General features: G+C 46.0%; 1 protein-coding gene across 1 annotated transcript; it reads right to left on the bottom strand.

The window, feature by feature from the left end:
* Positions 1–100,260: 100,260 nt before the first annotated feature.
* TGOLN2 (trans-golgi network protein 2) lies at positions 100,261–245,941 on the bottom strand. The gene is made up of 4 exons (XM_085636166.1): positions 245,810–245,941; positions 208,779–209,923; positions 152,185–152,268; positions 100,261–101,880 (listed from the first exon to the last, which is right to left on the bottom strand). Exons 1-4 carry the CDS (start codon positions 245,850–245,852, stop codon positions 101,875–101,877), a joined length of 1,278 nt encoding a protein of 425 aa, XP_085492292.1. The 5' UTR covers positions 245,853–245,941; the 3' UTR covers positions 100,261–101,874.
* Positions 245,942–283,161: the final 37,220 nt, after the last annotated feature.

Raw genomic sequence — 283,161 nt, 5'->3', positions numbered from 1 at the left:
ATGCAGCAGCTTAAACTCTCACGAATGCAAGACCCATTGCATTGTACATTACTAGCACCCATGCGGCACTTTCACATTCATGGGGACAGCGCACCTTTCTTTAGACAATCTGCATCTAAAGAAAAGGGTGTGGCCGACATTAAAGTGAAACTGCGGCAAGGGGTGCTTTGACAAAAAAAAGCATCTGTTTGTCAAGTTGTCGTGGCGTTATACTTAAAGCGGACCGTGCTGATAAAATAAAGAAAGAAAGAAACACGGCCGTTATAGTTAAAGCAGACCACCATTAGTAAATAAAATAAAAGCGGGCAGCGTGCTGCGACGTAATGGGTGGTATGGGGGAAAATCATTAAACAAAATAGTTCTCACAGCCAAGATAAATCAGACCATGTAACAAGACAAGTAAAAGGTCCAGTCGTTATGGAAGGTAACAAATACAGACAAGGCGCTACCAAGGAGGGACTAACAAGCCTAATAACGACTCGGAAGCCAGCGTTTACGAAGGACAGTGACACAAGCCAATAAAAAATATGGGTGGAGAGTGGTGGGGCTTCAAGGCCATACTCCAATACTGCATGCCTCGCAGCAGCGCAAGCGCTGCCCAGGCTCGACCAAAAAATGTGCACCGACCCCTACATGTAACAAGGGCAGTCCCATGGAAGGGAACCAAACACCCAAAGGAGGAACAAATATAACCCATGCATCACTAAAAAGCCAGCATTTCTGAACAGCACATACAGCATGTCTTGCATGCGCGCTGCCTAGACTTGAGCTAAAAATGATTGAATATGCTTGTGTGATGTGTGTTACATTCTCTTTAGGCAGTTTACACACGTTTATGCGTTGATCCGTTGCTTTTGTTTCTTCTCCCTCATAACCTTTGTATTTCACTTGTACATTTACAGTCCCTACGCGCCACTTTTGCCTCAGTATTTTTTCATTCATCTGCAATCTTATTTTAAAAATGTTTTATTTGTTTATTTGAAGAGTTTTATATAGCGCTGGCGAGACCCGGAGGTATCAGAGCGCTTTACAAGAGGATCAGTGAGATACTAGTTGCAAACATTATATCAGTTACAACAGCATATTAAAAACATAGGCTGGCAAAACAGTGTAACACTGGAAAAACAAGTGTTAATAACAACAACAACAACATATACAGTGGAGAGACAAGGAGAACCATGTCCAAAGTCCGGCTGGGTAGGTGACGGCCAAGAGGGTGACCCAGAGCCGATCTCCTCTATAGCTGTCTAGGCAGCTCCACCGGACATCGGCCATGTTGATCGCTGTCTTTGCGCTTAGCAGTCCGTGTAAAATTTAGTTCATGGGGGAGGCTCAGGCTCACTCTTTCCTTGCATTCTCTGCTGCTGTGATTGGGTAGTGAGTTGATTACTAAAGTTCGCCGAGGGCCCTTACTTAGCTGATCCCCATATTCAGTCATGAATTCAGCAGGGGGTAGGCCGCCATTTTAGGCTTTCTCCCACTTGAAAACCTTATTTCCATTCTTCCATTTGCACTCTATTCTTTTCACGTTTTCACCTTTCTAGTCCGGTTGGTTTTTTTTGGTCAAACCTACTAGCTATCTATTGCAAGAAATATTGTCAGGCCTAATGGAACTATGTGGCAAGGGCTGGTCAAATTATGTGGCAGAGCTGACTAAATTATGCGACATGAAAAGGCAAAATATACAACATTATGCAGCACATTTTGTGCTAGTATTACCTCATTATTTTGTCCCTTTACACAACAGTATGCAGGCAAAGGATTTACCTCATTAGTACCAGCCCGAAGCCAAAATACATCCATAAGCAAAAGAATGGCGATAGGTCAATCTTTGCAAAGGGCTTTCCACTGCACGGCAACATGTGTCATCTCGTTTTTATAACCCTTGATCCATTTGAGCTAAAAACAATATTTTTATTAAAACCTGAAAATTATGCAGCAGATGATGGATTGGGAGGCAAATGCTGCAAATCTACATGTATGTGTAAAACCAGGAGAAGCATTTTACTCCATGACTCTTGAGGAAACAGCATCCCTTTCATTCTTAACCGCAGGATTCCAAACAATTCAGTCACAATCTATTTTTTTTTTTTAATGAACCTTCTTTTTTTCATCAGGACAGACGATGAATGGCGAATTTTTTCTGTTCTCCCCCATTGCGTGTTGTTGTCTTTCACAGCCAAACAGACTATTTAGGAAAGAACTGAACACCCACCTTTTTTTTAGCAATTCACCTCAATAGATGCGCTGTGTTTATATCTGTCCTCTGCTCTAATATTATTAAAAGGGTGAAATGACTCTAGCACCAAGACGCTCTAGGGTAATCACGCGCTATACAAAATGTAATAACATAACATAATTCCGGCAGCAAATTTCCAAAAGTCTGGTTTATCTTCCCTTTTCATTCGTGGCTGAATCTGGAGCTTTGCTTTTATTGATGAGGACACATAGTATGTCAAGCTGCCGCCCCATAATATTTAAGTTAGTTTATTGACTAATTCTTGAATTGTAGTTTACTATCCACTGCTATATAGATAAGTGCACACTGATATTAGCTTACAGGTAAACAGCATTCATCCATTGTAACTGCTCTATTTGCATGTAATTAGCTAAGGTTTACACACTACTCTGGTTGGACACTGGCCACTGACTGAGAGCGCAGTGCACTTCAACACTTCTCTCCATAGTCTACCATACTTTACATAGAAACTGGCATCAACAGTATGCACTCCAAGGCCATTAAATTATGCAAGATTTCATTATATTAATATTATACCAATGCCTGCCAGATCACATAGAACACTTTCCCTAACTAGCATGCTTAAAACCTTCCGAAATATGACTTGCTGATTACTTGCCACACATAATGTGCTGAGTTTGAACACCGCCAAATGGCGGCGAAGCTCGAAGACCAAGAAGGGAGGGCCCGACGCAGTAACATTAGAGTGGTGGGGGTCCCGGAGGGCCTGGAGGGACCGAGTGTGGGCCTCTTCCTGGAGGACCTCATACTAAATCACCTCAAACCTAAAAAACTCTCCTCGCTCTTCACGGTGGAGCGGGCGCACAGGGCGCTGCTCCCGAAACCGAAACCAGGGGCGGCACCTAGAACAATCATAGCCAAAATCCTGAACTACAGGGACCGAGACGCCATCCTACAGGCCGCAAGGACTAAAGGAGATGTGCAATACGGAAATGCCACTATCCGGTTTTTTCCAGACTTCACTCTTAAGGTCCAACAAGAGCGGCGATCCTTCGAAGGGGTGAAAGCCGCCTTGCGGCAACGCGGGATCAGATACATGATGTTCTTCCCAGCGAAGCTCAAGATTCTGGTCGACGATGCCTCGTTCTTCTTCACCAGCCCTCAGGAGGTGCAGGATTGGCTGGATGGAAAGGTCGACCGCGGGAGCAGTCCCAGGCGTCAAGCGAGAACGAAGGAACCCGCCACCCGCATGGACTTACCCAGGGGAGACGGAGCGGCCCGTGAATCACGCGCTGACCGCGATTGGCGATCGCGGTCTACCAGCCCGGCCCGGGCTCCATCAACCCAAGACTCAGGACTATAGTGCTGCTGCTCCCCACTCCGGAGAGGACTTCAAAACCGTAACGTACAATGGGGGGGGGGGGGGGCCATGCCCCAAGTAGTCAACAGGGGGTGGGGGGGGAAGTTCGGACACTCACAGCACACCATTTGCTTGTTTTTGACTCACTGGGATCTTCGGGTGCAGGGCGCGAGCCAGTGACAAATAGCACGGACGGGGCTGTCCAGCTTACTGGGGCACCGGGCACTATGAGGGTGCATGACAGTATCTCTTGATCCCGTATATGGCAACTATTCAGTTCAACACGGGGGAGGGGCCCAAGCGGCTGGAGTCGGTTACTGTTCACTACCCCAAGACACAGTTGTTAATTTAGGGGCGATAGGCACTCTGCTGGTTGGGAATGTGGGTAGTTTGGAACCTACGTGGCAGGGTAGCAGGGAGGGGGGCAGGGTCACAGAAGTTTGTAAATGGTGGGGTTTTTTTGTTTCTTGGATTGTTGTGGATGTTGGGGGAGGTGGGTACTGGGGGTTCTTATTGGTCAAGAAAACGCACAGCTTCAGTCACACGTTCGGGCTACATTCCCCGTGAATGGCCCACTACTGTCTGTTTCCAAACTCAATATGCATTGGGATAAAAGTCTGAAAATACTAAGCTGGAATGTCAACGGGCTGGGAGATAAAATAAAAAGAAGTATCGTCCTGCAATATCTCAAACGCCACTCCCCTGACGTCGCATTGCTACAAGAAACACACTTAATGGGGAACACGTGTAGAGCACTCAACCGATGGGGCTACAACATGGTAACGCATGCGGGGTTCACGACAGGGTCCAGAGGGGCGGGGATCCTGATGCGCCGCACCTTCCCCTTTGCGGTCCAGCACGCATGGACGGATCCATTGGGGCGCTTTGCCGCGGTCGCGGGACAATGGGAGGGCCGAACGCTCATTCTGGTGGTAGCGTACATTCCGCCCGGGTTACAAGCGCAAGCCTTTAAGGACCTGGGCGCCTTTTTGCTAAAACTGCCTACAGGACATCTCGTGATTGGAGGTGACTTTAACTCCGTTGTGTCGGGGGAATGGGACAGGCACCCTCCCCGGGATATAGGGATGGGACAGCGGTGGCTCCCGCAGTTTCTTGACGCCTTTGGCCTAGTCGACCTTTGGCGGAAACACCATCCCACTGGTAGAGGGTATACATTCTTGTCGGGAGCACACGGAACGCTGTCTAGGCTCGACTACATTCTCGCTCCGGTACAGACAGACATGAGCACAACGGAAATTCGTCACCTGCCTAGAGGTATCTCGGACCACTCGCCCCTATGGGTCCATCTAACGAGAGGGGACAGGACGGTCGGTGGCTTGCCGCCAATAAATCCCTGGCACCTTAAGAACCCAGAGACTAGAGTCATACTGGGGAAAGTCATCGATCAATACTTTGTGGACAACGAGGGCACAGTGGACTCACCATCCACGCTGTGGGAGGCATTCAAAACAGTACTCAGGGGACAGGCTATCTCAGTCGCAGCAGGTAGACGTAGGGAAAAGGAAAAGCAGTTGTCAGATATTGAGCACGAGAGCGCGAGATTAGAGGAGAAAATCGGGCACAGCCCGGATGACGAGATCTCCCATCAATTGCAACTCAGAGCTGCAGAATATAAGGCCATTGCCACAGATGCTGCGAAAACCCTTGCAGAGATGGGCGTATCTACGACCAAGGTGATAAGGCGGGCAAACTTATAGCGTGGCTAGACAAGAAAGAAAGGGAGCAAAGAGTGGTACCGGAACTTAGGAGTACGGCGGGCGTACTCCTCACGGAGCCAAATGACATAGTGCGGGAATTCGCATCATACTTTGAGAGGGTATATCAGAGTCAGTCTGATCTCACAGAGGACGACTCGACCGACTTCTTGGCAGACATTGGGCTCCCCACCCTTACAGACCTGGAACACGACCAGATGGAGGAAGATCTCACGTCAGAGGAACTGACCAAAGCAATAGGGGATCTCAGGGTGGGTAAGGCGTTGGGATCCAATGGCCTCCCGATCGAACTATACAAGATTAAGTCAGATAGGATAGCCCAGTATTTAAAAGCCATGTATTACGATAGTAAGGCTAGGGGCACATTGCCGAGAGATCAACGTATAGCCACACTAGTGGCTATCCCAAAGCCAGGTAAACCTAGGGATGAATGCACGTCGTATCGACCGATCTCACTCCTTAATGCGGAGCCCAAAATTCTGGCTAAAGTGTTTGCCAACAGACTCCGGAATGTCCTAACCAAACTAGTTCACCCAGACCAATCGGGCTTCATGCCGCATTGCAATACAGCCCTCAATTTGCGACGCCTTCACGGAGTTCTGGGACGATGCCCCGGAATACAGGAAGACGCCATGGTGGTCTCATTGGACGCAACCATGGCGTTCGACATCCTGGAATGGGCATACCTCTTTGCAGTACTCAAAAAGCTCGGTTTCGGACCCAAGTTTATAGGATGGGTGCGCCTACTCTACGCCGAGCCGCTAGCACAAGTGTTGGTAAACAACAAGATGTCCGAGGTATTCACACTAGGCAGGGGGACCAGACAGGGCTGCCCTTTATCGCCATTGCTCTTCGCTCTCTCCATTGAACCACTAGCGGCCTGGATATGCAGGGATGTCGCCATCCGCGGGCTCCGCTGGACGGAGGGCTGGGAGGACAGGATTTCTTTATACGCAGACGACATCTTACTTTATCTTTCCTCCCCTGCGCGTTCCTTACGAGTGGTACTAGATATTTTTGCCAGCTTCGGAAGGAACTCAGGCTTCCGTATTAATTGGAGCAAGTCCATGATTTACATGCTCCATGGAGCGGCCCCCCGCCTCCCACGGGACTGCGAGATTCAGGTGGCGGAGGACGGCTTTCGATATCTGGGTATATTCGTAACTACTGATGTTAAAACGCGCTATGAGCGAAACCTGGTACCGCCTTTGCAGTGGCTCAGACGAGATGTGGATATTTGGAAGACTTTGCCCCTGTCCCTTCTGGGGAGAGCGGCATTATTTAAAAGGATGGCGCTGCCTAGATTCTTATATGCCCTCCAAAACTACCCAGACATTGTGCCGCAGGCCTTCTTTAAGGAGGTCGAGTCCCTGCAGCGGGAATTACTATGGGCTGGTAGACCCCGGATAGCATTAGGCAAGCTCACGCTGGGGTGGTATGACGGGGGTATAGCCCTACCAGACATTCGTAAATACTACTGGGCAGCGCAACTGGCAGCGATCAATCAATGCCAGTACGGCAGCGGCGATAACCCTGCCTATGGAATGGACAGATGGTTGTTGCCGGGTGGTGACTTCACAAGAGCCCTTTACTCCAGACCTACTAGATACACGCTCACAGGACCCACTAAACACGCAGTCCAGATCTGGCATGTGGCAAATAAAGCTCTGGGATGGGCCAGTAAACTCACATTGGCCACCCCCCTTTGGGATGCGGAACAATTGGGGACTCTGGGGCGTACTAAAGGGTTTGATAAATGGGACCTCATCGGTATTTCGCACATTAGGGACCTGTGGGGACGGGATGGAGTGGTGACGTTCGCTGCTCTGCAGCAGACATACGAATTGGCCATGTCAGAACACTTCCGTTACACACAGATTCGCCACGCTCTTCAGGCCAACATCCAGCCAGGCACAAAGCTACCTGAGGCGTCCCCGCTCGAGGACAGACTACTTGATGGACATCTCCCAGATAGATGTATCTCCCTCACGTATAAAAAACTCATTCACCACACCCCTGATCCCCTCATGACACTCAGGGAAAAATGGACCCGGGATGGTCTGGAAATAGACGATGAGGAATGGCAAGAGGCACTGTCCTCACCCAAAGAAGTGGCTATAACAGCGAAATTAAGACTAGTACAGCTAAAAATTTTACACAGAGTATACCTCACAGGGACCCAGCTGATTCACATGGGAAATAGTGTGGACGGGCTATGCAGGAGAAAATGTGGAATGCAGGGCGAATTCCTACACATACTCTGGGAGTGCCCACCGATTCAAATCTATTGGCGAAATCTCCTGAAAATCATGAGTACGGTGTGGGGAGTGCCTCTGCTGCCGGAAGCCAAAAGATGCATTCTGAACATCTGGGAACCCACAGACTTAAATGTGACAGGGAGGCTATGGGTCACACTTGGGCAGATGGTTGCCAAGCGCAACATAGCGCAGCTCTGGGGGGGCGGCTGTATCGCCTACGCTTAAAAAATGGCAGGAAGATATGGACTGGTGCATGATTCGTGAGAAAACTGTTTATGTTGCACGGGGATGTCCCAAAAAATGGTTGGCTATTTGGTCTAAATGGAATGTGTACCGGGGGGGGTTGTGTGAGCCGCCACTTGTCTCTGCCCCAGAAGACCACTGTACGATCTAAAGTCACAATGCATGTACTATGACTTCACCCGCCAAGATTAGCAATATGTACAGATACGTGTTAAACTGGATGCTACTGGAATATATGTAATGCATAAATTTATACTCTGACCGCAGTTTTTTCAAGTTCAATAAACAGAATTTAAAATAAATAAATGTGCTGAGTTTGGTTTTTGTCTGATGCGGGTCTGAGAGTGCCCACAGAATAGTCTGTAGTTATGCGACTTGTGTTCACTGCTCACTCACTGACAATTCCTAAATTGAAAATATAATAGCCATTGAAAAAAAGCACATTGGATGTCTGACTCCCCTTAAGGACACAGAAATTACCCATACCAACATGCTTTGTTATGCTCAATCACTATATACTAGTAGCTGTGTATATTATAGTAGTATTATTAAGTGGCATTCACGATGTTTGTGATGATTTAATATTGTGCCTCCTTGCAATCCCCAGTAAGTAGTTAAGTAAAAAAAATCCTTATTTATTTATTTTGATGAACTGTGACTAGAACTCTGTTACAAAGGCACAACAATCAGGGTCTTCAGATCACCATACAACATTTATCAGCCAGCCCATAACTCTGCTCATATATATTGTGATGAAAGCAGTTTAATAGATGGTGTGGTTGTGCGACCTTCCCTTGTACTAAGCTTTCAAACCCGTCTTGGGTCCAGTCAAGCTCGTTTGCGAACCTTAGCTCAACCCTTGGTAGCTGTGGCTTCGAGCAGTCAGGATTTGTGAAAGGAATAAGTGCAAAGCATTTAGAATTACCAAAACAGATGACTAAGATAGTAACACAACGCATGGGAAATCCAGTTCCAATTTATAAAAGCAGGTCTCATTTTTATGAATTTTTAGTTACCAAAACAAACAAAATACACCAGAGGGTTCCAGAGATATACGCTATTAAGCAAATAATAAATCACTGATTTGCATTCAAATTGCAAACAAGCATTGGCAACTACCTCCGTTGGCAGTTACTTGGCAAATTTTTGTAAAGTTGTGTTTGATCGGTTGCTCCAGCCCACTTTGGGCAACCAACTCCAGCAGGGGGCAAGTCACAGGGGCCAATGAGGCTTGGCAGGGCAGTTACCTTGCAGTCAAAGCAGTCTCTAATCAAGTTCCAGGCTGCATGGGCGGACCGCCATGGACATCAATGGAGTGGTCCTGATGCATGGGATAAAGGATACTGAAGGATGCAGTGGATGCTGATCCGGTGATGGGGATTTTCCTGTGTCCACCCCTCAGTCCACAAACACGGTGGGGTAAATTTCGCCACAGAGGTTGATGTTCCTCGAAGTCCAGTTGAGGTCCTGGTGAAAACCAGTTGCCACTGGTTTCTGGTTACAGCTAAACCAGTGGTTCCCTTTAACTTAGGCTAGTGTCTGCCTTGGGTGACCAAACTGCACTTTAACTACTCTCCCAGGTCCAGCATACTTGGAATGGAATCGAATGGAATGGAAAGACATTTGTAAAGCGCATGGCTACCCGGGAGCGTCCCAGCGCTGAGAACCGACACGGAGGAAGCAGAAGAGCTAGGGAAACAGAAAGGTCTTCAGTTGTTTAAGGAAAGCCAGTTGATTGGGGACCATGCGAAGATGTAGTGGCAGAGAGTTCCAGAGTTTGGAGGCATTATAAGAAAAGAGCGGTCCACCACTTCTGGCCTTCTTAATCCTGGGGACCTCGGCTAGATGCAGTTCGTCTGACGGAAGTTTCCTATTCGTTTTATAAGGGCGGATCATGGCTGAGTTGATAGGAGGCCCGAACCCCTGCATCGATTTCTGTGCCAGGCACAAGGCCTTGAATCTAATATGTTCCTGCACCGGGAACCAGTGGAGGGAGTGAGCGAAGTGCAGGTTTTGCCGATTGTCTGTTGGCAGCTCTAGTCAGAAGTCTGGCGGCGCTGTTTTGAACACACTGTAGTTTGGAGACTACTGTAGTGGGGGCGCCCAAATATAGTGCATTCCCGTAGTCCAGTCTGGAAAGTATAAGTGATTGGACCAGTACTTTTTTTGCTTGGGGGGGAAGGAGAGGCAGGACTTTACGGGCCATTCTAAGCAAGCCATAGCAGAGGGCTGCTGTCTTCCTAGCCTGTGTCCTAAAGTTCAGGTCCTGGTCCAACCAGATGCCCAGGTTCTTAATTTCTGACTTTGGGCCAGCTGGCCACATGGAACTGGACTTAAAACTAAGGGGGTTGCCCAATATCATGATCTCGGTTTTACCGCCATTAAGCTTGAGCTGAGATACATCCATCCAGTTCGAGATGTCCTCTAAACAAGTATAGAGGCCATTGTTTTTTTGATCTGCTTGGTTTAACGCAACCAGCAGTTGGGTGTCGTCGGCAAAGGCAACCATCCGGATTACTGAGGGGGCTACAATAGCTGCCAGAGGGGCCATATATGCAGTGAAAAGGGTTGGGCTAAGCGATGAGCCCTGCGGGACTCCGCTCAGCAGAGAGGACGGTTTGGATGCAATGTTCTCCTCAAATACCTGAAAGGTTCTACCCTCCAGAAAAGAGCACAGCCATTGAAGCACTGTGCCTGTTACTCCTATACTCCTGAGACGATGGACCAGAATCCTATGCTTCATCGTGTCAAACGCTACACTCAGGTCGGGGAGTATGATGGCTGACGAACCTCCTGAGTCTCGAATTTTCCTACTTTCCTCCACCACTGCGAGCAAAGCCATTTCGGTACTCTGGCGCAGTCAGAACCCTATTTGAGAGGAGTGGAGCAGGTTATGGGTTTCGAGGAATCTGGAGAGGGTTTGATTAACATATTTCTCTGCCATCTTACCTATTCCAGGCAGAAGGGAGATAGGGCGGTAGTTGCCCAGATCTGCCAGGTCCAGATTGGGTTTCTTAAGTAGGGCTTTCACCATGGCCCCTTTCCAATTGGTGGGAACTATTCCTGTAGACAATGAGGCATTATTCAGGTCCGTCATGTTGGGGGCTATTATCGAGGCAACCTGTTTCAGAATATTAAGTGGGGCAGGATCATTAGGTGATCCGCTCTTTACCTAGGACAACAAGGAGAGAAGAGTTTCCTGAGGCGGGGGGGGAGAAGAGAGGGAGACCTCAAGTGTGTGTTCAGATGGACCGGAGTCGAAGTCCGTCTGTTTGTATGGGGACTCGCCATCTTCATCCTTATGCGGCAGGGATTCCAGAATATGCCGAACCTTGGTTGTGAAATATTCTGCCAGTTTGTTGGCTGCAACTTTGGAGAATTGAGACTCAGTCTACCAGGCTGCATTCCAGCGGTCAGTGGCAATCAAGTGATTGTGGCTAACAACTTGCCAAGGCAGGCTTTTTTTAGCATTTGTAGCCCTGTAGCTGTAGCAGGAAGTCAGTCAACTGACTCTTGGAGTCACTTATGTCTGGGGGGCGGGGATGACGTTTCCTCGAGTAGGGCACCACAGACACAGTACTCTTTTTGCTAGACAAAGGATCAGCAGGTGCAGTCCTGTCTTTGGTGCAGCCTCTCATTGCAGGGCCCAGGAAACAGTAGGGCAGTCAATATTCGGTCCTCTCTCCAGTGCATATGTGATCTCAGGTCTAAGTGCCAGAAGTGCCACTTTTGCACCCACAACTTGCCCTTGTGGATGCATTGACTACTAGCTAAAGGGCTACCAGGGCTATTGTCACCTGATGATAACTTCCTACAAAATGTGACATCTAGCTCTCAGAGAATGCGATATTCTGCACACTCCTAAGATAACAGAAGCCGTCTCTTAGTGTGTGAAGCTTGGTTGCCCATCCTAAATGTACAGCTATCTGAGGGCTACACACCCACAGGAAAACAGGTTTGGCAACTGTTTCCGCCTTATTGTCCCCGACCCCAACCTGTCTACGAGAACAAAAGAGCAGCCCCTCTCACGTGTATCCACCATTTGCCCTTCAAAGGCAGCTTCCACTTTGAAGCTTAACCTTTGGGTTCACATCTTCTTTTGCCTTCCTGCCAGGGAGTTGTAACACCTCATTCAACAGCAGACTTTTGTGTTCCTCCCTGAAAGTCATTCACGCCTCCACCACAGGAGAGCAGAAGACTATCTCAAAACCGGTGTAGGAAGCTGGCTCTCTAGATAGTGTACCAAAACAAGGTGCACTATGCAGACAGTCCAGGTGTGAGAAGTTGGCCTAGTATATGATGCCCACTAATTAAAGTGGGCACCTTGCACCAGTCCAAACAACCATTATGGTGATTTAAGAGGTCAAAGATAACCTTAGAAAGCTATCCAAGTGGTATCTGTGCAGAGCAGCCTTCAGGCTTAGTCTTGAAGTAATGTTGAGCAGCTTGTTTTACCAGAATGCAACCTTGTTGTATTGGTTAAGTAAAAGGGGAACCACACAGTAGTTATAAAAATATGTATTTATTATTATAACACACCTTATATAACTCACAGTATCTGCTACATGCAGATAAGGACAAAGCACACAATACTGTAGCACAGGAACAAACGACGTAAGTAGCACTAATACACAGTGGGCTCCAGGGGGAGACCAAACCATATACTAAAACACTGGTATAAGAACCACGACTCATGTCAAGACAGTGTCTAGAGGTTGTAGAAACGCTGGGACCCCAAGGTACCACCCAAGGTGAGTAAGTAGGGACCCCACGGAGGACAGGTGAAGTGAGAACATAACCGCGTGCTACATACAATTCAATTGGAGAGTCGCGGTTGCAGTTTTAGTGTTTAAGGACCCTTCCCAGTGCATTACGAAGAAACCCTTTCGAACATAGAAGGTTGGAGCATCATTCCACCCATGGAAACAGAAGTACAAGAGTTACCTATCCCAGGGAAGCCGGGTGCATAGGGTCGGAGTGGCGTTGGAAACCGCTGTCGCTCTCAGTAGGAGTCTTCAAAGAAATCCCACTGCTGGAAAGAAGAAAAGTATCCGGTGGAACCCACAGGTGGATTCTTGAAAGAAGAAACCTGAAATCAGAGGGGACAGAGTCTGTGTCACTCAGGAGTGACCAGGGGCTCGGTAGACGAATGCCCACAGATGCCGGGTGCTTCAGGTGTGAAGATTCTACAACCTCTAGACACTGTCTTGACTTGAGTCGTAGAGACCTTGACACTGCAGCCACGGGGACCATGAGGTGTCAAGGACAACCAGGAGCTGCATGCGATCTGTCCCAAGAAGGATGTTGAGTGCTGAGGGATCGGTGTCCGGCAGGAGCACCAACAAGCCTGGGCAGCGGCAACCCACGAAGAAGGTCGAGGAAGGTCCCAATCTGGCCCAGCAAGGACCAGGGGACTCACCACAGCAAGGGGATACAGGGCAGGCCTGAAGCAACAATGGGAGTCCAAGAAAATCAGGATTGTCCCTCATATGGACCCAAAGGCCGAATTGAGTTCCTTGATATTTGGATAGAGGCTATTGAAGATCAGATTCAGGTATCTTTATACACTAAACCTACGGCCCGTAACACCCTCCTTCAATACCATAGCTCCCACCCTCGTAGCCAGAAGGATAGTATCCCTTTCAGCCAGTTCCTGCGCCTTCGCAGTAACTGTACGTGTATACAATCCTTTGAAGAACATGCAGAGACCCTTAAAAACAAGCTAAGGAATAGGGGATACCCCAATAGAATAATTAAGGATGCGTACAAAAGGGCCAAATATTACAATCGAGACACTTTACTGATCCCCAGAAGTAGAAATACCCAGGAGAAACTGGTCTGTGTTACCAAGCACTCCAACCTTTACAATAAACTGTGCCAAGCGATCAATTCTTCATGGCATATCTTGAATTCTGGCAACCAACAGAAAGATCTACCTAAGCCCATCTTTGCATTTCGCAGGAACAAAAATTTGCGAAACGTATTGGTGAAATCAATTCTGCCTACTGAAAATTCTTTGATCCAACGCTCTATTACGGGTGCTTCACCTATTTTTGGTTCGCATAAGTGTGGCGGATGCCAGGCTTGTGCTTTTGTTAAAACTACTCCGACCCTTGAATGGCGTAAAAAGACTTTCTCTTTTACAGAAATGTCGAACTGCAGGACTATGAATGTGATCTATTTAATCTTGTGCCCTTGCGGCAAAGGCTATGTGGGTGAGACGAGCAGAGAGATGCGTGTCCGCTTTTGCGAACATAAATCATCCATCAACAACAAACGTGCAGGAGCTCCTTTAGTCAAACATTGGATTGAGAAACAGCACTTGACTAAAGACCTTAAATGGTTAATCCTGGAACGTATAAAAACACCTAAAGATCGCAATACTGAAGCACTCAGGAAGAAGAGAGAAGTTTTTTGGATATTTACTCTTCAGACCTTTGACAATGGACTCAATGAATCCCTCCCCTGGGAAAATGCCATCTACTGATATCCTGATGTGCATTATAGCTTCGTGAATTTCAGGTGGACATACTGTTTTCTGTTACCTTGATTTCCTCTATACCTCCACAATTTCTTATCAGGGGTATCCATATAATTAGACTGTATGATTCCTAGTATCTATTCTAAATATATCTCTGTAAAATGATACCTGCGTTTTATTCTTGAACCTTGTTTTCAGTGTGGGTTCCTAATTATTTGCATCGATTGCTTTCTTTGTTGCATCATTTCAAGATGGCGGCCGAGTAAATATATTGTACCGGCCAGGAACTCGATTCACTCTGACTGGTTTTAATATCCATTTAATTATACAGCTATACATCTATGATCCACTATTAATAATTTGTGCAAAAGGATATTTTTTGTTCCATGTCGGAGCACGAACACTTTTTTTGTGTGGCTCATTAATCTAATTGTTCTTTTCTCTATCCTCGCCCTTCCCAAGATGGCGCCCGCTACCACACGTTGCATTAGGCTGTATATCGGATATTTTCGGACGCGTTCTAGCATCCGTCTAACGATACCGTTATATCTTCAGTATCCACCTCAAACAATCTCTATCAAAGGGATATTTTTGTTCAGAGCCGGGGAACAGACCTTTTATTGTAGCTTTACATGAATTTCAACAATCTCCTCTCCTTTCATGCCCCCTTTCAAGATGTCGGCCGCTATTACATGCTGCATTAGGCTCTTAACTCGAGATCTTTGGATTTGCTTAACCGTTCTCAGGTGGGATCGGTTTGGTTTTTTTCCCGCCTCCACTCCTGACCTCTACCGGCATTATTTAAACGGCGTCTCTATCTGTGACTCTTATTCAGCGGTGGGGTGACGAGGAATCTAATTTTGGCGATTTATTTCTATTTCGAGTGAAGTAAGTTCTTGCTGTATGAATAACCCAGCTATTGATTTTGTGAGCCTGTCCTGCTGTGGATTTAGAGTGAATCGTTTTTTGTGCTCTTCTAAATCATTGTCAGATACTAGTGTATTTTACTTTCTAAGTATTGCTTTCCTTTTTTTCTTGACAGACTATACTGAATAGAGACCGATTTTTGGTCTTAGTAACAACTAGACTGTTGTGACATGTGAAACATGAATTCGGACGCACACAGCTTATTTCCGTACTGCCATTAGGATTATACCTGCATATACTCTGTAAGTTTTATGCAAGTGTCTTTTAAATCCATCGATTATTACTTTAAGGGGCTAGCTAGATATTAAGAATTTCGTCTTCTTACAGATAAGATTGCATGCAGACTTAAGTTACAGTGCGAGTGTTGTGGCATTCTCCGCATGAATCCTGACCCTGGAAGTTTATGCCCCCATCGTCATTAGGACCTATCCAACGTACATTGTAAGTTGTGTATAATCCTTGTATTCACCTCAGCACCTAGAGGCCATTGTTATTGAAGTGTATTTCCAGTCGTGACAATCTGCCTAAGACTTTTTGAGGCATATCTTGCTTCTTTTTCTTAGTTTTACCAGACTCACTACTGATTAAGGAACTAGATCTGGTACTCCCATCCCTGGCTGCATTCTAAATTCTGGGAAGATTCCTTCATTTTATCCACTTCTGGCTTTATTGGAATGCAAGTTTCCCTATCAAGATTACAAGTGTGTAGTATGTTCTCCTTATTTGTGTCATTTTAGGGGTCGCACTTTTAGGTGACTAGTTATGATTCACCACTGAATTATTATTTCTTTTAAAAAAAAAAAAAAATTTCAACATTCGCTTCTTTTTCTTCATGGACTATGGGTTCTCAATCACTTTTTCACCAATGGACTTTTATTATTTTTTGTTCCATTCAAAATCTATATCTCTTTATTTCTATTCTCTAGCTCTCCATGTATTCTAGCAATTTGGAAGCACTACGTGCTCGCTTAATTTATATATTTTTTCGCATATGTGATAATTGATAACCCCGTTATCTCTTCCTCCACAGAACTTTTCTTGACGAGGCATAAAGCCAATTTATGTTAGTTGTTTTCCTCATTTTGTTGGTTTATTGTAGTACATTATATTAAGTTTCTCCGCCCTTGTAATACCAATACCGCCCTGAGGAAGGAAGACTCCGAAACGCGTGTCGGCGCAATTGTGTATTTATTGGCGCAAATGTATGTTTATATGGTTCTTGTATTGTATTATTGATATTTGTATGTAATCATTCTTTATATTGTACCATTGTCACCTTTTGTATGTTTTTCGTGGATTGTATTGCTTCGTCTACCCTAGTTTGAATTATAGCTAGTGATGTATGAATATTTATTTACAAAAAAATGATTTATTCAAAAAAAAGAAATTGATCTACAAATATATATATTTTTATAAATAAAACAAAAGCAGATAATAATTGACTGTTCTTTTTCTGTGGTTTTTGAGGGGTTATCTTGTCACAGGGGTTGTTTTCTCTCTGTATTTTGAATCCCAAAGGCCGAAGGGACAGGAGTCGCGAGGGGACCTCTAGCAGTTTCACAAAGTCACAGCTTGCAGGGCACAGAGTGCAAGGAGGCCAGAGTCCTTTGTACAAAATGAGCGCAGAGGTTGGGGCTATTGATAGCCTAATGCACTTAGTTGGGGAATGCCAACAAGCATATGCAATTGCAATTGTACGCAGTGAACAGGGGTTCGGGTTATGCGGTCCCCTCGAAAGATACTTGCCTCAAACATAGTGAGAGGGCAGCTTGACCTCAACGAACATAGGAACACATCTCCTGTGTTGCTGGAGCCTTCGGAGTCTGCAGGAGCTCAGGATCAGCAGACCAGTCAGTTGTGTTACAGTGCCTGCGAATGCAGGGGAGTGACTTCTTCACCCCAAGGGAGATACTTCAGATGTCCTTGATGCTCTACAGGTCCTGCACGTAGCCTGTACAGTGCACGGGCACAGACAATGCTTTGGACGGAGAGGGAGACGAAGTTGGGCCTAGTCGAAGTCCAGCGAAGTCCAAAGTGTCCACACGGTCGAAGTTCAATGGTTTCTTGATCAGAATCTTGTCCACATCGAATCTAAGGTCCTACAGCCAGGTAAGCCCTTTTGTACCCACGGGAGAGGGTTGGACAGATTCAGGGGACCCTCCCAGGGGAGGGTCAGGACAGTGGGGAGTATACTCCCATGTCCTTTGTCCAGTTTCACACCAGAGCAGGAGCCAACGCCTCCCAGGGCTGATTTGAACTGGACTATGCACAGGGACACCAAGTGTGCCCCAGATGCAGACTTCCAGGTACTTTGGAAGTGCACCCACCCAGCCCTAATACACTAAATCCTGTCTGGGAGGTGGTCACACCTCCCTGTGATAGGAGGCTTGTTGTCCTGCTGTCAAAGCCCACACGAAGGGAGCCCGAGGAACCCTGCCAAATCGCGCTAGAATGCGCGGTGCGGGGAAGAACTACTAATCCCATGAGCCTTGGCGAAACCCTGACGGCGGTGACGTCAGGACGTTCGCGCACGGCGAACACAAAGAGGTTCCGGGGCACCGAGCGAGTGCCGCTTACTCTTTGCTGAGAGCTGCGCTGGACGTCGCGGAGGCTGGTAAGGGTGCATTGAGCACCACGCTACTTACGCTGTTGTTTGGCTCAGCTTGGTTCTTGGTGGCAATTCTGGAATGAGACTGGGAACGAGGGTCTCTCTGTGACGTTTCCGGTAGGAGTCTTATCTTGTTCCTACTGCAGTGAAAACCCGAAGGACCAGTCAAGGCTGGTATCGGGAGTGCTATAGAAACGATATTCTTTGGGTGCTTTCTTCCCGCGTTGGTGAACTCGGTGAACGTTGTTCATGCGGGGATGAAGGGCACTATTGGTAACCCTGTATTGCAGTGCTCCGTTTGCAACCACGCTGGGTGCTGCTTGACTAAAAGCACTACGCTGCTAAGATTTCTGGTGTGTGCTTTACCCAATCCCTTGTGGTGGTTGTGACTTAGAATGCTCCCCGAGTGAACTCACGAACTACCTGAAGTCGTGGGTTTATTGAAGCTGCCATTTCTGAAAAGGCATAAGGCACTGTGATGGAACTTAGCCACTGTCTCATGAAGTAATGCAGATGTGTGTCCGAATAACAAGTGCCTGATACCTACTTGTGGAATGATCAAAACCTACGGAATTATATTGTGTGTTTTCTTTTCTCACGTTATGCAGCAGGGGTTCCGAGAGTGAGCAGGAGGTCGGCTCTTCCGCTCCCCTGTCTTCTTCAAAGTCTTGATCTCCAGGGTAATGGTCTTACGAGGGAAAGGGTGCGGTGAGGTTAGCGACACATACAGGGGTGCGAGCTAATCCTACGTCCTCTTTTACTATAGATCGTGGAGAGTACGTCTTTAAGGGTCGTGGGTTCCCTATGCAACGCTGAGAGTTTTCTTCCTTTACAGGTACCTTTCTCATCCTTAGCGTGGGGGTGGAGCAGGGTTGAGTGGGAAGGAAGATAGGCAGGGAGTTACTGATTGCTGTTTCCTTTCTGTCTTCACAGATCTCCCTCCCTGCTGTCCCCATCCTTTCCTTCCCCCGCTGGACCACTCCATGGAGTCTGTAATACTATCTCAGACCGTGGGGGTGTCAAGAGAGGGACCCCTCTAGAGCAACGTACGATCCTGAGGATTCCGGCCACAACAGAGTAAGCGGCCCACGGTTTATATCCTCCCGGTCGTACGTTGTCCCTCGGGCAGCCATGGCTTCCTTAGAAGACGTCCTGGCTGCATTACAGATGGTACAAACCGAACTAGTCGCTTCACGGGCAGAAACTGCAGCCTTACAGGCTACGGTTGAAAGGATGCAGGGAAATCCTTTCAACGTAGGGATCCCCGCCGCTTCGCATTTGGCCCCATTGGTAGTGGAGATCCCCACCCCCGTTCCCTTGGCCACCCCAGAAAGATTTCACGGGGAAAGTAGTAAGGTTCAGGTTTTCCTCACGCAGATAATGCTACACTTTTCCTGCAAACCAAAGGCGTTTGCCACTAACCATGCCAGAGTAGCCTTTTTAATCTCCTATCTGGCAGGGGATGCAGCCCAGTGGGCAGTGCCGTTGGTGAAGCGAGATGATCCCTTGCTTTATGATTGGGACTATTTTATAAAAGACTTTGAGAAGACCTTCAATCGTAGAGCAGCAGCGCTTACCGCCGACAAGGATCTTTTGGAGCTGAGACAGGGGAATCGAGATCTGACAGCATATCTCAACGATTTTCGGCGCCTTGTTACAGAAACTGAATGGCCAGAAGCTAAACAGTTGGCCATCTTCCATAGGGGCTTAAGGGAAGACATGAAGGATGTTTTGGCCCAGATAGAACCACAGCCGGTGACCTGTGAGGATTTAATAACACTCGTTCTGCGTTTAGATCACCGACTTAGCGAGCGAAAAGGGGAAAACCGAAGAAGGGACAGGGGCTCCTGGCGTATGGAACCAGCCCGGAATCCGGAAAGTACACAGGTAGCACGAGCAGAGCTCATGGAAGTAGGAACAGTACGTTCAGCTCTCACGAGCGAAGAGAGAGAGTACCGGCGGAAGAAAGGCCTCTATATTTACTGCGGAAAAAAGGGGCATTTCATAAGGGAATGTGTATTGAGGTCCAAAAATCCAAGGATAGAACCGCGTAGACAACTCGCGGCCACAGCAGAGGGCCCTTCGGGAAACGAGCAAGCTTGAAGGAAAGAGAAGGGGTCTCTTCAAGCCAGATCCACATCCCTTCCTTGAGCGGTGCCCCGCCGATTACCAAGCAACATTTTCTTCTCGAACTCTCCCTGTTAGTGGATGGAGAACGTTGTTCTATAACAGCCATGTTGGACTCCGGAGCAACGGGGTGTTTCGTAGACAACAGCCTGGCCGCTCGGATAGGTTTGTCTCTTTGTGAAAAGGAAATCCCTGAAGTCGTGTATGCTGTGGATGGGAAACAACTTGAGGCCGGACCTATTCGTTTCCAAACCAAGGCAGTAGAAGTGAGCCATGGGTTGGACCATGTGGAAAAACTTGTGTTCAACGTCATTCACGCCCCCAATATGGGATAATACTGGGACTGCCCTGGTTACGGTTACACAACCCACAAGTGAACTGGAGGGAAGAAAAGGTACCATACACTTCTGAGTATTGCCTGATGGATTGTATCCCTCACCCCCAGAGCCCGGCGCGTCTGTTGGCAGTGGTGCATCACGTGGCCACCGCTGCTGAACATCCTGTTATCTTGCCGGAGGCGTATCAGGACTACGCAGCGGTGTTCAACGAAGAAGAAGCCGAGAAACTACCCCCTCATAGGCAATATGACTGCCAGATTGATCTGATTCCAGGGGCGGTAGTGCCCACAGGCAGAGTATATGCACTTATGGAACCAGAAAACGCATACCTACGGGAGTATTTGGACAAATATTTGGCGTTGGGATTCATTCGGAACTCCAAGTCTCGAGCGGCATCGCCACTGTTTTTTATCCCCAAGGCCAACGGAGAGTTGAGAGCTTGTATTGACTTTAGGGCTTTGAACGCCATCACGGTTAAAAACCGATATCCCCTACCGTTAATCCCCGTAATGCTGGAACAGGTACAGAAGGCCGTCATCTACACGCGATTGGACCTGAGAGGGGCATACCATCTGGTACGCATAAGAAAGGGGGACGAATGGAAGACGGCCTTTAAGACGCGTTATGGCTTGTATGAATATTTAGTTATGCCCTTTGGATTGTGTAACGCGCCCGCTGCCTTCCAGTTTTTCCTGAATGATGTCCTCCGCGAATACCTGGATCGCATAGTCATGGTATATATATCGATGACCTTCTCATCTATTCATCCACGGTCGAGAGCCATGTAACTCACGTACGTGCCATTCTACAGACCTTACAAAACCATCACCTATATTGTAAGATTAGTAAATGTGAGTTCGGGGTCTCCACCGTGGAGTTCCTGGGAGTGATATTAACACCACACGGCCAAGAGATGTCAGAACGGAAAATCACCGCAGTAAAAAACTGGCCCGTCCCTACGAACATCAGAGACATCCAGTGTTTTCTCGGTTTCGCCAACTTCTACCGGCGGTTTATAGGCCACTTTTCTGGATTGGCAGCCCATTTGACACGATTACTGCGCAAGAAAGTCCCCTTTCAGTGGACCGAAGAGACTCAAAAAGGGTTTGAGGCTTTGAAAGAGGCGTTCGTTACGGCCCCGATCTTGGTTCACGCTGACCCTGAAAGACCTTACGTGGTGGAGGCAGATGCGTCGGATTATGCCGTTGGAGCAGTACTGTCACAACGACATCGTGAGACGGGTCAGTTACATCCTGTGGCCTTTCGTTCCCGCAAATTAAACCCGGCGGAACAGAATTATAATATCGCCGAGAAAGAGCTACTCGCGATTAAAGACGCCTTAGAGGAGTGGCGCCATTATCTCAAAGTGGCCCGCCACGTTGTCACTGTATACACTGACCACCGCAACCTTCAGTTCATGAAGGCAGCCAGACACCTATCTCCACGACAATTGCGTTGGACCTTGTTCTTTGCGGAGTATAATTTTATCGTCACCTATCGCCCAGGAAAGGACAATAAAGAGGCCGACGCATTGACTCGCCAGTCCACCTCACAGATCTCCACCGCACCGATCAAACAGACCATTATAGACCCGGGCAAAATCCTTGGTACTACGGTCACTGAACCGTTTTTGAGGAGTGTGGCCCGTCACATCAATACCGACAAATGGAAAACATGGCTATCCCAGCACCAGGAGTGGAAGGTGAAAGATGGATTGCCTCTGCGCAAGAAACAGTTATTGCTCCCAGTGCCTGTGCTACGACGACGTGTGTTTCATTGGTGTCATACGCTGCCCAGCGCCGGTCATAACGGCGTAGAGAAAACTACCGAGAGGGTTCTCAGACAATTCTGGTGGCCTTCAGTACGAACGGATCTCCGTCAATGGGTCAAGGAGTGCACGGTGTGCGAACAAATGAAGACATCGCACGCCCGACCCGCAGGGTTGCTACAAGTCCTGCCAACCCCTGACTACCCCTGGCAAAACATCTCGTTGGATTTCATTGTTGGAATGCCCATAGATCAAGGGCATTCAGTGATATTAGTAGTGGTGGACTATCTAACTAAAATGGCTCATTTCATTGCATGCAAGAAATTACCAACAGCAGGCCAACTAGCCCAGCTAGTACTACTGAATGTAGTCAGGTTGCATGGGTTACCCCAGAGGGTGGTTTCGGACAGAGGGCCCCAATTCACCGCCAAATTTTGGAGGGAGTGGTGTACTTCCCTGAAGATCTCCCCCGATCTATCCACCAGCTTTCATCCCCAAACCGATGGGCAGACGGAGAGGATGAATCAGAGTCTAAAACAGCACCTGAGGTGTTACGTTGATAGCACTACGGAAAACTGGGTTGACACCTTGTGGTTGGCGGAAATCGCCTATAATAGCGCAACACATAGCTCCACCAAACACTCGCCTTTTTACTGTTCCTACGGTTTTCATCCCAGGTTTATTCCTTTCTTGCATCCCCAGGGGACCGAACACATACCAGAGGTCAAGGAGAGGATTAGGCAGATCCAAAACCTCCTGTCCCAGGCTCAAAAGACGTTAAAGAAAACCAAAGAGAGGTATAAGAACTACGCTGATAAAACCAGACGACAGGGACCCGTATACAAGATTGGAGACTATGTATGGCTATCAACCAGAAACATCAGGTTTAAGAAATATAGCATGTTCAATCCCAAATACATAGGCCCGTACCGGGTAGTGAAGCTCATCAACCCGGTTGCGGTCAAACTAGACCTCTCCTCTTCTCTCCGCATCCATCCTACCTTTCATGTCTCTTTGTTAAAACCTGCAAGGAAAGGCAAAACTGCTCCCCAGGTACAGGTACAGGAAGATGCAGAATATGAGATTAGGGGGGTCCTGGATTCAAAGATCCACCGCGCAAAGCTATGGTATCTGATCGCCTGGAAGGGGTACGGGGAGGAGGAGAACTCATGGGAACCCGCTGAAGGGGTCCACGCACCTAGATATGTCAGGCTATTTCACCAACGCTTCCCAAACAAGCCATGTCCTTGTCAGGGTTCTTCGGGGAGGGGATGTACTGTCAAAGCCCACACGAAGGGAGCCCGAGGAACCCTGCCAAATCGCGCTAGAATGCGCGGTGCGGGGAAGAACTACTAATCCCATGAGCCTTGGCGAAACCCTGACGGCGGTGACGTCAGGACGTTCGCGCACGGCGAACACAAAGAGGTTCCGGGGCACCGAGCGAGTGCCGCTTACTCTTTGCTGAGAGCTGCGCTGGACGTCGCTGAGGCTGGTAAGGGTGCATTGAGCACCACGCTACTTACGCTGTTGTTTGGCTCAGCTTGGTTCTTGGTGGCAATTCTGGAATGAGACTCGGAACGAGGGTCTCTCTGTGACGTTTCCGGTAGGAGTCTTATCTTGTTCCTACTGCAGTGAAAACCCGAAGGACCACTCAAGGCTGGTATCGGGAGTGCTATAGAAACGATATTCTTTGGGTGCTTTCTTCCCGCGTTGGTGAACTCGGTGAACGATGTTCATGCGGGGAAGAAGGGCACTATTGGTAACCCTGTATTGCAGTGCTCCGTTTGCAACCACGCTGGGTGCTGCTTGACTAAAAGCACTACGCTGCTAAGATTTCTGGTGTGTGCTTTACCCAATCCCTTGTGGTGGTTGTGACTTAGAATGCTCCCCGAGTGAACTCACGAACTACCTGAAGTCGTGGGTTTATTGAAGCTGCCATTTCTGAAAAGGCATAAGGCACTGTGATGGAACTTAGCCACTGTCTCATGAAGTAATGCAGATGTGTGTCCGAATAACAAGTGCCTGATACCTACTTGTGAAATGATCAAAGCCTACGAAATTATATTGTGTGTTTTCTTTTCTCACGTTATGCAGCAGGGGTTCCGAGAGTGAGCAGGAGGTCGGCTCTTCCGCTCCCCTGTCTTCTTCAAAGTCTTGATCTCCAGGGTAAGGGTCTTACGAGGGAAAGGGTGCGGTGAGGTTAGCGACACATACAGGGGTGCGAGCTAATCCTACGTCCTCTTTTACTATAGATCGTGGAGAGTACGTCTTTAAGGGTCGTGGGTTCCCTATGCAACGCTGAGAGTTTTCTTTCTTTACAGGTACCTTTCTCATCCTTAGCGTGGGGGTGGAGCAGGGTTGAGTGGGAAGGAAGATAGGCAGGGAGTTACTGATTGCTGTTTCCTTTCTGTCTTCACAGATCTCCCTCCCTGCTGTCCCCATCCTTTCCATCCCCCGCTGGACCACTCCATGGAGTCTGTAATACTATCTCAGACCATGGGGGTGTCGAGAGAGGGACCCCTCTAGAGCAACGTACGATCCTGAAGATTCCGGCCACAACACCTGCCTTGCCCTGCTCGAGCTTGGCTCGGCAGCAGGAGGGCAGAAATGTGTCTCTGGCCGGCAGCAACCATTTCGTGCTGTCCGGGTCGATAAGGCTGGTACCGGGAAGACCGGGGACCCCATGATACGAATCTGACTTTTTTTTAAATAGTGCCTTATTGTACACTTAATTACTACATGCAAAGCTAATCGCCACTAAGCATATATGCCCTCTAAATACAGCCATGCCAATTGCCTTTGCCAATGGTACTTACAGATGATGTTCAGCAACAGCAACAACCTTTTTTTTATTTTTGCCAGTGCTGATCAGCAACTTATACTGGCAAAGCTGAAAGGTCTGATAACATAATTCAAGGGCAAGACCGATTGGCTTTGCCAATGCTTGTTTTATGATTGGTTATTACGGATTTTAATATGAATAATTGTATCCTAATAAACATAGGGTAGCATAAGGGGGCTTGGTTATTTTTGTATCTAATAAATTAGAAGGCCGCTACCAACCATATACATTAGTACACAAAGAAATATCATGCAGATGAACCGACAGGCTGGTTGTACGAACAATACCAAATTCACAAATTATTGTGAATAGTTTTATGCATTCTAAACTCATTGGTCTAAAATCTGCGGCAAGAGAGCTTATCACAGCAATGAAAGATCTAGTTACTTCTTAACGAAAAGCATTATATATGGTTCTAGAAGATTTTAGTCTGAATTTTAAGATGATCAGAACTACCTGCTTGGCTGGGAGAATGCAGCTTGGAGCATCCCTCATCGTGATTTCCCCTGCAAAGGAGAGGCCCCCTGGACAAGCACCTGCTGTCAGGGCGGCAAATGCTTAACCTCAGGGCTTTAAGTGGCCTCCTTAAATGTGGAATACTGAATAGCTGTTCACATTCTCCACAGTGCAGTTTCATATTATATTTTGGATCACCATTACCATAAATATTTAGCTGTAAAGATCTAATTTTCTCTCCAAGGGTGGATTGTGATCATTGTGTAGTAGTTTTTAGAACTGACCTTTCACCCGACTGAGTAGACCCTCTACTTGTTTGTGCCAATCTAGCTACTGAGCCTCAACACAAAAGGACAATATTAGATCCTCCACATACATAACCCCTAAATGAGCAGAAATCTCTATTCTTCAAGAATATTTCCATTGATGCATGTTGAGTAGACTTCCACACTACCAACATACACATGTCCTGGAATATGATAGTTGGTGAGCTTGTACATGTGGTTTTGCCCCATAGGCCCTCAGTACGAGTGGCCCGGTGTTTAGCCTGATATTTATTGACATGACAAAATCCCACTCTGGTGAGTTGGAATTTATCGGTCTGGTAAATAACTCACAATTAGGGCTAATATTTGGATTTTGAAGCTTAACGTTTAGAAATCCGAATGTCACAATAATTATTAAGCATTTTTCACCTGATATATTTTGGTGGGTCTGACCTGCCGAAATATATTGGAGGAAAGTGTGTGAGTGCAGTGTTAGCCGCCAAACTCGTAAATGCGATGCATGTGGTAACAGGAATTACTGCATATATCACAATTAGGCAGCCGGCAATTCATGATGAAAGCCATAGTGATCTAGGGCAAGACATTTGACCGATTTTAGCGGTCGCAAACGGACAATCAAAAATAGGTTTTACAAGTCACTATTAGGAAGGGGCACGCCAAAGGTGTCCCTTCCTAATAGCGAGTCGTAGGGGGATGTAAGATTGTTTTGCGAATGCAAATGCGGTTGCAAAACAATGACATTTACCACCAATTTCAAATTGGTGGTAAGCCAATCGCAAACTGGAAGGAGTCACGAGGAGACCCCTTCCCTCTTGTGATTGGCAGCAAAAATGTTTTTAAGAGCATGCAGTGGTCCCACAGACCATTGCCGGCTCTTAAAAAATGAAAATGAAACATTTCATTTTTATTTTTTAAATGCATCCCGTTTCCCTTTAAGCGCCAGTTGGAGATAGCAGTGGCACAGCAGGAAGCAGGGCTGGGTCGTCTTCAAAAGTCCTAAGACAGATACAGGGAACTGGAGGTGCTCCTGGGGGCACATGAGTAAAGCTTTGTCTTGCCGGCTTCATGTGGAAGGTGACCGATTGGTTAGACTGTTGGCTTGGCTGGTCCTCGAGAACCTTACCCGGCCACTGTTGGGAGTGATCAGACTGGGGAATTTAGCGGTCGCAAACGGACAATCAAAAATAGGTTTTACAAGTCACTATTAGGAAGGGGCACGCCAAGGGTGTCCCTTCCTAATAGCGAGTCGTAGGGGGATGTAAGATTGTTTTGCGAATGCAAATGTGGTTGCAAAACAATGACATTTACCACCAATTTCAAATTGGTGGTAAGCCAATCGCAAACTGGAAGGAGTCACGAGGAGACCCCTTCCCTCTTGTGATTGGCAGCAAAAATGTTTTTAAGAGCATGCAGTGGTCCCACAGACCATTGCCGGCTCTTAAAAAATGAAACTGAAACATTTCATTTTTATTTTTTAAATGCATCCCGTTTCCCTTTAAGCGCCAGTTGGAGATAGCAGTGGCACAGCAGGAAGCAGGGCTGGGTCGTCTTCAAAAGTCCTAAGACAGATACAGGGAACTGGAGGTGCTCCTGGGGGCACATGAGTAAAGCTTTGTCTTGCCAGCTTCATGTGGAAGGTGACCGATTGGTTAGACTGTTGGCTTGGCTGGTCCTCGAGAACCTTACCCGGCCACTGTTGGGAGTGATCAGACTGGGGAATGGTCAATAAGCAGGTGGCAATTAATGTGCAATTGCAGATTATTACTGCACTGTGTACAGGGCTGCAAATTGCCTCCTGCCCGACCAAATCAGGGAATTCCTCTGGAACTTACCATTGCCCCAGCTGAGCCTATTTAAGTGAACTGAGCTGGAGGAGCCCCCCCCCAGTTGGGGTAGATACGGATGGCCATAGCCCATATGGCGTGCAATAAGACCCCTTGTACCGATGTCCTTCTGATTTAATATTATGCTGCCTTCAGCATGCACCTCTCACTGAGACTGTTGGCGGTATTCAATTAAGAAAAGGTAAAGGGGCAGCTTCTGGACTTACTATACAAGGCACTGATTGTAATATTACCCAAACAGGGCCACAAGCCCCTTGATGTGCGCTCCTATAGACCACTCTCCCTTCTTAACCAGGATTGCAAGATCTTGGGGAAGGTCCTTGTTAGTAGATGGATTGTCGTTGTTTCCACCCTAGTGCATATGGATCAGTAAGGGTTCATTCCGGAGCACAATGACGTACTGATCATACATTCTCAGTAAAACTATGTGTCTGTTGGACAATGTAAATGTCAAAACTATGCAAGACTGATTCTGCGCACACCATCAGGATATGTTGGCCTGAGTCCTGCTAGCTTACAGTGCACTATCTGCACCCCCTAACTTGGTATGGTAACAGGTAGAATATGCAAACTTAGAACATGACAACCTTGACTCCCCAAGGAAATTGTGGAAACAGATCTAAAACCCTTTTGTTTGTAAACTCATGCATTCCCAAAGAGATACACAAGAAATACACAACGTGGTGTATATATTATCTACTGGCGGTCGCCAGTAGATAGTTATAATTAGGACCGTGTTTCCATAGGAAATCCGCAACATTCTATTTGGAATAACTTTGGCGCCGGTTGACGAATCCTTGCGAAATTTTCAAAATAGGTGGGGCGCTCCGCTCCGCTCCTACCCTGAAAGTCTCGGGGGGGATTCGTCAAGCGGGGGCTGAGAAAAAAGGGGGGTCCCAAAACGCGTTTTCCCCATGCAATTTTCCATAGGGACCTTTAGTCCAAGGTACAGCCCGAACGGCTGAACAGAATTACTTGAAATTTGGCAGAGAGGTAGTCCTCAGCTTAGGGATGTGCCTTTTGCATATATGGAGTCAATCTGTTCAGTAGTTCCTGAGAAAATTGCAGTTAAAAGCACATACATATCTATAGCCGCGCACCGCGCGCGCACCGTGCGAGCACCCTAACGTGCGCGAGCGTAATTCTGATTGGTGGTTACATGTTAGTCAACGTTCGAAATCAGGAAGTGTCGGCCGCCATTTTGTTTGTTTTCAGTGCGAGAGTGAAAAAGGAAGGTGGTGAACATGAAAAGGGGGCAGGGTAGAGAGTTCCTGACCCCCTAGCCTTTGTCAGGGGGTCCCTGAAGGACCCCGAAGGCAGAAAAAAACATTTAAAAATTTTTTTTTAATAGGTAGTTTATTGTAAAATAAATATATAAAAAAAATAATGATACATACATACATAACTTAGCATTTAAAAAAACCGTACAAATTCACTGAAAAAACCACAGGTTTCACACACGTTATAGTTAGGAATTAGCATTTAAAAAACCTTGCAAATTCACTTAAAAAACCATAGGTTTCACACATGTTATAGTTAGGTGGATATTTCACTCGTAAAAAACCAATGAAATTCCCCCGTTATAGTTAGTTGAGATAACTATAACTCGCGCAACCGCCACTCTATCACAAGGATGATGTCATCAGTGATGTCATGAGTGATGCCACTGACCATGTCATGGGTAATGTAATATGTGACGTCATGAGCAGAGGATTGCGGGCGCGCGAGTTATAAAACATGCACATTTAAGTTGCAAAAAGAAAGAAGAAAAAGACTCAAAGATATTTAGAACGCTGCAAGGAGCAATCTGTATTTAGAACAAGTATAAGCAGGAGAACAGTATCAGCACTGTTTGCAATAATTGTGAGCGTAACCCAAAAAAACTTGTACACATGAGTGCTCGTGGAACATACGGTGAGCTACGCAAGTGACAGTGAGGAACGTTAACTATTGTGCTGTTACATGTGATTCATGCTCGCATACGAGTACTTTTATATTTTGTGCTCCTACCTAGTGCTACCTATCCTAGTGTACCTAGGGTGGGTGAATCTGTCAGAATCCCCATACGGTGATCTAACTCCCCCGTTACCTGTGGGTAAGTGTCATCAGTGAGTCCGTCTTGGTGGAGAGCTGAGCATCATCCCTCGCAAGAGGTAAAAAGGAATAAGCTGGTCTGGAATTCCGGCATGGGCTGACCTCAGCAGTGTTAGCGAAATGCTCCACTATCTTAACAAAGGAGCGATGTTGTTTATATGATAAACTGCACTCATGCAGGATACCCAGTCATGCTGCTATTATTGATTCTTTCATGATAAATGTAAGCAAAGCCATTTCAGAGAATATTATTCTGCAAAGGCACACAAGTAAATGTGTGTCAAATGTCAGCGATTAAGAAAAGATGGCAACTTTAAAGCGTGAGAATGTAAAATGGTGGTGCATCTTCTCTGGCCTAAATGTGACAGGACACTCATTCCTTGAACAATAGGTGACTACAAGCTTCCTACAATACATACTAAAAAAGATACAATCATGAAAACCTAAAATCCTATAAAGCATTGTACGCTTTAATAATAAAAGCATACAGAAAGCCAAGTTGCAATAAAATCAATTTAAAAAAGCGAAGAAAAAGGTACACTTGAAAAGCAATTAGGAACAGTAAAAAACAAGGTTGAATTAAAAATTCTGCACTGCTCGAAACTGTCCGATTGTTTAAAAGTTCTGAGGAGTAGACAAAATATTGCTGTCCCCAGTAACCCCAGACAATGTTCTCAGTGGCACCCATCTCACCAGCTGCAAAGAGCAAACATGTTAAAATCCAAACCCATCAGCATTCGTCGAAGGAGGAACGGCCAGCAAGATATCCACAGAGGACAATCCGGGAACCAAATTACCAGGAGCTGAAGCATCACAATGTGCATTTTGAAGCAACAGCAATCACTGAGGGCATCGGTACAAGTGGGCCTTTAAGGGACTCACTAGCAGTTCTATGTCTGTAGATTGAACTGGTTGCATTCCCAAGAATATGTCCGGGCACACTCGTAAGTGCACAGTAGACAGCAGAATACCGGCTGCACGCAATGTAGCCAAACAGGCCGAAAGGACAAGAACCAGTCGTTATTTAGTTCTTGGAGCAAGGGTGCGCCAAAGGACTGTATCCAGGTCCCTCCCTGACGGTAGACAAAGGACTTCGCCACCAGAATGTCAGTATGAACCAACACCCAATGGCCCCACAGAGAGACCTGAAAGTGAACCAGGGCCAGCCAAACTGCCCCCACCTCCCGCTAGTTCGAAGACCACCGGGAGTCCAGCAGGGACCATCCCCCCGAACCAGCTCTGACCCCAGCTATGCACCTCACCCGGACCGGCCGGCAGCAAAAGACACAACAAGCAGAGACGGGGGAGCCAAGGAAATCACGGCCAGAAGAAAACGCCGGCAGAGCCACCAGGAGAGACCCACAAGGAACAGGATAGGCACAGGCAGTGGAGACAAAAGACTCCGAGACCCCGTAGACCAACACCACAGGATCCAGCTGGCAGAAAAAAAGGTGAAAATGAGCCCAGGGAACCAGAAACATCACAGAAGCCAAAAAACCCTGCACCCACAGCCTCTCCTCCGTGGGGGGAGCCCCCAGGGACATCAAGACCAGAACCAGTGACCCAAGGGAGAACAGGCACTGGACGGACAAGTAACCAGGCCGACCAGAGACCGGAAACGAGCCCCGATGAACACCACGTCTCGAGAGGGGGACAAAGAAGAAACTCCCAGTACACCAAAAAGCCGTGCCCCGGCAGAACCACCAAGGTGGCCCCGAAAAAGAGACCCGTCAGCTGCATGTAGCAAGAGGTCGACCAAGAAAGATGAAGGAATACCCCCTCCGTAGAAGTAGATCCAGGAGAGCAGTCATGACCTCCATGAAGACCATGTGAGAGGACTAGAGGCCAAAGGAAGGAATGCAGAATTGAAAATGGACACCTCCCACTGCGAGCCTCAGAAACACTGAGAAGAGGCGGCGACAGGGACACAGAGAGAGGCATCCCTGAAAACCAAGGAGGCAAAAAACTCGCCCAGCCGAACCCAATGAAGAACCGCCAGAAGAGTCAACACATGGAAGGGAACAGCCCGAACCCAGGAGTCGACCCAATGGAAACCCAGAACAGGCCGAATACCGCCGGTCACCATCAGCACCGGGAACAGAAAGGAATAGGCCCCGGCGCCAACATACGCGACCGGAATCGGACAGAAGGCCCAATCGGCAAGAAAACAGGACACCCCATCCAGCAGAGCCACTCTGTGCGGACCGGAGAGAGGCACCCGAGCTAACTGAACCCCAGTATCAGGGGGAACCTGCCAAATGATGATCATGGAATCACAAGCAAGCTAGCGCAGGAACCAGCAATCCAAAACGTCCCAGCACCCTCCCGGAAGAAAAAAACTGAGCCGGCCACACACTGGCAGGGATCAACCAGACAGCAGTAGCAAGTACCCTACAGGGCAGAGCCCATAGGCATGGAGGCAGCATGCATGGGAGAAAAACTGGGTCAAAACTGCTCCCACCGGAAAGACGGACAAAACACCCACTTCGGTGGATGACCGAAAGGCCTCAGTCCAAGGCACACAAAACGAAGCCGAACGCCTATCACAAGGCAAGGCACGCATAGGCTCCAAGGTGGCCAGAAGGACAGAGGATTCCGAGCCACCCTGAACAGCCGCTGCCAATTCCACGAAATCCCGCACCAAGGAGGGCACATAAGAAGCAGAGAACAGGCCAGTCCCCAGCGCCAAGGCAGCAGCTGCAAATGCCTTCCCAATGACAGAGACCACTTACCCATCCGTTGCATCAGACGGGGTACAAACCTCAGGCAGAACAGCTGACTCACCAAGCAGCGTGGCCAGGATAGAGTGCAACTGTACAATGTTAGGAAAGGGGTCGACCCCCTCCAACAAGCAAATCGTCCGGAGGAAGCGAGGGACCCGCAGTACGTCCATTACACGCCACTCTCACAGCACCATCTCCCACACTGGGCCCGAAGGGCAGGCCCAACCGGGAGGGCTTAGTGCACCAAGGAAAAAGATTCCCACAGACCTCGTCCAGCTGGAAATGAGGAAAACCCAATTGACCCGCACAGGAGCCAGAATGACGCACAACACCTCACCGGAGACATACACACAGGCAGAGGCAGGAGAAGGACCCTCCGCAACAGAAGGGGACCAGTCGCCCACAGGATCAAATGGACCAGGACGGGATGGACCAGAATGGCACCGGCGACCCCACAGAGCACTGGACACAGCAGCCTCAATCAAGCCCTGCACCACCCGTAGACATGAGAGGCACTTAACCCCCCACTGAGCCCAGGCATCCAGGGCCGGAGACCCATCAGCAGATGATGAAGAAGTAGAGAACACCAGAACGTCCCCACTGAAACAACCTCATGCGACCCAGGACTACAAGAAACCGGAGGAATCACTCCCCAGCAGCCCCATGACAAATACAACCACGCCGGTCAAGAAAAATTGCCACCAAAAACAGCAGAAAGGGTCCAAAAGAAATGAATAACGGGTTAAAAACCCGGCCTACCAGGTCTCCATCGATGTGAACCGTAAAGCCCGCCTTGCCGCCTCAACTCGGAAACACAGCCCCAGCCGCAGGAAGACCGCTCGACTCTGTCGCGACTTCCTGTGCAAGTGTTCCGCCCCTCGCCCACGAGGAGACCGTTGAGACACAGCATGTTGGGAGAACGCTGCCGAGGGCACCGTCGACAGAGAGAGCCAAACCGAAGACTCCCCCGGCACCGCCACAGGGAGAAAGCCAAAGGTAAGTCTCACCTAGGGAGGCAAAAAGAACAGGTGGAGGAGGGGGCGGGCAGCATTTTTATGGGATGGGGTGGGTCTAGAGGGATGCGGGCCTCATTTGTGATGAAGGAAGGCAAGGGAGGGACGGGAGGTAATGCCCTTAAGCACATCTCTGTTGCGTTGATTGATCTTTGGCACCGCATATTGAAACTGAGGCTCCCCAAATATTATTTGATATCAGAGACCGCGTTTATGTTACTGACCTGGCACTGGAACAAGTGTTTGGTAATATTTCCACTATACTCTCTTATAGAGGGAGATTATATGAAAAGAGTCCTACTCAAATAACTCGGTTACCTAAGCGTGAAGTCCACCTAATTTATCATCCAGAAATACCTGCACTGACGGATCAACACTGAATGATCACTAGGCCAGCCGTGGCTGCCCGCTTCCAGGAGCAATGGGTTTATACTCAATGGAAAAGGAGTGAGGTTTTAGCCCTTAAGGCTTCTTTGCCACCTCCACCTTTACAGAAGATTTCATCTTCTAGAGGACGAGGTTCTGGTGGTAGGGGTCGTGGGACTGACCAGCACCAGAATACTATGGCTCCTGTGGGCCGTTCCAATAACAATTATTTAGATAACCCAAGAGGTGGACAGTATTACAATGATGATTATGATTTAGATGATGTGACATATATGTCTTACATGAAAGACAGCCAGAGACAGAGTGAGGGACCAGTTCAGATACATGTCGATCAGCGTGGTCCTTATGTAAAAGCGATTTGCAGGGCTCGACTAAGGAATTTCTGGTGGACACAGGTGCGACAAAGAGTTTGGTTTCCTGACATATGTTCCCCGGGGCAGTCCTGTCTGGCCATAGTAATGTTTCGGTGGGTTTTCAGGAGTACCGGTTGTAAGCCCCATTTCACAACCCCTTGCACTTACTATTGGTCCTTTTCCTGTGGAGTCTCCATTTCTATTAACTTCAAATTGTGGTGAGAATCTGATGGGTTTGGATTTATTGAAAAAATTCCATGCTACTATTTATTGTTCTCTAGCTGTTGTTTATATTACAATGAGTCCAGATGTGAGTGCTAGACAGTGTCTGTCTCAGGATGCGCCCCTTCCAGCTGAGTTTGATCAGTTACCACCCACGTTATGGGCCACTGGTGATGCTGATGTGGGTCTATTGCGTATACCGCCAGTTTCTATACAAGTCAAAGATAATGCCCTTTTGCCTCGCATTCCTCAGTATAAAATACCACAGGCAGGAGAACGGGCCCTTCTCCAGATTGTTCAGGATTTAATACGTAAGGGAGTGGTTGAGGAAACGTCTGGTAACATCTGTAATAGTCCTATTCTTCCGGTCCTTAAAGGGCACCCTCTGGTTCTTCCGATGCTGCTGATGGCATTTATCGTATTGTGATTGATTTGGGAGAGGTCAATAAAATATTGGTTCCGCAATTTTCGGTGGTTACTGATCTCACCACAATTTTAACTATGATTCCATCTACTGCTAAGTTCTTCTCTGCTATTGACTTAAAAAATTAATTTTTTAGTCTTCCTATACATTCGGATAGTAGGCATTTATTTGGATTTACACTGGCCGGCAGGAGTTTTCGATTCTGTGGTGCTCCTCAACGCTATACTGAGATCCTAGAATCAATAGTCAGGCATTAAAAAGTCAGTTGGATTCACTCTCACTTTCCCCAGATAATGTATTGGTGCAGTATGTTGATGATCTGTTGATTGCTTCCGATACGTAACAAGTTGTAAGGATAGTACAGTCAAACTACTGTTGCATTTGGCACATCATGGACATATGGTCTCTCTTTCGAAGTTTCAGTATTGTTACCTATTTAGGTCACCTACTGTCGAAGGAGGGTAGGAAGTTGACTCCTGAGTGCATTAGTACCATTGTTAAAATGCCCATTCCACAAACTCAAAAAGTTGTACATGCTTTCATAGGTATTACTTCCTACTGTCATCAGTGGATCCCAAACTATTCCTTACTAATCAAACCTTTGCTTGCATTAACAACGAAAACAGGGCATGAACCTGTGCCTTGGACGCCTGAATGTCAGCAATCTTTTGAGCAATTAAAAACTGAATTTTGCTCAGCTCCAGTGCTTGGCACGCCTAACTATAGGAAACAGTTTGTGCTCTATGTCCACGAGATGGCTGGCTGTGCACTTTCTGTCTTGACCCAGAAATATGGAGCTAGACCGAGACCTTGGGCTTATTTTTCTGCTGTGCTTGACCCTGTTGCTATGGCCCTTCCGAGCTGTCTGAGAGCGGTTGTGGCCACTTCAAGCAGGCAACTGGCTGGATTCGTACTTGATACAGACCTCACATGCTGTGGATACACTTTTGAATAAGACAAAGACAAAGCATCTCACCAGTGCACATCTTACTGGTTATGAATTGACATTGTTTGCTAGGCATATTACAATCAAAAAGTGTGCCACTCTGAACCCAGCCACGTTACTGCCCTTCCCTTCTGAGAATAATGCAGTTGACAAACATGACTGTATTTTACTAACAGAAGAAGAAACGAAAAGGACAAGGTAGACTTGACTGATGTTCCCTTATCTGATCCCCAATGAGAACTATATGTCGATGGCTCTTGTTTCAAGTTACCAGATGGCACCACCACTGCAGCTTATGCTATCACTACATTGCGTATGGTGGTAGAGACATCACGAGTCCCCTATTAGTCGGCTCAAGCTGCTGAACTCATTGCCCTTATCCGAGCTTGTGAATTGAGTGAAGGGTTGGTTGTTAATGTCTATACAGATAGCCAATATGCATTTGGGGTTGCCCATTATGTAGGTCGATTGTGGGCAGAAAGAGGGTTCCTTACTTCTCATAGAACTTAAATACAGCATGGACACCTCATATTGTGATTGTTATCTGTACTAACGCTTCCTAAGAAATTGGCAATAATCATGTGTAGCGCCCACAAAAAGGACACTGATGATGTAGGAAGAGGGAATGCATTTGCAGATTAGGTAGCTAAAGACACCGCCCGAAGTAAAATGAAGAGAATGTTTGTTGCAGGACTGGCTAGATGTGTTCCCGAGATTGCTATGTTTGAGGATACAGTAGAGAGTGTAAAGGAGATACAGAGTGAAGCCACGATAGAGGAATTGGAGAAGTGGCAGGAAAGTACAGCACAGTAAATGAGGAGGGATGTTGAATTGATAAATCTGGGTAACAGAAACGGATGTTACCTGATGCATACGTACTTCCTGTGGTTACTATGGCGCATGGTCCAGCTCAAATTAGTGCAAAAGCCATTTGTAAATTGTTAGCTCCAGTTTGGCACAATGAAAACATTACCAAAACAGCTGCACGTTTGGTGAAACATTGTATGATTTGCATGAAGCATAATGCAGGGAAGGATACCCCTACACTACCCGGTAATTTTGAACGACCTACTTTTCCGTTTGAGGTCCTCCAAATGGATTTTATTGAATTGGAATGATGCAATAATCTTGTCAGGTCCCCACAATTCTTACCTCCTGCTTGTGGAGAGATCCCACGGGGATGACGTGGATAACCCGCTCCTGCGCCCTTCTCCTTCTGGAAGAACCAAATACACTAACCAGGTCAAAGAGGGAACCGGGGGAGGCTGCCAAGAAGTGGGTGAAAGCAATATGGTGGATGTCGTGCTGGGGCACACTCCGTGATTTTCTGGTTCTTGTGTTGACACCACCTAATGGTAAGAGAGGATGCAGGTGTAACAATCGCGCCAGTTAAAGGGGGGCAGACACATGCACCAAGTACAGTGGGCAGATACAGGTAACAGAAACCATGAATCCCTCAATGGTTACCTGAAATAAAGTGCTCCTGTGCTGAGTTGAAGGATCAAAGCAAGTGCGACTTCGGGCAGTTGCATGAGCCGCAGAGGAAGGGATCAAGTGCTCCTGCGCGGGGTTTGTGAGGCAAAGTAAGCGCGACTTCGTGCCGTCGCACGAGTCGCGAAAGAAAAGGGTTAAGCGCTCCTGCGCTGGGTTTGTGAGGCACAGTAAGCACGACTTCGTGCCGTCGCACGAGTCAGCGAAAGAAAGGGTTAAGCGCTCCTGCGCTGTGTTTGCGGGTCAACAGTGAACGCGACTTCGTGCCGTCGCACGAGTCGCTGGAGAAAAAGTTAAGCGCTCCTGCGCTGAAGGAGAAGACAAGGCAAGCGTGACTCCGTGCCTCCACACGAGTCACCAAGGAAGAATCTGGGGGCACCCTTGCGCGGTCCGGACGGAGTGTCCGGTTGCAGAGAGAGCCTTCGCGTACGCTCCTGCGTTCCTGCGAAGCTCAGGGGAAGTATCCAAAGCGCTGATGTGGGCGTCTTCTGCGTTGAAAAGCAGAATCAACCGGAAGTGCCGGCCGGCCGGTAGCGTCAGCTGCGTTGACCTTCAACAACTAGACTGCTACCCTGCCAGACGGATTTAGGTGGGAGGAGTCTCGTTACCAGAGGAGACTGCCTCGCTCCCATTCATCAGGAAGCGAGGAGGCGAGCGAGAACATGACAGTACCCACCCCTAAAATAGACCAACCCGCAGGTCAAAGAGGGGTAACAGGACGGGGCTTCTGGGGTTGCCGGGTATGAAAGGCACGAACCAAGGTAGGCTCCTTACGGACATGTGAAAGGGGCTCCCAGGAGCGTTCTTCTGGGCCATACCCCTTCCAATCTACCAGGTAAAAGAGTTTCCCCCTTGTTCTACGGGAATCAAGGATGGCCCGAACCTCGTATTCCATGTGGTCATTCACAGGAACAGGAGGAGGGGGCTCCGCTATCAAGCAGTCAGGATGGGCAGGACGTAAGAGAGAGACGTGAAAGACAGGGTGGATTTACATGTGGGGAGGCAGTGATAGCCTCATGGACACCTGATTAATAACCCGAGCTATGGGATAGGGACCTATGTATCGGGGCAACAGTTTCTTGGGCCCATGTGTGTTGAGGTTCTTGATGGACACCCACACCCTATCCCCTGCTACGTAGGTAGGTTCGGTTTGCCTGTGTTTATCTGTGTTTTGTTTGTAGTATTCTTTGGCTTTGGCTAGCTCGAAGCGGGCTTGCTGCCATACGGTGCGGAGGAAGGCATGATGCTCCTGTATGGTAGGTATTCCACAAGTCTGGGCCTCTTCCCAGGGAGTCGTTCTGCGATGGTTTCCTTGGAGACAATAGAACAGGGAAACCCCAGTGGCAGCATATTTATTGTTATTGTAGGCGTACTCCACCATCCATAACACATTGGACCATTCTGTTTCAAATGAAAGCAGCAAGCAACGGAGGTATTGTTCCATGGTATGATTCGTTCGCTCTGCCTGTCCATCGGTTTGGGGATGGTAGGATGATGACAAACATGCTTCCATGTGCAAAAGAGAGCAAACCTCAGTCCAGAACCTGGACACGAATTGAGTTCCTCTGTCTGTTATTAGCACTGAAGGGATTCCATGTAGTCGTACCACATTCTGCATGAAGATGGCTGCCAATTCTGCAGCTGAGGGTAGTCGTTTCAGTGGTACGAAATGTACCATTTTCATTAGGTGGCCCACGATAGTAAGGATGGTAGTGTATCCCGTGGTGGTCTTAGGGAGTTCCACTACGAAGTCCATCGAGACGGTGTGCCATGGGCAAGGGGGAACAGGAATGGGACGCAACAGCCCTACTACGGGTTGTGAGGGTGTCTTTCCTTGAGTGCAGACAGGGCAACGAGCTATGTAGGCCTGTGTGTCAAGGTTTAGGGTAGGCCACCAGAATTGTCTTTGCAGTAGGTCCTTGGTTTTCTGGTACCCCGGGTGACCAGATAGGGGGTGGTCATGGCACATGACCAGTGCTTGTTGCTGGTGAGTAGGTAGTGGTAAGTAATACCGCCCCACCTTGAACAGGAATCCGTCTTGTTCTGTAAGTCCTTGGATGTCTCCTGTCCAGTCCTTCGGATTCTTTTGTTTTAGATTGTGGTGCAGTTGTGTTAAGAAGGAGGAGGAGGACACTGCTCCCTGGAAGCATCGGATGGGAATAACGGGTACTGGTTCTGTGGAGGGTGCCTGGTCTTCAGTTTCCTCTAGCCTGGACAAGGCGTCGGCCTTGGCGTTCTCCCTTCCGGGTTGGTAGGTGATCTGGAAATCGTATTCGTTGAAGAAGAGAGTCCAGCGTAGTTGTCTCGCCGTCAAGGCTCTGGCTGAACGGAGGAACCGTAGATTTCTGTGATCGGTAAAGATTGTCACCGTGTGTTTAGCGTCCTTTAGGTAATGCCGCCATTCCTCAAACGCCATTTTGATGGCCAAAAGCTCCCTATCTCCAATGGAGTAATTGCGTTCTGCTGGTTGTAGCTTCCTGGAGTAGTAGGCTACCGGTTGGAGCAGATTGGTTTTGCTGTCTCTTTGCGATAATACTCCCCCTAGGGCATTCTGTGAGGCATCGGCCTCTACTATAAAGGGGCGATTAGGGTCGGGGTGCTTCAGTATCGGAACTGAGGTGAACCTGGTCTTTAGTTCTTGAAACGCCTGTTCTGCTTTGGCGTCCCATAGGAAACATGCCCCTTTACGTAATAAGCATGTAATAGGGGTAACAATCCGGGAAAAGCCCGCAATAAAGTGTCGGTAGTAGTTTGCGAACCCAAGGAACCTCTGGACTTGTTTCACGGAGCCTGGGGACGGCCACTGCAATATAGCGTCAACTTTTCTGGAATCCATTTGAACGCCACCCGGTGTTAGAATGTGTCCCAGGAATTCCACCGTTGTGGTGTGGAACACGCTCTTCTCTAGCTTTACGTACAGCCCGTGTTGCTGCAATTGCTGGAGTATGGCTCGCACATGTTGGAGGTGCTCCTTCATGTCTGCGGAGTAAATCAGTATATCATCGATCTACACGATGCAGAAGCGGTCGATGAATTCCCTTAACATCTCATCAATAAAATACTGAAAGGCGGCTGGGGCATTGCAGAGTCCGAAGGGCATGACACGATACTCGAACAACCCGTACCGTGTTCGGAAGGCGGTTTTCCACTCATCCTCCTCACGGACTCTGACAAGATGATAGGCCCCTCGTAAATCCAGCTTTGTATATATGGCAGCACCTTTCACTTGATCCAGTAGGTCGGGTATCAATGGTAGAGGATACCTGTTCTTAATTGTTATGGCGTTCATCGCCCTAAAGATTATACAAGTGCGTAGATCGCCTTCTTTCTTCGCCACGAAGAAGAGGGGGGAAGAGACAGGAGATTTGGAATGGCGAATAAATCCGTTCTGTAGGTACTGGGTGAGGTAGGCGCGAAGAAGTTCGTTTTCCTTCTCTGTGAGGGAATAAACACGGCTGCAGGGGAGCGTGGATCCTGGAAGTAGATCAATTCTGCAGTCGAAGTGGCGATGTGGGGTTAGGGTGTTGGCACCTTGTTCGTCAAAGACGTGAGCCAGGTCTCTGTATTCCCTGGGTACTGTCTCGTGTGTGACCATACCCATCCCGTCCCGCGGCAGTGTACAGGCCTGGACCTCCTTTGTAATGTTTTTCATCTCCGAGGAGTAGCAAGAGTGAACACAATGGACAGAGTCCAATACGGTTTTACCGGTTGCCCAATTAATCAGGGGGTTGTTCTGTACCAGCCAGAGAAGGCCTAATATAAGCCTAAACTGAGGGGCATCGATGATATCAAAGGCGATGGTCTCTGTGTGCTGGTTTTCCAGCACCATTTGCAGGTCTTCTGTTTGATATCGGATTAGTCCGGAAGTCAAGTCCGTGCCGTCCACTGCTTTCACGGTTTCGGGTTTTCTTTTTGTTCGTTTCTGCATGCCCAGACCCGTCATGTACTGGGCATCGATGAAATTCCCGGTTGCTCCTGGGTCGATCAAGGCTACGACGTGCCATGGTGATCCTGTTGATGACTGCAAGAACACCGGCACGCCCATGTGGTGGTGGTCGGCACAGATGGTAGGGGTCTGTTTTTTCTCGGCTAGCAGTCCCAGTAGACAGACCCCGTTTGCTACTGGGAGGTCCCGTTTCCCAACCCTTCTCCTCGGATGATCGGGAGAACAGAAGGAGTCCTCTCTCTGGGCTGACGGGGCTTTGCAGGGCAGTCCCGCACGAAATTGCCGTTCTTGCCATAATACAGGCATAGGTTCTGTTTCCGTCTTTTTTCCTTTTCTTCTTTTTTTAAGGGGGCACGGACACCTCCGATCTGCATGGGCTCAGGAGCATCGCGGGGTTTTGGCGTGTCTCTGTACACAGGGAGTCTGGCCTCACCTCCCTTGGTCTTTTCGGTTCTCCGCTCTTGTAGGCGATAGTTCTGTCTGACTACCATATCAATAAACGGGCCGATCTCCTCTGGTGGGTCTGTCATTTGGGAGATGAGGTCTTTCAACTCATCGAGTAGGCCTCTATAGAACACCAACACTTGTTTTGATTCTGGCCAGCGGGCTTCCACCACCAGACGAGTGAAGGTGGTAATGTAATGCAGCAGTTCTGTGTTGCCCGGTTTCAAATTGAGTAATTTGTTGTCCGCGGCTTGCACGAATGTATGGCGGGCGAACATACGTCGCATGGTCTCTTTAAAAACTGGAAAGTTGTATAGCAAGGGCTCGTCGTTCTCCACCAAAGGAATGGACCACTGGGCAGCATCGCCTCCTAAATAGGAGAGAACAAAAGCGACCTTGGAGGCGTCATCGGGGAAAGCAGTCGCTCTGGCCATGAAGCCAGCTGTGCCGTAGGTTGGGCTATGACCTGAACGGGTGGGGAAGCAGTCGAGGGAAAAGGTGAGGGACCCCCCGGGTTGAACAAGGGAGGCCTTAATATTCCTTCTTGCCGGGGTCGATGTATAGGGGAAGTACCCCAAGGTCCTGTGTTTCCCACACCCACCTGCCCTTGTAAGGTAGTTATATCGTGTCGTAGACTACGGTTTTCAGCTTGGATACTAACCAGCATGGCTGCTATGTCCTGTAAGGTAACGTCGGGGTTATCCATGTTGTCTGGGTAGGATATGTAACGTGGGCTTCGGATTCTGTCAGGTCCCCACAATTCTTACCTCCTGCTTGTGGAGATATCCCACGGGGACGACGTGGACAACCCCCTCCTGCGCCCTTCTCCTTCTGGAAACACCAAATACACTAACCAGGTCAAAGGGGGAACCGGGGGAGGCTGCCAAGAAGTGGGTGAAAGCAATATGGTGGATGTCGTGGTGGGGCACCCTACGTGATTTTCTGGTTCTTGTGTTGACACCACCTAATGGCAAGAGAGGATGCAGGTGTAACAATTGCGCCAGTTAAAGGGGGGGGGGGCAGACACATGCACCAAGTACAGTGGGCAGATACAGGTAACAGAAACCATGAATCCCTCAAGGGTTACCTGAAATAAAGTGCTCCTGTGCTGAGTTGAAGGATCAAAGCAAGTGCGACTTCGGGCAGTTGCATGAGCCGCTGAGGAAGGGATCAAGCGCTCCTGCGTGGGGTTTGTGAGGCAAAGTAAGCGCGACTTTGTGCCGTCGCACGAGCCGCGAAAGAAAAGGGTTAAGCGCTCCTGCGCTGGGTTTGTGAGGCACAGTAAGCGCGACTTTGTGCCGTCGCACGAGTCGCGGGAGAAAGGGTTAAGCGCTCCTGCGCTGTGTTTGCGGGGCAACAGTGAACGCGACTTCATGCCGTCGCACGAGTCGCGGGAGAAAGGGTTAAGCGCTCCTGCGCTGTGTTTGCGGGGCAACAGTGAACGCGACTTCGTGCCGTTGCACGAGTCGCGGGAGAATGGGTTAAGCGCTCCTGCGCTGAAGGGGAAGACAAGGCAAGCGTGACTCCGTGCCTCCGCACGAGTCACCAAGGAAGAATCTGTGGGCGCCCTTGCGCGGTCCGGACGGAGTGTCCGGTGGCAGAGAGGGCCTTCGCGTACGCTCCTGCGTTCCTGCGAAGCTCAGGGGGAAGTATCCGAAGCGCTGATGTGGGCGTCTTCTGCGTTGAAAAGCAGAATCAACCGGAAGTGCCGGCCGGCCGGTAGCGTCAGCTGCGTTGACCTTCAACAACTAGACTGCTACCCTGCCAGGCGGATTTAGGTGGGAGGAGTCTCGTTACCAGAGGAGACTGCCTCGCTCCCGTTCATCAGGAAGCGAGGAGGCGAGCGAGAACATGACAAATCTCAAGTATGTTTTAGTGGTTATATGTACGTTCAGTAAATGGGTTGAGACTTACCCTACTAAAGACAATATGGCCATTACAACTGTGAAGGTACTCCTTAAAGAGTACTTTACTCATTTCGGAATGCCCCGGGTTATCTGGAGTGATAACGGATCCCATTTTAATGGGAAAGTGATTGAATACATTTTTGAAGGTTTGCACATTAAACAAAAATTTCATGCTGCCAACAACCCGCAGTCTACGGGCCTTTTTGAGAAGTACAATGGTAAGCTCAAATTGAAATTGGCAAAACTCCAAGAGACGACAGGGTTGCAATGACCGGATGCTCTTCCATTAGCTCTTTTGTCAACTAGAACTACAGCACATTCTCAAACTGGTTTGTCTCCGTTTGAGGTAGTTTTTGGGTACCCAGCGAATGTCTGGGGTGTCCCCCGCCCAAAGAAGTTCTCAGAGATTGAATATCCTGTGTTGCTTGATTATCTTGGACAAATAACAGAAAGTCTGAGTTCTATCCACCAACAGGTGCAAGAATCCCTTCCTCTGAAACCTGAGGGACCTGGCCACAACATCCAGCCTGGGGATTATATTTTAATAAAGAACTTCCAGAGGAAGAAAAGTCTGGAACCCAGATGGAAAGGTCCTGAGGAGGTTCTACTGGTCACCCAAACGGCTGTGAAGGTTGCATGTCGAAAGAATTGGGTGCACACCACCCATTGTAAGAAGGTACCTCTGCCGTTGCCTTATGACCAGTGGGTCTAGGAAGGAGTGGGTCATGTCGAATGTGAGCAAGTGTATAGGTTTGTGCCTTTTAGTGATGCCAAATTGATATGGACCAGAACAAATAAGGAGAATGATGATGTGTTGAACAAGGCTGTTCCGCCTGAAATACGAGCTATCAAGAGCCTGTGTTCTCAGATCATACGGTGCCTGGGGCTGCCAGGTATAATCTACGTCCTCAGACGAGGACCTCCGAGCCGAAAGAAAAAAAAAGATTAGGGATGGACTGTATAAATTAGGTCAGTACTGTAGCAGTACCGACGAGAGGTTCTAACATTCTGCATTTGTTTCGCTTTTGTTGTCTGAACATTAGTTAGGGAAAAATGGTATAACCTGAGAGTATACCGCCTTTGTCAGCGTGGGATAGAGCAGGACGAGCTTAGGTCAGAGCAAGCCCCACCGCCGGTGCTCAAGAGCACCAGCTGATTGATAGACGATAGGAGCCTGTACCAGTGAGGCTCTGACGGACACTTTGCGTTTCGTTGTTTTATCTCATTATGCATCCTTTTGGTAGACCAATCGATGAGAAGGAGCAGCCAATAATTCCAAGTCAACGTCGTGTAATTTGGTCTATTCGAAGTAAAATCGTATGAATTGTTGCTCTGATAAAGGTGGTGATAATAGTATAGGGGGTGTTATGGTTTTTGGAGGACGTATATGATGCACCCACATTGGACCTGAGTGGACCCATTTCCTTGGGAAGAGACAAGAGGGCTGCAACGAATATTGTGTTTGTGGCAGCACATAATAGATTTTTCGGGAATGGGACTGCCTGCCACTTCGTTGTTGCTAGCTTCGGGACAGCATATCCTCTGTCACTTGTTAATTATACGTATATTCGGCCACCAGTTTTCGTAGATGTGAAAGGTATGTTTGGACTTGGTTATCCCGGGCCATGTTCATATTACGGAAAGCCACAGGGTGAGGTTTACACCGGGTGTGACAACAGCACATATTGTGACAATTTTGAAATGGAAGAGCAGAATATAACACTTGTGGGTTGGCATTATAAAGAGATAACAGTACCCCGAAAAGCTGGTTACTATGCTGCTTGTTGCTCCTTAGTGAACTTCATGGATACTTCTTTGTATATAAATTGTTCAGGAACAATATTGTACAAACATTTTCCCTAGAGCAGAAATCAGATCCAGATCCAGATTCACCTGGAGTGAATTCCAGGTATTCAGCAGTGAATTCTGAGGGGCCGATATAGGCACATCCTGGGTTTTATTTTTTGTCCAGTGGGACTTATTCCAACGTTTATAATGCGACTGACAATGCGGCTCTTGGAATGGTGTTGCCTTTGGATGTCCCATGTAAAAATATCGAACCGAAAAAGAGATGGGTGAAAAGAACATTGGAGTTTTGCAAAGGAGTCACAGATTTAGACGTGAATAGCTATAGCAATGTGTTGTAACCTGTGTTGTATTTATCTGGTTACTTACTCCCTAGCTGCTCAGCCAGTGTGAATGTGATGCATGGAATGTTGGTGTGAGAGTCTTGAATGGAATGGTTGGGTGCTTGAGTGTGTCAGTTGAAGTATGGCCTGAGCAGCAGGCAGACTGCTCCTGGTGGGGCTGTATCTCTACACCTCAACTACCTGTAACTAATCTTAATAAATCTACATTAATCTACATCTTGCCTACGGACTGCATCACTACACAATGGTATCACATTTGGGTACATTTTGTCCTCCATATTTACTTGGGGTGGTATGGCTATGGCCAGGGAAGAAAAATCCAGAGAATACTTTGGATGTAAATTGCATCAAGGCCTAGATTCCTCGAACTGAGTGAGCACATCTACCTTTGAAACTAGTGTAAACATGCTGGGGAAGACCGTCCTAACTTCACTAAACAGCACCTTCAAAACTACAATGGACATTTTGGCACACAGTGTACTCAAGGACAACGTGGCATATGTTCCGTCCATCATTATGTGCCGTGCTGTAACTGTAATACACTTGTCATATGGCGTACTGAACATCTAAAACATTCTGATGGGAGGATGAACATGGCAATCAGGCCACATATAAGACCCATAAGTGTAGTCTTGGGTGCAGAGTCCTGTGTAATATTATGTCTTTGTAAAGTGCACTTTAACCCGGGTAGGTATCCTGCCGCTGGCGCAGGAGCAGTCTGGGCGGACCAATGGACTCCCCTCATTGAAGAGCCAATTCTTCAGCCTCTTCAGAACTCAACAATTTTAGAGGCAGTGCAAATGTGCAGGGGCAGGTCATTCTTGGGTTTCGGAGCAAGGTAGATGGCACTACTGCCTGTTTAGTTGCTGCATATGCATTGGATGTGTGCACGTATGAGTCTGGCTGAGCGGAGGAGTTTGAAAGATTTCTGAAATCTGACGCAGTTGCTGAGGTATGCCCGGCCAGTGCTATGTAAGGCTTTGAATGTGTTTGTCAGGAGTTGGAAGAAAGCTTACTTGTGGGTGGGAAGCCAGGAAAGCTCTCTAAGGTGCAAGGTGTGTGGTGGAAGGTGCATGGTGAACCTGATGGCTGTGTTTTGTATTATTTGGAGTCTTAGTTAGTTGAGTGAAGGAGTAATTGAGTATCTGGGTGACTGCTGTGCTAATGGTGTTGAGTCATTTGGTGAAGATGAATTGATTGCATGTGTATCTCTACTACCTTGACTATCTGCATTCTACCTATGCAATATTCATTTGAAAGCACACTTACCCCAAGCGTTTATTTTTTGTTTATATCTCCGTTTCCTTCCAAGACATGCCTAATTGCTAAGTGAACCTTTACCAGCGCCTTACGTAGCAGCTACCTAAACCTCAAGAAGACACTTGCTGTGCTAAATCTAACTCCGACAAAGTTGTGTTGCAAGTGGGGGGGTGGGTGCCTTGACGCCTGAATTTCCTGAACTGAGTGAACACATCTACCTTTAAAACTAAAGTAAACATGCCAAGGACTGTCGAAATTTCCTTACACGCACTTCAAAAACTACTAAAGGCTTTACGTTTTGATGCATGGGATACCCTGTGGCAATGTGGGCTATGTCCCACTCACAGATATGTGCAGTGCGGTGACTGTAATACAATTGTCATATGGCAAAAAGAACATCTACCTCATTCTGACAGCAGACACAGGTGTCAACCAGACCACAAGCACATCAAAGATTTTCACATCTAAAGGAAACAATTTGAAAGGCTGCTAGTGAAGACTAGACCCAATGAAGGTATGCATTCATGAATAGCAATTTAAAGATATGTACTAGGACAGCTCTACCTCAGTCAATTTCCCAATCCTTCACTTTTACATGGTACAACTTAAAGCAGTTGGAAAACATAAGCCTGACTGATATGGGCACTGGGGACAGTAACAACATGTCTCCTGCCTCTTTCCTTGCATAGAGCAGACTCTGCACCAATGACATGGTTGGGACTTTCCCACTGTTGCGGGAATGAGGTCGGCAAAGTGCCAATTCTGCAGCCTTCTACAGGAGATGAAGTGGAGGCTACTGCTTCTTCACCAGTAAGACTTTTAATGACGTCAACTGAAAGTCAAAGAAATAAATCGATTTTCCTGTGGTGGTCTGACAGTAAACAACTAGATCAGATGGCTCAACAGCTTCTGTGACCATGTGCAAGTTTTAGGACTTGTGTTGAGTAGCTGAAGTACCCACTCCGCCCGTGTACTTGTTTTAATCAAGTATACCAATGGGCTTGTGAACTTCGTACAACTGACCCCCAGCTGTGACCAGGGAAGTGCTCTTATCATGGATTGTAGTGAGCACATATACATCCCATTTATCAGAGAATTTACCTGCAAGCAGTTTGTTGGAAAGCAACGCAGTACTCTGGTAATTTTGGGAGCTTCATACAAACATTCTCCTGTGGGAATACTTTGCGGCAAAACAAACTGTACAACATGCCAAAGTGCCAGCTTGGTACAGCCCGCTGAACAATTGAAATATGAAAGAGTGGTTAAACCAGCTCCCATGCAATCTTTTCTGAGACTCATGGGGTAGTAGTGCAACTTACTTGATTACACACCCTCAGGCTGTACACATAACCACTAGAGCTCTAACACAGCATGTACATTTTGATGCCATAACAATGCTTGTTTCTGGTCCAGGGAAGACATGGCTTGGCAGTTCGGGCTGGACTGTTCCCATGAGGCACAGGGTCGAGACTCATTTGCATATCGCTGTGTCTGAACTGGGGTGGCGAAGTGAGCTAAGGAACGATGATGGATTCAACCCAGATTTGTGACCGAGGGTGAGTGTCTGAAAAGTTTCCGCGCTCCATACATCATTTCCTTGTGTTTGCTAAGATAGTTTTATGCAAGAAGTGGCATCTTCCTGCATAAAAACTATGCTTACAAGTGTTCTCCTCAAGAACAAGATATTTCTCATTGGTTCACCAGCCTCACGTAGGTGCGGGATTTTGGCGCAAGCCCATGTCTACAAGCCTTTGTAAACATGGATTGGCCTTTAAAATCGAAGGGTGGACGCACGGGAATGCCCATGCACCACCCATGGAACGACTCTCTGGTTTAAAGTAACGCAAGGAAGCACAATGTGCTGTTACTTTTTTTTCTTTTACAAAGAAATGCAATTAGCCATATGCACTACTTTGTAAAATCCAAACAAGGATTTCTCATGGGGTATGCATGAAATTAGTCACGCCAACATGACGCAAAATCTTTGTCAGTCTGATCCTTATTTATTATAATAAAATTAAAAGCACAGGATAAATCCAAGGTGGTTTTCTTTTCTGCATCGCCCGCACTAACCTGGAGGCCCATGCTGGGGTGGAACTTCTTCCCCCTGTCTCTAGGAGGGGTCTGAATGTTTTGGCGCGCTAGATAAGCACCGGCGACCCCCCATGTGCAAAGACCGGGACAACATGGGCAACATCCGGAAGAGGCTGGGCATGAGGCCCTCTTTAATTCTGCCATATTGCAGGTAAGGTGTGTTTTTCTTCCCTTGGTTCATCCTTTTGCAAATATATTTAACTGTTATTTGAATCAATATGGGGAAACGGAAAGCCCAGGAGATTGGCCCTAAGGCCCCTTCCAGCTCCACTATTGATGGGTTTTTACAGAGAGCTGTGGGGTTAATTAGTAAAGAAATTAAACTGACTGAATGCTGATTATCCCTCTCATCTCCTCCTCCTTTCCCTCACTGCATGCCCAGGAAGGTAACAGTATTAGCAAACACGACATCCTCTGCTGCAAATGGCACTGTGGAGTCATTCTATCAATTGAAAAAGAAGACCCTACACTGGTTGTGCACCCACACTGGTTTGCCCTATTTTGATGCCTGCCATATATTGAAGGTTAGGAGGGTGGGCTGGGAGGGGGCCTAAGTCTAAACTTTTAATGGGTGAGTGTATTGTGAACTTCAGGCTCCCAACCATCGTCCGCACCCTCCTCAACAACTGCACACATTAAAAACTGTTAGATTCAACCACTGCCATGTTACCTTTGATTTTTTTCTATCACCATATGAGGGATAGACATGGGCTTGCTTTCCACTCTCCAATAGTAGGCCAGCAAGTCTGTAGAATGGGAGCCAGTACCAGCAGCAGGGACCTATTTGCCCCAACAGAAACCTCCCCCTCACTTAATTCGTTGACTGACTTTCTATCAATCAATTGGTCCACAATAAAAACGGGGCACCACTCCATGATGGTACAGCGCATAATGGTGCCGCTTGCATAAACAGTCCAGTGTCTTTAACTCGCGAAACTATATCTCCTCCCGGCGACCCAGGCACACTGGCCAGTTTACGCATGTGTAACACAACTCCACCATCTAATACACCTGAGTGTCCCCAGAAATCTGTTGGCAGAACGGGGTTGGATGTGTGGGTCACTAAAGAATCTGCAGCTAGATATTGTCTCTACCAGATAAGGCGTTACCGAAGGCAAGTAACTTGTTCATCTGATACAGACTTCTAGCCACAGATTCCTTACCTTTGATTAGATACCCAAGCAATACCATTCCGGGTGGTGGGTTTGCAGACAAATTTAAACTAAGAAGTCCTGCCTGTCCCTGTGGACCCGACTGTCCAGGCAGTAATACTTGGTCAATGTATGTAGGGAAGCCCACGTTGCTGCCTGGCAGATGTCCAGGACTCAGACTCCACATGCTAAACCATTAGTCGCAGCTTTAGCTCCAGTGGAATGAGCCCTTAGGCCCACAGAAGGCTGCTTCTATCAGTACGTATCTGATCTTGATGCAGAGAACGACCCATCAAGGGATGATCCATTTCTTCACCGCCTGACCTTTCTGTGCACCAACATACCCCATGAAGAGTTGGTCGTCCTCCAGGTACTCTCTTGTGCGGTCATGGTAGAACAGCTCCTTCTTGTGATTAACCTGTGCTTGTTTGGTGACGCATGTGGAATCTCTTTGTCTCGGAGTTCCACATGACGGCTGTTGTTCAAAGTAGGGTTCCATGTGGTCTGGTGACTCTGGCCTGGAAGAGATCTGAAGGGACCAGGTCACATCGGATGGTATATAAATACACTCCTTACCTTATCTTACCTTACCTGGGACGCCTCTTTGCTGAGGCAGCTGTGCGCTTTACAAAACATGCTAACTTAACATAACATAACCTTGAAATGCCAAGTTGTCCGCGGAGTTATTAACACCATTTTATGGTGACAACTTGGCCAGTAGTCGCCATCCAAAGAGCCGAACCGGAGAGGATCCACGCATAGAGTTGTGGATTGTTCAGGTTGCATTTTAATGTGCTGCTTAGCTGTCGGAGCTGCCCATGCTGTATCTTAAGAAGTTAAAGAAGACTTTACGTTGATTACAAGCTGTTCTTCACCATCAGTGGCAGTTTGCAGTGTCTGGCTCCATCCAGCGCATCTCTGTGTTCCACAGACGTCACACGTCAACGTACTGCCATATTGGTCTCACCGGAACAAGATTTTGCCTTCCATGCGGTAGGCATTCCAGCCCTCCACTGACGTAATACGTCAATGTGCCACCATCTAGAGAGGGTCGGACCGAACACTGCCTGCTGCGGTACATATGACTAAGGGTCTTGTCGCAGTCTGGTCGGAGCGGTTCTTACATGTAGAGTGTACTGAGGCAGGTGAGCTAACCTTGAACAATCTGGAAGGACTGATCACTAGATTAGGGTATTGTGGCTGCAGCACTCAGTCCAAAAGCTATTGATTGCGACAAGATCAAGAAGTGGCGCATCACAAGTGTTTTACTCTCTTGGTGACAAGCACACCTTAAGCGTGTCATCGTTTCTTCAGTGATATGCTCACCTCTTCACATTTTTTCTTCCTGGTGCATGTGACATTGCCTCGCGGTGATAAGCAAACCCACATTTAGATGAAACAAAGAGTTTTTCAGGACACTCAGCATGCTTTTTTTCGATCACATTATTTTGTAGTTCACACACATTTTCAGTGGCTCGCACACTGTTTGCGTGTCATCCCTTCACGGTGATATGTAGATCAGTCTGGTTTTTGAGTAAACGGTGTCGTTTTTTTTTATGCCTAAGTGACCGATGACCTATATCTAATTCCCTCTTCTAGAGTACCGTTACATTTATTATTTTTATTTTGTATTTTTTTTGTAGATTTTTATTGTAAGTTAAATCAGAATCATACATTGAAACGAGAAAAAGAAAACAAACCAAAGAAAATACAGGCTAATATGCACACTTGCCCCAACTTGCGAGTTGTAGTTGTGTCACAGTGGTTTAGTACAATACTCCATACAGTACTGATATATCCACAATCAGAGTACAACATAATATATACTGGGAGGTAGTTAATCAATTGGATGGGACTGTAGGTAAAGCGTTAAAGGTTGCCAATAGTCTCTGGGTTTGGATCTTGATGGAAGCTCTTCTTTGTAGGTTTTCAATGTGTCTTTACAATACACCATGTCATGCAGCCATTCGTGGGGTGTTTCTTGCCATTCCAATACATAGACAGCCTTCTTTTAGCCAATAATAATGTAACTGCACAGAATTTACGGTTAGTTGATCTCAGATTTGTCACAAGCCCAAGCAGACATATACGGATTGTACAATCGATTTTTGTTCCTAACACATCGCTTAACATTGCTGTTACAGTTTTCCAATATTCACTAACATGTGGGCAATGCCACGCTAGATGTATAAAATCTGTTTCATCAATACCACACCGTTTGCAACACGCATCTGTGCAAAGGCCGCATTTTTTTAAATTTAGCCGGTGTATGATATGCTTGATGTAAGTATTTATAATGTATAAGACGCAGGTTACCATTTGGTGTAAGTAGGTCAGTCAGAAACTGAAGATAAACCTTGGCACTCAATATAGTTCAATTTTAAATTATACAAAACAATTTTTTTATTATGTTCAACAAGTATACACCACAAATTATTTTTCGTTCAGTGAACTTAGCACATCATTCAAGTACATTAAAATGATATATTTGAAAACCAACAATATATGTTTCAAAGATGGTAAGCTTGGTATAATAATCCTTTCACTTCAGCGATGAACTGGCAGCCGACACGTGTTTCGTTTCCATGAAACTTTTTCAAGGCTGCAATAAATGCCATAAGTAAGAACCAATGTTTACAACCATTCTTTGTGTACAATAGAGCAACAAAAAGAAACAGGAGCCTAAGGTTTTATCAAGGCCAAAGGAATCAACCATATTGTCATATTGCAAAGTAGTCTAGAGCACGAAGAAGATATAGAGTCACACATAGTGTGCAGTGCTCATACCACCTTGATTTGAGTAGCAATAGAGACCCAAAGAAAGACCAATAGTAGATTAACACCATCAGTGTCATTTTAGTGCACTGAGATAACAATAAATGTGAGCCCAGTGACTGTTAAAATTATTCTGCCCTATAGTGAGCAAGTCGGTATAGGGTACCTTGGCAAAGTAATCAGCGAGCTCTTAAGATGTATTGTTCTTTATACAATTTCAGTCTTCTGGCAACAGTGTTGCTCCCTAAAATAATTTTTTGGTCAAAAAGGAAAAAGAAAGTAAGAAATAAGAAAGACATATTTGAAGAAGGGGAGTTTCATGCTTTATGCTTAGATGGCGTATTATAGGCAACTTGTGGTGGTATCATTTATACCTTTCAAAGAAGAATGGTATCTCCATATTAAGAGTAATTTCCCATATTCTCAAGTAGTCGTTAAAAATCTGCAGAGGAACATGAGCAAAGAGGTAAGTAGAAGAAATAATTTTCTACATGAGCCCCCTGTCTATTTTGTATCGATTCACAATTTAAATATAACATCTATTCTATAAAGATAGAAGAAAGTTTCCATCAATTATAAATGCAATATATTGTTAAAATAGTCGATAAGTAACCATTCAAATGAATAAATCTCATTTGGGTGGGGCTACAAAAGCTCAGCATTGTAGGCGCACTATAGTAACTGGAAGCGTCTTTATAGTTAGCTCAAAGCCACCCAAAAGAGACGTAATTCAAAAATTGGAACGTCCAATTTGTTCAAAGAATAGACATTCGAGTAAGAAATTCTCATTTAAGTGGAGCTAGAAGAGCTCAGCATTGCGGGCACACTATAGTAACAGAGAACGTCTTTATAATTAGCTCGAAGCCACATATAAAAAGGATGTAATTTTAGAATTGGATCATCAAATCTATTAAGTTTAAGTGAAGCGAGGCACCCTTAAGTGTTTTTAAAAGATTCATATACGGACAAACTTACTGATAAATTCTAACAGCAGCACTTGGGCATTGATATGCCCCTAAAAAAATGCAGAAAAAAACATTTGTTTAACTTTACAATGTACAAACGTTAAAGTGTAGTACATGTTTATTCATATATGGACTATACTTTAAACACGAACAACGAGGGGGACAATTCCTGATATCAGTAATCGGTATTGCGCTATTAAGAAATAGTTAAAAATATATAAAATGTCAAGTTATATCTAAATATACGGCAGTCTGAAGTTAGTAAAAAAACATAATGGGAAACGCCAGCACCGGGTCACATATAATAGGCTATTCCTATGTGTGGCGCACCAGATTATGCCCCAAACAGTAACGTATTTATACCCAGTTTCAGTTAAAGTTAAAAAACGTCAAACGTATTAACTCCCATCTATGCACAAACCTGTTGTTTCCAAGTTGTATCGTATTACTGAGCCGTCCCGTAAAGTCACTGATTCTAAGTTGCTGCACGCGGCGCCTTATTTATACAAAAAAGGTTCCTTGCCCTAACGCCGACATCGTCATGGACGAGTTGCCACTTCCGCTTTTTCTTAACTAACATAGAAAGTGAAATGCTATATTCAGCTATAGACTTTTCTATGCGACCAACGGCGACCATTTCTAGATGGTGTTTCTTACTACATATTTTTGTAAAAATAAACTGCTATATTTAACACTTTAATGATTTATTCAGAAAACTAAACGTGAAGATATAGAGATTAGTAAATTAAATTTTAAAGAGTGAATGAGCATAAGCGGTTATGTGCATCAGACTGGTTAGTCAAAGAAGGAGAATTTGTGAATTCAAAGAGTTGAATTATCTTTTTGCATTACTTCTGTTACTTAGTACCTCACTTTTTGTCTCAAGTATTTATTTAAAAAAAAAATTATAAATACATTTTAATCCCATCCGTTTATAATACACAGAGTAATGAAATAGTCTTATAATAAATGCTATGTTTTCCAAAGATCACAACAGCAACAGCTAATACAGTATTTTTACAGTACCTCTCCAATATATAGTTGCCACTGTATATACTATTGTATGAGTAACAAATTATGGGTCAATGGACATACATTATATGATATCTAAACTCCTTGAACATGATATGTCTAATAGTGCAGTTAACAATGGACAATTTATCATATATTACAGAAGATAGGTAATGTTGAATTGTTATACAATAATAGTATCAATCAACAATTACCTGTACCCATAGTGTACATATTGTTTTATATCATATCATATTACAATTGCAGGAAGAATGTTACACAGTGTTGGCTGTACACCATCAGTGCAGGGGGTAGATTATCACCAAAATCCTGTGTGGGTGGTTCTGCGGTAAAGGCCGGATATAAATCTTTAATTGCACCTCTTAATCTGTGAAATGTAAATTTTAAGAGGAGCGTTTGGTTGCTAATATATTGAAGGTCATCAGTTTCTATAAATACTCCGTTGTTATACAGATCTCCCATCTTATCTATTCCAACCTGCTGCAGCACTGAGATAGCCGGGTGCTGTGGTAAAGGCAATGCTGGCGCGTATTGATGGAGTAATTGTGTGCCAATTTCCCCATTCTCTGCCATGCCAGATTGGTAGTGCGAATGGTATTTATTTCTTGTTTCAGAACATGTGCTCGGGGTGTGGCTGAATATATTGAAGCGGAATTGGATGGGCGTCACCGTCCTCAACCGCCATATGTGGGAGGTATCGGATCGGGTGGTACCAATAATGCGCATATTGCGCCTGGGCACAGAGATAATAGAGCAGAAAATCAGGGACCTTGAAACCCCCCTTTGAGTATGGGAGTGTCAGCGCGTGTAGTTCAATGCGGGCTTGCTTACCAGCCCAAATAAGGCGGGTTACACTGGTTGTCAGTCTTTGAAATACTGATTTTGGTGGAGTGATTGGAATGTTATTAAATAGATATAGAAATTGGGGTAGTATGACTATCTTTACTATAGCCATTCTATCTGCCAGGGATAGAGGTAGATGTATCCATCTTTCTACCTTTTCTTCCAGTTTACTTATTGCAGTGCCATAGTTTGCTCGTATAACCACCACTGGATCTCTGTGATACCAGATGCAGAGATATCGGACAAGGTCTGACTGCCACTCCAGTGGAAAGTCCGCTGGGTGCGGTGCTGTAATTTCTGTCAGTGGGATGATAGTTGATTTACTCCAGTTTATTTGGACCCCTGATTGTCTACTAAATTTAATGTATTCCCGGAGGAAAGGAGACAGATTATCTTGTGGTTCACGGACATAAAGCATCATGTCGTCAGCATATAGGGAGATCTTTATATGGCGTTGTAAAAATTGCAATGCTGTATTTTTGTGATGCTGTCTAATTTTGCATGCCAACGGTTCAAGAGCAATGGCGAATAGTCGGGGTGATAGGGGGCACCCGTCTAGTTCCTTGTGTAATTTGTATCGTGTCCGAAACATACAGGTTTATTTTTATATGTGCAACGGGTTTCGTGTATAAAATGTTAAGCCATTGTAACAGGATTGGGGGTAGACCCATTTTTTTGTAGTACTGTAAATAGATAGGTCCATTCGACCAAATGAAATGCCTTGGCAGCATCCAACAGTACCGCCGCCGCCTTGAGTTCTGGGTTTCTGGTATTAACCCTGATTGATCCGGGAGTACAAACATGTGGCTATAAGTTTGGCTAGTATTTTTGTGTCCCTATTTATTAAAGAGATTGGGCAGTAAGACTCACAGTTTTCATGGTCCTTATCTGGTTTCAGGAGGGCTATAATCATAGCTTCCCTAAGCGTGGGTGGGAGGATTTGTGTGTCGTGAGCATCGCCATACATTGCAACAAGGGGAGGTGCCAGAAGGTCGACATATGCGTTATAGAATTCACTTGTGAACCTGTCCGGGCCAGGTGCCTTTCCATTGCGCAGAGCTTTTATTATTTCCGTAACTTCTTCAACTGTAATTGGTTGTGATAGGTATTCACGCTGATTATCTGACAACCAGGCTATGGATATATCCTCAAGATATGTTAATATTTCGGGCTGGTCTGCTGTCTTACGTGTGGCATATAGTTCCCCATACGTGGACATGAAGGCTTGTAATATACCTTGAGTATCATATTTTAGGGTACCCTGTGAATCTTTAACTTTCCTTACAGTTTGTGGTGTGCGTTCATAACAGATTTTGTGTGCTAGCACGCGTCCTGACCTGCCGCCCTCCCAGTATGCTCTTGCTATTGGTCTCCTCGACACATATTTAGGTTCGCTATCTGCAAAGTCTTGGTATTCGGATAGAGTTTCACGTATAGTGCCTAGTAGAGCAGTGTTGTGGGTATGTTCGTATTCTCGGTCTATATGTAGGAGTTTGTCTTCACATTTTGTGCGTTGGTTACGAATATCTTTTAGGATGCCCGCAGTGGTATTAATAGATGCTCCACGTATAATGGCCTTGAATGATTCCCACACCAAGCTGTCATCGTCTACGGAGTGCTGATTGAATTGGAAGTATTCATCTATGGCATGCTGGATGGCAACGGTAAAGGATTAATCTAGTAAAGCTTTGGTATTAAAACGCCAAATATATGGTGGCAGAATATAGTTGGGCAGGTCTATAGAAAGCAGGATTGGGTTATGATCCGATAGTGTCTTTGGCAAATGATGTATCTCGCGTGTCCAAGTACTTGCTACTGTGGTCGTGAGCCAATAGTCTATACGCGACCAGCTATTATGTATGGTGAAACTATGTGTAGCTGTCATAGCAGATGGATTTCGCAGTCCCCACACATCCACCAAATTTAATTCTGCCATACTCTCCTGTAGTATTCGTACTGCACGAGTATGAGGTTCTTTAGTAGCACCTGATCTATCAAGGTCATCATTTAATGCCAGATTAAAGTCCCCTCCCCATAAGGTTTCCATCTCTAGCAAATCTCTTAGCTGCTCCCGTATATGAGTGAAAAATTGAGGGTCATCTATGTTTGGACCATAGACATTCACTAATCGTAGGTGAATACCTCTAAGTTGACCAGTTAAAATGATATATCGCCCATCTTCATCTGTCTGTGTGTGATTCACAATAAAGTTTACCCCCTTTTTCACTAGGATCATGATGTTATAGTAGCTTCAGCCCATCTGCGTCCTAAGTTATGTTTGGTGGCTTTCGTTAGGTGAGTTTCTTGCAGTAGGGCTATATCTATGTGGTGTCTATCAAGATATTCAAATATTTGACATATTTTTTTGGGGGTACTCAACCCCCGTACATTCCAGGTAAGAAACTTGAGTTGTGACAGTTTTACCTTACTGCTCATTGTGAAGTATGAAACATATTTTCAATGTATTGGAGTACCCCCTGATTGTGTGCGCGTGTCATGACATATAGTATTTTCCGTTGCGCTCGCATAGATCTATTACCAGCACGGCTGGCTGCATTGTAACGATTTGTGCAATTGCCTGATAAATAAACATTTCCCAAATCCCCCCACCCACTTTAGCATCCCAATCATGCCAAAGACATGCCCAATAGAATATGGTTAACATCATACCAATAGCTACGGGGAGCACCCTAGGGAGGGCCGCTAAGTGCTCACAGTGGCATCCGCATAGGCGGATGTGGTCGGGTGTTACACATTCAACATGGCCTCTATAGTGCCAGAGAATATACGCAATCATTGAAACAGATATAGACTTATTTAGAGATTGGCTACAGCAATTGTTAAGGCATCACGCTACCGAATAGGAAAACATATTTCCTTTTGCTCCACAGAATGGCGCACCGGGCAACCTGTAAATGTCAATAAAAGAAGTAACACAAGTACAATTGGTATATAGTATTACACTAGGTGACATTTGTTTTGGTCATTACCAACTGATTACAGCAGGAGCATACACATGTCTTTATATACCATTAGAGCATTTGTGTGCCTGATAACCCCCATTTGTATAGTTTTTCGTCGTAGTTTTTCTATGGGTATTAAAGATTGAAGACCTACCCAGGCAGAAGCTAGGCTGCTAACACTGTAATTGAGAATTTAACACACGTTAATTACGTTACCATGAGTACATGCCTCATCAGGCCGAGTCCGATGCTGCAGTGGATCTATCCAGTGTTTTACGTTTAGTGGCAATCGTTTTAATGAAGTCTTGTGTGGCCTTGGGCGTGGTCAGTATTTTAGTGCGACCTCCATGAGACACATGCAGTCTCGCTGGATAGAGCATGGCGTATTCCACTCCCATATCACACAGCTTAATTTTCATGGGCACACATTCTTTGCGAGTGCCTGTACGGTCATTGTAAAATCAGGATAGAATGACACGTTATTACCCTTATAGTTGATTTGCTGTTTTTCTCTTGCCAGACGCAAGATCGTATCATAATTAGGGATCCGGGAAATAGTGGGTCTTGGTGGGGCTCCTGGAATAGGCTTGGAAGCCAGTGTTCTGTGTGCACGTTCAACAATGATCACAGGGGAGAAGGACTCCGCGCCAAAGACCAGGTCTTCAACAAAGGTTTCCATTCGGTCGGTGTTTGTGCTTTCTGAAATTCCCATAACGCGAACGTTGTTGAGTCGCGACCTTGCTTCCAAATCTTCATTCTTGTTCCTAATAACTTCTAGTATTTACAAGTTGTGGAGTTGGATTCGTCCTCTACTGCTGAGATTCGCAACTCAGCATTGTCTAGGCATTCGCCGTGCTTATCGATTTTGGTTGCCATATTGTCCGCTCGCAGCGTCAGAGTATCAATCTGGTTAGCTATGACCTGCAGGCTTTGTGGATAGCTTGTAAAGTATCTTCCAGTTTGGCCTTTTTTGCACGGTCTGCATCAAGTTCCATGTCAAAGTGGGTCGATGTCTCTCTACGTGTGCGGCGGGTGTCAAAAGACAACTTTGGTTGTTGTTTATCTGGTTTGCCCATAGCTAGTAGAGAAGGGAGTAGTCGTTATGACAAGAAATATTGACCAATTGATTATCTCGCAGCGCCTGATAAGGGTCTTTGGCGACCTTAGTGTTTGATACTGAGCCAGTTGTTGGAGTAGTTGATGGTGTTAACGGTGTACACTTCCCAGCCTGTAGCTGTGTTTACAGTAGGTCTTGTTACGCAACACTGGAGCAGGCTGCAACAGAGACCAGCGTTCTACTTGCAATTGCGCTGTTGGTAGTTAATGGTTGACAGCTGCTGCTGCGCGGATTATCGGCTAAGGACGGAATTTCTGTAAACGTGCGCTGCAGTGTGCACCGCCCAGATAGTAGCTGAAGGGGTCCGTCTAGGGCGCACTCCCTTGATTTGTCACCAACGAGCCAGTGACAGCCCAGTCATAGCACCGGAGCATGAGTGGTTATATTTATATAGTAGTTGAGGTGCAAAGTGGTGCAGCAATCGCCTACAACAAGCATGAAGATGGCGGCCTGCAGATCAGCAGTTCAGCCGTCTGCTGATATCAACAGGCCGTACATGGGGCAGCTATACCAAAGCTGCACCTGTAAAACGTCTGAATATCGCTCCCAGTCGGCACGGTCGTCCCTGCAGCGTTTGTAAGTGACAGTTAGGTTCTCACAGTAGGTCATTGAGGGACAGGTCTCAGGATTTAGCTCACAGCTGTCTATGCCACACGCAGCGCCCTGCAGCACCCTCAATTACACAAGCGTGGTCGGCCTGGATCATCCAGCTCCCAGCAAGGCGCAATCCACACCACCATGAGGCGCCCGCAACTTTCATGCGCACGTAGCTTGCCTATGGCCGTGAATAAGATGAGTGAGCAGTCGTGCAACAAGTGCCCAGGTCACCGCATGCAGCGCGATGGTTCAGTAGGAGTATTCTCCACGCCACATGGGCCCTGTTGTTACCCCCTTCAAAGTCTCATGCAAGTTTTACAGGGGTGTTGGTGGGCTGGAGGTAATGACTGGCAGCAGCTCTCACAGTGTACGAGTGAGCTGGGTATGATATATCAGTGCCGCTGCGTGGCATATGGGTATGTACTCACGCGTCGGTCTACAGTCACAATGCGCTCCAGACAGTCAGATCCACAACACAGCACGCCGCCATTTTCTCCAGGAGCTCCGGCAGTTCTCTTCTTCCGTCGCAGTTTTCCGCAGCGATTATGGGAGTATATGCCTCTGGGAGAGCACCGCTGTGTAGCACCGATGTTCGGCTGCAATACTTTATAATTTTTGCTCGTCAGGAGTCAGCCAAACCGCAAGTTTTACCAAGGGTACTGTTCCCGACCAGCGGAGCTGCACTAACGTACAACCATTCCATTGTGCGCCTTCTAGCGCCCCCCACTGTTACATTTATTATTGATCCTTTTCTGTTTTTTTTTTTTATTGTGTTTCCCTCACGGTTTTGCCTAGTCTCTCAAAGTTAACATTCCTAAGCTGGTTTTTGGTTGGAGTGACAATGGGTGAAGCTTAGTGCCAGTACGCTAGCAGTTAATGTGGCACAGGTGTCTGTAGCACCACCTCTTTTTTTTCTTTTTTTACCTCACCCAGGCTCCCCACTACTTCCATGGGAGGATTGGGTCATAATGTTTGATAATTATTTGGAGGCTTTAGATGGTCCGGATTTTTGTCTTTACAGAAAAAAAGCGTTTTTGTTAAGTCTTTTAGCAGTGAAGGACAACAAGATTTTTGCCTCAAGCTTCAGACACAAGTGGTCAACCAATGATAGATATTTTTGATGAAGCTAAACATGGATTGGAGGTCAGATTTGTGAGGGAAGAAAACTTAGTCATGACAGGCTACAAATTTTATACTCAACCACAGAGAGCAGATGAGTCAATTGATAAGTTTGTTTCAAGATTGCCTGAGTTGTCCATGAAGAGCAAATTTAGGGTTATGACTGAGGAGCTAATAAGGGATCAAGGGATCAATTGATAGTTCAGTGTAGAAAGATGAAAATCTAGGAACGGATATGGGCAGCCAAAAATCCTATATTGAGGGAAGCCATTGACATGGCTAAGGTTTTAGAACAGTCTGCTTCTTGTATGCGTGAACTTGAGAGGAAAAAAAATAGAGGGAGGTGTCTCGGAAGTGCACTAGCAAATCCATCAAGTATGGTTGGACTGTTAGACAAGGCAACAGAATTTACAATAGTTGTGGCACCTCTAATCATTCATCAGGCTCTAAATTATGCTTTGCCAATAATAAGGAGTGTAGGAAGTGTGGCAATTAGACTATTTTGCAAAGATATGCAGAAAGAGTAATTGCAATAGAGTTTTGTTAGTATCAGAAAGTGGGGTGTGCCATGTTGAGTTTAGCTTCAGGATTCTTATGGTAAGCGATGTTGATGGAGTAGCACAACATGGACAGAGAAAGAAGAGCCCAAGCCTTGTTTGTCATAAACAATTGTGAGATTGAACGTATGGTCGACACGGGATCAATGTATACCATAATTCCCAAACCTGTGTTTGATCTGTGGTGGCCAGACTGTACTTTGAAACTGAAAGAAATATCTCTGGGGGGCTACCAAGGAGAATCTATAGACATTTTGGGTTTTATGGATGCAAAAATTCAATTTGGTGGAAGGTCCATTGAGGGTAAGGTATATGTAGCAGAGAGTGGGCCACCAATTCTGGGTTGGCTCCATCGATATGATTTACATATTATTGTCAACCCTAGGGCACCTTCACACATTATGGTGGTTGAGCAAAAATCCATTGAAGACATTCTTTATGCAAACAGTTCAGTGTTCAAGGAAGGCTTGGTATTCTTAAAGGGGTATGCCCATAAGATTATTTTGAAGGAGGATGCCGTCCCTGTACAGCATAAACTCAGGAGAGTCCCTCTGGTGGTGCATGAAGAAGTGAGGAGTTTAATTCAAGAAATGTTACAGCAAGGAGTAATAGAGCCAGCAGAGGTTTCAAGTCGGGTCTCTACCATGGTAATCACACTTAAGTTGGATGGGCGCCTCAGATTTTGTGTAGACTTGAGGGCTCTCAATCAGAATGTTGTAGCTGATACGTACCCTTTGCCGAACATCAATGAGATGGTTTTGTTGCTTAAGGGAGGAAGGTTTTTCTCTAAACTGGATCTCAAAAGCACGTACTGTCAGATCAAACTTCACAGAGACTCTAAACCTCTCACTGCTTTCATCACCATGGAGGGAACATACCAATTTACAAGAATGCCTATCAGCCTTTCATCAAGTGAGTTTCAAAGAATGATCACGGACATCTTCAAAGGCCTAGAAAATGTCATGTACTTTCAAGATGGCATACCCATTTTTGGCAAATAAGTTAATGAACATAATATGGCCAATGGAATTTGGAAGTGAGCAGGACAATGGATCTGACAGTAGCAGTAACATGTGAAAATTGGTACTTGGGCAACACCCTAGCTATGTATAACGCTAAGTATATTGCTATGCCATAAATGTATAAATAATTGTGAAATATGTACAGGACTCAGATGCATAATGGAAATAAGTTGAATGGTATTACCTTGGGTAACTGAGTATTAACCGCTCAGATTTGGTGTGAAAAAATGAATAAAGTTATTTTAAAAAAATGAATATAATACTGTGTTGAAACTTGCATTGGAAAGGATTGCTGCTGTGAGCTTCACCTTGTGGAAAGAAAAATTTTCCTTTTTGAAAGAAGAAATTGAGAATTTAGGTTATACGTTGTCAGCTGGTAGAGTAAGGCCAGAAAAAGATCTTTCGGAAGCCATACGTTTAGCTCCTGCTGTGGCGTGACCAGAAGGGACAATGTCTTCTTCATTAAGTTTGTATGCGCACGTTGCAGCCAGCCTACTGCTATGCGCACGTTACTATACGTCTTTATTTTTGCAATAATTTCTATCGCTGTTTTCACATGAGAACTCATCGCTATGTTTACTCTCCATTTTCCTGGGATTTTGACTGAACATTAGGTGCAAGGGCGAACAATGCCCCTTGTTATTTTTTTCTGGCCAGGCCTGAGCCCTTAAACAAAACATACTGATGCAGCTGTTGTTTGGACAAACGTACTTTGGTTTTATTAGAATACACGAATAGGTAGCACACACTTGGAGAGGGACCTTTCCAGGAAGAAGAGCGAGACAGGACCTATGATGTCGATCTACCATCTATAGGCTAAGGTATGGGGTCTGCTGACAAAGCCCAGAGATCTTCTAATATATAAGAATACTGCTTCTGAGCAAGGGGCGGCAGGTTAGGCACTATTGTCTTTTTCATTATAACATCCCCTTTCATGATATATGGAATAGCTACTATGCTGACTATATTTGTACTATGCATTTTCCTGCTTGTTGTGGCACATATGCTGCATGTTAGAGCACGTTAGTTAAAATAAATATTTTAAACTATTTCGTGTCGCTGTCAGATCTTATGTGAACAAGTACAAGAGTACGAGTGAAAGGGTGTGTCTTGTTACCACGATTCCGGAGACATCTGGGAGTGTTGTGTTCTGGGGCGTCTAATCATTTGTTTCTCTGAGAGTGAGTAGGAGAGCAAGTGAGACACTACAGCTAGTTGGTACTGGGCTTATGGGTACTAAGATGGTAGGATGACTCAGACCCTATATACCAAGGTCCTATAATCCTGCACATAGTTCTATTTTTGGGCAGAATCCCTGCAACATGACACCACCAACAATTGGTCTGGTACTTATTCACAAGACACCAGAGTAGCGCTTGTGCTTGTCCACAATAGCCTCTCACCGGTTTCCGGAGACGTACTATTTGTATGTTTATAGGTTTCAAGCTTGAAATTTAAAAGGTTTATCTATACCCTATTTTTTGCTACCGTTGTCTTTCCTTCTTTATTCCATTTCTAATATGGCACAACCGGTCGCTATTGCGGCACATAACCGCGCAGCGGTTACAGCTTTCTTGACTCAACACAGAGTCACCAATTCGGGGGCAAACATTATTTTTGTTGTCGAAGCGGACCCTGCTTTTCACTCCAAAGTCTTTAATTTTTGGGTTACATTCCCCACCGTGGATGGGACAGTTAATTTGTTTCATGAATGTTAGAATCCGGGTTCTCTGGTTCGCACAGGTAGGTACTTGTGACAAGCAGGGAACCTTTCCTCTAGTCAGGGTAAGGGGTTGCACTCCTAAAATAACCCCTGATCACCCTCTAGGTAGCTTGGCGCGAGCAGACAAGGCTTATCTCAGAGCGTTATAGGTTAAGCATTTGTGAACACATACAGTAACCAAGTGACAACACTACAAATGGACACCACACAGGTTTTTATATTAAAAATAAGGATTCTTTATATAGAGTTACCACAAGACCATTAAACGACAAAAATACACAATACTGTTACTTTAGATGGTAGAAGTTTGCTTAGTTCTCTTAAGTTCTTAGATGCAACACTTTAAGTCAATGTACCTTTTAGATGCGACACGCAGGGCAACGAAAGTGTCGCAACGATGTTGATGCGATTAAGTTTTTGGTGCAAAGAAATAAAGACGTGAAGATCTTCCAGATGCGTTACGCTTCTCCGACGTTTGCGAGACGCTTCCGCTCGATGCGATGCTGCAGTGGCGTCACCCCTTTACGCGATGCGACGACAGCGGCACGCTTCTCCGTGGATGCGATGCGCTTTTCTTGATGCGGTGCAATGCAACAACTACGATGGCTGCGATGGCGACACGCTTCTTCCTCGATGCGAGACACTTCCGGAATGAGGCGAGACGCTTCAGCTCGATGCGATGCTGCAGCGGCGACACCCTTTGCGAGATGCGACGACAACAGCTCCGACGGCAGCACGCTTCTCCTTCTTGAGTCGCGCTTCCAGCTCCTTGCGACACGCAGTCCCTCAGAAGGCCCAACAACAGCAGCAGGCACTTCCAAAGAACTCTGGGGAGCTGGGGGGTGAAGTCCACGGGTCCTGGGACTTCGTTCAGGGGGCAAGCTCAGCACAAGCCCTTGGAGATCTTTTTGAAGCACAAGTTGAAATATAGTCTTTGTAGTCTTTCTCCTCTCCTTTCAGCAGCAAGGCAACCACTGCAGGCCAATCCCCCAGGTCAGGGACAGTACTCCTCCTTGCAGCTTTCCCGGTTCCTTCTCCTCAGGCAGAGGGTCTTCTTGTCAAGCAGGATCTAATTTCTTGGGGGCAGGGTCCCAATACTTATACCCCTAATTCCTTTGTTCCTCTGGGGTAGAGGGGCCTTTTCCCAGTCCAAACCAGTTCCTGAGCACTTTGTTGACATGACTCTGCCTTTCTATTCAGGGTGCAGGGCAGAGACATCAGCCGCTCCACAGGAGGTGGAGCCAGCGTGGTGGCAGAGCACAGCCCTATTCAGAGTCCAGGTGCACTCCTCCCACCCATCTGGATGTCAATCTCTCTATTCACCACCAGGCTACCTAGCCCTGCCCCTCTGGGTTTTCCCAGCCCTGTCACTCACACAAACCAGACAGGCAGTTACACATCATAGCAGAGGCGGGCTGAAATGGTTAGGCAAGCAAATGCCAACTTTCTAAAAGTGGTATTTGCAAACACAGAATATTAAAATAAACTTTACTAAAAGATGTATTTTATTATTCTGAGTTCAGGCATACTAAACTCTAATTTCTACCATGTTCCGTGGGTCTGTTAGGATCATAGGATGTAACAATTCTAACAGCCCATTCTGGCCTATGGGAACAGGTAGCCTTGCAATAATGAAAAACGAAAATGGCTGTAATTCACTATTAGGACATACCACACACATCAGGGCTTGTCCTACCTTATGCTTACAATGCACCCTGCCCTTGGGCCTACCATAGGGGTGACTAATATGAAGTTAAGGGAAGGTTTAGGGACTGGGAAGTGGGTGCACTTGCCAAGTCAGCATGACAGTACCAGACTGCACGCAGGCTCTGCAATGGCAGACCTTCGATACATCTTACCAGGCCGCTTCTGTGGGGGGCACAACCAGTGCTGCAAGCCCACCAGCAGCATTTGTATTTACAAGCCCTGGGCACTCCTGGTGCACTTTACTGGGGTCTGACAGTAAACCAAATAAGCCAATCATGGAATCCAACCAACATATACATTGTAAATAGGGAGCACTTGCACTGTGGCACTGGTTGGCAGTAGCCCAGTGCTCTGAGCAGCTAACACCAGCAAAACATATGAGGCACAGCGACAAAAAGAGGAAGGGAGACTCACGCCAAGGTGCCAGGTCTAACAATGAATATACGAGGGCTGCTGTTACAGCAGCTTATCGTCCATATGCATTGCTTAAAGTTCAGCAGACCGCCTGGGAGCATACCATTTAGTTTAATGGTGCCCTTCCTCACCCTGTTACTGCTGTTCATAGAGGCCCCTTGTCGATCGATGGGGCCACTTGGCCTGTTTTAGCAGGTTATACACCACATCCAAATTATCTTAATCTTACACTCGCAGAGCTACGTCAGCTACATACATCATTAATTCACATACACGGAAGTGTCATACAATTTATGTCATGTACCATTCATGTGGCTCCGGCTGGAGCTGCACCTCCAACGCATGGACACGGTGGTCTTGGTATTAGTACCATCATGATTAACTCCGTGATGGGCAAACGTCCTCAGAATCGTGATGACTCAAAGCTGTTTTTCCACATACAACTCCTGTAGAAAAACACAGGTTCCTTACTATGAGCTTGCCGAGTGGTCTGATTCCCGCTTTAGCCGACTGCACCACCTGGGGGACAGTGTATGTTTCAGTGTATATACTGTGCTTTGGCACCCCCGCCATGAGCGTTCTACAGAGCGTTCCGGAGACTGTTACAAGATGAACACAGGGCTGGTCCAACCCTGGATTTGGGGATGAAATTAGTAGGAATGTTCCCTTTTGTCTCTGAATTAATATAACATCATTAAAGGTGAAGCAGTATGTTTGCAAGTACGTCAACGCCTTGCGGCAGTGATGGAGCTAGACCGGCAGCCACAGTTGCCAATTATGTCCCCACGGTTATCGTGTGAGATTCTTTTTACTGTATACAATCCTTCAATGACAACTTGTTCTTCTGGACACAAAATGATTTTCGTGATTCTAAGGGTAGCGCAATTAAGCATAAAATGCTTTGGGTCTGAGTGGCCGCTTTTAGGGAACGTTTGCCACTCACGCATTATCCATACTTTGGGCCATCAGCATGTGGGAGCACACGCTCTTGGTAATTCTATCGCTGATGAGACAGCCAAATCTGCAGTAGCCACATGTTCAGTAGCAGCAGTCAATAGGTCTGTGTCTAAAATTGATGATGACATTTTTGCGGCTATAAATGCGACAAAGGAGGGGACGGAGTTCCCCCACGGCTTCCGTTCATGTTACACATTTCACTTGTCTTCCAATCAAGTCCTATTTGCAACTATTCTGTCAGTTGGGGATCGGCTGATTCCCAATGAGGACTGCAGACTTTCTTTGATCATTGCCGCACATGAGGGCGTGGCATTTTCCCAACCTGGAGTGACTACGACAATTTCATTTTTACAACAACGTTTCTGGTGGCGTAGTTTATATCAGCAAGCCTGTAAATATGTTCTTTCTTGTGACATTTGTCAACAAATTCAGTCTTCTACTGCTGCATGTCCACCACATACTCAACTTTTCAAATCAGCCACTGCGGTCCTTTGATGTCTGACACTGCTTTTAAACACATTTGGGTTGCTGAGGAATCATGCACAAGATTGCTTTGGGCTTGGCCCCAACACAGTGCTGATGCTCGAACTGTTGTAAAAGATTTGCGTGTCCTTGTCGGGACATTTGCCTGTGGCACCTTCCATTCTGACCAAGCTCCTGCTTTTGCATCTAAAGCTTACCGGGGGCTTTGGGGGTGCAGGTGCAATTCTTGCCTCCATATCCGCCTGAAAGAAATTCTGTTGTGGAGCAGATGAACCATGACTTAAAGCAATCTTTAACATCAAGGGTATTAGGTACTGGCAGGGGCTGGCTGACTTATCTTTATGGAGTCCAAAGTGCACTTAATATTCTCCCAAGAAGATCTCTGGGTGGGCTGACCCCATACAAAATGCTCTTTGGCATTAAAATGTTTGTTCCAGGCCTTGATGGTCTAGACGTTGTGGCAGCTGCCGCAACCTTTCACGTAGATAATCATTGTGCTATGTTACAGGATCTACAAAAAGCTTGTTATTCGCAAGCAAAAGCCCAGTTGCCCTCTACCACGGATGCAGTGGTGCTGATTCGGGTTTCTGGCTGGCTTCCTAAAGTTGGGGATCTGGCCCGAGAGAAAGAGGAGAACCAAAAAGAATTTGGTGCATCATACTGTGCACCGGTCAGAGTCCTTGGTTTGAAAGGCACACGTACTGTGATTCTGCCTCCACTACCAGGTCATAAGGAGAATCATTACATTTCCATTGAATATGTCAAGTTTCACCATATGGCCGATACTGAACAGTATGCCTCCAAGCATTCCATGCCGAGATCTTTCTCTGAATCCGATGGCTTCTGTTTCTACGACTAGTTCCCAACAAATGGAGGGGGAGATCGAGTCTTATTGATTTGTTACCTGTTTTACCGACTACATTGATGACAGCAGATAATGAGTATTCTTCTCCTTCAGTTGATGTTATAATGGACATTCATGAACCTACAGTTCATTCGCCTTCAAATGAACAACCCCCATTGCTTCAGCTGGGATCCAGTGGTTACTATATGGACCGTACTAGCTCTTCTTCCGATACCTCTCATTGTCATCATCTGTGGCACAGCCCCCTACACGTACCAGTCTTTTCATCTCCTGGTTTAAAAAGACTTGCCTAGTCCCGCCCTGGACATACATCTGGATGGTGCTTACAATGGTGTTCCTATTCATGTGGATTGGGTTTGTGACTGTGATTTTCCTGATGATTAATGGCTATTATTCACCTAAACACTCTGCTGTGAACTTGGTTGACGGTGTCCTGGCTCCTCACACGTCATCTCATAAAATGAAACATGATCAAGCCCTAATTAATATGTCAGCATTCCCATTTGTTGTTTGGGATAAAGTACCATACAATATCCATGACCCGACCGACATTTTTTACATTCCATACATTTTTCGTGTTTCCTCAGGAGATGTGGTTTTGCCTGGTATACACTCTGATGACTGCGATGTTCACACTGTCCATTCACTGTTCTCGGATTTGAAATATTATACTGCATTTGACACTGAAGATTTGTATTTGAATTCTGCAAATTACACAGATTTATTCTGTTACCAACATTATGGCCATCATATTTTGCACTAGATCAATACACAGAGATCATCTTTCAATTTTACCCAATGGAAGCATTGCCCAACACCATTGCAAGGGATTTCAAACACCCAGCAGATTAAATATATGCATTTTACTTGTTACAATCTTTCTGAGAAAAGGGAAAAGATCCTTTGGCCAAAACTGTATTACCTGAGCGTACTTCAATTTCTATACTTCAATGCAGCTTACACCATTACCATTCTATCTCACTCATTCATACTAGAGAAGATTAAACCATATATAATCAACAAATGAACAAAGTAAAATAAAATTCTCTATATAAAAAATATATGTAATTTATTGACAAAATCACAAATAAAATAAGACCATAAATTCATGGACAATATACCTTACAATAATCATAAAAAAAGTCATTTGTACAATCCAATTGCAAAAGACAAAAACAGTACTAGGTAAAAACAGAGAATGTAAAACAGACAAAATATGCCATTTTTAGATGTACATATCCGTGATATAACAGTGCATAGAGCGTGCAACTTGGTATTTTATGATTTTTACTCGTTCACCACTGCCCGTGTTCACGAATTATGTAGATTTATTCTGTTACCAACATTATGGCCATCATTTTTTGCACTAGATCAATACACAGCAATCATCTTTCAATTTTACCCAATGGAAGCATTGCCCAACACCATTGCAGGGGAGTTCAAACACCCAGCAGATTAAATATATGCATTTTACTGGTTACAATCTTTCTGACATTCAGTCCTATTTTTATGTTATGTTATTTTATTTTGTAGAGCACACAGATAATCCAAAGAGTGTCCCGGCCCGAACCAAGATGGGTGAAAGAGCTAACACTACACAAAAAGATACGTTTTCAGATTTTTCCTAACAGCCAAGGGGTCTTGAATGTTTCGAAGAGCGAATGGAAGGGCGTTCCATGCCAAGGAGGCTTTCAGGGCGAGAGAGCAGCCACCTGGGCTAAAAGTTGAGACATAGAGCGCAGTTGTCTCACCGGGGCATAGAAGGAGAGCCGTTTCTGCAGGTAGGTAGGGCCCTGTCCGTGGAGAGCGCAGTGGACGATAACTAGTGATTTATATTTGACCCATTCAGCCATGGGAAGCCAGTGAAGTGAGCGCAGATGTTGTCTCACACTACTTCTAATAGGGATATCAAGGAGAAGTCTGGCTGCCGCATTTTGGACCACGTGAAGCCTCTTCAACAAGAAGCGAATGATGCCAGCATACAACGTATTGGCATAGTCCAACCTAGATAAAATAAGAGCATGGATGACTGTTTCTTTCGCAGCCCTAGAAAGTAGAGATAGAAATTTCCTTAGCATTTTAAGGAGACCGAAGCAGTGGCCGACCAGCTTCTTAACCTGAGTGAGGAAGGAAAGGTTCTCTTCAAACCACGCCCCTAGGTTCTTGACGGGTTTCCCTTTCGATCTCGGCAGAGAAAACTCAGGGGGCCAGAGCGATTCTCTGAAATTGGGCGGAAATTTTCCAAATAGGAGAATCTCCGACTTCTCTTCATTGAACTTGAGTTGAGCGGCAGCAAGCCACTTAAAAACCGAGGACAGACAGTGTTTAGCCGAGGAGACAGAGTCCTAATTTTTGCCCCAAGTAAAAAGAAGCTGGGTATCATCAGCGTAGGCCATAACCTTACCCCCAAGTCCTCTGCCAAATAGACCAGAGGAGTAACACAGATGTTAAAGAGGAGGGGGCTAAGGGAAGACCCCTGGGAGACACCTGTGTCCACTACCTGAGGGGAAGAAGAGGATGGTGGAAGCCAGACCTGTTGCACCCGTCCTTCCAGGAAGGATCTGAGCCAGCCCAAAGCAGTGCCAGAAACACCAATATCGGCAAGTGGGGCGATGAGCAGTGAGTGTGGAACCGTGTCGAACGATGCCGAAAGGTCAAGCAAAATCAATGCTGCCCTTTCGCCGGCATCCAGACACTCCCAAATGTCTTCCGAGACCTCAACCAGGGCTGACTCGGAGCTGTGAGAGGCCCTAAACCCTGACTGGGCCGGGTGCAAAAGGCCCGAGCTTTCAACAAACTCAGTAAGTTGTTTATTCACCACCTTTTCGCAAACCTTGGCCAAACTAGGCAGAAGGGAGACTGAACGATAATTCCCTGGACTGAGGGGATCGAGGGAGGGCTTCTTTAAAAGAGGAAGAATGTTGGCCCACTTCCAGACTTCCGGGACATGGGCCTCCTGAAGGGATGTATTAATGATGCTATTAACTTCCACATTAATAGTCTCTGCAGCCGCTGCCAGCAATCTGGCTGCACAGGGGTCAGATGGCGAGCCTGATTTCAAGTCCTTCAGAATTTTCAGGGAACCAGGCAGATCAACGGAAGAAAAGGCATGTAGGGAATGAATACAATCGACAGGTGGCGACACCAAAGGCAGAGGGACAACTGTAGCACTATGGCAGGAAGTAAAGGCCGTCTGAATAGTGCAAATTTTGTCCATGAAGAAACTGGAGAAATTATCGCACCAGGCATCTGTAGATGGAGACGTAGTTGATTGGGCAGTAGGGGACGTAAAACTCTGGACAATGGAAAAAATTTCCTTAGAATTGTTTTTGGCAGAGTCAATGCGGGCTGAATAAAATCGCCTTTTCGCCTGGGCTATTGCAGAATAGTACATTTTTTGTTCACGCCTAAGCTTATGCTTAGCTGCAGGGCAAAAATCTCCATGACGCCAATCCCACTTAAGTATCTTGCATTCATGTTTAAGCATTTTAAGGTCAGGCGTAAACCAGGGTTTGGAGAGTGACTCCCTAGAAAACCTAGGGGAAAGGGTTGGGGATAACGTATCCATGGTGTTAGACACCCAGATTGTAAACCCGGCAAGTCCACCCTCAAGATCTGGCAGAAGGGCGGGCCTGGAAGAATCCAGGCCCACCTAACTAAAGATACCCAACCGCACTAAGTTAATGCTGACCCACAATAAATTAGTTTACTCTTTGCACTTCATAAATACTTTGTCCGTGAAGGGTTATGAGTATTGGAAGGACACAATTGATTTAAAATCCATCTGGGGTACCAAGGATTGGTAAGTGCAGGGCACTGAGTCATTACATTGTGCATGTTTGATACCGTCTCAGCTCATAACTTTAAACGAGACGGTACAACAGACTACTTGTTTTGGTTTAGCAAAGGCCAAAAATCGAAATATTATCTCCATTCCATTATTGGCTCCTTATGAAACATGGCAAACACATATCAACTACACAATTGAAAACCTAGCGGTCTTGTTTCAGAATGGCGCACTTAACTCTTCCCCTATTGACCCCTTGGGATGGGTATTGTGGCAAACAACCTCCAATGCATGTCAATTGCGTTTTCTGAATACCACAAAAGGGTTTGCACAGAGTAGACATGATCCACGTTTCCCACATTCCCATACAGTTACCACATATTCAATGGGTAAATTGTCTCAGCAATGGTTGGAACATTCCACACTGTCCTCTGTAAAACAACACCTTTCTCTCTTGTCAGGTGAAATTGATCTTGCTGATTTTCTTTTGGGTCCAAAGTCCCCTTGAACTAAACGTTTTGTTTATGAAGCATATAATGAATTTTGGAAGCTATCGCAAATGGAAGCTGCAGTGGGCCTGTGCCAAATTGGCCAAGCTAATTTAGAAAAAGTTCTTTCAGTGGTCGATAACAGCATTAATACACTGTCTTCCCGTATATATACTTTGGATGATATTGTATCATCAGTCATTGACATTGTTCAACATGAAGTGTCTGTTTTGTATTATAGTCAAAATCAGTTAGGTTCTGTGATGCAGTTTGCTTGAACCTTGCAAACACTCAAAAGTGGAAAAGTGCTACGGGATTACCTGAATGCTTCTGCAATGTTTTTGCCATTTAATTTGACTGATAAACAGAAATTAATGTTGATGAAAGACGCAACATATACATTGTTACATACTGAACAATTAGAACAGTTACCATTTTCTGTAGCAGAGTGATTCAGCTGTATGGTTACTACATGGGGTTATTTCACTGCCTAGATCACTCTTTCAGTTTACAGCCTGCATGAAACATTATCCTGTTGGTAGATTAGAGCCCCTTGGAAGTAGCTATATTCATGAATTATGGTTGTTGCCTTTCAACTTTAGATGTCAATGAGCGGATAGGGAAGTTTTTCTTACAGGGGAGGACTGTGATTCAACAGTAGGACATTCCCTAGTCTGTAAACATGTTAAACTGCAGAGCCTGCAACGTCTTGGCTTCTAATCTGTTTTTTTTTAAAGGTACCCCTGTCCCAGCTATTATTCCTTGCTTTCTAATGGCAGTTATCTTATTCTAAATAACCACAAGTGCTGCAGCTTACGGGCAGGCATCCCGTATATAGTAACTGCTTCCCAACGTGTTACATGATGTAGCAATGTCCTGTTTCCACCACGCTTGGGATTGTAGATAGTTCGCTCTGGCATTCCATTCCAACTTTGAAAACAGATTTCAATAAGCTAAGCAGACTCAAAGCGCTATTGTTTTAACAAGAAGTGGCTCTCACATCAGCTCATGAGACCTTCGAATTGAAGGTGGCTAGAAACGCAAGTGTGATTCACTCACTGCTAAACACGAATCTCCCACTCCATTTTGGAGAATTAATTGACCAAATATTTAATGCGTCTGATACTGCGGGCCTAGCCACTTTTTTTAAACTTGTGGGCTCCGGCCTTGTCACCTGCTTTCAAACTATTTTTGGAGTTATCCCAGCATTTATCCATTCTATTTTTTCCAGCACATTCGGAGGGTTTCCCATGGTGCTCATGCTTATTTGCCAAAACCAGTCCAGTTGCAGCTGTATCGTGAGCGGATGCACCAATCTTTTGGTGCAATGCCATTGAAAGCTCTTGATATCGACTACTGGCTGACTTTCCGTTATGCCTACCTCACCTGGGTGCAACCTGTGTCCCACTGGCATATGATGAATTCAACCTTTTTTAAGCTATATTTTTACAGGCTTATAAACGTTGAAATCTTTTTCAAGCTGAAAGGTATTGCTCTTCAAACAATTCGTGCTCGTGAATTACCAGACTTATGTTTTTCATAACAAAATTCCTTTTTCAATGAGCCCTGGATGTCTGCCTCTCAAATACAACCCACGTAGCCCTGGATTACGTACTGTTAATGGGTCCGGTTAAAGGTCCATGACCAGGAATGTTACATGGATAGGCGCTTAGTGTGCGATTCTCTACTTGGACCGATGGCAAACTTGAGTACTTGTTCTCATGCACAGCGCCTCTTGGATCAAAATTTAATTGAAGTTAAGGCAGGTTGCCCTGATATGCTCCTAACGGCCTGTAGATAGGAGTTTGCATTTCTGCTCATTCGACCTGCTTCGTTAGATGGCATACCTTTTTACTATGGAAGGTTCAGACAGCAGACTGGAGTTTATGGCATTCTGCTTTTCCAGCAATATTTCTGAATCTGAAGATTCCCTATGAATGGATGAGTTTTTGGGTACCCATTTGGCTATTTATTTATTTAATTTGCAAGACTTTTTTGTATCCCTCTCTTTCACAAGTATACTAATTGGGATTCCACTGAGATGCTTTGCCTCTGCTTACCTCGGATTTCTGTCTTAGCATATTGCTAATGAACTGGTCAAGGGGAGGGTGTCACGTGGCCCATAGGGACATTGTCGTCTTCACTAAGTTAGCATGAGCACGTTGCAGCCTGCCTGCTGCTTTGCGCACGTTACTATTACAATAATTTCTATGGCTGGTTTCACATGAGAACTCATCGCTGTGTTCTCTCTCTGCAGGTTTCTGGGATTTTGATTGAACATTATGTGCAAGGTTGAACAACAATACCCCTTGTTATTTTGTTCTGGCCAGACCTTAGCCCTTAGACAAAACATACCGATGCAGCTGTTTGGACAAACGTACTTTGGTTTTATTAGAATACACGAATAGGTAGCACACACTTGGAGAGGGACCTTTCCAGGGATAAGAGCGAGACAGCACCTATGATGTAGATCTACCATCTATAGGCTAAGGTATGGGGTCTGCTGACAAAGCTGAGATCTTCTAATAAATAATACTGCTTCTTAGCAAGGGGAGCGAGGTTAGGCTCTACTATCTTTTTCATTATGACATCCCCTTTCATGATATATGGATTAGCTGCTATGCGGACTATATTTTTACTAACCATTTTCCTGCTTGTTGTGGCATTATACTGCATGTTAGGGCACGTTAGTTAAAATAAATATTTTAAACTATTTTGTGGCTCTGATCTTATTGTGGACAAGTACAAGAGTACGAGCGAAAGGGTGTGTCTTGTTACCACGATTCCAGAGCGATCTGGTAGTGTTGTGTTCTGGGGTATCTGATCATTTGTTTCTCTGTGAGTGAGTAGGAGAGCAAGTGAGAAACTATTGCTAGTCGGTCCTCAGCTTATGGGTACTAAGGTGCTAGGATGACTCAGTCCCATTACACCAAGGTCCTATAATCCTGCGCATAGTTCAGTTTTTGGGCAGAATCCCTGCAGCAGCTCCACATCACAAAGATCATCTCAGGTAGTTTATGGGCCTACTTGAATAATATTCAAAATTTTTACATAACTTTTCAGATAAGACTGTGTCCTTGAGAGTACTAATGAAGAAAGGAATGATGTTTGTATGGTCAGCGGCACAAGAAATGTGCTTTGCAAATATAAAGAAAGAAATTTGTGAGGCGGATATATTGGTCCCCTTTAACATCAAACTCAAATCCACTGTGACTGTAGATGCTAGTGCTACAGAGGTGGGTGCCATACTTTCACAAAAACATTGGGATGGTGAAAGAACAGTAGCCTTTGCGTCACGCACTTTGAGTGCAACTGAAAGAAACTATTCTGGGATGATTGGTTTCAAGTTATGGACAAAGATTTTGAGCTTAAGGAGGACATGCGTATGGTGATTTTAGGTAAACTGAGGGATAGTTGTGTAACCAGTTCTGTACAACCTTTTGTCAAACTGGTAGATGAGTTGTCTACATGTGGCAGCCATATTCTTATGAGGGGTGAGAAGATTGTGCCTCCTGGTAGTCTGAGACAGAAGTTGGTAGCTATGGCTCATTCACGACATTTGGGACAAAGTTTGACCCAGAGGCATCTCAAAGCACAATTTTTGTGGCCTGGTATGGATGCTCGGGTGGTCGATTGGGTTGTCAAGTGTGATGAGTGTAAGAAAAGTGAGAAACGTCTTCAAGATGGAGACCTATCTATCATGGGTCGCATTAACAACCCAGGTTTACCTTGGCACATGGTTTGCTTAGACTTCATTGGTCTTATGTCTGAGGTACGCAGTGGTCTTAAGTTCGCTATGGTTTGTGTAGATTTATATTCCAAGTGGTTGTAAAATTCATGACTGACATCACCACAAGCACCACCATTCGCGCATTGAGAAAAGTGTTTTGTGAAGGGGGTGTTTCTTGTGTTCTGGTGACGGACAATGATACACAACTCGCATCCAAGGCCATGGAAGAAATTTTGGTTGGTAGCTGTATCAGACATCAGAGTACTTCAAGGTACAATCCCCAAGGCAATGGCATAGTGGAAAGGGCCAACAGGTTGGTCAAAGGAGTCATTCAAATGACTTGTGTTGGCAATCAGAATGTTGAAGAAGCTGTTGAGGAGAGCATGTGGGCATATTGTACTATACATATTCGTTGGGTAAGTCCCCTTTTGAAGTGATAAAAGGACGCGTTCCTGGTGACGTTTTGGTGCCAGGCTGATTGAAGGAGTGTGTTGTGCACAATGGTGCAACTGTCCATGATATTAGCAAGAAAACAAGGATTATAGCGGGGGAATTTAGTGAAAGTCAAAGCAAGAAGGGTATCAGGAAGACTTACCAAATTCAGAGTTCCTTTCAAGGTCAATCATTCTTGTGATTTTTACGTGGTCCTGGGACATGGAGAACAATGGAACAAACAGAGTTGCCTTGTATCAGAAAGGCGGTGTTTGTTCGAAAGGGTATGAAGAAGCTATCCATGGTTCCATGTTTATGAAAGATGCTGACTTTGGCAGTGGCGTTGGTCCTTCCTCCAGTCACCACCGGGTGGAAGGGGCGAGTGTTCAGACATTGTGGTTCTCCCAAGAGAAGGATCAAATAGTTGCGTGGGAGCTGGAGGCAAACCAGAGAATGTAAAACTCCAGTGCATCTTGATGACTATGAATGGTGAACTCTTGTCTTTTTCATGTATACTTATTCATTATCCTTTCTTTCTTATTCCTTATAATCCTCTTTTCATTGCCTCGTTTTTCATACCCCTTTACTCTTCAGTTATTATCGTTTTTTTTAATTGTGAAGAAAAGGAGATTTGTTGTGATTAACCTGTGCTTGTTTAGTGCATGTGGAATCTCTTTGTCTCAGAGTTCCACATGACAGCTGTTGTTCAAAGTAGGGTTCCATTCTGGTCATAGTTTACGTAGTGGGTCGCGACACTGCTCGTCATACTGCAAATAACCCCAAAGGATTCTGGACAGTGTAGTGGCTACGGTGAGTACGCCTACGCCACGAGTATACAATAGTAATGCCATCCCTGGACACGTGTTTCGAGGTAATTGCCTCTCGTCAGCAGGGAGCAGGTAGGTATGCGGGGTGCCGATGACTGCCAAAATAACAGGTAAAATACCTTTCAAGGCGCGCAGGTGCAGACACCAGGCTCTTCCATTCTGGTCAGTTGACTTCAGGCCAGGAAGGGACTGGGTAGCATCGGATGGTATAATAATAAACTCCTTACTTGAAATGCCACGCTTTCCGCGGAGTTATTTACAATACTTGTAGAAGGTGGACAAGTTGACAGCAACGCCCACATGAAATGGTGAGACCACTTTCAGCAGAAAAGAGGCCCTCATGCGAAACACCAGTTAGTCCGGATAAACTGAGAAGAATTGAGGCTAGGAAGATAAAGCGTGCAGCTCGCTCACCATCAATGCCTATGTAATTGCCACAAGAAAGGCTGTTTTGATGCTGAGCAGAGTGTAGGGACAACTGTGAAGAAGTTCAAAAAGAGCACACATCAATAATGTGAGGACAAAATTAAGGTCCCACTGAGGCATTCTAAAAGGAGACAGGGGGATATATGTACAAGGCCCTTCAAACATCTATTTACAATATGGGACTTAAATTAAGAGGGTTGATCAGGCAGCCGCAAGAAGGTGGACTGAGCAGGAAGATTTAGTGAGTGCCCAAAGCACAACACAATATTTTCCAACCTAAGGGACTTTTTCTGTAAGGAAGCTCTGGGGCGCCCAAGACCAACGGCTCCAAGGAAGTGGTTTAACAGCCCCTGTAAAAATGCAAAGGCAAACTTGTTAAAAGCAACAAAAAAGGGGGCTACCTATGATATCAAGGAAAGAAGGGCTATTTATCGGGCCACTCTATGGGAAGCTAAAATAATTTGGGAAAATTGCATTTGGCCGGATCTCCTGGATGTCGCAGCAACCAATGACCAGAAGAAATTCTGGTCCCTGGTTAGTGCTGGCGAAGGGAGATCGGGTAAACCGTCTGAAACATCAATTCAACCATGCGAGTTGGTTGTCTACTTTGGAAGGTTGTATTCCACATCCAATGACACTGAGAAAAGCATCTGTGGCCAGGGACTCGACCTGCCTGTTGGACCCCTAACCTCCCCCGGTAGTCTTGTCCTTGGAGGAAACTGAACTTGCTGTGGCTTCATTTAAGTATTGTAAGGTCCTGGGCCTCAACAAGATTCATGCAGATGTCTTTAAATCAGACATCACTGTCAGGGACCCCTATATTAATGTTTCAAATGCTATCTCGATGGAAGGGGCAATTTCAACATTTTGGAGGGGTGCAGAGATCATACTAATTTTCAAACAAGCATTAGAAATGCAATAGGTCACGCATTTGCTTAAGTTAGAGTTATTGGCGTTGTAAGTGGAGTTGTAAATGTCAATGGTGTACAAGTTACTTACCTTCGGTAACTATGTATCTGGTAGAGACGATTCTAGCCGCAGATTCCTTAATGTAGAATTATCCCCAGGCGTGAAACTGGACCCGGAAAACTTTCTTTGCCCCAGCATCTCTGCGCGCCGGAGGGCGGTACCACGCAACTCAGCCCTGACGTCGTCTGCGGGCGTGACGTCAGCGAGGTCACATAAGCCCCACCCCGGCACACTGACATCAGTTTTCTTCGGAGAACTTTTCTGCGCCACAACGCGGAGCTATCACAAACAAAACTGCGGAGAGTATGGGAACAGTGTGCGAAAAAGCAGTGAAACAGAAAAGAGAGAAACGAAAGGTGAGGAACAGCACCAGTTGGAAAAGCGCCAAGCACCAAGGCACAAAAGACCATAGCGGTGAAAGCCATAGCAGCGAAAGAGCAGAGCACCGCTCTGAGGAACACCGTTGCAAGCTAAGGCGACATCCTCCCAGGAGGCAGAAGCTTGTGAAAAAGGGCACAGCAGAAGAGAGAGAGAAAGACTGCAACCCCCATCCACAACAGCGAAGGGCAACAATCCCGGAACAAAGGAGGAACAGCAATCCACCCCCAGACGACACCACCAAGGAGGGCCGTATCCCCTGAAAGGAGCGAAAAGGCCAAAGTACATGCAAAAAAAAAAAACCCAACTCAAAAGGACTGCAAAAGAAGCAGAACCCCAAGCAAGTTAAACGTAGAGGAGTAAAAGCAGACCCCTACACCAGAGAAAAGGCAGGGTGGAGGGATGCAGAAGCACACATGAACTAACCGACCATGTATCATAAGGGAAGGGGTGGAACAATCAACCAGAACCAAATATCCTGTCCGAGCAGAGCGAAGCGGACACCCACAGGAGACCAGCCACCCGGAGGGAGGAGAGTCCAGAAAACCACAGGAAAGGTCCTCTCAGAACGGGGAGGAATCCGGATCGTGTCCCTGTCCTGTTTTCAGGCCTTCTTTTCACGCTTTTGCGTGGGGGGACAGTGTGCGAATTCCTTCGGGCTTTAAAGCGTGCTTGTCTTACGCTCGCCAGATGTCGGTGACTGACCCTCATCCTATTTGTATGTGGTGTTTGGGCGAGCACCATGATTCCCAGTACGTTTCCTGAAGTTTGTAAAGGGAGCTGCATAACAGGACAATAGCAGGGCTCAGTAAGACAATTTGACAGTCCCATTTCTCATACAAGAACACACTAGCCAGCAAAATAACAACTTAGACATAACATTGCAAAGCATCAAAATAACTATAACAAATAAGAACACAAAATAATAGCACACTGCTACTGAATACTGTTTGCGGTGTTGTGCTAGTGTATCATTGTGTTCTGCTGCTGATTTGTGTTGTATTTTGTTGTTTTGCTATGTTGTTATAGTAGTGTTTTGTTGTGTTAGTGTGATGTGGTGATCTGTTTTGTTGTTGCTGTAATTCAACTGAGGCAAGTCTGCTTAGACATACAAAACACCCTTGTCACACTATTCCACTGCCACAAACCTACTTTCATGATAAAGTGGTAAAATGTCTGCATACCAAAAGCTCGACTATTTAAAAGCTCTGATGCAAAAGTGTTCCTTGAACCCACAGGTTATCATTAAAAGAAGCTTAAAAACTCACTGTAAAACCTTGGGTTTTATACTGTTGCATCAAAAATCAGCATATACAACCAGATGCTAAAAGCGTCCGCAGTGTCTACCTATGATATAAGCCTCAGTGCGATGTATATGTTGTAGTCATTGTGGATACTTCTTGTCCATCATTGGTTTACAGGCATAGAGATAATTTACCCGTAATTCTCTCTGCACCGATGCCCGCACGGCGCTGATGTGATTTTCAGTAATTAACAACGCACTCTTGTGCACTGTATCGGACAGTTCTACTTCTATAGTACCAGATACCCTGCACGGGGCTCCGAAGCACTATTCTGTGGACGGCTAGCACGCATGTCGGAGCACAGAAGTAATCTCAGCCCACACCTAATGTTAGACACCGGCACTTGGTCCTGTGAGGGCCAGAAAAGGGATCTATTCCAAACTGAAGCACTGCAGGCGCTCAGCACCTAACACAACGTTTAAGCATTGTGTTCTGGAGGGAGAGCTCTCATGAGGAAGCAAACCGCACCCTGAAGGTATCACAGCAGCAGAACCTTTGAACTACAGATTCGGAAACCGAAACCAGAAAGGCAGATGCTCTATTGAACGAGAGGATGTTTTCTCTCATGTGCAGTTACTGGAAGATTAGCCATTATATTGTATGGTATTCAAATGAATCTGAGTATATAGAGTTGTGCTGTTACAGAACGCCACACATTAATAGCATCCAGAAAAATGCTGTTGTTCATAAAAGGTCAGCTTGATTTTTTTTTGCTCATTTGCTGCCTTTTGTAGCTAAAAATACGCTGCTCTACAGCAGTGTAATCTCAGCCTGCTTCAGGCCGCAAATCAATTGTGTTAAACACCAGGTTTGATTCTCCCTTGCAAGAGCATGGGGTGTTGTGGCTGTGCTTGGTTACCTATTGGAGCAGACAGATTTAATGTAACCTAGGGAGGCTTGCCTCCAGACATTTAGCGAGGACGTGCGCGTTCCCTACTCGGATTTCACCATGCTAGACCTGTGTGTTGTTTTAAGGCCCTGTTTTTGGTTACAATTGCCATCGGGGAGCTCTAAGTTGATCTGAATAGCATTGATCTGATGGGACTGCCTCACGGTGCGGTTACAAGGCGGACAATCGAATCCGTGAGCGTGCGTGACCTGTCGGCAGTGCGTTTTCGTGGAAGGCGGTGTTTGAGTTGCCACAGAAGTGAAGAATGGAGTTAGGTCACTTTAGATTAGGTAAACCTGACAGAGGTGATTATTGCGCATTAGTGACGTGATATGGACAGCGCGGGCTAAGCCGAGACATCTCAGTGCTGTCGGTTCAGCAATGGCGCTGAGGAGTAATTGTAGAGAAAACCAGCCTTAGGAAAAGTATAGCGCGCCATGCTCCCGCTGTGGTCACACAGGGACAGGAGATGTGCACGCGTACGGAGTGCACATCTCCTGTCCGCCTTCAAAGGAGACGCCATGCGCGTGCACATCGACTGTCCGTGCGTGCACATGGTTTGTCTCCCTTCGCGAAGGAACGCGACGACAATAGTCTCACAAGGCGAAGCAGTGCATGCGCTGCGTTTGCTAGCGAGACCTAAAAGGACAAGCTGTATTCTGCCGTCAGCTCCACTTAGACGAAATAAAGATAGTACTAGCACAAATAAAAACCTAAACCATTAATGACTACCGTGATGTTTAGATGCTTTTCCTCAACTACCAAACCAAAATAATGATTTAGTATACTGACACCGCTTAGGCCAACAAACCAAACAGGCAACTGCTCTCACTCTATGGTAAAATGTATGAAGTGCCTTTCCCCGCATGCAGAAGTTCAAACTGCCTCACTGCTAGCTGAATGGTGGACAGGCAGTTGGGTGTTTAACTTTCCTGGCACACCCGGTGCGAAGGACGGCGATTTGTAAGAAGCGTAACTCTCACCTTACGCCCAGCTGCGCACTGTGCTCATCACTCAAGCTGTGCCTTCTCCGCCCCCACTGACAAGACCAAAGGCTGTAAATTAAAACGCACGTTCACAATACTCCCTGTTTCACGGCCTGGTGGTACGTGCCTTCAGTCCCTCCTCACAACCCTCCCGAAAATATGCATTAACTGTGGCATCCAGCTGCACACCAGAAGGGCACGCCCACTTTTCCTCCAGGTGCACGCCGGGAGGGAGCCCCATCCCAGAAACCAAGTTAATTATCTGCACAGTACCAACCGTGCGGACAAGAACACCCCTTCTTATTGGCTTGTATCTACTTGCACGCATCACCACCAGCCCTTATGTGCCCATACATTTAACCAGTTCCCACAGATACACACTCGGCCGACCCCACTTCGTGTGCCCTTTATTCTCCGCTATCTCCCCCCCCCCCTTCAGATGCAAACATCGACCCCCGGAGGGAGGACTGCATTCACACTATCAATGCGTTTGTACCCCACCCCAGATGATGCATTCTCAGCTGCACCCACTGCTGGCGCCCCTAAGGGGTCATGGACTCTATACTCGCCCCACAGCTGCACTCTGCTGGCACCTCTCCACGGGGCCTGCATTCACTATTCCCACAGCTGCAATCTGCTGGCATCTCTCCACAGGCTCTGCATTCACTCGTACCCTCGCACTACTCAGACTGCATTCACGCAATCCCCACAGCTGCACTCTGCCACCCCTCCACGGACCCTGCATTCACTCTTACCACAGCTGCACACAGCTGGCACCACTTTTTTCTCCAACAGATGCAAGCAGCGACAGCTCCCCTACCCAGATCATGTATTCGCATTATCCTCGAGAGTGCACTCTGCTGATATCCCTACATAAGCTTCACATTTACCACACTATCACTGCAGTCGCACACGGTAGTGGTACACCTTTTAGTGTCCCTAAAAGCTCCTGCTCAATACACTGGAGGCCCTCGGAGAACTTTCCGCGGCCTTGGTCCTCATTCATCAGGGGCTGCAGGCAGACACTACGCCCCGTGCCTCATACTCCCCGGAAGGAACATTTTGTCCTCAATGTATCCAGATAAAAAACACACCATTCGAGCGCAAAACCAGAGAACTTCGTACAGCTCCATCTTGCGTCGACACGCCACATCAACGACACATGAACACTCGACCTGCTACACACTTAGTTGTACACTCATTGTACGTAATAATGCAAACCGCCATTAGCTGTGCACGGTGATAACCTTTAACAAAAGCTGAAACCAATCGATCAACTCCATACTCAAAACACTAGGCAACAACTCGAAAATTATCACACTGACCGAAGCACGCCAGGCTGTGGCTGGCCAGTCATTGTCAAGTGTAATGAAGAAATGCTGGAAACACGCGACAGAGAATATATCGGCAAGCCTTGTGTAAAACACCTCAGGAACGGTGCATGGAGTGCGCTGAGATCGGTTCCATCGGCGCGTGTTGAGACCTCGTCTCGCGCTGCACTGAAAAAAATATAGTGCGTCTTGACTAATGAAGAAGACTGTCACGCTACACGTAAAAGATCCAGTCCGGGTGGGCGGGGGCAAAAGTGGACAGGGCGGAAACAAGGAGGGACTAAAAAGCCTCCTTAACAATAGAAAGCCAGCGTTTAGCCTCAACTATGATGCAAGCCAATGGGAAGAAGGGGCCTGGCTTCAAGTCCCCTTCTCAAACTGTTTCAATAACAATAATGAGCCTCGCAGAGCAAGGAGCACATGCGCGCTCCAGCGCTAGGTCTGCGAGACCTAAAAAGGGGATCTAAGCATCCTCTCCAATTATCGGTCAATCAGCCTAATTGATAATCCTCAAAAGGTCTTCTGCAAGCAGGTCCTTTAGTGACTTCTAGATTGGTGCGAGGAAAACCACATCCTCTCAAACCTGCAAGTAGGATTTAGGTATAAGACCAGCGCCGTCTACCAGGCATTCCGTTTTCACCTTGTCAAATGAAGGACAGTGGACCTCGCCAAGGGCAAACTTTTTGTGACAATCATTGACCTTTGTACGTTTTACCTGGTGCCCAGAAGGAAAAAGTGGCAGGTACTCTATGGGATTGGGATGCCTCCTTATATTCTGCACGTAGTCCAACTACTCCATGATGGGAATTGCGCTAAAGTTAGGTGTGGCACGAATGGAGAACTATCGAAGACCTTCCTGGTAGGTCAAGGCGTGCGCCAAGGCTGCGCTCTTGCGCAGCCCTCTTTTGGCTATTTATAAACAATTGCGTCACCTACCTACAGAACTGTGTTAAAAATCTTGGCGCTCCTTTTCGTGGACATGCTTTTGTTGTCCAAGACTAGGAGAGGCCTGCAAAATCTGATCAATAAGTTCAATCAGTTTTGTTGGGAGTATGGCCTTGAAATCAACACTTCCAAAACCAAATACATGACCTACCCAAAAAGAGGCGATAAGGGTCATCAAGATGGGAAACGAAATACTGGGTCCCTGGGCAAGTTAGAGGCTTGAGGAGGTGGGCAACATGCCCCAATCAAAAATAAAAACATGCCCCGGGGGGCATGGCCAGCCGGGCAACATGGCGGACGCGAGCGACTGAGGCTCCGACCGTTACCTCCCGGACATCCTGCTAATTATCCTGAGGAGGGAGCGGATCGTGGTCGCTGGAAGCAGACCCGACGTGGGGCAGTGCGGAGCAGCTGATGCGGCCCCGCGAGCAGCGACTGAGGGGCGCTGTGGCCCAGAGGAGCTCGAGTGGCGAGGAGGCGCGCGGCGGCCTGTGAGGCGGGGCCTGCTGCGAGGCCCGGTGGGGACGCCGTGAGACGGAGCGGGAGACGGCGCTGGCAGCGAGGTTGATCCCCTGGTGGCTGTGGACCCTCGGCGGCTGGGAGCTGCTGTCTCCGGTGACCACGGACTGGTGGGGGCCCTGGCGGGTGCTGCGGAGCTGCGGAAACGTGGGGCGGAGCGTGGTGTCCGGACCCTGCAGGCCGTGAGATCGCCACACATCACGGAGAGCGGTGGAGGACTGCGGAGAGGCGACCGCCCGGCGGGGCCAGCAACCGGGGGAGCCACGGGACCCGAGTGGCGAGACGTGAAGGGCTGTGCTGGGCGCCTGCAGCGGTGAGTCCAGAGACCGGAGTGCATGGGAGTAAGCTGCGTGAGGCGGAGGACCCCGAGCTGGAGTGGCCTGTGCGGCGGAGCCTGTGGTGGGGCGGCTGGGAGAGGACAGTTGCTGCGCGGGAGGACCCGGAGGCGGTGGAGCGGACACCGAGGCCTGGGGCTGACGCCCTCCCGCGAGAGGCGCCGCACTGCGAGTGGCCGGAGCGGAGGACGGCGCGCTGGCCATTGAGGGGGCAGCCTGGAGCAACACTTTGAAGAGGCGAGACGCTGGTGCGGGGGTGTGGTGGTGCGGAGCCCTGAAGGGAACTGGAGGACTGCTGCCGGTTGGGCCCGTCCCGCCGGGGCCAGTTGCCGTTTAGGACTGTGGAGGGGCCCCCGATCCTCCCCCCTACTGACTTCGGCCTGGCGGCTGGGCCTCGGGGTCCGACTAGGGGCCGGGCGCCAGAGTGGAGCGGGGAGCCGGCGTGGCTTGGAGGGCCCGCGGTGGGTCGCGTACACGGCGCCTGGCAACGACCTGTGAATGCCGACCGCTCAACAATACGCGATGGGCCGACTACGAGACAGACGCAGCAGGGTCAGCTGTGGGCTGGGACTGCGGACCCCGCGCAGAGCCGGCCAGGGGGGGACGCGGAGTCGCAAGTGGCGGCCCTCTCGACCAAGATGGATACCATGCTAGCGGCAGTGGAGAGGCTCGGCGCCACCCTGGACCAGACGCGGGCGTCCCTGGAAACGAGGATGGACAAGGTCACGTCTGATTTCACCCTCCTCCATGCTGACCACCGCAGGCTGGCCGAGAGAGTGGAGTCGCACGGTCAGGCGCTCAAAGAACTACAACCTACTACGCGGAGCCATGGCGCGGCGTTGCAGGATGTACTGGACCGGGTCCACGCGCTCGAAGACAGGGTTGATGATGCGGAAGGACGCTCGAGGCGCAACAACATCCGCGCAGTGGGTCTCCCAGAGGGAGTGGAGGGCAGGCACCCAGAGCAGTACGTTGAGACCTGGCTGAGGGGCCTCCTGCCCCAGGGGGTGCTGTCTCAACACTTCGTGGTGGAAAGGGCGCACAGGGTGCCGGCGCAGAGACCCCAGCCGGGGCCCCGGCCCCGACCGTTCATCTTCAAGCTCCTCAACTACCGGGACAGGGACGCGATCCTCAGCGAAACTCGAAGAACTGGTGACCTGACCGTGGGCAGTAGCCGAGTTATGCTCTTTCCTGACTATACCGCAGCCGTCCAACGACGACGCAGCAACTACATGGCGGTGAAGCGCCAGCTGCGAGAGTTGGCTCTACCTTACTCCCTGCTGTTCCCGGCTCGCCTGCGAGTGGTGGCAAAAGAAGGGGCCCGCTTCTTCGACTCCCCGGAGGACGTGTGGGACTGGCTGGAGGAGTCGGGACAATGGACAGGGGCGAGGCCTGCTGGTTCGGAGGTTGACGGCCGCCCGGGGAGGCGATCTGGGAGACGAGGGTGCCGAGGGGCGCGGTGGCCGGCGCAGCTGGGACCGGTGGCACCTAGCCCGGAGAGGATCCGGATGGAGCGGCAGGGGGCGTTGGAGGCGGTGGCGACGCTTGGGACGCCGCCCGCCAGTGACCGCCTGGACGCCTGCACGCCCAGTGGGGCGGGAGCGAGTGGGGCGTCGTCCCCGTCCACAGTGGTCTCGGAGGACTTGCTCCTGCCAGTGGTGACCCCGCAGACGGCGGACCTGATTGCGTGACCAGATGGCGGGATGCCGAAGGTTAGATAACAGCTGCGGGCACTAAACTGGGGTCACGAGACTGCCTTGGAGCTGTACTGGTCGGATCCGGGACCCTGGACCCACTCGGGGGGCAGAGGGCCCAGAACTGGAAGAGCCTGGCCCTGCGGGGGTGGGCTGGGTGATGTGTGCGTCCCCTAATATTGCATCTGTGGCAGCCTCCCGCGGGGGGCTCGCATTGGACCTGCACGACGGTTCAGCTCCGGACTCTTTCAGTTGGGATGGGGGAGGGGTATTGGTCCCAAAGGTTGCTATGATTGCACGAACCCCATTTGTTATCACACTACAATAGCCTAATATTACTTGGCGTTACTGAGGTTTGGACGGATTCCCCGTTGGGAATACGCCCTGTTTGTTATACTGTTCATATTGGTTCTACTGTTTACCTGGCAGCGCGTTAACATGCTCCCCCCTGACTGCGGTCCCCCCCTTTCCCTGGTGGGGGCGCCCTGGCCCCAGTCCGGCTTGCTCATCTCGACTTGTAATGGCGCACACTAATATTGTGACCTGGAACATACGGGGCATGCACACGCCGTCCAAGCGCTACGCCATCTTCTCCTATCTGCAGCGACACTCAGTCGGGATTGCCCTCCTACAGGAGACGCACATGTCCTCGACGGAACTGGGCAGGCTTTCTAGGCGCTGGAGGGGACATACGTACGGCACTGTTTATTCGGGGCACACTCATCTGGGTACGAGCAGGTGTTCCTTTCGTCTGCACGGAGGTGGTAGTGGACCGGGAGGGGAGGTACACCTTAGTGCAGGGGAAGTTGAACGGCCAAGAGCTGTTGCTGGGCTCGCTGTATGCGCCCAACGTGGACCAGGCCTCTTTTTTGGCGCGATTGACGCAGCTCCTACACCCTTATGCTGGGCTCCCCTGGCTGCTGGGAGGGGATTTTAACATGGTACTGGACGTCCAGTTGGACCGATCCTTCCCACCCCTCCGCGCCACGGCGGTGGAATCTAACGCCCGGGCGTTGGGAGATTGGCTCACGCACTGGTCGCTGCAGGACTTGTGGCGTACACTTCACCCGACGGACCGGCTATACTCCTACTACTCGGCGATCCATGATCTCCATGTGCGGCTGGACAGGATAGTGGGGACCCAATCGTTGCTCCCGCTTATCGAACAGTCGGAATATCTGGGGCGGACGCATTCCGACCACAACCCCCTATGGCTCCGGATTTAATGGGTGGCGGACCGCCCGCCGGTGCCCACCTGGCGACTTCAGCCGAGCGCTCTGGAGGACCCGGAGTTCCGTTCCTCCCTTGGTACGGCCGTCCTGGCCTACTTTGACGCCAGCGAGGGGACGGCGAGCAGTGCCTTGGTGGAGTGGGACGCCCACAAGGTGGCCATCCGGGGGCACTGCCTGGGGGCCCAGTGGAACATACGAAAGGCCCTATCGGACTCCCTGGTGCGCCTCGAAAACGACCTCCTGCAATATGAGAGGGAAGGAGAAGGAGGGGGCAGGCACTCGCGCAGCCAGGAGGATCTCCGCGGGCAACATGCGGAGCTCCTGGAGCGGCTCCGCTGTCACAATTATGCGGCGCACACCGCCAGAACACACGCCAGGGCGGATAGGGCGGGACGCCTGCTGGCCTGGATCATCCGGCAGGAGGATCGCAGGACCCCGATCGGAGCAATCTGTGGGGAGGACGGAGTGATGGTACACACACAGCGGGAAATACATCGGGCCTTAGTAGGCCACTACAAACGCTTGTACGCGGCTCAGGGGACGGGCCCCCGGCAACTTCTTGGGGAGTTCCTCGCTTCCATTCGCCTACCCGTGGCTACCAGGGAGCACAACGCGGCACTCAGTGGCCCCCTTTCCCTAGAGGAAATCGGGGAGGCGATCCAATTGTTAGCGACGGGCAAAACTCCGGGACCGGACGGATTGCCCGCGGAGTACTATAAGGCATACCGCGAGACCCTGGTGCCGCTGCTGCGCGAGCTGTACAGCAAATCGCTGGAAGAGGGGTCGCTCCCACCCTCCATGCGGGAGGCGTTCCTGGTCTCCCTACCTAAGCCGGACCGCGATCCCACGGCCCTGGGCTCCTACCGCCCTTTGGCGATGCTCAACGTCGACTACAAAATACTGGCGAAGGCACTAGTGGAGCGGTTAGCGCCGGTGGTCCCGCACCTGGTGCACTCTGACCAGAATGGGTTTGTCCCAGCGAGGTCCACGTCGCTCAATCTCAGACGATACTTTAGGGTGGCCGGTGAGGCGGTGCACAGATGGCCCAGAGCGGGGTGCCTCCTCCTTGACTTGGAGAAGGCGTTTGATTGCTTGGAGTGGGGATATCTGTCCACGGTGCTGTTGCAGTACGGACTGGATGGAGACTTCCTCCGGATGGTTGATCTACTCTACAGGAACCCCACGGTCCGTGTTCGGTTGGGCCCCCATGTCTCGGAGGCGGTGCCGGTGGGCCGGGGCACCAGACAGGGATGTCCCTTGTCCCCGCTGCTGTTCGCCCTGGTGATGGAGCCCCTGGCGGAGGCTCTGCGGACGACCCTGGGCGATGGTATACCACTGGGAGACGCGGTTCACCAGGTGTCGCTTTACGCGGACGATCTGCTGGTGTACGTCAGAGACGTAGGTAGTATGCCGGAGCGACTGGCCCCATTGCTGCGGTCCTTTGCCACTGTTTCGGGGCTTCGCGTGAACGCGGGTAAATCTTGTCTATACGCTTTCAGCGAGGAGACTGCGGACCCGGGTTACAGCCTGAATGGCACGCCGGTACAGTGGAGGGGCGGTACCTTCCGATACCTGGGGATACACATTTACCGATGCCCAACTGACTTGTTTGATGGCAACTTGGGGAGGGCGGTCACGGCGCTTGGGTCGCAGGTTGCCTTCTGGAATACGCTCCCGCTAACCACCACGGGCAGGGTGGCGCTCGCCAAAATGGTCATGCTCCCCCGTCTACTGTACTACTTTGTCAACCTGCCACTGTACGTCCCGCCCGCCTTCTTTGGCAGGCTCAACCGGATGCTGCGGGATTTTGTCTGGGGCAACGCCAGGCACAGGTTGGCACTAGCAAAGCTTTTCCTTCCGACGGATAAGGGTGGGCTGGCGGCGCCCTGCTTTGAGCATTACTACCTGGCGGCACAGCTGCAATGGATTGCCCGCTGGTTGGCCAACAGGGGCAGGGATGACACAGCCACGGAGGCTGCCCCCTACTCGCTAGAGCGTGTGACCGGGCTTTTCCACCCCTTGGCCGCGGTGGTGGGACCGATGCCGCTCCTCCTGGCAGTGGCGCACAGGTGCTTTAAGAGGGCCTTGTACCTCACGCGTGCGGCGGTACCATACGCGCCGGCGATACCCCTAGAGGGTTCTCCTGGAGGTGGGGGGGTGCTCGCGGCCCCCGTGCTGACGGGCTGGTGGGCGGCGGACGTGCACACGCTGGGGGACCTGTACAGGGATGGTGAGCTGATACCGTACGAGACCTTGGTGTCGGAGGACGGGCTCCCACCCGGCGGATTCCTCCTGCACCGCTCACTACTGGTGAGCCTGACCGCCAAATGGGGGAGCATGGCCACAGAACCTGCCCAACATCTGACCATGCAATATCTGCGTATCCCCCGCAATCTGCGGTTTCGCCAAATCCAGCTGTTCATAGTCCACAGGGCCTACCTCACACCTGAGCTGATTAACAGGTACTTTCACCGCGCGGATGCGCTCTGCCCTCGGTGCCGCGAGCTGGGGGCGGGGCTGCTACACATGCTGTGGGGCTGCCCTGTGCTGCACGCCTATTGGAGGGCGGTTAGTGGGCAGCTGCAGGGGAGTGTGGGGCGCAACGTTCCCTTTGACTGGCCCGAACACATCTTACACCAATTTACCAGATCGCCCAAAGACAAGGTAGTGTCCAGATTCCTGGACCTGGGGCTCGTGGTGGCGAAGCGCCTCATTACCAGGAGATGGAAGGCGCCCGACCAGCCGCACGCGAGGGCCTGGAGTTCCTCGTTTCAGGCATGGGCCAGAGCGGAGGGGACGGCCATCCGCAGGGAGGACACACTGGGGCTGCGGAGGGAGCCCATGGCGGACCGCTGGGAACAGTTGCTTGCTGAGTTTCGGCGCTCGGTGGGGGAGGGTACCACAGGCGACAGAGGTGAGGCCAGGCAAGATGGTAATGGCGCAGGCGGCGACGCAGTGTAGGCAGTCTCGCTGGCGAAACAGTATAGCCCCCATTGTCATTGGTCCACAGGTGAGGCGTTCGGGAACACTTGGGGATAGCTGCGCCAATTGGGGCTTGGAGGGGTGCCCCTGGAGTTGGAGGGGGGGGGGGGGTCGGGGGGGGTAGGAGCACACCATACACGTCAATGTACACGCTGCCTTTGTTATGGGTTTCTTCCTTTGTATTGCATGTAACCTTTTCGATTTTACCGACGCCTCAGTTGCATAGGCTAGTTTAGTTTTCCTGTACGGCTCCATGGCTGGTGGGTGGTGGGGTTGGCCCCTTCCCACGAGATGACATCTGAACTCCTAAGGGTGAAGTGACTGGATCTCAGGAGGGCGGTGGCGGGCGCGCTAGCAGACACTAGGTTGTCCCCCCCCCCCTCTTGACAGTTGGCATGATTTACCAGCCTGTATAAGTTTCTGACCCGATATATGTGAAATGTGATGCCGTACGATATGCTCATGTATTATGATCTAAACTTAATAAAAATAGATTTGCAAAAAAAAAATAAAAACATGCCCCCTCCACCCCCCCAAACAAGCTTGGAACCCGCACTTTTTTTCTTTACAGCAGATCCTCCACAAATTTTCAGCAAAATGAAAAAAACATGTTTTTCTGGCATTTCACCACCAGGCCTAGTAGTTTGGGGTAACCTACCCCTCCCTGTGTCTTTTTTTTTTTTTTTTTTTTTTTTTTTTAAATTAAACGTCTAGGGTCCTAAGATAGCTGCTTCCACTGGTTGATGGGGTGACAGCCAATCAGATCGCAGCTTGAGATCTGTTGGGTCCGTGGAGCTACATGGCATGACATATACATTTTTTTTACCTTCCTTTCTCCCAAAGCACTCTTTCCGAACTAAGATCTATCTTTCTGCCAAATCTGGTATTCATTCGTTCAGTGGTTTGGGCTGTAGCGGAGTCTAAAATTCCTATGGACAAATGAATGGGAAAAATGCGTTTTGGGACCCTCTCCCCTTTTCTTGGCCCCCGCTTGATGGATCACCCCAAAACTTTCCATGCCCAAACTAGTAAAGAAAAAAGTAGCACTTATTTGGAAAGTTTTGTGGAGACTAGTCAAGCGGAGCCAAAGTAGCAACACATAAAGGTATTTCCTATGGAAACACAATCCTAAATATAACTAGCCAGTGTTGACCGCTGTGGTTCGACATTCCAGTGGTGAAGTAAGCACCCACACTTTTCCCAAGATGCCTGGGTGATTCCTTATGTCAGAAATCCACTGGGCAAGGCCTTGCTTGGGAAAGAGGGAGCCTTTGTAAGCGTTGCTATAGGATACCAAGAATTGATTTGAATTTCAAGATGTTGTCCTTGTCAGTGATTCCTCCCTCGACTATCTCATCAACGGTGATTCCTTCATCGTCCATCAGTGGTGCCCCAGAGCCTTCTAGCCATCAGCATGTCCTTAACACATACCATTTCACCAATTACTGCCTCCACGTGCATTAGAAAGCAATCAAGGGCCAAACGTTGCAGATGTCAGTGGACTGGACAGTGACCGTTAGGAATCCATCAATGGCTCAGAAGCCCCTTTCGCTGCCCTCAGGTGTCTGTGTGTGTGCCCCTACCCTCTCACTTCCAGATGTAAATGAAGCCTGTTCTTATCAAGGGTGTGAAAATAAATTCTAGGATGTGTCATTTCAGATAATATTGAACACCCAGAAGTCTGATGTTCTAACTTATGCTATACTTTTCCCATCAACATGCTTGGAAGATGGAGGGATGTGAAGCCTCAGAAGTCAGGCTCATCCAACTTGCTTCTTCGACTTGCGCAAGATGAAGCCCCTTAACCTCTTTAGGCATAACAATCAGACACATGCTATGTGGGCTGAACATAGGAAGTGTGTGAGACAAAGGCTGTGGAAGAGGGCATACAGCTTTTCTCCCCCCTCTGTCCTCCTGTAGCTGACAGTGTCACTGCAGATTCGGAATGAGGGAGGCTGATTCCCCATAGCTCTCAAGTTTCCCTCAGCTTTGCTGAACTAAGATAAGCAGTTTGGCAGGGCAGAGGAAAAATCAGGGGCTGACTTCAGTCTCCTGTAAGAACTCTGGTTGTGTGAACATGCTAGCAATTGTCGGGCACAGATGGCAATAGCTACGAAAGGGACAGAAGCTTCGGAGGTACGAGGGAATACTAGATCCCCCTGTGTCTTCAGAGAGGCTTTTTTTTAGTTTTTCTGTTATGATATTCCATTCTGATGGGGTGGGCTATATCGGCCATTAAAGTTCTGCTCATATGTGGTAGGTGAAGTTGTACAACCGGAATGCAAAACTGGGGTGGACCTTTAATGGTGGGTAGAGCCTGCTGTGGTAGGCTATAAGGCTTTGCTAAATATCCATATCATGCAAGATTAAAACCTGAGGATAAGGGGTTTCTAAGTGACCTGCCTTGCATCTAAATAGGGGTCAACATGTTTCCACTCCTCAGTATTATACACGCACGGAATGACCCCCAATGATGAATGATGTTACGAAGTATGGTCTGCGTCCATTTGTCATCCTAACCTAGACTAAAGTATCATTAAATAAACCATCCTTTGAACTCTTGAAAATCTCTAGAATCCCTCATTCTTTGTATACATTGCCAGCTAGGGTGAATGTACTGTGGCCCCTCTAAAACGACCGTCCATCAACTGGCTGCAATTTAAGTCCTCTGATGTGCATCAAATACAGTAAACCAAATGAGGCAAGAACTTTCCATCCAATCCCTTAGTTTATTTAGTTGATTCGCATGTCAGAACACAAAAATGCCAAAATATACAAAATCAAACATTTCTTTGCTTGTAAACAGAAATACATTACGAGCAAGCTAAAATCAAGGTGCGTGGCCCTCCCCCATTTACAGTACAATACTATTAGGCAATCGACCGCTTCATTGTATCCCACAGGTTTAAGAGAAACAAAAACAAGGTGAATGGTACAAAACCTGCACAGTCTCAATTAGAGAAACATTAATAAACACAAAAACCTAAAAAGAATAAAGTGTCTTTACAACTCTTGAAAGATCCCTGGAGGGACTGTGCACAAGGGTTACAGAGGGCGAGAATTCGGATTTTAATTAATAACATTTCACAATATGAATGGCAAGATGGGCACGGCAAGATGGGCACGTCAATATAGGGAGACTGTGGAATTCAGGCCGTATCTAAGCAGGAGAGACTGTATGGTATTGCAAAGGGAAAGTCATTTATATAGGTAGAATTGAAGCAATTTCCAAGCTGCACAGAATTTCGAATACAACACCGTTTCATATGGCGACCACTTCGCTCAGGGGAAAATCACTGATCTGATATTCCAGAGTAAAAAGAATTTAAGTGCCATAGTCAGGTCCTCATTGCTGCTGAAGCAAGGCAAACATATAAGACAATTCAGTCAACCTTTGCTGCGACGAACCACAGTGTTGTCTCTTAGGTAAGCTTGATCACTTTCCTTAATTAAGCCAGAAATGGTATAGCAGATTATAGTAAAGCACTGGTGAAACACGGAGTGGAACACAATATGTTCTCTTAATGACAAATCTGCTACTATGGCACAGCAAAGGTTAACAATTGTTCCTCAAAATCAGTTCTCAACAAAGCCCTCAACAGTATCACTCTACCAATATATATTACAGACCTCCAAGTTGTTCTAATATGGCAAGGGACAGAATAGGTGGTGACATCACTCTAAGGGACAGGCTATTGGAAAGAAAAAATGGAGTGCTACGCAACTTTATCCCAGGACAAGGAGAAATTTGTGTCACTGAGCAGATTAGCATGATTTGCAACAACTACGGATTTCCAGCTTTTTATAATATAAATACTTCTACTAAGGCGAGGCTTTTAATGCAATTCCAATCAACACACATGGAGATACAGTGATTTTCGGCAAATAACACAATTTGGCCAAGTCAACACACCACCCTCAGAACCCAAGCTACTGGTTTCACAATCAACAGCTTGGCCGGTAGTTCATATCTCCTTCTCTTCATGTTGAATTTCCTACACATGGAGGCATCATTGCACAAGACCTCCCCCACAGTTGCTCTAGAGACAGAGGTGTGATAACATGAGAAACAATAAGTGTAAAGTTGTAAATGTATGACATGCTCGTTGCCTCCTTCTCTGAATATCTTTTAATCCACAATCTTGCCCAATTAAAAAATATAAACCTGTAAAATGATGATCAGGTTGCATAAAAACCAGCATGCATCACAATGAGGAAAACTAAAACAATGTCTTTGTTGTCCAGCGGTTGGTATGAGGCAGGTTTTAATTATTAAAAACCAAAAGTCAATAATGTAAAATCAAAATAACCAAATGAAAATAGTTTTAGGCAAAAAACAAAATCTTAAAACGAGCAATTGCAAGCATCCACACTTCACCTAAGGCAATTGTTGCAAAGCAGGTGAAGACACTGCAAACCTTGGTGCATTTTCACCGTAATACTTAAAAAAAAATAAGAGAATTTTAAACACTGCAGACATAAAGTGATCTTGCCTTGAAGCAGAAAACTATATATTAACTTAGCATTTCTTATATAAGGCGGAATATATTAAAAATCTCTATTCCCAGACACCATGCCCTTCCCTTCAACATTAAAAATGTATAATATAAAAGATAGCCACAGCATGTACTGTTCTCTTGCATCTAAAGAAGGTCCTGTGATGTAAGCCATCATTGAAAAGCAAAAACATATGGGCTACGGCACCTTTCACATTTAGAAGTTTCACACGGACAAAAGGGAGTACAAAGTACAAGACCTGACGACACAACCTACCCTCTCAAGAAACGCAGTAAACTCCAGTAAAGTGGTAAAACCAACCTTCAGCATGAAGCCAATGCTCTGTAAACACAGCTAGGAGCAAATCTCTCGCCACTTCTCAGGGCGGCTTCCATGAATTTTTCACCTATATAGCCAACCAAAGGGGGCGTAACAGTCGCCAACAACTAACATATCAGTGTTTTGCAACTGGTCTGAGGTGCCTAGCATTAAAAAAAAAAAAAAGCAGGAGACAGGCATAGAAAAGTAATTTGATATAGGTGACAACCAAAATATCTCAAGACAACCATGTCACACATCTTGTATAAAAGTCTCCCGTCTCCTCTCCCACCATCATAGTGAGATCTCCCACACTGTACCAGGTAGGCCTGGATTGGCCAGATTGTTCTCACACCGGAATCAGAACTATGAACTGCAATGTGTGAAAGCGGCAAAGGATTCATTTCCCTAAGGCGATGATTGTGAACAAACAACCCAAAAACATACATAGACTGTAGGATGATTGTGGTCAAGCAATGCAAAAGCATACATAGACTGCATCTGGCATGTCAGATAAAGTGGCAGGCAATACACAAATCTGCAAAAAGCTTATTTACACAGTAAGAACGTGAGCGGAGTTGACAAATGGCCTTCTTTGGCTCTTCCTCGATTGAACCAAATGTCTTAATACTTCAACCCTTACTGCCGGAAGTGAAAGATTCCCTACCCGAGGAATGACTAAAAAAGGAACCCATCCTGAAATAGGCCTTACAGTCTATTTTTCAGGCTTTACTAACAAAACCACTAACAAAGTTTCCCTATACAATCATCAGTGAGAGAGGGCAAGATGAGCTCAAAGATCATTTGAAAATAAAAGGAGACCTCTGTTACCAAAGTGGACTACACCTAAGAGGCACAGAGGAGAGAAGCTGGCAGATTCCACAGCCTTAAAGACAGAGGTGCGTTGGCACTTGTATGCACTCCAGAACACTGAGCCAAACAGAGCATGCACTGTAAGTAATGTGAACACAGATCTACAAATGCACCACTAGGTAAGTCAAATATTCAGGACCTTGACTTTCTGCTAAATATCCGACGCAGCTAAGCAATTTTCTTGGCCAGTCTCAATTACCTTTTATCGAAGACAATTTCACCATAATCGGTTGGTAAGAGTAATGCAGGTGCAGCTTCCTTAAAAGTTGAGGTTGTTAGTGTTTAATTTTTCACCCATCCCGGCATCTCTATTCACTATTGCACTCCCCACAAACCTGAGTTTCTTCTACCTAATCCGTCTTTCACATTCACCATAAAAAAACACATAAACCACTTTCCCACAAACGCTCAATCTCACTCATTTCTCTTCCCTTACTTCATCTCACTCAGCCTCTGCCTGTCTCTATCTCCCACCATACAGTGTCAAATCTTAATCAGACAGCAGCTACTTGGGGGCGTGGGTTGATGCTGCATGGTCCTATTTTACTGCAGTCAATCATGAGTAGTGCAAGGTGTAACAGCTTTGCCAGGGGCAGGGTCTCCTCAGCCAGGAACCAAGTGGGTGAAAATCAATCATCCTCAGCGACTGCTCAGACTACAAGAATGGGCAGGTCCAAATACATTGCCTACATTTATGATATAGGAGCTAAACATTGTTATATCTCCGCACCGCTTTGTGACCTCAGACCTTTATAGACAAGCTGTATAGTGGTGAAGCTCTTGAGGTACAAATAAGCAGATTATGTGCTCATGTTTTGCAATACTTTATTCCTCCTCTGTCCCAAAGCCACAGCCATTAGATTGATGGCTAACGGTAAAGGCAGACTATAAAGCGTAGCAAGTTAAGCCACTACGGATCTCAGCCGAAAAGAATACAGATATACTTTCTGAATGATTCAGGAGCTTGCTTTCTCTTCAGCCCAGCTTTAGTTCTTTGAAAATCCCATTCTCATATTCCGCATTGCAAACTTATTTCTTAGACCACTCAACTTCATATTAGACACAACAGTCTTTTGTTCTTCTAACACTGAATAATTTGAGCCATATCCAATATATCAGGGGGAGTAGTTCCTCGTAAATGGGAAAAACTACAGACAGGTGGAATTGAACAGTCAACCACCAGGGTCTCAGGGTATCCACCAGGTCAGACCTTGTTTCCCTCACACGCCTGGTAGGTTGTCATGCTTCATAAATGGGCACTACTCGTCAAGCCAGCGATGTAATGCCTGGTGGCTCTTTGTCGGAAAGCATTAGATCTGTTATAGCCATTAGATGAGTGCATATGAGTAACTTGTGTAAGAAATAGGGTGGTGATGAGGGTGTGGATTAAATAGCCTAAGTTAACCAAGGGGAATTTTTATGGGGTGCTGGTACCTTGGGGAAATAAAAACAGCGGAGCTATCTTCTAGTAATAATGTACCAATACAGCTATCAATAAAGGTGATAATGTGATAAGGACATGTTGCATGCCTCAATCTGCCAGGAGAGTCAAATCGCATTTCATCAGGATCGAAGATGATTCACTCATACCCTATATTATTGAGACATCCTTTAAATTGAAGGGTTGTCACTGGTGAAGTACAATACTGCACATAATTTGATACAGGGAGCCAATTCCACAGGGATGTTTAGAAATACTAGCCCCTTAGGTTAGATAGAGGGCCCCGGCGTAGCTCAGGGACAGTTGGTCATCGCGGGTCATTCTCACTCTACCTACCCTCCTCTGTCTACCTGAAAAAGGATGGAATTGGCCCCCTGCATCAAACCAGGTGCAGTATCGTACTTCACCAAAGTCAACCTTTCTATTTAAAAGGTGTCTCACTGAATAATATAGGGTATGAGTGAATCATCTTCGGTCCTGATGAAATGCCATTTGATCCTCCTGGCAGATTGAGGCATGAAACATGTTGAGCCTACCATATCACCTTGATTGATAGCTGTCTTGGTACACTTGTTACTAGAAGATAGCTCCGCTGTTTTTATTTAGCCAAGGTACCAGCACCCCATAAAAATTCCCCTTGGTTACCTTAGGCTATTTTATTCACACCCTTGTCACTACCCTATTTCTTACACTAGTCCCTCACATGAACTCATCTAACGTCTATAACAGATCTAAAGGTCTCCGACAAAGAGCACCCAGGCCCGTCGGGCATTGCAGCGCTGGCTTGACGAGGAGCACCCAATGATTAAGCATGACACCCTTGCAGGTGTGTGAGGGCAACAAGATCTGACCTGACTGATCCCCTGGGATCCCTGTGGTCAACGGTCTGCGGTTTTCCCCATTTACGGGGCATTACTCCCCTTGATATATTTGATCAGGTATTTGAGGAGGAGCATGGGTGTAGGACCTCTTCAAATAATTAGCTCTTCGTCCCTCCTGTCTTGATATATAATTTGTGCCATACTCATGAATTAATCAGCAAGCGCCTTCCAGATATATATATTCAGGACAAGTAGGTGAAGTTTAAAAAGCAGGTCTGAAAATTAGCACAGAAACAAATAAAAATATCTATAAGGGTTTCTAATCTGCTGTAAAACAATGCCCTCTGTGATTTCATGAATACTTTGGTCCTTTGGTGTATATCTGCCATACAACCCCAAAATATCCAAAATCTCTCCGACCCAGACAAATTTATAAAAAGAAACTAAACTTTCATATTCTTATGTCTATACCATAAACAAACTAGACTCTGTGCAATAAAAAATAGAACATAAAATTTAAGGTTCACTTCAAAGTCAAAATCGTGGGGCAAGCTTCACAAAAATGTCTATAAAGCAAAAGCATCTAACATGCATTCCAGTCACATGTCACTCTCCTTTGGCTATAACAGGCAAGGTATCGACTCCAACATGCCCAATAATACTTTCAGATGGCAGCCTGTAAAAATAATTTGAAATATTTAGCAAACAACACAATTGCAACTGGCGTGACCTTAAATTGGCCTATGCCACTTTTGGCAATGGTGATACTCATTCACAGGACTGTACTTTCCACTCCATGACAAGTTAAGACGTTTTGATGACCGCAGCCAGAGTCAAGCAGCGAGGTTTGTTCACACCGTTACTCCAAAAAAGGGAGCGGCCTTTGGAACTATTTCACAAATCCTTGCTTCATAAAAGAATAACCCACCAAATTCAAATGTAAAATGTGCAAACAAAACTCACTACTAGGTTAACAACATTATTACCAATCAGGCACCTATCCGTTCAGGCAGCTGAGAATAAAGGAGGCAAAATAAACAGAGGATCTGCCTAGATTTGTCTCGGAGTGAAAAGTCAAACACAGAGTAGCACGTGTGCATCAGTTCCAGCATGAGTCACAAGTTTCCACTTTAGCTTCAGCTGCAGCATGTGCCACGGGAGACCCTTTTGTTTTAGCTGCCGCCATGTTACAGGAGTGAGAGTGGACAGAGACTGTGAAGCCACCAAGTGGAATTCTCCAATAAAGCGCCTCCGGTATAGTTGTGCCTGTGCAGCAACACAGGCATCATAGTGCAAAGCCTACAAGATTCCCCTCTGACCCATTCCACTCAAAAGAATTTAAACTATATTGTCTGTATTGGCTCAGTTCAATGTTCCTGCGTTGTACCCTCTCCACATCACAATTTTCGCCGATGAAACACCATTCTCCAATAGCTCCTGGTGGTAGTGACTCAAATCTGGAATAAAAAGGGAAAATAAAGGTATTGTTGGTAAAGTTATATTAAAACAAGTTCACTCATATGCTTTGACAGTAAAGTGCCTGTTGCTACACACTGTGTATTCCCAATCAATTTCTACATAAACACAAGTGTTAAAGAAGCCTCTACAGATAAAAAAAAAAAAAATCTCCAGGGCTATGGGTAGCGACTAGCAGAAATGAAGCTCAACTACAATTTAAATAGGAGGTACCTGCCAGCAAGCTCTGACCTCTTGCTAAAACAAGAGTGTACAGAAAGGTGAGCAAGTATTTGTGAAGGATCAGTAAAAGCGTGAAGACAAAAATATCGTTATAAAAAAAAATATTTTATGTGAAATAACAAACCACTAATATTCTTTTTTTAGACTTTTTCCAGCCTGTCTTTCTTATATGTAAATCCTGCGTTTTACAACAAACTAGGCATTGGTTATTAACCCACAATATAGTATGTCTTTTGAAGGAGCTCACAATTAGGGTTGCTAGACTTACGACAATGCTGCCGAATGTTATCCGTCCTGCTCATTACTTGGCAACACTCTTTCCCCGAAAGCAGTGTATCGCAAGAGTACAGCCGTTAGGCGGCTATTGTTCAATAATCCCAATTTCCACTTTTGACAAGATAAATGGCCAGGGCCGTAGTGGGAACCCAGAGCAGCCCTGGCAATTTTGACGGACCAGCCCCCCCGCTGCTTTCGTTACTGGGGGCCGATATAGCAGCACAGGTGTAAAAACCGGCCCCCCATTAACAACAAGCATTGGCATAGCCAATACTTCTCGCCTTTGGGACCTTATATGTATTTAGCCACGCAGCACATTATCCTGGGAGGTACAACATCTACTGTTACTTCACGTGCCAAAAACGTCCTGCTGGACACACGCATGAGAGTCCAGCAACTGAAACAAGTGGAAACGATGAGACCGAAACAATGAGCTTAATTATGCTAGTGAAAACCCATTGAATCAGTGGATGAGCATTACAACCAAGCTGGTCTCCTTTTGATTAAGTAAGAAGTGTGGTCTACTTACTGAAGAAATGGAGACATCTGCAGAGACCCTTGCATTGCACATTTAAATCACTCAACAAGCCAATTCACCACAACACCTAGTGTTCGCCAACGAGCACCCTGAATGCCCAAATCCCTTCCTCTAATGGTTTTAGGGGGCATAAGACACAACATACACATGGTATGTGAGCTTGAACGATGTATTGGTGTGCAAGAATTGTTATTGAGAAAATCTGTTGCAAGCGTCATCTTCCAAACCCTGCCTTAGAAAAGTAGCTTTGGTATTTGTATAATTCTTCAAGCTGAAGGCATGATTGGTACCTGTGGCCTACAGAGCAAGTTTTCCCAATACGACTACACCAGTGCTGGCCTCACTTATTGATGGGAACCAGCAGTGCGCATGTGAAGACATTTACTGATGAAATGACAGTTCTGGTTATTGCACATGAATGACGCTTTAATGACAGAAAAGCAGATTGTAATTTGAATTGCGTTCCTGGGCACGCCGCACATTATCTGCTGAATCTCTGTAATCATTGTATTGCGTTGTGTTAGTATTTATATATGCTTTGAACAGCCCATGTAAGTCCTGAAGTGTATTTAGTGTTGTCAATTGCATTATTTATATAGTGCTCCAAATTAGTGTCTTTTCACATTTTTTTCAATTACTTGATTTTTGTTGCCTGTTTTAATCTCTGCGTAAAATTCTATTTTAATGTGGACTGAAAACTTCAGCAAAGCAGAGCAGAGCAGAACACCTGTGACTGGGATTTGATTGGACACACCTATGGGGTTTGGATGGATGAGAGAATGTCTTTGGGTTGGGAGGTCTGGCTGGTGGGCAGAAACAGATCTATGCATAAAAGAAGAAAAGAAATAGAATAAAAGTGGATGTATATCAAAGCACATATTGGGACAGAGTTCTGGCTCTAGAATCTTACTTACTACCAAGTGGTCAATTAATACACCAGCCTTTTGCAATCACACTTCATCGAAGGATTGTTCAAGGTCCAGCACGGGTCTCTCAAGCTTCATTTTTGAAGGGAAACAAACTGTGTCAAGCCTGGGAGGGAGCCGCTTGTTTCAGTTATATTTGCAGGGCTTGGGTTACTGTTGACTCGTGATGCAGGTGGCATGTCTACTGCAATGGTGAGGAAGCTGCCTGCATGTCAGGTGAGACTGTATTGTTACTTTTAGTCCTCGCACTCAATTAAAAATGTTTCTTTTGTTAGATGCTGTATACGGCTTCTCTGACAGTGCTCTGTGGAGGACTCGTGCTTCCTGCACTAAGCAGATAATTACTTACCAAGTTCCGCGCTCTGTCGGAGGTACAGTGATTAGAGCTGCCTCACAAACGTTTGCATATTTTCAAGTTAATTTCCACTGCTATTGGTAAAAGCAGCTCTTTTCTGCTCATCCCTTCCCTAGCTTTCCTTAGGCGTCAGAGGCTGGCCGGCTCACTGAGCCACTCTTGGTTACTCAGCGAGTCTGATTCATTTTGCAACATTTCTTCTGTCAGCCTGTTAATTCTCAAATGCATGATGACAAGGGGGCAGATAAGATTCTTCCTGTTTCTTTAGCTGTCAGTGCAGTATTTCGCGAGCATCTTGAGTTGCAACCGGTGAGCATTTGAAGAGCAGCCATTAAAAAATAAGCCCACAGAGCGGCCCCGGCTTTACCCCTCCCACCATGTCCAGGCCATGGCTTAACAAGAGAAACAGAAAGAATCCTATCAGTCCCCTTGTCATCATGCATTTGAGAATGAACAGACTGACATTTGCATTTGTAATCAAGAGTGGCTCAGTGAGCCAGCCTGCCTCGGAGGCCTCTGGAAAAATAGGGAAAAGATTAGCAGAACAGAGCTGCTTGTACCCGCATGGGATCTCTGAGAACAAAGGAGATATAGTGGCCTCAGCTCTACCCCGCCCCCTCCTCCATAGGCCGCGCAGGCAGAGAGGCAACAATGAAGGAGCAGAGCAGCCTCTAGGAACTGCAGACTACATCTGGCCCTGAATTTCCCTGCTCCCATTAAAGGGCTCAGTGAAGCTAGTGCCTGTTTTCTTTAACAAAAAAATATAAGGACCATTTAGTGCTTCGAACCGTAGAAGGCGAGCTTCTTGAGCTGCTGCAGGGTGTGAGCCTCTTCAAGGGCAGCCATTAAAACAAGCAGCACAGCCGTGTGCCAGCCAGCAGCGAGGAGAGGGCAGAAAGAAAAAGTGGTGCAGTTTAAGAAAACAGAAGGCTCATACCGAAAGGATCGGTGTAGCAGGGGCAGCCGTCAGGGCGGGAACAAAACACCCACAGTGCGGGACAAATGTGCACTATACACCAACGAAAACTATTGAATTATTAAAGGCAAACCAAGCAACCTATGAAAAAGCGGTAGGTATGTGGTGGGTGTGTTCAAAAGCCACAGACAGAATACAGTATGCCTTGCAGAGCAGCGCATGCGTGCTCCTCTAGGCTTGACCTAAAAACGGCTCCCTCCACTGCAAATTCGGCTCGCATCCTTCCGGCATCCCAGGGAAGTGCCCGATGTGGCTAGTCCGGCAATGGACTCCTCCCTGACATTCACTAGGAACGGTGCATTTTCAGGAAGGGCACCCGAGAGCAGACATGACTTCCGCAAGTCCTGCCAAGTCTCCGCACACTGGACTGTGGACAAACATCACAAGCAAGCCTGGTCTTCAAAGCAGCGACGAACTAGCCTACACAATTATACATTTCCTCCATGCATTCTATAAGTTAATAAATCCTTGTATTTCATTTTTTTTGCACAGGAGCAAGCATTTTTATTGCTTTTGTCTTTGTTTGTGTGTAAAATGTCAGACCTATTGGGTGTGCTAGTGTTTTTTTTTTAATGCACAAGAATAAATGAGTTTCTGGCTTTTAGTCTTCTACAGGCCTATTTTTTAATCAAGCAAAAGTACTATGCATAAGCAGTCTACTTGTGCATGACCACTTTATAAGAGAGAGTAGTAGATTTAATGAGGATGTGCTACAACTCATAATAAATATTTTGTTCTTGGGCTGAGGCTTAAGTGATCTGATGATCATGAAACAGAGGCGCTAAGGGTGGCAATACCCACTAACAAACCTCTGCTTCTGGGTGGCTTCACAGGAAACACAGATTTCTTTCAGGGCATTACAGCTAATAGTCATCTCTTCATAGTGCCTTTGTAAAATGGCCTTTTGGTAGGACATCACCAGGAAGAGAGCCTGTCTGGGCCATGGCACATTTTCAATGGAAATACTGTCAATTTCTGACTAATATTACCCAGGACCACTGTTAGAACAACTTTCCAAGCGGATTCTTGTGTGTCTTAGTATAACCTCCAGCAGTGTGCTAAACTGCATAAGCCACAGTTTAAGTGCACAGTAATAAGTCACGTTCATGTTCTACGCGGATGTTCATGTATATTTTGTTTCCACAGAAAGGACTGCTTGTCATGTGTGAGCTATATTTTATGGAGCAACAGATAATCTACAAAGGGACTGTGAGCTGCCCTTAAATTTACCCAACTTTTTCGGATTTCAAGAAATGCGTGCAGCCAAGCGTGTGAAGACATGCTCCATAAGAATTATTCAAACAGCCCACCAGTAAACATAATACAAGTCACACACTAGCAGTGTGGCGCTCGGGTAATGATAATGAATATGCTACTTACCAGTATGCATCTGTTCTTGGCATGTAGGGCTGCTGACATTCATATCTGTGCATAGATCGCCGCCTAGTGTTGGGTCCGGATGTTTGCACGTTGTTGTCCTGGAAGAGTCTTCGAAGTATCCTGGGATAGGTGACTCCTCCCCTGGACTACAGTGCGCATGGGCATCCTCTCCATCCTCAGATTGTTTTTCGCCATTGTGGCAGTGATGGAGTAGATACAGAAAATGATGACCATGCTTACAGTAATTCTGAGAGCTGCAGCTGCTACAGGCGCCGGGGAGGAGGGAGGGCGATATGAATGTCAGCAGCCCTACATGCCAAGAACAGATGCATACTGGTAAGTAGCATATTCAGTTCGAGGCATGTGGGCTGCTGAATTCATATCTGTGCATAGAATACATAGCAGTGCCCTCTATTAGCGGCGGCTACCAGTGCCAGCTGCAGCGGTCTGAAAAAGAGTTTTGAGAACAGCCTGTCCTACAGCTGCCTGCTGTTTTGATTGCACATCTACACAATAGTGTTTGGTAAATGTATGTGTAGTGGACCAGGTGGCTGCTCTACATATATCATGCAAAGGAATGTTTCCTAGGAAAGCCATGGAGGCCCCTAACTTACGTGTTGAGTGGGCTCGTGGGGGAATCGTTAATGTGCGTTTAGCCTTTTGATAGCAAATTTGAATACATTTAACGATCCATCTGGCTATACCTGCTTTGGAGATAGCGTTACCTTTGTGGTGTGGGGCAAAGGCAACGAAAAGTTGTTTTGTTTTCCTAAAGACTTTAGTCCTGTCGATATAGTACATGAGGGCCCTCTTTACATCTAGTGTATGGAGTGCTCTTTCTGCGACAGTTTGTGGGTTCTGAAAGAAAACAGGCAGTTCAATAGTTTGGTTCATGTGGAACTGCGATATCACCTTGGGCATGAATTTGGGGTTGGTACGTAGTACGACCCTGTTTGTGTGAACCTGTATGAATGGCTCTTGAACGGTTAGTGCCTGGAGTTCACTAACTCTTCTTAAAGAAGTGATTGCTACTAGGAAAGCTACTTTCCAGGTGAGGAATTGAATCTCGCATGAGTGCAGAGGTTCGAAGGGTGGACCCATCAGGCGTGTGAGGACCAAGTTGAGGTTCCACATTGGAGCCGGTGGGTGGTTAGGAGGAATTACTCGTTTGAGTCCTTCCAAGAATGCTTTTATGGCCGGCACTCTGAATAAAGAGAGGTGCTGCCTGTTCTGGAGATAGGCTGATATTGCGGTCAAATGGACACGTATAGAGGTGTATGCCAGATTGCATCGGTATAGGTGTAAGAGGCAACAGATTATGTTTTGGATGGATGCGTCTAGCGGGTTTATGTCATTAGTATTGCAATAAATGACGAATCTTTTCCATTTGGCTGCATAGCAAGCTCTGGTAGTGGGTCTCCTGGCCTCCTTAATGATGTCCATACAGTCAGGTGGCAGGTTAAGGTAGCCAAATTCTAGGACTTCAGGAGCCAGATTGCCAGGTTCAGCTGTTGCGGATCTGGGTGCTGAATCTCTCCACGGTTCTGCGTCAAATGCGCGGGTTTGATCCGCAGCCTTTGATGCGGCACCACGGAAAGTTCGAGAAAGGTGGTGTACCATGGTTGGCGTGCCCACGTTGGAGCAACCAGGACGAGCGTCCGTGAGTGTTGTCTGAGTTTGCGTGCCACCAGCGGTATCAATGGTGCTGGGGGAAAAGCGTACGCAAATCTGCCGGACCAGTTCATCCATATCGCATTGCCCTGCGACTGCGGATGTGGGAACCTGGCGGCAAAGCTTTGGCATTTTGCGTTTTCGCTTGTGGCGAAGAGGTCTATCTCTGGATGACCCCACCGCTGGAAGTACGGTTGGAGTACTGAAGGGTGCAGCTCCCACTCGTGCATCTGGTGGCTGTGTCTGCTGAGCAGATCCGCCATCTGGTTGTCCTTGCCGGGGAGGTGTTCCGCCATGAGGAACATGTTCCTCTGAATGGCCCACTTCCACATGCTCTGAGCCAGATGAGACAACTGTGGAGAGTGTGTTCCTCCCTGTTTCTGTATGTAGTACATGGCGGTCATGTTGTCCGTCCGGATCAACACGACTTTGTTGCACAAGTGTACTTTGAACGCTTTCATAGCCAGGAAGATTGCCATCAGTTCTAGAAGGTTGATGTGCATCTTCTTTTGTTGTTTTGTCCATAGTCCCTGCACTGTGTAGTTGAGTACATGAGCTCCCCATCCCTGGAGAGACGCGTCCGCTGTCAGTATTATTTGTGGAACTGGCTCTTGGAACGGTCGGCCCTTGCAAAGGTTGTGTGGATTCCACCAATGCAGAGAGTTGTATGCCCGACCGCTCACCAACACTAGGTCTTTTAGTTGCCCTTGAGCCTGATTCCATTGACGTGCTAAGCACTCCTGAAGCGGGCGCATATGTAGTCTCGCGTGTGGGACTATGAAAATGCAGGAGGCCATCATGCCTATCAACTGCATAAACACTCGCGCGGGAAGGGAGTGTTGGGGTTTGAACTTTGAAATCAGCATTTGCATGCTGTTGATTCTCACTAAATTTGGCTGAGCTGTGGCCGCCAGAGTGTCTATGGTCGCACCTAGGTACTGTTGTACGTGTGCGGGTTGGAGGTGTGATTTTGGGTAATTTAGTGAGAACCCCAGACTGTGAAGAAGGTGAATGGTGCGGGACATGTGGTTGGCACATTGCTGGGCTGACTTTGCCTGAACAAGCCAGTCGTCCAGGTAGGGGTAGACATGAATGTGTTGCCTCCGTAGATGTGCAGCCACCGTAGCTAGGCACTTTGTGAAAACCCTGGGCGCCGTTGTCACGCCGAAGGGAAGAACCTTGAATTGGTAGTGCTGCCCTTGAATAGTGAACCTGAGATATTTCCTGTGTGATGGGTGAATGGGTATGTGGAATTACGCATCTTTGAGGTCTAGTGTGGCCAGGAAGTCTCCCTGTTTGAGCAGTGGGAGGACTTGTTGCAGGGTGAGCATGTGGAAATGCTCCGAAAGAATATAGCGGTTGAGGGGTCTCAGGTCTAGTATAGGTCTGAGTGACCCGTCCTTTTTTGGTATTAGAAAGTACAGGGAGTACACCCCTGTACCTTGCTCGTGGATGGGTACGACCTCTATTGCGCCTTTTTGCATCGTGCTTAGCACTTCCTGCTGTAATAGCGCTAAGTGCTCTGAGGACATAGGACGGTGTTTTGGGGGTATTGTGGGTGGAGTAGAGGTTAATTCTAGGCAGTAACCGTGTTTGATAATATCTTTGACCCACCTGTCCGTGGTGATGGAGTTCCACGTGGCCAGGAACTTTTGCAACCTTCCCCCGACAGGTGTTGTGTGGTCGGGAGGAAGGGAGAGGGCGTCACTGTTTGTTTTTGGGAGAGGATCTGGTATTGCCGTATCCGCGTCCTCTGCCCTTTGTGCTTGAACCACGATATCCACCCCTGGTGTTTTTATCGTAGGTACTTTGGGTGTTGCCCTTGTTGTAGGTTTGCTGTGACCCCTGTCCTCTACCTGCTCCTCTATTGCCGGGGCGACGAAAGGAGCCACTCCGAAAGGTCTGCGTTTGGAGAGCCCCCATGGACTTTGCAGTGTCTGTGTCCTTTTTTATTTTTTCTAGTGTGGTGTCAACCTCTGGCCCGAATAAGTAGTCTGGGTTGACCGGCTGGTTGAGGATGTTATTTTGCACCTCAGGTTTGAATCCGGAGATTCGTAACCAGGCGTGTCGTCGTAACATGACGCTAGTGTTTATGGCTCTGGCAGCTGTATCAGCGGCATCCAGTGCACACTTGATGGATGCGTTTGTGAGGAGTTGTCCCTCTCTGATGAGGATCTCTGCTCCCTCTTTGTATTGGTCAGGGAGATGTTGTAGTAATGTTTCTAGTGTGTCATAATGCGCTCGGTCGTAGCGAGCCAGGAGCGCCTGAGTATTGGCAATACGCCATATGTTAGCTGCTTGGGCTGCAACCCGTTTGCCGGAGGTCTCTAACACCTTGGACTCTTTGTCCGGGGGAGGGGCATCCCCAGTCGTCTGCGAGTGCGCCCGTTTACGAGCATTCGCGACTACTATGGAATCCAGAGGCAACTGTCCTCTAATATAGGTAGGATCCCCAGGCGCTGACCTATATTTTTTGTCGATTCTGGGGTTTATTACTCTGGCCCTGGTGGGTTCTTTGAAAATGTCCTTTGCTGGTTTGAGGACACCTTTCAACATGGGTAGAGTTTTAACATGTCTTTCTGAGGATGCGAAAGTGTCCATGAGAAATCGTCCGCGATGGTGTCAGAGTGGAGTTGAACACCATGATTGGCCGCAGAACGTTCAATGAGGGCGTTGAATGCGGCAGTGTCCTCTGTGGGAGACGTTTTTGCACCATATAGCTGCGTGTCCTGCGTATCCATAGGTGCGTTTGAGTCCACAGGGTCATCCCAAGCTTGGTCAGGGTCCTGTTGGCCTTCAGGGTCCATTTCTCCGGGGTAGGGGACGTGGTCACCTATGTAGTCCTCCAAAACGTCTGTTTCGGAGTGTGTCGGAGAGAAGGACTGTGGATCTTGGTAAGAGGTATGGAGAGGCTCGTAAAGAAGTGGTTCCGAATCCACTGGCAGCTTTTTCTTTAGTGGGATCCGGTAGGAGTCCAAAGCTGGCGCGGAAGTTATCTTCCTCTTGTGAAGCATCATTCTGCCTGTTGCGGCATCGATGATGTGTGATGGCGACGTCTCCGTAGGAGAGTGTTCTGCAGGTGTGATCCTGGTGTGGGTGACATGTGTTCTGATTTCGAACAGTTTTGGCGCCGTGGATGGTGGCAGGCCAAAAGTGATGTTGGCCGGTGCCGGAGAAGCTTTTTGAGCCTTTTTCGGCTCGGAGCTTGATGTGTCCTGGAGGGCCGCCTTATCTTTGATGCGTTGCAAGGATGCTGAAACTTGCCACACCTGGAACGCCGACGGTTCTTTGGCGTCGATCGGTTCCGTTGAGGCAGGCGTGGACTTCTTCGGTGCCACGGGGTCATCGAGTCGAGGAGAGGTAGTAGCTGTCGACGGCGTCGATGATTGTGCCTTTGGTGCTGTTTTCGAAGTGGTGTGAGATCCAGCAGCCATTTTGACCTTTGTGGTCGGAGCCGATTGTTTCGGTGCCGGGAGCCGAGGCGGCTTGGCGGTACCGATGGTCTTTTTCCGTGCGTCGGCGCCGACGTCGGCTGCTGCAAGCTCGGCACCGAAGTCCCGTTTGGTGCGGTCGGTGCCGACGGGTTTGGCTGGCGTCGAAGGTGTGGTGGGCTTCGATCCGACCAGTGTGACTTTCAGTTTCGGTTTCTGCTGAACCGATACGGCTTTCGGTTTCGGTTTCGATGAAGGGAAACCAGCCGTTTTGGGTAGTAAAGGCTGCCGCTGAATGTCCGAGGCCGGGCCAGAGGGCGGGGCCGAATGGATGCGGGATAGATCTTGGGTAAGGCCCGAAGGCGATCCCTCGACCGGAGCCACAGACTGACGCACTGGGTTATCCACAGTCTGTTCGGGTAGGCCTTGCTCGTCACCGGAGCTACTCTCTTCGGCCCCTAAGGCCTCATTGTAGTCTCCTACCTCGGTGTCGGCTTCGTCTCTGTGAAAGAGTTGTTCTTCGACGTCTTCCGATCCGGAGTCGTGTTCGGAAGCGGGGCTGGAGGGTAGGTTCTCCACGTCTTGCACATCTTCGTCCTCGGCGTTGAAGATGTCAGTCGGGGCCGGTGCCGCTTGCTGCGAAAAAGTTGGTCTGGAAGTTAGTATAACTAACAAATAACTATCGATACCGATCGCGAACTAAAGGCCTTTTGGCCTGTAAAAAGTTTTTCCTAACTTGAGTCAAGATAAGCACATCCGAACCCAATGGCGGAAAAAAACAATCTGAGGATGGAGAGGATGCCCATGCGCACTGTAGTCCAGGGGAGGAGTCACCTATCCCAGGATACTTCGAAGACTCTTCCAGGACAACAACGTGCAAACATCCGGACCCAACACTAGGCGGCGATCTATGCACAGATATGAATTCAGCAGCCCACATGCCTCGAACTTTGTGATTAACAAACCGCACATATACACCAAGTGGCTTATCAGTGACGCGGTTCTGATTAGCTTAAACATTTGCTCTGCTCTTTTAGTTTCTAATACGTCCAAGGTTTATAGTAGTACTAAGATAGAGCTAGCAAAATACATCAAACTTCCGTGGCTAGCTTCTTTTGACAAATGACGTACAGCAAGTTCAGAACTGACTGCTTAGAATTACAAATGCAAGAAGAAACTAGCCAGCAAACGGAACTCTCTTAGTGGGAGATTTACTACGGCTTCCTCAACACCACCTCCAGATGGAGAGCCAACTCTGAGCCTGTCCTGAGTCAACGAGAACAGACAGAAGCAGCAGAGCACAAAACAGAGAAGGATGCCAACAGACCAAAGCAACTGAGTAACTTTCTGACGATGCAGCTGAAAGCCGAACGGAAATTGGGAGAAAGCAGACCCAAGAAGGGGCGTAATTAGCTTGACGTTTGCCTGATGTTAAAATAGCCCACCATTGGCGGAAGCCTTGCTGATGCGCCGTTGTGTTTTTCTCTTCTGTGATGGGTACTAAACACTCCCCCCAAACCAAAAATGAAACACGGTGGCCGTGAATCGTGCGTAGAGAAAAGTTAACCACGTGGCCGCCATGCTGAAATATAAAAAGCTGGCTGCCGGCGGAGGTTAGAGCAACTGGAAAGATTGAACTCATGTCTGTCATCATACTCTTTTGGTGTCCCAGTGGTTAGATTTAGTACATTATGCAATAATCAGTGATTCTTCTTCAAATAACGGACGTATTAAACATATAGCAAGTCCATGAGTTGCAAAGAATAAAAAAATACCTAGCTTCATATAAACAGCCTTTCTTCTTAGGATGCTGGGACTAAAGTATCAATTTACTATCACTGACCATTTTCTGTGACAGATATGTTGAGGTTCACAGTAAATCCGTTTTGCATATTGGGCTACAATTTTTTTTATATTTGTCAAACATTTTGGTAAGTAAATGTCGAAGTGTATAATGTTTGGAGAGATGCAAAAAAACAAGGCATCTGCTGAAGGTATCAGAAAGAACTCTGAATTAAAGCTTATCTAACTGATGAGAGAGATATGACGAAGGTGTAAGTTACTGTGTTAATGTAACAAAGTGCAGCAAACTGCCTCTTGAGGCTGGGCATGCACTGCAGACATCTAGGCACAAGGAAGCAGAGTTATGAAAGAGGATGACCATAAATTATTATTATGATTATTGAGTTCTTATGTAGCGAATAGCTACCCCAAGGGTTTCCCAGCACTTAGAGAACAGGTAGAACAGCTTAGAAAAGAACTAAAACGATTCCCTACAGAAGGTGGATAGGGAGGCACAGCATCGCTAAGCCTGGGTTCTATAAACTGGGGCCCACAAAGGAAAAGGAACGGCCACCTATCTGTGTGCGTTTGAGTCTAGTGACTGTAAAAATAAGTTGATTGTTAGCACGTAGAATGAGAAAGGGGCGGTAGGAAACCATCAGTTTTTGCAGGTACCAAGGCCACGAGCATGAGCTAATTTCACGCATGAAGCAAAGTGCTTCAAAATCTATTTGCTTGTCCACTGTAGGCCAGTGAAGATTGTGAAGAAGGCCAGATGCAGAGGAGTATTTGGAAAGGCAGAACAGGAACCTGGCAGAGGTGTTCTGCACCACCTGAAGGAGTCTTATCACAGCCTTATCTGCCCCCAAATACAGGATACCGTCATAATCTAACCTTGATAGTATCAAGGCTTGGATAACTGTTCTTTGAGCAGAGAAAGGAAGTATCCACAGGATCTTTTTAAGCAATTTAATGGTGGCGAACCATGTGGTGGCTACTTTAGCTGCCTGCAGCTTCATGGAAAGGGAGGAGTCAATCCAGAAGCCAAGGTTCTTCACTTTATTGGTGGGTTCAGGAGGCACTCCCAGCAGAGCAGACCAGTGTTTGGATCCCAGAGCCGGGGGTTCGTACCCAATATCATAACCTTGATCTTGTCACCATTTAAATTTAGGGAGTTAATGTTCATACAAGTGAAGACAAAGCCAAGGCAGGAGTTAAGATCTTCAGAGTTAACTTCCTGGCTGGACGCGAAAGAAAATATAATCTGGGTTTCGGCCGCGTATGAAAACAGGGTGAGTACACAGCCAAAGGGCGGACATACATGATAAAGAGCATGGGGCTGGGTGGACACTATAGTTGTAGAAGAGACCTGAAAAGTGCACTCCGTCAAGAAGGAGGATGGCCATGCAAACGCCGTATCTTGAAGACCCAATTGAGTCAGTCTTTCAGCAGGGATATCATAGGACACTATAGAAAGCCGCGCTGAGATCTAATAGAATAAGCGCGTCTGTGGTCATATCCGGGAGCCGCCTAAGATTTTCCGTGACTCCTAGAAGGATGGATTCAGTGCTGTGCCCTGCTCTGAAGCCTGACTGGGATGGATGGAGATAATCCTGGGCCTCCCCAAGTGAGGTGAGCTGGGCGTTTACATGTTGCTTCCAGTATCTTGGACAAGGTAGGTAGCAAAGAAATGGGTCTAAAAATTGGATCAGTTGTCCGATTCCACATGGGGTTTTTTTGACAAGGGGAGAACCATAGCATGCTTCCATCCTTTAGGCAAGTGCCCCTCAGGTAAAAAGGAGTTTAAAAGTTCCACCACCAATTGCATAAGGTGTGGGCTCAAATACTTAGTTTGGTTGGCGGGAGAGGCTCTAATGGTGAACCCGATTGAATTGACTGCAATAAGTTCAGAAGACGAAGATAGTCCAAGGGGAGCAGAGACTGCAGTCTTACAGGCGAGCAGCCTGTCAACAAGGGATTTTCTTCCCTGGTGGAAAGTAAAATGGAGTTGGAGTTTGAACTATTACTCCCTGGATGGACATGGTCATTCCTAGTAGTAGCCAGGGTCAGTTGAATATCTGCCACCTTCTTAGCAAAGAAGTCAGCAAGTTCACCACATTGAGCTTGTGACAATGGGGGGGGGGGCAGTATTCCTGGGGTCTGACAGGTCTTGGACCACTTTAAAAAGTGTTTTGGGGCTGTTTTGTGCTTGAGAGATTTTTCCTGAATAGGAAAAAAAGGCTTGAGCATTGTTGCAGTGCACATAATAGGGATTTAGAGCTATTTTAGATTTCATTTTTGAATTCACATCAAATAGCTTCTTCCAGGCCCATGCTAATCACTTACAGATTTTCTTCGCTGCCTGTAAGGACTCATTAAACCTTGGGGCGGGAGGTGTTGCCTATATGAGCATTTAGATTTGGCTGATAGAGTTGTATCTTAAGAATCTCAAAGCCAGTTATCGATCGCAGGTTTATCTAGGTACACCTTCTTAGCTAGCTGAGATAGAGTACTTAACAGGCGCGTATTAAAACTGCCGCCGGGGAGGATGAAGAATGAAAAGGTATAAAAAAAGTAAAATCTTCAAAGGAAAGGTGCACCAGGAAAAGAAGAGTCTTTCAAAACTCGCATTATTTTAGTCCATCATCTTCCTTTATTTATCTAAAGACTTTTATGCAGACAAAATGAGCTTTCTGTTCTAAAAATCAGCCAACGCATTTCGTTCCTGGATGCCTAGGAACTTTATCAGGGCTCAGCATGTAGTTTAGCTTATTCACCTTATTAATATATGGTAGTCATCATATCATGGGGTATTATTCGTCTCGTCCATAGACAGTATACGGAGCCCAAGTCATGCTTCAGCTCAGGACCAGAGTCCTGTCAAAAAACTGAAGTATCTTGCGGTCTCTGTTTGCACAGTGCCATCTGCACAGAGATAGAAAGGGATAAAGTATTTTGCCATTTTTACAGCAAAGTCTTTGAACAAAGCATTTGCACAGTGCTATCCATGCCGAGCTGTAAAATGGCCAAAGCCCTTTACCGTTCCAGGCAAAGTGTTACAGCTTTGGATTGGTAAAATACCATCCAAGCCATGGCAAAACACTGTCCCTTTCTATCTTGGCGTGGATGGCACTGTGCTAATCCTACGCTCAAAGACTTTGATAGAAAAGCAGACATTTGAGGTGGGCAAATTTAGAGTGTCACTGGTGTTGAGAGTGCTCTATACTGGAGCTGCTTTCCACCGAAACTTGAGAACTATATATATACAGGTGGAGTGGCGACAACTCTCCCAAAAAGAAATAGTGCTCACCGACATATAAAGCAGACTGTGTAACGACACATAAAAAGTCCAGTCTTTATGGGAGGTTACAAATGCAGACAAGGCGGTACCAAGGGGGGGACTATTAAGCCTATTTACAAATAAAAAGCAACAATTTTGTGTAACGTAATAGACAAATCTGTAGTAAGGCCTGTAATGTTAGAAAAAATAGGGTATAGCAAATGACCTGCTTTATGAGTGGAGGAAGAATTTATTAGATTAAGGTTCAGAGTGCCAAGGTCGTCTAAAACAACCTGGCTATACAGGGTACAGCCTGGCTATACAGGGTAACATCTTCTAAGTGCAGATTTAGACCTCTATGGAGGTTATGCAGCTTTGGAAAGAAACCAGTTACTTACCTGTAAAAATTATATTGACACTTCATAGTCTTCTAGATTCATAGCTTATGAAATATTATGTGGCCTAGTGGTTTAGTCCAGAAAGGTATGCAGGAATACAGTTTTAGGCAACAACTATAAGTGGAGTCAAAATTACCTATTATGATGTTGAGTTCACACCAACCATGCTTCATTGTACAGTCAGCATTTTCTGTTTTTTTATTGCCCATAAATTGTTTTGTGTATAAACCAGATTTATTTCTGTAAATGTTTTCCTACTGTGAAGGACCAGCTCTCGCTCACTGGGGAGGTGGGAGGTCCAACAATGAAAACAGATTACTTCAAGCAGCAAAATGATTGTTACAGGAAGTAACTCGTTTATTTTGCTGTGTAAACCTATTCTATATCACATGCTCAGCAAAGATTATGGAGCTGCATCACTCCCGAGGCAGTGGAAGGAGAATAGGAGCAAACACATTTCTGAAACTGTGTGACTCACTTGAGCTGCTTATTGAGACTACACACACACACAGCAGTGTTTACCAAGTATATATGCTGATTTCCAAGTTGCTGCTCAGCAAATAATATACTTAAGCATGGTAGTGACGGCCCTCTCTTTTTTCAGTGTGCCTGTAGCTTCATCTCTAGAGAGCACAAAGAGAGAGAGAGAGACACGAAGAACACATCTGAATTGTTTGCAAAATCTCACCGTGATTTCCTTGGTAAATGACATTTTCACGTAAGGTTTGTGTCTCCTGCATGTAGTTCATCACAGCTCTCTTAGGGCCTCATGTAGGTACCTCAATACCGGTCGGTAACGGCCGAAAATCAGTAAATATCCCGTTACCGACCGGTATTGAGGCAATTGAGATGTAGGTGGCTGATTTCTGGATTCGGTATTTACCGAATCGGAATTTTAAGAAATCGGTAAAATACCAATTCGGTAAATACCGAATCCAGAAATGCAATGTAGGGGGCACTCAAGTGAGTGCATTATTGGTGTCTGGATTCATTATTTACCACCAACTACAAGTTGATGGTAAATGACGAATACCTTACAAAAAGCATTTTTGTGCTATTTGTAAAGTGCCATGTGGCAGACAGACATGCCCTTAGGGCATGTATGTGCGCCACATGTGCACACATGCACGAATCAGGGGTGCAACAGGGTGTCAATGTGACACCCTGCCACCCATGATAATGCCTCCCCTATTACCGATTCGGTATTTACCGAATCGGTAATAGTAACTGGCTTCCCATTCATTCCTATGGGCCTCCAGGCCCATAGGAATGAATGGGAAGGGATGCATTATTACCGATTCAGTAAATACCGATTCATAATTACCGATATTTACCGAATCGGTAATAATTACCGATTATTTACCTACATACTATTTACCGATTCATAAATACCGAATCGGTAAATAGTATGTAGGTTACCTACATGAGGCCCTTAATCTCCAATGTGCAAGTGAATTTGGCAGCTGGAAGAAGGATGGCAACTGTAGTGAATGAGTAAAATGAAAATCAGAGTTTTTCTAATGGTAGAGCTTGGATTTTAGTAACATTATATAAAGAAATAATAGCTTTTAAATGTAGGGGCATATTTTTTTAATGCTTCAAGCTCCAGTTCAAATGGCAGGTTCTTAAGATGTGCTAAGACAATATTAGTTATAGGCTGGAACTATGTCTGGGATGCATTCTCCTTATTTCTTTAATGTCTGGGATGGTAAAATGTTGTTTAACTCGGACACCCCTTGTGCATGCAGCAACAAAAAATAAGCGTACTTACTTACAATGGTGCACTGGTCAGTAAGTACACCGAGTATGAATTGATGTTTGTTTCTTGCATCATTCAGTTTTTGCATTGGCTTTATACCCATCAAGAAAACAAATCTTTTGCGGCTTAACACGTTTGTGTTACTGACATCCTTTCTTCCCTTAATGCCCCCTAACTTTTATGGTAGCTTTTGGTGGTGAAAGTCTCAGCTGACAAGATTAAAGTTATTAGCTCTGGTTGATACATTTTCCCCTTTCGCATCAGTAGTAATTGTGGTAAGACAGGAAACCGCTTGATTTGTTGCTGCAATGGTTTCATGAGGTGACCCTTCTGGCTCAGTATGATGCTATCTTTATCACAATCACGTGAAAGGACTTGCACCCGTTGATGACTAGAGGATCAATGGTACTAATGGAAAAGCTTAAGAAAATCTCACATACCAATTGAGTGATAGTTAATTTCCCTTAGATGTGTGGATACATGGATGCAAAGCTGTGGCATTCTGTGTGATTGCAACCAGATTAATGCATGGTGTTCCCTTTGCTTTGAAAATGCTTAGGACAACTCCATGAACCAATCTCCAATCCTGAGACATGCCAATTGCTTCCTTAATTTGCCTTTTATAGCTACTGATCCCATGTAAATTGACGTGTCACCGAAGAAATTTTATTTCGAATGGTCAATTGTCAAAGCCGCAGAGCTCATTTTGATGGTCTGTATGTTCCCGCTTCCTTGTTTATGTAAAACAAACCTGTAGTGTATTCAGTTAGTATCTGCATTACCTTTCCCCTTTTTTGCTTTGTAATTTTTAAGTGTGAGAAACACATTCTTTGTTCCCTTAGATTTAGTGACCACTGAGCTGTAATTTTAGATCTGCACACTATCCAGTGTGCGATTCATCTGTTTTTATAATCGTTGGGTAGGCTATCCTATGACATTTTTGCCTTTCATCATGCTATCTTATTTTCATCGTCTTAACTAGTTTTATATCCTGCTTGCGATAATCACTAGATCCACCACCCAAGTACCCGAGCGCCAGGCACGGTCAGACTTTTAATCATATCAGGATTGATTCCACATGAAAGTGTGTGCATCATTATCTGAATGCAAAATGTAATCATTCTCTGCATTTTCAGAAGTGTTCTTATTGCCAGAGACAGTATGGAAAAGGTGAACTTGTTTCTAAAATGCAAGTACTCGTGTTTGGGCAGCCATCACTGTCATCGTAGCCAATTCTATTCCAAAAAAAACTTCCTGCTTTGATGGAATGGGTGACTATTTTTTCCTATTGACTGTAAAACCGAAATAGTACAGGAGTTAAATGACTTGGCTTATAATGAACTGATTCTTGAAAGAGTTCCCCGAGACCAGCAACTAGCATAGATATGTGCAAACACAAATGGAATGTTGTAAGTGGTGTGCAACCACCACTGCTCAAAATTCTGTACATATATGTGGTGCAGACGTCGTTACGAAAGGTAAACCCTAGAAATGAGAGTGAAAGCTCTCATGGAAAATTAGATACTTTCAAAGCTTCCGATTCATCAGAATGCGAAAACAGTAATTTGTTTAGGTGTTTATTGTTGCCTAAATCCCCTTCTTCAAGTAGAGCTATCACATCCTGCTAAGATGCCATTCCGAATCTTAGTGTTATCATTTTTTAACAAGTGCAGTTATAAGGCTGGATCTTAATGTTGGGTCTTCCTTTAGCCTGGGCCGAGTTAGCAGAGTTCAGCTACACGGAACTCCGCGAAGTGCAAAAAAAACCTCTGCAGCGCTAGGCGGAGCTCCGCGAGCAGCGGAGTGCATTAGATAAATGCTGTTCGTGGTGATTTTCAGTGCCAGGTGCTTGTCCGCACCGTGATTTTCAGTGCCAGGTGCTTGTCCACACTGTGCAATCATCACGAAAGGCACCATGCACAGATCAAGTGGGCGCAGCCTCCTCTTTGCAGCTCGAGTAAATTTTCACTTGAGCGACAGCTTTCTCAACGCGAACAGACTGTTTCTCAATGCGAGCGGTCGCATGCATACGTGACCACTCGCAATGAGAAACCTGACCGCCCGTGTTGAGAAATCTCGCAGGGAGGTTGATTTTCCACTCTCGCTAACTTGATGTTGATGATCGCCGACGAGGAAAAAGGACGCTGGGATGTGGATTTTCCTCGCTCGCCAACTTGACACAGACAACCGCGAGCGAGGAAAAAAACTCCGCTCCGCGTAATGCGGAGTGTAGAAAACTCTGCAAACTCTGAGAGCGGAGCAAGTTCACCGCCCAGACTGTCTTCCGATCCTATTAAAACGTGCACTGAAGACACTCCCTACCTAGATCCACTCCAAGCAACACATTTTTTATCACTTCCTCGAGCTGTAGCTCTTGGTCTTCTAGTAGCAGTAAAAACAGATGGTTCTTTTTGCCAAATTGAAAGTTTTAAATGCTTTAATAATGTAGTATTTTCCAATTCTAATCAATATTCATGGCTTTTAGTGCTCGTCTGTTCGTGGCAAGTAACCCGCCCACTTTTCCACTAGTGGTAGGCAAAAAGCTGTCACTTGCTGGTTGTGACATTTCTTCATCTACAACACTCTTTGCTCTCTTCTTATACTCCTTTGGATCATGTTCCATGATCGTCTTAATTTCAAGATATTTTAGTTAGCTATTCTCCATTGTGTAGCTGCAGCCATTTTAATGTTGTTGCTCATTTTGTCTGGCCATTTGTTGTTCTCATCTGGGGATTGGCTGATGCTTCGATCCCTTCTTACAGTTGCCACAGTCTAGGATTCTGCCTCTACATGGTGTGGAGTACACACTTGATCTTGTGTTGGGAGCTTGTATTTCTTCTCCAGTACTGCCTTGGAAATGTATTACAAAGAAACTCACCAGCCGTGAAAATATTATTGCACATCCAAATAGTAAATCCAAATGTTTAGGCTGCTATACGCATTGTAGCCTCCTGCTGCAAAGGTTACCAGTCTAGACTATGACCACCTCAAGATAGTCAGGAATATAGAAGAGAAAAAAAAACTAAGAGCAAAACATATTTGGATAGCACAATACAAATTATAACTGTTGAAGCAAGTGAATTGCCACACCAGAAGATGCAGAATAGTGTCAAAAGTAAAACTAATCTGACTGAAAATGAGGCACATATAGGCAAAACAAATGGCAGAAGCAAAACAAATGGTTAAACCTGCTATCTCCATGGTGTCTGTGTTCTGGCTTTAAAACAAAAAGGGTCCAGATTTAGATCTGCACATGAGTAAAAGTATTAACGGTCTTGATTTACCAGTTGTGGTGGTGGTGATCCGGTCGGTAGTGGCTTTTCATTTTGAGTTTGCCAACTGCTAGCAGACGTGGTAAAGGCAAAATTGGCAGAATTCCCTGTTGTTGTATGTCAATGTAATAATATGCAGCAACTTCAGGGATCGTCAGATTGTTCATAACAAAATCTTACCCTACGTCTTGTAAGCGGTTTGATGAGCCCACAGAATTCTTGAATATCTATAAGGGGCCCAGGATGAGAAGTCAGGTTTCTGGGATGCAGAGAAAGTCATAGAACGGTTCCAGTTGTTAGCGGAATGCCCAATGCATAATTTGCATCATGAGTCTTTGCTCTGAGAGATCCTGCACGCAAGCTTCTTTCCAGTTTTGCATTTTTCTTTTGGTCTTGGCATGCATGACAATCATGCTTACGCACTAACAGCCACTATAGCTAGGTATTGTAAAATTCTGTCTGGTCAAGTGGGATATACCAAGTAAGCTTTTCATAGAGTAATACTACTATCTCATCATATAATTATATAGCATCTCTCGGCATAGTTCAGGAGCCTCCAACTGTGCAAAAGATAATTATATCAGCTTCAGACATGCTCTTCGCTGTTACTGTCCAACCATGGAAGTGTCTTAATTCACTCATGCTACACACCATGTTGATACTTTATGGGCTACTAGCTCATCATCGGATTGCAAGATATGGACAGTGGTGGCAGCGTGAACTGTTAGCAGGATAGAACTTTTCATTGATACCTACAGAGGTGAGTGGCTTACCAGCCTTGCCATGTACAGTACAGTACCACGGGCCCCACACTATATCCTGTGCACAAGCGTAGTGTGTGTCTGCATGCATGCATACCATCAGTGCGTGAAAGAAGTGTGGAAGGAGTGTGTGTCATGTTAGCCTATGGACACTTCAGATACAACGTTTTCTATTACATGGAACTCTTTAGAAATCTTTTGCAGTCAGAGACCCAGAATTAAACAAGCATTGGCATAGCCAATAGGTCTCCCTTTTGGGACCTTATAAGTATTTAGTTATGCAGCACAATATCCATGGTGCAACATCAACTGTTGCATGGCTAAACACTTATAAGGTCCCAAAGGCGAGACCTATTGGCTATGCCAATGTTTGTTCATTTTGCTGGAGATAAAGTAAAGGCCATTTGGGCACAAGACATGCACTTGGAGATCAGGTGTGAGGATGGCATGTGGTCACACGAAGAGGGTTCATCTACACAGAACCTTTATTACACTGGGAATTATTTTGAAAATTAAGGCAATCATTATAGTCTCCTACATGTCAACAGTTCAGTAAGGGTTTTACCACATGGTTTGGCACGGAACCCACACCTGGGCATCCCCTTCCTATTTAGACGGACAGATGCAAAAAGAACAGATGATGGACGTAATTGAGAACAAATGAAACACACACTAAGGGCATCACAATATAAACTTCAAAAAAGTGACGCATTGAGTGCGTGAATCAATCTCAGCCACTAGCAATTTACTAGAGCCACATTCCAATACACGGTTTGTGGCGCACCACGACACATCAAATTAGACCCAGCTATATTCAAATAAGACTTGGTCCTGCTGCAATAGAAAGGTCCAGAGGTATTATACAACTAACACTATTTAGAGGCAAAAGGGGTATCCAGATTTTGGCTTTAATAACCCTGTGCAAAACACTATTATTCAGCTAAGATAACAACCCGTGGAAATGTAATACTGTATAGGGTGTATATGGTGAAGAGCTACTATATTGTTATTACATGCAGTATTTCAATACATCAGTATTTCAATTGTGAAATCCTATGCCATAAATAACTTTAAAAAATAGAGCTAACTTATTTTGCATGTTTCCTTTTTATATAATTTTTAAAAAATTGCTGCAAAAGCCAAAGTTTTGCATTTCAAACGTGGAGAATGTACATTGCTTCAACTTATAAATATGTAAACAGCAAAAATGGTATGATGTAAATTTTCTCCACAAGGAACAAAATCTTACCAATGACTTATCCTGTTTTTGTCTCCGCACACAACTAGTGTACTGCACAGTAGGGGCATCAAGTTGGCTAAGCTTCAGCACTCAAGAGTATATAACGGGTGAGGTTTGGCTGCAGCACATAGGGGTATCAAGTAGTTTATGCCACGTGTGCATGAGCAACACAAGGGGCAGCAGAACCTCTGTACCAAGGGAGGAGTGGCAAACACCAGAGTAAGGGAGTAAATCTCCAATACATGGGTGGATGTACTGCAAACTGCCGAGCGAGTGACTGCAACATGGACAGAGGGGCAAAGCAGGCAGCACTACGGGGCTAGCAATGGGTGAGGGGGGGATTTAAACACAATTGGGGTACATTAACTGGGGGAGACTTGCTGCACATGATGGATGTTTGGGGAAAAATTCAGGTCATGTCTGCTGGTGAGATGCATCGGATTCGACCCAGCGAGGTCAGTGCTCTTGTAAACAGAGAAACACTGTGATACACAGCGACCCACTGCAAAACCTCCATCTGAAATGACCCAAGAGCCAGATTGATAGGGACCAGGACACCACTATAATCCTATGAGAAAGTGTATATCTTCAAACCGGAAGGATTAAGCAAGGCAACTCACCTCGGGGGGGGGGGGGGGGGGGGGGGGGGGGGAGTGCGGCAAGTACTGAGCGATGCTAATGCTACACAACCAAGAGTGGGCGCGTATCCACAAGATATATGAGGCGGGTGCATATTGCCTGGCGGGCTCCCCACGGACGTCCGAAAGTTACAGAATGAAAACAGGCTTTCGCATGTGAAGGAAGGGAGAAAGAAAGAAAGTGAAACTGTATAAGGGCACAGACATTTTACTTTCAGCTGAAGGATAAGCTCATGAAATGGAACGGGGGAGGTACCTACTTTTTTCCTGCAGAACAGTAAAGCTTTCTTCCCTCGCTCGCCAAAAGAGGTTATCTATTGAAATACTTTATATCCCAATGAAACATAAAAAGCCGCACCACATTTATAACACGTTGCGATTGCTGTCCAGGAGAAACCTGCGGCATTGGTGCGACCCGGTCTGGGGAGGAGGGGGAAAGGGAGTCGGAGCGGAAATAAGATCGCACGCGCACCTCAAGTTTAAAAAAAAAAAAAGCACGCGAGTGATGCGTGCGCAGCAGAAGTGAAAGTAATCGCGCTCCAGAAGGCGCCTCGGCGCTAAAAGCTGGTTGCGCACGTGCAGACGCACGTGAACGCAAGCGCTAGGCCAGCCAAAGCAGCGTGTGGTAGCACTTTTTAAAGCCCCTACTAAATGTCTTGCCGTGCAGCGCATGAGATGGCTCAGGCGAGACCTAAAAAGGATGTCTGGAAGGACTGTATAAAGAATGCCAGAGCTTCAACTCAGTAGTTCAAGATATTTAATGACCAAGAGAGCTGTCACCCACTAGGGCGCAGGAGGATTTCGGGAATTTAAGTCATGTGTCTCTTGCTGCCAGTTTTCCGAGAGGGAGAGGGGCAACATCATCTAGAAAACTGTAACCTGCTGCTGAAGATCTGCATTGGAAATGGGAGCGCTAAGTTAAGAGTGGGCCACTAGAGGTGTTTCTGTAAAGCATCAGCCCCTAGGAAAACCCCATTGAACGTTCCCTGCTTTGTGTCTGCCTCTGAGCTGTGTTTTAGAGTGAGGAAGGCACCACTACAGAAGGAGACACCTGGGATGAGCTCAGGTGGGCAGTACCCATGCTATTGTGGTGATCAACCGAGGAAGAACAATGTGAATTAGTTTGTGCCTGTTGTGATGGTATAATGCAGAAGGCTCAATGCCTAGAACGATGGAACCACTTTTATTGTGACTGCTCATACTGCCATTATTGTAGCACCTCAGTGCAGCTGTGCTATCTCATCATATGAAATCCCCTCTTAAGAAAGAGGTATGACCTCACAGTGACCCAGCAAAGCGAACCAAGAAGAACTTGCTCAACCCATTCTCAGAAACGTGTCCATCAGGCCCAGCATGCATGCTAACCCGACCGCAACTGCTTGCCTAGATGGACTGCACTAGAAACTGCTCGAGATGCGTCAGTGGGGACTGTACTGCATCTGCCGTCCAAATAAAGGACAAACTGCTCTGCTGGTAGAGCCATCATAACAACGGACAGGGATAAAAGAACTTTCTGAACATTGATGCCTGATACTGACACGATGGTCACTTACTTGAAGTGAGGTTGGGGGCCATGGAGTTGGGTGTCTAGTTGGCAGGGAGATAGAGACAGCCAAAGCACCTGCTACATTCATGTAAAGCTTGTTCAATTAGTACCATTGATGCGCTACCGACTCCTGACTGAGTATAGTACTTGCCCATAGTGGCAGTACTGTAGAGTAGTCTTGTAATTTATTGTTTCTATAATTCTGTAGGAACCTCCGTAGTTTTGAGTTATTGTATGAATAAAATGACTTGCCTTTTATTAAGGTCAAGTATTTCCTATAAGTTTGATTATAGGTAAGTTGCTGTGGGTGCTGTCGAAATCAGAGTCTCACATTCCACACCACCTCTCTGAGTGAGCTTTGGACACTTTATCTGTAACAACCATTGAGATGTAAGTGCTAAATGGGTATACTTGGTGCTTGATTTGCATGGCCATAGTAAGCAGGACTCCAGGATAATAGTGACAAAAAGCCCATAAACCCCATTGTTGTGGCCTTTAGCCCCCCTACGCCTGGGACCCACAAATTAGGTCTGAAAGTTGTCCATCAGGACCGAGAGTAAGGGTTTTCGCTGGCCACTGATATTGTATGACTTATGAACAACATAAGCAATCTTATTTGGACCTGGGGAAATAGGGAGTATTCACAGTGAGATCTGGGGCTAACATTTCTAGTTCACAAAGGCCCTTGATAGCGAAGTTGGACAAAATGATTCTATCTGATTAAAGCTTCTAGGGGGATGTAAAGTTTAAGGGGCCATCAAATGCAAAAACAACAGTTGATGGACAGAATGCAGAACAATGTAATACATTCACCCCAGTACAGAGATCTTGGCCTAAATCCATCGTTTTTTGCTCACCATGCCATTCCAGTTCAGACTCAGCCATATGCAAATCAGTCTTGACCCTGTGCCTCATGGGAACAGTCTAGCCCGAAAAGCCAAGCCAGGTCCTCCCTGGACTGGAAACAAGCATCCTAGGACCGGTTTCGGGGTTTCACCCCTCTTCAGCCAGGATGGCTTGATTCCAGTGGCATGGAAAGCACAGGACCCACGTCTGGGCATACCCGTCCCACTCGGGGGTGACAAATGCAAAAACAACAGTTGATGGACAGAATGCAGAACAATGTCATACATTCACCCCAGTACAGAGACCGGGGCCTAAAGCCATCGTTTTTTTGCTCACCATGCCATTCCATTTCAGACTCAGCCATATGCAAATCAGTCTTAACCCTGTGCCTCATGGGAACAGTCTAGCCCGAACTGCCAAGCTAAGCTGGCATGGTGAGCAAAAGAATGATGGATTTAACCCAGATCTCTTGACTGGGGGAGAATGTTTTGATTTGTTCTGCATTCCGTCCATCAATCGTGTGTCTTTTGATCACATGCTCCCAAGCTCTTCAAAGTCTAAGGATTATATCTCAAAGAAGGATGGGGAGGGATGTTGAATTGAAGCACTTTTGCTTAGAATCAAACAACAAAAGGAAAGAGATCCTGAATGCAAGACACTGTTGGCAGCCTCCTTACAAATGTATGTGATGCGCCAATTTGTAAACCCATATGCAAATATAGCTCGTATGTCTCACCTCCTATTCCAGCTTCATTGTTAACCAGGCTCACCGCTGGTAGATTTGATTTTGATTGATTTGATTTGATTTATCTATTTGTATAGCGCGCGATTGCCCGAGGGCGTCTTGGCGCTGAGATATACCACTGGGTCTGATGATATTGACTAGAGCTGTGTGGAGAAAAGCCATGTTTTAACTTCCTTTCTGAAGGATTTCAGGGATGGACTGGTTTTTATGTCTAGTGGTAGTTGGTTCCATATTCTTGCTGCGTGTACCAGGAAGCTTCTTCCGCCCCAGTTAGTTTTCCTAAATCTAGGGACCCTGAAGAGTTTCATTTGGCTGGATCTGAGCAGTCTGTTTGGCTCATATAGTTGCAGATGTGATTTTAGAAATTGTGATCCAGTTCCGTTTAGTGCTTTGTATGCCAAGCATAGTGATTTAAAATGTATCCTACTCACAATTGGTAGCCAGTGCAGGCTTTTTAGTTTATGGCTTACTTTTTCGAACTTTGGTATTCCTAGTATCAACCTGGCTGCCGCATTCTGCAGGCGTTGTAGCTTAAGTAGGATTTTCTTCATTGCTCCGGCATATAAGCCGTTCCCGTAGTCCAGTCTGGACAAGGCCAGTGCTGTCACCACTGTCTTGCATGAATCATACGGTAAGTACGGTAGAATCTTTTTGATCATTAGGTCTCGCTGAGCCCCAGCGCTTGCGCTGGCTCGGAGAGACATTTTATAGTTGGTATTTTCAAAGTGCTGCCGTGGCCTAAAGCCTCAGTGCACGTGAACGTGCACGCGCGCAGCGCCATGTGTCTTTCCTCGGCAGCACGCGATCGCAATCGCGATCACTTTCACTTTCGTGGCCGAGGAAAGTGGCGAAAGCTTGTTCTATTTCTTTGTCTTCTTGTTCTTGTTCTTTTTCTTCTTCTTTTTAGTCTTCGTCTTCTAGTCCTCTCTTAAAACGTATTACTAACCATGTTAATGATACTCATTTTATCAGCCTCGAAAGATGAAAGGCTGAACATACATTTACAAGTATATGTGAGTGCATAATTTGTGCACGTTTCATGTTTAAACCATGTAGCTGCTTTTGATATTTGTTTGTGTATAAATATATATTTTAGTTTTATAACGTATATGTTCTTGTACAGTGTGTGCGCTATCGATTAACGTATTTACAACCTTCTGGATTTTATCCAACAGGCACCTTGCAAGCCGGAAATATTATCTCAATGCTGCTGGAAACATTACAAGTCTTAGAAGGCAAGGTGCTGCGGGACAAAAAGTTGTGTTATTGTGTGACACCTGGCATGAAGGGTTCTAGCATTTAAGTCTTAGGGTGGCTGTTTTTTTGTTTTGTTTTTACTTGCATAAGGTGTGCTCCTGGGAGTACTGACACTGCAGTTCATCGGTCTTTAGGGAGATCCTTAGACCTGGCACTTAGTTTTGGCACTTCTTCTTTTCTGTACAATATACAGAATTAGATTGAATTTTATTTTGACAATACCCCAGCCTGCCACAACAAAGGAGTGGACTGTGTTTGCCCTGGACTGTTTGACATGAACCGCATCCACTTACATACCCCTTTTCAGTTAAATAAAACATATTATTACCAAATCCTGAGTTTTTAAAAAACCAATCATATAGATTAATCCCAATATCAACATGTGACGTACAGACAATGCTCACTCACACCAACGTAGCAGGTGCAGTGGCCAATGAGCTGCCTTGCGGGTTATATCGCGAGTATACGACGATATAACTAGTGCTGAGCGATTCGAGACAAGGGCACAGGAAGTACTTTGGAACTGCCCACATGGACGGAAGCAAGGGCCAAAGAAGGGTTGAACCATTTCGGAGCATTGTAAGTTTTAAACACTTACATCTGCTGTTAATACCAGCAGGAAGTGTTGTCAGAAGTTCTATGAAACTGTTTCCTCAGCTCCTGTAAGTGCCGCTGCTTATGAAGGCTTGGCAGAGCTTGACCCTTGTGTGCCTCTCCTGTTGGCGCCTGAAATATTCCTTCCCGTGCTTCGACTTGAGGTGTCTTCTCAAAGTCAAAGTGCTGATGGGGTAAAGTGCTCTCCCTCCCTGCTCAGCTGCCGCATTAGGATTAGGGCACGCCTCCTGGCATTCAGCTTTTTCCCACTCCTGCGATGGCTGAAGGTCTTCTAGGGATCCAGCCTCTCCCAGCAGCAGATTCAGAGGAAGGCCCCGCAGTGCCTTGATGCGCGCTGTCTGCCACTGCAGAGCTGGGAAACGGAAACAGCAGCCATGCGAACTCCTAACTGCTCAGGTCTTCTGCTCCAGGTAGACGTGCCGCTTGCCGCTATGACACAGCCACTATGTGAGGTGGTGGGGGGCTACCTGAACTCTTAGCTAATCTGAAGCTCTGAATGCTTTAATGTGGAGAGCAATGGGACCCTCACTACGAATGCCACACCAAAAATCAGGTTCAGGCCAGGCTTTTTATTTAAGAGTGCGATTTTATTTTGTTTTTGGGCCATATAGACTGTGGCTATGTCCTCTAATGGTGGCTATGTCCTCTAATGGTGTCCTCAAGAGACATTTGAGATGCCATCAGTAATGTCATCAATGATGTCATTTAACATGTCATGCATGATGTAACGTGTGAAGTCATAAGCAGTGCACCAATGGCAGTGGCACACGTTATAGTTAGCTCAATAAACTGTAACTGATGAATTTCATTGTTTTTTTTTAGTTTTTAAATGTTAGTTTTTGTATTATTTTAACCCCTACTATGACACAACTTTAACCTTTGGTTTTTCATTGATTTTCAACTTTTGTTTAACATAAGCTAAAATCTTATTACCTTACCAAACTATAGCGTCACCTTAACCATAATTAAATATGTTATACAATTAAGACATAAATAATTAATAATTTAGAGAAAAACATAATTGTAGGCAAAATAGTGTGCAGGCACATACCAGTTGAAACAGTGCCAATCCAAAATAATTGATCCTAAAATTGGCATCCTGCATTATGGAAGTTGAAATTGTAACACACACCTTGGTAAGTCACATCAAAGTACAATGGAATACTTGCGAAGCGTTTAACACTAGACCCCGGGTCATATTTACAAGGGCATTGCGCCATTGGAGCATGAATTTTTAGGATGCTCTGGTGGTACTACGCCCTGCTCCATAGTTACAAAGCTGCGTCAAGCCACTTGCCATGGCTTAACGCTGCTTTGTAAATATCATGCCCTTTCACACAGATATCTATGTTCCACCACAACACCATTGCTTTTTGGCACTGCCGCAGATTTACAAGGATGTGTAAATCTGAGAAAGCGTGAAAAAAGAATGCCACTGAATAGCAGGCATTAGATGCACACAGTGAGGAGAAATATTTTTATTTCTCCTCATTTTTAGGTCTCGCCTAGCTATTGCGTTTGCGCAATTGCTATGCGAGACTCTAGTAAGGGGCATTTAAAAGTGCTCACAAAAGTGGATTGCATGGCGAGCACGCGCACAATCACGTGCATCGTGCCGCCATGCAATCTGTTTGGCATCGTACTTCAAAGGGATGGCTCCCCCGCCTGGAATGCGCTCCCCCGCCCCCGCCAAGCACGCACACAAATTTGCTTTCACTTTGCAGCAGTCTATTGCCTCCTGTCACACACGTCCTCCTTTCTCAGTTACAATCATCTGGAGCATCAGCAGCCTTCGTCTAACTAAACTCACTTAGGGCCACGCATTTGGTGCTCCGAGTTTCTCGGTGTGCACTTAAACTGCAACTAAAACCCACGCAAGTCTCATGATATAATTAACAAAAACTAATTTATTCATACATAAAAGGCCATTGCCGTAAAATTGACTACTTAAAAATACATCTGGTTATCCCAAAGGCGATTTACTAAAGATTTTTTGTCAAATGAGCTCTTTTAAACAAACTCACTTCCTTCCCAAAGTGAGAGGCATATCCCCGTGAAGTTTCAATTGCAATTTTTTAATGTACTGGAATTTATTTGCTCGGTTCTTTCCACCTAAGCAATTCGTTTTAAAGCCTCAAGGTGTTGTTATAAAATATGAACAAGGCAGAATGTATTTTAAATGTTTATTCCCTTCATGTCTTCTGTTGCGGTTGCAAAGCATCATCTGTTGTTGGACTTTGCTGTTTGAAATACGCAGACTGATTGCAGATCTGTCCAGGAGGGACCCCTTAACCAGTCTTTGGATTTCTGATATTTGGCTTCACTTTATTGGGGTGAATGCTTCCTGCAGCTCACTCCACAGCCCCGCCAGCAATTAACCCCAGCAAATAACGTGTGTTTCTACAGCATTCTCACAGAAATGAGGGCGAGAGAAACTTGCCCAGCTACGTTCTCCCAGAATCACTACTTGCACAAAAGAGCAACTGGACGTAAACAGGAACAAGCATTTGCAATGCAATAGGTCTCGCATTATAAAAGTGTGAGCAGTTGGCATTGCTAAAAATAATGCAACACTAGCTATTGGCTTTGTAAATGATAATGGCATTTATTTATGTGTTTATTTTATAAAATAGATTAAAAACGGCATTGTCATGAACAATGCCAATAGCTTAAACTTTTGCAAATGCGAGACCTATTGCATTGCAAATGCTTGTTTTTAGGATGTACCAGAGTGATGAAGCTAGTTTGCTGGCTTGAGCGTCGAAAGAAAGGTTGGTGTCTAACATGATCCCTAGGTTTTTTACCTTTTCTGAAGACTCTGGGCATCTTCCCATATCTTTAGGCCACCATAAGGGGGACCATATGTTTGTGTCTCCTCCTAATATCATGACCTCACTCTTGTCCCCGTTTAACTTTAAGCAATTCATTCTCATCCATTGACTGATTTTTGCCATGCAGATTTGGAATTTTTCTGCTGTGTCCTGTACCTCCTTACTTATTGACACCACAATTTGGGTGTCGTCGGCGTAGGATATAGGAGTGAAGCCGTTGTTCCTTATTATCTGTGCGAGTGGAGCTACATATAAATTAAAAAGAGTGGGGCTCATCGATGAGCCCTGCGGGACTCCGCATGGTAGATTGAACAGCTTGGATTTCGCTTCTCCTAATTCTACTGCGAAGGTTCTGTTCTCTAAGTAGGAGGCTGTGAGAGCGCATGCTGAGTCATGTATGTATGCTGTTTTTAACCGTGTTATAAGGATTTCGTGGCTGACCGTGTCGAAGGCCGCCGATAAGTCGAGTAGTATCAAGGCGGCCTTCGATCCATTGTCCATTATTTGCCTAAGTTCCTCCACTGCTGTAATCAGGGCCGTCTCCGTCCCATGTTCTACCCGGAAACCGAACTGGGAGTGATCCAGCCAATCTCCGTCCATCAGATGTTGAGATAGCTGTTTATTTAACAGTTTCTCCAAGATTTTTGCGGCAAAAGGGATCCTGGCTATGGGTCTATAATTGCTGGGATTTTCGCAATCTAGGTTAGGTTTTTTCAGCAGTGGCCTGATAGATATCATCTTCCAGTCGTCTGGGAAGATATTGGTGTTGATAATTTTGGAGAATAATTTTTCCAGTACTAGGCTTAGTTGTATGGAACAAACCTGCATTATTTTGGGTGGACAAGGGTCCATTGGGCTGCCTGAGTTGGTAGTGTGGATCTCTTTCTCAATCTGCTCAGCTGTAGGGGGTGTAAATCTAAAAGCTGATTGATCTTGTTGAATTAGTGGCTGTGATGTGTCCCTTTCTATTGTCTCAGTGCTCTGATTTTTGAAGGATTCGTATACTGATGAGACTTTATTCACGAAGAAGTCTCCTAGTATATTGCAGAAGTCTGATGACAGTGCTTCTGGGTTGTTGTTTTCGAACTTTGATAGTTTTTTGACAGTATCAAAAAGGGTTTTGCTAGAGTTTTTTGACTCGTTGATCTGCTTAACGAAGTATTTACTTTTTTCTACTATTATTAGTTTTTTGTAGCTGTTTAGGGTATCTTTGTATTCTTGTCTGAGTTGGGTATCGTAGTTAGTTCTCCATTTTTTCTCTGCTCTTCTACACGTTTGTTTTTGTGTTTTTAGAGCTTCTGAGAACCATGGTTGTGAGGGGGTTTTTCTTTTTAGAGTAGCCTTTTTTTGTGGGACTGTCAGATTGACTGCCTTATCTATCCATTCATTGAATTGTTTGCAGGCTATATTGCTATTGTCGTCAAATGTGGGGTGGGATGTTTGGAGTTTTTCTATAAATGCCTGGTTGTCAATTTTAGACCAGTCACGATAGGTTACTTGCTTAATATGTTCCACCGGTCTTCCGGTGTCCTCTTTAACTTCCAGGGTGAATCTTACTAGTTTGTGGTCTGACCATGGGATTGGGAGAGTGTCAATTTTATTTAGGCTCTGACATGATGTGAAAATACCGTCTAGCGTATGTCCGGCATTGTGGGTATCTAAGTGTACTTTCTGTTTCAAGTCGAAGTTTGCCATTGCATCAATGAATGCTGCTATCTTAGGGTCTGAATTTTTCTCTAGATGCAGATTGAAATCACCTAGGATGGTATAGTCTGGACATGACACACTAGATTCAAGAAATGGACTTAGCAAGTCTATTAAGGGAGTTTTTGCACTAGGTGGTCTGTATATTAGTATTCCATTAAACGTGTAATTGTTTGTAATTTTTATTTGGAAGGTTAATGTTTCGCAGTCTGGGGTACTACCTTTATATGATGTTTTAATTCTAAGACCTTCCTTTGCTATGATTGCTAATCCTCCTCCCCGTTTTATTTTTCTTTCAACTCTGGAGAAAGAGTATCCCTCCGGAATCGCTAAGGCCAGATCAGCATCTGATGCCTCGTCTGCCCATGTTTCGGTAATGAATAATATATCAATATTTTATTCATCTATTAGTTCGGATGTCTGAATATTATGTTTGACCAATGACCTGGCATTAATCAAACCTGTTTTCAAAATATGGTTCTATATCTTGGAATCTAGGATTTATCCATGTTTTTAACGGGAAGAAAGTCGAATGTAAGTGGGCATGACAGACATTTCTTACCTTCTTTGTGTGGCTCTATTTGAGCACATGTGATGTTTGGTCTCAGCCCTCGAAGTTCCTGGCTGGAGTATTTCCACAGTATTTTATCGGGGTTATTTTGGACAGGGGATATGGCCCTGGGCCCAGTCTTGGCGCGGACGGGCGCAGACGGGCTTGCCTTAGGCGCGCCATCGTCGCGTCCGCTGCGCGTTTGTGGAGGGCACATTTTCTAGTGGGATGGGAGGGGGTGTGGCCTGCGTCGGTGGGCGTGGCTTGTGCTCGCTCCGATTTTGGCGCCAAGAACTCCGACCCGCCGCAGCCCTGAAATCGGCAGCGCGGGGAGTTCTCAACAGGTGAGGTGGGGGAGTGCTCTGGGGTATCGTGCAACAGTTTTAAAGTGCAATTTTCAGTTAAAAGCAATTTTTTAAAAACAGTGCAACAATTTATCTAAACACGAAAGTTTTAAAAGTAATCTTTAAAATCAGTTTCGTCTCCCGGCTATCTCGCCTCAGGAGTGGTTAGTTCTGACAGCGGCCTGTGTTCCGCTCGCTCTTAAGGTCTAGCGAAGGGGGCGTGGCCTGCGTCGGTGGGCGTGGCTTGTGCTCGCTCCGATTTTGCCGCCAAGAACTTCGACCCGCCGCAGCCCTGAAATCGGCAGCGCGGGGAGTTCTCAACAGGTGAGGTGGGGGAGTGCTCTGGGGTATCGTGCAACAGTTTTAAAGTTCAATTTTCAGTTGAAAGCAATTTTTTAAAAACAGTGCAACAATTTATCTAAACACGAAAGTTTTAAAAGTAATCTTTAAAATCAGTTTCGTCTCCCGGCTATCTCGCCTCAGGAGTGGTTAATCTAGTTAGTAGTAGTAGGTGGAGCTTTTAAACAGGTAACCTTTTTCTCACATGTCCAACACTCTTTAAAGGAAGGTTAAGGGCTAGGGAATCCTGGAAGCAGACAATGAGTTAAGCTAGCATTGAATCATATGATCTCATTCCAGATTATCATTAATGTAAGTGTGGATCTTCCAGAGGTGTGCTTAAACAAAGATTGTCATGGGAGTTCTTGTAGATAAAAGATATCTTTCTTTATTCTTTATTTCGACTTCAAAGAGTCACAAAAGACAGCCATATGAAAATAAAACAAAACATTGACAATTTCCAATATACAGAAACAATACGTCATCGATGCGATATTAACCATGAAATTAAAAATTGTCAGTATTGCCTGAAAAGATGTCCTCTAGAAGAATCATCTGACATTAAGCAGATCGTATACAGCGGAAATAATCTCATTATACCAAAGATCTTCTTCTGATGCTCCACATTGCAGCTAAAAATTTGCTGACAGCAAAAACAGTTAGTGGAGATAAATCATATTTTAGTATTCGATAAGCATCCAAATGATTCCTAAAACCCCATTTTTTACATAGGGGAAGAATCCACTTCTTCCTAGACTTCTTGTACGAGGGACAAAAAAACATTACATGGACATCATTTTCTGGCTTCTCAGTACAGATGGGACAATTTACAATAGATGGAGGGTGCCATCTGCTCGTAAGAGCTCTGATTGGAAGGGAGTTGTATCTTCATTGGAGGAATAATTTCCTGAGACCAGTGGGATTGATATCATTTAACACTGTCTCAAGTTTATAATAATCTTTCATTAATAAAAAATAACTTGTCATTGATCCCAGGTTAGCAGTCGCTAACCACACAGACTGATTAGTTTCATAATACCTACTGACCAGGTCTTTGCGGGATATAGTTCTGGAAGCCTCTTCTGGTTTTGTCCACAAGGGGGAGTAGCCCAGCCTGTCAAACTCTTCCTTTATATATTTTAGCCAAGGGAGTTTTTGAATGATGGGATATTTTAATAGTTCCAAAAGTTCTTGTCTGTAAACAATAAGTTCAGGTGTTACCCATAAACGCCTCCAAAATGTTAGGGGCTTTAAACCTAATTCCTCCTTTATGGATCTTATTCCTAGATCTAACCTAAGAGGGAGAAGGGGAGTACTACTAGGAAGGGATAGTAAATGCCGAAAGAATTTATTTTCGATGGCCACGATATCTTGGGCGCAATTATGTCCTCACAACTCAGCGCCATAAGTTACTGCCCCTCTGGCCTGCATTTTATAAATCTCAAGTGGCGGACCAATAGGTTTTATGTGAGATTTATTCCATAGTTTAATGATCCCCCCGGTTTTTTGCATTAACTTTAGTTGGGATTTAGTCTGATGTTGAGTCCAAGTGAAATTCTCATTCACGGTGAGTCCCAAATACTCAAACATCTGAACTCTCTCCAAACTAACGCCGTCAATAGTCGGATTAGGACGCGATGATTTCGGGGGGGGTTAAAAATCATAAACTTTGTTTTAGCCGTGTTTATTATATAAAGATATAACAAATGGGGGCCATACCTCTGGAAATCAACTGATGTGAGTTTAGGTGTCACAAAGGGCATACATTTCAGAGAGAGGAACTTTTGAATGATGCGGCCATAGAAGCATGTAAAACATCTACTGCAAAACCAGACTTCAAAAACAACACCAAAAAAAATGTATTGTCATGTTATTGACAAAAATGAAAAATAGTAACTCCTAAAGCAGGCGTCAGGCTGGCAGGGAGTACAGGATAAAGAGGCACCCAGTATTAGAAGAGCTGACATAAGTGGGTTGTCAAGAGCCAGCATCAGCTCGACTACCCAAGCTTAAGTGCCTGACTTTCTTTAGATGTCTTGAATCCCCTCTTGAAAAGTAGTGGTTTTTCTTTTAAAGCCTTTATCACCATTGGGATTATTTTACAAGCAACAAAGCTAAGAACTGAAGCTATGATTTAGAACTGGAGATTAATGAAAAAGAGAATACCGCACATATAGATCTAGTGCCACATTTATTTGATTTTTATAGGTGCAAGGGAGAAAATGGATTAACCAACACACTCTCCACTTGAGGGCAAACTAAAAATGAATGCTCTTATCAAGTCAATTATATAAAATACTATATAAGTTTGCTATGCAGATCTGTATAAGCAATCTATCCAATCAGGCAATGCACACAAATCCAAGTTTTATCATTTTTTTTTTTGAGTCCGCATATGATTATTTGTAGGCATAAAATATAGCGCTCCATTTAGAGAAGTAGTTTTAAGAAAATAAATTGAGGACTAGTTACACACTCGGATCTCCCTAAAGTTGTGCAAGTGGTGGTGTGGAGTTGGGCACCAGAGAGTGAAATATAAACGCCATATGTACTGAGTAAACTAAATTTGACATCAATTTAGATTAACTAAATTAAATGATTTGCTTGTAAATGTAGGGTTATCCTCAAATCTACGCTTGTGTCACATTTTTGTAGTTGCTTACAGCTATAAAACAAGAGTTGCTCTACAACGGTCTCCGTAAACATTGATTCTAATGAGCACGGACTCAGTTTGGGAGAATTTGGGATTGAGTCACACACATTCGGTAATCCTTTCCTGGGGGTTAATTTACATAGCTGTAAACACTTAATTGTTGGAAAGAAATCTAAATTTTCACAGCATGTTCATCTTTTGAGCAGGAAATTCTAAGTTAAGCAAACGCGGTTTCTTTTGCTAATCTGTGGCTCAATAGAGTGTTTTACTTGACACTTTAAATGGATCATGAATAATTTGGAAAAGAGCTTTAGCTGTCTCAAACATTATAACAACTTGTCTGGAAACGAAGTGAAATTTATGACATTCTCAGAGGATTTTAAAATGGTTCTGCAGGTAAAGTGATTCTTTAGGTAATATATACATATTACGACAAGAGTACTGCCAGGTCACAGATATGATCAATATATGTACAATAAAAGTGGATGAATGATGAGAGTTACAGCATATAGCCCATGCATCATGAAACAGAGAGACATAGCTACACAGGCTAGCTGTATTGGAGTGATTTCTAGTATTTTGTAAAGTGCATTGTATATCTTTGATGCACTGGTGTTTTATATTGGTTCACAGAGAAATAATACCCCCCCCGACTAAGGGCTTTTTTATTAGGTCCGAAATGTATTGTGGATTTGGAGCATGAAATGATACTGTTTTGGAATTCAATCAACTCTTATTGAAACATTTCAAAAGATTGTTTCTTATAAATAATGAATAAAGAATACTAAAAAGCCCCAGGAAAGTTCTGACACAACAGTGAATTAGAGATATTATTTAGGAGTGCTCAAGGGACCAAAAGGGTTTCAGAAAAAGCAAATAAGGCAAGTCGAGGGCCCTGTGGTATGGGGTGCAACAGTCTCAGATTCTAGAAAGAAGCTTTGAGTAGGAGATTAGACCAGTGGTCTTTAAACTCCTTAATGCTGCGCCAATGCTGCGCCCCCTAAATTTTTTACAACTATTTTGCTAAATTGTCAATGTTTAAATATCTCTAAACATATTTAGACATTGCAGTTAAGCTCTGTTACCCATTTTTACACATACTCCCAGCCAGGCTATAAATGACAAAAGTGGTTAGTGATGGCCCATTACAAGGTGGCTAACTGCTGCACATGTTTTTAACGCTTAAAACAAAGCATAATTCTTCTCTTGGCTAGAGACTGGTTAGTTCACCTCAAAACCACAGTGTGTTCAAGGCCCACAGAAGGGGTCTATCTTACGACAAACAGCCACCTCAAAGAGGCTAATAGTCTTTTTGCAACAGAGGTTTACAGGATACGGTTCTTCATTTGCATAAAACTGATGAGACCTACTGGAGCAGAGTGACTACAAAGATCCTAAAGAACTCTTAGAGAGTCAAGTACAAGAGTAATCACCGCATTAACTTAAATGTCTTAGGGTGATGTCAATGCCGCTGAAAATTGGAATATTATTATTATTATTATCTTTATTTCGGCCGCTAGGGCCATAAAAGAGTAACAATTTTACATTCAATAAAATACAAAATTCAAATCAGTACAATATATCAAAATATCAAAAAATGTGCCATAATTATCATAAACAGCATACATGATATCCAGTTTGCACAGAAACTATAATTGATTCACATAACTATTAAAATTGCACAGATACCATATGAAATTTCACATGACAAAATACAAATATCAATGACTACATACGTGTGCATTATTCAGTTTGATGTAGTAATTGCGAGTGAACCACATGGCTGTTAAAAATTTCGCGACTGCGAATACTATAGAAGCTGTTAAGTCAATTTTTAAAACTCTGTATGCTGAAAGATGGTGAATGAAACCTAGATTTTTTAATAAAGGAACCAGCCAGTACTTTCTGGGTTTCTGATAAGCTTGGCAAAAGAATAAAATGTGCAATTCTGATTCGGTTAAATAGCCGCATGCAGGACATTGAGATGTAAATTGCGGATGGGACCAACTAGCCATATGTGCCCTGAGAGGAAGGGTGCCATGGCGCCATTGGAGATAAAGTTTCCTTGTTAGAGGAGGGCTTATGTTATCTAGGACAGATTCCCGGTGATAAGTATCTTTAAAAGTCAGGAATTTATCAGACAGAGATCCGACCCGTACATTCATAATAGCCACACGCAAATTGTGCTCATGAAATATTAATGTAAGACTTTTGCGTGAGATCTTACAGCATGTGTTGGCTGGGTCTGACCACAAATCTGGCCTTCCTATCTTCTCACATGTCTGCTTAACAAACTTTAACCATGGCACTTGGGGAATTTTTACAAGGCGCAAAATCTCCTGAAGTTCCGCTCTATAAAACAGGAGTTCTGGTGAGCTCCATAATTTGCGCCAGTAAATAATTGGTTTGAGGCCAAGCTCCTCGGAAAAAGATTTTAGACCTAGATCTAATCTCAATGGCAATAAGGGAGTGCTGGGCGGTAGGGCTGTCAGATGCCTTAGGAGGTTATTCTCTATTACCTGGAGTTCCTGATTTAAAGTATAGCCCCAGATTTCACCTCCATAAAGCCCGGCCGCCCTCGCCTGAGTTTTGTAAATGTGAAGACTGGGGCCTAAAGACTTGTAATTCAAGCCCTTTGTCATTCTGCAAATGGCTCCAGTCGTCTGGGTCAACTTAAGTTTTACCTTTGTTAGGTGTGAGTCCCATGTCATATGTTGGTTGAATGTAACCCCCAAATATTCAAAGGTGTTGACCCTCTCCAGGTTGGCGTGCCCAATACGTGGGCTCGAACGTGTTGAGGGGGGGGGGGGTTGAAGATCATATATTTCGTTTTTCCAGCATTGATCTCCAACCCGTGTTTGCTGCAGAAGTCGACGAAGCCATCAAGGACCCTTTGGATGCCCATCGGGGATTTGGAGAGCAGCAGGGTGTCGTCCGCGAACATAATCGCGGGCACCCTGATGCCAACCAACTTGGGAGAGTCGATGTTATTTAGCTCATTTAGATGGGCAAAGACCCCGTTCACAAAGAGGCAGAAAAGGGTCGGTGGAAGCACACAGCCCTGTCTAACCCCCCTGTCAACGGGAAAAGGGTCAGAGAGGGCTCCTCCTCTGCCACACCTTACCCTCGCATAATTCCCCCGGTGTAGTATCTTCAGGAGTGCCAGGAGCTCCGCTGGAACCCCAAGATCTGAAAGAACAGCCCATAACCTGTCCCGAGGGACTAAGTCAAAGGCTGCTCGCAGATCAACGAACACTGAGTATAGACTACCCCCCTCAATTTAAACGGTCTTCCAGTAAAGGATGTTCAAACGGAAAATCTGGTCTACCGTTGATACGCCTCTCCTAAACCCCGCTTGGAATGGGCTCAGGATATCACTCTCCTCAATCCAGAACTGGAGGCGGTTTAGTATCAGTCTCCCAAAAATTTTTTGGGAGACATCAATGAGACTTATTGGTCTATAATTGGCTGGGAGCAGAGGTGAACCCTTCTTAAAGATAGGGACGATCTCCGCGCCCAGCCACGTCTCCGGAACCTCCATGCCCCCCAGAATGGAGTTAAACAGTAGAGCAAGATAGGGTGCCCAAATGTCCTGCTCCTGTTTAAAAAGGTCTCCTGGTAGGCCGTCCAAACCTGGGGCCTTACCTGATGCCAGCCCAGCAATAGCTAGTCTGACCTCACTGATTGTTAAGTACTCTGCATCGGTGGTGTTTTCGGCCGCCTTTGGTGGAGAGGCTACCAAATTCCCTTCGGGCAGTTGGTATAAAGATGCAAAGTGGTCAGACCATGCCCTAGCTGAGATATTTGGCTCCACTGCAGACGGCAAGTTCCCTGAGCCATTATTAGCAATGCGCCAGAATTTACGGGAATCTCCTGAAGCTAGTGCAATTGTCAGGGATTCCCATTTGTCTGTTTCCCATTCCTTTTTTGCATTGTGCAATAGGGTTTTGTACAGTGATCTGTTAGTCCTGATGACCTCAGTTCCCAAACCTGCCTTGATGGAATTTAGTAGGCTAGTTTTAGCCTTGCGGCAGGTCTTATTATACCAAGATGGACCTACCACACTTCCATAAATCCGTTTCACTGGACGGGTGAGAATTTCGGATAGTGATTTCGAAAGATCATTATGTAACTGCCCCATCTGTGTGTGTAAGCTCCCGGCCGGGAGTGTCTGTATGTTTTCAAATATGGGAATTACCCTGGTGTAAAGTTTGGGTAGATTATCTGGGTCCGAGGTTAGACTTTCCCATTTCACTCTACGTCTATTATGGGTTAGGACAAGCCCCACTTCAGGTGTTATCCTATGCTTTTTCCTGGGGTCAAGGCCAGGATGGTCGTATTCGAGTTCCAAAGCATTGTGGTCGCTGTCTTCCCTAGGTGTCACACAGAAGCCAATGATATGCGGCCACAGAGCTAGTGGAACAAGAATATAATCTAGTCTCGACTTCCTACCAGGCCTGTTATAGGTAAAGTTAGCTGGGCTGTCCAGGTTTGTCCTTCCATTACAGGCCCGGAAGCCATATCTTAGTGTTAGGGAAATTATTTGCATGGCCAGTGGTGTCCATGCTCTTGGCGCCGGTGCATTCAATGGAGGTATGGACCACTCTGAGTCCTCGTCCTGGGCCAAGTCCACCAAAATGCCCGGGAGGGGCTCATATTGGCAGTTAAAATCTCCTCCAATTAAAATGTGAGTGCCCGAGGGAATTTCATCTAAGACTTGCACCAATTCCTCAATTGTGCGTGATACCTGGGAGATGCTAACTGGTCTAGAATATATGTTGATCAGAAGGAGTCTGTTTGCATTTGTCCATTCAAGGCAAACAACCAGGATATCCTCTGATTTTTGCGGACAAACAGTAGCCCTACATCCCAAGTCGCTCGCTACCCATATTGCCAAGCCCCCGGACAGGCGGCCTGTTTCGTTCCATTTTGCTTGTGAGGTGAAAGATGCAAAGCCTGGTTGGGTAATATGATCTCTCGCCCATGTTTCTTGGAATAAACATATGTCTTGGGCTTGTATATAAGCACACCAGTCCGGGGAGTTGATTTTATTTGCCAGGCCTGCCACATTCCAAGACAAAATCTTAAGGGCGGGAGAATTAATATCCTCTAGCTGTGGGTTTGAAACCATATCCTCCCCATCCCCCTGCTCTGTTTCGGTAATAGCAACTAGATTGGATAGTTGGGTTACAATTTCCTCACTTAAGCTGGGCATGACCAAAGGGGACATAACCCTTTTATCTATAGCTAAAGGGTCCCATTTAACTCTGGTCATCTCCGGAAGAGTGGGTCTATAATTATGAGTTTTGGCCAGGCTTATGCCCTCGATGACCTCTTGCCCCCGCCTCTTTTGTGGTCAATCCACCATGTCTAGACTGGAGTATCTGTTATGTGTTGGGAAGTAGTCTAGTCGCGATATTCTGGGAAGGGGTTTTATCCAGGGAGCCCTTGGGACACGGTTGCCTTGCCTGCTAGATACTAGTTCCCAACGCTCGTCTATCTGTATAGAATTATCGAGTGGATAAAAGAAGGATAAGGGACGAGGAATAATTGAAGTCCCTTGAAGCGAGTGAGTCCAATTACATATATGGGAGACAGTACATGGGTCTCTGAAATTAATCAACACACAGTCCCCTTGGGTCGACTTTCTAGTGCTTCCTATCCAAGGGACGCGCCTTACCATCAATACCTCACTGTTGATTCCCTCTGGAAGGGGCCTATTGGCTGAGAGCCAGTGTATAACCGTGTTTTTCAAGGCCCCCTGCGGTTCACGAGTGGATGGATTACGTTCTGGTATCCCCATGAGGATTACAGTGTAGGGGATGGCCTCAGGTGGTAGGTCAATAGATCTATAATTTGCATCTTTGCGAAGAGCATCATTTTGAAGTTCTGCCGACTTCGCTTGCTGGTCTAGGCCTTGGGTGTTTAGTGGGTGGTTAAGACTGACAATTTCTGGAGTTGCCGAATTTAACTGCAGCATTGATGCCGCCTTTAAATTCAGTGGGCCATCATTGATTAATTTTGCAGGTGGGGGGAGCATGACAGTGGAAGGCAATGTATCGCTGGAGCTGTTATTAGTTGTCATTGGTCTCTCTACCGGTTTAATGGTCCCCATTAGAAGATTGGCTAAGAAGGTCTTTCAGGAGGGCACCAATGTTCAACAAAGTTAAGCCCTCCTCCCCCGCTGTACCATTTAGGATGTGATCTTTTTGGGGCAAAGTGTTTGAGGGCATTGACCTTTGTCCATGTGTTTGACTCGAGTTTTTTTTAGCTGTACCTAATCGGTTGTTCACATGACTAGGATTTCGCTTGGAGCTTTTCGGTTTACAGCCTCCTCCTAGTAATGTTCCTCTTTTTCTTTTCGGAATAGCCCCTTCCCGAGTATATTGTGGTGTAGGGACCAACTGAGTAGACCCTATGGGGAGATGTTCGCTATTAAATGGTGTAAATTTATTTTGGTTAGCGTTTCTGGATGGAATGGGCAACGGGAGGGGTGTTAAGCTAAGCTCAGTATGAACAGATATATCGCACTCAGTTAATGAATCGCTAATGTTACATATTACAGCATGATCGATACTAGCATTAGGTAACACAGTTTGGTCTCCCCCTGTTACCGTGGTGTGCCTCAGAGATTGATCGGGGGTTGTAGCATGTTGTATAGGGCCCAATGAGGACCTTCTAACCCAGTCGATCTCTTGGGAAATACGCCTCAAACGGCCCGCTCTTTGCCCGGTCTTCGCCCCGGGCTGCGTCCCGCGCGCGTCCCGCTGGCGCGTATAGGACGTGCCACGTGATATAGAAATGATCAGGAGAGGAAAGCACCGGGAAGAGGTTTCAGGTGTGGCTTGTTAGTTTCCGCCGGGCAACCTGGTCCTCGCAGTCCCGGGAAAGACCGCAGCTCAAATTAAAAGCAGTTCCCCTCCGTAGCAGCAAAGCGTCCTTAATATCCGTGGTGCGATGGCAGAGCAAAGTCCCGAAATGGTCACAGCACAATCAGCGCCTGCGAGCGGCACCTTTGGAATACAACAGCTGAATATAAGCTTCCTCTTCAATCAGGAAGCCAGACAAAAATGAGCAACTACCTAATTAACCCTTCATTCGGAGTAAATGCATCTACCATCTGAGGTCATAGGAGTTGGCGATGGATCGCTTAGAGATGTCAAAGTCATTATACACCCTGAGCTAAATAACCCACTCTTTCACAAACTATCCAATTCACAACACTCCTCAGATGCAACTGGTACAACAATTCCCCTGCTGCCACCAACTCATCTTCAAGTGCACTCCTTTGCCAACCGGTTTTCTCTGGGGTGAAGTTTTCAAACCGAGGTCTGTCAGAATGCAAGTAACGTAGAAATTTCTAAATTAGGGCAACATCTTCCAAGGATGAGGGCCTTTACTAAACTGGAAAGTGTATGGCTCAAATCGGTGATATGCTGCATCAAAAGGAAAAGGCAATCATCACAGTTACAGATGTTTGCACATTATATGCTCTAAAATTAAAATAATGCAATAAACAAACTCCCCATGTCAAAGCCCAGAAAGCTGATCTTGAAACCAGATTAAGAATGTTGAATTAAAAATTATATCTATGACAGATGGTAAGAAGCTAAATGATTATGAATATTATCAAACAAATGTCCTTGGTAGAATACGATTAACTGTTCAAAGAGATGCTATGTAATCTTTTAATATAAAACAAAAGTACCGTTTGCCAGCTTACAAACACAGCTTGCATTAGTAAATCTGCAAACTAGATGCGGTATAAACTAAAGCAAAGCGTGTCATGATCTAACATGAGTTGTAGGGGTGGGCGCAACTCGCATAATTCTGTGACGCGTAATTACCTAAGAATTCAGCATGATTATTCTTGAATTACGCAAGAAGAGTAATTCTGCATTTTGCGCCATTTCTTCACGCCAAAAATGCACACAAGGATGATTTTGCGCAAAGAAATAGTGCTAAATGCGAAAGAACATGAATAGCGAGCAGCCACTCGCTAAATGTGCTCTAGTGGCAAGATTTTTCCTTGATTTACTACCAGCACTTGGCGCTATTTTCCTAGCTCAAAATGCATCCTTGCATCCAAAATGGACACGAGGATGCATTTTGCGTTAAGGAACAGCGCTAACTGCAGAACACGAATAGTGAGTATGAGTAGCCACTCATGTTCGCAAAATGTGCTCTTGAGGTAGGATTGCCACCCCCACATTACTCTTAATTATGCGAGGAGGAATTGCGTAATTATCAGTAAATCTGTGTCAAAGTGAAACGCAGAATTACCATATTTACTGTGATTACTCTGGTGTAATTGAAATTATATCCAGGCCTAATGAGTTGGAATGCTAATCATTCTCCAAGGCTAGGACATGTCTGATAAAGGATTGACGAGTAATAAAACTACTTGTGCAGTTACTCCTATAAAGCACAGGATTAGATTTGAAAACTAATGATGAAGAGGAAGGAGATAATTAAAAAGTTGTACTGTACAGGTCTTTAGAGGGTGAAAACAACTGAAGAGTCAACACTGTCTACGGCTGGTAATCATGGAAAGTTGAAATGCTTACCCGTGAAAGTAGCAATACATATTGTTAGGGAGATGCTTTGAAATGGAGGGGGGGAAGCGAATAAAAATAAACGGAAACAAAAAATTAGCAATGTGGAACACCAGTTTGGTAAGAAGCAGCAGAGACGTTGCATAGCAAAATAAATGTACAAAATAAATATCTTTGCTCGAATGTAAACAGCAGAAATCAGAGTACCTAACACGGAGATTTGTTTTCTAGATGTAAAGTCATTGGATCTCATTTTACTGATTTAAAAATAAAGGATTTTAAATAGAGGGTATTTATAAAGGGAAATCAGTTATTCGTATGCTGTGAATCATCAGTGGGCGGCAGATAAGCACAAAATAAATATCATGCAGGCAATAGTTAAAGATAACAAGACAGGCATGATCTTGCTTCAGGAAACCAACCTTCAATACGTGGAGGCTCTACGCACATTAAATATTTTTCTCACCGTCATCGTGCATTAGCAGATAGACATGTTCGTGTGAAAGACCATGGAACGAGAGCAAGAAGAAAGCCATCAGATGCAACAGGGAATAACTTGCAAAAGACAATATAATTGGACAAAAACTGATTGTAGGATCAGTCTGCAGCATGAAAGCAGATGGCTCCTTGAACTTTCAGGAGCCACTAAATAAATGGGTTCAGACCTCATATTTCATGTCATGCGGATTTTAAAAGAGCTCCATCCCCTTGAAAGGGTATCCTAGCACTATAAGAAAGGCACGGACTAATCAGAGCAGGTGAACAGGAGGAGAGCTAGTAGTAGAGAATTAGAACAGCCAAGTATTTAGCCTCTTTCTTTAAGATCAGAAAATTAATGAACATCCCTTAAGAGATAAGGCTATGGTTCAACTTTTGTTAGTCAAATACAAGCAGAAAGGACCACTAGACATAGTGTGGAAAGCGCGTGGAATGACAGCCAAGAGTTGGATGGAGGTGACAGCAGCCAGAAGTCAGAAAAAAGCAATTATCATGTTTAAATAATGTGGGCCGGTGTTTTGAAGGGCTTTATGCGCATGGCAAAGGTGCTTGAATAAGGCAGTTTCTGCATGGGTAGAAAGCAGAGGTCTTAAGATGAGCAGTCACGGATGTGAGAACAGGAAGGTTCAGTTCAAGCCTGTAGTCACATTTAGCGCACAAGTTGAAATCTTTTTGCATTCAGGAATGTCCACATAGAGGGTATTACCCCCGTAGCCCAACTGGCCAGTAACCACAGCTTGTATAACAGTCGTACATGTCTCAATAGGAAGTCAGGTGAACATCTTATGTAACATATTTAGGACACCAAAGCAAGATGCTGACACACAAGTGACTTGGTCTGCCATTGTACGGTCTTCATAAGGGACTATACCAACATTTACACCGGAATTGAGTGTCTCCCAACTCTTTATGTCACCAAACCTCTGACCAATAGGCTGTAGCTTTTTCACACAGAACCCCTTTCGTTTTGTCGCCATTCAGCTTAAGGAAACTGGTTTTGATCCAATTAGCGACTTGAAGCATACAAGAGATTAAATTAGGCTGGATTTAGGAATGTTGATGGGATGGCAATAATCCACTGGGTGCCATCCAAATAGAATACAACTTCAAATATGTGGGCTTTGAGGATTCCAGCAAGTGGAGCCATACAAATGTTGACAAGGGTTGAACTCAGTGACGAAACCTGCATACTTTGAGTGGTTTCTGAATGAAAAGGAGAGCGCACAACTGTCTGGGAACTCTGAGAGAAAAGATCTGATCTACTGTGGATTACCCATACAGATGGCAATATCATGTAGGCCTTTTCAGCACGACGGATGAGAAATTGTGCCAAATGCTGCAGATAGGTCGAGAAGGATCAAGGAGGCAGAAGTGTCCTGATGCAAAATGCGGCAAATGCCATTAGTAGTTGCCAACAGGGCCGTTTCTGTGCAGTGGAAAGTTATGTTATCCGACTTAGAGGAATTGGATCCAAACGGTAGTTTGTTTCCAAAAAGGTGAAGGGTTGCATATTAGCTAGTTAACAGTGATATTGGTCTATGGTTAGAAACAATATTGGGGTTCACAGAAGGTTTCATAAGCAAAAGCAGTACCTTGGTATGCTTCCACTGTCTCCCGACTTCTGTGGAGGCAAGGGAGGTATTATAAAGGGTACTAAGTGCAAAAACAATTGAGTTGGAGCTCATAAAAGACAAAGTGGACATAGATCATCCGGAGAGCCGTATTTGGTTGATCGCATAATTCTGCTAATAATGTCCCTGTCACCCAGCAAAAACTTCTTAAGAGGCCCAACTGGCTCTAATAGAAATGTGACTGATGAAACAAAGTAACTCAGTGGTGGTCTGGAGATCAAAATTGGAATATATTTTGTTCTTATGTCATGGAAAAAGTCTCATAGGAAGGAACATAGGGTCTCAGAGGGGGTAATGGCCGTGTGCTCGCAGAGGCTTGGTAGAAATAATTATAAAAAAAATATTTCCTGCAAAGGATTTAAAACTATTTTGTGAATGCAATTGACAAGAAGTTGCAGAACACCAGGTGAATGTGCCCCTGTTAAGTTCTCAATGTTGCTTTCCAAGTATGCCAGTCTTATGAGAATGAACACCTTCAAGTGCCCTCAAGACACTTACAATGTTGTTTTGACTCTCTGAGGTCATCTGTTTACCTTTCAGCAGAAAGAGCATTGCATACAGAGGTATGCACTTTCATAAGGATGATGATTATGGTCACTTTCGTGATCCAGAAATTGAACTGGTCAGCTGCTTAGGAGACATCAGTCTCATCGTCCAGAGGAGAGTAGGACAGCACCTCTTCCAGGTTATCCTTAGTGACCCATTCCCAGGACCTTATTTTAGCAGAAAAGTGGATTATGATAGATTTGTTTGAGCACCTGAGTATGGGGACGATTAAACAGTATAAGATAGTGATGTGACCATATCACTGGTTGGGGGTGGGGGGGTCATACTAACAATATAGATGTTCGAAAAAACAGAATAGAGTATTTTAGGAGTTACCTGCCAAATTTCCCTTCACCCGAAGGAGACTAAAGTCCTCATTTCAATTTTTGGTGGACTACGGTGTGAGGATACTTGATAGCCAGAATTTCAGATTCGAGGTGGTATTCCCACAGCAAAATATACCAATAACACATTTTCTCCTCTAAATGCGAAACAACAAAGACCTTGGGATACTGTGTCTTTTAAACACTCCAACCCATCATTTTAGTGCCCACTAGGCCACGTCAGATTAGACCCAGTCATATGAAAATTAGTGTTTGACTTGCTCCAATAGGAACAGGCTAGCCAGAACTACAAAGCCAGGTCCTTTGAACAGGAACGCAAGCAGCCCTTGACTAGTTTCGGCATATTTTGGCCTTTACAGTCAGGTGCAGTTTGGTTCCATATCCAACATATGTCATCCTGCATTTCAATACAGTATCCCAGCTCATATTGGGTAGATGACTAGTAACTGCCACTGGTTTGCCAATATTTAAAGTTCTGAAGAACTTAACTGTGCTCCGCACTGCTCTCCCACTTTCTGGGGTTTGGTTTGGAGTTTCCATGCTCTGTGCACATTAATTCCACAGAGCATTAATAAAACATTTCAAACCAGATGACAGAGATACAATCGGAGGGCAAGTCTGTGTCCCTGCGCATTGCGGGGTTCATGGAACGTGATCACTTCTGAAACAGAAACAAACACTGTGAGGGGGAAAAATTCCAAACCCAGCGCTAGACAGCAGGAGAGTGGTGCACATGGATATTTTGGAACACATATGCTGAAAACAGTATGGACCAAAGAAAGGATACATTGCCTGCTACTGTTCAAGAAGTAAGAAATATAATCTAGGGTTGAGGAAAATACTTGCTGTTGTAGCAAGCAAATAGGAGACAGGACATGGATGAAGAGGTCGAGCCTCAATTCAGCCAAGGGCCCCAGGCGAAGCGGTTTATATGCTGCAAAGATCGGTGCTCTGAGATTGCTGCCTAGGTTGACCCAAGACTATGTATGAGTTAAGTGACAAGAAGTGGTGAGACACAAGAAGTTATTGGGGTAACACCACTAATCAAGCGTGGTTTACATGAGGCTCTCCCCAGCACAGACACAGAAGGCTGTGCAATCTCCATAGCATGTGCACCAGTAGAAATACCTCTGAAAGTTAACAATCTGACCTCTTACCACCCTCTACATTGCCACATAAAGGCTGCAGTCACCCGATAGGAGTTGATCTCTGCTAGGCCTGTAAGCCTTACTGCCATCACATGCTCAGTCGTGAACCAAACGATATCCACATGCCGGCATCCATTCCAGGCCCAATCATCCAGAGTCCTAGGTTTATAGCCCTCTGCCCCGGAGCCAATAACCTAAAGCAACAAAAGCAGAATAGCTCTCTACCCCAACCACAAAAGTGCCCCTGTACTCTGCAAATTAGAGACCACAGTACATGCATGCGCCATGGGGACAAAGCTCCCTTGACACTACTAAAACCCATTGCGCTGAGAGTATGCTTACCACAGAACTGAGTAATAACTTTAACAAGACTCTTTTTCCAAGATATTATGTTTGGTCTACTTCCTTTTATGAAGTGGTGCACAGTGAAATCCCTGTGTGTACATGTTCCTAACAGTAAAGAAGATGGCACAAAGTATCTGCTGGACCTTAAACACAATCTAACAGTATGAGTGCTATTTTACTACACGAATAAGCATTTACATAAATAAAGTTTATTCATTATAAAGACATAATACTCAGACACTGATTTATTGTGAGTGATACATGTACAAGCTGAAGGCAATGTTCTACTCAAGAACCAACCTTAAGAAGGCTTGACTGTTGGATCGCACTACCCTCTGAAAGTCAAAGGCCTACATAGGAGTCGCATGTCAATTCAGTTAGCCCATAGTGGTACTGGAGTCTGTTGTTCAAGTGAGGACAGCAATATTTGTCAAAAAGATTGCTTGGTTGCCCTAGATTTAATAGACCTTGGTGAACTGGCATGACACTTCCCTGTTGCTCCATCCTGCATCAGTGAAATCCCCAACTGGCTGACAAACCAATACCCTCTGCCTGCAGTGCTTCTGTAGAAGGGAGGGAGAGGAAAAGAAACATCTACCACTTTGCAAAATGTGGGCATGTTACGTTAATTCCGCTCTATAGAAACCTGCACCTATTATACTACTGAACGTTTTGACCACGGATGCCCCAACCTTAATTTGACAACTAGACTATTATTTCCACTTTAACTAGAAATAGCAGAAAGGTTTCAAAAAGGTGCCCAGGCCCCTTGAAGTGGTATGAGGCCATATAATTGGTAGGCAGGTGCTATACAAAAGCAAATACTGAATATGCTGTAAAACACTCAGCTAGTTTATTGGTTGACCAAGAGTAGGGAATTTACCTTGTGATCCAGGCGCTGATAGTCTCCAGAATTGGGGCGTCTGCCTCCTTTGCCTCGGCGGCCCTCCAGGACAAAAGCGATGATCTAGTAAGAAGAGGAAACTAATATGAAGCAAGAGAGTTTGTAAAGCTATGCCAGCTCTTAGTACTCAATTTATACAACTCTTCTGTTTCATTTGAATGTACCATAGATGTACATATTTGTTTTTAAATATATCAGTTAACAGTGTTAAGAAGAAAATACTTTTCTGTTTAGCCAATAATAAATTCACAATTTACCACACAAATATTTTCTAGCTAGGTGGTTTACTAAGCACAACAAGCAAAGTCAATAGAGTTTACAGTTAACAAGTGGGTCATGACAATAGACCAAACCTTCAATATATGGGTGCAAACGTATTGGCTTTGCCAATGCTTGCTTGGGCATACTTTATGGTCAAAAGCATTCCAAGGTGACTCCCACATGGGTACACAAGCAAAGTTGGCCATCTTCTAGTTTTTTTGGCCAAATAATAGCAAACCATTCAAAGAGGTGCACCCATGCACCCCCTGGTATCCACCTATACCAACAGGGATTTTGGAAAGATTTTTGTTATACTTTGACATAAACCATCTCTAGAAAGCCGATCTTCTTTCCACATCCACATGCGCACACAGCTTTGAGCATTGTGGAATGGGGGTTGTCAAAGTATAAGAAGGTTCATTCTAAAATGGCTACAGTACAACTGCACAAACTGGTTTCACCAACATAAAATAATTTTTGTTACACTTTATTATCATTCCTTTATCATTCCAATGTGGTAATGGACATTTTGGATCAGTAAATTAAAAACAAAGTATGCAAGGGATGCTGGTTATCTCAATGGAAGCAATTGGCACAGTACCTCCAAGCTGCAAAGTGATACTGGGCACTTCACCCCAAAAAATGTCAAGGGGGGGGGGGGGGGGGGAGGAGTGAATAGATAGCAGTCGGTAGAAAGAAGGAGTCTGCGAGAGAGTGCAGTGTCAAAAAGGGGAAGGCTGGAGGGGAATGGAAGAGCGGACGGAGACAGAGCAAGGAGGCGAGATAGAACTGAAAGGGGGAGGGGTAGAAGAGAACTTGATGAGTGGACAAAGGGGTGGGGACAGGTAGTGGCAGGAGAGCAATGGACGAAAGAGTGCTGTTAATGCCAGAGCTCTGGTCTCACAGGTTTGAGCCCATCACGCCACAAAAAAGAAACAAAAAATGCGGACTAATAAAAAGTCCATAACACACACAGAAGAATGCACATCTACCCCAAAGTAAATTATTAAGACAATAATGCTCTACAGAGCAGGTCACATAAGAAACTGACAGGATAGCTATTGAATTATTAACATGGCCTAAATAAAGTAAGTCAATATCAGAAAGGGACAAACCCATAGACAATTCTATGTAAATTGTACACAATGTATCTTAGACAAGAGACAGCTAAAACTGTCTGTAGGTGAGACTAATAACAGTCAGCTTTGTAAAGTGTATTAAACTGTCTTTAAAACAAGCAGCCACTTCATCAAGCTGATTCTCCCAACACAAATGCTTCGTATTTTCTGGAATTCTGAGGTACTGTTATGCTAACACTAGGAATTGCAAAACATTAACATTAAAATATCAGTCAATGTACGATATTAACTCCTAAAAATTGAATGACAGTACCTACTGAAAAACCATTCCATGTTTCTTTACCAACATAAATGTAAACAAAGACGTATATAAATCCCACAGATGCACCCACATAGTAATGCATAGAATGTTCACTTGGTAGGTATTACTGAAAAAGGTTTTCACGCGATGATAGCTACGGGAGTTAACCTAGTGGGGCATGAGTTCTTCACATTTCCATTAGTAATCTTTTGCTTTCTAGGGGAGTTTAAAGTAGGTACTTCATGTACCTTGGTGGTATAGCAAACACATTCTCACGTGCCTTGTTTCTATTTTTCCCAATTCCCAGTTGCCATAGCAGCAGAGTAACAACACAACTGGCTGCATGCAACAACAACTGCAGGTTGCTCAGCAGGTTTCCAAGGCTCACAATGATGTCACCAAAGAGCACTACATCTGTGAAGCGAAATAGCAGGCAGACAAGAAGCAATCTAAATATTTGACCTTTTAAATTACTAGAATAAACATCCACATGTATCTCACTGTAGATCTTTCCCAACATCTGGACATAAGTGTTGAGAATGCAAACTACAGTAAAGGCACACTGATTAACACGTACTTTTGAACACCTTTCAGAAAAACCTGCCTTTGGCTTACAAAGTCTGGTTTAAAGTGATACTGAATTCCGAAGCTGTCATCCAACTCGGAGTAATAAGCAAATAAATAAAATAAAATATATACTACATTTTACCTTCCAACTGAAGGGCAGCAGAATATCCTGATGGTCACTGCTCAAAGGAACAGTAACGTGCTGCGACTATGACATGTGCCACTATCCATCTCTTCAAATACTTCTAAAACTTTTAACCACCCTTTCAATTATGCAGCCTTTGCCTGGCCACAGAAACCCAACCGTCAACTTCTGCATGCTGCGTCCTTCAAACCTGCTTTCATCCACCAACTCCTCAATTCTCTCCACGAACATTTAATGGAGTATCATACTCACCTCTGCATGTAAAATCACCTAATACCCCAATTTATCTTTCAATAGTCCGAACATCATCCTTATCAGATTTTTCACTGGCCCACCTTTTTAAAATTTTCTATCACCAACCTAAGACTTCCATTCTTTCTTTCACCTTCAAGCGGGTACCTTTTTCCTACGACAACTGCCACTTCATGCTGTTGCTCTATTTCATTCTCAGGTATGCCCCTTTCCACAACTAATCATTTGTTTCCACTGATAAGCAAGACACAATTTGCTGCCATAGTCTACAACCCTGGTAGGAAAACAAAGCAAAAGCAAAGCAAAACATAAAACTTAGGTTTTGGATTTGCTTGGAGGGCATGAGTAGAGTGTAGGGACTGGCCCAGCCTGAGGACAAGCCCTGCACCAAATCCCACAACACATGACTGTAGGCCATGGTGGGTGTGGATTGGGAGTGGGCAGCTACAACAAGTTGGGCGCTGAGCATGACCAGTGCCCAACTCCTGCAGTGCCCTCTCTAAGGCCTTGTGCAGTGGAGGTTGGGAGGCCAGCCCTCCCAACAACCACGTAGTGTACAGCCGAAGGCCATGTGCAGTAGGGATCCCTTGAGCAGCCACAACATGTTGGAACCAGGCCAGCAGCAGTCAGGCCCTGTAGCACATTGGCCGAAGTGACGGTTGGGAGGCCACAGCGCAGGGCATGTGGTTGAAAGTTAAGTAAATCATAAAAAACACAATGAAGTCCATTTATAAAAAAAAGCCCAGTTAAAAGAATCGAACATTTTCTGGCTCAAACGAGTAAAACCAGGGAAATTCGCCAGCTATGTTATGAATGCACACATGACATAACCACTAGTCAACACACAGGCACAAAACACTTATCTGCCAACAGGACAGATACACAAAATCAGTTATATAAATTTTTTTTCTCCTGCTTCAGTGTGAAAAAACAGGACCGACATAGCACAGTATTCTATAGCACATATTTATTCAAACAGTTATATATACTGAAAAAAGTGACATTATGGTTAGGTGAAAATGTTAGTTAAAGCATTCAGTTTTAAACATACAAAACCACTGAAATTCACCAGTTATAGTTATCTCTAGTAACTATAACTTTTTCCCTAAGGTAACTGTTACCAGCACCTCCACCATGAACAGTTTTCTCATCAATAATTTCATTTTAATGTTATGTTATTGGAGCTTATAAAGCGCACTTCTACCCAAAGGTGTCCTGGCGCTGTACACTGACTCCCTGGAGCAAAAAGGTGCCTATACCATGAATAACCATGTCTTCAGCCCCTTTCTAAAAGAAAGGTGCTCCGAGGCATTCCTGAGATGCAACGGCAGACTGTTCCAGGTTTTGGCCACACAATAGGAAAAGCTCTTGCCGCCCCAATTTGCTTTTTTTATTCGTGGTACAGCTACAAGTCTTCCTTCGGCGGAGCGCAGCGCTCTACCCGGAACATACCAATCAAAGCAACTGTTCAGAAATTCCGGGGCGCTGCCCCTCAGTGCCTTGAAAACCGTGCACAATGCTTTGAATTGTGCTTGTCTAGCTACTGGCAAACAGTGCAGTTGCCGTAGTCCGTCTCGAGCTGAGGCAAATCTAGGAATGTTGCAGTGATATGATCAATGACGTCACAGATCATGTCAACAGTGATGAAATATGTGGGATAATTAGCAGCGCATGGTGAGGGAGCTAGTTAGTTACTTAAGGGTATGATTCAGCCGCCAGCCAACCCCAGGACGCGCACAGCCTTTGGCTGGACGTAGCGTGCGGCATCCAACCACTTGCAAGCAGCCAACCCCACATCAAGTACGGCCTTCTGGAATGCACAGCGGCGATTGGTCTCGCAGGTTCTGGCTGCACTAAGGAAAACTTACTTTGCCAAAGAGTCGCAACACCAAAATATAAATTGGGACCCTATTATCATCTTTCTTAAAAATCCCCAATATTTGTATCTAGTGTACGATTCAGTAATTCACACAATGCAGTGTTTGGTAGTGCTTATTTTAACCCCTTCGGTGCTCATGAGTGAGCGGTTCCGTCATGAGCCACGGTGAGCGTAAGCTCATGACGGAACCGCTCCGTCATGGCCCCCACCCATGGGGGAAGCGTTGGCGCTCCCCCCATAAGCAGGCCATCTGCACCCCCAAGCAGGGATGGCACCGGAAGAGTTTCCGCTGCCACGCCTGACCTCCCTCGGCAATCCTGTGACGTCAGTGTGCACAGCACGCGCCAACGTCATCATGAAGCGCTGGATGCCTGAAAGCCATTTGCTTCCAGGTGTCAGGAGAGGAAACTGGTATGTTTCCTTGCTGCGGTGGGGCGGGAGGTGGCAGATCTTCACACATTGAGGCATCGGGGGAGAGGAAAGTGCTTTTTCTTCTCCCCTGATGTCCCAATGCAGGGCATTCCTGCTGCAAGATCTCGCACAGTGTCGCGATCGTGCAGCAGGAATGCCCCCACTAGACACCAGGGATGTTTTATTATTTGTAGGAAGCGACCCCTTGGGCAAGGGTCGCTTCCTTAGGGGGCAAAATTATTTTAAGACTTTTCTGCCCCCCTGGGGACAGATCGCCCAAATTTTTTGGGGGGGGGGGGGGGGGGGGGGGAAGCCTACTAGAGCCAGGGAGTTTTTAAAAATTAAAATGGAAGCGACCCCTTGGGCTAGGGTTGCTTCCAGGGGACATATTTCTTTTTAAGTGTATTCTCCCCCCCCCTTGGGGCAGATCGGCCTCTTTATTTGGCCTTTCTGCCAGCGGGGGCAGAAAACCCAACTAGACACCAGGGAGTGTGTTAAAATTTGAATGGAAGTGACCCCTTGGGCAAGGGGTCGCTTCCTTATGGGCCTAAATCATTTAAAGACTTTTCTCCCCCCCCTGGGAACAGATCGCCTGCAATTTGGGGCGTTTCTGGCCCCAGAGGGGGCAGAAAAGCCCACTAAAGCCGGGGATTTAAAATTTAAAAAAAATGGAAGCCGCCCCTTGGGCAGGGGACATTATATATATATATATATATATATATATATATATATATATATATATATATATATATATATATATATATATATATATATATATATATATATATATTCCCAAACACCACGCCTCAAAAAGAAAGTCTATGTGGCAATGACAATATGGCCACTGTGGTTACGATGAATTTGAATTTGATTTAACCAAATGCGAAGTCCTTTGTCGATGTTGCTTGACAGCCCTGTAAACCAATGTTTGACTTGGTTATTTATATGTGTTTGTTTCGAACATGGCAAACTGACACTGACGAAGGCCAGGGTGCCGGAACGCGTGTGTCAACCTTGATGTTAGTCTTCACGGAGAAGAACTAATAAACCAGATTTCTTGCAATTGAGCCCGAGTGCGCCGCACGTTCTTTTTGAGGCGTGGTGTTTGGGAATAATTGGTTGCGCTATCGCCCGCGCAATCGGCGCACCCGTACTGCTGAGAGCAGAGGAGAGGGGCGGTGTTGTTTTTCATATATATATATATCACAGGGTGCTCGAAACGCGTCGCAGAGGGAGTCAATAAATTACATCTACTGCCTTACCTGTTTGGGTCCGTCCTTCTCTGTTCGCCGTGAAAAGGAAGTATGAGGAGTTTTGGAGAGGGGAGTTATTTTAAATTAAAATGGAAGAGACCCCTTGGGCAAGGGTCGCTTTCAGGGGGTAGATTTTTTTAGTGTGTGTATTCTGCCCCCCTGGAGGCAGGTCGGCCCTTTTTTTGGGCCTTTCTTTCCCAGATGGGAAACCCCACTAGACACCAGGGACTTTTTCAAATTAAAATGGCAGCGACCCCTTTGGGCAAGGGTCGCTTCCAAGGGGGAGATTTCTTTTATATGTGTATTCTGCCCAGATCAGCTAGTTATTTTGGCCTGGTGCAGAAAACCCACTGGGCACCAGGGATTTTGTTTTGTGTGTAATGGAAGGGTAACATTTGGTTCGTGTTTTTTCTGCCCCTCCTGGGGACAGATCTGCCCCTTTTTTGGGCCTTTCTGCCCTAGGCGGGAGGCAGAAAACCCTACTAGGCACCAGGGATTTATTTCTTTTGCAAGGGGGGCACATTTCTGTCTGCTGTTTTCTGCCCCACCTGGGGAACAGATCGGTCTGGCAGACAACCTCACCCGATCCCTTGGGCAAGATCACCCCCCATTTTTCTCAGCCCTATTTGAAGGCCCATCTGGCAGATTGACCATTTTGGGTAGTGACATAGCGTGTTCTATTGTTAATTATTGTATTTCTTGTGAATTGGAATAGTAATGCTTTATTTCTCCCTTTTTGTTCTAGTTCAAGGCTTTTGCTCTTTAGACAGTTCCAGGTTGCGGTTTCGTTACTGGTGGTTCTGCGTTTGTGTAGGTGCATGTGTTTGGTAAGAGACTTTCTTTAGTACAATGTAAATGAGTTTCATTTCTCTGCATGAATGTGTTTTTTTGCAAATGGTGTAATAATAGCAGTATGTTTGGCTTCTGTTTTTGAGTGTCAAAATCTTTTTGCATTTTTGCTCGATGTGTTTTTTGTCTTGGGAGTAATTGGTTTTGTTTTTTCTTTCTAGTGAGATATCGTTGTTTTTTGCGGTCTCTCTGCAGAGTAGATGCTGTTGAGTGTAGCTGTCTCTTGCAAGTGAATTGTATAGTTTTTGAGTATATAGATCTTTGTGATAAAGGCACACTTATTTTACTTACTTATTTTGCACAGTGTTGGTTGTTGTTGACTTGTTTGTGCAGTATCCTTTCTTAGTAAGGATAATGGCTAGCCACAGGATTACTGCTCAGCAGGTTGTTGGTATGCTTTTTGAGTCTTCCTCTGACCATGGTTCAGAGACGGACTCTGCATCGGAGGGAGTGGAAGACTCAGGCAGTGAATTTTCTTTCCACATGGAATCATCGGATGATGAAGCTACTCTTCGTGCGGATGAAGAGCCTGTTTTAGAGGAGGACATTGATGTGCCGATGGAGCAGCAAGAGGTATCTGGGCTGCAGCCTGGGGCTGCAAGGCTTCCAGTTGGAAGTGATGACCTCTGGGTTGCTCCAGGCATGGTGCAGCGGGCATTGCCAGACTTAATTGGTGTTCCAGGGTGTAGAGTGAACACAGAACATTTTTTGCCGATAATTGTTTCTCAGTTGTTTATGGACGATGTATTTTTGGCAGAGATTGTTAAGCAGATTAATTTGTATGCCGATCAGTTTTTGAGGGACAACAGTGCCAGCCTTAGGCCCCACTCTAGAGCTAGCCATTGGACTCCCACAAATCTGGAAGACATGAAGTTCTGGGGTTTAACTTTTTTGATGGGCTTGCTAAGGAAGCCATCAATGTCTTCATATTGGTCTACTAGTCCCTTGATGGCAACAGCTATATTTCCGGCAGTCATGATCGGTATTTGCTTCTGCATCGGATGCTGCATTTTGTCGATAATGGTTTAGCGTTGCCACGAGATCACCTTGATTGTGACCGTCTTTTTAAGATTCAGCCTGTCATTGATCACTTTGTAGATCGATTTTCTGACATCTATGCTCCAGGGAAAGAAATAGCAGTGGATGAGTCTTTGGTCTTGTTCAAGGGCCGCTTGGTTTTTAGGCAATACATTCCTAGCAAGAGGGCACGCTATGGAATTAAGCTGTATATGCTGTGTGACAGTTGGACTGGATATGTCTCGAATTTCAGGGTGTACACCAGTAAGGAATCCAGGATTGACCCCCCTGGTTGTCCGTCCACGCATTTTAGACTATAACAGGCACATGGGTTGTGTTGATAGAGTAGATCAGAGGTTGGAACCTTACACTGCTCTTCATAAGGCTTACATTTGGTATAAGAAGTTGGCTATCCATCTTTTTCACTTAGCAACCTTTAATGCTTTTGTCGTATTAAAGGATTCTTGTCCTGAGTCAAAGATTACTTTTGCTAAGTTTCAGGAGTCTGTAATAGGCAGCCTTGTTGTTGTAGTGGAACAGGCAAGTGTTCCTAGAGTTAGAGTGGTGGAGGATGTGGCTAGATTGAAAAATGCCACTTTCCTGATCACATTCCTCCCACACCCTCAAAAGACTTTCCCAGTAGGAGATGTAGAGTCTGTTGGCGAAGAGGTATGTGGAGGAGACTCGTATGTACTGCCCCAAGTGTCCTAACCCTGCGCTGTGTGTGCCGGCTTGTTTTAGAATCTACCACACGCAAAATAATTTCTGGGAGCATCCATGAGTGGTAAAGTGAACTGCCTGGTCTCTATTGTTTTATATTTTTTGTTCAATTTCAAGGTTGGCCTTTGTGCAATGTATTTAGTTTCAGATTTTGTGTTAGTAGATTTGTATCTATTTGCAATTTGTGTTTTCTTTTTTTTTATAAAAAAAATCCTAAATGTGATGGCAGTATGTGTAGGCTGGCGCTTGGCTGGTGGTGAGCGTGGACTGGCGCTTGGCTGGCGGTGAGGCACAGGGTCAGACTGATTTGCATATGGCCATGTCTGAACTGGGGTGGCAGAGTGGGCTAAAGAATGGTGATGGATCAAACCCAGATCTGTTGACTGGGTGTGAGTGTTTGATTGGTTCTGATGCTCCGTCCATCACCACCTCCTTTTGTACCGCTTGGCTGGCGGTGTGCCTGGACTGGCGCTTGGCTGGCGGTGTGCCCGGACTGGTGCTTGGCTGGCGGTGTGCCCGGACTGGTGCTTGGCTGGCGGTGTGCCCGGACTGGCGCTTGGCTGGCGGTGTGCGTGGACTAGCGCTTGGCTGGCGGTGTGCCTGGACTGGCACTTGGCTGGCGGTGTGCGTGGACTGGCACTTGGCTGGCGGTGTGCGTGGACTGGCGTACGGCTGGCGGTGTGCGTGGACTGGCGCACGGCTGGCAGTATGCGTGGACTGGCGCACGGCTGGCGGTATGCGTGGACTGGCACTTGGCTGGCGGTGTGCGAGTAGTGACTTGCTGCTGGTCACTACACACACTGCTAGCCAAATGCCACTCCACGTAATCCGTGAGCTGGTGTGGTTGCTGTGTCAGGAATGTGGGCATGTGAAAGTGATGGGCCCTTGAAGGGCGCTGTCTGCTGGATTGAGTGTTTTAATGTGCTGGGCCCTTGGCTGGCGGTGTGAATGGTTTTGTAAGTGTCACACGTATGAAAGGTGTATGAATGGCCTGTAAAAAGGTTGGTGCCTTGTCCTGGCTTTACAGCTCACAAGCAGCGAGTCAATGGTTCAGTTTCTCGACCTTTCGATTATTAACAGTGCATTTCATTTTTGTGAAATCTCTGGTTAATACAACTGTATATACTGAACCATCACTCACCCTCGTGCCAAATCCAACCAGTATGTATGTGTGCTTGAGGAATAGGTGGTTGTGCAGAAATATATGTCTTTTCTGTCTTTCTCAGGCAGGGTGTACCTTGTCCATTTCTGTGAATGATGTAATGTGTTGGTTTTGTGCCTGGTGGTGTGAATGGCCTTGTGTGTAGAACGTATGAAAGGTAAGTGAATGGCCTGTAAAGCGGTTGGGGCCTTGACGTGGCTTTACAGCTCACGAGCTGCGAGTCACTGGTTCCGTTTTTTGTCCTTTCAATAATTGACAGTGCATTTCATTTTTGTGAAATCTCTTTAATAACATTTTATATACTGAACCATCACTCGCCCTCGTGGTGCCAAATCCAACCAGTATGGGTGTGTGCTTGAGGAATATATGGCTGTGCAGTAATCTGTCTTTTTTGTCTCTCTGCCAAGGTGTACATTTCATCTAAGAAAAAAACCTACCAACTGTAGATATTGTCGTTAACTAAACACCCATGGGAGTACATGGTGATGTCTCCTTTGTGGATCCCAACAAGTTATCTTACCCACAATGTCCTGCAAACCTCAAAATGTGACTGTCATATTTTCCATGCATTATTGTGCCCACATTTTCACGATGCAGAAAGTAACAACAAATTTCTAACCCTCCAGCATTTCTCCAAGTATCCCAATAGAAATGGTACCTCACTTGTGTGGGTGGGCCAAGTACCCATGGCAGGGAAGGGCCCAAAACCTATTGAGACTTCAAAATTACCTATCACAAACCAACCTGGTTTTGTAAGGGGGGGTCCCATGAGTTTGTGGCCCCGGACTCGGTGGCCATCTACGGAAACCTACCAAATCTACACATTTCTGAAAACTAGACACCCAGGGGAGTCCAGCGAGGTATGGCTTGCATGGGTCCCCCAACATTCTCCTACCCAGAATCCCCTGCAAACCTCATATTTAGCTGAAAAAATCATTTTTTCCTTACATTTCTGTGTGGGAAAGTTCTGGAATCTGCGTGGATCCACAAATTTCCTCCCACCCAGCGTTCCCCCAGGTCTTCTGATAAAATTGGTTCCTCACTCGCGTAGGTGGGTCAAGGACCCGCGACAGGCAAGGGCCCAAAACCAATTGAGGCGACATCAAAATTACCTATCACAAAACAACCTGGTTTTTGCAAGGGGGGTCCCATGAATTTTTGGCCCAGGGCTCGGCGGCCATCTAGAGAATCCTACCAAACCCACACATTTCTGTAAACTAGACACCCAGGGAAGTCCAGAGAGGTATGGCTTGCGTGGGTACCCCAAAATTCTAATACCCATAATCCGCTGCAAACCTCAAATGTCGCTGAAAAAAATTCACTTTTTTCTCAAATTTCTGTGTGGGAAAGTTCTGGAATCTGCGTGAACCACAAATTTCCTCAAGCACCTGCACGTAGGCAGCACCCCTTCTGCAGGGGAAAGGATGAGGGCAGGCACTTTTCATGGCTCATCACAGAAACGCCCCCATAGTTCTCACGTTTACATTTGACTCCGCATTCGAGTGAGGGCAGCACCTCTCAGCTGCGGCATTTCGTCCAGGTTTGATTAACACATTGCATTTTGGTACTTGTTGTCCTGCAGTGTGTAACAGTAGGAACTAAAGAAGGATGGGATAAAGAGCTTTGCTGAGTGGTGCTTGCCCCTGGTGTAATAACGGTCTGCAAAGCAGATGAGTGTACGCCCCCCACCCTACTCCACTCTTGTGTCTGCGGATGTCTCTATGCCACCAGCGCAATTATGTTTCAGTCCTGGGTTGCATGCATTTTGCAAATTATTGCAAAGTTGTACATTTCTGGTTGCACTTCAAATTAAACAAAATCCTACAGCTGTTAAGTAGTCCCGTGCCTTGCGTGACACTAAGCCTGCACTGACATTTACATAACACGTCCAATGGTAGGATGCAAACTACACAACTCAAAATACAAAGTTGTGGATTTAATAGCCAGAACTAGCTGATGGCAGCACCCCCCCCCCCCCCCCCCCAAGGATAAGACTACAGCTCCCAGAATCCAACAGATGGGGACTTGAACTTACAGGTCTAGGACATAATGTTCCAGTGAAATGGACTCAATCGTCTGGTTACCCCTCCCAATAACGACTAGTGGGGTGTTACAATAGTGCAGCCAATACCCCTCCCGAGTCCCCCCCAAACCTCCCCATCACATCTCCTACCCCCAGCAAAATTAACAGCTGAGCTGCATGTGGCTCATCGAGAATGTGGCGCAACGGCCAGAGCTGCCACCTTTGGCACCGCGAAAGGAGGTTCCAGTCTCCGTGTCGGCTCAAAATCCTGTGATATTGGGCAAATCACTTCATCTCCCTCTGCCTAACAAAATCGAAGGCGTCCTTGTGTAATGTAACTGACGCTCATGTAAAGCGCTCCAATTCCTTACGGTCGAGTTCGTGCTGTATAAAACTGCAAAAGTAAAAACACTAAGAAAAGTAATGAAAACAGAGTTTTCCCAACCCTCATCAACCCGCCATGGCTGGTTCAATGTGCCAGCAGCAGTGACGAAATGTAGAATCGCGTTTATAATGGGTAAAGCTGGACCGCAAACAGAGCTGGCCTTTGATCAGGGAGCACCCTGGGAGAAACATACTTAGCGCAGAAAAGCACTGACTGACTGGCACGGGAGCACGGAAATGGGTGCACTTGGCCGTTAAGACTCTCAGTTAGGCCAGTGGTCACCTCATCCTCCCGCTAATGGTCGATCTTCCATCAGAAGTGTGCACTAAACTAAATATCTTGAGGCGAATCCTTTTGCAGGGAGCGCTACACAAACCACGCCGATACAAAAAAATGAATGGGGCCAATGCAAATTAAGCCCGGAATGTTTAGTCTGTGACGTGTCACACTGCTTCCTTAGTTTTTTAAAATGTCCCTGGGTATCTCCAAAAATGAATGCGACCTTTACATAGACCAGGGCTCCACCTGGCAGGATAGCTCTGTGGGAGACTGCGCCTGCTATTGGGATGTCTATATTCCCACACATCTCTGAATGCCTCACTCAGCTTATCATCACTTTGAGATGCGCCACAAAGCCCGTTCAGTTTTTGGTGGTTGCTGCGTAGATGCCGATTAATATTAGACACTTTTTGATTAATTGTTGTTTGCGGTGGTGCCTCCTTTAGGTGTCTTAAGAACAGATGGTCGAAGGTAGAGTATTTAAAAAATGTGTACGTGTTGGAGTGCGTGTGGTAGTTGCCTGTTTGGAGGTTGTGCTATACGGAGAGAGAGCATGGACAGCAAGCACTGACCACCACGAATGGACAGGGGCCTCTTACAGCACTTGAATTTCCATATGTACGGTGAAACTATAAAAGGGTACCTAAGCTTATGTTTCCCAAATCCTACTCATACAGTGAACAGACAGGAGAGCCAGTGGGCAGACTTCCACTAAGGGTAAGGGGGTTTGACCTATGCCCTGCTACTATCAGCTGCCACCAGCCGTAATGTGAAGTGGCCACCTTGCAAACTATTTTTAATAAACTAGCCTCGGCGTCGGCTCAACATCAGGTGATTCTAGGTGAATCACTTAATCTCCCCATAATCGCCCCGTGCCTACCAAATCATGAATGTGTCCTTCGGGTCTTGTTTATGGCCGACACTATGCAGAACGGTCACGAGCAAAGGCAGAAAGCAACAAATTAGTGAGGAGCAGCGGCAGAAAGGTTTTCCTGGCTCGGGACTGTGTCAGATGTCGACTTACTCTGAAACTTGCGAAGGAAGAAAGCAACAAATTAGCTAGGAGCGGCGGCAGAAAGGTTTTCCTGGCTCGGGACTGTGTCAGATGCCGACTACCCTGAAACTTGTGATGGCAGAAAGCAACAAATTAGCGAGGAGCGGCGGCAGAAAAGTTTTCTTGGCTCGGGACTGTGTTAGATATTGACTTGCCCTGAAACTTGCTCCCAAACACTGGAACTCCCGACACAAACTGGAGGAGGGCAGGGAGCGGAAGCTAAACACCATTGAAAGCGCAACATTAACCACGCTGAAAATAAAGCAGACTGCATTAGTGAGGAGAAACGCTACCTCCTCCCTTCCCCAAGCTCCTTAACAAAACAAAAAAAACACATCGATCTCTTGTCTTTATGGGGCCATGTGTTTCTAATTCGATAAATAAAGATAAGAAAGTACTTTGCGACAGCAAAGCAGGCGACCCAGTCCGGATCGGAGGCGAAAGGGCGTCAACCAAAAACCCTAATTTCCAATGGCAGGCCACCGTTTACCATAAACGGTGACGCCAGCAAATAGAAATGAGGGGCAGGGCTTCAAGCCCCCTTCTCAAACTCCTCATTCACAATGTATCTCGCCGAGCGAGCAGCGCATGCGCTGCAACGCTAGGTGAGACCTAAAAAACATTGCAAGACGCTGCTTAGTTATTGGCTCTGGGTTCGTCGGGTTCTTGGTGAACCTACAAGTCCTATACATCCCCACAACCAGAAAGGTCCAGCGGATGCAACGGTATATTGCTTTAAAACAGCTGTCATAATTAGAAGAAGTTACAGGTGCAAACGTTGACACAAATGGCTGTGTTTTTTCAACTAATTTTCAATTATTCCTATATTTAACTGTTAGTTTCTATAAAGAAACCTTGAAGGATCCACACAAACGACCCCTTGCTGAATTCAGAAGTTTGTCTACTTTCCTAAAATGTATAGCTTTCCAGGATCATTGCTTTCATACCCATTTATACCATTAACTGGAAGGAGGTTGAAAGCACAAAAAATAGCAAAAATAGGCTATATCCCAGAAAAATGCCAAAACTGTGTAAAGAATGTTGGTTTTCTGACAAAGGTTTGCTTGTCCCTGAAAGCTGGGAAGAAGATGATTTCAGCACCACAACCCCTTTGTTGATACCATTTGCAGAGAAAAAAACAGACACTTTCAACTAGCCCTTTTTCTTATTTTTCCCCCAAAAAACTAAACTTTAGCTGTATTTTGGCTAATTTCTGGGTCCCCTCCGGGGGAATCCACGAACCCTGGCATGGATACCTTATTTGGTCCAAAAGTTACAGGGGCCTAAGTGTGAACTACCCGAAATAGCCAAAGAAAGGCTTAGCACAAGGGGGAAAAGGCCTGGCAGCGATTGGGTTAAAAATGTTTAACAAACTTCTAATACAAAAATAAACAGGAGTTCTTCTTTTAATATTTTTAGCCCACAAAATGCAAACATAAAAACATTAAAAAAACAAATGTAAGAGGGCCTTGTGCTTTAGCTGCTCCAGTTAGGAGTGCTTTAAAAAAATACTTTACGATCTCCTGGGCCAATTGTTTCAATGACTCAGGGGACATACTGTTTTTGTTTTAATGCTGCTGAGGGGCTGCTTCACTTCCTGCATCCCCCTGCTCCCCCTTCCCTATTCTAGTGCCACCACCATGCCTATAAAATGAATTAACAAAAACCCAGCTGCAGGGCATTATGAGGGGCTCCATGCTGGAACAGCGAATAATAAATGAGCGGCACTTGCAGTCCATTTATTATTCACCTTGGTGTCCTGGTGCCCACCTGGGACACCCTTGATTTTTTTTTTAAACAATTATCGTAGTTGGGGGCAAGCAGCCCCTCTCCCTGATCTTTACTGCCCCCGAGAACCAAGCCCCTGCAGCCTTTATTTTTTAATGAGTGAAGGAGGGCACACACTGTAGTGTAGTTCCTATATCCCTGATAGGCTCTGCGCATTAGAATAATATACACTATAGATTTGACATAGGACTGAGGTCAGTATGTCTCCATCGAGTACATTAAACTTAATTACTTGTGTGTGCCAGCTAACTCAGAGGTCACTAGAAACTTGTCGAATACACAAGAAGGGATTGGTTTCTGACAACCGCATAAACATGACAACTTTGTTTCCCTTAGAGTCGGAACAATCTCAGAACCGTGGAAACAATAGGTAACAGTTTCATTCAGTCAATCGTGCATGCTTAGTTTCTACAGAGTTGCACAGAAATAGAGACGGGCGTTTCAATGAAAAGGGTTTATTGAACAGCCTTATTTCTCATGCAAGAGATATGAACTGCTACAATCATAAGACAGGCTGCGAAGTACAATATGTACAGTTAGCAGTAAGATAAAATAATACTGCAATAGCATGGTTTGTAGCTATGACATTAATTAAAATACATATATAAATAACACAGGCTAAGAGGTGAATACTCATCTGACGCTTCTAAATAGTTCTACCCCAGTGTACCTAACCTAAGTGTAGTACGAGGTAAGAAGTAGGTGCTGTTTTCTAAAGTATAGCTAGCTATAGCTATAGTTTTAGTTTTGCCTAGAGTTGCCAAAAGTTTCTCTAAGTTCTAGTCTGCTCCATACCTTAGAATGTGCGAGGTTGGAATCTCTTTTACGGGACTCGATATCTAACACCCCGCAAAGGGAGTCAGAAACACTGGAGCTGGATTCTCTGCGAAGAGGATGACAGCATCTGGTCAGTGAGTCAGGCTGGAACTCGATTTCCTTCCGAACTTGCCGTGGCGAACCGCAAGTAGGCAGTCGAGCTGGATCGTGCCGGAATCGTGGTTTGCCAGGGCAACTGCAGGTATATTTATACCTTGAAGGTGTTTAGGAATGCCTGTATTGACGTAAAAGTCTGGCATAGGAACGTCATGAATGAACCCCTAAGGCAGAATTCTTCAATCTGTGGGGCGCGCCCCCCCAGGGGGGCGCGACACCATCTCAGGGGGGGCGCGCACTCCACACTAAGATCTTCCATTTCAGAGTCTTTTACTGTCCCGAGGCGTCACAAGTCTTCACCCATTTGAATTGGGAATTTCTTTATTGGCGAGCTCCGGTAACTGAGGGCTGTAGGGGGGAGGGAGGGGAATAGATAAGGCACGACTTGAGACTTTGTCATGTAAAGAGCTAACAGTTAACCTTCCCAGGAGGGGGTTAATTGGTAGAGCTTGGATGCTTCAGCTGCAGTGGGAGGCAGGGTCTCCTCCGCTAAAAACGAAAGCAAACGAACAGACAGTCCTGTTCCTTTGCGTTTGATTTCATAGCAGAGGAGACTCCTTGCCTCCCACTGCAGCTGAAATGACGGTCTTTCCTTGCTTTCAGTTTTAGCAAAGAAGACATCCTGCCTCCCAAAGCAGCTGAAGCATTTCAGCTCTACCAGTTTAACCCCGTCCTGGGAGCAAGCGCTTAGTAGAAAGGAGACAACGTTTATTTTAAATTTACACAGGCAGGCGCCGCAACACCCACAGGGCTTCAAGTTACCAAAAGAAAAATGCCAGCCAGCCATGTGTTTTTTAAACAGCCTGCAAATTGCTTGTCTTGACACCAAATATGCTTATAAATAAGTATGTATACATTTTTAATGTAACTTTTCTGTCTTTGTTCCATTTTATTATCAGTCATGGACCATTCAGGCAGCCCTAGAACACAATTAAAAGGGCTACTATTTTTATTTGCTGTTCAAAGTATGCACAGACAAGTGCTGACAATACAGCTTTAGGTGACTGCTTATTTTTGTACCAACTGGGCCATCCACATAATGAGCTGGCAACCCTAACCATAAAACTGGAAGTTTGTTGCAAGATCAGCACATTTATTTCCTCCACCCTGATCCCTGGTTAATGCCATAATTGCAATAGTTTAACATATCTGAAACCCTACGCTGCCCTCAATAACATGCTGAGTTAGTTCAAGTGTCCAGGAATGCACCCTGCATTCAGACAACTCACTCCTCATTCTCGCCCTTCACTTTCATGCTCACCCTGCATTCACACTGATCACCATGCACTCACACATTCACCCTGCACTCACGCTGATCACCATGCACTCACGCTGATCACCATGCACTCACGCTGATCACCATGCACTCACGCTGATCACCATGCATTCACGCTGATCACCATGCACTCACGCTGATCACCATGCACTCACGCTGATCACCATGCACTCACACCATTCACCCTCTCACCCTGCACTCATAGCGATTACAATGCACTCACACATCACCATGCACTCACACCATTCATCCTGTCACTGCGATCGCCCTGCACTCACACTGATCACCATGCACTCACACTGATCACCATGCACTCACACTGATCACCATGCACTCACACTGATCACCAGGCACTCACACTGATCACCAGGCACTCACACTGATCACCAGGCACTCACACTGATCACCAGGCACTCACACTGATCACCAGGCACTCACACTGATCACCAGGCACTCACCCTGAACTCACAGTGATCACTCTGCACTCACAATGCACTTGTGCTGTTTACCCTGTGCCTCACCCTGCGGTCACACAAGCACACTACTCACCCTGCACTCATGAAACACTTGACTCACATGTTCCCCTTACTGCTCAATGTGCATACTCACTCAAATAAGACCATCACTAACCATACATTCATTTGTCCCACTCTGCACTTACATCCGCACCCAAATTCATATGGTCACTTCACTCACACTGCAGTCACTCCTCTCACCCTACTCTCACACTGTTGCATCACTCAACGTGCACTCACATGGGTACTCCTGACACCCACACAGCGCAGAGGTTTAATGTGCCTGCTACAAAGAACGTGTACCATGCAGATCAAAGAACTGAGCGTGGGAAAACTAGGAGTAGCGCTATAAAAAAATGAGATATCTGCCAGAAAGGTGCTATAGAGCGATGGGGTGCATTGTTGGTGAGTGGTAGTGAGGAAATTCATGGAGAAGGAGGAAATGGGGGAGGGGCGCCAAAACAGACCGTTGCACTATGTGCGTCCAGTGCTAGGGCCAGCCCTGGATGGGAGTGTTAGCGCCTAACCCCCCCCCAAAGTTCGGGTCTAGTTGCGCCCTTGTACACAAGTATGGGCATGTTGTGCCCCATCAAGGTTTTCGTCCTAAATTACAAAAGGACATTTTTACATGCACTGCAATCCAGCCTTTCAGGGGTTCCCTTGATAGAGGCAGCTCTGTTTTTGCCCTGATGGCCTGGAATAATTCCTAAACAGATTCTTTTAAATACTGTTTTGTTTCATTTCTTTTTAATGTGATTGATGTGAGAGAGTCTATTACTATTTGCAGAGAAATGTTTTTGTTTCATGCAACAACCATAACAAAGTTTATTTTAGATCAAAACGGGTCCACATGTTGGTGGTGTTATTATTAATATAGGTCATGTGTAAAACAAAGCATCCTAGTAAAAAGAATTTGTGCACATTTTATCTTGGAAAATTGTGTTTTGAGCTGTGTAATAAGCCTCTGTCATTTCACCACACCCATTCACAAACCTGCAGTTTACTAAACACTCTTATTATGTTAAATATTATTTGCCGAATATGGCCCATGATATGCAAATGGCAGTCGATTATGTAGTGTACCAGATTCCAGAAATTTCTGTCAGGTGGTGGGGGGCCAAACATCTAAGGAAATTCAGCTGGGGGGCTAAACCTACAAAAGTTTGAAGACCTCTGCCCTCAGGAATAGATGTTCACGCATACTAAATGAGTTCTTGGAGAAATCAATATCCAAGCAAGGGAAATTCCTAAAGGTTTAAGAGTCTGGTTTTCCAAGAACTCGTTGTGACGTGGATTGACTGATGTAGGAGACCATGCCTGTATTTGGTTAGCATGGACAATGCCTAAATAAGGGCTGGATTTTCTATGCCTAAATAAGGGCAATATGAATTGTACCTATACAAGGGCATAAATCGGGAAACCTATATACGGAATCTAAATCTACACACAACACCCACTCCAGTTTCGTATGAACGACATTACTAAATCCTAAACCTGTCAAAAAGAGAGTATCGCATGATTATATAAAGTACGCTAAAACATATCTAAAAACATAGGTCTTAAAAATGCATTACAAAACCATTGCCATGCATAAGGTGCTGTACATATTAAAAGCAATGTTTCATTCTAAGCATATGCGTGTATTTGAAAAAACGCCAACAAGAATTAATCATAAAAATATACATTTGATGAAATGGCTCGTTAATACAGAAGGAAAAGGTGTGAAACCATTTCATATCAGGTTACATAAATCAAGTGTTGTTTATGACAAGGTGGCATAATGTACCTGGAAGATTTTCAAAGAATTCTGTTCTCTATGAATAAGCAGATTACTTGTGCCAAAAAATGAAACAATACAAATTTGAAAAAAAAATTAATCATAGGAAAAAAGTTCAAAAATTATTCCCTTGTTTGTGATGTACGAAGGCCAAATTCAGAGTCTCATCGGAACACTGTGTGCCTGAATCAAAAGTCAGTGAGTGGGCCTGGAGAAAACATGAAATCTTCTAATTCTGAAGACAAAAAGTTGTCTACCGCTGTAGGTGAAAGTTAGAATACCTCATTTAGAAGATTAACTGCACATAGATCTGAACTATCGCGTTCAGCATTGGTCGCATCAGCAATGTTCGAATCGGATGTTACCTGCGTGCCTGATGTTTCCTCACGTACCTCAGCAGTAGCAATTTGCATCTGTGAGCTCTCAATGAATGCCGTCTTCAGGATTGGTAGCCGCTGGGGACAACACAGAGCATGGGCCGTTACCGGGTCCAGCAGAGTATCGACATCCGTAGGCATGACTGATGGGAGTGTTAGACAGATGTCTAGCACGCATTCTTCACCGCAGATCAGGCAGCGTAGAACCGGTAAAATGCAATCTTGCCAGATTGGTCTGAATGACAGAAACCATGTGGTATTTAATTCTCGTAGACCTTCATCTTCAAGAGTGCTCTCTCTATGGTGCTGGGAGTGACGTTGGTGATTTGGCTTGCCATATCGTAGCAGTAGGAGCAAAAATAGGACCCCTGCAACGAGTGCTAAAAGGAGCGGCAGTCTGCCAAACACAGAGTGCACGAAGTTTGGAAACATTCCGAGGACTGCTTGAAAAGGTGCTAACGGTCCTGAACACACGTTCTTAAATACATGTATAATACCGCTTGTATCAGACATGTTTAAGATAAGACCTAACATTTCTGAGAAATGTACAGGGCAGTTTGTATACAAAAGAGTATGTATCTCCGCAGAAGTCCTTGCGACTTGGAGATCATAGGTTTCTCTGGCCGAGGTCTGTGGCACTGTTTTCTGTAAAAGAATGGCTTTCATTCTGCTTAGAGTATCAATTCGTATAGAAGAGATGTTCAGTGAAGGCCATAAAGGCGACTCCCTGACTGTATCTATTTGTGGAAACAAGAGTTGCATACAGGAAGTGACCCTGGATGTAACCGTAACTAGATATGGAATACCTGGCAACATGCCACAGCAGCTGTGATCATTCAACATAATGTAACTCCCATTAGAAAGTTGGCCAAAAATTGGATTAATCACTGCAGCCTGTGAACCTTGCAGGTGACAGGATAAGTTTGTAGTGGAACCATCACAGGCCCTGTGTAAGTTAATACCCTGACAAAGGGGAGAACCGCTTAGTGTGTGTTCACAGTTTTCACCGCTAAGAAACACTTCACGTTCCCCACTCCAACATCTGTGTGTGTAAGGTAAATCACAGGATGTCTTGATGTATCCTTTACCCAACCTTTCATATTTGCCAACTGGTATATGTTTTAGGCAATATTGAAAATGGAAAGTTGTAACAGGCAGAGGTATTTTACCATGTATGATCCACTCAGTCGCTGTTTTTTCTGCCACTGTGAATAGTAACTTTTCCAGTTTTTCAATGCTCAGCATAGTGTAGTCTGCTCCCCTTTGTGCCAGTCTGATCGGTTTATCAGTGAGATTGAATTCTGTAAACAGTGACTTAGTGTTGATTAAACGCCAAGGCACATAGCCTGCACGCAAGTTTTGTAGCGTCCAGCCTAATAGCATGATAGAACGTAGTTGAGACTGACCATGTTGCAACATGACTAAGTCTTGCTCAATGATGTCTATGACAGAAGACACAATGCTGTCCAAGGAATATATTCTGGACGACAGTCGTTAACCCATCGTCTACTACAGAGAGTTTTCTCTAAATTAATACGATCAATTTCTCGTATTCGTTCTGCAGTCTCTGCTTGGGCAACCTTCCATGCTTCAGATCAGAGAAACATGGCGGCCGTAGGCTAAACGGTCGTGGTTCGCCTCTCGGAGATGCCGGGCGTGGGATTTAAAATGTTTCTTTCCCATTGCTAAAGGTCCTGCTCTCCCCCGTTTTTATCTCCTGTCTCTGTGGTGAAGAAGTTATCTCTCCTCCTACCGTTATGGAGTCGGTTTTCAAAGCTGATCGAGGACGCAGGCGAGGATACTCCCCGTAGCAGCGGCGGCAGCGGTATTCTCAGCTGCGCGCATTGGGCGGTGCTGGCCGCTCGGAGCTGGTGGAGGAGGGATCCGGCTCGGAGTGGAGTTGTTGGAGGTTTTCAACAAGTGATTGGTATCGGCGCCGTAGCTGTAGGAAGGCTCTATCGGAGCTCTGCTTTTCTGGTCGACCAAGTAAGGGCGGTGCGAGTCAGTGGAGTTGGAGTCGGAAGAGAAGTTGTGAGTCTCCATAGTGGGATCACTACTTTCTGATTTAGGGTAGGACCCAGTTTTGACGATCTCCCTCGGTTGGAGTGGGGTGAGAAACGCTCTTTAAGGGAGGTGAGAGGTTCCTATTTGGGGGCGGTGGAGTGTGCACCACCGAGTGTCAGTGGATGGATGGATGTAGTTGCTGGGTGCCCTGATAACTCCGTCCAGGAGAGCGCTGTGGGGGTCTCGAGAGCGGTGAGACGGTAAACGGTACTGAGGGTCTCATGCGAAAAAAACTATTACCGCAAAAGCCCCCTGCCGGAACAGGTACGCCCTGCGTGCAAGGCTGGTTTTGGACCCTCAATTGAAAACCTCTAATTACCCGCTGAGGACCTCCCCCCCCGATTTCAGAAATAAGACCTGGGAGCAAAAAGGACCATACATTAGAAGAGCCATTAGATAGCTCTAGAGCCTCCCTAAAGAAGAATCCGGCCAGCGCAACTAGTGTGCGAAGAAGAGGAAAATCCAAGAAATCTCCCCCCTCTAAAATCAGAGTGACACCATCTCTTAAGACCTATTACAAAGTTATGGCCTCCTCCACAGCTACTACCACCGCCACTTTTACAGCGTCTATAAAAAAAATGGAACAGCAGCGGAGAATTATGAGGAGCATGTTGATCTGACTATGCAGCAAGGTCAGGCTCTTAATGGCGGAGTTTCTTCTGCAGCTATAGAGTCCTCTCAGGAGCAGCTGGTGAGGATACATCCGGAGATAAGATTGTCAAACCCTTTTGCTGCTCTTGCTGAAGAGGGACTTAGTGAATCAGATCCAGAGAGGGACAGACTTAGTGTTAGAGGGGTTAATGACACTGTCACCATCACCGCGACCTCCGTGTGTGCAGTTACCAGTGCTACCGCCCCGGTTACTATTTCAGCTTCAGATACTCCTGATACATCGAACGCTCGTATTTCCTGTGCTAATACATCTTCTGGCCATCAGTCGACTCCCTCCTCTTCCTCCTTTTCCTCTTTAGCGGATATTCTTCTTACAATGAAGGACGACATCAATTCCAGATTTACCATCTCTGAGAGTAATCAAGCGGTGTTGGCAATAGATTTTCTACCTCAGAAGCCAATCAGGCAGCAATACAGGCCTCATGAGAGGCACTCTCAGCAAGGATAGATGCGGTCACACTGAGAACTGACTCTATAGAAAATGAGTTACCAAAGATGAAGAGTTCAATTTCCATGGTGGAAGGTGATATAGAGAGGTTGTCTAAGGAGAATGGGGAGATGAGGGAGGACATTGAGCGGCTTGAGAACCATTCAAGACGAAATAACTTAAGACTGTTGAATGTACCTGAAGCACAAGAAGGTTCAGGCTTAAAAGGGTTTGTGATCAGGCTTTTGAGGGATACGGTGTTGCAAGGCGCAGATGAAATCGACTTGAACATAGAGATACAAAGGGTTCATCGGGACCCCTTCCGGAGAAATCTTGTGCGTCAAAAGCCAAGGAAGATCTTGATTAATTTTTTAACATTTACAGTTAAGGAACGGATTTTGACACAAGCCCTGAAAGAGAAGTCGATAACATCCAAAACCTTCAATACGTTTTCTTTCCAAATAAGATCTGATGTTTCCCATATCACGGCAGCCAGGCAATGGGAACTGGGAAAGAGGTTGGAGGTGCACAATGCTCTAGGGGCAATTGCAAAATTTAAGTTCCCGGCGCAACTCCGGGTAATGTGGAATAACCACATGTATCAGATCAAGTCATTAGAAGAGGCAGACTCCTTGGTAGTTAAGATAAAGGAAGATCAGAGAGATAAACGGCAGTAGCAGCATCTATTCTTAGAAGAGGTAGGAGTAAGAGCAATTTATGGATTAAATCTAAAACAAGGGGAGAGGAAGGATAACATTTTTTTTTTAGGGAATTCTTAATAAGCCCGGCATATACCGGGAGGGGGAGCCAAAAGGCGGCGCCTATTGGTAAGGAGGGTTTCTCATGGGTTAGGTTTTTTCTTGTTCCGGGCACTGGGTCTTAAGGGTGGGGGGGGTGAGAGGGGCACTGGGGTGGGGAGCATATGGGCAAAAATATAAAAAATACCTCATCTTACCGATATTTGATAAAAGTGATGTCTTAGTCGAGAGATTATTTTTTTTTCATTTTAAGTGTCCGGTTGAGATGCTTGGGGACACGGGGCTAGAGAGGGGAGCGACCATGTTTTTATCCTGGAATGTAAACGGTATGCGTTGCCCCAGGAGACAGAGATTGATTCTCAAGTATCTGGAACTATCCCGTGCTCAGGTATTCCTACTACAGGAGACTCATCTGTCCTTGGAGGAAAGTAATTCTATATTTTCAAAAAAGTGCTTCAGCGCTTCCCATCAGTTGTCTCACATAAGAGGAGTTGCGATTCTAATAAAACAAGGTACATCATGTACAATGGGGAGAATTCAATCCGACTCCTCGGGTAGGTGGATTGTCGCAAAAAATTCTCTCAATAATGTAGAGACAACATGTGTCTCTTTCTACGGTCCGAATGTGGACGATCCCTCCTATTTGCTTAAACTCCAATCAATCTTGATGTTGGAGAAACCACCTTTAATTTTAGGAGGGGACTTTAATGTGCTGTTAAATCCTAAAATAGATAGATCTAATCTAAGCCACTACGTAGGTGCCCCCAAGGTTCGTCGGGCACTTTTGAATTTAATCTATGACCTCCAATTAGTTGACTCGTGGAGGGTAAAGGAGGGTTCACGCAGGGGGTACACGTTTCAGAACAAGAAACTGGGTCACTCTTCGAGGATAGACTATCTATCTATCTGAGTCTCAGACCCACCAACAATACTTTGTGCACGTATGTTCATGAAGGTGATGGACCCTTCACTAGCTGCACACTCTGTCATCCAGTCCGGCTTCAACTCACCGATTCTCCCACCCCACACCCTGGCCTCAAACTAGCCGTACTGAATTGTAGGTCGCTCCCCAAGCATGCTTTATTCATCAATCACTTACTTGTAGACCACGACCTCAATGCTCTGTTTCTCACAGAAACGTGGCTCACTGCTCACTCGGACTCGGACGTAGTCATAGCCTTACCCCCAGGCTTCCTCATTCAGTCCCAACCATGTCCCTCCGGCAGAGGAGGTGGATTAGCTATCCTCCATCGGGACCACGTTTCCTGCAGAATTAATGACGCCCATATCTTAGATTCAGAAAGCTGCCATTTTACCCTCCAGCTGGCACCGACAAGTTCGCTGTCTGGCCTCCTAGTATATCGCCCCCCTGGCCATTTTGGCCCCTTTGCTAGTGCTTTCTTAGAATCAATATCCTCACTAGCCTATTCTACCTCCAATTTTACTGTACTTAGAGACCTGAATATTCATTTCGACGACCCCCTAGATATAGGGGCCGCCGATCTGACTCTAGACCTGGCAGCCTACGGCCTCCAATTGACTAACTCTGGAGCCACCCACACCAAAGGTCACCTGTTAGACCCAGTCTTCACCAATGTCCACACCCTCCAATCCAAAGTGTCTCTTCCCCTCCCTTGGACAGACCATTTCTTGGTCCCTCTCTTCTTACCAGGAGTATTTAGGAAGCCCCACAAGCCTGCCACCCTTATCCGGGACAGGGCCTAGTCCAGGCTCTCCACAGAGAACTGGGTCAGAACTCTCAACTCGATGACCCTTACTCCGTCAGAGGACCCTGTCACAGTGGACAGAAATTTCAGAGAGTGGATTTCAACTTCCCTGGATTCGATCCTCCCCATTAAAACTCGTGAGGACAAAAACGGAAAGACAGGATCAGCCCCCTGGTTTAGCCAGGAGCTTAGAATCCTCCGCAAAGAATGCAAAAAAGCGGAGCGACTGTGGAGAAAGGACTGGCTCCACTCCAGTAAGGACGCCTACCGTAAGTCAGTGAGAACCTACAAATCCACCCTGAAACTCACTAAAGCCTCATATTACGATGCTAGAATAAAAAACGCCACTAATTCGGCGAGAGAGTCGTACCTTATCGCCAAAGAGCTTCTGAAAATACCAACACCCCCCTCCTCCAACAGCTCCCCTCTGGGCAGAAGCGATGAACTGGCAACCTACTTCGATGCCAAAATCTCCCGCATCTTGGCCTCTCTCCCAACCACCAGTCAGCCAACCCATAGCAACACCGATGTGTCTATTACTCACACTGAAAACATCTCTCACCCACAGCTAACTGCGTTTAGGGCTGTATCCTTGGACGAAGTGGGAAATACCTTGGCCAAGATGAAAAGCGGATCTCCCCTCGATCTCGCCCCCATGAGATTCCTGAAAACAGTTGCCCCGGTCATCGTACCCCCTATTACGGAGCTGATCAACATCTCGCTGTCCCAAGGCTCTGTCCCTCCGAGCTGGAAGGGTGCAGTAGTCAAGGCCCTCCTTAAAAAACCTCAACTGGACCCCTCCGATCTGGCAAATTACAGGCCGATCTCGCTCCTCCCGGGCATTAGCAAAATTGCCGAAAAACTGGTCAGTGCCCAACTGTCCCTGTTTCTCGAATCCAACAACCTTCTGCGTCAATCCCAAACAGGGTTTCGCCCTGGCCACGGCACGGACACCGCCCTCCTCACAGTCATCGAGGAGGCAAGGTGCATCTTGGATTCAGGAGGGTCAGTGGCAGTGATCCTCCTGGACCTTAGTGCAGCCTTTGACACGGTGAACCACCGTGTCTTGCTCCATCGGTTGGCCAGGGCAGGTCTCGGGGGTACCGCGTTTGCCTGGATAGAGTCCTTTCTATTGGGCCGCTCCTTCCAGGTCTGGGATGGCAATTCCCGCTCAGCCTCATTCCCTCTCTCTAGCGGAGTCCCCCAAGGGTCTTCGCTAAGCCCCACTCTGTTTAACGTCTATATGGCCCCCCTGGAGGATGTAGTAGCCCCATTCGGTATCAAGATAGTGAGTTATGCGGACGACACGCAATTGGTCGTCTCTCTCTCACATCTTGACCACCGCCCAGACAATCTGTTGAACTGCCTCCAGGAAATCCACCACTGGATGTGCGATTCATCACTCAAGCTCAATGGATCCAAAACGGAGGTCATGCTCATGGGCAAGAAATGGGCTACTATTCCTTCATCGGTCTGGCCTGACGTTTTTGGCGAGGCGCCCACCCAGAAGAAGGAAATTAAGACCTTGGGAGTCTGGCTTGAACCTGATCTATCCATGAAGACCCAGGCAGCCAAAACAGCAGGCACTTGCTTCGGACTCATGCGCTCTATCCGAAAGATCCTCCCGCTACTCCCTCCTCTATCAAGGAAACTTCTTGTCCAAGGCCTGATCCTTGCTCGCCTCGACTATAGCAACGCCGTCTATCTAGGAGCCCCCGAATCCACTCTGGCAAAGCTCCAGCGCGCTCAAAATGCAGCCGCCCGGCTCCTAATGAATCTTCCCACTGGAGCCTCGGCCAGACCAGCACTCAAGGCCCTACACTGGCTCCCGATCCGTCAGAGGATTGAATTCAAGGCCATGTGTACCACTCACAAACTCCTCAACAGCCAAGGCCCTTCGATCCTGAGAGACATGGTCACTCCCTATAAGGCTCCCAGACTCCTGCGCTCTGACAATGAGCGTTTGGCCAACGTTCCGAGATTCAGGAAGGTGCGCACTGGTGGTCGACGCTTCGCAGTAAAGGCGTCCTCCGGATGGAACTTACTTCCACGCCGCTTGCGTCTGGAACCCTGCCACCTTCGGTTCCGCAAAGAACTGAAAACCTTCCTCTTCCCCAAATAGTACCTCCTCTCCCCCCCCTGATCATTACTAGTCTTTTACAGCGCGGGGATGCCTCCGGGTCACCAGGCGCTTTACAAATCGTTAAATAAATAAATAATAAAATAAAAATTTGTAGACAATCTGTTGCAAAGAAATATCGAGCAGATTACTATCTTGCCTAGCCATATATCAGATCACGCCCCTCTATTTTTAAAACTCTCTAGTGGTAGAGATCGGGGGCAGACAAGGTGGACATTAAAGAGGGCAATGCTTAACAACCCTGATGTTATATTAACTATTAAGACTTTTTCCATCGACTTTTTCCCTAGAGACATCGGTAGTGCCTCGCTAGATTTTGTGTGGGATGCGTATAAGGCCGCTTTAAGAGGGACCCTCCACGGATTAATTTCAGGAATCAATAGCGAAGAGACCAAAGCCTTAAAAGATCTAGAGGGGAAAATCGTCCAGCTAGAGTCTGCCTGGTTATCCCTCTCGAATGATCCTGAGAAAGCTCGATTGATTTCATCAGATCTTGATAATGCGAGACAGGATTATAGGTTGAAGCTGGACAATAGATGTAAAGCACAGTGGGATGCATCTCGTATGGAAAGCTTTGAATACGGGGAGAAAGCTGGGGCTTTGTTGGCCTGGAAGGCTAGACTTGATAGATCTAAAAACGATATTAAAGAACTCGTAGTAAATAATGAAGGTGAGATTTCGAATAGGGTTGAGGATATGCAAACCTGTCTGTTATCTCAATTTTCTGATTTATACAGGGAGGGGTCTGCTCCAACTTTTGAAGCAATAAGAGTTTGGCTAAGTGATAAACAGCGGATACATTTTGGTTAGATGCTCCCATCACCGAAGAGGAAATTCAGGAACAAATTAGGAGATTGAAGAATAAAAAAGCGGCTGGTTCAGATGCACTACCAAGTGAGATTTATAAACTCTTAGCGGACGAGCTAGTTCCGGCCTGAAAGATAATCTTTAACTCTGTTTTCTCGATAGGAGGCAGGGTCCCTACGTCGTGGAAGGAAGCCATTCTGGTTCTGATTTTAAAGCCGGGTAAAGACCCCACTAAGGCAGATTCATATCGGCCGATCTCCCTGCTGAATGCCGATTATAAGATCTTTGTCGGCATTCTAGCAGGGAGATTGGCAAAACTGGCTCCGAAATTGATCCATCAGGACCAGAAGGGTTTTATGGCCGGAAGACATTTAGATGATTTGACCCATATATTGATAGGAAATATAGATCTTGCGGTACAAAGGCAAGTTCCCATGGCTTTGGTCGCGCTAGACGCGGCCAAGGCCTTTGATAAAGTTTGTTGGATTTACTTGTGGGTTGTCCTTGAGGCGATGGGATTTGGTCCGGTTTTTATTGAGACCCTTCAGAGATGTTATCAGGGGGCCTCAGCCCGGATACTCCTGAATGGTGTGCTTACCTCTGTTTTTTACATCCAACGAGGGACTAGGCAGGGCTGTCCGCTCTCCCCAATATTGTTTAATATTTATATTGAACCATTGGCCCAAGCGATTAGGCTAAATAATCTAATAGTCCCTTTTCAATCTGGCCCATACAGCTCGAAGTTAGCTCTCTATGCGGACGACCTAATAGTATATACTGGTGATCCGGAAACCACGATCCCAGTTATTGAAAACTTAGTGGCCTCATTTGGTGCTTTATCTGGTTATGAAGTAAATAGCTTAAAAACGGAGGTCATGTGTTGGAACATAGACAGTTGGCGTGGGAAGGTGTCCACTGAGTTTAGATACCTGGGAATTACAGTGGTCGCAGATATGGATAGAATCCCTCAAATTAATCTAGATAGAGTTTCCAAGGAAATAGTCCGTCTGCTAAACAAATGGGGTAATCTTCCTTTGACGATTTTTGGCAAGGTCAACCTTGTAAAGATGGTCATTCTTCCTAAACTCTCTTTTCTATTCTCTACCATCCCGTTGTCATTTCCAATGAAGGGTATTAATAAAATACAGAATAGGATAGGGAGTTTTATATGGGGCGATAAAGGAGTAAGGCTATCTTGGAAAAAGCTCAGGCGTAGACTCCTTAAAGGTGGGTTGGTTTTGCCAGACTTAAGCCTTTATGTAGCAGCCTTTCAATTTAAGAGCATACGAATGTTGTTGGGGAAGCTGGATGATTCGAGCTGGGGCAAACTTTTAGCCGACATGGTGAGAACTGAGTGAGGGGATATAGGAGAGGCTTTTCTCTATAAATTTGGTTCCCCCAGATTTATCAAGCAGGTTAGACTAAAGATATTGAGGGCTGCCTTAGAGTTATGGTATAAAGTGAGAACGAGTTGGGGGATTGGTTATTACTCAGACCTGGCTCCTATATGGGATTCTCCTGGCACACCTCTTTGGCTTAAGGATTCCCTAGCCATTCCAATAAAACGTGCTGGTATTTCTATTTGGTCAGATCTGTTGGATGGCGAAGGTGTTCTTTCCTGGGAATATCTAAGAATTAGGATTGGTCCTGGCCTGTCCAGATTTAAATACCTCCAGATAACCTCTTGGTTTGGGGTGGAAAAGGACAAGGACAAGATAAAAGGCAATAGGGAAATTGAGAGATTGTGTCAGCAAGGGCCCCTAATAAAGAAGGAGATTTCGGTCTGGTATAATCTTCTTCTAGCGGCAGATGACATCAAAACACCCAAGGCGATTGAAGTATGGAAATACTCCAATATGGGCCCTCAAGTTGAAGCTCTTTTTGAGCCTTCTTTAAAAACTCTTTATAAATTTATAAAGCCAGCCTGCCTAAAGAAAAATCACTTTTTTGTTATAAATCGACTCTACTACACTCCCTATAAGATTGCGAAGTTTGCCCCCCTCCCCCCTCCTAAATGTCCAAGGTGCCATACCCAGTTAGCCAATGATGAGCATATCTTCTTACAATGTGAACATCTGGAGGCATTCTGGAACGAAGTGGGGATATCCCTCCGGGACATTTTTAAATCCAAGGTGGAAGTAAATCCCACATTGGTGTTCTTTGGAGCCGACGGGCATTTCTCTAGCTCCGCCACAGAGCAGGATAAAGGGTTACTAATGTACTTGATACTATTGGCCCGGAGAGAGATATGCAAGAGATGGAAGGATCCACTCCCCCCGAAAAGAGAGGATTAGCTGAATGCGGCATTCATTATGGCTAGGTTGGAGTATGAGCGCTCTGTGGACAAGGTTTTAAATATCTGGCACCCGTTAATGTGTTGGGGTCATTCGTTGAGCTTGATACCATCAGTCTAATGATTACACCATATCCCTGAGAAACATCAGAAGGGATGGGTCTGGTGATCCCAAGCAAGCGCGGTAAGCCACTGGACCCCCCCCGATCCATCTATACTTGTTGGCTATAAAATCCGCTGCTGCTTGATCAGGTGAGATGAGGACAAAAAACAAAAAAAAAACCTTCCATGCTTCATTATAAGCAGCGTAGATACCGGCATATATGAAACATTTTTGACGAGGTTTTCTTGGTCCTAGCAAGAATTCCCTAAGGTCTGCGCCTTCTTAAAGTAAAGTTAAGTGTTGTTTAACATCCTTCAGTGTAGCTTTCTGTAGCCAGTCAAGGCAGAGTTTCCCTACACTGTATGTTGTTACTATCCCCTGAATGCTGTCTTTGAACATAGTGTGGGTCTGGCCTATTGATAGTGAAACCCTGTGTTTTATTCAGGAATTGATCTTGACAGTTGTTTGTGTCTGTGGGCCAGAGCAACCATTTTTTCCATTCTGGATCTGATCTGTTGTGATGCAAAATATTATGTATGTCGACCTTCCCCCGTGTAGTGCTATTGGTTGCAGGTATAGGTATGGTCGGTGTGTTCATGTCTTTGATCTTGGCCAATCCAAGACAAGACATTTGCTGGACAGTGTCATTCAAAAACATTATTTGCTCAGGGATGATACAGGCTCTAAACAAAGCTTCTACCCCCTGTACTTGCCAATCTTTTGTACCCCAGACAGATTTTGTCTCAATGTTGTCTTTCCAAAAGTCAAAACCCTATCTAGACAGTTGGGCAATAAAGGCTGCAGAATAAATCTGTTTCGTATTGGTTAACATATTTTTCGTTCCTGTCTTGTTCACATTTTTAAAGTAAAACGTTTCTGGATTAGACAAATTGTAGCCTGAAAAATATGGAAATTTCATTGCAAAAGTTTTGAACTACCCTTTGGAGGTGTAGGACAATGTTCCCATTGGTTATACATAAATACATTTCTAGGCGTTGCAGATTTATACAAGAAATGATGACCATAGTGGTTATAACAATACATTTGTTCATAGTCCGATGAATCCTCTAAATATTCATGATTCGTGAATACAGTAGAAATCTCTAGATCAGACATCATGTTATTAACAGTCTTGAAGTCCCAATCATCAGAAAAGGTACTAGAGGCAATAAAGTCACTTAATGAAATCTTAAATAAATGTGGAATCTTCAAAAGCTCCGACGGGCCAAAAATGTCATATTGAGTTTGGTCCCAAACTATACCATCATGTATAGGAACGGCTGTGATGTTCACTGCTGACAAGTCTCTTGCTTCATGATGGGATTATGTGTGTGGCTGTAGAAGTAAGTTTACTCTTTTACTTGCTGTGTCCATTTGAATATATCTTCCATTTATCAGCATACCCAGAGTTAATACCAGAGCTAACCAAAGTAGAAAGAAGAATATTCCCAAAACAATCCATAGTTCAATCCATGGTGAAACCAGAGAAGTAGTTTTCAGCAGATGCAAAAAGTTTGTAGCTTATTCTTCTAAAGTTCTTTGTGCTGGCATCATTTCAGGTTCGCTGGGATCCTCAGAAAACATATCAAAGTTAATGAAATAGCCAGAGGCAGCTCTGTCAATGGTTTGAATTGCATCAGGATTCATTGAATTCTCTGGAACCAGTTGATCACTTGTTACTTCGGTGTAGACAGATGTATCAGGACAAACTGTTATTTGGGTTTCAAGAGGGACGAGTTTCATAGCTTTGTTGCTTAGTCCTTTATTTCTCACTGTAGAATCTTCAAAGGTGATGAGTCTCTCAGTTTGAACCTCTTGGATTGTAGCTAGCGGAGTGCGTCTGCTACATTGGCGGAGTCCACTTGGCCTACTGCTTAGTATCGGCCACATAGTGTGGTTGGATCAGGTCGATGGACACAAATCTTTTCTCCTTTTTACCAACAAGGGGCGGCAAAAGTACTGTTCTTGATCCGTGGATTGCTAGGACAGGTACTGGTTGTCTGTATGAAGACCAAAATTCCTTCTTATCCGCAATCTTTTCTCTGACTAGATCACCAAGCTTTAGGATCCAGACAGGCCTTGCTGGGACGGACGGTTTTTCCTCAGTGATGGTTGGCTTCAGGATCACGTTGCTTTGTTTTGTTCTCAGCTCATTTAAGTCCTGTAAAATTGCCAAACGATCTTTGATATCAAATTTCTTATTTTCCATCACTGTGCCTTGCATATCAAGGTCCGGTACCAACATTCTAGTTCCAAATAGAACTTCGTATGGAGTGACACCCCCTAGAGAACTTCTTGGCAAGTTGTTAAGTGCGCGTTGGACCCCATAAAGATGTTTGACCCATCCATCACCCGAACCTAATACCCTAGCCGTTATAGACTGCTTTATGTCCCGTTTTTTCTTTCCATAACAGAATTTCCCTCTGGATGGAATGGAGAAGAATATCGCAATGCTACGCCCAAACTGGCCATGGCTTCTTTGTAAGCTCGAGAGCTAAATGCAGGACCCTGGTCAGAATGTAGTGTGCCAATTGCGTATGTGCCGATAAAGACTCGCAAATCTTATATAACAGTTCGAGCGTCAGCCAAGCGCTGAGGCCACATCCATAGGAACCTTGATTTAGTGTTTGTGGGATTGCATTTGCCCTAGAGGACACCTGCACGTAGATAGTCTAATGCTGTCTAATAATGGTGTCTGAACTGGGCTGGCTGTTATAGTGAGGTATCTGGTGGCGTTCTGTACTGCGATCTCTATGCATTCATTGATAAGTGTGAATCAGTGTATTCATCCCTGGCCACCAGTACATCTCTTTTAGTTCTAAAATTGTTTTAGAGATCCCCTGATGTGTCAGACCCTCTACCAGATGTGCTTCGTAAATCAAAGCTGCTCTTCGTTCCATGTTTGGTATTACCCTATCCCCCACTCCAGGGATTCGAGCAAACGGAACGCTGTTTGCATCAATTATATACGAGTGGAAATGTTTTAGGTAACACTGCACCGCTGCCTTTGCTTGAAGCATTGACAGCCAGCATTATTTCACTGTCTATTTTCGTTTTTGAACGAGTGATTGCAGCTACGGAAGCCGTTTCCACAGCCCCTTTCGCGGCTTCATCAGCCAATGAATTCCCTTCAACGTAAACGCCATCACGTTGATGACTCAGCGTGTGTATCACGTGAGTGTTTCGTAGTCCGTTTTGCAACTGAACTACCTGTTCCCAAACCATCTTGTGCTTGATTGTGCCACCTTTTGCATCTTTGAAACCATTTTGAAGCCAATTCTGTAAATATTCATTGTAAGATTAAACACAGTAAAAAGAATCGCACACTAGGAGTGTGGGGAGTTCGCGATTCGTGTTATCAAGTGCCATCTTGAATGCTTATAGTTCAGCTCGCTGAGCTGTACAATCTCCTAGAGATTGCGTTTTTGTGACCATCGGTCTGAATTTGCCATCGCGCATACGACCTTTAACGATCGCGCATGCTGCACTGTAAGCTGGTTTACTCCCTGTAGCGGGTTGTGCAGATCCGTCAATGTAAATTATGAATTCGTACTGACCAAGAGGGAGAATTTCAGTAGGCAGAGGACATTAGTGTTCGTATTGCAGGAATGCTTGTGTTTTCAAATAAGGATCAAAACATATTCAACATCAGTTGCAGCAAGAGAATTAACCCATTGTATCCATCTTGGATGTAAAGCTTTTGCATTCGAATGCTAGCTTTAGTAACTGCCTCTAATCCTGGTACAGGGGTCACAACCATTATTCGTTTCCCCTGTGCTAGGGCTCTTTCTTTTGCTACAGCGGTTTGAACTGCTGTCAGAATCTTTTCTGTAGAAGTGAATTTCATTTCTGCTTGTGTATGCAAGTGTGATTTGTATGCAATGGGTACTTTTTCACCTTTGTTAAAAGTTGAGTAGGTGAATCCGCATTGACCTGGAATGATTTGGATCACTAAGTTACATTTACGCATGTTTGCAAGTGTTTTGTTGCTAACATGTCTGTTTGAAGTGAACGCAGAATTTCTGTGTGTCCTTGTGTCCATGTTGTGGTTTTAAAATCAGGTTTGATTAATTCGTAGTGAGGTTTAACCCTCTCTGAGTACTTTAGAATGCAAGTTCTTCCAAAATTCAGGAAACCTAGAATCGACTGCAAGTTCTTCGGCGTTTTTGGAGGTTGGCGCAGCGCACACTTTTCTAACTGCCTGCCAACTGCCAGGCTTTTTCCTTCACTTGATAGTTCATATCCTAGGAAAAGGACGTTGAGATGGGCAATTCTGGACTTTTTAAAGTTGAATTTGTAACCCTAAGAGGCGAAGCCCAATATAATAGTGTTCACCCTGTTCAAGTGTCTGTCCAGGTCATGGTCTGTCAGATATATATCATCGACATATGACAATGCCTCGACATCATAAATTTGTACTAACTCTGTTACCCTTGCTGAGAATAACCCCGGGCTGTTCTTGAACCCCTGTGGGAGTCGAGAAAATTGACGCTGGATCCCCATTATTGAGAAAGCGGTCAAATATCTACTTTCAGGTGCAATATTTTGACAAAAGAAACCATTTGTAATGTCTAATGTGGTTTTGTACTTTTTACGCACAATGTTATTCATTAATGCTGTACTGTGTGCATTTTGCACTGCAAATGTTTTACAACATGAGTTTAGGTGTCTGTAATCCAAAACTAGACAATATGTATTGTCTGGTTTGGAGACAGGAAACAAAGGATTGTTCATTGATCAGGTGCATGTTTCAATCACCCCCTGGTATTCAAGTTGATCTAAGATCTCCCGGACTTGTTTTTTAGCTTCTTGCTTAACTGGGTACTGCCTTTGTGCAGTTGGTTGATTTTTTAACTGGATTTTGTGGTGAGGTGAGTCCTCATCCCATCCTACATGATTCTTATATAATGCTGGGTCATGGGTCACTGCCCATTTCCTGGCATAAGTATATTTTAAATGTATTGGAACATGGTTAGGGAAGGCTGACATAATGATGTCTTCGCCATGTGGGCATTCCCTGACAAATTCTGGAGGCCAGTCTCGTTCTGCTAGAAGTGTATCATATCCCTTTGAAAGTCGCTCCCAAAAGAGTGCTTTCACTTTTCTTGGTATGTCTCCCTCCATCCGGAGTGTAATTTCATATAACCTGTGCGTAGAACTAACCCTGGTGTCTGCAGTTTCAACTTGAATGTCCTCATTCAAGTCCACTGTCTCCAGAAGCCCCTTCAGGTTCTGGCGAGCTACTGTAACTTCTGCCGCACTGTCCAACATTGTCTGAGCACATTCTCCGTTCTTGAGTTGCATTCTCAGAATCCTCGGCATGTCTGATCTTAAGACCTGCTACCTTCTTCTTGGAGAATTTAGGTTTTTGTTTATTTTTCTGAACGTGTTGATCGTCTTTGGACTTCACGCGTTCTTCTTTGTTCTCTGACCGTCCTCTTCTTTCGGATGTCTGTGATGATATCTGAAAGGTACGAGAGGAACGTGTATCAGTATCTTGATATCTGTCAGGTTTTCTCAAATTATCCCTATTCCTGAGGTTAAACCTCCTTTCAGAGGGCTCCTTTTGAGGAGACCTACCTCGGGATTGAGCACGCTTCTCTTTGGAATGTTGTTTGCTATTTTCCCACTTCTTTTTAGAAGGAGGTAGGAGTGTTTTTAGGAAAGACCTTATCAGGACTTTCAGACAGTTGTGGTTTAACTGTATAGTTCTATTAGCTTTTGTATGTTTTTAAGTAATTCCTTGTCTGACATTGATTCAATGTCAGGGTCAGTTGTGTAGCCGGCTAAAATCGGACATGTTGCTCCTGGTCTACCTATAAGACCGAGCCTGGTAATGGGATTGTAATGTTTTAGGGCGCCTTTAAACCAGAGATCATGCCCCTGGTATACGAGTGGAATTTCAATATCCTCGAAAGGAATATATTCCTCAGGTGGTTCATCTTCTTTGTAGAAGTGAAACACATGTGTTACTGGATTTGATTCTGGGAATACTATCCATGAATAGAATACCTCTGTCTGGTGAGATTCATGTGCCTCTATCACAAAAACTGCTCTACCACCGCTTGGTGTTAGGCCATGTTTTATAAGTTTTAGAGTGATGGCTCTCAAATTTGGATGGATGATTATAGCATCCTCGTCGGTGTCTTGAAAACCAGTACGATTAAAAGCTGCAGTGATTTGGTCAGCCGCAGCTCCACCAGTATCGGTGTTTGTGCCGTGTTCGGTGATTGTTTAATGAAAGTTTCAGAGCAAGTTTCAAGGGAACAAAGATAAGGTGCGCAATATTTTGGAACACTGTATCCTTCAACGTTGAACAAACCAAACAGCTAATACATAGGATTTTTGTCCTACTCCGCTATGGCGGATATTATCCCTACCCACTCCAGACGTCTTATGGAGTATTATGAGTAGGGGTCTCTGAGAAAAGCACGACTGAGTTACTTCAGTATCTAGCGTTAAATTAGTGCCTTACCAAACCGCTGGGCGCCATGTAGTGTAGTTCCTATATTCCTGATGAGCTCTGCGCATTGGAATAATATACACTATAGATTTGACATAGGACTGAGGTCAGTATGTCTCTATTGAGTACATTAAACTTAATTACTTGTGTGTGCCGGCTAACTCACAGGTCACTAGAAACTTCTTGAATACACAAGAAGGGATTAGTTTCTGACAACCGCATAAACATGACAACTTTGTTTCCCTTAGAGTCAGGACAATCTCAGAACCGTGGAAACAATAGATAACAGTTACACTCAGTCAATCGTGCATGCTTCATTTCTACAGAGTTGCACAGAAATCAAGACACGGGCATTTCAATAAAAAGGGTTTATTAAACAGTCTTATTTGTCATGCAAGAGATATGAACTGCTACAATCGTAAGACAGGCTGCGAAGTACAATATGTACAGAGTTAGCAGTAAGATAAAATAATACTGCAATAGCATGATTTATAGCTATGACCTATATTAATTAAAATACATACATAAATAACACAGGCTAAAAGGTGAATACTCATCTGATGCTTCTAAATAGTTCTACCCCAATGTACCTAACCTAAGTGTAGTACGAGGTAAGAAGTAGGTGCTGTTTTCGAAAGTATAGCTAGATATAGCTATAGTTTTAGTTTTGCCAAGAGTTGCCAAAAGTTTCTCTAAGTTCTAGTTTGCTCCATACCTTAGAATGTGCGAGTTTGTAATCTCTTTTCCGGGACTCGATATCGAACACCCCGCAAGGGGGGTCAGAAACACTGGAGCTGGATTTCTCTGCGAAGAGGACGACAGCATTTGGTCAGTGCGTCAGGTTGGAACTCGATTTCCTTCCGAACTTGCCGTGGCAAACCGCAAGTAGGCAGTCGAGCTGGATCGTGCCGGAACCGTGGTTTGCCAGGGCAAGTGCAGGTATATTTATACTTTGAAGGTGTTTAGGAATGCCTGTATTGACGTAAAAGTCGGGCATCGGAACGTCATGAATAAACCCCTAAGGAATAGATGTTCATGCATACTAAATGAGTTCTTGGAGAAATCAATATCCAAGCAAGGGAAATTCCTAAAGGCTTAAGAGTCTGGTTTTCCAAGAACTCGTTGGGACGTGGATTGTCGGATGTAGGAGACCATGCCTGTATTTGGTTAGCATGGACAATGCCTAAATAAGGGCTGAATTTAATATGAATAAATAAGGGCAATATGAATTGTACCTATATAAGGGTATAAATCGGGAAACCTATATAAGGAATCTAAATCTACACTCAACACCTGCTCCCCCCCAAGCCTGCTTGGGCTCTGGGGACCCAATCCCCTGGGGCCTTATTTTCATTTTAGGGAGAAGGGGACATTCTGACCCCCTCGCCGTGTCTCACAAACCACTACATTGGGGGCCACATAGTGAGCCCTTTGGCCACCATGGCCCTCCGGCTTCCTGCATGCACCTATCCTGGGTGCACTGGGGGCTGGCTTTGCTCCACCCTGGAGTGAACAGCTGTTTGTGCTTGCTGCCTCAGGTGGGAACAATTTGTATTCCGTACCAACAGGAGCACAGGAAGGGAAACAGAAGTCTTCTCCCGCCCGACAGTAGCATTTATAAAGTTACAGCTGATTGGGAACAGACATGCAGGACTGCAGGCAGTTAAGGCATGTTTGCTCTGGCAGCTAGAAGTTTTTTGCACTTGTATGGGAGCTTGTGTATTTTAAAAAACAAATTGCAGAGGATTCTCTGTGAATTTGCGGCAAAATAAGAATAAAGCAATAAAAGAAAAAAACGTTTTTGACCCTCACCACCAGGTCTAGAGAACCAAGGTATCCTTACCCTGCCTCCTGATGTATTTTTTTTTTTAACCTTTTTGTTAGGACTTGGGACCAAGTCCTAAAATGGCTGCCACCCCAACCTTACTGACATGGTGACAGCCAGTCAGATCTCACCATGCAATCTGTCGGCCCCATGGATCCTACACGGCCTGAAATATACAATGTTTTTGAGCCTTAATTACTCAAGTACTACTGGACGGAATTACACCAAATCACAAAAAAAAGCACTCTTTCTGGACCAAGATCCAGCTTTCTGCCAAATTTAGTGTAAATCCGTTCAGCCATAGCAGTGTCTAAAGTTCCTATGGAAAAAAGTATGGGGAAAACGCTTGGATCACACAAACATTCTAGGAGTCAGGTCCACCTGCAGCAGGAATACGTTTTAAGTTAATGACCATCACGAGTGGTTGCAGTGATATCAAAATTTTTAGTTTAAATACATCTACGTAACATTTTATCAAATTTAAAGCAATAACAGAGGTAACTCCCAAAGTGTCCACCGCTCCCAAATCTCAACCCAAACATCACCATCCGCCCCACAACTCAACCCATCTGAATAATTTATAGATCCGGGTTAAGGTCACATGCGTTCATTAGAAGTCCGACAACAGGCAGTCAGCCATTAATTTAACTATGGATTCAAGTGTCTTTTCTAGTCTCACAGTATTATTCCAGCTGGCATTCCCTCTAGAATTTGAAGCGCTCTTGGCTGTTGTGAACACTGTAGTTCTTGAAAGTTTCTAGAAAGGTACTGCAGAAGAATCCCCCATAGTTTCCTAAATTTCTGTTCCTTTCCCTAAGCGGTTTTCAAAGTCTTAACCATTGCTAGGATCCACCAAACTCCACCTAGCCTGGGTATCTCTCCTACGACCCCCATCATGCCGCATAGAGCTAATGCACATTGTTTGGCCATCAGCAACAAATTAGAGATAACGCTGCTTTTCCTGCAAAATCTTCGGTAGATGCTTTATAAGGGGGACCCCAGTAAAGTGACCTGAAGACATTGTGTTAATTGTGTTCCTGTGACTTCTTCAATTTCGGACAGGACCATAATACATGGGTGCCTGGGCCAGTTTTTCAAATTGCTGCCATCACTGGGCCCCTTGGGGGCAACCCATGGCCTTCAATCTAATAGGGGTAGAATACCATCTGTATAGTATTTTAAGAGCTTTTCTTTACCACCAATGTGGCTAGCTGCAGTGCCTACCCCACACCCAGGTGGTTATGGGATCCCACTTGTCACCTATTGTAATGCCCAGCTCTGTTTTCCACACATCTAGAAAGAGCAAGCTTCCCCTAATGGTAATTGGGTTGAGGGTTCCAACAGCTTCATTCTTTATGTGTGGTTGGAAAACCCAATGCCGCACCAGAAGGTATCTAAAATGGTCGGCTTCTGAAAGGCCCCATTCGTCCTCAAGTTGCTCGAATGGTTTCATTTGTCTTCCCTTAAACATATCTTTTTCTGTACTGCACCTGCTTTCTCACCAATGTTTAAAAACTCTCCTATCCCGTCCTGGGTATGTTATACCCATAGGTGCGAAAATGGGGAGGGCGAAGGTGGTTTATACTTTTTGTAGCCTAATGTACTCTTGGAGTCGGAGAAACATATAAGGCCACTTTTCAGGCTGATTTAGAAGTCCACAGGATGTAGTAGAAATATCTCCCCCGAACAGTATGGTAAATCATGGACCAACTTTTGTCTGTGTCCCTCTTGTTCAGGTAATGAAAAAGCAGAAGTGGGAGCATAACAACAGTCCAGGTAGTTGGGAACCCTACACCTCCTTATCTGTCCCCTTAAGGCGGTTACTTTTTTCCCGGGTTTCTGAGATAAGGTTTGTTTATGACCCTCTATGGCTTCTTTCAGCTCAATTTGAAGCTTAAGAGTGAATGATTCTTTCATTTTCCTAAGTCTAGTGGATTCAGCAATGAACTCCCCACTAAGTACTGCTTTGAGTATCGCTCACTATACCTGTCTCATTGTGTGTTATTTATTCTTTGATGCATCTACTTATACAGTCAAAGATTACCAGGTCTCGAAGCAGGGTTTCACTTAGATCCCCCATTCCAGTGCCCTTAGTAAGGGAAACAATGCTACTGTTGGACTAGCGAAGGATCCCACCTGCTCAGGAGAATACTAGTAGCAAAGAGTATAGCTACTCGTGTCCCTGCCCCACATATATACCACGGCCACCTGATCAGCCGGAGACTGGATCCCTGACTTATCAGCATTTTGAGAATCTGGTAGCCGAGCGCGCTCAGCGCTGGCGTTCTGGAGACGAGCGACTGTCACCCTAAGACCCTCCAGGATTTCAAAATTCTCTTGTCTGTCAGGGTTCTTCATGTGTGTTTTTCCTGACACTTATGCCATTCATGGCAGACTGGATTCCAGCTTGTCGGATGTGTTATCTCTTGGTGGGCTCAGGCCTAGGAGGGCATACAGTTCTTTCAGAGATTTAGACACTCAAGTGCAGCCTTCCCAATTGAAGATGAGGCAGAAGGGAAGACCCCATTTGCAGCAGAAGCCTTTGTCCTGCACAGGTGTTGACGGGAAAGAACACTCAATGCATCTGGAATGTGAGAACTGAGAGGCTTAGAAAGATTTGTAATGGGGCCTGCAGTAGGTGATGTGGCCTTCTGCTGAGGCGGCATACAGCCTAGGGAGTGTTGTTCAAGAGTTTGTATGGTGAGAAGACCCACTCAATTGTCGTTCTGGATTTATCCAGTTTGGCTCTCATCATAGGATTTAGGGTGTCTGTCGTCTCTCTCAGTGGGATTGATGCGTAAAGTAAGTAAGAGATTTATTATATAATTTGTTAAAATATTCACAAAAACATTATAACATCTGATGGAAATCTTCAGTGCATTGTATCAAAACATAAGGAAATCAATGTGATAAACTTTCCATGGAACAATATCCAAACCAATTCAAGCATTTGTACAAGAGCGTTTCACAAAAAGTGTGACATGCAGTGCAGACAGCCCAATGGCCAGGCCTTAAAAAAACAATGCACTTATTACATTTTTGTGCCATGATTAAAATGGCATACTACTGAACAGGAGCAAATACATTTCACAAAAGTATAGTGTTCGGTATAGGCAAACCAATGGCCACCAGTGTTTCAAAGAAATTAAGGCACTTATTGCATTTTCCGATCATGGTCAAGATCACATGCAACTCAAGCTATGCTGTCCAGACAAAATCATTTCATTATTGCAGCATGCTCATAAAACTGAAATATGGGATTCAGAGTTAAAGTTGTCAAGTTGGCAGTACAAGCGGTAGATGTAAACAGGAATATGAAGTCATTAAAACAACAACAAAGAATATCAAAGTTGAAAACGACTCTGCTGTTCACCAATCAGAATTCATTTGTGATTAAGACCAGTAGCATAGCAAGGAGTCCTCCCCGGGCGGCACATGTTTTGTGGGCGACGGCCTCCTCCACTCTTACCCGTGGCCACGCGGGACGGCAGAAGCTAGAATCAATTGCAAGCCCCCGCTCTTATGGCTGCCGCAGGGCGGCAAAGGCTTGGACCGCAACGGGTGGCAAAAGACCTAGCTACGCCACTGACTAAGAACAGTACAAATTTGCAATTAGTGCAACGTACTATGCTGTACACACATACAGACTGTGTTCCCTCAATAACCTTCCTACTATAGCAAAGAACTTAGCAATTTGTGCCAACTCCAGAGGAACCTCGCAGGTGTAGCTATGGGACACTGCCTTTTGCAAGTTCACATGCTGTGCTGCAGGATTATAGGCCTTAAAAAAGTCGCCTTAGAGGCAGCCATGCTGGACAACCGCTGGACAACCGCATACTAAATGAACCAAAGATTCCAGAGTAAATGGACACAGCCTACACTGCCTTTGTGCAGCCTTTTCTTTTATTTTCCAGTGCCCTCTGAATTCCCGAATGGGCAGTGTCAAAAGTCTGGTCAATAGAATGTTCCCTTAGTCTTCCCATGGCGGCTCTCAAATATGCCTGGCATACAACATCCTTGTAGAATTTGTAGAGCCCTTGGGCGCCCGTGCTTTGCCTGATTTTGTTCGCATTTTGTTCTGATTCGTAGAGTAGTGTGTTTAGATTTCATAAAGCAATTTCAGGCAAGTACTAATGAAATCAGAAGAAGGGCACAAGCAAGGACATCAGACAGTACAATAATGTTATTACAGAAATAGAAAAAAACTTTTCATTTTTTAGGTAAAGATATTGCTATATCAATAAAGATAGATATAGACTCAAAATAACTTTACTATCCATAATACGGACATTGAGTATATTTTCTACAGTAGATATACTCGTATACTAATTGTCGATATATATCTAAAAATATCAACTGATTTTGTTCACAACTCATACTAAAATAAGAAATAAAGATATATGATGCAACAACGATAGTTTGTGGCCCAAAAACTTGATTTTATGTATAGTTTTCTATACGTGTTTCAGCAGATTGCCTTCATCAAGGAGCCACGTAATGTATGTGTCGGAGAAGTGTCTCAAAACTTTCGTTTGGTAGTCAGGCTCTACTGTACATTATCAACATACAGGGAAGTGTAGATACTCCAAAAATAAACTCAAAGATATGGTATTAGAAGCTCTCAAGGAAGATAGGTCCTCATGTAGGTATGCCAAAAGGTTGATCAGAGTCCTAACAAGTGCCCGATATTTTTCTCTTTTCTATAGATGTCTGGTTAGATTTATGCGTTAAGATTTTCAGGAGAATTCAGTCCGGTTGTCCATGGTATTCAACAGCGGGAGGGAAAATGTTGCATTGTCAGACAAGGTCTGGGGACAGAAAGATAGGATGCTTGAGTAGTGTTGTTATACCTGCTGCTCAGCCAGTGTGACTGTGGCGGTGGAATGTTGGTGTGTGAGGTGGCTGTGGAATGCTGGTGAGTGAGAGTCAGTTGGAGGATGGGCTGAGCAGCAGTAAAGGCTGCTCCTGGTGGGGGTTTTCATAACATCTTACTTAAATAACCCTATTCATCTAATCTACCTTGAACTGGACATCCTCTTTCCACAACATATTTTGGCGACGATTTCAAAAGGAACCAAAGAAGAATCTACGCGTGTGATCTGAGAGAGAGAAGTTGTGATCCTAACCTGCAAGAAACGTACTTCAAGAAATTACAGAAGTACATTAAAAGAACCTTAAAGGAAACTAAGCACAGAGTGAAAGAGATACACCTCCAGCCCTGAGCCCCACTATTGACCTCAAGACCAGTCGGCCCCAGCCATGGCATCTTTCACTTTATCTCTATGGATGTTTTCTGCAACATGATGGTGTGACTAGCTGTCAGCTGTGAGGGCCTGGTGTAAATGCCAACATCTGTCTGCAGTGAGGGGGATGTTGCGATTGCCAACGGAGTTTATTGGATGCACTTTTTCACTGATTTCAAGTGAAATTCCCATTATAATCATCTGGCAAAGAATCTGGCAGCGTGTTGGATTGTGCAATGGACACTGCTTATTCACGAGACCTGGCAGTGGCAATTTGAAGTCAGTCTGGAGTGAGCCTGGGTTACTGACATTAGGGGAGCTGCCATCTACAATGCGAGTTGGGGCCCACCAGTGTTCTACGTGGACCTCATTCTTGTGCTGGAATAATGCAGCATGTGCCGAGAATGCACACAGTGAGTACTTTAGTCTTTACTGTGCAGTTATGGTAGGCATTATGGAATTATGCGGGGTGGGCCGGGCCTGTCGGCGCAGATTGGAGGCAGGCAGGCAACGTTGCGATTGAGAACCAGGAAGCGTGGTTCAGATTGCTTCTAGATGAGGCACAGAGCACTTGTCAAGGCTGTGCTTGTGGGTGACAACCCGGCTGGGATCAAATTGCTTGATTAACTTGGGAAGTGCAGACTTGTGTGTGCCTTTCAACTGCACTTTCACTCGAGAGATGTCCTTCACAAGCTGAGAGGCTGAAGCCGGAGTTGTTTCCGTGTTAAATGTTTCCCTCAACCTCGTCATGGAGTCAATCAGGTTTGCCGCTTCTGCGTGTGTCCTCAAGCTGTTCTGTGCAGAATAGACTTGACGTACGAGTTACTTACCTTCGGTAATGATGCAGCTGGTGGAGACACAGTCCAGCCGAAGATTCCTTAACTTAGAATATCCCCAGGCGTCAGACTGGATCCGGAGAATCCCCTGCAGCAGCACCCCAGCGCGCCAGGGGACGGCACCTCCCGGCTGCGCCCTGACGTCGTCCTTGGACATGACGTCAGCGGAGCCATATAAGTCCCTCCCGGCGCGCCATCAGTTTTCTTCGGAGAAACTTTTCCGCGTCACAACGCGGAGCCACCACCAAAAACTGTGACAGTATGGGAACAGAGTGCGGAAATATATGAAAATCGGTGAAACCAAAGAATCGGATGGTGAGAAAATCACCAGAGACAACATTGGCCAACAATGCATAGAGGAAAGCACTGTAAACGACAGTGAGAAGCACTGTATAGTGAAAGCAATTAAAGGGAAAGAGCAGAGCAGCGCCCAGCGAAGCAGCCCTGCAAAAGCGAAGGCCATGCCCTCCTCCGAGGCAAAACACTATATGAAAGAATGCTGAGGCAGACGACAGAAAGCCTGCAGGCACAAGATCTAACCATGACCGGCAACGAAGATCGAATCAAATACGGAAAGACGCCCTACCAAAGGTCGGCAACACTAGGACTAATATATCCGTTGTAAGAGATCTATTGGACTGAGGCACAGTCAAAGAGACCCTTAAGGAATGGATTGTAGTATTGTGAAAATACAAGAGACCCCAAATTAATGGAGCAGGGGGGAGGGAAGAAGATTAGTAGGCCCCACACTGGAACAACCAGGGTGTAGGGATGTAGAAGGATACATGTACCCACCGCCCAAACACGAGATTAGGAGGAGCAGAACAAGTAAACCGAATGAATCATCCTACAGAGGAAGGAGGTGAAAGATATCACCACACAGGAAGACAAGCCACCCAGAGGTAGGCGAATGCATAAAACCCAACCTGAAAAGTTTCTTGCAGAACGGAGAGGATGGGCAGGCGTTAAGGAATCTGCGGCTGGACTGTGTCTCTACCAGATACATCATTACCGAAGGTAAGTAACTCGTACATCTGATAAGAGACATCTAGCTGCAGATTCCTTAACTTAGAATAGATACCAAAGCAATACCCCATAGGAGGCGGGTCTGCGACTGAACCCCACCAAGTTCCAAGAGAACCCAGTTGTCAACAAGTTGACTAAACACAGTGGGCAGCCATGCCAGAGCGGCCAACACCAGACCAGTAAGCTCCGTAAGGAGCGGCAAACAATGGGAGGCAAGGCATCACAAGCCACCGGGGGGCGGCAGGAAAGCCCTTACGTTTATAGTGTTGAAAGGGAGAACAGAACCAGAAGGTGAATGCGGAATATAACTGTCTAGAACTTTCGTAAAAGAAGATGAACTGATCATAGGAGCTGAGGGATCCGCAGGATCCGATAAGTCCAGAAAAGACAAGGGGCCAGAGAGAGGGCAAGACGGTCTAACAGAGTCCGCACATACAGACTGAACATGCACAACAGTGGAAGAAGCACTGCTGAAACATACCAGCTACAGTTCGAACATGCACAACAGTGGAAAAAGCACTGTGTAAGCGTAGTAGCTAGGCAACTGTGGACAGCAGCAGGAGGAGACTGACAATGCCCAGGAAGAGTCTGTGTAACTCGAGACACAAGACTTGCCATTGCACCACCGTCCCTGTACAGAACGACATGTGAAAGAGTGGACGTTAAAAAGCACAGTGACATATAACCATAAAAAAGAGCTACGCATGAGGGGAACGGAAGTACACAGGAGAGACCGTGTGTACCGCTAGAACCACAAAACATACAAGGAAAGGCACAATGGAGCACCGCTAGAAGCTCAGATGCAAGAGATGCATCACCAGGTAGTCAACCTGTGAAAGGGAGCCGGCAAACCAAACACACCTAGAAGGCTTGCTTCTACGAGAAAGACCAGGGCAAGACCACGGACACCGCAGCAAGGACCTAGCATGCGTGACCCCTGGTTGTGTGGAGAATGCCGGACAGAACAACATTAAGAAAAGACGCAGTCATGAAGGATGCTGTAATAAAAGCAAACAAGAGCGCACCATAGGTACCAACAGCTATGTTGCAGCACAACTGGACGGAGCATTGTCCAGAACCATAAGTGACACCAGCTGACCGTCAGGGAGGAGCCACGGTCCCCCGCGAGACAGACTGGAAGGCTGAGCAGTTTAGGAAAGAGTCAGTGCGAAAATGTACATAGAGTACCAGGAATGGTATAGAGATGTACGTACAAGACCACACAAGACAGAGAACGGCTTGTGGAGAACACTTCCACAGAGAACAGCAGCCAGAAGTAGAAGCACGACAAACTCCAATGCGGAAGACAGCAGGGGAATAGGAACCCTTTGCTGGGGAAGTGCCCATGAAAGTAGGACACAAGGCAATGTACAGAATTGGCGTACGTAGCTAGGATGTCACTATGTAAGAACGAGTCCAGATGGGACTGAACTACCAGAAAGTACTACTCATCACGGATAGAGAAGAGTAGTAATAGGCATCGCAGAAGCGGAAGGAAAGCGTAAGTCCTCTGTGACAGTGAACATACTAGGGAGTATCCACAGGACACACATAGAACACAGAAGAATTGCGCCGCGTCAGCTGTGTGCCCCCAGGGGCAGCGACAGGGCTCTGCCCTGAGACCGTCAACAGGCTGGACATCCTCAGCGGCAGGCTGGACGTCCCTAGCGGAAGAACCATGCCAAGATCAAGAGGCAGAACCTTGAGAAAGTGAGCATCTAAAAGGCAGGGGAGTGCCACGGACCACCAGCAGACGCCAAGGAATAGGCTAGCGAGCGAGGTCAACCGATGGGCCGCAAGAAGGAAAAGGAAGGGTCCACAACAGCAGAAAAAGACTAAAGTCACATCCGCAGGGCAATCCCTTTGAAAAAGACTTCACAGGAGCCTACCAAGCCAACGAATACCCCACATAGGTTAAGTCTAAACCCCAGCCAGGGGTACATCTTGAGCACGAACTCAGACAGAGGATCAGCAGAAACAGAAGCAAAGACGGCGAGAAGCCGCCCAGGATGCTGGGTATTACATCATGAACCCAGGGCCCGGAACAAGCAGAGGCAACCGTGCTGTACAAAAGAGAAAAACACGGCGTAAAGCCGCCCAGGCCTTCTGGGTATTACATTATGAACCCAGGGCCCAGTTTGCAGCGGAAAGTAAAATACATCAAACGGACTAGAAAAAACTCAAAATCATGGCAGGCCAGATATGAGGCCGTCGACTGCTGAGACAGCATGACTGTCAAAAAGGGACACGCCATCAAATGGCAAAACGCGAAGACTCTCCCGAACATGGTCAGGGAAACCGCTATCGCGCAGCCAGGCATGGCGACGCAGAGCAACAGACCTGGCCATTGCCCGACCCACAGTGGTGTCCATAGCCTAACGAATGGTATATTGTGCCATTTCTTGGCCATCATGAAGGAGGTGAGCCAGGTCAGCACGAGAACCCTCTAGAAGAGAGGGAAGAAGACTCTCAACGGAGTCCCAAAGGGCAAAAGTAGCCTGTGCAAACACGCATGCCGTGTCCAAAGCACAGAGGTCCGAAGTAGTGGACGCAAAAATATGGCGGCCACATGTCTCCAACCAACAAAACTCCCTAGAGGGAAGCATCAACGGGAGAGGAAGGAGGCGTGACGAAAGCCACCTGGACTACTCGGCCCTGAGCCCTAGGATGAAGGGATAAACAGACAGGGTCATCTGGAGCCGGACGATGCCAATGTGCGACAGCTCGATCCACAGGGTCTCCAGAGGAGGGCCGTGCTCAAATGCCAAGAAGGGTGTCAAATAACGACCCGCCAAAAGGCAGCAAGGGCTCTACCTCCACAGCACCCAGGTGGAGGAGATCCACTAATGGATCAGAAGACAAGGAGACCGAAGGGGGGTGCATGTGTAAAACAGCTGCAGCCCTGTGAGCAGCTCTTGCAAATGCAGCGCCAGCCTTTGTAGCCATTCTAGGTGGCGATAACAGACCATCTGTAGGGGACGGTTGAAGACTAACACGTCCACTTGAAAAGAGACGCTGCAGCCGGAAGAGCAAGAGGCCACTGCCCATGGGGCAGCGGAGCCAAAGGGTGTGTAGACAACCCTGGGTGCTCCGGGTTCGAGTCCTCTCGAAACAGAGGAACAATAGGGACCGACGCCTCCAGCGGCGTCGAGCCGGCATCGTAGCGACGTCGACAAGAATGAGGCGACTCGGCGTCGACGCGCCCTCCACCGAGAGCTGTGGAGAGGAAGGGTGACGACCAGGAGTCGACAACCGTGGCGCAGCCACAGCCAACATTGATGCAGGAAGCCGCAAAGGGCTATGCGGAGACATGGCAGAAGGGCACGACGTGTGACTGGGAGGCCTCTCCGGGCCATGTCCCGACGTCGTACTGACACCGGAACCGGAGTCGAGGCACTCAGCCGAGGGCGAACCTGCCGGCGAAGATCCGACCTGGCATCACACACTGTTCCCAGACGCCGAAGGTGTCAAGAAGGCCTGAAGAACAGGCCAGAGGAACCGCTTACTCCGTGATCCACATAGGGACGCGGAAAAGAAGGAAACTGACGTCGGCGCGCCGGGAGGTACTCTGCTGAAGTCATGTCCGAGGACGACGTCAGGGCGGAGCCGGGAGGCGCCGTCTCCCGGCGCGCACGGGTGCTGCTGCGGGGGATTCTACGGATCCAGTCTGACGCCTGGGGATATTCTAAGTTAAGGAATCTGCGGCTGGATGTCTCTATCAGATTTGTGGGCGCGTCACAACTTCTTCCAGATGAGAACTTACCACATGAGTTCTGGCATGATGTTCAAGTGCCCTCTGAATCTGGAGATGTATCAGCCTTGCATTAACAAATTTGAAGGGCACTTATCCGGGTGTGCTTATGATACAGGGAAAGATCAACCTTTCTCTTTTAAGGTGTTGTGTTAATGGGATTATTAGGCAGTGTTGATTTCTTTTTTTTTGGTTGGTGTGGAGTGATGTTCCACATCTTTTCCTTGCCATGGTTTGAATGGTTCTCTACCGCGCCTTGTGGTCGGTACCCTACGTACTACTTTCATGTTAGCCTGGCCAGCCGGCAGTTTTTGGTATCAGGGTTTGGTTTGTGGTTTTGTGGTGTGGTAGCGCGTGTGTTTTGTGTGGTTAGAAAGGGAGATGCAGTATGAGTGTATTCTCATTACCCGTCACTGTGTTTTTTTTTTTATGGTTTCATTTTTATATTTCTTGTGTGTGAAATGTTTATATCTGTTATTTTCATGCATTCACATTAGTCCGTTGCTACATTGTTTATGTGCATGCAATTGTTCTAATGCCATTCTTTTGCTTGCAATAGTTCAAATGTAATTCCTTTACAAGCATTAGTTTGTATGTCATCTTTTCTAGAGTTCCAATCAGATTTGTGTAAAGAAAGGAGATGTCTTATACCTGCTGCTCAGCCAGTGTGACTGTGGTGGTGGAATGTTGGTATGTGAGGTGGCTGTGGAATGTTGGTGAGTGACAGTCAGTTGGAGGATGGGCTGAGTAGCAGGAAGGCTGCTCCTGGTGGGGCTCTTCATAACATCTCACTCAATAAACCTACTTATCTAATCTACATGGAACTGGACCTGCTTTCTTCCACAACAAGTGTGTTTAGTCTTCCCTCTGCAAGCGGTCTCCTTGTGGGAATAGATGTCTCTAGGTGGGTAGTACCGCTGACAATTTGAAGGGGCCCCGCCAAGGCCACAGTGTGTGGCACTCTCAGACTGCTCCGGGTTTCTGGGTGACGACGCATTAAACCCCATGCTTCACAGGGCAAGGCTGGGACAGGAGGGAGGTAGGGTCATGGTGCCAGTGCATTAAGTTCAAGCCCCCACAGGAGACGGACCAATTGGATCCTTTAGGTCTCTAAGTTTAGGCCGTTTTTCTTTCTTGGGGCACCAGGCTGGATATACTAGATGAGGATGCATTTTCTATGTAGCAGCTATATCAATTCTGGCCTCCGTTGCCCCCCCCCATCAGCAATGTTCTTCAAGAGGCTGGTGCAGAAGCCAGAGTGTTCGGGGGCTCCTAGTTCACCTCAGTACTCTGGCACCCCCATCACTTGTAGGGCCACGTCTATGGTCCTATGATGGACCTTGCATTTAGTCCGGCAGCCCCTGCCATCTCCTCATCAGTTGTTGACTTCAGGGCCCATGTGTTGTCACCTGGGTCCAGATCACTGTACTTTATTTTGTGGCTCAAGGGATGCGTAGAAGGGTGAGCTAACTCATCTCGAGTGCCTAGGCCGCAGCCAAGTACGAAACTCGGCTGCCACTTCAGGCCCGACGTGTCTTCAGGGTTGATGCTCCTGCTCCCAAGGTGCTGGGTGCGTGTCTGACAACCCGTGTGGGCCTTTGCACAGCCAGGTCAGCACAAGCTTCAAAATTAAGCAGCACCAGGACCCCACAGCAGGGACAACCTGCTGGGCCTGGGATGTCCCGTCAGAAGCAGCGGTGGCCATTTTGGATGACAAAAATTCACAATTCTGGATCCTCTGACTGAAGGCTTGTGGAGCTAAACTTCTGCAGGGTGGTGTCGCCCCTTGGTCAAGGGACTGCCCCCAAGTGGGGAGAGTGAATTCAGCTCTGAATGGGCTGCAGGAGACAAGAGTACTCTCACTTTCTCCCCCTGGGTTGAGGAGCACTCAGGTTTGATCTAAATGCATGGGTGTGAGTGAGTGTGCAAGTGTGGCCTCCCCCCGCCCCCACCATGCTCCAATTACCGGTTGCCACTGCCAGGTGACAATCAATCTTCACAACTCTGGTGGGGTATCTGGTCCCATTTGGTAGAGAAGGTAGTGCCGATTTAGGGAACATCTGTACCATCACTCTGGACCTTAGAGTTGTTGTGTTATCGCCAGTTAAACCTGTGGACCCTCTTTCCTTTTTATCTGGCCCGTTGCCGGTATCTAAAAGTGTGAACCTGATCTGCGGTGGCTTTTCCATTGAAAATTCGCTATTGCAACTGGCAGGAACAGGGATAGGCACTTAAACGTTTTGGGAAACCTCATTGGGGCATAAGATGGCACCTGCCCCACTGTTTCCTTTATGTACCATCTGCAAGCAAAATGGACCAGTTTGTCTCTTACTGTAACCTGAATTTCAGTAACTGGACTGTGACCCCCCACACGATTATTCAAAACTTATTTTTAACTGAAGAGACCTTCCAAATGTTGATCCGAAGCATACCCAGTAGCGTAACATTGGCTTTGGAGCTCAAGGTTAAAAGCAAATCTAGAGCCTAGCATGAGGGATCAATTAAGAATTCAATGTTGAAACTTAGGAGCAAAAGATGCAATTCGAATTCTAAATGTGCCATTTACTTATCAGTTAATTAAAGCACTATGTTGTTATTTAAAACAAGCATTGGCAAAGCCAATAGGTCTCAACTACGTGAGAGCTATTGGCTTTGCAAATTTGTTTTAGCCATGTTGTACAGCAGCGAAGAGTGGAGTGGCATGGCGCAAAGTGCTGTGGAGTGAGTACAGTGGCATGGGGTAGAGGAGAGTACAGTGGAGTGCTGTAGAATGCAATGGCCGGAGAGTGCAGTGGCCGTACAGTAGAGTGGCGCAGAGTAGAGTGTAGTGTCAGAGTGGTGCAAAGTAGAGTGGCATATAGTGGCGTAAAGTACTGCAGAATAGAGAAAGTGGGGAGAGCACAATGGCATAGAGTTCAGTAGAGTGGTCCAGAATAGAGTGACTTAGAGTGGAGTGGCATAAAGTAAAGTGGTGTAGAGTATAGCAGCATAGAGTGCAGTAGAATGGTGAAGAGTAGAGGGCAGTGGCGCAGAGTAGAGTACAGTGGCCCAGAAGAGAGGGCAGTGGTGCAGAGTAGAGTGCAGAGGTGTAGTTGCATAATGCGGTGCACAGTGGGGTGCAGTGGCGCAGAGTAGAGTGGCGCAGAGTAGAGTGGCACAGAGTAGAGTGGTGCAGAGTAGAGTGGTGTGCAGTGCAATGGCAGTGGGTGCAGTCGTGTAGAGTAGAGTGCCGCGGCACAGAGTGGTTAGAAAGTGGCATAGTGTGCAGAGTAGAATGCAGTGGTGAAAAGTTCAATGGCATAGTGCAGATAGAGTTAAGTGATGCAGACCACAGTGGCATAGGGTGCAGTGGGGTAGGGAGGTGCAGAATATAGTAGAGTGGCATAGAGTAGAGTGGTGCAGAGTAGAGTCACGTAAAGTGCAGTGGCATAAAGTAGGGTGGTGTAGGGTATAATGGCGCAGGGTGCAGAGTTCAGTGGTGCAGAGTACAGATGTAAAATAGAAAAAAAAAAGAGGGGTGCGACTGCATTTTCTTTTTCTATTTATTTACGTTTGAAGCAATTGCGGCACCATCGCTTTTGCTTAAGATCGTTAAAGTTAAAACGGGGCATGCCGTGCTTGTAACAAAAAGTAAAGAACTTGAAAAAAAGGCATGCAAGGGCATTTCTTTCCTTCTATTTATTGACTTTTGAAGCAATCACGGCACCCGCGCTTTAAGATGTTGAAAGCTAAAGTGCGAGTGCAGCCATTGTAACAAAAGTAAAGAAATAGAAAAATAGGCATGCAGCCACATTTTTTTTCGTTTAATTTACTTTTGAAGCAATTGTTGCACCCACGCTTTAGCTTTAGAGGTTTAAAGCTAAAGCGCGGTTGTACCAAAATTAAAGAAATAGTAAAAAGAAAAGCATGCGGCCAAGTTTGGCAAGCCGCAAATAAGATAAGAAAGGAGTAGCTGCCATTATTGCAGCTGAGGCATGCCGCACTGGTAAAAAAAAAAAAAATGCAGTGGGGGAGAGCATGTCCTGCTGGCAACAGCAGGCAGGAGAAAGTGCTTTCAGAAAATAGTGCTCACAGGCTGCATTTAAAACATGTGGATTAACAACACATGTAACTGGGGCAGTACCCATGTGAGATTACAAAAGAAGGTACTAAGGAGGACTACTAAGCCTATTGACGAATCAAAAGCCACTATTTACAGAGAAGAGTAACAAGAGCCAATTGAAAAGATGGGTAGAAAATGGGCAGAGCTTAAAGTCCATACAGCGTTGCCTAGGCGAGACCTAAAAATAACTGAATGAACGTAGAAGTTATTGAGCGTTATTTATTGTGTCAAACTAACTCTTAATATCTATCATAAGACAAGAAGGCGTACGTTTTTATGACATAAAAAACTTGTTTCCGAATGCTATAATTGTGACAAAGGTTTGATTGTTTTACAAATACGTAGTTGACTAGATCTACACATGCATTGAAGATCTAGACTAGTATTGTGAATACAAAACCCATACCAACATATGAATATGGTGCAAATTAATGTTCAAATAGACAAATTCTCAAGAAGAAAACGTAATCAGTATGGCTGTGACTAAGGTGTGCCGCCCTATAGCCACACATTCTACTAGCTCCAAATGTGACACATCATGGTTTAACGTGCCTAGAATACAACCGGCAAACAAATAGCCAAAAAGATTCACTTACTTATTAGTTACAATGTAATTCACAAGCGACTGATGAATCATATTTAAAATGGCATGCATTCAGCAAGGTAAGCACAATTCAAAGATGACTACTGTTTTAATCTCTAACCCATAACGGGCTTTATGAGGACGAGTGACTCAACATACCGGTAATGCTAGCCAACAAAGAAGAGTACTACGCGGCAGAATGTAAAATACAAATACTGCACTTCAATGAAAAACAAGCATATGAGGAACCTGTACATCTGAAGTGCCCACTTTGAACGGTTGTCCTATATGAAGTTCCATACTGTCTGGAATTAGGGTGCTATGTTTTATTTTAAATTCTATGCCAGAGGAACCTTCTTTGGTGACAACCTTTATTTTTATACTGAACAACTGGTCCCTGGGGATGGGAGTAGAGGGTATTTGACACAAGACTGATTATTTATTCTTAAATAAGAAGAGTCTTGCTATGGTAGTACAGATTCTCTCTCACTACTACTAAAGAAAAAGCTCCACCTAAGCATTTGCAAAGTTCAGTAGCTCAGTTGGTGCAACCAAATAAGGCTCACGTGCTCCTGTCTCCAGAACTACTTCATTGTCAGATTAATAAATTTCAAGGAACAACTTACAACATGCTGACCTTCACATTCACAGAAGAGGAGCCTGGTGGTCCCGACCGACGTATCAAGTCTCTCAATGTTACTCTTCTCAAGATCCCCAGATATTGTAAAGCTCATTTTGGATGGTGGGTCCTTTCTGGTCCAGGCACACCACCTGTGAAATAAATTCTCTCCCTCTTAAACTGCACTCCATCAGCAACCAAACACCTTTCTAGAACATGCTCAATCCCTGACTTTTTACTTCTCATACACTGCTGTTATTATACATGTCCTTTGTTCTCTCGGTGTGCCAATTCATAATGGTGTTGTCTTATATAGGCTCAGTTAACATACAATAAAATGTATCTCTGGAGTTCTTGAAACCACTTTGGAGATTGCTACATAGACGTTTATGGAAGAAGACACGAAACAGATGCTGCCTCAATACACTGTTACTGTGCTATGTCAAAACGGAAACAGGGCTCTCGTGTAGCTGGTGAACTGAAAATCACCCAACAATCAAAAGATATGCTTAATTTTACCTAAATTAAGTAATAGGAGCTATTTTCTTCTGAGAACCGTGCAAAGAAGAGTGCTGCTTTAAAGAGACAAAGAATGACTTCCAGTTACCTTAACCAATACAAACTAAATGAATCAAGATCTATGCTTTTATCCAAACTGGCAAATCTGGGCAGGAAACTCTCCTTTCATACAGATGGATTTAAAAGAGGTAACAACACTGCAAACAAGAAACTGTGAGAAATATTCATGGAAAGGCATTGGTATGCACAAGGGCAGTTTATACTTTTAAATACATGTACGTAGGTAGACAGAGGACATAAAACTAGACTTACCTTTCTTTTATTATGATAGGCGACGTACAAACCAGCAACAAGAATGGCTGTGGTCACAAGGTAGGCAAAGAAATGACTGTTTTCGGACTCCTCTTTGGAAACATTGATAGTCTTATCGTGCTTACTGTCTGAAGATTTGCCAATGTCATTTAGCTTCCCCTCCTTCTGACCAGGAGCATTATCATCTTCATCTCCACCGTTTGCATCATCCCCCTCTGCATCTTGTACTTGGTCAATACTTTGATCTGTTACTTCATCGCCATTTTCCTCTTCCCCATCTGCTAGGTTATTAGCCTCAGGGATGGCATTATCTGCCTCCTCATCAGACTTTCCATTACCAGCTGCTGCATGAGTCTTTGGGGAATTAGCATCAGCCTTTGTAGGGGCAGGGTCGACTTTCTTCGTAGGGGCGACTGCGCTCGGAGGGGCGCCGTCCTTCTGAGAGGCGCCGTCCTTCTGAGAGGCGCCGTCCTTCTGAGAGGCGCCTTCCTTCTGCGAGGCGCCTTCCTTCTGCGAGGCGCCTTCCTTCTGCGAGGCGCCTTCCTTCTGCGAGGCGCCTTCCTTCTGCGAGGCGCCTTCCTTCTGCGAGGCGCCTTCCTTCTGCGAGGCGCCTTCCTTCTGCGAGGCGCCTTCCTTCTGCGAGGCGCCTTCCTTCTGCGAGGCGCCTTCCTTCTGCGAGGCGCCTTCCTTCTGCGAGGCGCCTTCCTTCTGCGAGGCGCCTTCCTTCTGCGAGGCGCCTTCCTTCTGAGAGGCACCATCCTTCTGAGAGGCACCATCCTTCTGAGAGGCACCATCCTTCTGAAGATCATCAGAAGGCGTGGTGCCAGCTTTTGGAGCGCTATGGATGCCGTCCTTATGTGGGGCGGCGTCCTTCTGTGGGGCGGCGTCCTTCTGTGGGGCGGCGTCCTTCTGTGGGGCGGCGTCCTTCTGTGGGGCGGCGTCCTTCTGTGGGGCGGCGTCCTTCTGTGGGGCGGCGTCCTTCTGTGGGGCGGCGTCCTTCTGTGGGGCGGCTTCCTTCTGTGAGGCGGCTTCCTTCTGAGAGGCGGCTTCCTTCAGAAGATCAGAAGGCGTTGTGCCAGCCTTTGGAGCGATATGGATGCCGACATTTTGAGAGACATCAGGTTTAACATCTTGTCTGGAGTGACCTAAAAATAAATAAAGGGGACGTGAAGATTTGGAGAACATTTACTATTTATGATTCAGTTCAGGAAGGTTGTGATGGGAAAAGCTAACTGAACGGATTTAAAACAAAAATCATCAATTCAAACACAATTCAAACAAACACTGTGTGTATGCATATAATATCATTGGTAGTTAGGTGCTTAAGTACAGAAGTGCTGCTAAACCATGGTTGGTGGATAATGAAAATAACAATGAAATGGTAATCTATGGTATATAGTGTAAAGGTTCCATATTTCCAATGGGTTATATTAGGTGTGAGGGTCCAGATATCCCGGTGGGGTGGGCGAAGACTGTCAACCACGCTAATCTTCTCAATGGAGGAGCGGAGGTGGGCTTTATAAACAGACTTTATAGTGTGAAGTGGGAAGAGTTACTCAGATTTCGTGGGGAAAGCATTCCAGTGGATGGGCGAGAGGCTGAAGGACCTGAATTTGGATGGATGTTAGGTAATTTGGTACATCTAGGTGATAATGGCTTGCATAGCATAGTACTGCTGAAAAGCGTAGTAATAGATTTTCAGAGACAGTAATGGAAGAGGTAATGGAGAGTACTGCCTTGAAAAGAACTGTAAGAACAGTGCCCTATGTTTAGCTGACAGACAGCCATCTCCAACCCCAACGCCGGAAACAACGACTTCACCCCTTCGCAAGACCTCTGCAACTCCCTCGCCTCCTACTTCCACAACAAGATCGCGGACATACACAACAGCTTCAGCACTCAACCGACGCACGCCACGACCGAACCACCGCCCCCCACCACCACCCTCTGCGCCTGGACCCCAATCAGCACCGAAGACACCGTCCACACGATGAACTCCATCCACTCCGGATCTCCTACCGACCCCTGCCCTCACCACGTCTTCAACAAGGCCGACGCTGTCATCACACCCCACCTGCGGGACATCATCAACACCTCCTTCGACACCGCTACCTTCCCGGAGAGCTGGAAGCACGCCGAACTCAGCGCTCTACTAAAGAAGCCATCAGCCGACCCCACCGACCTCAAGAACTACCGCCCCATCTCGCTGCTCCCGTTTCCTGCAAAAGTCATCGAGAAGACCATCAATAAGCAGCTGGCCGCCTTCCTCGAGACGAACGGTTCCCTCGACCTCTCGCAGTCTGGCTTCCGGGCCAACCACAGCACCGAGACCACCCTGATCGCAGCCACCGATGACATCCGAGCACTGCTTGACAACGGAGAAACAGCAGCCCTCATCCTCCTAGACCTCTCCGCGGCCTTCGACACTATCTGCCACCGTACACTAGTGCAGCGACTCAGCAACGTCGGAATCCAGGAGAAGGCACTGGAGTGGATCATCTCCTTCCTCGCCGGAAGGACACAGGGAGTCCGCCTCCCCCCGTTCAGATCTGAAGCCACCGAAGTCATCTGCGGCGTTCCTCAAGGCTCCTCGCTCAGTCCAACCCTCTTCAACGTCTACATGAGCCCCCTCGCAGACATCGCACGCCAGCACAACCTCAACATCATCTCCTACGCCGACGACACCCAGCTGATTCTCTCCCTCACCAACGACCCCGCCACCGCCAGAGCCAACCTTCACGAAGGGATGAAAGAAGTAGCCGAATGGATGAAGAACAGCCGCCTGAAACTGAACTCGGACAAGACGGAAGTCCTCATCCTGGGATCCTCACCCTCCGCCTGGGACGACTCCTGGTGGCCCCCCGCCCTAGGCAGCGCACCCAAACCAACAGACCACGCACGCAACCTGGGCTTCATCCTGGACTCCTCCCTCTCCATGACCAGACAAGTCAACGCCGTCTCCTCGTCGTGCTTCAACATCCTGCGCATGCTACGTAAGATCTTCCGGTGGATCCCCACCGAGACCAGGAAGACGGTCACCCAGGCCCTCGTCACCAGCCGTCTGGACTACGGCAACTGCCTCTACGCCGGAACCACCGCCAAACTCCAGAAGAGACTCCAGCGAATCCAGAACGCCTCAGCACGACTCATCCTGGACATCCCCCGTCGCAGCCACATCTCCGGACACCTGAGAGACCTGCACTGGCTCCCGGTCAACAAGAGAATCACCTTCCGACTCCTCACCCACGCACATAAAGCCCTACACAACCAAGGCCCAGGATACCTCAATAGCCGCCTCAACTTCTACGCTCCCAAACGCCAGCTTCGATCGACCGACCACGCCCTCGCCGCCGTCCCCCGCATCCGAAGAGCCACCACAGGGGGACGGTCCTTCTCCTACCTCGCCGCCAAGACATGGAACTCCCTCCCGACCCACCTCCGCCTGACCCAGGACCACATCGCCTTCAGGAAGCAACTCAAGATCTGGCTGTTCGAGCAGTAGCGGACCCCCTTCCCCCAGCGCCTTGAGACCCTCTGGGTGAGTAGTGCGCTATATAAATGCTTTGATTGATTGATTGATTGATCTGTTGTGGGTGAGTAGGCGGACGTGTATGTGTGTGAGAAAGAGATGTTACATATTGCAACTGTGGAAAATATGAAGATTTCGTTCGGAGGGGAGGATTAATACTGGAGGTGTACTCTGAGGACGCTGGTGTATTACTCAGGGTGTTAGTGAGAGATTTGGTGGGCTGGAAAGAAAGGTAATGGCAGAATATTTTGATGTTCAATATCTGGAAATTGAGCTGTGTTTACGCTAGTGGAGTCGGACAACTTAGGGCACATTATAAAGCTGACTAGTACCACACCAAGCATCATGGTAGATGAGGCAGATGTCAGTGCCAGAAAGGGAGCAGAAGTAAGTATGGCAACACGGCAGGAGACTTGGAAAACAAACCACCTCAGTCTACAAGGTGTTTAAGTAAGGGTGTGTTTTGGTCCATATAACGCCAACTGGCGGTCAGGTGTTAAGAGACTCTACTTTAATCCTGTAGAAATGAGAAGGAGAACATGCCATTAGTGAGAATCCAAAGGAAATGGCATCATTGTGGGAGGCGGTGCACTGAAAAGACAAGCATTTGCAATGCAATAGGTCTCGCATTTACGAGAGCTTGATCTATTGGCGTTGTAAATGACAATGCCTTTTATTTGTGTTTTGAAAATCTGCAAGCGGTGCATAAACACGCACTTTGTACTTATGGTCCTTGCTTATGAGAAGCAAGACTGGCAGTAAAAGAGGCGCAGTTACTGCCAGCCTTGCTTCTCGTAAGCAATGACTGCAAGTCCAAAGTGCGTGTTTATGCACCGCTTGCAGGTTTTTTAAACATATAAATAAAAAGCATTGTCATGTACAATGCCAATAGCCCAAACTGTCGCAAATGCTACAACTATTGCATTGCAAATAGTGGTTTATTTTCCACTGCACATAGTAGGCAGGTCCTGGTCTACTTAGAGCAGAAGCTTCTATTCACTGTCACAAAGATCTCGAGGTCCAAGAGCCACATGTGTGATATTGGTCAGCTGTGGACCAAAAGCTAATGTGTGAAGAGGAAGGACTATATCTGATAGTCACAGAAATCACTACAGACCACGGTGACTGTCCTGGAATAAGATTGTGCCCATGGGTGTGAGATGTGCATTTTATGTGGCAGGTTAGTGACGCTTTCTATAGAATTGGCTGAAGTCCATCAATAATAAATGAATGTCTCCGGTCAATGTTTTTATGCGGGGTACGCCAACATTGTATTTCCTTAAGCCGACATCTACTAACGAGACTGCACAGTATTACAAGGAGCTCCCACGCCTGTCAGTCAGTTGTCTTTAGTTAATTATGGGGCTATAACTCTTCATTTCCAAGTTACCTTATAAAGGGAATTAGGTCTAAATGTGGGATTTTTCAGACATGATTCACGCAGGCAGCATATGTCAAAACTTACCAGGCCCATTTTTGTTGCATAAGAGAGGTGCCCAAAAGCATCCCTCCTGGACGAAAGTTAATAAAACAAGCATATGGTGCTACGTTTAGGCAGTGGCATGCTCTCTTTATATTTTATTCTTTTTATTTTATGCTTGAAGTTAAAAAAACAAAAAAGTTGACCAGCAATTATGCGTGCCATACCAGACCTATGGGTTTTGCCATTGTGGTATTGTATTAAGTAAAGTGTTTTTAGGTCTCGCCTGAGCCAGCGCATGTGCTGCTCTGGCGAGACATTTAGTGAGTGGGCTTTAAAAAGCCAACCACAGCTTTTTGGGTGGCATAGAGCGTGCGGTTACGCACACGAGCGGAGGCGCCATCTGGCTTTCCTCTCTCGTCATGGCTTATTCACTTTCACTTTCGGAGCCGCGTCACTTTCATGGCCAAACGGCTCGCCCCCTTCACTTCTTAGGATGTTCGCTTGGAGTGCGACCCTTTTTTTTTTTGTTGAAACATTTTTTATTGTTTTCCAACACAACAAGGCAACAATCAACTCACAATCCCCACCCGTCCAGGAAATACCACACATGTAACAGCATCCCCGGCTCTCCTGAAGACGGCTCAACCTTCCCACCCGGTCCCCTACCCCCCCTCTCCCACCCTCTGTCAGTGTGCCCCCATCTCCTACCCCGGTCCCACTTTCGATGTGCCCCCCCTCCCTGGTCAATAAAATACAGGAGCCCAGCCTCTCCCTAAACCAACAGAGCCTTCCAGCTAGCCCAGCCAAAAGTGTAGGCGGTCAGGGCCCACCGTCTCGCCTCTTCTACTCCCCGCTCCCCACTACCTCCTGCCCGTCAGACCCGCTCTCCTCAGCCCCCGCCTCGGACATCAACCCCTGAAGTTCTACCACCAACGCTTCCCATGCCCGGGCCGTCGCCAGCGCCTTTTCGTCATCTCGCCGGAGGGCCAGTTGCACCCGGAGCGTGCCCTCAGCCTTGGAGTGCGACCCTTGTGCTTATTAAGTTACCGCGTAGCGCCTCCTACTTTGCTCAAGTGCTGTAGAAAAACGTATCATTGCAATTGAGCTTTTTTCGTGGCTTCAGTTTTCCCATGTCACGTGACCCCCTTCCCCCAGTCAGCCAACACGTTTCAACTAAAATAACTTTGCAAGCCTAGGTTTGTAAGACACCGGACACGGATGAAAAAGAAATTGTAGATCCTAAATTGCAGTACTCTTTGTTGAAATGCAGTAAACTGTTTGATGATGTTACGAGGCATGTGGCCACTTGCGGCGGCAATTTATTTGAACACGTGTAGGTCTTCTGAGACAGTGGAGCTCACCTGGCCCTTAGCCTGTCTCTCGCATTCCTTTTCTGGGTATGGCTGCCCAACAGGAGGTTTTTGCTTTAATGTGGAGTGGGACGTCGGTTCCATTAACTCCTGGCTATTGCCTCACTGCACTAGTGTAATCCTGCATGACTGAGCAATCGGCCCACATCTGGCTACTCCTAACAAACTCCATATGTTTTCGCTTGTTTAGTGTGCCGGAAGCCTTCATACTGTGCTTTTTAATATATATCTAGATTCGGTATGTAAAAGCGTTAAACCGCATACGCATCTAGACACTAACAGCGTCACTGAGAAAGGCATAGCCAATAGGTCTCGCCTTTGGGACCTTATAAGTGTTTAGCCATGCAACAGTTGATGTTGCACCAAGGATATTGTGCTGCATAACTAAATGCTTATAAGGTCCAAAAAGCGAGACCTATTGGCTATGCCAATGCTTGTTCAAAAAAACATTTTGCGCGGATCCCTGAAATGTATAAAATGACACCAAATCTTTTTACCTCCCTCCCCCACCCCCGGCCCGGCTGCTACGTCCTTACGGCGACCCAAACACGATTTCGTTTTCCTGTTTCAGTCACTGGTGGCCACTCAGCTGGGGTGGATATTTCCTTAAGAATGGGCCACCCACCCACCATTCACAAGCGTTGTGCGTAGCACTCGTCCTGCCTCACAACCGCTGGCGCCAGAACTCACTAAAGTCAGAAAAAGGGCTGAGAGGCGGGAAAAGAAATGCTGACAAGAGCAGCTCTGGGTGGGAGGTTTGTTTTTACTGATTCATTTACCAGAAGTAAAAAAAACTGGTAAAAAAAAGTTCCCACTCAGGGCCCAGCCCTCCCAAAAAATAAGCATGTGACAGTCCCACACAGTGAATCAGGGGTTGAGACGGGATTACAGTTTAAACCCATTAGTTCCAACCAGGAGACAGCAAAGACGCCCCTCAAGTCCCCCTTAGTTTCTTAGACACTTGTCAAAAGCACCCCTTGTCACCACCCAAACCCACTGAACCGACGCCCCACAAAGCACTTTTTCCAATTATACTTTCTCGCCCTTTTCACTGATCCCTGCCATGTGAATGCCGTGCGAGCACCCGCCAAAAAACGCTAAATCGTGCAAAATGGTTGCGAGAACACGAAGCTGTTGAGTGTCTTTTCACTCAACAGCATGTGACACCGAGCTGCCTGCAGCCCCAGCGGTGCAGAGGTGGGGACTCTTCGTATAGCTACTAGTCTAGCCACCTAAAGGTCCCCAAAGGTGGATGTTCCGAACGGTCCGGCCTGCTCACCTCTGCAGATCCCAGGTGTGCTGAAAGCATCGTCAAGCAGATGGTCTTCTCTCCGTGCCACGGGTGTTCTCAGGACTTGCGCACAGTGTTCTGACACTTGTCGCCTTCCTTATCTTCAGGGTGTGAATAGTCTTGCCACACTCCTCTCTCTTTCCTCGGTTCTTATCTCGGTGAGGGTGTCGAGTCACTCGGACTTCTCCTCCCACTCTTAACAGTGGCCAACGTGCCACGGATCCATTTCCTTCTTCTCACAGTGGCACCTGTGCCACTCAGATCTCTGCTTTCTTCTTTGGCTTGTAGTGGCAAACGTGCCACTCCGATCTCTTCGTTCTTCTTTTCTTGTAGTGGCAAACGTGCCACTCAGATCTCATTCTTCTTCTTTTCTTGTAGTGGCGGACGTGCCACTCTGATATCTTCATCCCTTCGCTTCATGACCTACTCTGGACCGTTTCTGTTCTCCTTTTGGTCTGGCCAGGCTTCTCCATGCAGCGCGCGCACTCTGCACGTGTTCCCTCTGGTCTTGTCCTCGTCCGAGGACACTCTCTCCATCTTCCTCAGCATTCCGAGTTAGGGTCGTGACCTTCTCTTCGTCTTCTCCTTTTCACCAGCTACTTTGGTTGTTGAAGTTCGTGGGGCCATACTCTTGGTCCTCTTCATCCTTGAACTTCTCGGACCACTTGGCGGTCCATTCTGCCGATCTCTGGCAGGATACCTTCGGTCTTCCGTCAGACCTCTTGTTCCGTAGTTTCACTGACCCGTGCGTCGGTCACCTCCTTTTGCAACCCCTGGTGGATTGGCTTCTGTGTGTTGACCACCTGGCTGGTCACTTGGTGTGATGTCCACTCTGACCCGTGCGTCGGTAACCTCCTCTTGCAACCCCTGGCTTTTGTGGTGCGACCATTTGGCTGGTCGGCTTGGCCTTTGTGGTGCGACCATTTGGCTGGTCGGCTTCACGAGGTGCGTCACGTCGTGTGACTACCTGTGTCTTCTGACTTGTCGGGCGCTGGTGCGTGCTTCTCTTCGTACCGTCGTGGTACATCTTCCGTGTAGCGTTGCTCCTTGCGCCGTGTGATCTCTGGTTGTGGTGGCTTCTTGGCGCCACTGGGTGTGCCCTCTGCATCCTTACCCTTCAGTGTCGTTGGATGCTTGCCGCGCACATCTTCTTCAGTGTAGTTCCTCTCTTGTAGGCGCTGCTGTGTACTTCCCGTGTCCGGGGTACATCTGCGCTGAGTCCTTTAGCTCGCTCGAGGGTTCACTCCACTTGATGCGGCGACAGTGCAGTCCTCGCTGGGGTGGATGTGGCTTGACCAGTTTCCTTTCTCCTTGTCGCTGTGGGATGTCACTGCGTCCCTCTGGCACACTGTCGTCTGCTTCCTTGCGCCACAATCAGTCCGTCTCCTGTGGCTGCTGGATCTCCTTGGCTTGCTGCAGGCTTGTTTATTTCACCATTGCTGCAGTACCACAAGTGTCCACTGGGTGGCAGGGGAGCACTTTTTCAGGCACCGGTACTGTTTCCTCCAACTCTCTGGGCCTTTCCTAATTAGCAGCTGGGCCTCCGTGCAGCTTTGACGCTGGGATCAGAGCCTCACTCCTGGGTTTGCAGCACAGGACTCATGCGGCCAAAGTGATTGGTAAGGCATTTTGTTTCCTCCTCATATCTACTGTGTGTGTGTTTGTTTCGTGAACTCAGCTGCTCCTAGGCACTTCCCCAGCCCGGCGCTAGAACTCGCAGCTAGGTAGGTGCATCCCTGATTTATTTCCAGTTCTGCTTTGGTGTCCTCACTCGTGTAGACCCTCCCCCTGCAGCTCCTCCATTCGCTCGCTGGCCGGGGCGCGGGAGTGGTGCTGCCGCTATGCCGGGCGGTGTGTTCAGACAGGGGAGACGAGGTCCCTGCTCAGTGCTGTGGGTAGGCTCCGCTTTTACTTTATGTTAGTTCCGCCCCCTCCCCGCAGCCGGTCTCCTCAGTTCGCGGGCCGCGCGGGAGGGGGTGCTGATGCCACTATCTTCTGCTCACCGGGAGGAAGAACGGGGTGGGCTCCCGCTGTCTTCCGATCACGGCGGGTCACCTCATCATGTTCCCCGTCGCGGGGCTCACCTTTGGCGGGCGGGCCTCCTCCTTTCCGCGGGTGGGCACCGCGTGGTTCACGCCTCTTGCGGGGGTCGCAGCCGATGCGGGTGGGCTCCGCAGCACGGCGCGTCGGGCAAAAGGTCGTCACAGGGGTGCAGTCAGCGGCAGGCACCACTGGGGTCGGGGTAGGCACCGACCTCCTCGTCTTCACCCCAAGGCACTCCTCACGCCACGCGGGTCATCTTCCCATCGGTGCGGGGTGGGCTCCCGGTCATTGTCATCACGCCTGGGGCTCTGCACAGGCCGGCAGGCGATCAGGCGCTGTTCGTGCCTGCTGGGGGTGCTTTCACGCAGGCAGCGCTCTCCCCCTTTTCGTATAGCTGGGCTGCTGCACGCTGGGGCACAGCCCCCTCGTCGCCATTGTTATGTTGGGCCCTAGGCCCGCATGCTGGGTGAAATGACTGACGCTGACACTTAGTTGGGGTAGTGGGTAATGGCCACGAGCACGTGCGCGGGGCCCTTTTATTGACCGCGTCACCTGACACAGTGACGTCGGTGGTGGGTGGGTGTACAGTGTGTTACACAGGGTTCGAACACTAGAACGTGTCCATGCCGGACACTACAGGCGTGTGTGATCCCAAGCCATCCAGTGCGTGAACACCTCACCTGCCCAGCGAGGGACGTGGATGTGAATAAAACATGTTTAGTAGTGATCGCATTTTCTAAATGCATGTTCCCCATTTCGCACATCGGGAATCAAAAAAAGAATAATTGGAATTTATTGAGTGTGAGGTGTGGCGCAGCGGTCAGAGAGGCTGACTCGGAGGGCGTGGTTTGTTGTTCGATCCCTGGGGCCGGCTTTAGCTCAGCATCACGTGACTCTCACTCAATCTCCCTGAGGGCCTCCAGCACCTTAAAAACCCTGAAGGGTGTGGTTTGTTCACGCTTTACAAATATGAATTTACTATTGACATTCAAGTGCCATTTTGAACTTGTTTTTCTGTGTTTGGAGCACTTGAGGGGAAATAACCAATAGTGGTCTTAGTGGCTATCACGCACTAGATTATATTACATACAATACTCAGAGGGTAAAAGCGCTTACAACAGAACTAGAATCGATTAATTGTTACGTGTTGATTACACCTAGAGGAAGTCTTCTTGACAAGGAGGTATCAGGCACTATATGAAACCAGAGTATCTCAACAAGGTTATGTCTGCCTTGTGCTTTCGTCTTTCCCTTGTTTTCGTGGCTATTAGTAAAAGTCGCATTTTTGGACAATGCACTCAGAATACTGTCTTTTACTCGTGTGAAGCGCTTTACCGTGTTATGTTTGGCACATACAAAGATACAGTTGAAGTAACTGCGTGCTTGTTTCTGCCTTTTTTCCCTCTCGTTTATTTACAGCCAGTAAGCGGCCTTTGGCTGTGTTTGATGTTTTGCGGTTCTTTTGTGGTTTCGAGAAGTGCGACAAAGTTCCGTTCTGGAGAGTTCTCCGGCCTTATTTGGTAGTCACTGGGTTTCACCGCCTTTTGTTATTTGCGGTGCCTGTTTTCCCAGATTCATTTGCTGTAAGCGCCAATAGGCGGTATACGGAGGCGCTACTTTGCGCTGTCTTGCCCATGCTGCCGGACTTTTTTATCTGAATCGGAACTGCGGAAAACAGCACGCAATCTACTTTCCAGACTTATAGTTAAAAAAACATCAATAGGCCGCATGCAGTCCGTTCACAAGCGCCAGTTCGTTTTTGCACGAGTTTATCTCACATCAAACTCTAGAACAGAGGTCTTCAAACTTTTGGATGCCGAGACCCCCCTGTCAACATTTTGAGGTGTAAGGACCCCCTCCTGACAAAAATGTCTAAACCTGTTGACTAAATTGCGTGAGATGAAAAAGTAAATGAGGTTATGTGATGCAGCGTATTTTGGGATAGCATTGCTTCATTATTTTGACATTTGTTACACACAGTAACACTGAGGAAAGATTTCACCCAATCAGTACCCATTTATAACCAAAATACAGCAATTATCATCAGAAAGATTTCAAGTCAACCTTTTTTAAGGGCCTTCCACTCTGCAGCAATACGTGCTGCCACATTAGAAGCTCACCTGGCCCTGACCGGGAGAAGCAGGGGTCCCATAAAACCCTGGTGGTTTTGTGCAGTTAAGCAGTTTACCCATGCAGCTTTCCTCTCACCCCTCCCTTCCATCCCTCTCTCCTCTCCTAACCCCGGATCCCTCTCTCACTTTGCAGGCCAATTTCTTTCACCCCTTTTTTACAACTTCTGAATTCTCCCCATTCAACCTCTCACTTCACCTTTAATCACCTCTTGCCATTCTGTCTTTTCACTGCCCTCATTCTCTAACAGTCTCTCACATATATCTCTTCTGTGTGTTTCTCATTTGCCTTCAGGCAGTAGATGGTTATTAGCCCCAGGACATCTTTTTGTAACAGTAGTGCACTACAAATGTAAATAATAATAGGCAGAAGCAGGGGAGCCACTAGACCAGAACTTCAGAGGGGGAGGGGCTAACACTCCCAGTCAGGGCTGGTCCTAACGCTGGTTGCACCCGGTGCATCAGTCTTTTTTGATGCCTCACCCCCGTTTCCTCCTTCTCCATGAATTCCTTCACTGCCACTCACAAAAAATGCAACGCATCTCTCTATAGCACCTTTCTGACAAACATTTCATTTTTTATAGCACTACTCATAGTTTACTCACACTGATTTCTGGGATCTGCATGGTACATATTCTTTGTAGCAGGCACATTAACCCTCTGCACTGTGTGGGTGACAAGAGTGCCCATGTGAGGGCACGGTGAGTGATGCAACAGTGTGAGAGTAGGACAAGAGGAGTGACTGCAGGGTGAGTGAGGTGGCGTATGAATTTGGGTGCGGATGCAAGTTCAGAATGGGATGAATGAATGTATGATTACTGATGGGCTTGTTTGAGTGAGTTGCATATGGAGTAGTGAGGGGGACAGGTGAGTGAAGTGTCACATGAGTGCAGGATGAGTAGTGTACACGTGTGACTGCAGGTTGAGGTATAGGGTGAGCAGCACAAGTGCATTGTGAGTGCAGAGTGTTTACCAATGTTGGGTGAGAGAAGAGTTGTTACAGGGCGCTCATAATAGATTACACAAAATATACAGATTAATACAGTCCTGCTGTGCATTCAAGAATGGGGGGCAATCACCCAATCCCACCCAAAATTTCCAAAACAAAGTTTGGTACAAATTTCGACAATTTCTGAAGCACACGCAACTTTATAGTACAAATAAACACAAGTATGATTCTCTCTTGGACTTCTTCAGTTCTTTATTCGCTAAGTATTCTTCCAATCCCTTTGCACCAACGCGTTTCGTCATATATGGGTAGTATACCCTATGACTTCCTCAGGGCTGGAATTGATACAAATAGTTTTCATTCAGAGAACAGTATTTTATTACAACAAATACTACCATCATATTCTCCACTGTGTTATAAGTGACCACAGAGAGAATAGAGGAGTTTAGTTGTGCTCATTTTGCATGCAACAATTCAGTGTCATCCATTTTCTATTACTCTTTAAACATTTAGAAATATATATAGTTCCAAGTCTTAAGCATAATGCTCCAGTGTTGGTAATGGTGCAATTATTGTTTTAAAGGGAAGAGATAACCTTTTGTGCACAACCCAAGTGTGTTCTATTTCTATTAGAACGATTTAGAAGTAAAAACATTTTTATATATACCTGATAATGTAGTCTTCTCAAATTATTTCTAATGAAAAATAAAAAGAAAATATAAAGATACTTTGTATCTAATGACCAGCAAGAATTGAAATCACAGTGGCATGAGGCAACAGCAGCTATCATAAGCTAGTGTTATCAATCATGTGTTCTATTATAGATCGCTAGTGCTTACCTAATAATATATCCACTAGTTCCGTGTAAATATGTTCTTCATCCACTTAGAGGTCAGCTCATCTTATTAAATTCTAACATCAGACCAATATTTGCACCGATCCGTTCAAGGTCTATTAAATGATATTACAGCCCATATTTCAACCTGTAATATAACATCTTCATTAAGTTGATGCACTAAAAATTACAGCTTTATACTTTTTAACAACGAAGAATTAATGAGTACAGAGAATCACGGTTTCTCTCACCTAATTAGTATGCAAAAGAATCTTGACCGGCGTCTCTTTCCGATATTTTCGGTTTCCAAATTAAAGATCCCTATAGTATGGGATACCTGTAAGCGAGAGCACAAAGAGTATAGCAAAACCGCTCTCGTCTCTCGATAGAATGCTGTTAAAAATAATCGCGTGCATGCACTTCAAACACACGCTTACCTCCGTGAGTGTATCTCCTCACCAACGCTTCCGTGTAGGGTCAAACCCATTTCCGGTATTGGAAGGGTTTAAATAGAAAGTAAAGGGGGGACTTAAGGTTAATGAAAGGCCCGCCATTTTGAAACAGTAAATCGTATATGTTATCTAAATATACAAACGATGTATCCGCGTAATGTTTGTTCGCAAAGGTCCATAAACATAGGATTAAGTAGTGTGATCCTAGTTAATAAATTTATATATATGCCACTGCCTAAAGTTAATAATTGAAAGGCGGCCAGGCGTGAGAGTAACTGAATACGCCTAAGAGAACAGCCCGCCAATGTTACGGTGGTATATAGGGCACACTATTTGAGTATATCCCTCCTTCATCGAATCACATGATATTTATCTCACGAAAGGGTTATTATTAATACTAACCCAATTATGTATTAAAATTGATATATTTCCATCTCTGACATTACATAAAGTTGATTGTGTATATGGAGACTAGCCGTAAAGGTAACAAAATATGTCTAGAAAGCAACCCGTCCTTTATATTAGTATAGAGGGCACACTAATTAAGTATTTATCTTGTTCATCAAATCACATAATGCTTATCTCACAAAAGGGTTACAGATAATACTGCCCCATTCATATATTTAGGGGAATGCCCCTATGAACAATCTTTTGTAAGTGGCTATATACTATTGATAGCCGTTCAGATATTACAATATATTGTGTTATGATTACATATTAATGTGTTCTAAACATAGTAAGTGTAAGATAGAGGCAACTTGATACATACTATGAACACTATAGCCAAGTGATCATTACTGTCATCAATTATAGAGCTAACATAGGGAATATGGGCAGGAGCGAAGGCTGAGGGGTTCAAGTCCTTATTCTCCAAGAAAATATTGCAATTCCTGATCATAATTGAGTCCCTCCTCCACCGCACGTAAGCGCATTATCCACCGTGCCTCATGCCGCCGCAGTATCAATACCCTATTTCCCCCACGTGGGTCTGACCCAATATGTTCTATACCGAAAAATCTGAAAGTTTTGGTAAAGTTTTGTGCACTGCATGTTTGAACATGCTCCGCAATTGGGTATCTATGATCATTATTTTTTATTGCTCGCATATGTTCCGCTACTCGTTCTTTCAAAGCCCTCATGGTACTTCCAACATAAATCTTCGCACATTTACATTCAATAATATAAATGACATATTTTGTATTACAATTAATGTTCGACATAATGTTAAATATCCTACCAGTACAATCTTTGAATTGTTTGGTTTTGTGTTCTGCAAACCTACACATCCCACAATATCCACATTTGAAAAAACCTATAGATGCTTTTGTCAGCCATGTTTCATGTTTTGTAACCTTTGGATAGCTAGGGCTAAGTAAAGTCCCTAAGTTTCTCCCTTTCCTAAATGTAATCAATGGTTTGTCTGTCACAAGCTCATGTAAAGTTTTATCTGCTTTCAAAATATGCCAATGCCTATTCATACTCTTACGTAGTAAAACATTTACATGAGTAAAATCCGTGATGAGTCTAGTATGTGTTGAGGAATTACGGTCAGCAGTTCTTGGTTTCAAAGTAGTATTTCTCTTCACTTTGATAGCCCTTTCCTTTGCTTTTTCTACAATGAGAGGTGAATAGCCTTTCTGAATAAACCGTTTCTCCATATCATTTACACAGGTTAAAAAGTGTGCATCAACACTACAGTTACGTCTGGCTCTCAACATCTCCCCATATGGGATTGCCTTTATCTGACTCCGAGGATGTGCACTTTTGGCATGCAATAATGAGTTGCAGGCAGTAGGTTTACGGTACATCTTGCTCTGGATTAATCCATCTCTAATGAATAGTTCCACATCAAGAAATATTATACTGTTGGTACTAGAGTGTGTGGTGAATCTAATGTTCATGTCATTTGCATTGAGATATTCAATAAAATCATCTAATAGTTGTTTTGTCCCAGTCCAAATCATAAGGCAGTCATCTATAAATCTGCCCCAATATAAGATATGTTCATTATATTGCGATGCAGACGTGCCCCAAATTAACATTTCTTCTAACCAACCCATAAAAATATTTGCATAGGCTGGTGAGAATTTCGAACCTATAGCGACGCCTTGGGTTTGTCTGTACCATTGATTTTTGAAAAGAAAAAAGTTCTTTCTGAGTATTAATTCCACCATAGTTATAATCATTTTTGAGTGTTCCCAATGACAAGCCGGTTTTTTAGATAAAAAAATAGTACAATGCCTTCAATCCTAAGTCATTAAAAATACTGGTATAAAGTGATACCACATCTAGAGTTACTAGAGTCATACCTGGGTCCCAGGTGATATCACTCAATAGATTCAATATATGAGTAGTATCCCTTATATACGAGGGTAAATTTAGTACCACTGGTTGTAAAAAGGTATCAACAAATTTTGACAGATGTTCAGTAGGCCCCCCAATGCCTGACACAATAGGCCTGCCAGGTGGAAATGGGAGGTTCTTGTGAATTTTTGGTAAAGTGTATAGACATGGGAATCTCGGAAGACTTACTTTAAGATATTGTAATTCATCTACATCAATCAATCCATTGTCATACCATTTAGAGAGATGCTCATTGATATTGGCTATTAGAGGGAAAATAGGGTTCTGAGCTATTCTCTCATAACAATCTGTGTTGCTCAATTGTGAAAAGATTTCATTTTCATAATCTATAGTGTTCATAACCACTATATTCCCTCCTTTGTCTGCTCTTCTGATAGTAAGTTTATCGTCGTCAATTAATGTCTTGAGGGCTTGTCTTTATTGTGGAGACAGATTATCCCTATAAGGGCCCCCAGATGGACCTCTCCTATGGCCCTTATCCAAATCATCAATAACTAGTTTGTGGAAAACTTCAATGTTATTACCACTGGTCATGTTAGGGGACAACCTAGCTTTTGGCTTGAGGCCACTTGTTATAGATAGATCCGGTCTAATGTCTAGATCTAGTAGGACTATTACGAATAGTAACTGGGTCTTCGTCTAACTCTGTAATCGAAAGTAAATTGACAGTGTCTTGGATATCCTCAATAGTTAAAGAATTAGACATTATATCCGTTGATGTTTGTGTTGTGGCTTTATTGCACTGTGGATTTAGGGCAAAGTATTTTTTAATTTTCAAACGCCTAATAAATTTGAACAAGTCAATTTTCGTGGTACAGAGATCCCCAAATGCTTCAGGACAAAATCCCAATCCTGTCTTAAGTAGGGAAATCATCGAATCTGTAAGTGTATAATCTGATAGGTTCACCACTCCCACTTCTTTTTTTTCCTCCATGATTATTGCTTCTTGTCCCAAGAGCGTGTTTTCATTCTCACATTGTCTCCTTCTGCTCCCACCCCTCTTCCCACGCCTGGTTTTCTTGTATTTTCTATTTGTTTGGGTTGATCTCGATTTCCCCTCTTTATCCAATTCACCTCTTGCATAAAGGAAGAGTTTCCTAAAGGGTTTAATTGTCTTGATGCTGTTACGGATCCCCCTTCAAGATCACTAGGGAGGAACATGGCGGCCGCAATGTGAGCGGTCGCGGGAGTGCTCCTTGGTCTCCCCTGTGATGGGCAGTTAATCGGGAGGGATCCGAGTAACTGCCTACTGTGACTATGTAACAATATCCTAACAATATCCTAACAACTGACTGACTTGGTTTTTGCGCATTCGTTGCTGTCGGCGATGAGACGGGACTTCTGGTGCTCCCGCTCTCCCTTCTCCTCTGCGGCTAAGGCATTCGCGCTGGACTCTCGGAGCGAGGGCCGGAGCGAGGGCGGAGCAATCATCGAGGGCCAGCGCTGGAAGTGGAAGGCGGCGGCAGCAGTTCGTGGAATCGGCGTCCTGCACTCGCTGCTCCGGAGATCGCTGTGGGGAGGATCAATCCAGTGCCTGGGAGTCTGCTATTTTGCATCGTTGAAGTCGTTGAAGGTAGGGGGGGCCCGGTCAGCGCGTATTGCCTGGACCGAGGCCTCCGAGGTCTCCGAGGGGTTTCTTTTTTTAGTGCGGGGGCTCCCCCTTCCTCTTAGTGAAAAGCCAGAGATTCATACAGAGTCTGGCGAAGTGAGCACCCGAGAGAAGGGGCTGCCCGGAGGGCATTGCTGCTGCTTGGTAGAAGGAGGTGTATGCTCCTTAGATTGTATGGAGGAAGGAGTCCTCTTACATGAGGGTGTTTCTTCTCCCCCCAAAATAAGTCGATACACACTTCGAGCAAGAGCGGCACACTTAGCTGCAAATAAGGATAAGGATATTATTCACTTTTCCCAGGAGGCTCCACCCCCTCAGGTAGCCGCATCAGGTCCAGAAGGAGATCACCAGACAGCTTCGGGGCAGCATAACCAGGCAACAACTGATCAAGTATTATCCAGGGAGTCTTTTTTTGCTGGGCAGTCGCAAGTGAAGCCAAGAGTTCAGGAAAGAAGGAGGAAAAAACCGGTAATTAAAACTAAAATTACCCTTCGCTGAAAACATTCTACCAGGTCATCTCATTAATATCTTCGTCTAAATCGCCTCAACTGCCAGACAGCATGCCTAGTCCATCACAGGGGGGTAGGACGGTTCCTCCTTTAAATGACAGGCCCGATCCATCCCCTGTTTCTCCTCGGATGTCTCCAAAATCAAGGCCTAAGGAGAAGCTGGGAAGATCAGCTAAGAGTAAGGCAGCTAAATCGCCTAAAACAAGTGTTCTAAAATGTCAATCTCCCGAACAAGCCACCCCGAAGCCAGCATCGGATGTCATGGTGGAGCAGGTTATCCACCCGGAGATTGATCTCTCTAATAGGTTCTCTGTGTTAGTGGACCAAGAGGGGGTGGGTCCTAATACGGGTCAAAACGAGGGCCACGATCAATCGGGAGATGGTACAGAGCAAGGAACCATCCAGGGAGACTCTCCCGCCATAGCCATCCCAGTATCAAATACGCGGAATCTAGCTGACCTGTTATTGGCCATGAGAGACGAAAACTTTCAGATTTTTTGGTATAGAACATATTGGGTCAGACCAACGTGGGGGAAATAGGGAATTGAGACTGCGGCGGCATGAGGCACGGTGGATAATGCGCTTACGTGCGGTGGAGGAGGGACTCAATTATGATCAGGAATTACAATCTTTTCTTGGAGAATAAGGACTTGAACCCCTCAGCCTTCGCTCCTGCCCATATTCCCTATGTTAGCTCTATAATTGATGACAGTAATGATCACTTGGCTATAGTGTTCATAGTATGTATCAAGTTGCCTCTATCTTACACTTACTATGTTTAGAACACATTAATATGTAATCATAACACAATATATTGTAATATCTGAACGGCTATCAATAGTATATAGCCACTTACAAAAGATTGTTCATAGGGCATTCCCCTAAATATATGAATGGGGCAGTATTATCTGTAACCCTTTTGTGAGATAAGCATTATGTGATTTGATGAACAAGATAGATACTTAATTAGTGTGCCCTCTATACTAATATAAAGGACGGGTTGCTTTCTAGACGTATTTTGTTACCTTTACGCCTAGTCGCCATATACACAATCAACTTTATGTAAGGTCAGAGATGGAAATATATCAATTTTAATACATAATTGGGTTAGTATTAATAATAACCCTTTCGTGAGATAAATATCATGCGATTCGATGAAGTAGGGATATACTCAAATAGTGTGCCCTATATACCACCGTAACATTGGCGGGCTGTTCGCTCAGGCGTATTCAGTTACTCTCACGCCTGGCCGCCTTTCAATTATTAACTTTAGGCAGTAGCATATATATAAATATATTAACTAGGATCACACTACTTAATCCTATGTTTATGGACCTTTGCGAACAAACATTAAGCGGATACAGCGTTTGTATATTTAGATAACATATATGATTTAATGTTTCAAAATGGCGGGCCTTTCATTAACCTTAAGTCCCCCCTTTACTTTCTATTTAAACCCTTCCAATACCGGAAATGGGTTTGACCGTACACGAAGCGTTAGTGAGGAGATACACTCACAGAGGTAAGCGTGTGTTTGAAGTGCATGCACGCTATTATTTTTAACAGCATTCTATCGAGAGACGAGAGCGGTTTTGCTATACTCTTTGTGCTCTCGCTTACAGGTATCCCATACTATAGGGATCTTTAATTTGGAAACCGAAAATATCGGAAAGAGACACCGGTCAAGATTCTTTTGCATACTAATTAGGTGAGAGAAACCGTGATTCTCTGTACTCATTAATTCTTCGTTGTTAAAAAGTATAAAGCTGTAATTTTTAGTGCATCAACTTAATGAAGATGTTATATTACAGGTTGAAATATGGGCTGTAATATCATTTAATAGACCTTGAACGGATCGGTGCAAATATTGGTCTGATGTTAGAATTTAATAAGATGAGCGGACCTCTAAGTGGATGAAGAACATATTTACACGGAACTAGTGGATATATTATTAGGTAAGCACTAGCGATCTATAATAGAACACATGATTGATAACACTAGCTTATGATAGCTGCTGTTGCCTCATGCCACTGTGATTTCAATTCTTGCAGGTCACTAGATACAAAGTATCTTTATATTTTCTTTTTTATTAGAAATAATTTGAGAATACTACATTATCAGGTATATATGAATTTTTTTTTACTTCTAAATCGTTCTAATAGAAATAGAACACACTTGGGTTGTGCACGAAGGGTTATCTCTTCCCTTTAAAACAATAATTGCACCATTACCAACACTGGAGCATTATGCATAAGACTTGGAACTATATATATATTTCTAAATGTTTAAAGAGTAATAGAATATGGATGACACTGAATTGTTGCATGGAAAATGAGCACAACTAAACTCCTCTATTCTCTCTGTGTGGTCACTTATAACACAGTGGAGAATATGGTGGTAGTATTTGTTGTAATAAAATACTGTTCTCTGAATGAAAACTATTTGTATCAATTCCAGCCCTGAGGAAGTCATAGGGTATACTACCCATATATGACGAAACGCGTTGGTGCAAAGGGATTGGAAGAATACTTAACAAATAAAGAACTGAAGAAGTCCAAGAGAGAAACATACTTGTGTTTATTTGTACTATAAAGTTGCATGTGCTTCAGAAATTGTCGAAAGAAGTGAGTGCAGAGTGATCACTGTGAGTGCAGGGTGAGCGGGTGAATGGTGCGAGTGCATGGTGATCAGCGCGAGTGCATTGTGATCGCTGTGAGTGCAGGGTGAGCGTGAAAATGAAGGGCGAGAATGAGGAACGAGTTGTCTGAATGCAAGGTGCAACCCCAGACCCATGAAGTAACTCAGCATGTTATTGATGGCGGCGTAGAGTTTAAGATCTAAGTTAAACTATTGCCGCATTAATCGGGGATCGAGGGTGAAGGAAATAAATAATATGCTGATCCTGCAACAAACTTCCAGTCCTATGGTTAGGGTTGCCAGCAGATTATTTTGATGGCCCAGTCGGTACAAAAAAAAGCAGTCACCTAAAGCAGTATTTTCAGCACTAATCTGTGCATACTTCCAACAGCAAATATAAATAGAAAGCACTTTTAATTGTGTTCTAGGGCAGCCTCAATGATCCATGACTGATAATTAAAGAGAAAAAAGACAGAAAAGTCACTTAACGAATGCATACATACTTTTTATTTCTAAGTCTATTTAGTACCAAGAGGAGATCTTTGCAGGCTCTTTAAACAAAACAGGGCAGGCATTTTTCTTTTGGCAAGCCTACTTTGTATTCCTTTCCATGAAATGCATTCACACTCTACAGAAGGAAATGTAAAATACAAATGTAAGGAATAGGCTGAGTGGGGACCCAGGGGGTACTGGAACCAGGAATAAAACCTAAGCCTCTGTAACCAGTTTGCAAAGGCATGTAAAAATGCAAATGGTCTTTAAAGACCTGTGAAAAACATGGGGGTGCCGGAGAGAAGACTCCAGACACTGCCCAGCTGAGACCCCAGCAGCTCAAGTTTCACTGCAGCAGCCCGGGCTGAGACACAGGACGGGGGAAGAGGGGGGGGTGGGGCTGAGACCCTTGGGCCTGGGCAGAAGTGTGACTGGGAAGGCACGACCCCCTTTGCATCACTCCACGGCCCCCCTGGTGGTTGCGCCCCACAGTTGGAAGACCCCTGCTCTAGAAGGATGAGTATTTTGCTGATTAGTAGCTAGCTGCTAGAACGCAATGCACATCACATGGTGCTGCGAAAACAGACACGTGGCACATTTATCAATTAATACACTTATTTTTAACAGTTTTATGACAAACTACATCAAAATGTCTAAAATGCAAGGCAGATATTTATTAAAGGAGCCGCTCTGTGTGGAATGTACGCTACTCAAGTACCCGCAGTTTGTAGGTGTGATTGTTTGAAGCAGGACAGCGGACAGTAAATGTGAACATACGCTCCGTATCTAATCTGGGACAGGCAGCGAAAGAGAACACCCGCCTCAGTCTCATGAAGCATACAATTCAAATAACGGGTTAATGTGGCTGCAATAATTGTGCCTTTGAATCATTACTAAAAACGATTGGGCACGGAGCCCCGATGAATATTTGTTTTTCTTCATGCCGTCGCTGGCGGTCAGAGGAATGAGGAGAAAATGTTCTACAGCTTTTACGCATCATTGTAAGACAGCGCTTTGCTGGCAGGAATACCCCTGTCCTCCCCTTGACCCCTTGCGCCTCTGAGCTCTGTGCCTGCCTGCTGCCAACCAATCACAGAGCCGACTGGTGCATGCTCCAGGCGTGAAGGCAGCGTGGTTGCAGGAAGCATGGAGGCACTGGCTCGTGTGCTTCACAGCTGTTGTGAAGACTTTTCTTATCTGCTTGTTAAATAAACAAGAAGATAAGAAAAGTCTTCACACAGCCATGAAGCAGGCGAGCCAGTCCGGGTGGGCCAGCCAAAAAAGCGAAAAGGAGGCACCCTGGAAACCTTATCAGGGATGAGGAATTCCTATAGCCCGACGCCCGGGACATATTGTTTGGGGTCAAGGGCAACAAGTTTACATGTGTATTTTGTCCTAGGGACAAGTAGGCCCAACCCCCTGTATCACAAACCCTATGACTGCCAGTTTACAGTACCACATTATGGATCAGACATTGCCTGCAGTTAAGGTAATATTTGTGTCCATGTGTTAAAGATGTTCAAACTTGTATTTATAGTTCATTAATGTGAAACCTTTATTATTAGGGTGAGCGATCTAAGTATATGTTGTAAGCTTAGACTGTACTACTGACAGTGGTTTCGTTTTATAAAACGTTTTCAAAGTTTAGCAATATGAGGCTATGCATACTGTTCCCAGAATGCTCTCTGATTAGATGCAAATATATGCAGAAGCTTGAAAGCAAGATTGATTATTCTTTACTTTCAAAATAAAATGTTCACAAAAAAATGCAAAAACATTTCGCTAAACTACTGTAACATTTTAGGTACCGTTTTCCTGCAGCATCATTTAGTAAAATGTGTTGATGTAGGCTAGTATTTCCCCTAAATATTCATAATGGAAAATCAGTGTAACCAGTTTTAGTATGATTATGGGAAACATAAAAATAAACAAGCCTTGGTAAAGCCAATAGGTTTGGTCAGCATTTTGGTTTTGTCAATGCATGACTTGTTTTGGCATGTTTTTTGTAAAACCTTATTGGTGTGGGAGCTGCCGGGCCTCATCCTTATAATAAAAATTGGCAAAAGCACAAACTGTTTTGGCTCAAAAAGCACACTTGCCACAGTAGTTCCTGGCACTGAACAAAACAACTGTGTTGATTATGCTCATTGTGAAAGAACAGAATGCTTTCACTCACATGAAAGCTAGCAAATTTTAATAAACAGAAAATGTCATGGTTAACGCCAGACCTAATTAGGGGCCCAATTATTAAATAAAGTCTCAAAAGTGCACTCATTTCCTTGCATTAAGTGCAGATATACGACTTTCGTGAATTCACAAGACTTTACAGAAGTAGGCCAAGAAATAGTACTCCTAGAAAATATTTGTCAACTACATTTTAGCATGAGCAAATATGCAGGTGTAGATTTACTCTTGCGAAAAGCTGAGTGTTTGCAAGTTCACTTTCCCTCCAACCACTTTTTTTCCAACCCTGGAAGAAGTTTTAGGTCTGCCATTGTCAGGAGTAAATGTCCAACCTTTATCAGTATGGGGGAAAATTAGGGAAGAGTTGGTGAAAACCCTTAAAACATGCAAGTTAGTAGGTTTGCACAGACTCAAAAGGGCATTCCAACCCTGGAACTGATGCTTACCTTCGGCTCCAGTATGTATATCTGCGGAAATGTGGCAACATAAGGGAATTGTTAGTATCCGAACCCTACTATGGAAGGAGCCCAGGCATAAATAGAGAGGCTATTTTGGAGCTCTTATACAGTGAGATTGCTGCCATAATTTGTCACCGCATTACATGGCACAAAAGGGACAAGTGGATTTTGTTACAGGACAAGTAGATATTTTATTAAATTCCACACCCCTGTTTGGGCACTAAGGTATAGGGTATCAGCTAATTTTCTGTGAACGTACAATAGGCCATCTCACCCAAGTTAGTATCGGACATGGTCTGTCTCTGATAGGGAGTGAGGAGAAGTTGAGAGGGAGGAGGACAGTGGGAGAAGGGATAGAGAGAGAAGATTCAAGAGAGGGACTGATGAGGTAGAGTGATGAAAGAGAAGAGATGTTGGCTGTATGCGAGAATATGGAGAGAAACAGGTGGACATAGGAGAGAGGAGAGTATGACTGAGATGGGAGAGAACAGGGAATGAGAGTCAGACTGGAGAGACGTTTGAACAAGCAGCACAACAATTACAGCACCTTTTACCCATTCCTTTTGCTCCCTTTGTCACCATAAGTCTGTCTTTCACTGTGAAAGTGGGAGGTGGTGTTGATGGCAGTGGATGGTGCCAGCACCACTCACCAAAGAAACATTTTGGTCACCACACTTTTTTTTAAATTTTAAATGTAAGCTTCACTACGAAAAAGAGCCTTAAAGTGTAAGCTTTTTGTCTTCACGGAACAGGTACACATTGATAGCACAAAAACACGCTTCCTTTGCTCACCGAAGGGAGCAGCAGTGCAAGCTCTTTTTCCATTTAGAACAGACACAGCTGTAGTGCAAACGTCCATCGCTCATGTGTACAGTTCAGGATGAAGGGTACATTCAGATCTAAATCCACTGAGATGGGTATATGGATGAGTCAGTAAATGAAAGTGTTAGTGTTGTTGACACTCAGTCAGCATTCACTATAACTGCACTTGTAGTCACACTCTTTAATTTCTGTTTTAAGATATTATAGAGATGTTTCATAATCTGAAACTTCAGTCACATGGACTCCTGCAGTTACCACCTTTCCCATGTATGCCATATACTGAAGCCTTGCTGTAGTCACAGGGGTGCGGAATTTAATAAAATATCTATCTGGCCAAGGTTGCTTCATAAATCTACTTGTCCTGTAAACAGTTCCGCAGATTTTCGTATGAGCAAATATACACATGCATGTTTGCTTGTGTTAAAATGTAGTTCACAGATGTTTTCTATGAGGACCATTTCCTGGCCGTCTTCTATAAATTCATGAAAGCCATAAATCTGCACTAATGCAAGGATATATACCATGGTGCACTTTTGTGACTTTCTTTAAGACTTGGGCCTCTAATTAGGTCCAGCGTTAAAGAAGACATTTTGTAAAATTCTATCTCCCTCTCTCTTTCTCTGTCTAGACATTGGCTAGCTTCACTGTGCGCGAAGCATTTCACTCTTTCACACAGAGCACATTGGCGCACAAAAGTGATTTTTTTCAGTATCAGGTACTCCTGTGGCAATGAGAGCATTTTCAGACCAAAACTATTTTTGACAATGTTTGTTATAATGGTGAGGGTCCAGCAGCTCCAGCATCTTTAAAGTTTTACAATGACCAAGTAAAAACCAGGAACGCTTTGACAAAAACCAAAATGCTGACCACGATTGTCAGACCTATTGGCTTCGCCAATGCTGGTTTATTTTTGTGTTTCCCATAATCTTGTTGAAAGCGGTTGCACTGATTTTCCATTACGAATATTTTTGGAAATACTACCCTGTAGCAACAAATTTTAGCAAATGGTCCTTCAAAAAAATGGTGCCAAAGAATTTCACAGTAGTTTAGCAAAATATTATTTTCCTAGGTGCATTTTTTGTGAACATTTCCTTTTGAAAGCAAAGAATCATCAATCTTGCTTTCAAGCTCCTGCAAATATTTGCATCTAATCAGAGGGCATTCGGGGAGCCTTATATGTAGCCTCATATTGGTAAACTTTGCAAAAGTGTGTACATATTATTGGACTGGAACCAATGTCAGTAGTGCAGTCAGCGCTTACATTTCCCTGAAGTGCTCATCATAATAATAAAGACTTTGCTTTAAAAAAAACATAAATGCAAGTTTGAACCACCGCATTTAAATATGGATACACGTTACCTTAACTGCAGACAATGGCCTTCTCAGATCCATGTGGTATAGTAAACTGGCAGGCAAAGAAAGGGTTTGTGATGCAGTAGGGAGGGCCTACTGGTCCCAAGGGCAAAATAAATATGAAAACGTGTTTATCTGGCTATCTTTTTGTCTTATTCTAATCCTGTATACATGTATTGTGCGGCTTACGCTCATCATAACAATAATAAATCTAATTTTGTACAACTTCTGCTCCACTACAAAATGACTGCAAACACTACTTCCAATGATGAATTTACGATGCACGTGCACATTTAAATTTCAGTAACTTTGTGCAACCCTCTTTAATTCAGAAAGAAACAGGGTCTACGTGCAATAAAAAAATGTTGGTGCTTTCACTGCAGAAAAGGCAGTGCTATAAAACCTCATATCACAAGCAACCGTGAATATTGGAAAATATTTTTGATAAACAAGTTTTTATTGTTTTCAGCATTATAACAACAGAAACTGTCGGGCCCTCCAAATCTTCACCACACAGTAATACAGTAAAAAGCGCACCACATTCCCACCCTCCCCTAAAAACTCTCCCCCATCTCCCAAACCACCCCGCTAAGGTATGTTGCCCAGCCATTTCCCCCAAACCTTCCAGTATTTCTTGGGACAGCCTCGTGCCTGATAAAGAGTCCGCTCCTGCGCCGCACACCAGTCCACCCCGGCGCCCCACTTAGCTATGGTTGGCGGCTGTGGTTGCTTCCACGCCGCTGCAATGTCCCGTTTAGCCACCATCAAGGCCGTCATGAGGAACAGCTGTTCCGGGTGCGTGCCATCCAAACCATCCGTGATGCCCAATAGGGAGTGTCTAGGCTCATGCGGCACCTCCCACCCCAGGACCTTCGTAAGCTCGGACTCAATGCCCCTCCAGAACCCCTCCAGCCCCGGGCAAGACCACGCCATATGAAGGAAGTCAGCCGGCTCGGAGCCACAGCGGGGGCAAGCCGCGTCCCCGGAGAGGCCCGCGCCGTGAAGGCGGGCCGGCGTGAGATAAGCAGTATGTAGGTAATAAATTTGGACAAGTCGTAGCCTAGCGGAGGCCGTCACCAAGCGGGGGGCCATAAGGGCGTCCCGCCAGTCGGCCTCGTCCAGGGGACCCACCCAGCCCTCCCATCGTTCTTTAAGGCCCTCAAGGGATGTAGGGGTACAGTTAACGAGGGAGCGGTAAATCCTGGAGATGCCCCCCCTCCCCAAATTGCCCAGCATGACGTGAGCCTCCGGGGGGCTGTGGTCCGGCAGCCGGACGTCTAGTGGGGTGTAGGTGCGTATAGCGTGGCGCAGCTGGAGGTATCTATAGAATTGGGAGGAATGGAGGGAGACGCGCGCCTGCAGCTCTGAAAAGGAACACATTCGCCCGCCCCGCCAGACGTCCCCCAGCTGGGAAATGCCAATTAAGTCCCACGATCTAAAGCCTTCCAGCTCCGCGACCTCCCGCAACCATGTCCCGTGCCACAAAGGAGTGACCCGGGTCAGCCTCCCCGACCAGCAGGTGTGACGGAGAGCCGCACGCCAGGACAGGAATACGGCCCTGGTGATATCCGGGCAAGAGGCGGGGACGGAAGCGCCATACAGGCGATCCTGAATACCGGAGAAACCCAAATCCCCGAGTTCCACCCTGTAGGCTGGGTCAGACCAACCCCCCCCAAACCAGTCATGAATGACCAGAAGGCGGGTGGCCAGATAATAGAGGTAGAGGTCGGACATGCCCAGGCCCCCATCGAAGGTGGGTATGCGGCACGTCGATAAAGCCAGCCGGTGCCTCCCACTGCCCCAGAGGAATCTCGTCACCATCCCGTCCAATTCGCGGAACCAAGGTCGCGGAAAGGATAGGGGGGTGTTTTGCAGCACATACAGAAACCGGGGAAGAATCATCATTTTATAGAGGGCCACCCTCCCTAGCGGATTGAGGGGTAACTGGTGCCAACGCGCCAAGTCCGCCTTGGCTTTCTTCACCAGGGGGGTGACGTTAAGTGCCCAGCTCAGCTCCGGGAGGAGGGAGACCCAGATGCCCAGGTATTGAAATGACAACCGGCGGAGAGGGATGGTCTCCTGCCAGTCAAAACACTCCCTGGAGGGGTGCAACGGGACCAGGACCGATTTCCGCGAATTGAGGGATAGACCAGACGCCCGGCCGAAACGACTCAGGATGGAGAGTGCACGGGGTCCGGAGTGCGCCGGGTCACTCATACAGCAGGACGTCATCCGCATAGAGTGCGATCTTGTCAGCCTCTAGGCCAGGCCACTCCCAGCCCCGAAGGAAGGGGTCAGATCTAATCAGGGCGGCCAGGGGTTCCATCACGAGGGCGAAGAGAAGGGGCGATAGTGGGCAACCCTGCCGCGTCCCCCGGCCGATCCGAAATGGCCTCGATAGCACTCCATTAACCAAGACCCTGGCGCGGGGTTGGGCATAGAAGACTCGCACCATCCCCACGAACCGGGGGCCAAAACCCATGTGGGTCAGGACCTCAAATAGGTAGGCCCACCCCACTGAGTCGAAGGCCTTCTCGAAATCAGCGAGGAGAGCGAGGTACGGAGACAGCCGATGGCGGTGGGCCAGGGCCACATGGAGACGGCGAAGACAGTGGCGGGTGCCCCGAGCGGGCATGAAACCACACTGGTCCGGGTGGACCAAGGTTGACAACAAGGGCCGAAGCCGTTGGGCCAGGACCGCCGCGTAGAGCTTCACATCCGTGTTAATGAGCGAAATGGGACGGTAGGCCGCTCTGTCGTTGGACGGCGGCGTGGATTTAGGCAAAACCACGATCGTGGCCAGGTCCTCCTCCGGGGGGAAGGAACCCCTCTCAATCGCCTCCGCATAGTGAGCGCGCAACCGCGGGACCAGGGTGTCTCTGTAGGCAGCGTAGAATTCTTGGGGGAACCCGTCAGGTCCCGGGGTCTTCCCCGCGGATGTACGTCCGATGGCATCCCCAATTTCCTCAAGGGAGATGGGGACTCCCAGGCTCTCCCATTCGGCCGGCCGAAGCCGGGCGAGGTGTGCGTCCCCAGACGCGAGTAGAGCGGCCAAGGAAAGATCCGGTGCTCGAGCCCGGTAGAGCTGAGAGTAGAACTGGGCAAAAGCTGCCGCCATCTCCACAGAGGAGGACCGGAGCACACCCGAGGAATCGGTGACCGCCGGAATGATACACGACGCCCTGGGGTAGGTAGCCAGGCGGTGTAACAGCGCGCCGTTCTTGTCACCCCAACCATACACCTTTGCCACCGAGGACTGCCAGAGGAGTTTGGCCGCCTCGAGGGACCGCTGACAAATCTCCTGGCGAAGGAGCCTCAGCTGCCGGGTCATCGCCGGGTCATCGTGCGCAGAGAGAGACTGCTCCATCCGTAGCGCCCGGGCCTCGCAGGCAGTGAGCTGCTGCAGCCGCGACTGGCGGTGCCGCACCACATGCGCCTTAGCCGCCCCACTAATGGTCGCCTTGCAGGCCTCCCACAGGGTACCTGCCGACGAGACCGAGCCCTCATTGGTGGAATAGTATTGAGTAAGCTTGGTGCCCACCGCCTTGCGCAGCGCCTTGTCCTGGAGGAACCAGGCGCTAAACCGCCACACTGGACGGGCCGTATGCGGCGGAGGACCTAGGCCCAGGAGGACCGGCGAGTGATCCGAAATCCCCCTGGGGAGGATGCGGACGCCCCCGCATTCGGCGGGAGGGACAAAGATCATATCGATGCGGGCGTGAGAATGGTGAGCGGCCGAAGTGTGAGTGTACTGACGAGCATGAGGATGCCAGAGCCTCCAGGCGTCGCAGAGGCCCTGGGCCTCGGCCCAGCCCGCCAGCTGCCGCGCTCGGGCCGCGCGGGACTCCGAAATCGGTCACGACAAGTCCAGCCGAGGGGCCGAGACGGCATTAAAATCCCCCCCAAGCACAACAGTGCCCCCCGGGAGCGTGGCCAACAGAGAAGCAGCGTGGGATAAAGCCTGCGACAGTCCCGAGCGCGGCGCATAAAGCAATAGGAAGCTGATCGGTCTACCATCAAGCGTGCCGCAAATAGCAATCCCGGTTCCCTGAGGATCGTGGGTCACCCGTGTAAGGACAAAGGGGAAAGAGCGGCGTAACAGGACCGCCACTCCGCGGGAGCCACGGGCAAACCCTGAATGCCACACCCGATCGTACCCATAACGCGCCAGGAAGGGGCATTTTTCCCCCAAGAAGATGGGTCTCCTGAAGGAGGAGCACGTCGGCCCCCATGCGTTGAGCATACTTAAGGACTGTAGTGCGGTTGAGCCTATCCAACAGGCCGTTCACATTCCAGGATAGTATGCGCAGCCGAGCCCCGGGGGCTAGGTCAGCCATGGAAGCAACGGGCAGAGTACGCCGTGGGATCGAACACCCAGGGGGGCGCCGGGAGGACCCAAGGCCGCGCCGACGCGCAGGGAGAAGAGGAGGATCGCCCAGGCACCGCGGGGAGAGCAAATGACAAGCGAAAGGGAGCCAGGGAGGCCAGGCGGAGAGCGGGCGCAAGTGGAGCGCATGTGAATGTCAGTGCGGAGCTCTGCAGTAGCGCACGCAGGGAGCTGCTGTGTGACGCGGCTAAGAAGAACCAGACCCAAACTAAAGGAAACACCCTCCCTAAGAGGAACAACCAACAAAACAAACCCCCCCCCAACCCCTCACCCTACACTTCGAGAACTGAAGCATCTGTCGCCCTAACTTTAACAGCAACTACAAGGCCCCAAGCGAGGCGCTCGGGTGTCAAGAGCGTGGTGGACCCCTCCAGAAGTACGGATGCGAGTGTCTGGTCCTAGATTGCTACACATGAGCGGGAAGCCGCTGAATCCAGGTCCGTAGTAGAGGTCCCAGGCCGTCGAACCCCCTGCCGAAACAGAGGACAAAGAAGAGTCATAGAGCCGGGCTGCGGGAGAGATCAGAAAGGTCCACTGGCGCGGGGAGGGGGGTCAGGGACGGGTCCAGCAGACGGGCCGACTGGCGCCCGAGGCCCCCAGCCGCCTGGAAGGACATCCCGGAGGAGGCGGAGGAGTCCCTCAGTCTCATCCCCGATGCGCTTGCGGAGCGAGGCCCAGCCGCCAGCCCCCCCGGGGCCACCGGGATCGCGTGCGCCGCCTGCGGCTCGGGCGCCGGAGCCCGGCCGCATCCTGGCCCGAAGGCCGCCGAGCCGGTGATGCCCGCCCGGCCTGGCATAGCGGACGTTCTTCGGTGAGCCAAGTCCAGGCCGCCCGGGGAGTGTCAAAAAACAGGGTCTTACTCTGGAAGACAACGCGGAGGCATGCAGGGAATTGAAGCTGGTAGCTGAGACCCAGGGAGCGTATCTTGTGCTTCACCTCCATGTACGAGCGGCGTTGCTCCTGGACCTCCCGGGTGTAGTCTGGGAAAACCATGATGTTGTGGTTGTTGAAGGTCAGGGGAGCCTGCACCCGCGCCTCCTTCAGTATAGCGTCTCTGTCCCTAAAGTTGAGGATCCGCAAGATGAAGGGGCGCGGGGGGGCCCCCACAGGAGGCTTGGCGGCCAACGACCGATGCGCCCGTTCTATTACAAACCAGGTGGACAAGCTGGCCGCCGGCATCCAAGACTTGAACCACTTCTCCAGGAAGTCGCCGGTGCGGCCAGATTCGACCCCCTCCGGAAATCCCACCAGGCGGAGGTTGTTGCGGCGGGCCCGATTTTCGGCATCCTCCGCCCGCCGATGCAACTCTTTACAATGGGTCGTGAGCTCCCGAACCTGGTCCTGGAGCGGTCGAATGTCGTCCTCCGCCGTCGAGATCCGGGACTCCGTCTCGGTGATTCGGGCCGTGGCATTACGAAGGTCCTGTCGCAGTAGCGCGACGTCCACCTTCACCTCCCCGACCATCCCCTCGAGGGACGTACGGGAGGCGGTGATGGCCTGTAATATGGCGGCAAGGTCCGTGCCAGGAGTCGGTGCCGCCTCCGTGCCCGGGGGGTCAGAGGTCGTGAAGCGGTCGATTTTGGTCTGGTGGGGCGCGGCCGTCGACTTGGCGCCCCTGTCTTTGCCCATGGCTGCCCTCGTGAAGTGCGCGCCGGTGTCTAGGCGCTGTAGGGCGAATCTTCGGCCAGCCTCTCCCAGCGTCCAAGCGACCGGCCCGCGCGAGGTCAGGGCCGAGAGGAAGGAGTGCCGTCGTCCCCTCACAGGGGGAGGCCAGGGGTCCACCGAGGATGCCGCCGACCCGCTGCAGAGCCAGTCCGACGTTGCCCCCTCTCACAGGCGCCGTCAGCACAAGTCCCGTGCCAGGTCCAGCACCCACAACGGGCCCACGGGCGCACCCCGTCAGCGCTCCCGGCCTCGGGCCTCAGCAGGACCCCTCCAGGTGGGGAAGTGAACAGGGCGCCCTGTGGCCAGCAGCGGCAGGCTCCAACCAGCGGTGGCGAGGGAGGGGGGTCCAATGGCCGGGAACTGGAGATGGGCTCTCCCACCAACCGCGCAGGCCGGCACTCACGGTGGGAGCACGTCCGTGGCCCTCCACGAGGCCTCCGTCCAGTCGCCTCCGGCGCCAGTCCTCAGGTGCTGTGGGGGCAGGAGTCAGGAGCCAGGAGCCAGGAGCCAGGGCCGGCATGGCCCACCGGGGCCGCCCACACAGGTCCGCACCTCTCGCCGTCAGCCAGCCGCGTCACAGGCCACCATAGACTCAGGGCCCCCCCGGCCACGCAGGGTCCCCGCAGCGTCCCGCGGGTCGGGGCAGACTCGGGGCAGACTTCTCACCAAGCCGGCAACAGCGTCAGATGGCTCCGGGGGCGCCCCTGGGTCCCGCGATGTGCGGCCGGCCGCCGTCAACCACGCGGCCTGTGCCTCCCGCTGGCGCCGCGGGACTCGCGTAGGATCTAGCGCCAGGCACAGCACCAGCCAGCCGCGTCTCTCGCGGCCTCTCAGCAAGGGGCGGCAGAACTCGGGCTCGGGAGCAGGAAGGCGGCCAAAAGTTCCACCGAGCGTGGTTCCTCGGTCCCGCTGCAGGTAGGGACACGGATGAAAGCCGGATGCGAGGGGTCAAGCATCGGGAGCCTCACATCGGTGCGGCCATCTTGATGTGCGCCACCTAGCGCTCGAATATTGGAAAATATTTAATGGTTGCCTGTGAAATAAGGAGTTTGTCTTTTTGATAGCCCCCAAACCATTTTGCATAGTTTTACGACTGTCCAGGCTAGTAGGATTATGCAGGACTAAAGTATGCTCAATGTTAGACAAACTACGTAACAACAATATTAAAAATATGTGGCACATTCTCTGGCAGTATTATTTCCATCAATCTGAGATACAAACAATATTTTTGTGAAATATGCATATTCTGAAAATTATGTGTTAAACTCAGTAAATCCATAATTATGTAGTGAACTCGGCAGACACAGTACTGCATACATTTCCTGACCTCATCGTCACCCACTGTTTTATAAACAATTTGTGACAGGTAAACAAAAAAAAAACACTCATTCTGTTCATTGCCCATTGTTAGCCGCACTTTGAAGAAAACAGCTTTTTCAACCCAACGACCTCAAACTAAACATGCAATTTAAGAAAATGCAATTCACGTGTATATCTTGCCAAACTGGGGCTCTAGTGACATTTAACAACCACTTGGCCTTGTGTTTTATGATGTCATCAGACTCCCTCATTGGGAATATTGGATGATATTACACAGTCACTCGTACTGCATCCCTGCTCTCTAAATAAAAACATGGCGTTAACTCATTGTGATATGCAAATAGACAAACTTGAAACTTAAGCAAAGGACAGTGTAATCAAGGTGCTGTCCGTGTATAATACCAACATAACAACATCATTTGTATTCAATCTTCTCAATAGATAGCATGAGGAACATAGTCTATGGTAGACTATCAATAGAATATGAGTGATCACAAAGTCTGGTGAAGGTCAAAATATTAAGCATTTTCAACTGCATTCTGACCTGCTAAACTTTTTTTTTTTTTTAAATGTTTTATTACATGAACTAACGAAGGAGTGTTCTAGTGGTAAAGCTGTCGATCTGGCGACTTAGGTATGAATCCATTCTGGCACTTGACTGAAAATTGTGTAGTTTTGGGCAAATCACTTAATCTCACTGTGGCTAAAATGTAAATGTGCAAGACAAGTGTAAATGCATTTGAAAAATAGACAAGTATCCACGTGATGTATACAATCTTGCATTGTCTTACATCGGCCACTATAATGTACAACGCTCTGCTGCTCCTCCTCTAGGCATGTACTATATAAATATCAATATATGCATATTTTTACATTATGACCAGGTACCCTAATTGTTATGGTCTTTGGATACCTCTTCCTTTTGTGCTGCTGGTGAACTCCCCTCATTTCAAATAGAAGCCTTCCAGAATAAAAAGTCTTTATTGCAGTACATGCTCCACACCGTTAATGGAGTTCATATAAGTCTACTCCTCAACATCTGTGGGAGCACTTTCTTATGCAACTTGGCAGATCCACCCCCATTTTGTGTCCTGCAAGCACTTGTTTGTTATGCAGTTCCTATACCGAGAATAAACAGAGCGTGGTGACCAGGTCAGTCAAGTCCCAGTGAGTCACTGGGAGCGTGACTCTTTAGGAGCAAGTGTTCTCACATACCCAGAAGGGTGTCATGCTTCATCATTGGACGAGCTCTACGTCGGGCAGGCGCTGCAATGCCCAACGGACGCCTTTAAGGGGGCTCTTTACCGGAGATCTTTTTGGCATGCCATTATGAGATGTATGAAGCCTGGCTGTATGGCTGTAAAGTGTAGATTGGTGTGCAGTGATTTAGTCTACTGTGACTAATAGTAAAGAGTAGATAAAAACAGGGAAGTGAGCCCAGATAGGCTGTCCAGTGCACTTTTGCTGAGGAGCCTCATGTGCAGCTTAGCCCCTACCCGAGGAAACTTCACAATACCATATGGTCGGTTTTTATATACATTTTTTTTTGATAAACAAATTTTTATTGTGTTTTTATTGTAAGGATCTGGATATATGCCATTGCCTGGTGATTGGAAATTGGGTCATTTAATAATTACTGATTCCAACCACTCGTGTTGATTAGGAATTATTGGTCCTGAAGAATTGCCACCAGATCCCTTTGGGACTGACTGAATAGGGCAAGAAACATGTCGCCCCACCAGCTATCATAAGACTATAATCTCTGGCGATAGCATATACCTTGCTTTAATATAGGTTAGGGGACTCACTAATTAAAAAGTTTTTAGAGGACCTTCTGACATATTTTTTATCTGCAATGTACAATTAGCCACAGTAGACTAAATCACTTCACACTAATCTACACTTTAGAGGCCCACACCCAGGCTTCATACATCTCATGAAGGCATACTGAAAAGATCTACGGCCCGACATAGAGCTCCCCCATTGATGAAGCATGACACCCTTCTGGATGTGTGAGGGCACTTTCTCCTATTGAGTCACACTCTCTGTGACTCATTGAGACTTGACTGACCTGGTCACCACGCTCTGTTTATTCTTGGTATAGGAACTTCATACTCTACTCAGTAAATTAGAGTTATTTTAGGAGCATATAAACTGGACCTTCAAGTGCTCCTGGTCCCCCCTTTTGTGAGAATTTTGCTTATTATGCCCCTTGTGTAGCTTTTCGTAAGAAAAGTTACCTTACCAATGAAAACATTCAGTGCTTTCTTTTCTGCATGCACAGAACTCGCTTGGTACCAATGACCTTGCAGACAACTGATACTCGCAGGTCTGGTGGGTGCTGCCCGAGCTCATACAGCGCTCCTGGTCTCGGGAAATACACTGGCAAAGTCAATAGATAGTGCTAAAGCATGAAGACACAGGCATGTACAAATGCTGTTTGAATTTGTTAGAACAATAAAGTTAGACTTGTTGACTCTACCCAGTCCAAAGGCACCGAGATTCAGAGGGCCGAACAGAACTGTCTGCATAAAGGTAATGCAAACAACAACATTCCTCTTCCATGGCTTCAGTGATTTCATTTAAAGTGGTTTCAATCGTTTTTACTTGCCACAGCCGCTGTTTTCAGCACCCTATCAGGCCCCCCTACCTTGTGCTCCCATCCATCTCCACACCCCTGCCCCCACACACACAACACCCCCAACCCAATACACAACGTGTAACCAGCCTGAGGAAGCTACCTTGTGGGCAATTCAGGTGACCTGGGACTGTGCGAAGGTGTGTCTTCAGAGGCAAGTCGCTGCTTTGATGTAGCGAGCCAGAGACTGGCTTGTGAAAAGGGGTTACTGTCTCACTTTATTCACCCGCAGTCGCGAGAGCGGCAAAGGTATTTCTGTCCAGGGCGCTACTGAAGCACGGGTCGGCTCTGTACCCCCTCTCCCAAGTTCAGGTCTAGTTGCACTTCTGATATCAGGCATCTGAGCTATATGGAGGGGAGGCTCCTGAGGCCAGAGCATCACAAGGTTTGAGAAAGGCATCATGGGTTGAGGGTTACTCGAGGGCACCATTCGTCTGGTGTCAAGAGAGAATACTCTTTAGATCTGCGGTACATTTTAAGCATGGGAGGCCATTATTCTGTTTCGAGACGACCCATTCAAGTCGTTGGAGGAAACAAGCATCACCATCTGTAACGTGCCGCTTGACACTTACCAAATAGAGCCAGGCACAGTAGCAGCAACAGAAGACGATCCATCGCGATTTTAAAGAAGGTCGAAATAAAATCAGCAACGTCCGCCTTCAATAGTGTACTTCCGCCCGTGAGTCCTAGTTTTCCGGCATCAATGATGCGTCACCGGGGAAAGTGGGCGTGTACCCAGGCGTCCAAGACGGTTCGCGCACCTCTTTGGGCGGCCATGATACGTGTATAAAAACGCCGTAAATTGCAACAGAACACGTACTAGGTTGTTTCGAGATGAGTAGGTCCAGACATAGGTTTCGTAACGCAATCTTTAAAGAGACCCGAGGGGAATGGATATGTAGCAGCGATTAGCGATACCACCTCCACCAAGAGAGTAGCCAGAGAAATAAAATACTCCTCCCTCGTTAAGAAACAGAGTGAGAGTGGGGCGAGCGAGGCACTCGTTTGGTTGCTTCCCCGAGGAAATCCTGGAAATTATCGCCCTTTTTCATCTGCATTATCAGTAAATTTGCACATCCATCCAAATATAGATCCTCTCTACCATTACTCCTTGCTAACATTTTTTTCACAAAAGGAAAGTGGGAGATTTTGTTAGAAAAATCGGGGGGGGAAGTATTTTCTTCGTCGACAAATATTGAACCAGAGACAATTCCAGACGGGGGAGACAGCGAGGTGGCTTTAAATTGGGAGTATCTATCGACTGAATCGGGTGTGGTGGCATGTATTTATACATACATCCATCTCTCCATCCACCTGTCATCTATCCTCACTTATTTTTATCAATCCTTCCTTATTTCTATCTGCCTATTCTTGTATAGTCCACAGTGCTTAATTTGTAAAACATGAAGTTATCAGAGACATCTACTTTCCCCAGCTCCATCACTTTCTCCATTGGCTCGCCCACTTCCTCTATTGGCTCCACCCACTTCCTCTATTGGCTCCACCCACATTCTCAACTGGCACCCTGAAAGCCAGATGTAATACCTGATCTGAATTTCAGCATAGGAGCCTTTCTCAAGCAAGATTTCAGTAGGAGGTTCGCCTGCCCCGTGAAAAGTTTGTGAAAGATTAATTCAAAAGTGCATTCTGGAATACATTTGCTAAAAAGACTAAAGCATTGAAAAGGGGCACAGGTGGAAAATATGGACTGGGGCATGTTCCGGGAGAAAACGGTGTACAGTGCCCGAGGTCGCCCTAAGAAATGGCATAAGATATGGGGGCAATGGAACCATTATAGGGGAGATATTTGTGTGCCCCCGGTTACTGAGATGCTCGATGTGCAACTTTCCCCCTAGCTCTACTTCCAACTTTGGACGTAAAACTGCTCATAACTTGGAGTCCGTACCTCTGCTTTCCCCTCACTTCTTTGGCGTGGTGTACTGCTCCGCTGAGGGGAGTGGGACCTCGCCCCAGCTGAGAACTAGCGCATGTTTATTATATGCTCTGCCTTGCTTGTGTTTTTTATTTTCGGTTTACATTAAAACTAAACCTTTGTTACTCCTGATCTATAGCTATGGACCTTCTTACGTATTGTTCTCATCGTGCTGCAGGACCTCCGGGATGTCGGCTGAATAGCTGTGTACCATGTTGACATAAATAAAGGTTTTAAAAAAGAAACCAAAAAAAGAAAAGGGGCACAGGAAATATTCCAGTTCTATATGTGCCGATTTGGGGAAAGGTTGATACTGGGATACGTGCAAAGATGCTTTGTGTTATCATATACACGCATATCCCGAATGCACCATAGGCACCCTATTTTTAAAAATTACCTTTGGTATGCAAAGACCAAAATTTGACTTGTGTGCCCCCATACCATGGGTGCCATCTCCTATGCCAAGAATTGCCTCCAAATATGTCAGGACCAGGATTTTGCCATTGCTTGCCCCACCTACCAAGAATTATACATCCAATATGCCAGGCTGAGTATCCAAATGGCAAGAATTACCTCCAGTATTCAAGGGCAGGAATACAATCAAAAGCATAAAACTCTCACATCCTGCTACACTCACATACACACTGCGTGCACACACTCTCACATATGCTCAAATTCTCATACACTCTCACCTGCTCTCACACTCCGATTTTCTCAAACACACTCTCTCACTCTCATGCACATTCCCACTGACACTCCTCTTTTTTCAATCTGTGTGTGTTTTAAAAATACTTGCCCTGCTACTTACCCCGCTATATCTGTTAGCCAAGCTTGGTAAAAACTTTCCTTTACACACTATTCAAAACAAATGGCTATTTTGCTGGTTTTTATGCATGATGAGAGTTGAACATTACACTGTCATCAAATAGGGGAACCAGATTTATACTTGGTTGTATATGCAGATCAAGAAGTAACAATGTAAATGGACTAGACCACTTCCTACATTACAAACACAGCTTTCAAGTAATTTAATGTCAAGTGTGACTCCTTCAGACAGCATTGGGTTTTTAGCCAGCAAAATATTTAATTTTGGGATTAGCAGTCGCTAAGTACAAGGTTTAAAAAAATCTACAAGTCTTTGTGTGTAAATCTTAGGTGCCTGGAAAGCCATGACTCGACTGAATGTGTGAATTTGAAATAAAAAGATAGGGGTCCCACTCTCCAAAGGGACAAGACACCAAGATAAGACACTTCTGTCAAAGTCAAAGATCCCTTTGGGCACCTTTAGTAAAGCATACAAATATTCTCAACCATTACGCATACACTATCCACATCACCAGCATTCAATCGAAACCAACAAAAGTGATATAAAAATTGTTTATTAAAATTTGTAGTTTTCTCACAAAGAAATGCTATTACCATAAAATTCACATCATTACTATACATCAAATAGTAAAAACAAATATTGACATGTTTAAAAACAACAGTTGATTGGGGACATAAACATAAATCTTGACCAAGAAGCACATCAAGTTTGACAGTATAATGTATAAAGATCAACACTTTTTCTTTTTCTTTGTTGTTATTGACCCTTGAAAAATACTTGGGTGCTAGATGAACACAGAACAAGCGACGCGTTTCGGTGGCACAATTCAATTCACCACATTCTTCAGGCTTAATGTGATAAATCAGTATCTCCCCAAATATCCGTTGTCATAGCTATCAATGATCAGGGGCAGGTGGAAAATAATATTTTCTCTTTTGTCTTCCTATATCAACGTGGTTGAGACACCTTCAGACCACCCGCACACGGTCAATTAGGGTATCACAAGTGCTTCCACCCTTAATCTTTCTTCCTTCCGTTCTTATTTGTTAAAAAATGGTACACAGGATTGGGCAACCTCTGATTGTTTCCTTTCTTCTATCACTTGTGCCCTGCCACTGGAGTTATGGCAAATGATTTCCTGTATTCTGTATATATCTACTGGTGGGCTAAAAAGCTTCAATAGTAGTCCAATCGATGCCGGGACATAGAAAGTCTCCAAGCCGACTCTACGCTCGTCTGCTGGTATACAAGAATGCTGCTGATGGGGATAGTGCATGCGTACTGGTTGAGAATATTTGTCGATTGAATGTGTCACAAAAGACAATGGGCGTGTCAAAGAGTTAAAAAAAAATTACGTTTCAGGTTTTGGTTTTCTTTTAAACAGTCAGATTAGTCAAGCAAGCAATGAAATGTCAGTGCCTGCATTTCATGTGGAGATGTTCGAATTCCAGTGATAATCAGTAGACATTCACAGTTTTCTAAAACAATATAGCATGTTCAAAACGTTACTACTCATTACAATAAAAACACCCTTATTGTGTGAACCCTCTGTCATAACACATCTGCAATCTCACTTTTTCAGTTGTCACGTTGTACAGCAGCAGCAACTATCTGTTCTGAATTGCTAATAAAGTCTCACTGTTGGCACCTCTGTTGCCTTGAAGGACCTGGAGTTTGGTGCACTTTTATAAGCCCCTGAGCTGAAATATTGCTGGTGCTCGAGGACTTGTGCCCCACAGAAGTTGTCACACATGACTGATACAACACTGTGACTCCAGTCATGAGGCAATAACACTACACTAATGCAGTCAGTAACATCTGACTCCTGCGAGGGAGGGCCTTAATGCAGTCAGAGACAACTGACACCTGCCAGGCAGGCCCTTAATGCAGTCAGAAACAACTGACTCCTGCAAGGGAGGGCCTTAATGCAGTCAGAAACATCTGACTCCTGCGAGGAAGGGCCTTAATGCAGTCAGAAACATCTGACTCCTGCGAGGAAGGTTGTTGGTGGCACGCAGAAGCAAAATTAAAGTTAAACTCATTTTGGGTTTGACGGTCCAAGAGGGCCTCAAGCTGAGCCAGAGCAAGGTACCAGCTTTCAGCGACTTGCTCAGCTCTTTTGAAATGTATTATGAATAGGGAATAGGGACGCGCTTACAACTTCCTTGGTTGCCGTGAGGTGAACGGCTGATTTCAGGCTCAGCATTGCCGTGAGGGGAACGGCTGTAGTGTCTCCTACACCTCTGTGAGGGGAACAGGCATCACTACCGGGAACTACAACTCCCAGAAGGCCCGGACTAGCGCTGTGAACCGGCGTCACCAGAGGGCGCCTGGAGCCCTCAAATACAGCAAGGGGTTAACGCAGCGCGGGACGCACTTACAACTTCCTTGGTTGCCGTGAGGTGAACGGCTGATTTCAGGCTCAGCATTGCTGTGAGGGGAACGGCTGTAGTATATCCTACACCTCCGTGAGGGGAACAGGCATCACTACCGGGAACTACAACTCCCAGAAGGCCCGGACTAGCGCTGTGAACCGGCGTCTCCAGAGGGCGCCTGGAGCCCTCAAATACAGCAAGGGGCTAACGCAGCGCGGGACGTGCGCGGGCGTGCCCGGGCGAAGCCCAGGCCAAGGGCGGGCCCATCCGCGCCCGTCGGAGACCGGAGGAGGCTGGGCTGGGCCACGTCCCCAACTGCTACAACATGGGTAAGAGAAAACTGCTCGGGAATCAAGGGCAGGGGGGAGCAAATGCTAAAGTGCCACGAAAGTCTTCTTCTATAATTTCATACCTGACGTCGGCTGTGGGAGTGCTGAATAATGAAATAGAGGATGCCGAAAGGGAACTGGGCATAAGTAATAAGGAGGGTGAAGATATCTTGGAAATTGGTCCTCCATCAGTAACCCCCATACCCCTGGATCCTGTGGTGGTGGTGATCAATGGACCTAACACTGTTTCTTTATCCCCGGTGACTGATAACATCGATTTAGGAGAGGGGAATACAATATTGCAAGTGCCTGCCACGGATGGGGTAAAGTTGACAAAAGGCCCATTTCTCAGGCTACAGGGGGCTCGGGGATCAGCCAAAAAATCAACTAAAAAACAAAAGGATCGAAAAACAAGTCAAGTAAAGCCTTTCTCCGTGCTGGATGGGAATACTCAATTAGTGCTCCGGAACTTGGTTGAAGAGATTTTCTCTACTCGGTTTGAGGCCATACTGACTAACATCGCAAAAGAAGTTATTGACACTATGAACTTGTGCGTTGCGGACTTGAGGAGAAAATGTGACCGCTTGGATTCTATGAGAGACTCTTTTAGAACTGAAGCAAAATGTACCTCACAAGTTAATGCACGGTCGAATCCATCTTTGTCCCCTCACCCCAAGGCTGATGTAGATCCTCGAGGAAAACATCTAATGGGTCACCAGCCTACACCTTTGGTCGAGCCACAACACGAGGTTGCATTTAGTCACTTGGGGTCTATTGGTCGAGGTGTAGGCGAAGGTCTCATGCCATCTAAAGATAAAGGTTGTGTTGACACTACTGAGGTAGGCATGAATGTGGCATTTAATAAGACTGCGGTACAGCAGGGGAAAAAGCTATGTCCTAATACATGCAAAATTAATTTACCCCCAGAGGCCACTCCTTTGGTCGCGATTCTAGTAGGGGTTCCACCATTAACTACTTATGAAATCGAATCTACTGAGGCTTTATTACGTAAAACAAATAACTGATGTGAGCATCATTCCTCTGGTCCCGCTGGGATATCCGCCCATATTATAATGGCCAGACGAGTTGGATGGGTGGGTAATGGCCCTAAATGCGTCCCAGGTGACTGTATTATAGTCAATTTTAACAAACAGGACATAGCGAGAGGATGTTTTGGAATGCAACTGAACCAATTGGGAGTGATATTAGAGCTATCCCTTTGGGTTTTTTCTACCCTCCCTCTAGGGTGCTGCGAGCTCACATTAACCCTACACAATTGGGCCGGACCTTTTCACATGATTTTGTTAGCCGATTGTATGTTGGTAAGGCTAGGGAGACTGATGTAATATCACTAAAAAAGACATCCCTATTACCTATACCAAAGGACAGTGGGCAGCTACTTTCAAATAGATTTCTTCCCCTTACCCTATTGGATCAGAATGATTGACCAGTGGGGTCAGGGGTTGATAGAGTAGTGTGACGGGGTAGGGGACATGCCAGAGATGGAATCACCTGTTTGGCCCTATTGGTCACAAGACCCCTCTATACCCCTTTGTGTTGTCACACAGGCTGACGATGAACCAGGCCGACCGAAGGAATGGGCTTCCTACACTGCGCAGGACTGGCTGCCAGAAAAGGTACACGGTGCCTTTAAGACGGGAGTCCCTTGGTACGAGACTCCTCCCATGGATGACGTTTCCTGTAGCGGGACTTCAAAGGGAAGCAAGATCAGGAAGTTGATGGACGGCGTTTCCCCGGAGGTAGAGGACGAGCTGGAGTGGAGGAGAAGAGCGGCGGAGAAAGAAGCGGATTGCGGGAGAGCGGAGGAGAGAGTACTGGAGTGGCGGCGGAAGGAGTGGCGAGAGGAGCGGACGGAGGAAACGACAGCAGGCCCCGACGAGACTGCTACGGGAGCTGAAAACGACAAGCCAGGAGGCCAACGATCCTGCGAGGCGCCCTGCCACGTTCCCAGGGGAGGAGCGTGGCTGGAGCAGGTACGGGGGAAAGTCGCAGGCTGGGTGGGGAAGGGAAAGTCCCTTTAACTAGTCACGGCTAAATTCTGTCACCCGTCAAACACTCCCGTGTTACCAACCCCCCCCCTGAGCACTTAGGCACGAGCTAGACCTCCCCTTCACGGTGTCCCTCACTCCTGGTCCCCGCATACCCTCTTGTTGGGCAAAACGCCTAATACTTGATTTCCTTTGCCTTTTGGGAACACCCGGGAGGAGAGACCAGACCGGAACGACAAGTTGGGAGCCTACTTCGGAGGGGAATCCGGCAGCTGGGCTACCTGTCAAGATCACGTCAGACCTACTACTGTTCTCTGGTGGTTTGCAATAAGAGCAAGACTGTGCACCTTCCTGCAATAAAACCCTCCTAAACCACGTACGTACCTTGTGCAGCGTCTCTGTCGCCCCGAACCCACTACAAGTAGCTTTGCCCCAAATAGCCCATGGACTAGAAGATAGTAGAGTAGATTCCACCCCAAGTTGTAAAATTATTAGCTGGAACATTGCAGGCCTTAATTCTAAAAGAGATGACCCATTATGGCTGAATGCTATAAACCGGCATGATATAATCGCTATTCAAGAAACATGGGATAAGGGGGAGGGTTTCTGGTTGGATGGGTTCAGATCCTACTCCCTATCGGCACGCCCGTCGTTGGCTGGAAGAGCAAAGGGAGGGTTGATGTTTCTTCTATCCTTAAGATAAACGGTACCATAAGAAGACTAGAGGTTGACTCGTTCAATCTTTTGATATTAGAAGTAAGCTGTCCAAATAATTTCAAATTATTACTTATTAATTTTTATAATGCAAGTGAGAGTGACGTTATTAATCAACACCTGAATAAATTGAACACTTTTGTAGTAGAATATAGGAAAAATCAATCCACATTTTATCATATTTTACTTTTAGGTGATTTTAATATACATTTATGCGACCGTCTTTGCCATATTACTGATCATCTGGCCCACATGAACTCAGAGATACCTCATTTTGAGCATTCCCCTCAGGGTGCTGCCCTGGAGGGCTTTTTGGCTGAAGCTGATCTTATTGAACCTGCTTTTGTTAATTTTGCTGATCGTTATTTTACATTTAAGGCTAGTGAGACTATTATTGATTATATCTTTTTGTCTCCAAAGTTGCTTGACAAGGTAATATTTTATAATGCCATAGTCTCGCCTTTTAGCGATCATAATCCTGTCTTACTGGAATTGGCCAATAGCTGCGGGTTCTTAGGTTCTGGAGGGGTTAAATCAGGTGCTACTAATATGGTAACATGTGATCAAGGTAGGAGGCTTAAGTGGTCCAAAGTGTTGCCTTCCACATTTTTTAATGATTTATGTGTAAAATCTAAGGCCTCTATAACAACATGTATTGATCCCTCCAACCCTGAGGATGTTATACTCGGGGCTTTTGTGGGTATCTGCAGTCAGATTGCTGCAGACCTGACCACTAAGACTAAAGGGAAAGCCATTCAGAAAGAAAAACGGTTTGATGATAGTTGTTCACAAGCCCATCGTGCCCTGATCCTAGCCTTGAAAAGTTCTCCTCGAGACAGGTCCTTGATAGTGAGGTTAAGGAAACACTATAAGTTAGCTGTCCATAGGCGGAAAGGAGAGATTAAAGCAGAAGCCTGGAATGCCCTTTTATCCGTTGACATTCTAAAGGATAGCGCCAGGTTTTGGTCTATTGTCAATACTCCTCTTTTTTCAGGTTTGGATAATAACTGTCAGGATAGTAATGTTACAGAAGCCCAGTGGCTCTCCCATTTTAAAAGAATATATGGTTCTGATGAGTCAACTAACACCGTTCCTAATATCTCACTTCAGCAAGGTTTAGTACCTCTCATCTTTGAAGCTGAGGACATTGAAAAAGCAATAATAAACACCTCAAGCAATAAAGCGCCTGGCCCAGATCATGTCCCAGCTGATATCTATAAATATAATCCTAGTTTCTGGGCAAAGATACTGGTCAATGTTTTTAATGCGGCGGCTTTGATTGGGTTTCCTGTTTCTTGGTCCCACTCAATTATTATACCAGTTTTTAAAAAGGGTCAGCGGAGCGAACCAAGGTGTTATAGACCAATATCCTTGATTGATTCAGTTGTTAAAATTTTAGGTAAAGTCATATTAGGTAAAATTACAGACTGGGCAGATGAAAACAAAATAATATCTAACCTCCAATATGGCTTTCGCCAAGGCCGAAGCACCATGGACCAATGCTTGAATCTTTTCCTTTTAATAGGTAAATATACCATGGCCAAAGAGGGATCGTTGAAGTTGGCCTTTATGGATCTGACCTCAGCTTTCGACCTGGTTAACAGGTCGAAGCTGTGGAGTATCTTATTGGAAATGGGCCTGGACCCGGCATTGGTTTATTTTTTAGCAGACCTTCATCGTGACCTTACTGCATCAATTAGGCTTTCCCAGGATGGTAGATGTTCTAAATCTTTTAAATCCAGGAGGGGTGTTCGACAGGGGTGCATAATGGCGCCCCTGCTTTTTACCCTATACATCAATGCCCTGGATAAAACTTTGGTCAAGGCAAGCCTGGACATTCCGCGTGTAGGAGAAACCTTAATTCCGGTTCTCCTATACGCGGATGACGCTGTATTACTGGCACGAACTGCGGTAGGTTTACAGCGTCTTCTAGAAGCGCTCGGAGCTTTTATGTTGTCCTTGGACCTGGTAGTAAATATTGATAAATCACATATTCTGTCTACAGGCCGTAGAGTCACAAAACCAAATACCTTTCATTGTAATGGTGGCTTAGTGTCTTCTGTTTCTTCTTTTACTTATTTAGGGGTAGTTTGTGATGAAAGGAGTTCTTTGGTTCCCCAGCAAAAAACAAAAAAAAATGCAGTTATTAGATCAACTTCTGCTTTATTAGGGTTTGCTCAGCGTCTGGGGGCAAGACCAATGGAGGCTATTATTAAGATATATAAATCCAAGTGTCTAGCCATAGCGGCCTATGGCTCCTCCATATGGGGTTTTAAACCCCAGCCAGAGCTACAGATAGCTGAAAACAGATTCCTTCGTAATCTCCTTTCAGTTCCGCAATCTACCGCCAGTTTCGCCATACATCAGGAATTGGGTCTGGGTTTTTTATCGGATACTCTGAGCCTGGCTCCGTTACTTTGCTGGCTCAGAGTATGGCTTAACCCAGAACTATCCTTGAACCAACAGATATTGCGGGATTGTGTTAAACTGGATAAAGCCTGTAACATTAATTGGTTACTTTATGTTGAATCAATGTTTTTTAGGTCTCGCCTTGCTATCGCGTAAGCGATCGCAAAGCGAGACTATTGTAAGCGGGTTTTAGAAGTGCTCCCAAAAAGCGGATTGCATGGCTAGCACGCGCACAATCACGCGCATCGTGCCGCCATGCAATCCGCTTTTTGGGAGCACTTCAAAGGGTCCGCTCCCCCGCCTGGAATGCGCTCCCCCGCCCCCAAGCGCGCGCGCGCTCAACGCTCCGCCGGGCTTGTCTTTTTTTGTTGTTTTTTTTAACTTTAAGCACGAGGCGCGCGTGCGGCCAGTGCTTGTTTTTTTTAAGTGACTAGCCATGAGACCCGACCCACTTAAAGGCCAGGCTACAATTCATGCACCTACCAGCCGTCCTTTATCAGAGAAGACTCTTACAGACAGAGCCCCGAAGTATTTGAGCAGCTCTTCCTTGTCCTCGTACGTTAGTTCTGCGGGAAGATGCCGCACTAGTAAGGTCTTGCTTCTCCTAACAGAGATAGGTTCTTGCCGCCCAAAATCCGCCATCATTAGCGCAATGGAACGGCAGTATACAGCGTCAAAACGCAGTACTATTATGCGTTACAGGTTGTTACTTGCTGTTTACAAATCCACATCACGATACCACGCTCTCTACCCACAATAGTACGGACAACAGAATACAGAAAACTTCAGCAAAAGCAAATCGGTTTCTCTGATCGCCATCTTAGAACGGAGTGGCGCCATCACGAGAGAGACAAATGTTCGGCTACTGCACAATATGCTGTACGCAAAGAGAAACAAAAGTCTGAAATACAAAGTTCATTTAAAGGTTACAATTACTGCAGTCATAAATATATTGTGTTTCCTTCTCCAAAACTCTTATATCAATATACAAGAGTTATGCAATGTTAGTAAGTTTTAAAGAAGCAACGTAATTATAACGGTTTTATGCGTCTTTTGTCGGAAATGCTCCCTTACCTAAAAAAAAAAGGGCGAAGTCAACAACCTGGTTTGCTCTTTACAAAATGGCCGCATGTAAGACGGCTTTAGATAGCTGTTCTGGTAACATCACCACACAGCTATCGTTCAAAAACTAAAACTACCATGGAAACAAAAGAAGGACAACAGTGGGAAACAAGTAATACAGAATGAGTGAAAACCTTCCTTTCGAATGTGTTAGCTTTAGCTTCAACATTGCATCTTAAACATTTTTAGCGTTCACCATCTTTTAAACGCAGGGGACTATGGGATAGAGTTTCGAAACATTTTTGTGTTTGCATTGCAAACGTTTGTGAACGCAAGAATGACTTTTCAGCTGTACATACCCCAACCTGTTATCCAATGGTAATTTGAGTTTGCCAAACAGGATTTGAAAGGGGCGTGTTTGAGGTGCCCCTTCCAAATACGATTTGTATTGGTATGTTAGAATAAAAAACATTTGCACTTTACCACCAGCTCAAAGTTGGTGGTAACTCATTCTCAAATGGGAAGCGGTCCCAATGAGATCCCATTCCTTTGAGAATCCTTGAATAAATATGTTTTTAAGAGCAGGCAATATTCTCACCGACCACTGCCTACTCCCAAAACTCTTATATCAATATACAAGAGTTATGCAATGTTAGTAAGTTTTAAAGAAGCAACGTAATTATAACGGTTTTATGCGTCTTTTGTCGGAAATGCTCCCTTACCTAAAAAAACAAGCATTGGCATAGCCAATAGGTCTCGCCTTTGGGACCTTGTAAGTGTTTCACTATGCAACAGTTGTTGTTGCACCAAAGAAATTTTGCTGCATAAATAAATACTTATAAGGTCCCAAAAGTGAGACCTATTGGCTATGCCAATGCTTTTTTCTTAAAGTACATATCTCTGCTTACTCGTCTGTTGTTCCAGGGGTGTAGCGTCCATTGGAGCAGCAGGTGCAGTGGTACCAGGACCCAGAGGCCTGAGGGGGCTCACTAGACCGTGATAATTGCCGTATTTCACAGTTCAAAGAGCGGCCACGCGGCCTGTTCCCTTCCTTGCTCAAGGGCCCGTGACACACAAGCTACGCCGCCGTGCGTGTATTGTGCGAGCAGGCGGAAAGCCCTCTGCAGATCCCCGACTGTCCTTTTTCAAAATACTTTAATACGCTTTTGCGATATGTTAACTGTCTAAACTCTAAACTGTTCTTTAGAAAATGCAGACTGAGAGGTCTATTGTGGCCTTCTTCCACACGCTGATTCCTCCGACTTTGATTCACTAAAATTCCAGGTGTTGCGGAAGTGACGTCCTTGACCTGAACAGAGCTATCTATGAGAATTGATATTCGAGGAAGTGGATAAAGCCACATGCTTTTCAAAATGACTACCATACGTTAAAAATCTAATTGTAGGAAGTATAGAAAAACACAATTGTATATAGCCCCCAATCTCATTGAAATTGTTTACTGGACAGTGCTAACACTCTTTGGATTCCTCAGATACAATAACACGCTGAGCATATATACCTCAAGAGTCATGTGGCAAAGGAGTTGGAAAGCCATGCTGAATTTTAAGAAATCGACAGCACCCTAATGCCAAAGTCATAATGCCATACAGCACGAAGGGTTCTTGGATAACACCCGGCCTCTGGTGAGGAGCTCCGCAGTCTCTGAAAACCTTCACTCCATGCTCCACCCCACCCCACCCCCATTACGCCAAAGAAGCAGAAAACGCTTGCGCTGGCGCTGTACCTTGGCAAAGTTGTGGGAAGGGAGCACACATGGGCCTTTGTGGCGCTCGGCAAGCAGTGGAGTAACGAGAGCGCCATAGGCTCAAATGGAAGCAAGGGGAGGGTTTTGTGGTAAAAATCAGGTTTAGTTTTGCCGCTGCAGCCGCGTCGCAGGTGAAGGCTACGCTCTGTCTGCTATCATGTCGTGGCAATGCACACATAAAATCCGTCATAACAAAGACAGGGAAAAGCGAAGAGTTGTGTACTTGTGCAAGATAATTAGGTGCTGTTTTTGTCTCCAGGTTCTGTTTGAGTAGTACCTCCTTGACAAAATAACAGTTTAGTTGCTGAAAGCGTACAAAGCCTCTATCTGATGTCGGTCTTGCAAGTCTAACTAAGCAGATTAGAATCCCGTCTTACTCTCAGATTTAAGATGTAGTCTTGCATGCCCCTATCAAACTCATGGATGAGATGTAGGATGTTAATCCCATAAATGCCAAGGGTTCCCCTTTCCTGCCCCTAGTTCTGAGCTTTTGTTTTGACATTTGGGACAGTTCGTGCTGTAAGCCTTCATAACTCCCCCACCACCCCTTAAAACGTGATATTGAGGCGACATATGCGTCCCTTTTATCCACATGTTGGTGATTGTAAAGAAACATGCTGTTTGCTTTTTACCATCATTGAGAAAACTAAAAAATATCCAAACTATGGATAAATGTGTATTTAAAAAAAATGAAAAATTGGGTGTAAGGATTCATTGCACACAAACAAGTGCACTTCAACAGGTGACTGCGATATTCCTCTTGCTTTACCTCTGTTCCACCGCGATCGCCTGTTCTGTGCATTTGTGTTCAGCAGCTGCTGCGGCCTGCTGCTCTGTCAAATGTCCGATGTCTTCAGGATATAGGCATGGCAGCTGCTCTGGTCGCCAGGCGCGCAACACCCATTGGACTCAAAGGGCTTCAGCCCCCCCGTCGTGAGTGGCAGCCCGGGATGAGACATCTTGCCTCATGGGCAGGCCTCTTGGGCAGGCCTGCTTTGCGCACTTTCTTATCTTTATGGGGCCATGTGTTAAAAACACATGGCCCCATAAAGAAAAGAGATCCCCATGCTCCAGATGCAGCGTGGTCCTCCTTTCACTTTCGGGACCGCCCTTTTTAGGTCTCGCCTGAGCCAGCACTTTAGCGCTGCTCTCGCGAGAGGTTTTGTAAAAGGGGGATGTGGTAGTGCAAACTAGTGCTTTTCAGGCCTCCAAATACAGTGCATGTGCGCCTGGCGCGCGCACCATTTGGCAGCCTGCCTGATCACTTTCGCGGCCGCTTTGATGTCCTCAGTGAGCCGCGCGGCCACTGAGGACATCAAAGCGGCCGCGAAAGTGCACACCATATGCTCTGCTTCTCCCTCCTCCCTTTTCGTCACTTGTTGTTGAGAGCCTTGCACTGGAAACGGTTTGATTCTTGCATCTGTTTAGAGCCCCATAACAACGTTCACAAAAAGCTCCCCGGGTTCTGTGTGTGGGAACCTTTCAGGATCCCTTGTGCCCACGTGCAGAAACAATGCCTGCACCAGTGGATATAAAAACAACATGCATTTCTGAAACTCGACTCACTGGCCTGACTTATTTGTACAAATCCTTTAAATAAAAAAACCGTCACGTGTAAACCCATATGGCCTAATTCTGGCTTGTAAAGCATTCATACCTTATTGCTACCAGGGAGAAAACAGGCAGGAAGTAAATATACGACAAGGCAGTGACAATAAAATGTTGAACAACGTCCATGCCTTACTGGTGAGAACACAATCTTAGCCGATGCATTAATTATTGCCAGAAACGTATGGAATTTACAGGAGTCTCTTTTTTATTCAGATGTTTTGAATCAAGTAAAACAAACGATGTATATTTTAGTAGACACTGAAAATTGGCATCCATCTCTCTGCTCAGGTCAAGCTGTGCACCCCCTTGAGCACTGCCTACTACAAGGTGCGCAGTCCTTACGGGCCCCCAAACCCTTTAAATATGAATATTTACTCAGATATCGATTTTTAGATAAAAATGCAGTATTCAAACACTAAGGAGCGCAGAAATGAATAAGGTATATTTCCCTTTCATCCGATGCTGTCCATTCAGGAAAAAAATTATGTGTATTGGGGAGGCTTTTGTTTCTGCAAACATCATACAGTAACATTTCACCAAAACGAATTGCTACAATTCTTTGGTGTGCCTGCAGGCTCACAGCAGTTGTGTGTCGGTTTTTTAAAGAAATAAATTAATTCTATCGTACAAAATAATAAAATTCATATGCAAGACATCAACAATGACAGGACTACAGCAGTCATTTGCACATACATTCCTACAAGTCTCGGGGGAGGGTCTCTTTCTGTTGAGGCCCCAGTGTCCCTGGGGGTGCATTAGGAGTCCTTAGCATGAGTGCAGGACATGTCTGCTGAACAAGCTGCATGCATACGAGATGTGCTTCCCAAACCACAAATAAATTGACTGAGAGTTATCTCCCACCCACCCCCTCCCTTACTGGCATCCCCTTCTCTTTCAAAGCGCTAACAGCACTCGGCAGATCATTACTGTGCAAGTTCCGGGCTCTGCAGGAGGCACAGTGATTAGAGCTGCCTTAAAAGTTTCCAGAGGCGTCAGTAGCAGACATGATGGCTGAGACCCTCTTGGTTACTCTGCAAGTATGTTTCATTTTTGCAACAGTCCTTCCGCCAGCCTGTTAATTTGTAAATGCATGAAGACAAGGGGGGAGGTAAGATTCTTCTTGTTTCTAATGCTATGGCCGGCTCTACCCCTCCCTCTCCTCCAATCCCCGGCCCATGGCTTACAAGAGAAACAGAAAGAATCTTACCTTCCACCTGTCTTCATGCATTTACAAATTAACAGGCTGGCGGAAGAAATGTTTCAAAAATGAAACAGACTCGCTGAGTAACCAAGAGGGTCTCAGCCAGCAGGTCTGCTTCTGACACCTCTGGAAAACATTAACAGGACGGGGCTGCTTTCAGCTGCATGATATCTCCCAGAAAAAGCATTTGCAATGCATTAGGTCTCGCATTTACGCGAGTTTGAGCTATTGACATTGCAAATAACAATGCCTTTTGGCATTGTCATTTACAATGCCAATAGCTTTAACTCGTGTAACTGCGAGACCTATTGCATTGCAAATGCTTGTTAAACTAGGACGGCAGGAATTATATGATCATCCTGAGAAAATTAGGAAGGAGGACCTGAATTGGGTTACAAATAATTTCGTAAAAATGAGGATGGTGGAACGGGAAGGAAATGAGTTGCAGAAGCCTTTAGTTAGGGCCCATTTCTTGGTAAAAACAACACTGTTGATAGAACCTTATCTGTTAATTGTTACCAAGCCGTTCCATCGATGGCTACTGACCAGATTCCGTTTTAATTTGATCCATCTGACCCTGGGAGACTATGTGAGCTGGTCTAAGCCTGAGGAAGTAGGATTATGTACCTGCGATAACCACTCCACCCAAGACACTTTACATTTCCTATTATTTTGCAAATATTACACTGTTATTCGGAAGAAGTTTTTGGTTCCTCTACTTTATAAGAAGGGTTTCCAACAGGCCAAACCTGCTTTACTTTATTTGCAAATGTTAACTGACACGTGGGAAATTTTTAATATTGCCTCCTTTTTAGTTGCCGCTGTCAGGATTAGGGGAAAAATCACAAATATATGATATCCAGGTAAAATTGATTGTTCTATTAGAAAAGTATTCTTTAAAATATGTCAGTATATGGTCTGCCGAAACATAATAAGTAATCATGTATTTTTAGGTACTTTTGGTCCTATGGCTACGAAATAACTTTTTAATGACACATTTAGGATTGGTTATAATACTGTTATTTATTTCTGGTAAAATTGATTGTTGTATTAGTAAAGTATTCTTTAAAATATGTCTGTATACGGTCTGCCGAAACACAATTAGTAATCATGTATTTTTAGGTACCTTTGGTCTTATGGCTATGAAATAACCTTTTAATGACACATTTAGGATTGATTATAATATTGTTATTTATTTCTGTATTTGTTTATGACTGTAGTTGTTGTCTTGTACTTTTATGATTTTAATTAAGCGAATAAAGTGGAAAGTGGATTGATTGATTGATTGATTAAACTGAGAAATACGAGATGGAATCCTCAGATCAGCCTCTGATTTTTCAAACCGATAATCAAGTACGGAAACTCGATTGGGCTGAACTGGGTGCTGGCTCTAAGCCTCTCTAACTCAGCCCCAAGTAAAACGCACTCCCGCAGGAGACTGAAGAGTGATGGAACACACGCCTCTTGGGAATATTATTATACAGGTATTTGGACGCTGTAATTGGGTTCGTCTCGTGCTGGATTGAAGGCATCTGCCCTGTACTTCATATTTTTAATGCGGTGCTGCCTCTATCTCGGCAATAATACTGTCTTTCCCCCACCCCTTCCCCACTCCCACCCAGAACGAGTCGACTGCAATATCCCCAGGGGTGGGCAAGAGCTCACTTTGGCTATGTTACTTAGGTAATAGCAGTCATAGGCGGCTCCGAAGCCCAGCATCAAGGAAAAGCCCATCCCAGAGCCGAAAAGTCCCGACTGGATTTACTGCTTCAGATAGAGGGAGAGGTCCCGGGCCGGCGCAGCAAGTGCAATTTCATGCCCATCCCGATCATCCTATGCCTCGATGTCTGACTGGAGGAGTCATTACGTAACGTTTTTTTATCAAGTTTTTTACCTCAGTCAGTCGGCCGCCATTTTACCCGCTCTGCTGCTGCACGCGAAAATGCGTTCTTTTGCGAGCTGAGGGAATTTCTTCAGGGCTTTTCTAATTCCTCGTTTGTTAAACGTTTCTGTACAATGGCAGCTTTTCCAGCCTAGTTTGCTCCTGCTATATGGATATCTACTTTAGGCACTGCCTTTTACATATTTCTATTTGATTTTTCTCCATATTCATGATATTAAGGAGATTGTTTTTCTTCATAGTTTTTAATCTATGTGAGCAGTCGTTTCTACACTCTTCAAATACATCCTCAAAGTGAATCAACTTTATGCTGAAGTGCTGATTTCTCACCAGATTTTTGTTTTATATGCAATTACCCCATACTATATGGAACGTTTGAAGAAGTTAAACACTTCATTTCCATCTTCTGCTCAGAAATTCATCAAGAATTACACTATTTTCTCAAAGTTTTCAAACATGGAAGACTCTTTGGTTGCTATACATAAAGGCAGTTCCTCATCTGGATCCAACAGCACCCCTGTTTTATCCAGTGCTGGGAAGGCTACTACCAAGCGTCTGAAGAAAGACCTTCCCTCTCCCACTAAACCTCCTCCTGCTGTTTCGATGGAGTCTTTTCTCTTCATCAGCAGGTCGAAAACTTGGAAAACAGAAGCAGGAGGCATAATCTTCGCCTATATGATTTGCCCGAGGGTTTGGAAGGGTCTGATCCTATTACCTTTCTAAAGTCCTTCCTTCCCAAGCTTTTGAATTTACCTGAGGATACCCATCTCAATATTCAGAGGGCCCATAGACTGGGCCACCTACCAGCATCTGTCTCTCATGTACATAATCCTAGAGGTGTTATCATGTACTTTCTTGAATACACTGACCTCCCAAAAGTCCTTTCGGCTGTCAAGTCATTAAAATGTATTTCTTGGTCAGGAAAACCTTTATTTTTCTTCCAGGACAAACGAAGTCTACTTCTGACAGACGCAAGGAGTTCCTTAATTTGAGACAGGATCTTTGTGTACATGGAGCTCATTTTGACCTATTTCATCCATGCCAGTTTAAAGTCACGTACACAAACAAAACTAATACTTATGAGGATCCGGTTAAATTGAAGAGCTTCATTAATGCGTGCAAAATCGAAAACATGGACACTTCAGATCCCTCCACCTCTTAAATGACGCTCTTTTATGTTACCTAGTTTTTCTCAGGAAACCTTGAGTCAAACTTCTGATTGTTATATAAAGTGTTTTGTTACATTAAACTCAAATTTCTGCTGTTCCTTATGAGTATTCCTCTCCTTCATCATAATCATAGTTTTATTATGGTTAATATTAAGTATTAATTTTATGTGCTTCTCTTGCAGGTATCTCATTAGTGTTTGTGGTCTTCCCCGTATTATGTAATATGTGATGTGCTCCTCTCGTACTCTGCCTGTGGACTCCCGACGTACCATCTTGTCCATGTGGCCTTATCCCCCCACTCTTTCTTGGATACTACTCTTCATAGGTATGTTTTACCCATCTTTTTTCTGTCATTGAATTTCTTCTTGTTTTATGGGCTACCTTCTCTGTCACAATATTTATTTCTCTTATTATTCTATTACTCTTTCCTTCTTACTTCTACGTCCATTCTCTCTCTGTTTTACGATTTTTTGGTACATACATGTCATGATATGGTCTAAAGTTTTTCCGCTTCATGTTCGGTATGATTTATTGTACTTTTTATTTCTCAAAAACTGTTTATGTCCTTAAGTACTGTTTCTTGGAATGTCAGAGGTTTAAACTCCCCTATTAAACGGCAACGTGTTTTTTCCCATTTGGCGCATTTGGGTGCCAATATAGCTTTAATTCAGAAATCGCATCTTACCGAGCAAGTGTCTCTAAAAGTGGAAAGAGGTTGGGTTGGTGATGTGTTTTTCTCCCCGGGTGATGGTAAAAGAAATGGAGTTATTATGTTATATCATAAGTCGTTGTGTGCTAAACTAATTTCCCAGGATTCTGATGATGAAGGTAGATGGTTGTATACTAAATTGTCAATTGGGAAAGTTCCTGTCTCGTTGTTAAATATCTACGCCCCTACGGTTAATGATTCCCATTGTTGGTCCGGCCTGAATCAGACTCTTGTAAAATATCCTGAAGAGAATTTTATTCTAGCAGGAGATTGTAAACAGATAATCAATCCTTTTATAGATCATAATTCCATGGTTACTTTTATACCAAATAATACACACACTATTAAGCAACAGAAGCTCGTTGACGCCTGGTGTCTTTGTAACCCTACTTAAAGAGAATACACCTACTTTTCTCCTGCCCATCAAACACAATCCCGTATTGACCACTTTTTCGTATCCCACAATAACTCGCTATCTCTACGCTCTGCCGATATTGTATCAATCCTAATTTCTGACCATACCCCTGTTTCCCCTCAATTGAATCTACCTCCCTATTGTGGCAATCCTTGCAGATGGCGTTTTAATAACTCCCTTCTTTCAGAGCCACATTTTACCTCATCTTTTGAATTATTTTTTCAAGATTACTTTCACTTCAAACAAACAGATAATCCTCCTTTTCATAATATTTGGATGCTTTTAAAGCATCAGCACGTGAATTTATCATTTCTTATGTTGCTAGGAAGCAAAAGGCATCACGTATCCATACTGTTGACCTTTTGGCCAGATAAAGAGACTGGAACACTCCTTTTATACTTCCAGATCAAAGGATTGTCACTCTGAACTCATTCGCACTAAGCTTGAGTTTAACAAAGAATCCACTGATAATGATTCTCTGTTTTTGCAAAAATCTAGTTTAAAATTTTATGGATGTCAAAATAAGGCAGGTAATTTATTGGCAAATTTTCTTAAGGTTAAGGACAACAAATTTTGCATTGAATCGATTATTGATAGAACTCAAACACTGAGGTATAAGGATTCCGAGATTCTGGATGAATTTGTTCGATATTATGAATCCTTGTATACGCCTGAAAATGTAACTTCTGACCTTAATATCTCTCAATATCTCTCATCCATTCATAGACCACCAGATAAATATGTTGACCTCTCATCGCTAGAAGCTGATGTTTCACAATCTGAAATAAACAATGCATTGAACAAACTAATGTAATGTAATGTAATCGGACACTTGTAAAGCCCAACTGTCACTACGGGGAGCATCATGGCGCTAGGCGGATCACTGAGTTGGAAAAAAAACTGGTTGGCTGAGGGTGAAAAGAAGAGTTAGATAAGTGCTCTTTATAGGGCGCCGGAGGCTGAAAAGATCTAAGTTTTTAGGGCCTTCCTAAAGAGAGCTAGGAGAGTTTCAGATTGGATATGACAGAGGTGGTTGGAGAGTTGGTTCCACGCTTTGGAGCCTATCACTGCAAGCGATTTTTATCCTTTCGAGACATATCTAAACACTGGTGGTTTTAACAGATTGGCGTTAGATGATCTAAGGCTTAGAGGAGGTAGAAAACGTGCAAATTTGGACCAGACTTGTTGGCCCCTGTATAGAGACTGTTGCAGTAGTCCAATCTAGACGTGATTAGGACCTCAGCAACTGCCTGTCTAGCTGTAATGGGGGAGCAAATCGAAAAACGTTTTTAGTGAATTTATAATATTAAAGCTGGTCCCAGCTACTGCTAATGATTGTTGGTTGAAGGATAGTGCAGCATCAAATTTAATTCCCAGGTTTCTAGCTACTTTTACTGTATTTGGGGGAGGGGGAGTATCAGCTGGCCACCACATATTGGTAGAGAAGGCGTTCCCTTGTCCCAATGGTAGGATTTCCGTCTTTTCTGAGTTGCACTTAAGGTGGTTGGTTTTCATCCATTGGAAAGTTGCAGTGAGACATAAGCAGAAATTTTCTTCCGCCTGTATGGTGTTTTTATCTAGGACCAGGATTAACTGCGTATCGTCCGCATATGAGCAAGTCTGGATGTTAAAGGACAATATCAAACTGATCAATGGGGCCATGTAGGCATTAAAGAACACCGGGCTGAGAATGGACCCCTGAGGGACACCGGAGAGCAGGGGTTTTTCTGTTGACTTGTATTGACCAAGGGTGATGACTTGTCTGCGGTTCTGCAAGAACCCTTCAATCCAAGCCAGGGCTACGTGGAAGATGCCATAAGATTTGAGACGGTCTAGGAGAATGACATGTAAGATTGAGTCGAATGCGGCCAATAGATCTAATAAGACCAGAACGGCATTCTTTCCTTGATCAAGGGCGGCTTTGAGAGATTCAGCTGTGTACAGTAGAGCTGATTCTGTCGAATGCTGGGGTCTGAAACCAGATTGGTTAGGGTGTAGGATGTTTGCTTCTTCTAGGTATGCTGTGAGTTGATACGTTTTTTGGTGATCTTGCTAAGACATGGGAGTAAGGAGATAGGTCGGAGATTAGTGAGGGTGGTGGGGTCAGAAATTTGTTTCTTTTGTAGTGGCTTGACTGCTGCAGGCTTCCATTCCATAGGGATGTTTGCTGATGACAGGGAGACATTATTTATTTCATTTATGAGTGGATTTACAGTATCAATTGTCACGTGTAAAATTGAGGGAGGACAGGGGTCGAAGGGGGAGCCAGATTTAATCTCAAGAATCTTCTGGCGAGATTGTTCCAGGCTAATAGGCTCAAACGTTTGTAGAGTCAGACTATCTTTGCCTGAGACAACATTGTTGTTGGTGGAGGGACCAGGGGATACAGTAAAATCTAGTTGTAATGCTTGAACCTTCTGTTCGAAGTAGTCTGCTATGCTATCGCAAAGGGACTGCGGTGGGGGATTCTCTTGTTGCAATAAATTTGGGTTAGTGAAAACGTTGACTGTCTTAAAGATAGTTTTTTTGTTTGAGTTTGCCCTTTTTAAGCACTTCCGTATAGTAGGGTTTTTGGCTATTTTAATCTGCGTGTGGTAATTTTTAAGAGGCGTTTTGAATTTGGTTAATTCAGTCTGCTCATATTTCTGACGCCATCTGCGTTCTAGGGTCCCACAATGGGTTTGTAATTCTTTCAGAATATGAGTGTACCATGGGGCGGAGGGTTTCTTTTGTGGGCGTCTGTTTCGCCGACCTGGAGCTGTGAAACGGTCCCTCAAGGTGTACATCCACTGCGTGAAAAGTTGCCTGTCTACTATTGGGTCTCCTGACAGGTTGGGTCTGCAGACTAATGCAGCTCGATGTAAGTCAGGGTTGGCTGCCATCTCCTTCCACCTGGGTTTGGCTTGTTGGAAGGTCAGGGTGCACACCTTGGTCTTTGACATGCACTGGAATCTGATTTCTAAGGGAATCAGCTTATGATCAGACCATGGTAGGTTAACTGGGGCCTTGACTGCGAGGGCTTTAAGGTTGGAGGAAATACTGTCAGGCGTGTGGCCAGCGTTGTGAGTGGCGTTAAAAATCCACTGCTCCAGGCCGAGTTTGTCCATGATTTCCTTAAAGTTTGAGGCCCCTGGGTCATTGACTCTGTCGAGGTGGATATTGATATCTCCTAACAAGGTAAAGTTGGAGACCCTGAGAGTGAGTGAGCTCACGATGTCTCCAATATTATCCAAAAAGGCTTTATAGGGGCCTGGTGGGCAATAAAGCAGGGCTCCTGCAAAAGCAAAGGAGTCCTCTAATTGGAAACAGAAACTGATGCCCCCTGCTCCTTTGAGGTCTGGTAATTGGGATACTGAACACTTCAATGAGCAACAGTAGATGATTGCCAGGCCTCACCCATGTTGTTCTGGTCTATCTAGTCTATGAATAAGGTAGCCAGGGCAAAGGGCACTGACTATGTCTGGGATGACCCAGGCCTTCAGCCAGGTTTCAGTTACAAAAAGGCAGTCTAGTTCATTGTTTATTAAATAAATCATAAATATGTTGGGCATGCTTGCACAGTGATCGAGCATTTATAAGACCCTCTTGTAGGCAGGTCAATTTAGCGCTATTTTTGGGTGATATGTCCTGTGTAGGCCTGAGAGTGAGTTTTCAGTTCTTACAACAAATTGGCCTCTTCCAGTTTGCGACATCCATGGAGGTTTTACATTTTATGTGGTTACTGTTTAGGGCTAGGAGAGTTTCAGATTGGATATGACGGAGGTGGTTGGAGAGTGGGATCCACGCTTTGGAGCCTATCACTGCAAGCGATTTTTATCCTTTTGAGACATATCTAAACACTGGTGGTTTTAACAGATTGGCGTTAGATGATCTAAGGCTTCGAGGAGGTAGAAAACGCGCAAATTTGGACCAGAGATAGTGTGGTCCTGAGGAGTGAAATATTCTGAAGGTGATAATCAGAATCTTAAACAGATCTCTACAATGGATTGGTAGCCTATATAGTGTTTCTAAGGCCGCCGATGCAGATGATCTCCTGGCTCATTTTAGCACTAAACGGGCTGCTGCGTGTTGAACCATTTGGAGTTTATGTAAGACTGACTTGTTGGCAGTGATCGAGCATTTATAAGACCCTCTTGTAGGCAGGTCAGTTTAGCGCTATTTTTGGGTGATATGTCCTGTGTAGGCCTGAGAGTTAGTGTTCAGTTCTTATAACTAATTGGCCTCTTCCAGTTTGTGACATCCATGGAGGTTTTACATTTTATGTGGTTACTGTTTAGGGCTAGGAGAGAATCTCTTGTGAAGCATTTACCTGGTGGAGAAAGGGCAGCATTTCTGGCACTGGACGCGGACGGGTGCAGACGGGCTTGCCTTTGGCATGCCTTCGGCGTGCCAGCGGCATGTCCACTGCACGTCAGCACCATCTCCCAGTTAAATACTGTGAGGCTGGTGGATCTGGGAGGAGTCTAGACCATCTCCCTCCAAAGATGGCTTCCGCCGTGTGAACTTGCGGAAGTGAGTAAAATTAACTATTGGTCCTCCCTCCACTCACTCAGCAATTGCTGTGGTGGACCGGGGAGGAAAATAGCGGTGTGTGAAAACAATGCTGGGGGTTGTGAGGTAAGAACAAGGAAGTTTAAAAATGCAGAAGGCAAAGTACGCAGCACAACAAGATAAAGCTTTCGTTAAAAGGGATAAGGCTTTACCGCTGAGTTTTACTCTAATTTTGCTAAGGTGCTCCTCCCCAAATTGCAAATTCTCATATCCTCTTTATCCCTCTCTGGTTCTTCATCAGGTTAATTTCTGGATGCTTCAATTTGTCTTCTCCCCAAAGGAGGTAAGGATCCCCAGTTTTGTCAATGTTGACTGTAAAATATTCTCTAAAGCTTTATCTTTGAGACTTGATTCATACCTCCCTGATCTGCTCGGTAAGGAGCAATCAGGTTTTATTTAGGGACGTTGTGTATCTGATAATACTTGTCTATTTTTTGATGTGCTTTCCAAATCCCCTCTTCAATCTGAATCTATTGCAACAATTGCTTTAGATGCAGAGAAAGCATTTGATCGAGTTTACTGGCCCTTTCTTTTTCATCCTCTTCGTTGGCTCGGTTTTGGTCCAAAAAGTATATCCTTCATTTCTCTCCTATATTCTGCCCCAAGAGCACCTATTTGCGCCAACGGCCTTATTTCTTCCTATTTCTCCTTGGGAAGAGGGGTACGTCAAGGCGTCCGCTTTCTCCTTTCCTTTTTAATTTAGCACTTGAGCTCTTTCTTTCCCGGTTAAGACAAAATCAGGATATTCGTGGATTCCCCTTTAATGGCTTGCAGACTAAACTTGCAGCTTCTGCTGATGATGTTTTATTGTTCCTTTCCCAACTCCTCTCATCAGTGCCAGCTTTTTTACAAGAAGTTGCCTCGTATAGTAGTGTTTCTGTTTATAAGTTGAATAACGAGAAATGTGAGATACTACCTCTGACTTAATTCAAGTTTAAAGAAGAATTCACTATGTCCAATTTTACATGGAATTCTAAACACGTTAAGGGTTCTAATAGGATAGCGGACATCCGCCCGCGATCGCAACCCTCAAAACCGCCGTTCCCATTAGCATGGCAGTGACGACCGCGACGGTGAGAATCTCCGCCCACCACTTTTCCGCTGGTACCAGTCAGCACGCATGCCTAGCGGGCGGAACTGGACCACAACAATGATGCTGATGCAGGGCCAGGCTCCGCCGGCATGATTATGATGCCAGCGGTAGCCAGCCTTTCTGCGGCGGTGGAACCGCCATGGAAAGGCATGCGGAGAATGTCAATGTGTTGGGGGGTGTGTGGGTGCACTGGGGGGGTACCCCCCTACATGTCCCTGTACCAGGAGCAGTGACATGCATGACATACTCCTTTTCACACCTCGGCGGTGCTGCTGGCAGCAGCAACCGCTGCAATGTTAATCGCCAGAATCCGACCGCCGCGGTCGGATTTCGACTGCAGAGCATCCTAATCGGACCGGTGGTTATGCCGCAGTCCTTGAGGATGGTCTTTTCCCGCTACCATGGCGGTCGGGGAGAATTTCCGACCGCCATCCTAATAGGCTCCTAAATATCTTTGTTTGTGGTTTACTCCCTCTATCTCTACCTCAGTTTATCTAAACTTAGAAAAATGTGTACATAAATTAACTACTTTAACTACTACTTTAACTACCACACGCTCCATCTTACCTGGTGGGGTCGTTTGGATATTATTAAAATGATGTTGAGCTCTATAGTACTGTTTACCATATCAAATCTCCCGGTGTCCATACCTCCTAAACACTTGAGGAAAATTAACTCTATTCTCATCTGATTTCTTTGGAGTCATAAAAAATCTCATATGTCTTTGCTTAAATTAACCCATCCAAAGTCGAAAGGTGGGGTTAAATTCCTGGACTTTCCGAATTATCATAAGACTTTTCTTTTACGACAGTCGTCTAGATGCCATTCCGATTCCACGACAATATGCCTGTTATAGGTAGATGTAGAAAAATCCTTTCTCCTCCCCTTTTCATTTAATTCATTTAATCCGATTTTGAAGTTAACTGGTCAATTCCTTTCTGGGCAAAAAATTGAAATAAAATTAGAAAATCATCTATAGCAGCAAATACCATGCAGTCCCTCTTCTTTATATATAACAGACGTTTTACTAACTCCCACCCGTTTGCATACAATACACCCGACTACGACGGATACTTGTTGGACGTGCTCTCCCACAGGCACATTTAAAACATCTACTTTTTACATGCCCTTCTGTGTTGCGCTTTTAGACACAAGTTTGGGTTCAAATTAATACCTTATTTCACACTACAGTTCCCTTTTCTATCTTTTCTATTTTTTGGGGTAGCATTTCTGAAGCTTGGTGCTCAACCTCGCGTGACGCTCATATTTTGGATCTACTATTGGCAGTGGCCTTCCAACAGATCACCAAACATTGGAAAGATTCTACTAAGTTATCATTTCAAGCTTGGTGGTATGCGGTGTGCTATAATCACAGATTGGACACAAATTTCCGTCTCTCCTATGTCTCTAGCCCTGAAACGTCAGATTTTGTGGTCTCCCGTTACACAGTTTTTAGATGATAGTGCACAACATTCTTTAGCATGCACACCCGCCCAACAGGAAGTTCTTCAACCTCCCTGACTTTCCTCCCATCTCCATTTAGTAAATTAATTACCTTGCTTGCTAACTTAATTTTGTATGCAATTTTATAATTATGGCTCTTGTTTTCTTATACTTGTATAACAAAACTTCTCTTGTTCTAGACTATGTATAATTGTTTTCTCCTTTCTTGACAACTTGTATTGCTTAGATATGTATAATAAACCCTTTTTCACTTGTACTATGTTGTTTCTTAAATCTGTGCTTTATTATATTATTAATAAACTCATTTTAAAACTTTAAAAAAACCTTTTATTTCAGATACTCTGCCCAGTGGTAACCCCCTCGCTCAAGCTACTAAAGTGGGAGAGTTCATGACGCTCTTGCCCCCCACCTGATCGCCCTTCTGGATCCCCCAAACTCAAACATATGGAAGAATTGAGGCTGCAGTTTACTGCAGTAATAACCTGGTTTCCCTACACTGTGCCACAGACATTCCCTAGTATGCCCAGGTGCAGATTTAGAGCGCCCGTGCACTGCCATTGTGTCACGCAATGCGACGGAAGGCAATGCATGTGCTTCGGTGAGATTTACTAAGCCATGCAAAGCCGCCTGGTGTGGCTCTGCATGGCTTAGTAAATCTGGAGTGACGCAAGGCAGCGCAAGTTGCATTGGGGAGGCATTCCATGGGTGGAGTGTGAGAGTTCTCACACATCACTCATGGATTTTGGTGAAATCCCAGATTTACTAAAACTAGTAAACCTGTGAACGTGTCGAAATAGTAAGCCTTCCCAACAGAGTAATATTCAAATTTTCCTAGTTATTTCCTCTTTTCATGTGAGCTGTATTCTGCTGCACACAAAGAAAAAGGAAAATGCCTCTGAGGATTGTTTTTGTACAGGAAGGTGTCCCTTACTGCACAAAAACAATTCTGCTTGTAATACAGGCACCCATGCACCATGGCGCAAGGGTGCCTGGGTGAGCACAAGGCAGTACATAGTGTGCCTGTGCAGATAGAGAACAGGAATGTGCCAAATATTTATTATATATTATTAAATATGGCACATTCCTCTTCTCTCCATTTGACACACAGCAGCAAGCTGTTTTGCTGCATTGCGCTGCATTAAATGTTAGTAAATCTGGATCCCAATCTCTACTCGGGTTGGTCTCATCTGTTGAATCCCAGAACAAAGAGGACCCCTCACCAGACACATGCATTAAATATCATCCACTCCCAAAGCCAAATTCCTCTGGCTAAATTTATGACTAGGACAGCCCAGTGGCCTAGTCAGGCCAGGTACCTTCCTTGCATCCCTCTATCCATTTCATCACCCCTGACCATCCCGGTCTCTGCTCCCTGGGGGTTTACTTCACTGAGGCCCCTAGTCCTACCATATCCCCATCCCTCAGGGAAGAGGGGCTGAACCGAGAGTTATAGCAGCATCACCCCACCTGGTCACCCTCTCGGATCCCACACACTCAGACCACACCAATTTCACCTTTATTTAAGAATTCAGGCCACAAGTTATTAGGCAATTTCAAACTTAAAAGCAATCCATTCACCACCATTTCTTTTCTTATTCACAAGCATGTACCCTCCTAAATATACCCGCAAGCACTCACATTCAGTGTCTCACCATACCAATAAGTACTGTGCCCTACATTCAGTGCTCTGTATTCCCTCACCACTGTTGCCTCAGGCAAGCATCTCAACAGCTTCCAGCCCAGCTAAGTAATCCCTCACTTCCATCATAAACGTTTTTAAATTCAACTTACAGACAAGTGTCTGCTTCCATCCTGCTGGGTGACCATTTATTTCTGGTGTTCTATCTTACCTTTTACTTCCATGCAAGCGTTTCCTTACAGCCCAGCCAGGTGACCCTTCACTTCTGGCTTAACTGTGCCTTCCATTCTGGGCAACCTTTTCTTTCCAGGCCAGTCTGGTGACCTCTTACTTCTGTTGTAGCCATACCTTTCCTTCTGGGCATGCATGTGCTTCCAGCCCATCATTTGACCTTTCACTTTCGGTTTAAACTTTTCTTTTTCCTCTGGGCAAGAGTTTGTTTCCAACCCAAGAATAGACATCAGTATCCTAGTTGAAAGTCTCCATCATTCCTTTCCTAGGTGGCCCAGTCCCCTAGCCGCAAGCTTCTTCCAGGTCGCAGTCTTTGCAAATGGATTGCTTCCTTCTGGTCCAACATTCTAGGTCTTTGGGGTATTTTGCCAGTAATCCCTGGGATCTGGCTGCCACGTGTTTCAGACTTGATCCACTTTGTAGCATGTCACTTTTCATTAGGTTGCCTTGTATGTACCGCCATGCCTTGCTGGCGGTATCAATTACCAGCAAGCCCCACCTCTTCCATGTATGTGCCTCAATTCTTCCTATACCTACTCACAACCCTTTATATTCAATGCTGCTCTTATGTTCCATAGAAATGTCACTACACTGATGTCCGAGAGGTGCACCCCATCTGAACTGTAGTAGGCCGGGTAGTATAAATTAATTAAGCTATGCTTAATTCCACCTAGGTCTGTACCCAACAGGAATTTTGCCAGGAGACCAATCAGTTCCTTCTTTACAACGCTACACCCTCTAGAACCGAGACCCTGACAGTGACCTCCTGGAAATGTTGTCTGGTCATAGCACTTCTGTGGCCTCCATGCCCCTAGCCAAGTCAGTGAGGTATTCCATCATAATTTGAAATAAGCCACTCCTACCAATAGCTATTATTATTATTTAGCTTGTAAAGCGCCTGGTTACTCCAACGGAGTGTCCCCCCACTAGAACACCATCAGAGCCCCAGCAACTGAACTGAACTACTGCACCTCCCTACACCTATGGCCACCAAGCAGTAAAAATAGAAGGCCTACTTCCGGCCACCCGGGGGGTGTCGGAAGAGCCAGGTTTTTATTTTTTTTCCGGAACAGAGTCTCCGATACGCACATCCTTAAATCCACCGGCAGGCCATTCCATGCCTTAGCCGCCAGAAAGCCAAAGGAACTCCCTCCTGCCCGTACCTTCCGCACCTTAGGCACAGTCATTTTAGCTGTGCCCAGTGATCTCAGGTTCCGAGCAGGCCGATATGCCGTGATGAGGGGGTGCAGGAATCTTGGCCCCTTCTCATTAAGGATTCTGTGACCAAAACACAAGGCCTTAAAGATGACTCTAGCCTGTATTGGGAGCCAGTGTAGTTTCATAAGGGCCTCCCCCACCGAGGCCTGCCTTGGGATATTCAGAATAAGCCGAGCTGCGGCATTCTGAACCTTCTGTAAGATATTCAGATTTCTAGCGGTCACTCCTAGGTACAGTATGTTACAGTAGTCAAGGCGGGATGTGACAAGGGCCTGTACAATTGTTCTTTTGCATCAAGTGGGAGTAGGTCCAGGATTTTTCGCAGCATTTTGAGAATGCCGTAGCAGGCTCCAGCCACAGCGGATATCTGCCCTGAAAAGGACAAATACAGAGTATCATCGAACCATACTCCCAAATTCTTGACCTTGGCTTTCGGGGTCGGAGTAGGTCCCAACTCCTCCGGCCACCATAAATGTGACCAAAGAGAGGGCTGTTTTCCAACAACCATCACCTCCGTCTTTCCCGCATTCAGCTGCAAGCAGCTGTACTTCATCCAGTACGGAAGCTCACCCAAGCAGACCTTGAAGTCAGATGCCATTCCAGACTCCTTTTGCTCCAGGGTAACAATCAGCTGAGAGTCATCCGCGTATGACACCATTTTTACCTCTTGTCTCAACACCATATCTGCCAGGGGGCGCATATAAATATTAAACAGGATAGGGCTAAGGGCTGAACCCTGCGGCATCCCTTGAGACAGAGGGCAGACTCTAGATTTAGAAGAATGTTGTAGGACCCGGAAGGATCTGTTCTGCAGGAAGTTTTTAACCCACTCGCAAGTATCGCCACCGACCCCCCACAGCCTTTCCAGCAGAAGGCCATGGGAGACCGTGTCGACCGCTGTACTCAGATCCAAAAGGATCAGTGCAGTTGTCTTTCCTTCATCTGCTGCTGTTTTCATGGCCTCAGATGCCAGTAGGCTAGGAGATCATTCCCATCCAAGTGTATAATCAAGACGTCTGTTTTTTTTGCCTGGGTTTGGCACGAGAGTAGGATGCCTTCCAATAACACCCACTGCATCCCTAGCTTTCCAAACCATTCCATCCTTGCGCATTAAAACAGGAACACTAATTTCCCCTCATTGTTGCCAACTCTTTCCAAAACTCTGGACATGCAGGAGTGCTTGATGGCCCACACGAGTTTGCCCTCTGTGAACTACAAAAAGGAGGGGAAATCAGTCAGGAATAATGACTTTAATACATTTTAGTGAGCATTTAATTTCAGCATACATCATTGCTCCAAATTCAACAAAATTCCATCCCAAACGTGCCTCCTAGTTGCCCATTCGTTCTTCATAAGTAGAGAGTATATATATCTGTAAAACCTATCTGATCCTCATCTTCCAATATTTTTAATAGCATTATCAGACTGTTCCTCGTGGAAGGCTGTTGTGGTCTTCCCCATGTGGAATGAAGATGTGGTAAAGTAGTGCCCCTCCAAACCCGCTATTTCAAACGCTGCCACCAATGCCATTTTAAACTGATATATGGTTAAAGGTTTCTAGTCTCTGTGGGTGAGGAAGTATGCATCACGTTCAACCCCTGCCGTTTATTCATGTACACTACCAGGAGCTTAACTAGGCAATATGGGCTGTACCCACCAATCGTCTGTAATGTAGTCAGTTGTTCCCTTCCCAGCAGGTTTGTCTTAGATTGCCTGACTAGTAAGGCCAAGTTGTGTAGGCTCAAGTACATATCTTTCACCAAGAGTACCCTGCTGCTTTTATCATCCTTGGCTTTTAAGGCCACATTGTGCAGACTCAAGCACATATCCTTCACCACAAGGACACCGCTGCTTTTATCATCATTGGCTCTGGCTGCTGGCTCGCTAACCCTGAAAGCACCAAAACGGCAAGTGAGATAGCGGTGCTGAACAGTGAAGTCTCAAACTGTGTGTTGCATATTACAGTCTAGTGCTCAATGAGACCCTTCAGTATTGGAAAATCTATTGGTGACCATGCATCCTATGTCTTCTTTGCAAACTAGAACCACCCCTTCAAGCATTCCCTGAAATCAAAGCCTTTTGTGGGCTCCTGCAAACCCATAAGCTCGACCTTGATTTTCCTGTGTCCTGAGCTCTACCGGCAAATTGTTTGACCCGCACCACCAATGCATTAAAATTCTTCTTTGCACTACTATCCCCTGGGGAAATGCTTGCAAAAGACTCAACACAGCACCAATATTGTTGTCTTGTTCTCACTAATAGACCGTTCTCCGCCATGCACTGTAGTTGCAGTTCTAGTGCATTCAGTCCAGGAACTCTTCCTTGAAAGGCATAATCTCTTGTTCAGCCTCAGGCCCCTCTGCCTGGGACCTTTCCAACTGGAAGTGAGAAAAAGCAGCAGTTGCCTGATTCTGCATACCTTGCACATGCTTTTCTCTAACTTTGATATTATATTGGAGACAGGTTTGCACCAGATACCTTAATGACCCAATACTGTACCCATACTGCCACTTGAGCATTAATGGCATGAACAGCTGCCATGTTGTAGGAAGCTGGTTTTCTGTTGCAGTAACCCCCCACATTTTGCCAGACTACTGATGCACTTTGACTTGATGTGCCCTGGGCCCATACCAATCAGGTTCCCAGGGCCTGTGTTCTTTCCCAAAACTGTACCTTGTACCCACAATTGGCACCTCTCTGACCACATGTCAGTCCCTTGTATAAAGTATCATGAGCACCAAGGGCACTGTGGCCAGGGAAGGCCTCTAAGGGGTGCAGCACTTATTGTGCCACCCTTAGAGGCCCTGTACCTTTACACACACACACTGCCATTGGAGGCTGTGTGTTTGGTGCAGAACAAAGTGAAAGAGTCAAAATGGCACACATCCCTATGTGCCATGCCTACAACCCACTGCCCTGGCATAGGTCAGCCATCCCTCTAGCTGGGTGCACTATACCAGTAGTAAGGGTACAGGTGCATGAGCCCTGTACCCCTAAGTTGTCTAGACCAATTCTTAGACATTGTAAGTGCAGTAATACCATTAAGAGTATATGGTGCTGGGAGTTTGTCATTACGAACTCCACAGCACCATAATGGCTTTACTGAAAACAAGGGGGTTTGGTATCCAACTTTTCAGCACATTAAACCCACACTGATGCCATTGTGGGATGTAATTAAAAAATGCACTCAGAGGGCATCTTAGCGATGCCCCCTGAAAAACGACCAGCCTCTGGTGGGTTCCCTGACTGGTACACACCAGCCTGCCACCAAGTGACATGTTTCTGGACCCCTGGGGTTGGCGTCTTCGCTCCCTGAGCCCAGAAACAAAGCCTTCCCTGGATGGAGGTGGTCACACTGCCCCCAGGCCAGGAAGAGCCACCTGAGAGCTTCAAAGACCTTGCCGCCTTTGTAATGCGGCCCCCAGCCTCTCATTTTCAGCGGGAAGACAGGCGGGAAAAAGTAGCCAGATCAGAAGGTGTGCCCACCTCTGTCAACCCCACCCCTCAGGTGGGGGAGGCGAGGTGAAGCCCACTCTTCAGTGCCCGCCATCTTGCAAATGGCAGGCACTCTCCAATCAGGATTAGGGATTGTGCCTACTCCACACATGAGGTGGGCACACCAAGGGTGTAGCCACCCTAAGGTCAGGAGCCCATTGGCTACTGACCTCGAGACCCCTAAAACGTCCCCTAAATACAGTATTTAGGGGGCAGCCCTGAGTGAAGAAGACAGATTCCCGCAACCTACAAAGAAGAAGGACAAAAGAAGACGCACAACAGAGGAGACTGCAGAGAAGAACTGACTTGGCCCCAGCCCTACCGGCCTGTCTGCAGTATCCAAAGATCCTGCGCCAAAAGTCGCCTTGTCCCACAGTCAGCAACCTCCAGAACCCCTGAGAGGACTGACGTCCTTTAACAAAGACCAGATCTCCTGTGAACAGCAGCTCTATTCAAAAGAAACACCCAACAAAGACTCCGAGCCTGCTGAGGACAAAGAAACCAGACGCCTGGAACCACCACTGCACCTGACGCCTACGGCCCGAGTCCAAGTGGCCCACCAGTCCCAGCGAGGCCCTCCAGCACTCCAGAGTCAGAGTCCACTGGGGGTTGACCTCCCCCAGGACTCCCTGATGTCGCCTGCAGCCTCTACACGGATCCCCCCCAACTGCGGTGGCCCGGTAAGGTGAAATCCAATATCAAAAGACAACCCTGCATGCAGCCACACTAAACCCTGGAGAAAAGTTCCAGAGGTGCACTTATGTCCCAGAGCCCTCCAACTTACCTGCCCAGCTATTGGTTCCTCCCGGAAGTCTTCCTGGACCGAGCCTGCAGCCAAAATCCCAAACGGACAACTCCCATTGAAAACAACATGGCACCCCACGACAAAACAGCACCCTGTACCCAGCCACCCCTGTGCCGCTGTGGGTGTACCTTGTGTGCTAACTCGGATCCCCCTTTACCCTGAGCCTAACACCAGGAGCTTTGCTCCCACAACCCTGCGGCCTGCTCGTGAGCAGCCGCCAACCGGTGGCCCACTATCCCCCATTGGAGAACATTGGGCCTCAGCACTCTGCACCCGGCCACCCTAGTGCTGCTGAGGGTGTTTCAAGAGCGCGTTCTTGACCCTGGGGGAACCCTGGTGCTAATCCTAGAATACCAGCTCCCACAACCAAGGACATACCTGTTAACCGATAACCACATTTTTCCTCCGTAGGATACATTGACTGTTTTTCCTTGAAAATTGTTTCTAAGTGTGGAGTTGGTTTTGTATGAGAACATCAAAAACTGCAAATAACTAAAAAAAACTGCTTTACTTACCTCTGACCACTGAGTAGAAAAAGTAATCAGTAAAATAATCAAAAGTAATCGAACAGTAATTTCCACTGTATTGAAAAGATTTACAAACCTGTAACAAATACATTTTCATTCAGCTTGCCTGTATTGTCAACCTGCCTTGGAAAGTACCATTTACACTTAGCTATACCAGGCTTGCTTGGTTCTAGAAAATAAATATAAATAAATAATATTTTTGATACAAATAAATTGGTGTGAGTTCAGTCTTTGAGTGTGTAACATCATTTGCTGCCTGAGCGTGTACAACAAATGCTTAACACTACCCACTGATAAAGCCTTACTGCTCGCCCACACTACCACAAATAGAGAGTAAGGTGCTATCTACTTTTACCTCTGCCTACATTTGGGGTTCCACTGGACTCTGTGCACATTATACCTCATTTTGGTATAGCAATTTCGTTTTGGCCAAGCAACCCAAACACAACAACAATTACACCAGAAAGGGAAACAGCTCTGAAGCTGTTATATCCAATGACAGGCCAGACGTGCGCAAGAAGGTGGCCATGCCCTGGCACACCACTCTGCACCCAATACTGCTCCAATACCAACCCAACTAGACACATCATTGTACAGTTGTAACTGCTTATTTGTTGTCCACTGTTAGTTCTATATTCAAACCCCATTGAAACCTTGTGGAAAAGACAACCAAATCCACAGGTTCTCCTTCAGCCCTGCCCCCATTCTTACAAAATGTAAGGCCCGCTGTTGCACATGACAGTCATCTTGCAAAAACTCTTCTTACCAGGATGCCCAATATTAAGCTTACCAAGCAGCTCTTGGAAGTTCTTTAGTGTGACTTTCTTGTTTGCGTGCACAACTTTGTATTGTGGCTGCAAAATCCTATCCAGGAAGGACACCACTCTATGGAGTCAAGCTCGATCCCCTAAAATGCCAACTCTGTTGTATGGCCTACGTCTTATCAGGAGCCAAAGACACTCCTAAACCTTGAGCAGTGGCTGTGAAGGCCGCCAATGTTTGCTCACAGTCGGAGTAGTTTGCTTTACTCTCAAACTAGAAATCCTCATGGTAATGAAGTTTCCCACCAAAGACAGTGCCCTATCTATTGGTTTGAACCTGTCTGCCACTTTGAAAGTGTGAAATGACTGCAGATGTTCCTGAGATGCCTGTGAGGCCCCCCAGTAACTCCTTGGCTTGTAACTCTGCCTTGGGTAGGTGGTAGTGAGAAATGTTCCAGATACCCCTGCGGTTGATTACCCGTGGCATTGTTGCTGCCTATGCAGAGACAGTTGACAGTCCCACTCATGTACCAGCTGTGGCTACCTATAACAGATGACCTGCAAAGTTAGCCATCCATTTACCAATGGGTGTAACTGTTCCTACTCCTGCAGTGAAGCCATTTGGTAATCAGGACTTAGCTGTTGGCTGGGCATCCCAAGACCAACTGTTGCTCCACCACCCCTAGATGCTGTTACTGATCTTGCGCCCCAAATGTGTGTTGCTCTGCTAAGCCCATCCAAGCATGGTGTTGTCCCTGGTAACTAAGGCAGGCTGATGGCTTATCTCCACAACAGACCCTTGCTTCTCAGAATCCCGTATAGGTTGAGCAGCAGTCCACTACAAGAAAGGTTGCGTATAAGCTTGACCTGCCTGTGAGTGCTGAATACCAGCAAGTAACTATCATATTCCTGCCTGTGTGCTTGCCAGTGACAGTCCTGAAGCACCATTTGCAATCCATGCCCCCTTTGCTGAATGGGCCTCCACTGTATTCCCGATCCTACCCCATATCTCGCTCTGGACCCCATATACTCTATCCAGTCTTCTGTCTCTGATCCCAAGACATGAGTGGTGCCTTCTCTGTTCTCTATCGAAAGGCCAATTCATTTTGCATCCAACGCCTAAACCTCTCTTGAATAACATGATTGTATCTTATTAAAGCAGGACCTTGCTCCAGATATTTCTCTAAAATGACGGCTTCTTACAAGGCAAATACATCCAAGTAGTTAACAGTATTCTCATCCGGTCTAACACACTTTCTTTCCATACTGTCCTCTTCTTCCACACTCTTTCTTTATCTACCCATGAAATGCGTCATGACAGAGAGTGCCTTCCACTTATCCATAATAACTTTCCATTGTTTAGTGTGGTGTTTTGGTTGATGGCCTCTTTTGTATTTCCTGGTAGCCCCCACCAGATGCACTGGTGTTACCTTTACCCCTCCACTCCACTCCACTCTTCGCTGTACTTTCCCCACTTTTAGATTCACCTGCACCATCCTCTCACACCTCTGTGGAGAACCCCTCCTCAAATAAGCCTGATGTCACCTTTTGTTTGCCCTTTATTTCCCCTGACAGTGTGCCTCGAGTCTGCCCCTTTCACTGCCTGAACAACCTTAGTATTGCCTCAGAGAATTTGCCCAGTTCAGCAGTTGCTGACGTTAGTGGTGAGAAACCCCTGCTTGCTTCACCCTCCTTGCTAGGAGATTCATTTTC

Source organism: Triturus cristatus, chromosome 11 (assembly GCF_964204655.1).
Source record: "Triturus cristatus chromosome 11, aTriCri1.1, whole genome shotgun sequence".
Taxonomy (NCBI): domain Eukaryota; kingdom Metazoa; phylum Chordata; class Amphibia; order Caudata; family Salamandridae; genus Triturus; species Triturus cristatus.
Note: the sequence above shows the minus strand (reverse complement) of the source record. Positions and strands in the feature narration are given on the sequence as shown.

What these genes read in the sequence shown, in the direction of transcription:
- TGOLN2 (XM_085636166.1), bottom strand. Translation starts at nt 245,852, where the DNA reads ATGGATCGTCTTCTGTTGCTGCTACTGTGCCTGGCTCTATTTG. An exon ending in ACTGTGCCTGGCTCTATTTG is followed by an intron (nt 209,924 to 245,809) that starts GTAAGTGTCAAG and finishes ATTTATTTTTAG; the next exon opens with GTCACTCCAGACAAGATGTT. An exon ending in CCTATCATAATAAAAGAAAG is followed by an intron (nt 152,269 to 208,778) that starts GTAAGTCTAGTT and finishes TCTTCTTACTAG; the next exon opens with ATCATCGCTTTTGTCCTGGA.